The sequence below is a fragment of the Delphinus delphis genome, chromosome 2 (assembly GCF_949987515.2).
Source record: "Delphinus delphis chromosome 2, mDelDel1.2, whole genome shotgun sequence".
NCBI classification, from domain to species: Eukaryota; Metazoa; Chordata; class Mammalia; order Artiodactyla; family Delphinidae; genus Delphinus; species Delphinus delphis.
Window position 1 is genome coordinate 124,826,378 of NC_082684.1, and position 288,358 is coordinate 125,114,735.

Here is a 288,358-nt window from a genome sequence, read left to right on the forward strand (position 1 = left end):
TTGTTGCAATGGTAAATGGGAGTGTTTTCTTGATTTCACTTTCAGATTCTTCATCATTAGTATATAGGAATGCCAGAGATTTCTGTGCATTAATTTTGTATCCTGCTACTTTACCAAATTCATTGATTAGCTCTAGTAGTTTTCTGGTAGCATCTTTAGGATTTTCTATGTATAGGATCATGTCATCTGCAAACAGTGACAGCTTTACTTCTTCTTTTCCGATTTGGATTCCTTTTATTTCCTTCTCTTCTCTGATTGCTGTGGCTAAAACTTCCAAAACTATGTTGAATAAGAGTGGTGAGAGTGGGCACCCTTGTCTTGTTCCTGATCTTAGTGGAATTGCTTTCAGTTTTTCACCATTGAGGATGATGTTTGCTGTGGGCTTGTCATATATGGCCTTTATTATGTTGAGGAAAGTTCCCTCTATGCCTACTTTCTGCAGGGTTTTTATCATAAATGGGTGTTGAATTTTGTCAAAAGCTTTCTCTGCATCTATTGAGATGATCATATGGTTTTTCTCCTTCAGTTTGTTAATATGGTTTATCACATTGATAGATTTGCGTATATTGAAGAATCCTTGCATTCCTGGAATAAACCCCACCTGATCATGGTGTATGATCCTTTTAATGTGCTGTTGGATTCTGTTTGCTAGTATTTTGTTGAGGATTTTTGCATCTATGTTCATCAGTGATATTGGTCTGTAGTTTTCTTTCTTTGTGACATCCTTGCCTGGTTTTGGTATCAAGGTGATGGTGGCCTCGTAGAATGAGTTTGGGAGTGTTCCTCCCTCTGCTATATTTTGGAAGAGTTTGAGAAGGATAGGTGTTAGCTCTTCTCTAAATGTTTGATAGAATTCGCCTGTGAAGCCATCTGGTCCTGGGCTTTTCTTTGTTGGAAGATTTTTAATCACAGTTTCAATTTCAGTGCTTGTGATTGGTCTGTTCATATTTTCTATTTCTTCCTGATTCAGTCTTGGCAGGTTGTGCATTTCTAAGAATTTGTCCATTTCTTCCAGATTGTCCATTTTATTGGCATAGAGTTGCTTGTAGTAATCTCTCATGATCTCTTTTATTTCTGCAGTGTCAGTTGTTACCTCTCCTTTTTCATTTCTAATTCTATTGATTTGAGTCTTCTCCCTTTTTTTCTTGATAAGTCTGGCTAGTGTTTTATCTATTTTGTTTATCTTCTCAAAGAACCAGCTTTTAGTTTCATTGATCTTTGCTATTGTTTCCTTCATTTCTTTTTCATTTATTTCTGATCTGATTTTTATGATTTCTTTCCTTCTGCTAGCTTTGGGGTTTTTTTGTTCTTCTTTCTCTAATTGCTTGAGGTGCAAGGTTAGGTTGTTTATTCTAGATGTTTCCTGCTTCTTAAGGTGGGCTTGTATTGCTATAAACTCCCCCCTTAGAACTGCTTTTGCTGCATCCCACAGGTTTTGGGTCGTTGTGTCTCCATTGTCATTTGTTTCTAGGTATTTTTTGATTTCCTCTTTGATTTCTTCAGTGATCACTTCATTATTAAGTAGTGTATTGTTTAGCCTCCATGTGTTTGTATTTTTTACAGATCTTTTCCTGTAATTGATATCTAGTCTCATGGCGTTGTGGTCAGAAAAGATACTTGATACAATTTCAATTTTCTTAAATTTGCCAAGGCTTGATTTGTGACCCAAGATATGATCTATCCTGGAGAATGTTCCGTGAGCACTTGAGAAAAATGTGTATTCTGTTGTTTTTGGATGGAGTGTCCTATAAATATCAATTAAGTCCATCTTGTTTAATGTATCATTTAAAACTTGTGTTTCCTTATTTATTTTCATTTTGGATGATCTGTCCATGGGTGAAAGTGGGGTGTTTAAGTCCCCTACTATGAATGTGTTACTGTCAATTTCCCCTTTTATGGCTGTTAGTATTTGCCTTATGTATTGAGGTGCTCCTATGTTGGGTGCATAAATATTTACAATTGTTATATCTTCTTCTTGGATCGATCCCTTGATCATTATGTAGTATCCTTCTTTTTCTCTTTTAATAGTCCTTATTTTAAAGTCTATTTTGTCTGATATGAGAATTGCTACTCCAGCTTTCTTTTGGTTTCCATTTGCATGGAATATCTTTTTCCATCCCCTTACTTTTAGTCTGTATGTGTCTCTAGGTCTGAAGTGGGTCTCTTGTAGACAGCATATGTAAGGGTCTTGTTTTTGTATCCATTCAGCTAATCTGTGTCTTTTGGTGGGAGCATTTAGTCCATTTACATTTAAGGTAATTATCGATATGTATGTTCCTATTCCCATTTTCTATATTGTTTTGGGTTCGTTATTATAGGTCTTTTCCTTCTCTTGTGTTTCTTGCCTAGAGAAGATCCTTTAGCATTTGTTGTAAAGCTGGTTTGGTGGTGCTGAACTCTCTCAGCTTTTGCTTGTCTGTAAAGGTTTTAATTTCTCCCTCAAATCTGAATGAGATCCTTGCTGGGTAGAGTAGTCTTGGTTGCAGGTTTTTCTCCTTCATCACTTTCAGTATGTCCTGCCACTCCCTTCTGGCTTGTAGGGTTTCTGCTGAAAGATCAGCTGTTAACCTTATGGGGATTCCCTTATGTGTTATTTGTTGTTTTTCCCTTGCTGCTTTTAATATGCTTTCTTTGTATTTAATTTTTGACAGTTTGATTAATATGTGTCTTGGCGTATTTCTCCTTGGATTTATCCTGTATGGGACTCTCTGTGCTTCCTGGACTTGATTAACTATTTCCTTTCCCATATTAGGGAAGTTTTCAACTATAATCTCTTCAAATATTTTCTCAGTCCCTTTCTTTTTCTCTTCTTCTTCTGGAACCCCTATAATTCGAATGTTGGTGCATTTAATGTTGTCCCAGAGGTCTCTGAGACTGTCCTCAGTTCTTTTCATTCTTTTTTCTTTAATCTGCTCTGCAGTAGTTATTTCCACTATTTTATCTTCCAGGTCACTTATCCGTTCTTCTGCCTCAGTTATTCTGCTATTGATCCCATCTAGAGTATTTTTAATTTCATTTATTGTGTTGTTCATCGTTGCTTGTTTCATCTTTAGTTCTTCTAGGTCCTTGTTAACTGATTCTTGCATTTTGTCCATTCTATTGTCCATTCTATCTCCAAGATTTCGGATCAACCTTACTATCATTATTCTGAATTCTTTTTCAGGAAGACTGCCTATTTCCTCTTCATTTGTTAGGTCTGGTGCATTTTTATCTTGCTCCTTTATCTGCTGTGTGTTTTTCTGTTTTCTCATTTTGCTTATCTTACTGTGTTTGGGGTCTCCTTTTTGCAGGCTGCAGGTTCGTAGTTCCTCCTGTTTTTGATGTCTGTCTCCAGTGGCTAAGGTTGGTTCAGTGGTTTGTGTAGGCTTCCTGGTGGAGGGGACTAGTGCCTGTGTTGTGGTGGAAGAGGCTGGATCTTGTCTCTCTAGTGGGCAGGTTCACGTCTGGTGGTGTGTTTTGGGGTGTCTGTGGCCTTATTATGATTTTAGGCAGCCTCTCTGCTAATGGGTGGGGTTGTGTTCCTGTTTTGCTAGTTGTTTGGCACAGGTTGTCCAGCACTGTGGCTTGCTGGTCGTTGAGTGAAGCTGGGTGCTGGTGTTAAGATGGAGGTCTCTGGGAGATTTTCGCCGTTTGATATTATCTGGAGCTGGGAGGTCTCTTGTGAACCAGTGTCTTGAAGTTGGCTCTCCTACCTCAGAGGCAGAGCCCTGCCTCCTGGCTGGAGCACCAAGAGCCTTTCATCCACACGGCTCAGAATAAAAGGGAGAAAAAGTAGAGGGAATTAGTAGACGTATGAGGAAAGAAAGAACGGAAGGAGGGAAGGAAGGAGGGAAGGAAGGAAGAAAGAAAGAAAGAAGCAAAGAAGGAAAGAAGGCAAGAAGGAACGAAAGGAGGGAGGGAGGGAGGGAGGAAGGAAGGAGGGAAAGAAGGAAAAACAAAAAGAAAGAAGATACAGTAAAAATAAAATAAAGTATAATAAAGTTATTGAATTAAAAAATTCTTAATTAGAAAAAAAAAAAAAAGGACGGATAAAACCTTAGGACAAATGTTGGAAGCAAAGCTGTACAGACAAAGTCTTACACAGAAGCGTACACATACACCCTCACAAAAAGAGGTAAAGGGGGAAAAATCATAAATCTTGCTGTCAGAGACCACCTCCTCAATTTGGGATGATTCGTTGTCTAAAGGAGGGAAGGAAGGAGGGAAGGAAGGAAGGAAGGAAGGAAGAAAGAAAGAAGCAAGGAAGGAAAGAAGGCAAGAAGGAACGAAAGGAGGGAGGGAGGAAGGAAGGAAGGAGGGAAAGAAGGGAAAACAGAAAGAAGATACAGTAAAAATAAAATAGAGTATAATAAAGTTATTGAATTAAAAAATTCTTAATTAGAAAAAAAAAAAAAAAAGGGACGGATAGAACCTTAGGACAAATGTTGGAAGCAAAGCTATACAGACAAAGTCTTACACAGAAGCGTACACATACACCCTCACAAAAAGAGGTAAAGGGGGAAAAATCATAAATCTTGCTGTCAGAGACCACCTCCTCAATTTGGGATGATTCGTTGTCTAAAGGAGGGAAGGAAGGAAGGAAAGAAAGAAAGAAAGAAAGGACGAAGGTAAAGTATAATAACGTTCTTAAAATTAAAATTGATTATTAAGAAAAAAAATTTTTAAGAAAAAACCATGGACGGATAGAACCTAGGACAAATGGTGGAAGCAAGACTATACAGACAAGATCTCACACAGAAGCATACACATACACATTCACAAAAAGAGGAATAGGGAGAAAAATCATAGATCTTGCTCCCAAAGTCCACCTCCTTAATTTGGGATGATTGGCTGTCTATTCATGTATTCCACAGATGCAGGGTACATCAAGTTGATTGTGGAGCTTTAATCCGCTGCTTCTGAGGCTGCTGGGAGAGATTTCCCTTTCTCTTCTTTGTTCTCACAGCTCACAGGGGCTCAGCTTTGGATTTGGCCCTGCCTCTGCGTGTAGGTCGCTGGAGGGCGTCTGTTTTTTGTTCAGACAGGACGGGGTTAAAGGAGCCGCTGATTCGGGGGTTCTGGCGTACGGAGGCCGGCGGCGGGGAGGGAGGGGCACGGAATGCGGGGCGGGCCTGCGGCGGCAAAGTCCGGCGTGACTCTGCACCAGCCCGAGGCCCGCCGTGCGCTCTCCCGGGGAAGTCGTCCCCGGATCCCGGGAACCCGGCAGTGGCGGGCTGCACAGGCTCCGCGGAAGAGGGGAGTGGAGAGCGACCTGCGCTCGCACACAGGCCCCTTGGTGGCGGCAGCAGCAGCCCCAACGTCTCCCGCCCGCCTTGGGGTCCGCGCCTCTAGCCGCGGCTTGCGCCCGTCTCTGGAGTCAGCGCCCTCAGCCGCGGCTCGCGCCCGTCTCTGGGGTCCGCGCCCTCAGCCGCGGCTCGCGCCCGTCTCTGGGGTCCGCGCTTTCAGCCGCGGCTCGCGCCCGTCTCTGGGGTCCGCGCTTTCAGCCGCGGCTCGCGCCCGTCTCTGGGGTCCGCGCTTTCAGCCGCGGCTCGCGCCCGTCTCTGGGGTCCGCGCTTTCAGCCGCGGCTCGCGCCCGTCTCTGGGGTTCGCGTTTTTAGCCGCGGCTCGCGCCCGTCTCTGGAGTTCCTTTAAGCAGCGTTCTTAAACCCCTCTCCTCACGCACCAGGAAACAAAGAGGGAAGAAAAAGTCTCTTGCCTCTTCGGCAGGTGCAGGCTTTTCCCCGGACTCCCTCCCGGCTAGCTGTGGTGCACTAACCCCTTCAGGCTATGTTCAAGCCGCCAACCCCAGTCCTCTCCCTGCGCTCCGTCCGAAACCGAAACCCTAGCCTCAGAGCCTCAGCTCGCAGCCCCGCCCGTCCCGGCGGGTGAGCAGACAAACCTCTCGGGCTGGTGAGTGCCGGTCGGCACCGATCCTCTGTGCGGGAATCTCCCCGCTTTGCCCTCCGCACCCGTTGCTGTGCACTCCTCCGCGGCTTCGAAGCTCCCCCCTCCGCCTCCCGCAGTCTCCGCCCGCGAAGGGGCTTCCTAGTGTGTGGAAACTTTTCCTCCTTCACAGCTCCCTCCCACTGGTGCAGGTGCCGTCCCTATTCTTTTGTCTCTGTTTATTCTTTTTTCCTTTTGCCCTACCCAGGTACGTGGGGAGTTTCTTGCCTTTTGGGAGGTCTGAGGTCTTCTGCCAGCCTTCAGTAGGTGTTCTGCAGGAGTTGTTCCACGTGTAGATGTATTTCTGGTGTATCTGTGGAGAGGAAGGTGATCTCCGCGTCTTACTCTTCCGCCATCTTCCCTTCGATCTCCTCGTAAAAGTCATTTTTAAAGCAACTGAAAAATTTGAGTATGGATTGTGTATTAGATGATATTAGTGAATTACTTTGAATTTTGTTTGGTTATGAGATTATGTGATTGAGATCATTGAATAGCTCAGCAAGATAAAAATACAAGAAAACATAAGAAAAACACAATTGTTGATTCTAATGATTAACTAATATAGAGTTTGTCAAGGTACTATTCTTCCAACTTTTCTCCATGTTTGAAAATTACATAATGTGAAAGTTGGAGAGTAGAAGAACCATGCAGAGGGGAAAGAAATACTTCAAGAGGTGGAGCTGTCTGTCACTGAGGTGAGAATTCCACTTCTGGGTGGAAATCTGCCAGAGAGGTCATGATGGAATTCCTCAACTGACTGTGAAACCTGAGGATGCTGCTAAGGTCCTGTCTGTCTCTAGGAGTCTATGATTCCAGGATATGGTATCCTGTTGCTACAAAACAGTTTTGCTTAAGGGAAGATTAAATGAGATCATGTCTGTGTCTGACACATGGTACTTTATTTATGGGAAAAAAGATTCCTTGTATATAGACCTGAGTGTTCCAGGTACAGAAAAATATTATGTTGTGTAACAGGAAGGATTGTAACATTTACAGATACCACTGTGGTCTCATTTAGCATGTTGAGGGCATCAATGTCAGAGAGAAGGTAGAATTTTATTATTTTCTGAATGTTTTCCCATAAAGGCACATCTGGCTAATGGTTACCATATTAGACACTGCTGTTTCAGAAGGTGGAAAGAGATATGAGGCAGCACATTTAATTAAAAAGTCCTAATACCATTGGGTTGTAAAGCAATATAAATCTATTTTCTTTCAGGTATGTCTTCAGTATGAAACATCATAAGAAAGAAAGGACACAGTGATCCTGTGATAAACCGCTATGGAAAATAATATTAAAAAAAAGAATATATATGTATTACTGAATCACTTTGCTGTACAGCAGAAATTAACACAACATTGTAAATCAACTATACTTCAGTTAAAAGAAAAGATAAGTAAGGGAGAAGCATTTTAGGTTTTGGAAGTCAGAATGCCAAAGAGAAGGAAGAATCTTGGAGAAAGTCTTATTAGAAGACTGCAAACTCCAAGGAAGTCATCAAGCAGGTTTTTCTGGTGACGAGGAGGCAACCACCTCTAGTCTTTCTAAAACCTAGGATGGACAAGACGAAATCAGTCAGCTGGAGCTCTTCACCAGTCTCACAGACATTTTCTGACCTGGACCTGGATATAGAGCACCCGATGCTTTCTGAATATGATTTCATGGGGAACAGAGCTGGGTGCTTACTAAATGCCAGGCCTTGTGCACAGCATTTTTCCATGGATTATCTCATTTAATACTCACAACAATCCTCTGAGTTGAAAATGTAATGGAGTTTCTATTGGGATTGTTGGAAAGAAGAGTCTTCTCCAAGAGTTTAGGTGATTTTGAGAACCAAGAAATTGCATCGGAAGTGAAATAATGGAAAGTATCTTTCTTAAGAAGAGCGTGAAGATTCAAAAATGGTTTCATTTTTGGACATGTAGCTAACTGAAAAATTGGAGTCCTTAATACAGAATGTCTTTAAGCAATCGAACTTTTCCAATGACCACATAAATTCATTTTTGCCTTTATGAATATTAATAATTTAAGTGACTCAAGCAAGCATGTATTATGACTCCCATTCTTTCTACAAAAAAATATGGATTAGAACAATGAAAATTTAGAAAGTTCTGCCTCTTCATTAAATTTAAATTTCTTAAGTTACATTCAGTTTTGACTGAATAATACTAATATGTGCACAGCTTACCTATGATGCAGACAGGGAAAACTCAGCAGGCAGAAACAAGAGCTGTAACTCCTGAAAAACCTGAATTAATAGCACATGTATTCCCTGATACTGCTGTAGATCTAGAATACAGGTGTAGGTAAAGAATATGAACAAACCACTTCCTAAAAGTTAGGCAGAACTTTCAGTTCTACATAGCATCGAGCAATCTTTCCTAGTTATCTGAAAGCTACAACAACAGCTAAAGACAAGTATGAAATAGAGAAAAAAATCTAGTAGCAATAGACACTGGAGTTGGTATATAATTTTCGAATTTGTCTGATGTTTGAAAACCCTGTATCAATTCCTACATATCTTGAACTAAATGAGAAAATTAATTTTACTGACCCTTTTGAAATAAAGAAAAATCTTCCAAAGGATTATGTGAGATTTCAGATAAACACAGAATAATTTATGAATGAAGATGAACAAGAAATGGAGACTATTCTAATGGCCTGGAGTGCTTTGTCATCTGGAGTAAGCAAAAAAGATGAAGTGTGATGTTGACTGTCATGACAGGTATGGCCAGTCTCTCATCAGAGACTGTCTGGAATTGCCATTACCCGCTGAAATGGCTTTTCAGCATAATGAAGTATTTGGCTCTGTTGGCATTGATTCAGGGTCTTTAACAGTTGAGGAGAATGTGCTTCATATCGATCTGAGTTTGGAAAAAGTGATTCATAAAAAAATTAAAAGAATATGTGATGGTTAGCAGGCTTCTTTTTATGAAGAACTCCTTTTGTGTCTGTTTCGTCACCTTCCTTCTTGAACAAAATCTACCACATTATATACTATAATTCCATTGAATTTGATTTTGAGAGAGAATTAACTTTTACCGGTTAACAGGTTGCTGATTTTTCCTCCTCTTTTCAGCTGTTTTTAACTTATTTTTCTTCCAGTTACATTGAGATATAATTGGCATACAGCACTGTATAAGTGTAAGGTGTACAGCATACTGATTTGACTTACATACGTCATGAAATGATTATCACAATAAGTTTGGTGAACATCCATCATCTCATATAGATACACTAAAGAAATAAAAAATATTTTGTCCTTGGGATGAGAATTCTTAGGATTTACTCTCTTAACTACTTTCATAAATAACATAGAGCAGTGTTAATCACATTTATTATGTTGTACCTTATATCCCAAGTATTTATTTATCTTATAACTAAAAGTTACTTTTCAACTGGCTTCATCCATTTCCCCCTCTTCCAACCCCACCTCTGGTAAGCACAAACCCCATGTCTTTTTCTTTGAGTTTGTTTGTTTGTTTGTTTTTGAAATATAATTTATGTATAAACTATAATAGTCCCTGTTAAAACTTTTTAGATTATTTCCAGATTGGCCGAATAATATAATTGGTGATAGAATCAAATGTGATTGTTGATATTTTTTGAGGCTAAAAAAAAAAAAGTTTTTTTGGTGAAAGTGTGGTGTTAAGGTCCCCTACTATGATTGTGTTACTGTCAATTTCCCCTTTTATGGCTGTTAGTATTTGCCTTATGTATTGAATTGTTCCTATGTTGGATGCATAAATATTTACAATTGTTATATCTTCTTCTTGGATCAATCCCTTGATCATTATGTAGTGTCCTTCTTTGTCTCTTGTAATAGTCTTTGTTTTAACATCTACTTTGTCTGATATGAGAATTGCTACTCCAGCTTTCCTTTGTGTTCCATTTGCATGCAATATCTTTTTCCATCCCCTCACTTTCAGTCTGTATGTGTCCCTGGGTCTGAAGTTGGTCTCTTGTAGACAGCATGTATTCGAGTCTTGTTTTTGTATCTATACAGCCAATCTATGTCTTTTGGTTGGAGCATTTAATCTGTTTACATTTAAGGTAATTATCGATATGTATGATCCTATTACTATTTACTTAATTGTTTGGGGTTTATTATTGTAGGTCTTTTCCTTCTCTGTGTTTCCTGTCTAGAGAAGTTCCCTTAGTATTTGTTGTAAAGCTGGTTTGGTGGTGCTGAATTCTCTTAGCTTTTGCTTGTCTGTAAAGCTTTTAATTTCTCTGTCAAATCTGAATGAGATACTTGCTGGGTAGAGTAATCTTGGTTGTAGGCTTTTCTCCTTCATCACTTTAAAAATGTCCTGCCACTCTCTTGTATCTTGCAGAGTTTCTTCTGAAGGATCAGCTCTTATCCTTATGGGGATTCCCTTAGTGTTATTTGTTGTTTTTCCCTTGCTGCTTTTAATATTTGTTCTTTGTATTTGATTTTTGATAGTTTGATTAATATGTATCTTGGCCTGATTCTCCTTAGATTTATCCTGTATGGGTCTCCTGTGCTTCCTGGGCTTGATTAACTATTTTCTTTCCCATATTAGGGAAATTTTCAACTATAATCTCTTCAAATATTTTATCAGTCCCTTTCTTTTTCTCTTCTTCTTTTGGGACCCCTATAATTCGAATGTTGGTGTGTTTAATGTTGTCCCAGAGGTCTCTGAGACTGTCCTTAGTTCTTTTCTTTCTTTTTTCTTTATTCTGATCTGCAGTAATTATTTCCACTATTTTATCTTCCAGGTCACTTATCCGTTCTTCTGCCTCAGTTATTCTGCTATTGATTCCTTCTAGAGAATTTTAAATTTCATTTATTGTGTTGTTCATCACAGTTTCTTTGCTCCTTAGTTCTTCTAGGTCCTTGTTAAACGTTTCTTGTATTTTCTCCATTCTATTTCCAAGATTTTGGATCATCTTTACTATCATTATTCTGAATTCTTCTTCAGGTAGACTGCCTATTTCCTCTTCATTTGTTTGGTCTGGTGGGTTTTGCCTTGCTCCTTCATCTTCTGTGTGTTTTTCTGTCTTCTCATTTTGCTTATCTTACTGTGTTTGGGGTCTCCTTTTTGCAGGCTGCAGGTTCATAGTTCCCGTTGTTTTTGGTGTTTTTCCCCAGTGGCTAAGGTTTGTTCAGTGGGTTGTGTAGGCTTCCTGGTGGAGGGGACTAGTGCCTGTGTTCTGGTGGATGAGGCTGGATATTCTTTTCTGGTGTGCAGGTGCACATCTTGTGGTGTGTTTTAGGGTTTCTGTGGCCTTATTATGAATTTAGGCAGCCTCTGTGCTATTAGATGTGGTTGTGTTCCTGTCTTGCTAGATGTTTGGCCTAGGGTGTCCAGCTTGCTGGTCATTGAGTGGACCTGGGTCTTGGGATTGAGATAGAGATCTCTGGGAGATTTTTGCCATTTGAAATTACGTGGAGCTGGGAGGTCTCCTGTGGACCAGTGTGCTGAACTTGGCTCTCCCACCTCAGTGGCACAGTCCTGATTCCTGGCTGGAGCACCAAGATCCTGTCTTCCACAGAGCTTAGAATAAAAGGGATAAAAGAAAGAAAGAAAGAAGAAGATAAAATAAAATGAAGTTATTAAAATAAAATATAAAAAATAATTAAGAAAAAATTTTTGTTAAGTAATGAAAAAAAAAAACGGACAGAGAGAGCTCTAAGACAAATTGTAAAAGCAAAGCTATACTGACAAAATCACACACAGAAGCATACACATACACACTCACAGAAAGAAAATAAGGGAAATATATATATAGTTTCTCCCAAAGTTCACCTCTTCAATTTGGGATGGTTCGTTGTCTATTCAGATATTCCATACATGCAGTTTACAGCAAGTTGATTGTGGAGATTAATCCGCTGCTCCTGAGGCCGCTGGGAGAATTTTCCCTTCTTCTTCTTTGTTCTCACAGCTCCTGCGGTTCACCTTTGGATTTGGCCCCGGCTCTGCCTGTAGGTTGCCTGAGGGCGCCTGTTCCTCGCTCAGACAGCATGGGGTTAAAGTAGCAGCTGATTGGGGGCTCTGGCTCACTCAGGCCGGGTGGAGGGAGGGGTATGGAATCCGGGGTGAGCCTGCGGCCCGCAGACACCAAATTTACATTGCACCAGCCTGATGCGCAAGGTGCGTTCTCCCGGGGAAGTTGTCCTTTGATCACGGGACCCTGGCAGAGGTGTGCTGCACAGGCTCCAAGGAGGGACGGTGTGGATAGAGACCTGTTCTTGCACACAGGCTATGCGGTGGCGGCAGCAGCAGCCTTAGCGTCTCATGTCTGTCTCAGGGGTCTGTGCTGATAGCTGCGGTTCGCATCCATCTCTGGAGCTCTTTAAGTGGCACTCTTAATCCCCTCTCCTCGTGCACAAGGAAGCAAAGAGGCAAGAAAAAGTCTCTTGTCTCTTCGGCAGCTCTAGACCTTTTCCCGGACTCCCTCCCATCTAGCTGTGGTGCACTAGCCCCCTTTAGGCTTTGTTCATGTAGCCAACCCCTGGCCTCTCCCTGGCATCCGACCTCCGAAGCCTGAGTCTCAGCTCCCCAGCCCCCACACGCCCCAGTGGTTGAGCAGACAAGCCTCTCGGGTTGGTGAGTGCTGGTTGGCACCAGTCCTCTGTGCAGGAATCTCTTGGCTTTGCCCTCCGCAACCCTGTTGCTGCACTTTCTTCCGTGGCTCCGAAGTTTCCCCCTCCGCCACCCGCAGTCTCCGCCCTAGAAGGAGATTCCTAGTGTGTGGAAACTTTTCCTCCTTCACAGCTCCCTCCCACTGGTGCAGGTCCCGTCCCTATTCTTTGGCTCTGCTTTTTCTTTTTTCTTTTGCCCTACCCAGGTATGTGGGGAGTTTCTTGCCTTTTGGAGGGCTGAGGTCTTCTGTCAGCATTCAGTAGGTGTTCTGTAGGAGTTGTTCCACGTGTAGATGTATTTCTCAGGATTGGTGGGGAGGAAGGTGATCTCTGCATCTTACTCTACTGCCATCTTGAAATTCCTCCTCCACTTGTTTTTTTGTTTGTTTGTTTTTATTTCCATTTCTCTATGAGGTGGGTCAAAAAGGATCTTGCTGTGATTTATGTCATAGAGTTCTGCTTATATTTTCCTCTAAGAGTTTGATAGTTTCTGAACTTACATTTAGTTCTTTAATCCATTTTGAGCATATTTCTCTGTATGGTGTTAGGGAGTGATCTAATATCATACTTTTACATGTACCTGTCCAGTTTTCCCAGTACCACTTATTGAAGAGTCTGTCCTTTCTCCACTGTACATTCCTGCCTCCTTTATCAAAGATAAGGTGACCATATGTGCGTGGGTTTATCTCTGGGCTTTCTATCCTGTTCCATTGATCTATATTTCTGTTTTTGTGCCAGTACCATACTGTCTTGATTACTGTAGCTTTGTAGTATAGTCTGAAGTCAGGGAGCATGATTCCTCCAGCTCCCTGAAGGAGAATATTTCGTTCTCAAGATTGCTTTGGTTATTCAGTGTCTATTGTGTTTCCATACAAACTGTGACATTTTTTGTTCTAGTTCTGTGAAAAATGCCAGTGGTAGTTTGATAGGGATTGCATTGAATCTGTAGATTGCTTTAGGTAGTAGAGCCATTTTCAAATTGTTGATTCTTCCAATACAAGAACATGGTATATCTCTCCACCTATTTGTATCATACTTAATTTCTTTCATCAGTGTCTTATAATTTTCTACATACAGGTCTTTTTTCTCCTTAGGTAGGTTTACTCCTGGATATTTTATTCTTTTTGTTGCAATGGTAAATGGGAGTGTTTTCTTGATTTCACTTTCAGATTTTTCATCATTAGTGTATAGGAATGCCAGAGATTTCTGTGCATTAATTTTATATCCTGCTACTTTACCAAATTCATTGAATAGCTCTAGTAGTTTTCTGGTAGCATCTTTAGGATTCTCTATTTATAGTATCATGTCATCTGCAAACAGTGACAGTTTTACTTCTTCTTTTCCGATTTGGATTCCTTTTATTTCCTTTCTTCTCTGATTGCAGTGGCTAAAACTTCCAAAACTCTGTTGAATAAGAGTGGTGTGAGTGGGTAACCTTGTCTTGTTCCTGATCTTAGTGGAAATGCTTTCAGTTTTTCACCATTGAGGACGATGTTGGCTGTGGGTTTGTCATATATGGCCTTTATTATGTTGAGGAAATTTCCCTCTATGCTTATTTTCTGCTGTGTATTTATCATAAATGGGTGTTGAATTTTGTCAAAAACTTTCTCTGCACCTATTGAGAAGACCATATGGTTTTTCTCCTTTAATTGTTAATAAGGTGTATCACATTGATTGATTTGCGTATATTGAGGAATCCTTGCATCCATGGAATAAACCCCACATGATCATGGTGTATGATCCTTTTAATGCGCTGTTGGATTCTGTTTTCTAGTATTTTGTTGAGGATTTTTGCATCTATGTTCATCAGTGATATTGGCCTGCAGTTTTCTTTCCTTGTGACATCCTTGTCTGGTTTTGGTATCAGGGTGATGGTGGCCTCATAGAATGAGTTTGGGAGTGTTCCTCTCTCTGCTATAGTCTGGAAGAGTTTAAGAAGGATAGCTGTTAGCTCTTTTCTAAATGTTTGATAGAGTTTGCCTGTGAAGCAATCTTGTCCTGGACTTTTGTTTGTTGGTAATTCTTAGTCACCGTTTCAATTTCAGTGCTTGTGATTGGTCTGTTCATATTTTCTATTTCTTCCTGATTCAGTCTTGGTAGGTTGTGCATTTCTAAGAATTTGTCCATTTCCTCCAGGTTGTCCATTTTATTGGCATAGAGTTGCTTGTAGTAATCTCTCATGATCTTTTGTATTTCTGCAGTGTCAGTTGTTACTTCTCCTTTTTCATTTCTAATTCTAGTGATTTGAGTCTTCTCCATTTTTTTCTTGATGAGTCTGGCTAATGGTTTATCAATTTTGTTTATCTTCTCAAAGAACCAGCTTTTAGTTTTATTGATCTTTGCTATCATTTCTTTAATTTTTTTTTCATTTATTTCTGATCTGATCTTTAAGATATCTTTCCGTCTGCTAACTTTGAGGTATTTTTGTTCTTTTTTCTCTAATTGCTTTAAGTGCAAGGTTAGGTTGTTTATTTGAGATGTTTCCTGTTTCTTAAGGTAGGACTGTATTGCTGTAAACTTCCCTCTAAGGACTGCTTTTGCTGCACTCCATAGGTTTTGGGTCGTCGTGTCTCCATTGTCATTTGTTTCTAGGTATTTTTTTATTTCCTCTTTGATTTCTTCAGGGATCACTTCATTATTAAATAGTGTATTGTTTAGACTCCATGTGTTTGTATTTTTTACAGATATTTTTCTGTAATTGATATCTAGTCTCATAGCATTGTGGTCAGAAAAGATACTTGATATGATTTCAATTTTCTTAAATTTTCCAATGCTTGATTTGTGACCCAAGATATGATTTATCTTGGAGAATGTTCCATGAGCACTTGAGAAAAATGTGTATTCTGTTGTTTTTGGATGGAATGTCCTATAAATATCAATTAACTCCATCTCGTTTAATGTATCATTTAAAGCTTGTTTTTCCTTATTTATTTTCATTTTGGATGATCTGTCCATTGGTGAAAGTGGGGTGTTAAAATCCACTACTCTGATTGTGTTACTGTCGATTTCCCTTTTTATGGCTGTTAGTATTTGCCTTATGTACTGAGGTGCTCCTATGTTAGGTGCATAAACATTTACAATTGTTATATCTTCCTCTTGGATCAATCCCTTGATCATTATGTAGTGTCCTTCTTTGTCTCTTCTAAGAGTCTTTATTTTCAAGTCTATTTTGTCTGATATGAGAATTCTACTCCAGCTTTCTTTTGGTTTCCATTTGCATGGAATATCATTTTCCATCCCATCACTTTCAGTCTGTATGTGTCTCTAGGTCTGAAGTGTGTCTCTTGTAGACAACATATATATGGGTCTTGTTTTTGTATCCATTCAGCCAATCTGTGTCCTTTTGGTGGGAGCATTTAGTCCATTTACATTTAAGGTAATTATTGGTATGTGTGTTCCCATTCCCTTTTTCTTAATTGTTTTGGGTTTGTTATTGTAGGTCTTTTCCTTCTTTTGTGTTTCTTGCCTAGAGAAGTTCCTTTAGCAGTTGTTGTAGAGCTGGTTTGGTGGTGCTGAACTCTCTCAGCTTTTGCTTGTCTGTAAAGGTTTTAATTTCTCCATCAAATCTGAATGAGATCCTTGCTGGATAGAGTAATCTTGGTTGTAGGTTTTTCTCCTTCATCACTTTATATATATCCTGCCACTCCCTTCTGGCTTGCAGAGTTTCTGCTGAAAGATCAGCTGTTAACCTTATGGGGATTCCCTTGTGTGTTATTTTACCCTTGTTGCTTTTAATATGTTTTCTTTGTATTTAATTTTTGACAGTTTGATTAATATGTGTCTTGGCATGTTTCTCCTTGGATATATCCTTTATGGGACTCTCTGTGCTTTCTGGACTTAATTAACTATTTCCCTTCCCATATTAGGGAAGTTTTTAACTATAATCACTTCCAATATTTTCTTAGTCCCTTTCTTTTTCTCTTCTTCTTCTGGAACCCCTATAATTCGAATGTTGGTACGTTTAATGTTGTCCCAGAGTTCTCTGAGCCTGTCCTCAGTTCTTTTCATTCTTTTTTCTTTAATCTGCTCTGCAGTAGTTATTTCTACTATTTTATCTTCCAAGTCACTTATCCGTTCCTCTGCCTCAGTCATTCTGCTATTGATCCCTTCTAGAGTATTTTTAATTTCATTTATTGTGTTGTTCATCGTTGCTTGTTTCATGTTTATTTCTTCTAGTCCTTGTTAAATGTTTCTTGCATTTCCTCTACTCTATTTCCAAGATTTTGGATCATCTTTACTATCATTATTCTGAATTATTTTTCAGGTAGACTGCCTATTTCCTCTTCAATTTTTAGGTCTGGTGGGTTTTTATTTTGCTCCTTCATCTGCTATGTGTTTTTCTGTCTTCTCATTTTGCTTATCTTACTGTGTTTGGGGTCTCCTTTTTGCAGGCTGCAAGTTCGTAGTTCCCATTGTTGTTGGTGTCTGTCCCCAGTGGCTAAAGTTGGTTCAGTGGATTGTGTAGGCTTTCAGGTGGAGGGGACTGGTGCCTGTGTTCTGGTGGATGAAGCTGGATCTTGTCTTTCTGGTGGGCAGGTCCACGTCTGGTGGTGTGTTTTGGGGTGTCTGTGGACTTATTATGATTTTAGGCAGCCTCTCTGCTAATGGGTGGGGTTTTGTTCCTCTCTTGCTAGTTGTTTGTCCTAGGGTGTCCAGCACTGTAGCTTGCTGGTCGTTGAGTGGAGCTGGGTTTGGTGTTGAGATGGAGATCTCTGGGAGATTTTTGCTGTTTGATATTATGTGGAGCTGGGAGGTCTCTTGTGGACCAATGTCCTGGACTTGGCTCTCCCACCTCTGAGGCACAGCCTTGACGCCTGCCTGGAGCAGCAAGAGCCTGTCATCCACACGGCTCTGAATAAAAGGCAGAAAATGAAAGAAAGAAAGAAAGAAGATGATGAAATAAAATAAAATTAAAAGTTATGAAAATAAAAAGTATTAAAAACATTTTTTAAATAATATATAAAAAGAAGGAAGGAAGGAAAGAGGAGAGCAACCAAACCAGAAAACATATCCACCAATATAAGAAGTTCTAAAAAGTATACTAAAGAAAAAAAACAGACAGACAGAACCCTTGGACAAATGGTAAAAGCAAAGCTATACGGACTAAATCACACACAGAAGCATACATATACACTCTCACAAAAGTGTAAAAGAGGGAAGAAAATATATATCGGTGGTCCCTAAGTCTACCTCCTCAATTTGGGATGATTAGTTGTCTATTCAGGTATTCCACAGATGCATGTCAACATCAAGTTGATTGTGGAGATTTAATCCGCTGCTCCTGAGGTTGCTGGGAGAAATTTTCCTTTCTCTTTTTTGTTCGCATAGCTCCTGGGGTTCAGCTTTGGATTTGGCCTTGCCTCTGTGTGTAGCTTGCCTGAGGGTGTCTGCGGCTGATTTGGGGGCTCTGGCTCACTCGGTTGGGGGCGAGCAAGGGGCACGGAGTGCGGGGTGAGCCTGTGGCAGCAGAGGCCAGCGTGACGTTGCACCAGCCTGAGGCGCACAGTGCGTTCTCCCAGGGAAGTTGTCCCTGGATCGCGGGACTCTAGCTGTGGTGGGCTGCACAGGCTCCCAGGTGAGGAGGTGTGGATGGTGACCTATGCTTGCACACAGGCTTCTTGGTGGCGGCAGCAGAAGCCTTAGCATCCCATGTCCATCTCTGGGGTCCGCGCTGATAGCCACAGCTCGTGCCCATCTCTGGAGGTCCTATAAGCATCACTCTTAATCCCCTCTCCTTGCACACCAGGAAACAAAGGGGTAAGAAAAAGTCTCTTGCCTCTTTAGTAGCTCCAGACTCTTTCCCGGACTCCCTCCCGGCTAGCTGTGGTGCACTAGCCCCCGTCAGGCTGTGTTCATGCAGCCAACCCCAGTCCTCTCCCTGGGGTCTGACCTCTGAAGCCCCAGCCTCATTTCCCAGCCCCCGCCCGCCACGGAGGGTGAGCAGACAAGCCTCTTGGGCTGGTGAGTGCTGGTCGGCACCGATCTTCTCTGCGGGAATCTCTCCACATTGCCCTCTGCACCCCTGTTGCTGCACTCTCCTCTGTGGCTCCAAAGCTTCCCCCCTCTGCCACCCACAGCCTCCACCCGTGAAGGGGCTTCCTAGTGTGTGGAAACCTTTCCTCCTTCACAGCTCCCTCCCACTGGTGCAGGTCCCATCCCTATTCTTTTGTCTCTGTTTTTTTCTTTTTTCCTTTTTTTGCCCTACCCAGGTACGTGGGGAGTTTATTGCCTTTTGGGGGGTCTGAGGTCTTCTGCCTGCGTTCAGTAGGTGTTCTGTAGGAGTTGTTCCACATGTAGATGTATTTCTGATGTACTTGTGGTGAGGAAGGTGATCTCCACGTCTTACTCTTCCACCATCTTCACCAGTTAAGTTTTAAAATCAGTTTTTAAAAGATGCAGCAGAAGAGCTCTGTAAGTGGAGAAATTATATGGATGCAGCCATACTTTATAATTTTTTTATATAGCTTTTATTTATTTATTTAGATTAACTACAAATAATTTGACTACAATTATACAAGGCAAAATCATTTCTGGACAAAAATAATATAAATGCATTTACCAATGCACCCCTGCTTTGCCAATTTCTTGCCCATGATTTGTGTTTAAAAGCATCAAGGACAGGAAGTGTCCTGTAAAATGCTAATTTGAGACCCTCCCCTTGTTGGGGATATTGATCCTGATAATCCTGAACAAACATCATCTCAGAGAACAGAAAACCAAAAATTATTGAAGAATTTAGCAGCCCCTGATGTGCTACTCTTATTGGATCTTTGGAATACTCAAACTTTTTTTTGAAGTATAGTTGATTTACAATGTTGTGTTAGTTTCCAGTGTACAGTACAGTGATTCAGTTATATATATATATATATATATATATATATATATATATATATATACACACACATATATACCACACATATATATAAAACTGAATCACTGTGCTAAATATATATATATATATATATATATATATATATATATATATATATATATATATATATATATATATATATATTCTTTTTCAGATTCTTTTCCCTTATAGGCTACTACAAAATACTGAGTAGAGTTCCCTGTGCTGTACAGTAGTAGGTCCTTGTTGGTTATCTATTTTATATATAGTAGTGTATATATGTTAATCCCAAACTCCTTATATATCCTTCCCCCCCATTTCCCCTTTGCTAACCATGTGTTTGTTTTCTATATCTGTGCTCTATTTTTGTTTTATAAATAAGTTCATTTGTATCTTTTTTTTTAGATTTCACATATAGGTGATATCATATGACATTTGTCTTTCTCTGTCTGGCTTACTTCACATAGTATGATAATCACTAAGTCCATCCATGTTGCTGAAATTGGCATTATTTCATTCTTTTTTATGGCTGAGTAATATTCCATTGTATATATATATGTACCACACCTTCTTTATCCATTCATCCATCAATGGACTCTTAGGTTGTTTCCATGTCTTGGCCATTGTAAATATTTCTGCTATAAACATAGGGATGCATGTATCTTTTTGAATTAGAGTTTTGTCTGGATATATGCCCAGGAGTAGGATTGCTGGATCATATGGTAACTCTAGTATTTTAAGGAACCTCCATACTGTTTTCCATAGTGGCTGCACCAATTTACATTCCCACCAACAGTGTAGGAAGGTTCCCTTTTCACCACACCCTCTCCAGCATTTATTATCTGTAGACTTTTTGATGATGGTCATTCTGACCAGAGTGAGGTGATATTTTATTGTAGTTTGGATTTGAATTTCTCTAATAATTAGTGATGTTGAGCATTTTTCATGTGCCTGTTGGTCATCTGTAGGGAATACTCAAACTTAAAAATTATCACTGAGAGAAATAATGTCAGAAGAAATTGCCTCACAGGAAGAACATGATTTGAAAAGGGAGCCACATAATGTTTGTAAAAGATTGTGTCACTGAATTAAAGAAGCTTCAGCTCTCCAAGATATTCCCAAAATTCTCTCGTGGAGATTTTCAAAGACCACAGCCATCTTTTGGGACACACATTTAAACTGTGTTCTTAAAGGAGACACCCAAAAAACTGTTGTTGCACAAGAGTTCTTCACTAAAAAGTGAGCATCACTTCTACTGCGTAGAAGTCTAAAGAGAAACAAAGGAAAGACTGGAGATAAACAAAGTGGTCCATTCCCCTGAGTAGGATGGCTGCAAGCAGAAGAGGATGCAAGGTTTCAACAAGGCAAAGAAGCCCATCCAATAAGGGGTGGGAGTGCTGCCATGTTTTGTGCCCCACAGCGAAGTGTCCATGAGCAGACGAATGAAGCCAGCTGCATTGCCAATGCAGAGATTTTTCAGAAGACGTTCCTCCCAGCTGACACAGAATGTTCCAGACCTCCATGGGCTGCATGGCAACAAAGCTAGAGAACACTGGATGACAGAATTACAGCACACACTGAAGAATTTAAGAGAATGTTCGTATGTCTTGCCTCTCTGTGATTATGGACCAAGGAAAACAGCCAGGGCATAGTTGATGGCAGGAAGCCAGCCACTGTTAAACATCTACAACCACAGCTTCAGGCTCTCTGAAATTAGACCAGGCTGCTGGAAAGTCCTGCTAAAGTAAAGAAACATCCTTGACTTAGAAGCATGAAGAATTTAGTAAAGAAACAGGGCCAGAATGCATCTGCATGCAGAAGAGCCCTTTATGACTTCACGTTATATATGACAAATTTTTTTATCTTTCTTTTTATACTGAGTGATTCTTCTGGTTCAAATGGTGAACCTGTTTTTAATAATGATTGAATTAACTGTGAGGCTACTCATTAAAATGCAATATTGCAGGTATCTTGTGGAGAGTATATTACAAAACTTTCAGCCAGTATATGAGAAACAAAATGTTTTTATTTGTACAATAAAGACAAAGTAATTTTGCTGTCAGGTCTGTACAGTTTTATTGAGAACTTTTTATAACTCTGCTTTTAAAATTTCTTGTAAAACCATTTGCAAATCACATACTTAGTTTAATAAAATGCTTTTTCCCCCTCCCCCAAAATTGCGTATTTACTTGTATGTCAAACAAGTGTTAAGCTGTCCTTAATATCAGTCAATTTGCCTCCTTAGTTCTGCTGACTTCGATGTTTCTTTCAGCAGAGTTTTCCTTTGTTGTTCCTGAAAGGATTTTGGGGTATGTATTGGTTTCCTAGGACTGTTGTACCACAGACTGGGTGGCTTAACCAACAAAAATTTATTGTCTCACAGTTATGGAGGCTGGAAGTCTGAGATCAAGGTGCAGCAGGTTTGGTTTCTTTCTGAGGACTGTGATTCTCTTGCCTGGTAGATGGTAGATGCCCATCTTCTCTCTGCATCTCTGCACATTGCTTTCTCTCTTTGTGTGTATTTCTGTGTCCAAATTGTCCCTTTTTCTAAGGACAACAGCCATTTGTATTAGGTCCTTCCTAATGTTCTCATTTTCCACTCCCATCTCCAAATAAGGTCACATTCTGAGGTACAGGGAGTTAAGACTTTAACACAAGAAGTTGGAGTGGGGGTACGTATAAATTCAACCTATAACAGAGTGGATTCCCTTCTGGGGGCTGAGCTACCCATAACCATCCCAGGAAGGGTACCAGGGCTAAGGAAGCTGAGGAATCATGGACTTTTTCGCCAAGCTTGGGATTTCTCTCTTGCTATACATACCCCTATAAATTTTGCAGTTCATCAGGGACCCCCAGCACCCAGTGATAAAGGCTAGTCTTTCTGCATGAGGATCTATCAGCATGCACCGGCCTTTACAGTATCTCCGACTGTGGTCATGTGTCCCTGGCCTTTCCCCCTCCCCCACATGTACGAGTTCTGCCTTGCCTTCTGCCTCTAACTGCAAGGAAGGAAGTACCAGCCTCCGTGTGCTGGGCACTCACTATGTAACAGGCTGTGTGGTAAGCTCTCCACAGACATTGTCTCCTTTTATCCTCCCATAAACCTAGGAAGTAGGTGATGGCATTTCTGTTTTATAGATGAGAAGACTATACTGTAAATAAATTAAGTGTTTTGCTCAAGGTTTGTGTTTATCATTTCATTAAATGAAATATATCCAATATTCTTTCTTATTTAGCAGAGACAAAATACCACTCCTGGTAAGGACAGAAAAAGGGACAGGTGCTAGAAAAACATAAGGAAGATGGATTTCATGAGTCTCCAGGATGAGGACCAACACCTGTGTTTGAAAAGGAAGGGTAGTCCTCCTTCACACCAGCACTGTTTACAACAGCCAAAAGAAGGAAGCAACCCACGTGTCCATCCATGAATGAATGGATAAGCCAAGTGTGGAAGTGTGGTCTGTCCATACAATATTAATCAGTCTTTAAAAGGGAGGACATTCTGACACAAACTACAACATTGATAAACCTTGAGGACATCATGCTGAGTGAAATAAGCCATTCACCAAAGGACAAATACCGTATGACTCCACTTATATGAGTTCTTGAGTATCTCAGTTCATTGTGACAGAAAGTAGAATGGTGGTCCCCTGGAGTAAGGGGTGGGGGGATTACTGTTTAATGAGGACAGAGTTTCAATGTGCTAGGATGACAGGGTTTTAGAGATGGATGGTAGGAATGGGATCAACAATGTGAATGTACTTAATGCTGCAGAACTTTGCAGGACACTTACAGATGGTTATGATGGTAAATTTTATGTTATGTGTATTCTACCACAATTAAAAATAATTTTAAAAAAGAAAGGACATTGATGCCAACCCATACACTTAAAATAATCTTGAACTCAGATTTCCCCACAGTATTATAAAATGATCTTTTGATCAATCACTCAGAAAGGTCTAGAGGAAACTGAATTTTTATAGAGAAAAACAGGCTTGAGACAGAAGTAGGATTTACGTGCATGAGTGTGTTTTCAGTAAATATTTGCATGATAAATTCCCATTTCACCTAAAGGAAGGTCTCCAGGACCCAGAGGTAGGTGTGAGGTTGGCGCCAGGGTGCATACCACTGAGGAGAGGCTTTAGGTGTGGACTCTGGGACTTCTCACTAAGGGTAAGTTTATCTTTTCACCAGTCTCTGCACAGGTGAGCCTAAGCAAGGCAGGAGGTGATGGGGAAGCTGATGGAAATGGCAAAGGAGCATTCCTGGACTCAGCCCTGATTGCAGAATGAGAGGGCACCTAGGTCAAGGAGATGGCTGGTCCTTAGAGGCTCACTGTTCCTGACCAAGGATGGGGGCAGAGCAATGACCTCAGCACACCTAGAGAAAGGCTCCCTAACAACGATCTCTCTCTCTCCCAGCCTCTCTGCTATGACCTCATAGACTTTTGTCTGGCTTATTCCTCCCAGGTCTTCTGCTTTCCATCTTAAAATATTTCAATCTTTCTGCTAATAGCAGTCAGGGTGATGATGATAAAATGTAAATCAAATTACATGATCCCACCACTAAAATTCCTCCCCATCGCTCCATTCCCTATGAGACACCATCAAAACCCAGAAATGTAGGTTGATGAATGTGCCTTGCCCACTTGCCCACTTGGACCTTACCAGCTGTCACCCTGACACAGACTCACATAGGACATCTAGTCAGCAGCTGGCCCTCCAGCCTCAGTGCACGGAGCTCGGTAAGCCTGTTCCTGGCTCCTGCCCTCTCACCCACCCACCACTGTCAACTCAGCCTCAAATCTCTCCTCAGCCATAAGCCCCCAGGAGGGATTCCTGGAAGTTCCACTCCTTATCTTGGTCTTAGAAGTTCACTTGTTGCTTTTGACTTCCACTGCCCATCTCTGGAAGGGGAGGCCCTGGACAGTGGGTCAAAGTCTTTGTTTCTGAACTTCCCACCCCTGCAATTGTGCCTGTTCCTTCATGAGAGTCAGGAAACATTGTATGTGAAAAGCATTGTGTTTTTGCCCCTCATTTAACCCGGACAAAGCCCTGTTTGTTTTTGGATGCACACGTCCGCTGAAAGTGGACTCATTTTCCACAGTGAGGTTCAAGTCCATTCTTCCAGATGCCCATGGGAGGTGCCACTATGGTGCAGTGCCCAGACCTGCACCTGGGAACCCGGCATTGGTTCTAGGCTTCAGCTTCCTATTCTGTAAAGTGAACTGACTTCACCAAATGCAGTGAGGAAAAAACATAAACTCTATCTCACTTTTAGAATGAGTCTCAAAATATGAAAAAAAAATTCTCAAGGTTTGTAGACAATTATTTTGGCTCTCCACCCCTAGAATAACTGAATTCTTAAAAACCTAGCTCTGCACGGAGAAATAAAACCAAACTCAGGTTCATGTCAATGAGACTGATAACACACAGAGGTTAGTTGGTGATTAATAGTTGAGAGTCTGGCCTTCAAGTTCCCAGGCCCATCCTTGTTGCAGAAGACCTTGAGAGCCCACAGAAGTGGGTGAGCACACACTATTAAAATTTTTTTTAGGCTGTCAGCCTTGTGTATCTCCTCCAAAAACATGTAGATCATAAAAACATACTCCAGTTCTCTTCAGCTGATTTGATGCAATTTCCTTCGATGCCATTTGGTTATGTCTTTTTTATACTTATGTTCAAAAAGTAGGAAAAATAATGCAAAGCAAGCCATATTCTAAAATAGAAAGCAGTAAAGGGTAAAGTAATTGAGGCTTTGCTTCTCTCCCCACCTCCAAAAACAAAAGAGCAAAGGAGAGTGAATCTCATGTTATGCATCTGAAGCATTTTATTTCTAAACTTTACAAAGCAAAGCAATAGGAAACTTAACTTTTATAGCCAGACAAAGAGATAATAGCATTTGTAGCTATGGAAATATAATTGGGCTTTTATTTAAATGTGGCAGAGAGTTTGTTCTCATTATAGGAAACAAATGAACAACAACAAATCATCCGTGGGCTTTATCATCCATGAGGTGCTGGAGCTGGTGGATCATATCTTGTAATTGAACTAGGGAGCCAGAGCTTGATATTGACTACCTAATGACTACGGAGTCATTATTCTGATAATCATCGTCATGACAAAATATTCCATCCCCATTGTTGTGGGATTTTTTGTTTTCTTGTTTTTAAAGAAGATGTTGGGGGGGTAGGAGTTTATTAATTAATTTATTTATTTATGCTGCGTTGGGTCTTCATTTCTATGTGAGGGCTTTCTCTAGTTGTGGCAAGCGGGGGCCACCCTTCATCACAGTGCACGGGTCTCTCACTATCGCGGCCTCTCTTGTTGCAGAGCACAGGCTGCAGACACGCAGGCTCAGTAGTTGTGTCTCACGGGCCTAGTTGCTCTGCAGCAGGTGGGAATCCTCCCAGACCAGGGCTCAAACCTGTGTCCCCTACATTAGCAGGCAGATTCCCAACCACTGTGCCACCAAGGAAGCCCTTGTTGTGTTTAAGTAGAAAAAGTAAAGGAAGGTTGCAGGTCATAAATGCAATTCATAACTTTGCCAGTGGAAAACCATGAATTTGATCATCTTATTATCTCTACTTATACCTAAGCTCCTTTCCTGAACTCTGACCCCTGTTTCTCTCCCAATCTGGCAATTTCCTTCTATCCTTATCATCTCCCTGCCCAATGAGGTAGCCCCAGAGGGTAAAACCTATCTGAAAAGTCACTCAGATTTCTAATAGATCATGAATGTTGAGCTAAAGGTCCTTGACAGGTCCTAAGTTCTTCCCAAAACAGGTAATGTCCTAAAAAATAAACTTTAAATTCTCCTTTAAAAGTGGGTAAAGATACTTGAGTGTCTCTGATTTCTTTCAATCTTATCCCCCCTCCATTTCATGGAAGGAAAATTCAGGGATGAGGATAAGAATTTACTCACTAAATGTTGGGGTTTTTTGCTCTTATTTCTCTAGTTGCTTTAGGTGGAAGGTTAGGTTGTTTATTCGAGATGTTTCCGGTTTCTTAAGGTAGGATTGTATTGCTATAAACTTCCCTCTTAGAACTGCTTTTGCTGCATCCCATAGGTTTTGGTTCGTCGTGTCTCCATTGTCATTTGTTTCTAGGTATTCTTTTATTTCCTCTTTGATTTCTTCAGTGATCACTTCGTTATTAAGTAGTGTATTGTATAGCCTCCATGCGTTTGTATTTTATACAGATCTTTTCCTGTAATTGATATCTAGTCTCCTAGCGTTGTGGTCAGAAAAGATACTTGATACAATTTCAATTTTCTTAAATTTACCAAGGCTTGATTTGTGAACCAAGATATGATCTATCCTGGAGAATGTTCCATGAGCACTTGAGAAAAATGTGTATTCTGTTGTTTTTGGATGGAATGTCCTATAAATATCAATTAAGTCCATCCTGTTTAATGTATAATTTAAAGCTTGTGTTTCCTTATTTATTTTCATTTTGGATGATCTGTCCATAGGTGAAAGTAGGGTGTTAAAGTCCCATACTATGAATGTGTTACTTTCAATTTCCCCTTTTATGACTGTTAGTATTTGCCTTATGTATTGAGGTGCTCCTATGTTGGGTGCATAACTATTTACAATTGTTATATCTTCTTCTTGGATCGATCCCTTGATCATTATGTAGTGCCCCAAAGTTAGCAGTAGGAAACAAATCATAAAGATCATATCAGAAATAAATGAAAAAGAAATGAAGGAAACAATAGCAAAGATCAATAAAACTAAAAGCCGGTTCTTTGAGAAGATAAACAAAATTGATAAGCCATTAGCCAGACTCATCAAGAAAAAAAGGGAGAAGACTCAAATCAATACATCTAGAAATGAAAAAGGAGAAGTAACAACTGACACTGCAGAAATAAAAAAGATCATGAGAGATTACTACAAGCAACTCTAGGACAATAAAATGGACAACCTGGAAGAAATGGACAAATTCTTAGAAATGCACAACTGCCAAGACTGAATCAGGAAGAAATGGAAAATATGAACAGATGAATCACAAGCACTGAAATTGAAACTGTGATTAAAAATCTTCCAACAAACAAAAGCCCAGGACCAGATGGCTACACAGGCGAATTCTATCAAACATTTAGAGAAGAGCTAACACCTATCCTTCTCAAATTCTTCCAAAATATAGCAGAGAGAGGAACACTCCCAAACTCATTCTATGAGGCCACCATCACCCTGATACCAAAACCAGACAAGGATGTCACAAAGAAAGAAAAATACAGACCAATATCACTGAAACATTGATGCATAAATCCTCAACAAAATACTAGCAAACAGAATCCAACAGCACATTAAATGGATCATACACTGTGATCAAGTGGGGTTTATTCCAGGAATGCAAGGATTCTTCAATATATGCAAATCAATCAACATGATACACCATATTAAAAGTTGAAGGAGAATAACCATATGATCATCTTAATAGATGCAGAGAAAGCTTTAGACAAAATTCAACACCCATTTATGAAAAAAACCCTGCAGAATGTAGGCATAGAGGGAACTTTCCTCAACATAATAAAGGCCATATATGACAAACCCACAGCCAACATCGTCCTCAATGGTGAAAAACTGAAAGCATTTCCACTAAGATCCAGAAAAAGACAAGGTTGCCCACTCTCACCACTCTTATTCAACATAGTTTTGGAAGTTTTAGCCACAGCAGTCAGAGAAGAAAAGGAAATAAAAGAAATCCAAATCGAAAAAGAAGAAGTAAAGCTGTCACTGTTTGCAGATGACATGATACTATACATAGAGAATCCTAAAGATGCTACCAGAAAACTACTAGAGTTAATCAATGAATTTGGAAAAGTAGCAGGATACAAAATTAATGCACAGAAATCTCTGGCATTCCTATACACTAATGATGAAAAATCTAAAAGTGAAATCAAGAAAACACTCCCATTTACCATTGCAACAAAAAGAATAAAATATCTAGGAATAAGCCTACCTAAGGAGACAAAAGACCTGTATGCATAAAATTATAAGACACTCATGAAAGAAATTAAAGATGATGCAAATAGATGGAGAGATATACCATGTTCTTGTATTGGAAGAATCAACAATTTGAAAATGACTCTACTACCCAAAGCAATCTACAGATTCAATGCCATCCCTATAAAACTACCAATGGCATTATTCACAGAACTAGAACAAAAACTTTCACAATTTGTATGGAAACACAAAAGATCCCGAATAGCCAAAGCAATCTTGAGAAAGAAAAATGGAGCTGGAGGAATCAGGCTCCCTGACTTCAGACTATAGTACAAAGCTACAGTAATCAAGAAATTATTGTACTGGCACAAAAACAGAAACACAGATCAATGGAACAGGATAGAAAGCCCAGAGATAAACCCATGCACATATGATCACCTTATCTTTGATAAAGGAAGCAGGAATGTACAATGGAGAAAGGACAGCTTCTTCAATAAGTGGTGCTGGGAAAACTGGACAGGTACATGTAAAAGTATGAGATTAGAACACTCCCTAACACCATACACAAAAATAATCTCAAAATGGGTTAAAGAACTAAATGTAAGGTAGAAAACTATCGAACTCTTAGAGGAAAACATAGGCAGAACACTCTATGACATAAATCACAGCAAGATCCTTTTTGACCCACCTCCTAGAGAAATGGAAATAAAAACAAAAATAAACAAATGGGACCTAATGAAACTTCAAAGCTTTTGTACAGCAAAGGAATCCATAAAAAAGACCAAAAGGCAACCCTCAGAATGGGAGAAAATATTTTCAAATGAAGCAACTGACAAAGGATTAATTTCCAAAATTTACAAGCGGCTCTTGCAGCTCAATAACAAAAAAACAAACAACCCAATCCAAAAATGGGCAGAAGACCTAAATAGACATTTCTCCAGAGAAGATATACAGATTGCCAACAAACACATGAAAGAATGCTCAACATCATTAATCATTAGAGAAATGCAAATCAAAACCACAATGAGATATCATCTCACACCAGTCAGTATGGCCATCATCAAAAAATCTAGAAACAATAAATGCTGGAGAGGGTGTGGAAAAAAGGGAACACTGTTGCACTGCTGGTGGGAATGTGAATTGGTACAGGCACTGCGGAGAACAGTATGGAGGTTCCTTAAGAAACTACAAATAGAACTACCATATGACCCAGCAATCCCACTACTGGGCATATACCCTGAGAAAACCATAATTCAAAAAGTGTCATGTACCAAAATGTTCATTGCAGCTCTATTTACAATAGCCAGGACATGGAAGCAAGCTAAGTGTCCATGAACAGATGAATGGATAAAGAAGATGTGGCACATATATACAATGGAATATTACTCAGCCATAAAAAAGGAAATTGAGTTATTTGTAGTGAGGTGGATGGACCTAGAGTCTGTCATACAGAGTGAAGTCAGTCAGAAAGAGAAAAACAAATGCCGTATGCTAACACATATATATGGAATTTAAGAGAAAAAAATTGTCATGAATAACATAGGGGCAAGACGGGAATAAAGACACAGACCTACTAGAGAATGGACTTGAGGATATGGGGAGGGGGAAGAATAAGCTGTGACAAAGTGAGAGAGTGGCATGGACATACATACACTACCACACGTAAAATAGATAGCTAGTGGGAAGCAGCCACGTAGCATAGGGAGATCAGCTCGGTGCTTTGTGACCACCTAGACGGGTGGGATAGGGAGGTTGGGAGGGAGGGAGACACAAGAGGGAGGAGGTGTGGGAACATATGTATATGTATAATTGATTCACCTTTTTATAAAGCAGAAACTAACATACCATTGTAAAGCAATTATACTCCAATAAAGATTTTTTTAAAAAAAGAATTTACTCATTAAAAAGCATAAATTGACTTCTGTTTACAGATGACTCTCCTTGCTCTCAGTCTCCCTCAAAGTCCACCCAAAAATATATAAACAACAACAACAATAAAAGAAAAATAGAGAAAAAGATATATCCATCTTAAATAGGGAAAACGATCTATCTGTCATATAAAATAAGATTATGGCCACAATCTCAAAAGAAAAGTTGTGACATCTTGACAGGAGTTACAGATCACATAAAAAGTTAACCTCTGCCACCTGAACCTGAGGCCAGCTCAGAGGTGCTCCTAAAAGGGAGGGTCCATCGTCTATGGTCCATCTGCCTGTTCCTGCCCCAGCTGTTTTCACTACTGGAAGAGTGTCAGAAGTGTACAGGACACAAAGGCGGTGACAGCTATTGCCAGCATCAAGTGGACATCCTGTAAAGGGCTTGAAAGGATATGCCTGCAGGGAGGAAGATCCTCAGGGCAAAAAAAAGCAGATTTTATTGGAGGACCTCGAAGGAAAAATGCATGTGGAAGTGGGAGACAGGATCCCTTACCCACTTCCTGCCACTTTCCCACTTCCACCCCATCCTCCCACTAACAGAATGGGGCTACTCACTGGCCCCTTCAAAAATGAGTCATGCAGAAATAAAGAGCCTGGCCCTAAGTGTAAACACTGCAAAAAGATACAAATTATTTACAAAACAAAAACAGACTTACAAACTTATGGTTACCACAGGGAAATGTGGTTGGGGGAAGGATAAATCAGGGTTATGGGATTAACATACACACACACTATATAAATATAGCAATATATAAGATATATAACCAACATGGACCTACTGTATACCACAGGGAACTCTACTCAATATTCTGTGATAACCTATATATAAGAAAAGAATCTGAAAAAGATGAATACATGTATGTGTATAACTGAATCACTTTGCTGTACACCTGAAACTAACACAAGGTTGTAAATCAACTATACTCCAATAAAATTTAAAAAAAACAAAAACCACTGCCATCAAGCAGTCAAGTGGAGGCAGGAAAGACAAGAAGACAAGTCAAGGGCATATTTCACAAGAGGCACTATTCAAGGGAACGGGAATTGTGACCAATCTTTCTTCACTGCTGCCAAAAGATATATATAGCAGACAGCATTCCACCCCTGCAACAAGAGCTCATGTGAGAGTTAGGATTTTCAAAGAAGAGGCTATATAACAAAGGGGAAGGATGTGAGCAGAGCTGCCAGGGTCCAGGAGAAAATGGAAAAGAGGAAGCACACTGCAGAAATGAAAAATCTATATGAAGGGGGAAAAAGGCAGATGCTACAATTAAGTATTGACAGATATGGGGGAAATCTTTTAAGTATTAAGAAGAACTAGAGAATTTAAAAATATATGTTTATAAAAAAGGTGGCAGAGAGGCAGGCGTGCAAGGGTAACACAACTCTCATCCCGCTGCTTTTAACCCCTACCCCCAGCCTAACCGTTCACACCGCTGGCCTTGGCAGGGCAAGAAAATGCTGGCCCATCGCCATCACTTTGTACCTTTCCTTGGGTTAAGCTGTTTGACTGCAATCATCCTCCCTGCTCTCCCTGCCAGATATATAATATCCTTGGCTTTATCCAAATATTTTCTTGTGTAGTTCTCTCTGTGAAACCTCCCTCATGAATTCTGATTCACATGCCTTCAGCAGCTGCAGTGACAACAACTCATCTCTAAATTTCCTTCCCCTTTAAATCCCACAGTTCAGTGGTTATCGGCAAGTCCCCTTTGACCTCGCGCTTGCTCTCACTGACCACACAGCACGCGGGATGGCATTCCCCAGGGGATCTCAGCGTTTTCACTCTGACACTTTCATGACATGCTTCACATCCACACTGACCAACGCCCTGGCTGCCGTGGCTCTGGTCTAAGAGAAAACAAGTTCACCTTAGACACAGAAGGCAGCAGTGTAGCATTTTCTCAGTAATACCAGGGTGGTTTAATATTGCAAAACCTATTTATCTAGTTCATTATATATTCACATGACACATTATATTAAGTAAAAAATGGAAAAAAAAGAATCACTTTTACAAATACAGAAAAGATATTTTAATAACCTTCAATATCCATTCTTGGTTTGAATAATAGACTTATTAAATCTGTGACTGAGAGAATATACATATCTTGACCCCAAATCCATTCTTATGCTTGATGGAAGAAAACCAGAAGCATTGCCATTAAAGGCAGGGACCAGACTAGTATCATTATTACCATTGAGCATTGCTATAGTGGTACTAGCTGAAAATTTTAGGAAGAAGTAAGACATATGGAAACTGGAAGTGAAGAGGTAAAGTTATATTTGATTGCAGTTAATATGATTGTATACCTGGATAAACCAGGAGAATCAACTGATATAAGACAAGTGAAAGAATTCAGTAAAGGGACTGTGTAAAGAATAATAATATATAAAAGCCATCAACTTGCACGCAACAATCAGAAGTGATAGCAACAGGAATGAAAAAAAAGAATTACCCTGGATTTAAGTAAGAAATCTGTAAGACCTTTAGGAAAACTATAAAATATTATTGAGAGACTTTTATCTAAAAAAGGCTTAAACAAATGGAAAACCATACAATACTCTTGGATTGAATGAGAGTAATTAGATGTCAATTACATTAACCTGTATTTGAGATCCAATAAAAGTGCCAATAGGATTTATCTTTTCTTTTTCTTCCCCCTTTGGAACCAGATAAGTTGATTTTAGATTCTAAAGAGAAAAGCACAAAAGGAAAGTAGTTAGGAAAATTCTGCATGTGAAGAATAATGAGGGTGGGAAGCCCATTCAGATATTAAACTATACTATAAATGTACACTGAATACAAGATTGTGGTACTGGTACAAAATCAAGAAATCAACAAAACAGAATGAAAAGTCCATAAATAGAATACTATATATTCTATATAGTATATATATATATATATACTTTTTATATATACACACAATATATATATATAAAGACATTGTTAAAAATAAAAATAACAGGTATGTTAAAAATAAAAACAAATGGAGACCAACTGTAAAAATTCCCTGAGCAGATGAAACCAGATTTATCTGCTTAATTTAGCTTATTTTGTAAAACTAACTTGACCTGGGTCATTTCTTATTTATGCTTCTGGAAAACATAAACAAAATTTAACCTGTTTCCCAAAATTGATATGACATAACCACTAACCAATTCCCTATCATTTAAGAAAATTCTAATATTGTAACCAACTACTGTGACGAATAAACAGTCACTGCTTTCTCACTATATAAGCTGCCTTATAACAATATTCCCCTGAGCTTCATTCCATGTTTTGGTTTGAGGACTCCTTGTTTGTGAACTGCCTTTTTTTGGTGTGAACACAATAAACTTTTACTGCTTCAGTGATTCATTGGTTTTACTTCCATTATTTCTGAACTTTTGACAGTTAGTTATTGTGGTAACATTTTAGGTTATTCAAAATAATATGTTGACAATTTGTGTCCATCTGAAACGATTGTTGGAACGTTAGCTGAAATGGCACACAAAATAAATCCTAAACAATTGAAGTCTCAAATTCTAAGAGAAAACCATAAAAATATTAGAAAAGCAATGACATTTTTATTAGCAAGTGGAATGGGGAAGGCTTCATTTTAAACTATTACACAAAACCCAAAGCCATGAAAGTATTGAGAAATTAACTATATGAATATGATAAATTCTGCTTGAAAAAATAAAGTCAAAAGAGAAATGAAAAACAGAAATGAAATATTTGCAACTTATGTGATTGTAAAAAAGTGATTATATATTCCCATACTATGTAAAGAGTATCTATAAATCAATGAGAAAAATGACCAAATCCCCAATAAAAACCTGCAAAAGATAAGAAAACATTTTAGTGCATAAGAAAAGCACACAAGAACAACTGTCATGCCCCTTTCTTCATTTAAAGATGCAGACTAAAACCAATAGTATAGTTTTTACTTATCAGATTTGATAAGTGATTGGAGAAGATATAGTTCATACATTGCTGGTGGAAGTGATCTTTGGTGCAACCACTATAAGAAACAGTAAGGTCCTGTCTTACCAGAAATTAAAAGTTCACATAATCTCACATAAAATTACACATCTACTTTTCACAAACTCACACCGGACTACATGAGGTGTGAACAAAATTACTTATAGCAACATTGTTTGTAACAGCAATATGTTGGAAATGCATAAATATCCATCATTAGAGAGATGTTGACTCAAATTGCAAAGGATCCATGAAATTTAATATTATACAGCAAAAGAAAAGAAGGAGAAAGCTCTACATACACCACAAAAGAATGAAACAAGTGAAAACCGCAAAGTGATGAGGTGGAAGACAATGTATCTGGTGTAAGCACGATGTAAGCCTGAAGAACCAAGAAACCAATCACAGAGGTTGCCCCCTGGAAAAAGAAATGCCTGGAACACAGGGAGGAAGGATGACTTTCTTTTCACTACAGATTCTCTATTCTTTTGAATTTTGTACCATGCATGTGTGTTTCCAGTTTAAAATTAATAAATTAAATGGCTATTTCAGAATTAAGTGGAGAAGAAAAGAAACATGGTAAAGTCCCACAATACTTGGGTTTACGACCATCTTAGCTCTACTGCAACTGCTACTCTTTCTTCTTCACTGTGTGTCCATGAGTCTTTCATGTCAATGCAGGAAGAGAAGAGAATCTCCAGCAAGGGGCCCCAAGGTGGAAGAATCCAATCTGTGAAGAGCAGAGGAAGCTGGTTGGAGCATGGGAAGAAGTAAAGACAGAAAGAGCATAAGCAACAGATAATAAGGGAGCTCACGCAGGATACACTACTACAGCACAAATTCTGGAATTTGCTTAAAAAGTCATTGAAGTGTTCTAACCAGCACAGTGACAATGTCAGATTTAAAAATTTTAAAGGACATTATTTACAATTCCCAAGACATAGAAACAACCTAAATATCCACTGACAGATGAATGGATAAAGAAGATGTGGTACATATATACAATAGAATATTACTCAGCCATAAAAAGAATGAAATAATTCCATTTGCAGCAACATAGATGGACCTAGAGTTTATCATACGAAGTGAAGTCAGACAGAGAAAGATAAATACCATATGATTTCACTCATACATGGAATCTAGAAAAATGCTATAAACTTATTTACAAAAAGAGATAGACTCACAGACATAGAAAACAAACTTATGGTTACTAAAGGGGTGAGGGATAAATTAGGAGTTTGGGATTAACAGATACAAACTAATGTATATAAAATAGATAACCAACAAGAGCCTACTATATAGCACAGGGAACTATACTCAATATCTTGTAATAACCTATAATGGAAAGGAATGTAAAACAGAATATATATATATATATATATATATATATATATATATATATATATATACACACACACACACATACATATATATTATTTATATATATACATACATACATATATATTATATATATATATATAACTGAATCACTGTGTTTTACACCTGAAACTAACACAACATTGTAAATTAACTGTATTTCAGTAATTTTTTTTTTAAAAAAAGAAAGGAAAAGGGAGAGCAGAAAAAATTTTAAGGGCATTCTTAATGAAAACAACAGCAGATGGGGCAAAAATACTGGTAATATGAGTATCACAAAAAACAGAAATGGTAAGCAGAAATTTTTTAAAAATCCTGAAAACAAAACAAATAAAATTGGTTAGAAAACATAAATAGGCAATTTAGAGGAAAAGGAGATATAATTGACTGATAAACATTGAAAAGATGGTCAACATACTGTAAGCCTAAAATTGAATGTGCCATCTTGACATCTTCGAGCCTCACAGGCTCCTATGTCTAAGCATGAGTTCTCCTGCCTTCCAGATATGCCCCCACCTAGTGGGAAAGTCTCCCCACTGCCTACTAGTCCCCTATCAGCAGGACCAGCTGCATTCCACCTGGTTCTCACCCTAACCGGCTTGATTTCCCTGCCAGCCCATGAAGTTATTCAAGCAAGCCAATCACATCCTCCAGTGGGGATGGGAGGCACCCCAACTCCTTGATACTGCAAAGCCTGCCTCCCACAGACCCTGTTTGTTCACTCTGTTCCCAAGCGCAATTCCGGTGTGGACCTGTGTGTGTGCCATGTCCTCCTCCCCGAGATTGTGAGCATTGGTGAGTAATAAACTTCTGCACATCTTGCCATCCCAGTGTCAGGTGTCACGTGTCTCATTGTATTTAGGGCAAGAGATCTCTCCCTCACCAACATAAGAGGTGATCAGAACCGTCACTTCATTGGCTATCAGAGAAACAGTAAGTGAAACAACAATAATATGGAATATTTTTACCCAACAGAGTCACAAAATTATGAATAACTAATAATAACCAGTGTTGGCAATAGTTTGGATGAAAATATAAATCGATATTTTTTTGGATGATAACTATGCATAGCCTGTGACCTCTAATTGCCTTCTATTTACCTTCTAGAAACCTTTACTTAGATGCACTATTGATAAAAGAGAAAAACTGGATAAGGCTCAGAGGTCCACCAATAAGAGGATGGTTAATGAATGTTAATACAACCACCTGTAGGTCATTCCTGTGGACGGGCTCAGTCAATATCATTTTCAACGTTCCTCTTGTATGTTTCCCTGTACTTCAGGGGCTGGAGATCTGGAAACTTTATTTTTCTAGGCTCCTTTGGTTACAAACATGACTTAGGTTCACCAATTAGAAGCTCTCATGTATGATTTGGCTTTGGATGTCTGTTAAAGGAGATAGAGGCAGCATAAAACATCATTTTTTAAGTAAAATATTTTAACTTTTAGAACAGAATTCTGTTCTAAAAATTTTACATTACAGAAATATATTTACAGAAAAATTGAGAAGCTAATACAGAGAGCTCCCATAATACTTACATACTCAGCTTTCCCTATTTTTACCATCTTAACATTTAACATTTGTTAAAATGAATAAACCAATAAGATTTTTTACTATCATTATTGTTAACTAAAATCCTTAGTTTACTCAGATCTTCTTAGTTTTTACAGAATGTCTTTTTCTGCTCCAGGATCTCATCCAGGGTCCCATTATATTTACTTGTCATGTCTCCTAGGCTCCTCTTGGCTGTGACAGATTCTTTGTTTTTGACAATCTCGACATATCTAAGGGTAGAGGTCAAGTATTTTGTAGGATACATCCCAAATAGAATTTGTCTGAAATTTTTCTCATGATTGGAGTGGGGTTATAGGTTTTGGGGACAAGGACCACAGAGGTAAAGTGCCATTTTCACCTCATCATATCAAGGGTAATTTCTACCAACATCACTAATCACTGTCAATGTTGACTTTGACCACCTGGCTGGAGTAGTGTTTGTCAGGGTTCTTCACTATCAAGTTACTCTTTTTTTCCCCTGCTTTCCATACTTTAGTTTTAGTAATGTAGTCACTATGTTCAGCTCACACTTAAGTACTGGGGATTTAAGCACACCCAAAATTTCACCACTCTAAAATCCCCCTGTGCTTCACCTAGTCAACCTTCCCACAATCCTCAGCCCCTGGCAACCACTGATCTTTTTACCCACTCTGATTGTGCATTTTTGAGAATGCCATGCAATTAGAATCATACAATATTTAACCTTTTCAAATTGATTTCTTTCACATAGCAATATGCATTTGAAATTCATCCATGGCCTCTCTTGGCTTGATGGTTCATTTCTTTTATTGCCAAAATAATATTCCATTGTCTGGATGTTCTACAGTTTCTTTATCCATTCACCTATTGAAGGACATCTAAGTTGCTTCCAGGTTTTTGTGTTAATAAATAAAACTGCTAAAAACACTTGCATGTAGGCTTTTGTGTGAGCATAAATTTTCAAATCAGCTATTACTGAGGGATGTGATTGCTGGGTTTATGGTGAGACTATTTTTAGCTTCATAAGAAAATGTCAAACTGCCTTCCAAAGTGGCTGTACCATTTTTTACTCTCACCAGCAACGATGTGAGTTCCTGATTCCACATCTTCTCCAGCAACTGGTAGTATCACTTTTATAAATCTCAGCTATTCTAATATAGGTATAGTAGTATCTCATTGTTGTTTTAATTTGCAATTGACAAAATCATTTTTACATTATTTCATATTGCCATCAGTATATTTTCTTTGATGAAATTTATGTTCAGATCTTTTATCCAATTTTGTTTTATTTGGTTGATTGATTTCTTACTGTTGCATTATAAAGTTAATTGTATATTTTGAATATAAGTCCTTTATCAGATATGTGTTTTGCAAATGTTTTCTCCCAGTCTGTGGTTTGTCTTCTCATTCTCTGAACAATGTACTTTGAAGAGCAGAGTGTTTAATTTTAATAAAGTCCAACTTATCAATTCTTCTTTCAAGGATTAAGTCTTAGAAGTTTGCCTTGATTCTAAGAATTTATTTGCTTCTTCTAGGTTGTCCAATTTGTTGGTATATAGTTTTCATAGTATCAATATTTATTCTCTTATAATCCTTTGCATTTCTGTGGTGTCCATTATTATTTCTCCTCTTTCATTTATGATTTTATTTATCTGAGCCTTGTCTCTTTTTTTCTTAGTCTAGCTAAAGGTTTGTCAATTTTGTTTATCTTTTCAAACAACCAGCTGTTAGTTTTATTGACCTTTTCTATTGTCTTTTTAGTCTCTATTTTATTTATTTCATCTCTGATCTTTATAATTTCCTTCCTTCTACTGATTTGGACTTCATTTGTTATTCTTTTTCTAGTTCCTTTAGATGTAAGGTTAGACCGTTTATTTGATATTTTTCTTGTTCCTCAAGATAGGCCTGTGTATTGCTATAAACTTCCCTTTTAGTACTGCTTTTGCATATTACATGAAGTTTGTTGTTTCTTAGATGTTTATATTCATGTCTTTCATAAAATTTAGGAAGTTTTCAGTCATTATTTCTTCAAATAATCTCTCAGCCCCTTTAGCTCCCTCTTCTCCTTCTGGGACTCCCATAATGCATATGTTGATCTGCTTCATGATGTCCCACAGGTCCCTTAGGCTCTGTTCACTTTTCTTCAATTATTTTTTTTTCTTTCTGTCCGTTAGACTGGACAATTCCCATAGTTCTGTCTTCTAAGGTACTGTTTCTTTCTTCTGCTTGCTCACATCTGCCTTTTAATTCCTCTAGTGTATTTTTCATTTCATTTATTGTACTTTGTGGCTCAGAAATTTTGTTTCTTTTTAGGTTTTCTGTCTCTTTATTGATATTTCCATTTTGTTCATACATCATTTTCTTGACTTTCTTCACATCTTTCTTTAGTACTCTGAGCATCTTGCATACAGTTGTTTTACATTCTTTGTCTAGTAGATTTGCCATCAGGTGTTTTTCAAGGATAGTTTTCATGGATTTATTTTTTTCCCTTTGGATGGGCTATAAATTCCTGTAACTTTGCATGCCTCATGATTTGTTGTGGTTGAGAAATGGACGTTTGAATCTAATAATGTGGTAACACTGAAAATGAGATTCTCCCCCTTTCCCAGGGTTCACTGGGTTTTATTATTGCTGTTGTTTATTTTTTTTAATTGTTGAAGTCTGTCTCTGTGTTAAAGATCAGCCTGAGGTGTAGACTTAAGGTCTTGTCAGATCTTTTCTAAGCCTGCATCTTTCCCTGGGCAGGTGCATCTACCTTTTAATTTTCTGTATTTATGAAGTTTTTGTTGTTGTTGTTGTTGTTTTATTGTTGTTGCTTTGTTGTTTGTTTGTTTTTTAATGTTCTAGTCTTTAATACTTGGGTCCCAAAAGGAGAAAAAAAATTAATAGGAAGGGGAAAGGGTGTCAGCTCTTTAAATCCCCTGAAAGTTATTTCAGCCAGAAGGGGAGGGGATTGCAACACATCGGGCAGGTGCAACAACAGTGGCCACCTGCCTCTTTGTCTGCACTTCTGTGATCAGAAGCAACAATCAGAACACAGATTCCTTATACTTGAAGAACAGTGTTATTTTCTTCCACTCTTGTTCCTGTAAATTATGTGCAGATATCTGGTGAAACATGTATACAGCTGCCTGCATGGGACAAGGGTTAGGAGATGGGTAGCTGCTAATCTGATGAAAGCTGAAATCATCTGAAGTTAACTGCAATTTACTGTTCAACTCTTCTCCTGGTTGTTGCAAACATTTAATAGACTCCAGGGGTCCAAAATAGTTATATTGGACAGATTCTGCCAGTGCAATTGTTGTCTAGTTGGGAAGACAGTTTCCTGATGCTTCCTTCTCTGTCATCTTCCTCCACCCATTTACTATTAATGTGTCTGTGTCTTTGTATTCAAAGTGAGTAAGTTGTAGACAACATACAGTTAGATCTTGTTTCTTTCATCCATTCTGACAATATATGCCCTTTAATTGGTATATTTAAAAGTTTTACATTTAATGCGATTATTGATATAGTTGGACTAATATTTACCACATTTGTAACAGTTTTTCTATTCATACACTTCCTTCTTTTTTCCCCTCTTTTTCTATCTTCTCTGGTTCTACTGTAGCACAAAATATAATTATATTTTTCTTCTTTCTTAGCATATCAATTATGCTTTAAAAATGTTTAGTGGTTGCTCTAGAGTTTTCTATATACATTTACAACTAATCTAAGTCTACTTTCAAATAACATGATACCACTTCATTGGTAGTACAGGTAGCTTGTAACAGAATATTCCCAATCTCTCCCTGCCTCCTCTTATAAAATTGCTGTGTTTTATTTCACTTGTCTATTTTATATAATTACATAATGCATTGTTACTATTATGGCTTTGAACAAATTTGTATCTATTGAATCAATAAGAACTTTTTAAAAGATTTTATTTTACCTTCATTTATTCCATCTCCAATGTTTCCCTTTTATTTTAAAAATATAGATCCAAGTTTCTGTTCTATCATTTTCCTTCCCTTGAAGAACTTCTTTTAACATTTCTTGTGGGGGGATGAATTCATTCAGTTTTTGTTCATCTGAAAAATTCTTTATATTCTCTTTTGAAAAATTTTTTTTGGATATAGAATTTTACATTTGTGGGGTTTTTTTCCTTTTTTTTATTGGAGTAAAATTGCTTTACAATGTTGTGTTAGTTTCTGCTGTACAATGAAGTGAATCAGCTATATGTATACCTATATCCCCTCCATCTTGGACCTCCCTTCCCCCTTCCCCCCAATCTAGGTCATCACAGAACACCGAGCTGAGCTCCCTGTGCTATACAATAGGTTCCCACTAGCTATCTTTTTACACATGGTAGTGTATTTATGTCAAACCTAATCTCCCAATTAGCCCCACCCTCCCCTTCCCCACCGTGTCCACATGTCTGTTCTCAATATCATTCTTGCCCTACAAATAGGTTCATTTTTTTGGATATAGAATTTTATATTTGTGGGGGGGGGGTTTCGTTCAATAGTTTGAATATTATGGTATGCCTGGGTGCAGATTCTTTGTTATTTATCCTGCTTTGTGTTCTCTGAGCTTCTTAGATCTGTGGTTTGGTGGCCATCATCAACTCTGGAAGGCTTTTAGTGATTATTACTTCAAATATTTATTCTGCTCCATTCTTTCTTTTTTCTCTTACTGGTATTCCATTTTGCATACATGTGTTACACCTTTTGAAATTGTCCCAAAGTTCTCAAAGTTCTTTCTTGGATATACTGTTCTTTTTTCCCTTTTTTTTTTTTTTTTTTTTTTTTTTTTGCATTTCAATTTGGGAAGGTTGGTTCTGCTGACATAGTTTCAAGCTTACTGATTCTTTCCTTGGTTGTTTTCATCCAGTCTATTCATCAATCGATCAAAGGCATTTTTCATTTTGTTAACAGTTTGTGTGTATGTTTATTTCTATCATTTTCTTTTAATTTTCTTAGAGCTTTCACCTCTTAACTATCCATCTATTCTTTCATATTTTACTTCTTTTCATTAGATTTCCTAACAAATTAATCAAAATTATCTTAAATTTCCTCTCTAATAAGTCCAAAATATGTGACATATGTGAGTTTTGTTCCGATATTTGCTTTGCTTCACATTCTGTTTTATCCTGCCTTTAACATGCCTTATAATGTTATTTTTCTTGATATCTGAACATGATAGGTTAATAAAAACTGATATAAATTTGCCTTTACTCTGAGGTATTATATTAATCTGGCTAGAAGTGTTTAATGCTTATTGTAGGTGTAGGTGCCAGGGGCTTCAAATTCCTCTAGTTTTCTTGTTTTTGTCTCTGCTGTTGTCTGAGTTTCTCTAAGAACTTCTTAAGTAGAGTCTGAGTCTTGCAGCTCTTTTAGCTGTAATCCACTGTTAACTTATTGGAACCCTGTTGACATAGTGGTAAGACAGGCAGGGAAGTGTTCTATAAGCTTATGATTCAATCTCAAGTGTTTTTTTTTTTTTTTTTTTTTAGTGGTCCTCAGTCTCTTGGCAGTAACTTTAATGTAATTTATTTTAAGTGAGACAGGAAGGTTAGAGGGGGCTGGAATTGGATAATCGCCCTTCCACCTAAGTGAGATAAAGTCTTTTTCTGTGGAGAGTAGATCTTTGTTATAGAGAATATTCTGGGCATATTTCAAAATGGTTACTTTTCCCCTCTCCCTGCCTAGGCAATGAGGTGATTTTTCTTGGCTCCTTATGATAAGAACCTGATGAGGTACCTGGAGGTAAAATTCACAAAAGTGTGGAAACCCTCTAAGACTGTGGCCCCCAGAAGCTTCTTGCTCTCAAGCTACTGTATACTCATTCTCTAGAAATTAATCAAGATTACTATTTATGAGATTCTACCAGTTTATGCTTCCAGAAACTTTTGTTCCTCGCAAATTTATCTGCACTCTTTTTCTCTGTATTCACCTGTATTTCTAGATTTCAGGGAACAATTTTCCCCATGACTTCAATTCTCTCTTGGGTTCAAAAAAAGTCTTTGAATTTAAGTTTGTTCAGCTTTTTCCTTATTGTAAATTTTGTTGACTTCCAATCTCTTTACATGTTGAGGCCAAAACTAGAAGTCCCTGAAGCATCATTATTACATCATGTGCTCCTAGAGCTGGCAGCTGAAGTGGCAGCATCCTGACATGGTGACTCGGCAAGAGTGATGTGATGGTTAATTTTATGTACGAAACACACCGGGCCATAGGATGCCCAGATGTTTGTTCAAACATTGTACTAGGTGTTTCTGCAAAGTGTATTTGGATGAGATTATCATTTTAATCAGTAAAATAGGGTACAGTAGAGTGCAGCAGACTGCCCTCTGTAGTGTGGGTGGACCACATCCAGTCAGTTGAAGGTCTTAACATAAAAAGACCAATCTGCCCCAGAGTAAGAGAGAATTCTACAGTATATTGCCTTAAGACTTCAGTTGAGCCATCAGTTATCCTGGATCTCCAGTCTGCCAGCCTCAGGACCAGAACAGCAACATCAGCTCTGCTGGGTCTTGAGCCTACCAGTCCACACTGCAGATTTGGATTCTAATCACCACAATAATGAGAGCCAATTCCTTATAATAAAACTTTTTCAATCTATACACACGTTTATTGGTTGTATTTCTCTGGATAACTCTAATATGGATTTTGGTACTGATAGCAGTTCTAGAGGAACAGACTTTTAAGTATGAATTTTCAATTCATCAAGATGATATGACAATTATAAGCATAATATGTGTCAAACAACAGCGTCCCAAAATGTATGAAACAAACATTTACAGAATTAAAGGAAGAAATAGACAATTGTACTAGTTTTCTATGGCTGCTGTAACAAATTACCACAAACTGGGTGGCTAAAACAACATACATTTAATTTTTCACAGTTGTGGCACCCAGAAGTCTGAAATCAAGGTGTCAGCAGGGCAATGCTTCCTCTAAAGCCTCTAGAAAAGAATACTTTCTTGCCCCTTGTAGCTTCTGGTAGTTGCCAGCAATCCTTGGCATTCTTTGTTTTGTGACACTAGGACTCCATTCTCTGCCTCTGTCTTCACATATAATTTTTTCCTGTGTATGTGTGTGTCTTCAAATCTCTCTCCTAATAAGGATGCTAGTCATTGGAAGTAGGGTCTACCCTAATCCAGTTTGACCTAATCTTAGCTTGATTACATCAGCAAAGACCCTACTTCTAAATAAGGTCTAGTCATGGTACAGCATATCTTCTGGGGGAGACACAATTCAATCAACAACAACTGCAGTAATAGATATGTTAAAAATATGTTAGATGCATGCTACAGACAAGATGTGCACATATCAACAAGGATACTGTAAGGACACATATCGGAGGGAAAAAGTGAGAAGCTGAATGGGATATATAGCAACATCCCATTTATGTGATTTAAAATATATGCACACAAAATAGGTTTACATGTTTTACAATAGCACATACAAGGGAGTAATTAAAATGGGGCCTGCAGTAGGCAGATGGAATGGAGTAGGGGATGGGGATAAAGGGTATAAAACAAAAGAGATGCTGTTCTCTAAGGGTACTGATGTGAGCTATATGGTATTTTTGCACTTGAGGTCCAAAAAAGAATTAATAAACACATGAACACAGGAAAATAATAACAAATACACATTTAACACTTACTGTGTTTCAGGCACAGTGTTAGCTCTGGCAGCCATATATATACATACATACATATATATGTTTAAATATGTATATGTATAAAAATGTTCAACTAATTAAACAGAAAACCACTCTCACCACTCTTAACAACTTTACTTCTCACTTGATCGCTTAAATGGCATTTTAGAATGTTGTATTATTAATCAATATAAATTTATAGAAATGTTAACAGTTGAGGAGATTCAATGAAATATCTAAAGCACATCTCTAAAAGTCTCTTTAGGGAGAATATCTGATAGTGGTTTGTTCTGTATTTGTCACTTTTTTAAAGTAGTATGTAATGTAATATCGGAGGGAACAGTTCTGAATATTGAGTCTTCCTTTTGTTCTGAAAATTAATGAATTGTTCCTCATTTAAATCTCATGCTATAGATTGACTCCCTTCTCAGATTCCCTTGTACATGGATTGTGTTTGTTCTTGATGCTATATTCTCAATGCTGAAAGCTTTATATAATGCCTGATACCCTGGGTCATTAAATGAATGATAACAGAAAGGACTCACTTAGATGCCAAAAGTACCTTAGGTGATAGAGATTGCAGCTTCCCCAGCCCTAATGGGTTCGAAGGCACAAAATAAAGAATCACAAGGTCATCAAGAGAGAAAAAGTAGGTGTGGATTTTCCTCACTCCCATTTGATTTCCTTGGAGAAGAGAAGGCTTATAGAAGACCTGACACTTTATATCTGTCCCCAGAGACATACAAGAGCTTCTGTTCTGTTCTCAAAGTGCACTGTAGATAATATGAAAGTGTGTTTCTGGGGAGATTTCCCAGTGGTTACAACTTTCTCAGATGATCTGGTGCCATATTAATAAAATGTTAAACCCACAAACTCCCCACAAGTCAATAAATAATGCAGGCTGAAATCATTAAATATTATGCTTCTGAAGGCCATTTCATTGAAATTCACTGATTCAACACTTTTCCAAGGAAGTTTTGCCTCATTCAGCATTCTTACTATGAAGTTGGCCAGCCTGAATATCAAGGTCCTTAAAGGCCCTTCCTGCTGCTGTCACCCTTTGGCTGCACACAAACGATGGGGATATAAAAATGGTTCTCAGAAAACTGCAATTACATCGCGTCTCCAAAGTCTGGTTCATTTCTTCTCAGTTTCCAAGTCTGTGGAAGGGAATCAGATATGCTCACTCTGCCTCTCTAGCAGATTGTGCTCCTTTCCACCACCAGCATAAAGTTCAAACCACAAATTGAAAAGCCTTGAAAAGGGTGACTCAACGTCTTTCTCCTCTGTTAAAAATCTCTTAGAGTATTTTGTTTGGAAGACTTAGTTTCTTAATTGTATCTGTGCTCTTATTCTGGAATTTCCAGAGCCAATTCTTCAGAAATTATGTGCTATTAATACATCTACTAACAAAAAGAGTAAAAAGTCTGCAACCCTGTTGCTGAAATTCAGCCGCTGTTCAACAGTGCCAAATAGAAACGCAGAGACAGAGTTTTGAGTGAAGTAGAAAAGAATAGCTTTATTGCTTTGCCAGGCAAAGGGGGCTACAGGGGGCTAATGTCCTCAAGACTGTGTGACCCACCCTGGAGGGGGTAGTGAGGCATCTTACAGTGTTCAAGGAGCTGGGCGTGGTCAGCTTGTGGACATTCTTCTGATTGGTTGGTGGTGAGGTAATCCAGAGTCAGTATCATCAACCTTCTGGCTCCAGTTTGTCTGAGGTCTACATGCTTGTCAGCAGCATACGGTTTACTTCTTCCACCTGGTGGGGGCTTCAGTATCTGCAAAACAGCTCAAAGGACATGGCTCAGAATATTATCTGTAGTCCTTGAGGAGGAATTAAAGGTCCTTGACTTTGTTTAATGGCTAAAGTATTATTATTTTGTTTTGCTTGACTGTATTCCTTTCTTTCTGCATTTTCTCACTTCTCTGATTAAATTTATTCTTTGACTAAAGTTTTTCTACAGACAAAAGGCAGGAAGAGGTGGGGGTCTATTCTGGGAAGGCCTCATAGGGTCCTGCTCGGTTACAACCCTTTGCAAGTTCTTTTCCATAAGGAGGTAGGCGGGTGGCCGCAGATGGAGGGATTGCTGGGAGAGGAGAGAAGACAAACCCGATTGCACCCTCATGGCTATTGCTGATGGAAAACAAAGGAAGCTTTGGGAAAATCACTTTGACTTTTCACTTTCAAATTCCCACAACATCACGTGTCTTTCAGGTGCTGTGTGTCCATAGGCACAGAGATGCCTTGGCATCTGTCCTTGGCTCATGAGCAAAAAGAGAGTTCCAGGGCAGGTTTGTATATTCCAGGCAAGTTTGATTCCCCATAAATCTGTATGTTGGTCTTTGCACTCCCTTCTTTCCACTCCAGCAGTCAATGTTGATTTATAAGCATCCTTCTGAATGCACTTCTGGTGTCAAGGAAAGACCCAAGAACATCACAGTTAAAAACCAAATGGGGGTCTAAGTAAAACCTGAACCTTTCTTTGTCATGAGCTTTATGGCAGATCCCTTCACCTTCACCTTCTTAACTCTATACTTCCTCACCCCTAAAATGGGGCCAGTGATGCCTACCATACATGGATGCTGTCAAAGGAGATAATGGGTATATGCAAATAATTGAAAACATCAGGGAAAAAGTAATCTACATCTACTATGCCTTCCACTCACCTTTCAGTATGTCATACATTTCTTACAACTTTAGTTAGGCATGCTACAAGGGATAAGACTTCCTGCAAGCCAATTCAAAGGGTGACTTTTGGTAAGAAATTTTATAGAAAATAATGGCTAAATGGTTGAAGGTGTGGATGCAAGGAACAGCACACCTGCTGAAGGCAGAGTGGAGTCTTTGTCCAGTCCTAGGAACCCAGTCAGAGTTGTCAATCCCTCTCAAAGCTGATGCTCAGCAGAGCAGGTGTGCAGCTAATGTCTAGAAGAATTCTTTTTTTTTAAATTTTATTGAAGCATAGTTGATTTACAATGTAGTGTTAATTTCTGCTGTACAGCCTAGTGATTCAGTTATACATATATAAGTTATTTTTCATACTCTTTTCCATTATGGTTTATCACAGGATATCGAATACAGTTCCCTGTGCTATACAGTAGGACCTTGTTGTTCATCCATTCTATATACACCAGTTTGCATCCACTAATTCCAATCTCCCACTCCATCCCTCCCCCACCCTCCCTCCCCCTTGGAAACCACAAGTCTGTTCTCTATATCTGTGAGTCTGTTTCTGTTTTTGTAGATAGGTTCATTTATGTCATATTTTGGAAGAATTCTTAGTCCATTAAAATCCTTTGTAAAAATGCTAATTTCTTCCTAGGATAAGATTTATGCATTATGTTACACAAAAAGTTCTGTTCCAGATCAGGACTAGAGCAAGATTTTTTTTTAAAATAAATGTTTGCAAAGAACATAAGTCTCTGTTAGTAATCGGCTAAAAAGAAAGCTGCACTAGCCTTTTAATTTGTGTTTGCTCTTTTGAGTCTTGTTGACTGAAAAACCTGTACAACCGGAAAGTTGAGAATCATGTTTTATTCGAGGACAGTACTGAGGACAACAGCCCAGGAAGGCAGCCTCTCAGACAGCTCTGAGGAACTGTTACAGAGAGGTCAGGGAGGAGCCATAAAGAAGTTTTTGCTGAGGGCTTCCCTGGTGGCGCAGTGGTTGAGAGTCTGCCTGCTGATGCAGGAGACATGGGTTTGTGCCCCAGTCTGGGAAGATCCCACATGCCGCGGAGCGGCTGGGCCCGTGAGCCATGGCCGCTGAACCTGCGCGTCCGGAGCCTGTGCTCCACAACGGGAGAGGCCACAACAGTGATAGGTCCGCGAACCACAAAAAAAAACAAAAAATGTTTTTGCTGAAAAAAAAAAATCATGTAGTCTAATATCAAAAGATTACTGTTAATCACAAGAAAACCTCAGACATCTCAAGTTAATGATTTTAGTGCTTTTCTACGTATGACAAGATGCAAGTTTCTGGGCTCATTGAAATTATTCCTTTGATATGCATCTTAACTATCTAGGGCCAGTATCCTGTTTTTCTCCATCCTGAATTCTCAGGGTGCACCTTAGGGGGCAGCTGCGGTAGCTGATAACTCCATGGCCATAGTGCTATTTGTTTACTGACATTCTTTGTCCACAGTGTGAAGGAAGCCATATTGCCTGAGTGTCATTTTATGGACACCACTTGGCATGCTTCAATCTAGGAAGAATCAAGTGAATCCAGGAGCTCAGTGTGCTAATTTGTAGCATAGGGCAGAACCTCCCATAGTCCTGGATGGGATGGCAAGCCTTGGCAAGGTTCACCCACCTCCCTCCCCACACGAAGCCCCTGCCTTTTGGTTCTCTGAGCCTAATTGAAGATGGAACTGGCCATTTCTAGCTAAAGGTCAAATTATCCTAGGCATAATTTGAAGTAAGAGAATAATTTTCATTGCTGAGTGCATCTTTTCATATTTCTTTTTTTCTCTTCTCTTGGGGTCTGTGAGAGGTAAATTTTGGTGAGTGAAAAAAAACTAAACATTTACTAATTTGAAATAATGGCTTCTGTTATCCTTATGCTAGTTCTGTGGTACCTGTCCCTTAATAAGATCATCATTTAAGAGTAAAGTTGCAGATCATGGCTGGGTTCACAGGGGCCACTGAACTCACCCTATAAAGTAAGAAGCAGAATCATAAAAATTATCCAGAGGATAAAAGGTACATCATACAATCAAGTCCCTAGACACTGTGATCCCCAGGCTAGCTGGAGATCAGCAACAAAAATAGTACAAGTCCCCACCTGCCCCAATGAGGGGGTATGAAAAGTCACTGCATCAGGAAGCACTGCTCTGACCTTTTCCATGCCTTGTGGTCACTCCTCACTGGCTGATGAGTTCTGAGTTCTTGAGCCCCAGACTAAGAGCCACAACCAGCCCCAGGCCTGAAGGGTGTCAATGACTCATCCTTATCCTCAAGGAGTTCCTACTCTTGGCCTTCGAGAGAGAAGACCCCAGGGAACAATCATCTGATCACAATGGGGAAACATTTTAGTAGTTGTCATTAAATATTCATGTTTCTTTTGCTATAGATTTAATCTCTCTGACCCTCAGTTCTTTGTTTTTTTATTGCTGTCTTCTGTTACAATGAGTAGGTAGTCCTAAAGCTGTGGATCTCAAACTATGTCTCTAAGGCATCTGAATGCTGTTTCCAGGTGAAAATTAACCCAGTATATACACACACATTTACGTATACACATGTATATTCATATAAATGCACACAGACACGTGCATATCATGTACATTTCATATGTAAGTACATGTAGCCATATACACACATATCCTATATGTATGCACATGTGCATATCATATCACATACACACATGTACATATACACAGACACATGCATATACATATACAAAAGTGCAGCTGTGGTTGTTGAAGCTCGGTCTCTGACCCCCTGCCTCCCAGTCTGGCCTTCATGGTGACACCTGGGCACCATCACAAAACTCTTGGGCACCACCCAGCTCTGCTTTAAAGCCACTAGGTTTTATGATTCCAAGTCAAAGGCCTGGGGACTTCCCTGGTGGTCCAGTGGTAAAGAATCTGCCTTACAGTGAAGAGGATGTGGGTTAGATCCCTGGTCATGGAACTAAGATCCCACACGCAGAGAGGTAACTAAGCCCTCACGCCACAACTACTGAGCTCTAATGTCTCCACTAGAGCCTATGTGCCACAAACTACAGAGCCCATGCGCTCTGGAACACGCTCGCCACAACTAAAGAGCACACGTGCTCTGGAACCCGCGTGCCACAACTACAGAGACCACATGCCGCAATAAAGAGCCCTGTGCGCCACAACAAAAGATCCCACGTGCCGCAACCAAGACCCAACACAGCCATAAATAAATAAATAAATAAATCTTAAAAAAAACAAAGTCAAAGACCTGTTCCCACCAACCAGCTTGCTGGCAAATCTGAAAATGTGGACGTTTACATGAATCAGTGCTGCCTGAGGCCAAATTCTCTTGAAGGAAATGGGACAATACTTCAAGTTGGTGGGATTAAATTTGTCAAAAAGCAAACTTCCTTTAAGAACCAGTGAGTGAATTCAATGAGTTCAGTGATTCTGGAGCTTGGACATCCTACACCCTTAGTTAGGACCCTTGGACCTCCCAAAATATCTTCGGTGTGGATGGTCTCTGTTTAAAGCTCTTTCTGTCACAAATGAATTAGAGTTTTCTGTGCTTTGTGACGTTGGGCAAATTGCTTAATCTCCAAAAGCCTCAGTTTCCTTATAAGTAAACTGAAAATAATGATAACACTTATTTCATGAGGTTAGGGTGAGGATTATGAGATGATCCAGGGAGAGTACTCCACACAGTGCTGGGAGGACAGTGAACACTTACTGTATGTCATCATCTTTCCAATTATTGCTCTTGTAATTGTAGAACTAGTGCTGACAACACCAGTAAGAGTAGAGCAGACAACAATAAAAAAAGAGTAAAGATAACTTAGTGACCTATCAACTTTAGCAGGCAAAGGAGACAATAGGAAGAATTTCAAGCCAGGTGGAAGAAATCTTAAGGAATTTGGGAGCATGAGGTAATGAAACTGTCGACTAAAAAAAAATGCGCAACCTAAAAGTTGAGAAATATGTTTTATTTTCCAGACAAAACTGAAGACTTAAGACTGGGACACAGCCTCTCAGGTAACTCCGAGGGACTGCTCCAAAGAGGTAAGGGAGGAGCCAGGACATATAGGAGTTTTTGCAGCAAAGACCAGGTGGTCAGAACATCAAAAGATTACTGTTAATTAAAGAAAAGCAGACATCTCAAGTTAATGAATTTAGTGCTCTTCTATGTATGGGGAGATGCAAGAGTCTGGGCTCACTGAAATCATTCCTTTGATAAGCACCTCAGCTTTCTGGGGCCAGTATCCTGTGCTTTCTCATCCTGAGTCTCCTCAGGGTGCACCATTGGGGGTGGCTGCAGTGTCTGATGGTTTGGTGGTGGGCGTCCTCTTCCATCCTGAGTTCCCTCAGGACTCACCATTCATCTGAGTGGCTGTAATGTGATGGCTTGATGGCTGCAACATTCTTTGTTTACTGATATGGCAGGCAATATCTTTTCATTGACAAAACAAAAGCTTATAAACTGAATGGAGAGGAATTAAACACACATTACACAATACTAGTGAGTTAGAGCCATGTGAGATTGTCACAGGAGGTATGGTACATGAATAGAGCATTTTGGAAATTGGTGGGTTTCTAGGTAAGTGGACGGTAGTATTGGGGGAGGAAAGATGTGGCTAGGATCAAAGCTGTGATGATCACAGAATTCATGGGACTGGAGGAGTTCATGCAATGGGAGGAAGACAGCTTGTAATTGAGATCAGTGAGAAGATGAAAGGAGCTCACGGGAGCTTCTTTATGGGGAATGTATGGAGGGCTGTGAAGAGGTGGGACTGGTTCTGTCCTTCTGAAAGAATGTGGACCCCATTCTGAGTGAGTTGAGAACTCTGCCACTGAGTTTGGGACTGAGTGAGTGGGGGCAGTGGTCTCACCCGGCATCTGCTATGAGAGGGCAAGCAAGTGACTCAATGGAAATGGCAGAGATTCTCTCTTTAGGTCCCTGTTGGGTGGGCACCTTCTGGTAAAATTGATGGTAATTCATGTCACCTTCACACTGAACATATGCCACATTCTCATACTAAACACTAACACACTTCCATCCAAAAGTTTAAATGGACACACAAACACATGCCCCTAAGGAAGAGGTGACCCAAACTTTAATTCCTGAAGGGTCTGAGTCCTTAGCTGTCTTGCCTTTATGGAATTGCTATTGTCATTTCTTTTCATTTCCAAGGGCTGCTGGAACAAATTACCACAAACCAGGTGGCTTAAAAACAACAAAAAATTATTTTGTCACAGTTCTGGAGGCCAGAAGTCTGAAATCAATGCATCAGCAGGGTCTGTTTCTTCTGGAAGTTCTGAGGGAGAATCCATCTCATGCCGCTTTCCTGGTGTTGCCAGGGCTGCTCCAGGTCTTTGCTCAACACCCTCCAACACCTACCTTTAGCAAGAGTTAACATAATATTTTTTTTAAGTTTTTAATTTTATATTGGACTATAGTTGATTAACAATGTTGTATTAGTTTCAAGTGTACAGCAAAGTGATTCAATTATACATATACATGTATCTATCCTTTTTCAAATTCTTTTCCCATTTAGGTTGTTACATAATATTGAGCAGAGTTTCCTGTGCTATACAATAGGTCCTTGCTGGTTATCCATTTTAAATAGAGCAGTGTGTACATGTCAATCCCAAACTCCCTAACTATCCCTCCCTCCCCAGTAACCATAAGTTCGTTCTCTAAGTCTGTGAGTCTGTTTCTGTTTTGTAAATAAGGTCATTTGTATCATTTTTTAGATTCCACATATAAGCAATATGATATCATAAGATATTTGTTTTTCTCTGTCTGACTTACTTCACTTAGTATGATAATCTCTAGGTCCATTCATGTTGCTGCAAATGGCATTATTTTGTTTTTTTTATGGCTGAGTAATATTCCATTATATATACGTATCACATATTCTTTATCCAATCATCTGTAGATAGACATTTATGTTGCTTCCTTGTCTTGGTTATTGTCAATAGTACTGCTATGAACGTTGTGGTGCATGTATCATTTCAGACCATGTTTTTCTCCAGGTATATGTCCAGGAGAGGGATTGCAGGATCATATGGTAGCTCTATTTTTAGTTTTTTAAGGAACCTCCATATTGTTTCTCCACAGTGGCTGTACCAATTTGCATTCCCACCAACAGTGTAGGATAGCTCCCTTCTATCCACACCCTCTCCAGTATTTATTGTTTGTGGATTTTTTGATGATAACCATTCTGACTGGTGTGAAGTGATATCTCATTGCAGTTTTGATTTCCATTTCTCTAATAATTAGTGATGTTGAGGATCTTTTCATGTGCATCTTGGCCATCTGTATGTCTTCTTTGGAGAAATGTCTATTTAGGCCTTCTGCCCATCTTTTGATTGGGTTGTCTGTTTTTATGATATAAGCCACATGAGCTTAGTTCTCTGGCCAGGCATCAAACCCATGCCCTTTGCAGTGGAAGCGCAGAGCTCTAACCACTGGACACCAAGGAATTCCGTAAGAGTTAACATAATCTTTAAGTTAAAGGGTTCAGAGATAGAGGAGCTTCAAGATGGCCGAAGAGTAAGACATGGAGATCACCTTTCTCCCCACAAGTACATCAGAAATACATCTACACATGGAAAAACTCCTACAGAACACCTACTGAAAGTTGGCAGAAGACTTCAGACCTCCCAAAAGGCAAGAAACTCCCCACATACCTGGGTAGGGCAAAAGAAAAAAGAAAAAAGAGAGACAAAAGAATAGGGACGGGACCTGCACCTCTGGGAGGGAGCTGTGAAGGAGAAAAGGTTTCCACACACTAGGAAGCCCCTTCGCGGGCGTAGACTGCGGGTGGCGGAGGGGGGCAGCTTCGGAGCCACGGAGGAGAGCGCAGCAACAGAGGGCAAAGTGGACAGATTCCCGCACAGAGGATCGGTGCTGACCAGCACTCACCTGCCCGAGAGGCTTGTCTGCTCACCCGCCAGGGCGTGTCTGCTCACCTGCCGGGGCGGGTGGGTTGGGAGCTGAGGCTCGGGCTTCGGGCTTCGGAGGTCAGATCCCAGGGAGAGGACTGGGGTTAGCTGCATGAACACAGCCTGAAGGGCTGTTCACCACAGCTAGCCAGGAGGGAGTCCTGGAAAAGGTCTGGAACTGCCAAAGAGGCAAGAGACATTTTCTTGCCTCTGTTTCACAGTGCGTGAGGAGAGGGGATTAAGAGCGCTGCTTAAAGGAGCTCCAGAGATGGGCACAAGCTGCGGCTATCAGCGTGAACCCCAGAGACGGGCATGAGACGCTAAGGCTGCTGCTGCAGCGACCAAGAAGTCTGTGTGCAAGCACAGGTCCCTCTCCACACCTCCCTTCCTGGGAGCCTGTGCAGCCTGCCACTGCCAGGGTCCCGTGATGCAGGAACAACTTCCCCAGGAGAAGCACGGCGCGCCTAAGGCTGATGCAACGTCCCGCCGGCCTCTGCCACCGCAGGCTCGCCCCGCATCCGTACCCGTCCCTCCCCCGGGCCTGAGTGAGCCAGAGCTCCCGAAACAGCTGCTCCTTTAATCCTGTCCTGTCTGAGGGAAGAACAGATGCCCTCAGGTGACCTACATGCAGAGGCAGGGCCAAATCCAAAGCTGAATCCCAGGAGCTGTGCGAACAAAGATGAGAACGGGAAATCTCTCCCAGCAGCCTCAGTCAGGAGCAGCGGATTAAATCTCCACAATCAACTTGATGTACATGCATCTGTGGAATGCCTGAATGCACAACAAATCATCCCAAATTGAGGAGGTGGACTTTGGGAGCAATGATATATATATATATATATATATATATATATATATATATATATATATATATGTGTGTATATATATATATATATATATATATATTTCCCCCTTTTTCTCTTTTTTGTGAGTGTGTATGCATATGCTTCTGTGTGTGATTTTGTCTGTATAGCTTTGCTTTTACCATTTGTCCTAGGGTTCTGTCTGTCCGTTTTCTCTGGTTTTTTTTTTTTTTTTTTTAGTATAGTTTTCAGCTCTTGTTATCATTGGTGGATTTGTTTTTTTGGTTTGGTTGCTCTCTATCTTCTTTATTTCATTATTTTAAAAATATTAAAAAAAATTTTAACAATTATTTTTTGGTTTTTATTTTAATAACTTTAATTTAATTTTATTTTATTTTATCTTGTTTTCCTTTCTTTCTTTTTTTCTCCCTTTTATTCAGAGCCATGTGGATGACAGGGTCTTGGTGCTCCAGCCAGGCATCAGGGCTGTGCCTCTGAGATGGGAGAGCCAAGTTCATAACACTGGTCCACCAGAGACCTCCCAGCTCCACATATCAAATGGTGAAAATCTCCCAGAGATCTCCATCTCAACGCCAACACCCAGCTCCACTCAACGACCAGCAACCTAAACTGCTGGACACCCTATGCTAAACAACTAGCAAGACAGGAACATAACCCACCTATTAGCAGAAAGGCTGCCTAAAATCATAATAAGGCCACAGAAACCCCAAAACACACCACCAGATGTGGACCTGCCCACCAGAAAGACAAGATCCAGCTTCACCCACCAGAACACAGGCACTAGTCCCCTCCACCAGGAAGCCTACACAACCAACTGAACCAACTTTAGCCACTGGGGGCAGACACCAAAAACAACAGAAACTACGAACATGCAGGCTGTGAAAAGGAGACCCGTAACACAGTAAGTTAAGCAAAATGAGAAGACAGAGAAACACACAGCAGATGAAGGAGCAAGGTAAAAACTCACCACACCTAACAAATGAGGAGGAAATAGGCAGTCTATCTGAAAAAGAATTGAGAATAATGATAGTAAAGATGATCCAAAATCGTGGAAATAGAATGGAGAAAATACAAGAAATGTTTCACAAGGACCTAGAAGAAATAAAGAGCAAAGAAACAGTGACAAATAACACAATAAATGAAATTTAAAATTTTCTAGAAGGGATCAGTAGCAAAATAACTGAGGCAGAAGAACGGATAAGTGACCTGCAAGATAAAATAGTGGAAATAACTATTGCACAGCAGAATAAAGAAAAAAGAATGAAAAGAATTGAGAATAGCCTCAGAGACCTCTGGGACAACATTAAAAGCACCAACATTCAAATTATATGGGTCCCAGAAGAAGACAGGAAAAAGAAAAGGACTGAGAAAATATTTGAAGAGATTATAGTTGAACACTTCCCTAATATGGGAAAGGAAATAGGTAATCAAGTCCAGGAAGAACAGAGAGTCCCATACAGGATAAATCGAGGGAGAAACATGCCAAGACACATATTAATCAAACTATCAAAAATTAAATACAAAGAACAAATATTAAAAGCAGCAAGGGAAAAACAACAAATAACACACAAGGGAATCCCCATAAGGTTAACAGCTGATCTATCAGCAGAAACTCTGCAAGCCAGAAGGGAGTGGCATGACATATTTAAAGTGATGAAGGAGAAAAACCTACAACCAAGATTACTGTACCCAGCAAGGATTTCATTCAGATTTGACAGAGAAATTAAAAGCTTTACAGACAAGCAAAATCTAAGAGAATTCAGCACCACCAAACCAGCTTTACAACAAATGCTAAAGGAACTTCTCCAGGCAGGAAACACAGAGAAGGAAAAGACCTACAATAATAAGTCCAAAACAATTAAGAAAATGGCAAAAGGAACATACATATCGATAATTATCTTAAATGTAAATGGATTAAATGCTCCCACCAAAAGATACAGAGTGGCTCAATAGATACAAAAACAAGACCCATATATATGCTGTCTACAAGAGACCCACTTCAGACCTAGGGACACATACACACTGAAAGTGAGGTGATGGAAAAAGATATTCCATGCAAATGGAACACAAAGGAAAGCTGGAGTAGCAATTCTCAAATCAGACAAAATAGACTTGAAAACAAAGACTATTAAAAGAGATAAAGAAGGACACTACATAATGATCAAGGGATCATTCCAAGAAGAAGATATAAGAATTATAAATATTTATGCACTCAACATAGGAACACCTCAATACATAAGGCAAATACTAACAGCCATAAAAGGGAAAATCAACAGTAACACAATCATAGTAGTGGACTTTAACACCCCACATTAACCAAAGGACAGATCATCCAAAATGAAAAATAAATAAGGAAACACGAGCATTAAATGATACATTAAGCAAGATGAAGTTAGTTGATATTTATAGGACATTCCATCCAAAAACAACAGAATACATTTTCTTCTCAAGTGCTCATGGAACATTCTCCAGGAGAGATCATAGCTTGGGTCACAAATCAAGCCTTCGTAAATTTAAGAAAATTGAAATCATATCAAGCATCTTTTCTGAACACAACGCTATGAGACTAGATATCAATTACAGGAAAAAAGTCTGTAAAAAATACAAACACATGGAGCCTAAACAATACACTACTTAATAACCAAGAGATCAGTGAAGAAATCAAAGAGGACATCAAATAATACTTAGAAAAATATGATGATGAAAACGCTATGACCCAAAACCTATGGAGTGCAACAAAACAGTTCTAAGATGGAAGTTTATAGCAATACAATCCTACCTTAAGAAACAAGAAACATCTTAAATAAACAAGCTAACCTTACACCTAAAGCAACTAGAGAAAGAAAAAAAAAAACCCAAAGTTAGCAGAAGGAAAGAAATCATAAAGAACAGATCAGAAATAGATGAAAGAGAAATGAAGTAAACGATAGCAAAGATCAATAAAACGAAAAGCTGGTTCTTTGAGAAGATAAACAAAATTGATAAACCATTAGCCAGACTCAACAAGAAAAAAAGGAAGAAGACTGAAATCAATAGAATTAGAAATGAAAAAGGAGAAGTAACAACTGACACCGCAGAAATACAAAAGATCATGAGAGATTACTACAAGCAACTATATGCCAATAAAATGGACAACCTGGAAGAAACGGACAAATTCTTAGAAAAACACAACCTTCTGAGACTGAACCAGGAAGAAATAGAAAATATGAAAAGACCAATCGCAAGCACTGAAATTGAAACTGTGATTAAAAATCTTCCAGAAAACAAAAGCCCAGGACCAGATGGTTTCCCAGGCAAATTCTATAAAACATTTAGAGAAGAGCTAACACCTATCCTTCTCAAACTCTTCCAAAATATTGCAGAGGGAGGAACACTCCCAAATTCATTCTACAAGGCCACCATTACCCTGATACCAAAACCAGACAAAGATGTCACAGAAAAAGAAAACTACAGGCCAATATCACTGATAAACATAGATGCAAAAATCCTCAACAAAATACTAGCAAAAAGAATCCAACAGCACATTAAAAGGATCATACACCATGATCAAGTGGGGTTTATTCCAGGAATGCAAGGATTCTTCAATATATGCAAATCAATGTGATACACCATATTAACAAATTGAAGGAGAATAACCATATGATCATCTCAATAGATGGAGATAAAGCTTTTGACAAAATTCAACACCCATTTATGATAAAAAGCCTGCAGAAAGTAGGCATAGTGGGAACTTTCCTCAACATAATAAAAGCCATATATGACAAACCCTCAGCCAACATTGTCCTCAATGGTGAAAAACTGAAAGCATTTCCACTAAGATCAGGAAAAAGACAAGGTTGCCCACTCTCACAACTCTTATTCAACATAGTTTAGGAAGTTTTAGCCACAGCAATCAGAGAAGAAAAAGAAATAAAAGGAATCCAAATCAGAAGAGAAGAAGCAAAGCTGTCATTGTTTGCAGATGACATGATACTATACATAGAGAATCCTAAAATGCTACCAGAAAACTACTAGAGTTAATCAATGAATTTGGAAATGTAGCAGGATACAAAATTAATGCACAGAAATCTTTTGCATTCTTATACACTAATGATGAAAAATCTGAAAGAGAAATTAAGAAAACACTTCCATTTACCATTGCAAAAAAAGAATAAAATATCCAGGTATAAACCTACCTAAGGAGACAAAAGACCTGTATGCAGAAAATTATAAGACACTGATGAAAGAAATTAAAGATGATACAAATAGATGGAGAGATATACCATGTTCTTGGATTGGAAGAATCAACATTGTGAAAATGACTCTACTACCCAAAGCAATCTACAGATTGAATGCCATCCCTATCAAACTACCACTGGCATTTTTCACAGAACTAGAACAAAAAAATTCACAATTTGTATGGAAACACAAAAGACCCCGAATAGCCAAAGCAATCTTGAGAAAGAAAATGGGAACTGGAGGAATCAGGCTCCTGGACTTCACACTATACTACAAAGCTACAGTAATCAAGACAGTATGGCACTGGCACAAGAACAGAAATATAGATCAATGGAACTGGATAGAAAGCCCAGAGATAAACCCATGCACTTATGGTCACCTTATCTTTAACAAAGAATGCAAGAATATACAATGGAGAAAAGACAGCCTCTTCAATAACTGCTGCTGGGAAAATTGGACAGCTACATGTAAAAGAATGAAATTAGAATACTCCCTAACACCATACACAAAAATAAACTCATAATGGATTAAAGATCTAAAATAAGGCCAGGCACTATCAAACTCTTAGAGGAAAACATAGGCAGAACACTCTATGACATAAATCACAGTAAGATTCTTTTTGACCCAACTCCTAGAGAAATTGAAATGGAAACAAAAATAAACTAATGGGACGTAATGAAACTTAAAAGCTTTTGCACAAAAAAGGAAACCATAAACACGACGAAAAGACAACCCTCAGAATGGGAGAGAAAATTTGCAAATGAAGCAACTGACAAAGGATTAATCTCCAAAATTTACCAGCAGCTCATGCAGCTCAATATCCAAAAAACAAACAACCCAATCCAAAAATGGGCAGAAGACCTAAATAGACATTTCTCCAAAGAAGATATACAGATTGCCAACAAACACATGAAAGAATGTTCAACATCATTAATCATTAGAGAAATGCAAATCAAAACTACAATGGGATATCAGCTCACACCGGTCAGAATGGCCATCATCAAAAAATCTACAAACAATAAATGCTGGAGAGGGTGTGGAGAAAAGGGAACCCTCATACACTGTTGGTGGGAATGTAAATTGATACATCCGCCGTGGAGAACAGTATGGAGCTTCCTTAAAAAATGTAAAATAGAACTACCATACGACCCAGCAATCCCACTACTGGGCATATACCTTGAGAAAACCATAATTCAAAAAGAGTCATGTACCACAATGTTCATTGCAGCTCTATTTACAATAGACAGGACATGGAAGCAACCTAAGTGTCCATCAACAGATGAATGGATAAAGAAGATGTGGCACATATATACAATGGAATATTACTCAGCCATAAAAAGAAAAGAAATTGAGTTATTTGTGGTAAGATGGATGGACCTAAGTCTGTCACACAGAGTGAAGTAAGTCAGAAAGAGAAAAACAAATACCATATGTTAACACATATATATGGAATCTAAAAAAAAATGGTCATGAAGAACCTAGGGGCAAGATGGGAAAAAAGATGCAGACCTACTAGAGAATGGACTTGAGGATATTGGGAGGGAGAAGGGTAAGGTGGGACAAAGTGAGAGAGTGGTAGTGGACATATATACAGTACCAAATGTAAAATAGCTAGTGAGAAGCAGTCGTATAGCACAGAGAGATCAGCCCAGTGCCATGTGACCAGCTAGAAGGGTGTGATAGGGAAGCTGAGAGGGAGGGAGGTGCAAGAGGCAAGAGATATGGGGATATACGTGCATGTATAACTGATTCATTTTGTTATAAAGCAGAAAGTAATGCACCATTGTAAAGCAATTATACTCCAATAAAAATGTTAAAAAATAAAAAGACAATAGAACTTCTCTATCTAAAATAAATCCCATTTCTGAGAAAACTAAAAAAAGCATCCAGAGATAAAAAAGGAAGCTACAAACAAACAAACAAAAACCCAGATGGCACCATCCTGGTCTAAGATGGCAACAGATTGGACCTCCAACAGACCCTGAGTCTCATTATACATTGATTTTACCATATGAGTATATTAAATGACACACCAACCAATGGCTATGACTGAACATTTAGGACAAAAAGAGGATGAAAAGGGAGTGACCCTCCCACTCCCTCAAATGTTCCTTTCCCAGTAGACTAATGCATATGCTTTTCCATCATTAGCCTCACTCCTCCTCCGTTTGTCTCTACTGTTTAAAATTAGCTTCAGTTTTGTTATTCACCTATTCAAACCCAAATGGGAAAAGAGCCCTCCCCCACCAAGGTAGAGGACCTCAGCCAAGCTAGGATCCATAGGTATTAATTCGGTAACACTATCTTCTGGTGGTGGCTGTAAACCTTGTCATTACTTGCTTTGTTCCTACATAACTCCAATCTCTGCCTCTGTTGTCAGGTGGCATTCTTCCTCTGTGTGTTTGTGTCTCTTCTCTACTTCTTATAAGGGCACCTGTCATATTGGAGGTCATATTGATCCCCCACCCTAATCCAATGTGACCTAATCTTAACTTGATTACAACTGCAAGAACCCTATTTCCAAATAAGATCACATTCACAAGTACCAGAGTTTAGGACTTAAACAGATCTTTTGGGGGGACACAATTTAACCCACAAGATTGTCCACTAACATTTCCTATTAGACATAGGAGAGGCATGTGAGAGGCACTCCAGTGCATCTTCCAGGTATGTCCTCCCTACCTCCTTTGTGTAGCAGAAACCCAGTTTCTCTGTAGTAATCAGAATCATTTACCCCAGCCAGTACAGTAACTCTCCTCTTTACAGTGTAATAAAGAGTCCCATGTGACAGGATACAGCCTCGGCTTCCAATCCAATGGACACATCGTTGAGTTCTCTGGCAGAAGTATCCCTCCCCTTAGAACTAGGACCTCCAAACCAGCAAAGCACACAGTTCTAGGGATGGGAAGCAACAATTCTGCAGAAGAGATATTAGGCATACTAGTGAGAAAAAACATTTCCAATTATGCTTCTTTGATTTCTAGACTCATGTATTCTGATGATTGCTTGCTGGTTCAAAGCATATACCACATATAGGGTGCTGCCTCCCAATGGGTACCATAATGGAGTCTTCTCAGGCCATCCTACAAACATATAATGACCACCGCTTCTGGGTAACAGAGAATAGAGTAGGATGTGTTAATTTCATGAGCTTATTACCCTGTTCCTTTGATTGTGAAGTGAATGCCTTGATCAGAAGCAGTATTGTATGAAATAACACCATGGCAAATGTGGCATTCCAGACAAAGTGGAAAACTAAATGTCCTGCTCAAGGTTTTACCCACTTGGAGGATATCCCTTGCCCTGTTCTTTAGGGACTCCCTTGAGTGAGGCTGTTGTGGTCCAGCAGTCCACTTAGAGTTAGTTGGTGCCAGCATCTCAGGCAGAACCATCTGTGAACCAGCCTGTCATAAGGAATTCCCATGAGGTCATACATGTAAATCGTGGGGAAAGAAGATGCAGAAGCAGAAGATGTGATAGGAGGCTGAGCCACCTGCTCATGAAATATACCTGTGCTTCCCAGACTTGCAAACCTGTTCTCTTACAAACAACTTCTGCACTGTGGCTCCGTGTGTCAGAGCATAGCCAATTCATGGTGATCAGCTTCAGTCACAGGGTCACTGAATCCCCATTCTGCTACAAAGTTCAGTTGCATAGCAAGAGCTGATTCTTAAAATAATAACTTTGGGGCTTCCCTGGTGGCGCAGTGGTTGAGAGTCAGCCTGCCAATGCAGGGGACACGGGTTCGTGCTCCGGTCCAGGAAGATCCCACATGCAGCAGAGTGGCTGGACCCGTGAGCCATGGCCCCTGAACCTGCGTGTCCGGAGCCTGTGCTCCGCAACGGGAGAGGCCACAGCAGTGAGAGGCCCACGTACCGCAAAAAAATAATAATAATAAATAATAATAATAACTTTGCACCCCAAACCTAGATATTTTCATTGTTATATACAGTATCCCTGTGGGAAACAGACATTTCAATTACCGTGATGCACAAGGCCCAAGACACCTCATCCAGGCCCCACTCAAAATCTGGAGCTTTGAAGATTTTCAGTAAATGGATTGGGGCAGCCCTTTCAAATATGGCATACATTGCCTCCAAAGAGACCCACCCAAAACTGTCTATTTTTGAGCAGTAGGCAATCGAAGAAATAGCAACTTTTCTTTCACTTTGGAAGGAATGTTCCAACATGCTTCAGACCACCTGGCCTTGGAAACCTCCCCACGGTCTGGGCCCTGTAGTTTCATGGGGTTTCTTGCTCACCCTCTGCCACACACGTGTCTCAATACGACATTTAAAGCTCCTGCTGTTCCTGCTCACCAGGTTCAATCATCTTGATATCATGGGTGTAGTGGATGAGCATGGTCTTCTGTAGAATGCAAAGATTTCTGCAAACAGCCCATCACAGAGAGCAGAGACAGCCTTATCAGATATGGGCCAACGTCCAGTTTGGATTTCACCCCAGCAACCAAGCAAGCTGAGAGCTCCCCTAAGGAGCTCCATTAAGCCACTCGGCCTGAATCTCTTGTCAATGAAAATAATCACTAAACAATCAATAAGAAAAACAGAAAAGAGTTTTATTTGAGTCAAACTGAGGACTAGCCCAGAAACCCACTTCCCAGATGACTCTGAGAAACTGCTCCTGAGAAGCAGGGTTTTCAGCACAGTTTTATATCTTGTCAGAACAAAGAACATTAAACAAGTCAGGATTACATTTCTTCAAGGTTTCAAAAAAAAAAAAAAGAACAGCCGAGCATGTAAACAGTGAGTCAGCATGGCCTTGGCACCTGGGAAGGGAGTCTTATCATCAAAGGAGGACCAACATTGATATCCCAGGAAGAGAGACATTTAATCTTTTTATTTTTAACGTGGATATTCTTCACTTCTGGCCAATGTGCCCTTTTCTTTAATAATTAAAGCAGGTGTACAATGTATGTTTGATAGGCTACAAAGAGTCTATTTTAGCTAGCATCAAATTCAAGTTAACTCACGTATAAGCCAGAATGACTTCCCTATATCTCAATTGTGAACATTTCTTTTATCACTCTGGAAGGGCCCTCGCCTGGGTAAATTCAGCCTTATCTAGTACAGAATTCTGCACTTCATGGTTTAACCTTCCTAAAATCCATGCCCATTTTACCTGTGTCTGATGGTTTGAATTAGCAAATCTTTCCCTTTTTATCTTTTCCCTTCCCCTTTCTCTCTCTCTCTCTCTCTCCCTCCCTCCCTCCCTCCCTCCCTCCCCCCCCCCTCTCCCCCACCCTACTCCCTATTCCTCTCTCCCTCTCTCTCTCTCCCTCACCCTCACTAAGTGTAAAAATCTCTTCATGGATCAGATTTTGCATTTGTCCCTGTGAACCCTACTTGATAGTTGCGACCCTGATTATGAGTCTCAAGGCAGTATCAGTTGAGGGGTGGGTTGGAGGATCATAAACATCACCTTGTGAGGGGACTCTCCCATAAAAGTTATTAACGGATCTTCAGATAAGGGAAGGTTCTTCACACAGGGTGCATGGGCCACTTCTTCCAGCAAGGGTTGAATTCTCTCATTTTGGAGAATTCTCTCATTTTGGAGAATTCAAAATTCCCAGCTTTTCCAGAATCCACACATGTCCCAATTCCAAATCTCAGGGTGCCCCTGCACCACAATCCAGCCTCACTTGTATACAAGGGCATTGGCAAGTTACATTGTAGTGATACCACCTACAAACTCATTCTGAGTCTGTGTTACAGCCATATCTGCCCTGTTGCTTTAAGAAAAGAAAATGTTTTATCCTATTTTGTCTTGAGTGTCACTGCAGAAGCTGTCTGATTCTCTGATCGTGACAGGAGCCAAGGGGTTAAAGTACTGAAAGCATGTCAGTCAGTCATGCTGGCTTGTGACTGCCCTCCTGTGCAGTCACATGTGGCTTTCCCATGCCTCCCTGCCGGCCTTGTCATTGTTGTCACCACTGTGAATGTCAAGTACAGCACCCAAGGCACTCGCATCAATAGGCATTGCTTCCTTAGCAGCCCCAGGTGGTAATTGAATCCTAATGCCACTGCACGCTGTGGATTATTGGAATCCCATTTTCTACTCAGCATTGCATTCAAGGCGAAGGACATCATCAAATCAGTCCTGAAATCCCACATCAGACATTAGTAACAGGCTGTATTTTATACATATTTTTCACTCCTAAAAAAGTCAGGTGGCTGGGGGACATCTCTGGGGGAGGAGCCCCATTGCTAATGGGGTCCATGCTTATTTTTAAACTTCAAAAAATAGGTATTTAAATACTACTTCCTGGATACAGGTAGGGGTATGTTTTGGTCATTGTAGATTTCCTGACAATAACTACTAAGTACACAGCCATACAAACTCATCATTAATACTTATTAGTGCTCTTTTGACTTCATCCTCATCTCGTCTTTGAAGCATACATCCTGGAAGTAACCCAGAGGGCTGGCTACACCACAACCACATCACCTGTGGGCTCGTGGCTGTGTATTGGGAACCTGTCTACGTCTAATCTTCAGGGTCCTTACCTAATGATATTGGCTGGATGCAGCCTGTGGTCTGTGTGAGGTCCAAAATGGCAAACCTGATTAATGTGTTAGCTCAGAGAAGCAATCTTAATTTGTTACTGTGACTTGTAACATCAAGGTTATTAAAATTCAAGGACTTAATAGATTTCTCCATTTATTGCATCAATAGTAACTACAGGAATTAGCTGAAATGCACTATCATTAATGCAATGGGAAAACATTTTGTCTTTTAGGGAACTTGTCCCCACTGACTCCCAATTCTTTGATACTTAAGAGAGTGAGAAAAAATGTTTTACATTGGACCATGTGGGGTGTGTGTGTGTGTGTGTGTGTGTGTGTGTGTGTGTGTGTGTGTGTGTAATTTTCTATATAATTTAATTTGTTTGAATTCTATAGCAAGAGAGCTTCATTTTTTTCCATGATATGTACTTCACCAGTGGTTTTGGTTTTCTGGCTATTTCTGTGATATCGAAAATAACAGGTACCATTCTGTGCCCAATAGATTTAATGGCTCTTCTTATTTGGGTTCAATCCCTCTGTGTCCTCTGAAAGGGGCTTCCAAGGTCTAGAATTGGGAGCCATGGCCGGGGTACTTAAACTGTCTATCCATTTTATAATTAACTGGGCCTTTCAGGCATCATCTTGATCATAATTTTCCTGATCCTTGACCCATCCCCTTGCCAGTCATTGCATATTCCACAGAGCTCTTGATCTGTCTGTCATACTTTGGTTAACGGGAGAAGAGGCTGTTGGATGGGGCCAGGAACTGGGACAAGAGACCCACAGAACCCAGGAGATGGTTCTGAGGGGTCTCCTGTCATTGGAAGAAGTCCAGCTCAGCAGGCATGAAAAAGTGCCAGAGCATAGGAACAGGAAGTGAGTTTCTGAAAATCCAAAGCAGGAAAGCAGGCAAGTACTCACTTGGTGTGGGTCTTGGGCTGGTGTCTGCAGTCCCTAGGGAGGCACCTGTCAGGGACATGACTGGGTTCTATGGCCTCTCTGGAGAAAACCTCTCCTCCTTCCCTTGTTCATTCTGCCCCAACCACTATGGTCCCTTCTGTTTTGAACTTGCTGGTCATGCTCCTGTCTCAGGGCTTTGCACTTGCTGTTTCTCCATCCCTTGGAAGGCCCTTCCCCGATAACCAGATGGCTCATTTCCTCACTTCCTTCAGAGTTTCACTTAAAAGTCATCTTCTCAGTTGGTGGATTTCCCTGACACGTGATCTGAATATTTATATTCCCTCTCCCTACAGACCAAATGTATGTCTCCTTTCTATTTTCCTCCTTAGCATTTTTCACTATCTAACACACTACATGTTTTCCTTAGTTACCTCCTTTAAGGTGTCTCCTCTACTAGAATGTAAGGTCCATGCAGGAATGGTGTTTGTTGGGGTGGTGTCTTTTGTTTACTGCTCATGGTCCAGTGCCAAGCACAGAGCTTCGTAATTAGTAAAGGTTAGTCAATATTTAACAAATAAATGCATAAAATGATCATGCAAAATCTTCTCCTGAGGAATAACTATTCAGCCGTCCACTCCTTTGTGCACGGAATTTTGGCCGGAGTGTCTTGACTTTGGGCTGGGCTGTGGGACCTGCCTTGGCCAAGGGCAGAGGGCAGAAGCAATTGTGTTCCAGTCCCAAGACAGGCGTTAAGAAGTCTTACATGTTTCTGTTTAGGCTCTTGAGGGTCTGCCCCCAGCATGAGAACTGCATGTCCTGGCCAGCCTGCTGATCCAAGGAGGGTGAGAAGCACGCAGAAGAGACTAGAACACGGCTTACATGTTGAGGCAGAGCTGCTCCATGACCCAGAGAGTCATCACAATAAGAGATGGTTGTTCAGATTCACTGAGTTTGTGACACAACAGAATTGTGGCAATATCTAACCAAGGCAGTATGCATCTTTCCCATGATTTTATCAGGCACCTACAGAATTGATTACGTGGGATGCATTGTTTTTGTTTTTGTTTTTGTTTTTTAATGATATGTCTTAGGGTTCCTCCAGTGTCAGTACCTATAAACCAACAGTATTCTTTGTAAGGGCTACATAGTATTCCATGGTATGGATGTAATACAATTTATTTAGCCAAACCCTGTTGATGAATATTTAACTTCCGCTCTTTCCTCAAATCAACAATGCTGCAGTGAATATTTTTATATATGCATCCCTTTTCACATATGGGAATATTTAAGATAGATTCCTAGTGGAGAGTTCATGAGTAAAAATACATACACATTTACAATTTTGACAAATGCATCCAGTTTTTCTGAAAAACTAGAAAGAACATGCAATTCCCAAGAGTGATGAATGAGAACATCCACTATTCTGCAGCGTTTAAATTAATCCCAAACTAATAAATGAGGAGAAATAATTTCAGTATGGTTTTATTTTGCTACTTCTTGATTTTGAGTAAGAATTAACATTGTTTCATATGTTTATTGGCTATGTTCCATTCTTCTGTGAGGGTCATGTTCATAGTTTAAATTTTTCTATTAAAATGTTTTCCTTTCTTATTAATTTTTAGATCTCTTTATATATTCTAGTTATTAACTCTTTATTGATTAAATACGTTGCAATATCTTCTACTAGTCACTTACTTGCCTTTTAACTTTATGGTGACTTTCTTTTTCTAAAGGCGATTTCAGATTATATGAAGGCAAACATTTCATTAGATTTATTTATGGATTCTGAGTTTTACACTTTGCTTAGAAATACTTTTACACCATTCCAATATAATGAGGCAACTCTATATTTTCTAAGTGTACAATTTTGATTTTTATTTGGCCTTTGCAACACCTCAATATTAGGAAAACACTCTAACATTTTTTCTAAGTTCACAGTCCTGCTTTTTATCAAAATTTTATTGTTTTTATAATGTAAGGAAACTTATTTTTTTCCAGAAGGAAATTATTTCTTGAATGCGCTATCCTTTACCGCTGACTTGAAACACTTGAAACTTGATTTTTTTTAATTTTAATAAGCTACTATCCTATTAATACAATAATATAAATATTTTTTAACTTAATAAATTTTCAATTGTGGTTAAAAAATAACATAAACCATTTTAAGTGTAGAGTCCAGTAGTGTTAAGTATATTCACATTGTTGTGGGAAAGATTTCCAAAACTTCTTCATCTTGAAAAACTGAAACTCTGTACCTCCTTAAACAACTCCCCATCCTCCTCCCAAAGCCCCTGGCAACCACCATCTACTTTCTGTCTCTATAAATTTGACTCCTCTAGGTACCTCATACAAGCAGTGTCATATGGTATTTGTGTGTGTGACTAGCTAATTTCACTTAATGTCCTCAAGATTCATCCATGCTGTAGCATGTGACAGGATTTCCTTTTTTTCTTAAGGTTGAATACTATGAAGAATATTTCCTGAATTCTCTAGTTTGTTTATCTCTTCTATTGATCTACTTTTGTACCAATACCACCATGTTTTAATTATAATTGATCTGTAGTGATAATCACACTATACTGTTCTCTTTAAAAAATTAGATATTCTCTACCACATGAAATTTAAAATCATTTTATCAGCTTCCATGAAACATTCCGATTTTGACTAAGATTTTACGCAATTTTTAGATTAATGTGGGGGAGCATTAACATTTTTACATGCCTATATCTTCCCATATCAGGACATAATATGTCTCTCCTTTTATTTAGTTTTTTTTTTTTTTAATGTCCTTTAACAAAGTTTGAAGTTTTATTCACATAAGGCTTGTACATTCTTTGTTAGGTCTGGGGCAGAATTTGCTAGCAGTTCTTCAAAATCTAGTTGACTTTTCTTCTTGGGCAAGCAGCTAAACTTAAAGCAATCTTTGTAGTTAGGTTGGGTCATATAACTCAGGTCTTAGCCACTGGAAGGTGAACAGAAGTAATGGGTGTTGCTTCCAAGCCAGACCCCTAAAACACACCCCCACTTTCCCCTAAGCTCTCTCCCTCTCCTGCCTGCCTGGAATAGTAATCCCCAGAGGGTCCTTAGAAGAAATTGATGAGGATGGCAAAACCCTGTCAGGGGATCCCTGGGGCCCGGAGTGATGGAATGGAGCACGTGGGTTGCTGCCTGGGGCTGTTAAATGTGTGAGAAATGAACTTCTCTTGGGTAGAACTGTTAGCTGTTTGAGTCTGTTACCACAGCTAAATCTTGTATAATCAGTATAGAAATCTCCACCTTGAAGAGGGTCAGTGCCATAGACAAGGACTGAAATTCATGGCCTAACTTAGTGCTTGGGTGTTGGGCACAGACAGATCCGGAAAGAGAGAGGCCCCAGCCAGCAGTGGTGGACATTTGGTCCAACTCTTTCTGCTAACTTTAGGCTTTCCAGATTTACCAAATAAAAATACAGGACACCCTGTTAGATTTAAATTTCAGGTAAACAATGAATAAGACTTCATGGAAGTATGGGTGTGGTTACTGGCATGTGAAATTGACTGACAGAAGATTAGAAGTCTACAAAATTTCTGAGGAAGTTACATTACCAAAGAAACCATGAGCTTAAAAAAAAATCAAACTTGGAAATGTAAAATAAATTTGGGCCCCCAAATCGGCACCAGCAAGAAAACTGCTACAAAAACTGTACACACACTCCTACCCCAAGGGTGGCATATTTTCCAATGCCTACTTCAAATATAGTCATGAAAGAAAATGGAAGGAAAAAATAAACCTTGCCAAAGGGTAGAGCCAGGGGCAAAGGAGATTCTCCTGGAGCCCAAATCCAACGTCTAATCAAGGCCCTTCTTCCAAGATGCTGGCCCGGTAGGAGTCCACTCTTGCTGGGGATGGTGATTGCTGTACGTCTCCTGGTATCTCCCCCTGTACGTCTCCCTTTTAAGGGCAGTTGCATTGGGGTTACTCTCTGCCTGCTCCACCACAGCATTTAGTTTACAGGCAGCGGGATGATGGCGAGCCACATCCAGATGGATGGAGAAGAGAAGACTTCACCCAGATCCCAGACTGAGCTGGATGAAACTTGGGGTTGGTCCCCTGGGGAAGGGCTTGAATGAGTTCTGTATGTGGGAAGAAGGGTGCAGACAGATTTTCACGACAAGATTAATGCAGAGGTTCCTAAACATCTGTGCCTCCTCTTCCTTACCCAGGCTGCCTTGCACTCACACGTGGCTGTGTGGTTGAGCACTGGCCGCTGGAGAGTGAATGCCACTTTCAGCCCAGCTCATAAAGCACTTCAGTGCACACTCTTCTGTGCTCCTCTCCTCTTCCGGCCAGCTTGGAAGCCAGGTGTGGAAGACAGCAGAGTCATGGTTACCTGTGCACCAGGATGTCTGGTGCAGCGGAACCTCTGCACTTCCCTCGAACCACCTCACGTTTTCAAGTGAGACTTTAGGTATCGGGGCCTAGTTAAGGCTGCCCTGTGGCCCGCCCAGAAAATGTAGTTTATTTCATGGTGTTTTGTGTTAACTTAAACAACTGATAATGGAATCCATTTTTTTCCATTGCATTTTCTGATTGGTTATTATTGGTAAGTATGTTTTAAATGTTTACTGTACATCAGACTCTAACCGAAAGTGGGATCTGGCTGCTCGCCGCTCCAAAGCCAATAAAGAGGCCAGGTTGGTGGAATGGAAAGTTTGCTTTATTTTGGCTGCCGGCAACCAGCGGAGAGGGCAGATGCCTGTCCAAAGGCTGACTCCCCTCTAACAATCAGGGGGCAAGAGTTTTTATAGGCAGAGGGAGGGAGCTACATGCAGAAACAACACAGTCAGCTCTGACAGTCATCTTGAAATCGGTCATGCAGTGGTCTGACCGGCATCATCTTGATTGTTTTAGGTACAGTTAGTCTTCAGTTCCAGGGTCAGTTTGTTCCCATTTTCTTGAGGCCAGTTGTTGGAATTGTGGCAGCTTATGTCGTGGCTACAGTCTGGTCATCATGTAGTTAACTTCTTCTACCTGGTGGGGGTTTCAGTATCTATAAGACAGCTCACAGGACATGGCTCAGAATATTATCTATAGCCCCTGAGGAGGAACTAAAAGTCCTTGACTTTGCTTACTGACTAACCTATTATTGTTTTGTCCTGTTTGACTGCTTTTTGTTTGTTTGTTTCTGCATTTTCTCACTTCTCTGATTAAACTTATTCTTTGGCTAAAGTTTTTCCACAGACAAAAGGCAGGCAGAGGACATGGGTGGGGGGGAAGGACCATAGGGTCCTGCTTCATTTTAAGACCATCTTTTTAGTTAATATTTTTTATCAATTAATTCTCTGGAGTTTTGGGGTAGATTATCAGATAAAAGTTTTTTAAATGGCAGGTTTGTCTCTTTTATTCCATTATTTTATTTTTTTAACATCTTTATTGGAGTATAATTGCTTTACAATTGTGTGTTAGTTTCTGCTTTATAACAAAGTGAATCAGTTATACATATACATATGTCCCCATATCTCTTCCCTCTTGCGTCTCCCTCCCTCCCACCCTCCCTATCCCACCCCTCTAGGTGGTCACAAAGCACTGAGCTGATCTTCCTGTGCTATGTGGCTGCTTCCCACTAGCTATTTTATGTTTGGTAGTGTATATATGTCTATGCCACTCTCTCACTTCGTCCCAGGTTACCCTTCCCCCTCCCCGTATCCTCAAGTCCATTCTATAGTAGGTCTGCGTCTTTATTCCCGTCTTGCCCCTAGGCTCTTCAGAACTTTTTTTTTTTTTAATTCCATATATGTGTGTTAGCATACCGTATTTGGTTTTCTCTTTCTGACTTACTTCACTCTGTATGACAGACTCTAGGTCCATCCATCTCACTACAAATAACTCAGTTTCGTTTCTTATACTTCTTTTTTCTTTTAATTTATTACTAAGATTTTCTATTCAAAACATTCAATAATGTAATAATGTAAGTAAAAATGACAATAGTCGGAGTCTTTTTCTTGTTTATGATTTTAATATGAGTACTTCTGATATTTCACCATTAGCTATTATGTTTGCTTCAGTTTTCTAGGAGATACTTTTTATATCAAGTTAAACCTTTATTTCTAACTTTACTGTGTTATTTTATTTATATTTTTATCACAAATAGATGTTGAATTTTAGAAATGTTTTCTTAATATTTATTGAGATTATCTTCTTTTCCTACTTTAATTTGTAGATACAGAGAATTAATAGATTTTGAAACTACTGAATCACATTTGCACTCTAAGTATTGTTTTGACCTGATATGTGAGTCACAAAATTCATTACTGAGTAAAATCTGCTGAGATAGTTTGTATTTAATTTGTCCATATCTGTGTATTAGTGTGATTGGTTGATAGTTTTTAGATTTCTGTCGTCAGACTTGTATAGTGTGGGAGTTAGTATTATATTAGCCTCATGGAACTCTCTTTTATTTATAGAAAAAAGGGCATATTTAGCAAAAGGCACACTGAAATAAGTGTCACTATGGTCCAGGAGACAAGGCAGGGAGGTGACAAGTGTTTGGAGGCCCTGCTAGGGGAGGAGAGGGCTGGGACAAAGTGAGAAGCAGTACCGAGTAAGAGCAGAGTCAGGAGGGGCACAGAGAGGAGAAAGGTCCAGATGGATCCACACTGATGTCAGGTCATGGGTGGGACTCACAGTCATCTCACTGCTAATTATTGCTTCGGGGGGTGGGGGTGTCAGTTAGTGCTGCAGACTGGAGTGAGAGTCGCCCCCTGGTTCCTGGAGGGACACAGGCCAGGAAGCGCAGGATGGGAAGTGTAACTTGGGGTGGTGGCCAGGGGAAGCAAGGGCTCTGCAGTGGCTGAGGCCTAGGTGCATCCTGTTGCAGGGGTGGGGAGGGCGTCTGCACCGTGTCTGCCAGGCACTCTCCACTCCAGCCAGGGTCCGAGTGGTGATGATGCCTCCCTTCAGGGGCTCCCTGGCACCCTTACTGTCAGCACAAGAGGGCCGGATGTCTTTGCCCTTCTCCTCTATGACCAACAGCATGTGCGTGTAGCATTCTGGGGGACCTGGGCCCCAGTGGTTTCATTGCCTGTGCATGGCCCCTGGAGGGCAGTCCAAAGTGGTTAAACAATGGGGTTTTCTTGTTTGGTTTTGTTTTTTCACCGTTCAAGGTTTAGTTGGTATTTTAGCTGGTAGGACACTTGGATAGTTGGCCACATTATTTATGTAGACTTTTCTTTTCACATTACATGGCAATGTACACTATTCTGATACATATAGTACATAAAATAAGATTCTTTAGAATAGTTATGCACGAGCCATGCAATGTTGGATTTATACATTGGATTAATTGGAGAAATAAAAGTTGGATTAAGCATCTTGACTAAAGGAACCAGAAGTTATATAGCCCACAGTAAACACACATTTGGTTGGAAGGGCAGCTACAGCATCTGTGACATTGTCAGTGGTGCCTCTTGAGGAGGGGCTGAGCCTAAGGACCATGGGCCATGTCCACCTGTAGTGCCCAGGGTGCTGGGCCCAGGGGTGCTGCTGGGGGTGAGGGCAATGTGTTGTATGTCATCCCAAAACCCTGGCACAGGGATGCTGGCCAGCAGTTCCCCTGGGTTGGTTGCCCATGTTCAGTCACGTTCAGAACCTGGTGACAGTAAGCCACAACCTTCTGTAGAGATAACTATCTTATCACTCCTGCAGGACTCAGAAGCTGCATTGTTGGTTTCTGAGGGTAATCAAATCGTTTGGTATAAATATGGTTGTGTACAATCAAAACTGCTCAGTGTAACACAGATGCCATCTGATATGCATTAGGCTTCTCGCACACTCTATGTTATGCAAGTGTGTCCATAATACAATCATCATCTATCAAATAAGGTTTAGTAAAATTCACTCAAGAAACTATCTGAACCTGGTGTCATTCTTATGGATAGATTTTTCTTTCTTTTTATTACCCTTTCAGTTTTGGTTTTGATACTTTGTTTGGATTTTGTCTCTTTGTGACTTAGAACTGATAATTCATAGATCGCATCTTCAAAAAATGTCCATTTTCCCTAGACATTTAAATGTGTTGGTATAATTTTATACACTATCTTCTTATATTTTAAATATCCTCTCTCTTCCCCTCCCCCATCTCTAGATAGATGATAGACATATACATATATAGCACTTGACATTTTTTCACAGAACTAGAACAAATAATTCTAAAATTTGTATGGGAACACAAAACACCCTGAATAGCCAAAACAATCTTGAAAACAAAGGACAAAGTTGGAGTTATCAAGCTCCCTTATTTCAAACTACATCACCAAGCTATGGTACTGCAAACAGTATGGTACTGGCACAAAAACAGACACATAGCTCATGGAACAGGATAGACAGCCCAGAAATGAACCCACAGTTGTATGGTCAATTAATCTACAATAAAGGAGGCGAGAATATACAATGGGAAAAAGAAAGCCTCTTTAATAAATGCCACTGATTTTTTAATAAGGATTGCATTGAAGCTGTAGATTGCCAGGAAGAGGGAGATTTAAGGATCTTAAAACAAAGCTCAGTCCTGGCTCACCCTTGTCTCAGCTGCCCAGCTCCAGACACAAATTCTGGGCTGAGCCCCTGAGTTAAGAACTAGGACCTCACATGGCTTATTGGGCCACGGCTCTGGAGCAAGAGCTGGGGACCTACAGGAGCCCCACATCCATCTCCTTTCTGTGTGCTTGTCTTCATGTTGTCATGAAGGCCAGAGCAATAATGCTACTTGTAGAAGCCAGCACTCCAGGGTGTGCAGAGAGGCTGGCATTCTGACAAGCCTGCCTTATATGAGGAAGTAGGACTGAGTACGGGGCAGGAGGGTCAAGCTCCAATTCTGGGGCATGCTGCACATTGAGGAAAGAGAGACTTGGGGAAGGACTTTTTAGAGCTAGAAGATACCATGAGTGTCTCAGAATCTTAGGGCAGGAGAACAACACATTATGAGAGAGAGAAAGGTATGAGAGCACCAAGGCAAAAGAGAGCTCTTTTTTTTATTGAAGTATAGTTGCTTTACAATATTGTATTAGTTTCAGTTGTACAGCAAAATGATTCAGTTATATTACATATATACACATATATATATTTCAGATTATTTTCCATTATAGGTTATTACAAGATATTGAATATTGTTCCCTGTGTTATACAGTACATCCTTGTTGTTTAGCTATTTTATATACAGTATGTGCTTCTATTAATCCCATACTCCTAATTTATCCTTCCCCTTGCTTCCCTTTCAGTAACCATAAGTTTGTTTTCAATGCCTATGAGTCTGTTTCTACTATGTAAATAGATTCATTTGTATTATTTTTTAGATTCCACATATAAGTGATATCATATAATATTTGTCTTTCTCTGTCTGACTTACTTCACTTAGTATGATAATCTCCAGGTCCATCTGTGTTGCTGCAAATGGCATTATTTCATTTTTTTATGGCTGAGGAATATTCTATTGTATATATGTACCACATCTTCTTTATCCATTCATCTGTCAATGGACATTTATGTTACTTCCATGTCTTGGCTACTGTAAATAGTGCTATTATGAACATTGGGGTGCATGTATCTTTTCAAATTATCGTTTTCTCCAGAAACCATATGCCCAGGAGTAGGACTGCAGGATCATATGGTAGCTCCATTTTTTTTAGTTCTTAAAGGAAACTCCATTCTAAAGGCAAAAGAGAGTTCTTAACTGTGCCCAGGACTGGCTGTTCCCCGTCCCTTTCTTTAAGGTATAACTTAATGCTAGTCACATTTCCTGGACTAAACACACAATATCTATTTTTCCTGTGGTTAAGCAGAGGTGTAAAAGACAAAACAAAGGCATTCTCTGGCCAGTGTCAGACAGCAAGCACAGTATGTTACTTTATGCTGGTAAAAGATACATGTGAATTCTTCCCACACTTAAGAGGAAGTAGAAAAGGAAGAGGTTCAGTAAAAGTGTAAGAAGCAGCAATCAGAGAGGCTGGGGGCAAATCTTGATATTCAGATTTGCCCTGGGCACCCCTGCCCCAATCATTTTAAATTACAAATTATCCATCAGAAACCTGGAAACAATTTTAACTTGCTATTTCAATTTTTGGTCATATTTTACCTTAGATAATTTTCTAAAGTTGGAAAACCTGGAGACTAATTTATTTATTTTTCACTTTCCCATTAGAAGGTTGAATTCATTTCTGTTTTCGTCACTGGTACACAGTGGCTTGTCCAAAATTGCCTTCACCCAAATCCCACATGGATGAACTTACAACATTTTAATAAGATGGCTCTTTGCTTTGGGAAGAATCTATAATAAATCTCTTTATCTTTGAAGTAATACCTCACTTGTGCCAGCAGACACATAGAGTCACAAAGGTTGTAGGTTAGCTTGAATGTGAGACCAAAGTATGTCCTTTGTAACTTGTGCACACAATAATCCAGGATTCCTGTGACAAAGTGAGAGAGAGGCATGGACATGTATACACTACCAAACGTAAAATAGATAGCTAGTGGGAAGCAGCCGCATAACACAGGGAGATCAGCTAGGTGCTTTGTGATCACCTAGAGGGGTGGGATAGGGAGGGTGGGAGGGAGGGAGACACAAGAGGGAAGAGATATGGGAACATATGTATATGTATAACTGATTCACTTTATTATAAAGCAGAAACTAACACACATTGTAAAGCAATTATACTCCAATAAAGATATTAATAATAATTAATTAATTAATTATTTTAGAGAAGTTCAATACTGAGGTTCTAATGCAGCATTTTATTAGATGGTAAAGAGCTCCCTTTCTTCATATACTATACTCCATAAACTGCTGAGTTGTCCGAATGCCCCATAAATAATGCAAGTCCCCTGCCTATGATTAACAAAAGATACCACTAAGTGGACAGAAAATTCAATGATTCCCTTTTATGGAGATCACAGGACACACACTTAGCACAATTTGCTGACCATGCCATCAAAAAATACTGTCTGCAGAAAACAGGGCCTGGATCCTTTCACACTGAAAAATGGAGAGTGGGGGATTTTAAAGGGAGACACTGAACCCTGGTTAAAACTCTGACTTCACTTTATAGAAGTGACCCACTGAGAGAAATGTGTAATTATTGCTTCTCTTCCATTCAGAGCACACTCTTCTAGCAAAGGCATGCTGAGCCAGGAATCTGAGCTCTTTTAGGAAATCAGCTGGTAATAAGCCCAAGTGAACTGCAAAGTCCAGACCCCAGTGTGATAACACTTATATTACCTGTGATAAGCTGTGCATCATCACTCAGGCAGCATTTTGTTTGTAATGTGACAAATATGCCAGACAAGCAAATTCACCGTGCGTCTGTCCCTGGTAATTTGGCTTGGGAAATGTAACACAGCGTAACAGGCAACTTGCTAAGTTTATAAATCTGAAGAAAGCAGGGGCCTATGGGGTAAATGTGCCCGAGACCACCAGATGTCCAGGCACCTGGTCTGAATATGCTCTCCCCCAGCTGATGATACGTTCTGATGCTCCATTTCTCAATATTCTAAGCAATAACAAACCTCAGTTAAGTCTGCGTTAACGTCTCTGGTGAATGCATGCTGCCCATCTACTTCCGGATTTGGAATATTTCTTAGTAGTTAGTAGATCCCATATTCTGGAAAATCCAGTTAGACAGATTGTAACACAGACATAACAGGGACCACTCTGGATTTCTTTCTGGCAAATGCACAAGCTGAGACTGTAGGCATCTCCAAATGTTACATTTCACAGCATGGAATCCACCTTTCACTGTTTCTCTCACTCAAATCAGAGCCCAGAGTGAACCAAAATTCTTCACCTGACCAAATCTACTGAAAGGACCAGAAATCTGCTAAGAATCCTTTGGCATTTTCTAATGGTGTGGCCACCATGATTGGCTTCCTAACGCACAAACCTACCCCCACCCCCCTGCCCCACCGAAAGAAAGGCTAATCCTACAATCCAGAGAAAATGTATTACCCTGCTCATCCAGGTATCTTTCTTTTCTGCCCAATTGCATCAGAATCAGCTTCTGTGTACATTAAAAGCTGGATTCCTGGTCTTCACCCCGGACCTGCTAATTAAAATCTCCCAGAATGAGGATCAGGAAATTTTACGTTTTAATAAAATTCCAGATAGTTCTGTACACACTGTATTATACTTTGAGAATCATTTGGGGTAGGTTTGCACTGAGACTCATCTCTGCCCTAATGTTCTGTGGCTTTGGAAACATCTAAAGATGTCAGTGTACACCACAAAGGAGCACCCATAGGGTCCCCTGCAGCCATCAGCCACCCCATCCTCAGACCATCACAGGACTGTAGTCAGGAGAACACACAGGGTGCAATAGGGCTGGGGAAGACGTGAGGGCTGGAAATCACGGATCTGGGTTCAAGTTCAGTGCCTCCATTTCTGATTTTGCAGTCTTAGTTACTTAACCACTTAACCACTCTAATTTCAAGTTCTCTACCTGTAAAATGAGAGTAAACACAGAAAAAAAAAATTGCTTCCCAGATTGCAAGAGGATTAAATGAAGTGATGAAAGTACAGGATCTTGTATACGGTGATGCTCCATTGATATTGGATTTAACTCAGTACATGTTAGCTCCCTTCCCAATTTCCTACCTGCAAGATGATGACAGCACTCCCTGGCTTGTGGGTTGTTTTGAAGATCACGTTAGATGCACGTTAAAGATACTCTCTACAGATAGCATTGTGAAGAGCGGGGGCCCTGAATTCCTTTCCCTGCCTTGAAAGAGGAACAGACAAGGCCACCAGTTCAGTCTGAGAGAAGAGTTGTGCGACTGGACAAATAATGGGCCCCTAGGATGTCCATGTCCTAATCCCTGGAACCTGTAAGTATGTTACCTCACACAGCAAAAGGGACTTTGCAGATGGGATTAAAAATTTTGAGATGGGGAGGTTATCTTGGATTATACAGGTGGGCCCTAAATGTAATCATAAATGTCCTTGTAAGAGAGATGCAGAGGAGATTTGACTATGAAAGGACAGAGGCAATATGACAAGGAAGTAGGGGACGAAAAAGCCATGTGTGCAAGGAAGGGATCAGATCCAAACAATGTAGGCAGCTTCCAGAAGCCAGAAAAGGCAAGGAAACAGCTCCTCTCTTAGAACCTCCAGAAGGAACAAATCCTGCTTATACCTTTTTTTTTTTTTTTAAAGTATAGTTGATTTACAATGTTTTGTTAGTTTCAGGTGTATGGCCAAGTGATATATATATTTTTTTCTTTTTCATATTCTTTTCCTTTATAGATTATTACAAAATATTGAGTATAGCTCCCTGTGCTATACAGTAGGACCTTGTTGTTTATCTATTTTATGTATAGTAGTTTGTATCTGCTAATCCCAAACTCCTAATTCATCGCTACCCTTTTCCCTTTGGTAACCATAAGTTTGTGTTCTATGTCTGTGAGTCTATTTCTGTTTCATAAATAAGTCCATTTGTGTCATATTTTAGATTCCACATATAACTGATATCATATGGCATTTGTCTTTCTCTTCTGACTTACTCCACTTAGTATGATCACCTCTAGGTCCATCCTTGTTGCTGTAAATGACATTATATCATTCTTTTTATGGCTGAATAATATTCAGTTATATATATATACCACAGCTTCTTTATCCATTCACCTGTTGATGGACATTTAGGTTGCTTCCATGTCTTGGCTATTGTGAATAGTGCTGCTATGAACATTGGGGTCCTGCCTACACCTTGGTGTTGTCTCCATGAGACTCATTGCAGACTTCTGACCACTAGAACTATAAGGGAATAATGCATATTGTTTTAAGTCCCCACGTTGATGGTATTTTGTTATATCAGCCATAGAAAACTAATACAGGTGGGTTTTTAAATAAAAATATTTCTAAGAAAGTAAGGGAAATCCTTTAGTAATTTATAGAGAAGTATCTGAAACTCTAATAAGGTGGTTTGGACTCGTATCCATTACTCCACCAGCACTGAGAGGGCACACGCTAAGGGCCTGGCACAGAGCAGCTCAATATCAGTCTGACACAATCTAAGGTCGTGTGTGTCCCCATTTCCTTCACCCCTCACCCCGAAGCATCTCTGGGAAGAATCCCAAATGCAGATCTAGGATAGAGCCAGGCAGGCTCAGTCTCCCCCAGAGGCGGGTCGCAGTGTCTTCAGATACAGCTTACTGTAATCCTTTTCTCGGGTCCATTCCTGTTCCTTAGGGGGTCTGCCCAGCTCAGAAGGCACAGCAGGAAGGGTAGAGTTTTTTCCTCCCCACCCCTACCATTTTCTCTGCTAGCTCTCTCAATCTGTGTCCTTTTTGTTCCATTTTTCTTCATCCTCACTATGTCTGCCAAAATCCTATTGCCAACTGATTGTAAAGCTGGGTTCTGTGGTTAAAACAAAGCAGATGAAGCCAGTTCAATGCACAGAGGCCCCTGGGCTAAGAATAGGATGATCATATAATTTATCATCCACAGCAGGACACTCCTGCATTCAAAGCAGCATTGCTGACTTGAGACTGGGTATCTGTTGGAACAGGCAAGTTCCAACCAGACAGTGGCACTGTCACCCAGAGTGGGACCACAGTCAGGCAGGGAGAGTAAGGGCAGGAGGGGGCCCGCATCTTCTCTTGTTCACATGGAGTATGTCTTGGGTTTCCAGGAGAGCCTTCCAGAAGCCCTGAGGGCTGAGCAGAGAGCCCTCTTGGGGGAAGTGATGGGTAGAGAAACAGGACATGGGTTTCCTCATTCCCTTCCTCCTAGAACATCACCTGGACCAGAGTCAGCTCCTTTCCCAGGCAGGGAACTTGACTCAGTTGAGACCAGCATGTAGCCCAGCCTCCTGGTCTGTAACTAGACCTTCTGTAGTCAGCACTTCTCCACAACCCATCAGCATCAATCCTCTGCTACACACACAGTCCCCAAGTCCTCTTTTGGCCATCCACTAAGTTCCCAGTTCCTAAGACAGATGCCCAAAGCCCCTAGGTCATTGGCAGAGCATGCATTGAATCCCATCACAGACCAAGCCTCTCTTAATTTAGAACTCCGCTTCAACGTACCCAGTCTTTAATTTTTGTGATGTCCTTCCCACTCTCCTTCCCCCTGGGGTGGTGAGATAAAACACAGGATGCCCAGTTAAATTTGAATTTCAGATAAACAACTTTTGGGGAGTAGAAGTAGGTCTCATGTAATATTTATTTCATTCTCTATTTTTATTTCATAAATATACTACTAGCCCTACCTTCCCTCACTCCCTTCCCCCAGAACCCAAGGAGCTATTGTCCAAAATCCTATCAAGATTGTATAGTATAAGTAAAACCTGATTAAAAGATTTTCATTTGTTGAAATTGATGTGGAAAGTGGAATAATGTGGCAACTATTTAGGGGGCCAGGCCACACCATGAATTCCATGAAGGCAGGGTCATCCAATGGTGTGAATTGCATGGGTTCAGATCATATGTCTCTGCCATGTCTTATACTCCTGAAAGGGGTGAAAAGAATTGCTATGCAGATCTCAGCAAGATGTCTCCTTGAAGCTTCCCAAACTCCATCGTCAACTCCAGACAAAGAGACGCGTAAGCCGCTCAGATGTATGGTCAAAGGCTCCATATTATATGCAAAGCCTCCCTGACTTTGAATATACTTTGAGTGCCATTTTGCTAAAAGTCTGTAACCAGAAACTTTAAGTAGATTGTAGTTATTTATTTTTTATGTCTTTATGTTACTGTGTGAGAAGTTAATTTTCATGCCATTCAATGAACTACACTGGTGCTAAACATCCATTATAATGTCTCTTTTGGTTTCCTGAAAGATGTTCTTTGAAAGCAGATACACAGTCATTGAAAACGAATAGAGTGTGCGTCTTAGGAACAGACAGCAGGGGAGCTGGGAAGAAGAGCTTAAAGGCCTGGGTGGTTCCCATTAGTCAGTAGTAGACTCATTAGATGAATGAATGTAGAAAATATGATCTCCACTTTCATGAAGTTACCCCTGGTGTCATTTAGACACCACAAAAAAATGCAAGGATGTGCTCAGCTCAGACTTAATATCCTGTGTTCCAGAATCCTAGGGTTTAGTAAAAATTATACTATCATGGAGTTGGTGGCCAGTTGCGGACGGAATATATAAGCTGTTTTATGTGTTTCAAAAGCTCTCATGGAAATTAGCCCGTGAATGCCATTCTATGTGAATATATTTTAACTGAAAATGTCCTCCAACTGAAGACCCCTAAGAACAGCCCTGCAGTTGAGCGAGTTGGGCTTATTATTTGCCAGAGCAAGAGAGACTACACACAAGTCACCCGAGGGGGAGCCAGGGGCATCCCAGTAAAAGGGAGCCAGAAGGGACTCATTATAGGCTTGTGTTGGGTGATTTGGGGAGAGGGGTCCAGGAAGCTGGGGTTTGCTCTGGAATGGATGCTGTGATGCTGTCAGGAAGAGGGGAATCCTATGCTTGGACATCTTAATAAATCATGTCTAGAAGACGTGCAGATGAAAGCGAGGCGGCAGTCTTTACTGTATAGAAGCAGCCCCTCTCCCTTTACCTGTGGCAAGGTGGATGTTGGGCCCTTTGTGTGGCTTCCTGTTTCATCTGTGTTCAGACGTGATGACATTGTGACCTTGCTCTCGTTCTGACCTCTCACCTTCACTGGGTGGCCTTGCCTGATGATGTTCTGTGAAGTTGTTTAGGTTCATCAGGAGACACCAAGCTCGGTGCGCCAGGCCAGCTTGGCCAGTCGGTCGGGGCAGCTCTCCCCTTTCTCATTATGAAGCAATAATAACCACTGCAAAATAAGACCAAGTTTAGCACTCGCTTTGTCGTTGTTTACTGCAGGGTTATAATGGAATAATGTTTCATCATATTCCTTTCTTTAGAAACACTGGAATAGAGTCATTAATGGGGTAGATATGCTATTTCAAATCATGGGATGCGGAAAGGAAAAGTAACAGAAAGGCCTTGGGCTAAAGACAGCCGAATTGCCATATACAAAGATGCAATGGTCTTGCCACTAAACCAAACCCCAGGAGACAACGGAGGCCGAGTCTGTCCGCATCGGGCCAGGCACCTCCCTCATTTTCCTCACAGCAGGCAGCCCCCTCACTTCTGCTGTCTCTCTGTCCACAGCCCCACACATATCTGTCCACCACGTAACCCTCCTTTACTCTGGAGCGTTTCTCAGCGGCCCCTGGCAGTGCATCCTCCCACCTCAAGGACAGTCTATGACAAAGATGAAAGCTGCCTCCATCTCACCATTGGTCCATCCCAGCAAGATAGGGGAACCCCTGCCTGCTGCTCTAAGCACAGCTGGACACCTCGAATAACACCAGCAGCAATCAGAGGACTCTGAAAGCTGGCTGGAGGACAGAGGGCTGGCTTGAGACCCTAGGGAGGAAGGAACAGTGGCAGGGAAACTGGCTGCTGCCCTTGCCCTTCCAAATCTTCCCGCTGGGTGACTTCTAATCAGCTCTCACTGTCTGCTGCACACATTGCCTGCAGGGGGAGCTGGCCTGAACCCATTCCCCTGCTCCCAGGTCTTCACCCCATCACTCATGCTGTCACATTCGTGTCCATGTCTGTTTATTGATTTACCACCCTCTCTACCAGACTCCAGCTCCATGTGGATAAGCGTCTCTCCCCATTTATCTTGGGAACATGCCAGGCATGTAGAAGGCATTCAACAGACAGCCATTCTGTGAAGGGTCTCTGCTGGTTTCCAAGTGTAATGGCCCCTCCCTAAGGACTCCACCAGATTCTCCCAGGACTCAATGCCAAAGCCCCTTTCTTCATTTTTGACTTGTGCTTTTCAGTTTGGGGTCCCAGAAAATATCCCTAGAAAGATACAGTTGACAGTGTCTCTCTAAGCTTTCCTTTTTCTCACCAGAGAACTTGCTGCTTGATGTCATTGCCAACAGTGGTAGGAAGAGTTTGCTAAACTTGAAAGGGACACTTGTGACAGGACCAGGCAGCCTGTTTGTCATAAAGCCTTTTAAGACAAGAATAGTGTGTTCCCTGTGTGGGAAGGCTGAGGTTTGACCCTGATGGAAATTAACTTAACGACATTTTCTGAGTGTTTCCCGTGTTCCGGGCTGTTCCAGGCTCCTGCCTCAGTGGGTACTAGTATTAGTTGTTTGCTCTTAAAAGATGGGGAAACTGAGGTTTGGATAAGGTGAGGAGCATGCTGGAGGTCAGTAGGGGCAGAAATGGGTTCGCAGGTGTGGCAGCCAACCTGGGGCGGCCAGTTTTCATCTCTGCACTAGAGAAAGGAGGGAAGGTGTGTGGAGGGAACAGACTTGCCAACCTTAAAGAAAATCTTGGAGAGGTTTTCTTAATCACTGCCCACCCAAGCTTATTCTTTTCTTTTTAAATTTATTTTATTGAAGTGTCATTGATTTATAATGTTAATTTCTGCTGTACAGAAATTAACATTTATAATGTTAATTTATAACATTTATAAATTATGTTATATAATTTATAACATTTATAATGTTAATTTATAATGTTAATTTCTGCTGTACAGCAAAGTGATTCAGTTATACATATATATACATCCTTTCCAAGCTTATCCCTTTGTGATGTGTTCACAGGGCCCTGAAACACTCAGGAAGTTCTCACTGCCTGGTCCTCAGGACATTCATTCTCACCTGCCACCCCCCCACCCCTGCCCAGGCCCCAGCTAAAGGCAGTTTTAGGGACCATGAGTGTCTTCCACCATCATGGTATTGAAATATTAACTTTCAAAGAAAAATTGTTTTGGCAAAAAATTTCATTCACAGCTAATGAAGACAGCACATACCAGTGACAAAAACAATATTTTGCATGAAAGCAAAGCTGGGGTGAACAAGGCAGCCTCTCCAGTTTCCCTTTCATTCCTGATCATTTAAGGATTCCACGTGCAGTTCCCTGCCACTGCCACAGGGGTTTGGAGGGCAGACATGTTGGAAGTAAATGAGAGCACTGTCGGGACATTTTCTCATCCTCATTCAAAAACAGCCATGTGTGAGAGACGGAGCAAGCTGCTGGTGTGGGCCTCAATCCTGCTGTCTGGTTCTAGCTGAAGCACCACCATCTCTGGGAGGCTGGCCAGGATTTCTCAAGGCTGGGATTCCTCACTGGGTGGCCCTTGTCTATTTACATATCTAAGCTTCTTACTGAGAAAGAGCTCATTGCAGCTGAGGAGTCATTCTTTTTCACGGGACTGTATCTGCACCCCACCCAGTGCCTGGTGGAGGGGATGCCCTGTTGTAGGCGGTGCATTAGTCTGCGAGGGCAGCCAATAAAGTCCCACAGGCTAGGTGATTTAAAAAACACACGTTTATTTGCTCACAGTTCTGGAGGCTGGAAATCTGAGATCAAGATGTCAGCAGGGTTAGTTTTTTACTGGGGCCGCTTTCCTGGGTTTGCAAATAGCCATCTTCTCCCTGTGTCCTCACGGGGTCTTCCTTCTGTGCACATCTGTGTCCTAATCTCTTCTTGTAAGGACACCAGTCATATTGGACTAGGCCCCACCCATATGACCTCATTTAACTTAATCCCTTCTTTAAAGGCCTCATCTTCAAATACAGTCACATTCTGAGGTACTGGGGTGGTTAGGACGTCGACATATAGATTTGGTGGGGTGGAGGGACACAATTCAGCCTGTAACACAGCCCAACGTACTTTAAGTGAATGTATTAAATCTCAGCCTATGGTTCCCGTGGGGTCACGAAATCTGAATTTAAGTGGTAGGTTAGTCTCAGCCAGTGGCTTTGGCTCTCCTCTGCCCGTTTATTTCTAGGAGTCTGGAGGACCCTCAGGAGAGTTCAGGACGCCTCCTTGAAGCAAAGCACCAAATGTTGGCTACCACCACTGCTCCATCCTGAGAGTGGGGTCCCCACCTCCCCCAAACACAGACGCAGTTGGAAGTGACCCCGTGACCCCTCACTGGTCCACCGCCTCCTGAGCCCACATTGCTTTGGCTGATGCCCCAATGTTTACTGAGACCCTTTTCAAAATGTTTCCTTCACAGCTTCTCTTTAGGGGCAAACCAGGCCCCCCAGACTCCCACTCTGGAACTGAGAGTCTGTTCTCTTCAGTTTGAAGAAATAGCCCTTTCCCTCTTCTTTTTTTTAAGTTTGGAAATGGATGGCAGAGATGAGCTCTAAGCTTTTGTCTATTTTGGAAATTATGAATCTAATTGAATATAGTGAACTTGCCCCTATCCATCAAGGGTTTGAGGCACTGCCTCCTCAAATGAGTCACCAGGCCTCCCTCTGTAAACAGCATTGTTACCGACCAGGATCCTTGGCCTCCTTAATCAATAGAAATTGATAAGAGACCAGACAAGAAATTCAGGCAAGGCTTTATTGGGACTACTGCTGCAGCAGGGGGGAGCTAAAACAAGTAAGAGATTCCCTTGTTTGCTCCCTGAGGGGAGGGGTGAGCTGATTCCTTATATGGGGTGAGGGTGGGGGTGTGTCCAGGGGTCAGGCTGGAGGGGTGGCTTAAGTGATCTGCCCACCCCCTTGGTGGTGGTGTGTGCAGGGGGCATGCGCAGCACCCTGCTGTTGCTCCCGAGCCCCTGTTTTTGTTCCCGGCTCTTCAGAAGTGGCAGTTGGGTTTTTTTGGTCTTTTTGTACCTTGTTCATAATTTTCCCTAATTGCGCATGTGTGCAGTAATTTTTAGTCCATTATAGTTTCTTTGTATTCTGTTACTCGAGGAGACCTTTGTCCAGGTGCAAGCACTGCAGCAAAGGGTCCCAGGTCCCAGCCTGTCTCAGTATGCAGGGCTCTGTAAATAAGGGTGCTAAAGGGAATATAATACGGTCACATAGGAGCCAGAGCCTGAGGATGACAGTATATAGGGAGCACACTGCAGTATGGATGGGACTAGCTCAGATTGTCATTTCAAGTGGGTGGCGATTTTCTGAGCCTTATCATGTTTGAAAAATGTAACAGCAGTTCCTAATGTATAGTAACTACCAAAATGCACAGGCAGAAACATAACACTCATTTTAACTCTAAAGTATTTATTTCTGCCAGACTATCCTTATCTTAAGTGATAGTTCAAAGCAACATGCTTTAGAAAACAGCTATGCAGATAGTATTCATAAAAATACGTACTACAAAGAAATGGCTGATGCTTGGTTACTTTCACCTACCATAGAGACAAAAATGGACAAATACAGGTGGAGAAATCCTAAGCTCACAACTACAGAGGCTCCTTCAACATAAAGATCAACAGCTTCAACATAAAGTTGAAAACATCTGCCATGATACTCTCAAATTATTGATAATATAATTTACCACTAGCCTTGGTGCTTGAGTATATCACTGTCCACTGATACTCATCCTTTTTAACATAGGTCAAGGGCCTTAAAAATCATGGGTGGAGGAAATCAGGGCCAGAGATGCTCCAGCCCCGAACAACAAAACTACTAACCAGCAGCAGCGAAATAAGTGACTTGACAGAGCCACATGCCACACTCTTCAAAATGCTGCAGCCAAGAAAAGAGAGTCAATCGTGGTGGGGAAAACCCTGCCTCAGGGAGGCACCCCTACATACACATTCTACTGAAGGACCTGCTTGCGTTGTCCCCACCCCATCCCCGCCAATGTGGAGTGAGGTGACTGGGAAGGGAAGCTGTAATCTGGAGGGGAAAGTTTATAAAAATCTCACGAGTGCAGAATCCCCTACGGAGCCCTGAAGGGTCTCCACCGAAGCAGGAAACCCACCCAAGGTCTTCGTGCTTTCTTTCCCGGATGGGCAGAAAGAAATGGGGATATGACTGTAACCACTTCCAAGGCACAATCAGAGCAAAAGATAACGCTCCCCCATCCTACGAACTGCCAGCACAGTGCCCAATCCATGGTTACCTTCTTTCTGTCCTGACTGGAGGTGGGTTAAGGATTGGGGTTGGCAATGCTGCTGGGGAGATGAAGCTAAAATAACCAGCTGATGGGAGGCCCCAGGGTTTCATGCTAAATTAGAGAAATAAATGCCAATGCAGGTCTCCTCTACCTGAGTGTTAGGGGCACTTAACAGACCAACAACCGCAGCAAAAGAGTAAAAACATACAAACCCAAATCCTCCAACCTTCCTTCCAGAACCTCAGGGCAAAAGAGCAGAAAGAAGAGGGAGGTCTGAGCCTTCATCTCCAGCTTGAATGGGAGGATAGAGAATTTGGGAAGAGGTTCAGAGACCTTCTCTTAGAGGAAAAAGAAGGTCCGCACAGAGCTGCCCAATAAGCAGAAGCAAGATGAACATAAATGGGAAGGCATTCACTCAAACACACCACGGGAGAACAGAAGAGAAAGTGTGGACCCTGGCATGTGGCAGAGATGGGAAGTTCCCCTTCTGCAAAGGAAGAACCAAACAAACAGAAGAAAATTCTCCAAAATGTTGTATGAGAATGAGAACTTGATTTATATAAAATAAGTGCTAAAAGACAGGATGGACAAATAAAATAAGTGGTAAGTTGCAGAGCTTTGGAAACAAACAGTGGACCAAAAACTCACCATTTCAGAACATGTGGAAACACTGAGAACAGGTTCAGGTTGATTAATCATGAAATAAAGGTTTGATTATATTATGTAAAAGTATATAGGTGACCACTTGAAACACATACCTATAATGTCTTCCATTTTAACAAAAGGAATACATATACACCAAAGGAGGAAAAAGAAAGAAAACCGAAAACATAAGATGCAAAAGAAATATGAACTTCATACCCAGAAATTATTTAAGGAAAAATGATATTAGAACCAAACATAGCAGTTATATTAAAATGTAAATGCATATTCAAGACAAACTTATCACAAAGTGACTCAAAAAAGGTTAAAAATAAAATTATGGTTAAGGATATACTAGGCATAAGCTCAGAAAAAAAATCTGGGGCCCTGATTTTAAAGTGTGAATTCAAGGAAAATATAGAATCAACAAATGATATCAATTGTTAAATGTCATATAGTAAAAGGAAGGAAAACTAAAGGAGAAATACTGCTAGTAAGGAGTGTAGTCCCTCCTGCCTGGCTCCCACTGGTCAGTCTCAAAGGCCAGAACTCCAGGCCATACTCTGGGAAGTGCTCATTTGCACAAAATGATTATATTAAAAAACTCAAAATATACATCAATAAATTATAAATATTAGAAGTAGTACAGAATACATGGTGCTCAAAGCACAACGTAATACAATAGGAAATTAATTTTTAACTTTTAAAAATTTGGGAAATTTTCAAATATTCAAAAAATATCAGTTCAAAGAATATTTCAAAACTGAATTTATAGAATATTTAGAAAGTGAAGATAAAAACGCTACATATCAAAACATATAGGTTGCTGTTAAAGCTCTAATGAGAAGAAAATTCAGAGTCAAAAGTACTTATACGATTAAATCAGAATAAATGGAGATAAATGAACTAGGTATCAACTGCATAAGTTAGAACCACAACAACAATAAAGTAAACAGTAAAAGCAGAAGAGGAGCACCCACTTGGATGAAGCTTGAGGGCCTTATGCAAAGTGAAATAAGCCAATCACAGAATGATAAATCCTGCATGATTCCACTGATGTGAGGTACCTGGAGTAATCAAATTCATAGAGACAGAGTAGAATTGTGGTTGCCAGGGTCTGGGGGATGGGAAATGGGGAATTAGTGTTTAATGCATACAGAGTTCAATTTTGCAAGATGAAAAGAGTTCTGGTGATGGACGGTGGTGATGGTTGTACAAAAATATGAATGCAATTAATGCCACCAAACTGTACACTTAAAGATGGTAAATTTTATGTTCTGTATATTTTACCACAATTCAAAAACATATATAACATATTTTTGAATAGGGGTTTGACTTCAAGACTTACTATAGATCTATAGTAATCATGACAATGTAGTATTAACAAAAGAATAGACAAATAGAGCAGAATAGAGAACCCAGATGGTACCCGATGGGAGACAATAAAGAGCCCGGAAATAGACTCACATAAATATAGTCAACTGATTCTTGAAAAGAAGCAAAGTCAGTTCAATGGAGAAAGGATAATTTATTCAACAAATAATGCTGGAGCAACTAAACATCCACATGCAAAAATAAATAAATAAATCTAGACACAGAGTATATACTGTCCAAAAAATTACCTCAAAGTGGATCACAGACCTAACTCTGAAACACAGAATTATGTAACTCCTGGGAGATAACAAGAGAAAGTCTAGACGACCTTGGGTATGGAGATGACTTTTTAGATACAACAGCAAAGGCATGTCCGTGAAAGAAAGAAATAATAGACTAGACTTTATTTAAAGGCAAAACTTCTGCTCTTTGAAAGACAATACCAAGAAAATGAAAAGACAAGTCACAGATTAGGAGAAAATATTTGAAAAAGACACATCTGATAAAGGATTGTTATCCAATATATACAAAGAACTCTTAAAACCCAACAATAAGAAAACAAACAACCTGATTTAAAAGATGGGCCAAAGACCTTAACAAACACCCTGTCAAAGAAGATATATAGATGGCAAATAAGCATATGAAAAGATGCTCTACATCATATGCCATCAGGGAAATTAAAATTAAAACAACGAGATACTAGTACATACCTATTAGATGGCCAAAATCTGTTAGATGGACAACCCCAAATACTGGCAAGGAAGGGAAGAAACAGGAACTGTCTTTTATTACGAGTGGGAATGCAAAATGGTACAGCCACTTTGGAAGACAGTTACTTTAAAAACTAAACATAGTTTTACCATACAATCTAGTAATCACACCCCTTGGTATTTACTAAAAGGGGTTGAAAACTTTTATCCAGACAAAAATCTGCATGCAGATGTTTATAGCAGATGTTTATGATAAGCTCTGATATTAAAAAGTCAAACCCACATGTAAATATAGTAAATAATAATTAGAAAAGGAGCAAAGATCCGTATCATGAAATAGATGATACAGATAATGAACTGTTACTCAGTGCTAAAAAAAAAAATGAGCTATCAAGCCATGAAAAGACACTGGGGAACCTTAAATGCATATTATTAAGTGAAAGAAGTCAATCTGAAAAGGCCATATACTTTGTGATTCCAACTATATGACTTTCCAGACAAGGCAAAACTATGGAGACAGTGACAAGATCCATCATTGCCAGGGGCTGGGGAATGAATAGATGGGAGCACAGATGATTTTTAGGGCAGTGAAACTACTCTGTATGATACTATAACGCTGGGTACACATGTTTATACATTTGTCCAAACTCACGGAATGCACAACATCAAGAGTGAACCCTTGTGTAAACTATGGACTTTGGTTGATAACTATGTGTAGATTCATCACTTGTAACAAATGTCCATCATGAGGGAGGGTAGGCATGCGGGGGGCAGGGAGTACCTGGGAAATCTCCATACCTTCCTCAATTTTGCTGTGGATCTATAACTGCTCTAAAAAATAAAGCCTTAAAAATAAAAAATACAAAAATAAGAGTAGAGGAGGACTGAAATATTAAAAATCAAGGCAGAAATTTAAGAAATACAACAGCAGAATTTGTTGATGGGCAGTATTTGTCAGAAGGTACAATTACAGAAGTCTAACACAGCAGAGGAGAGACTGGCAATAAGGCTCTAGCAAGAAAAAAATTAGGAAAGAATGTAAATTTTTAAATGAGACATTGGAGAGACAGACTAGAAAGGGCAAAGAACAGGGCAGAATGCTAGAATGTTTTGCATTCCTGTGATTCCCCAAGTGGGGTGTACTGCGGACTCAGCAAGATTTGACCACAAGAGTTCAGAAAGCCTGAAACTGCAGACAGTCCCCATCGCATGATAAGCTCTGATATTAAAAAGACAAACCTACATGCAAATGAAGTAAGTGATAATTTGAAAAGGAGCCAGGAGCAGTAAGGTCAGGTCTAAGAAGGATTGGGCTGGAAAGGAAGGTTTGGGCCAGAAAGAACAAAGTAACCAGGGAACAGAAATTATTATGTGAGAAAGGATTGCTTCCGGGAGTCCAGAGCCTCAAGACAGCTTCTGGTTAAAGCTTCGGTGGGTCTGTTCTCCAACTAACTGTGATCACAGGGGTCACATGACCAGCCTCGTCGGACACATCCCCACTGCCTGGCCTGGTTTGACCCTCTGGCTCTCATTGCCAAGGGAAGCTGCAGTCCTGGTGCCGGAGCCCTGCTGTGGCTCCCCCTGTACTGCTTGCCTGCTATCCCAGGAAGGGTTGCATCAGCCCAGGGGCAACAGGGTCTGCAGCCATGTCCCCGAACTGATGAATAAGTCTAAGGTTTCAGTGTCTGAAAATATAGAAAAATAAAATCCTTGGTGAGTCAAATCAATAGAGACAAATGGAGAAATGCACACAATTAGAAATGAAAAATGGAGACATAATTATGAATATAGAGGAAATTTTAAAATCCTAAGTTCCCATATTGCAAAACTACATAAATATACTGAAAATTGGATTAAAATTAATTTTCTTAAAAAATATGTAACTAAAATTGACTCCAGAAGTGCCCTAGGACCTACCGTGCCCAGTGGGAGAAATTCAGAAGCACCCCAGTGTATTCCCAGACAGCCCCCAGCCCTGGTGAGACATTTGATACTTAAGTAGAAGATGATTCTAAAACCAAGTAAATGGTTGCAGAATATAGAGCGTTCTTTGGTTTCTTTTGGTTTTGCACACAAAGCAAGCTGCAGAATGATTCATCTCATATATGAAATTGATAGCAAAAATCGTAAGTAGAGATCATCTCAGGAACATAATAGTAGTTTGGTCTGAAGCAATCTATTAATATACAACATACTACTAGAGCAAAGCGGAAACCCTTCTGATTATCTCCATGGATACTGAGAAGGCTGTGACAAAAAACTAACATCTACATTTCCCCAGAAAGCCTTAATAGTTTGAGAATACACAGATACTTTTTATTATGACAAGGAAAATACATGTCTTCATACAAGTTAAACAGTGAGACATTAAACCATCCCATTGATGTCAGGAACAAGACAGGTATGCCACCTGAGTCACTATTATTTAACACTGTTCTCAAATGCAGTTGGCTAAGAGAAAGAAATAAGGGAAATTAGTGGAAAGGGGGAGGCAAAAGAAAATCTTAGAAACAGTAAGAAATCATAGTTAGGGTGTTTGATTATAACACTGATATGCAAAATCGACTACTTTCCTATATATTCAGTGAGAATACAAAATGCAAAAACTCATTGCATTAAAAATGGTAGTCAAATGACATCTAGAAATAGACAATAACAAATTCGTAGGACCTATCTGAAACCATAAAACTCTACAAGTGATATAAAATTAGATTTGAATACAAGCCTGGATTGCAGTATTCTTCGATAGGAGGACAATCTAGAAATTCATTGTGATCCCAATTCTTTAAAAAGTTGTGTGTGTGTTTATGAGAAAGAAAGAGTTACAGAAAAAAAGAGAGAGAGGAAGAGAGGGAGAGAGTGTAGAGAAGAGCCTTGATTGAAATGTTTACATTAATATGTAATTTTATGAATTATGAAATAATATGAATATTTTATATTAATTGGAATGAAGCCTCAGAAATTCAAGGAATTCATAGGGAGACAAATCAATAAAACAGAAGTAGACCCAAACACTTGGAGGAATTTAGTTTACAGATAAGGTGTCATTTTGAACAAATGGGGAAAAAACAATTACATACCAGAATGCACTGTCATGTATTTTGCTGGCACAACTGACCAACCATTTTGAGGGAATAAAAACACATCTTTACCTCCATTTCCTGCAATAAATGAATTCCTGGGAGTTAGAAGATGTAAAGATAAACAGATGAAACCATAAGAATTTAGAAGAAAATATGAGTAAATTTATTTATAATCTCAGAATGAGAAAGGTCTTTTAGAACTGGAAACAAATTCTGGCATCTAACAAGGAAAATATGGGTAAGTTGACAACATAAAACTTTAAACTTTATATATATATATATATATACACATATATATATGACCATTAATAAGCAAATCAATAGAGAACGTCAAAAGACAAAAATATTTCAAGACATAAGACAGAAAGGTTTCAAAATACACAGCCAAATTAATTAAGAAAAAGCCAAAATTGTGTAAAGGACACAAATTTACCAAAAAATTACCAGGAAACATTTGAAAAGATGTTCAACTTCACTCCTAATAAAGTGAACTAAATCAGAATGATACTGTAATATCATTTTTCACCAGACTGGAAAAAAAAAGTTGTTCCAGAAAACTGAGAAGTCGACCTTTTCATTATACTCTTAAGTGTAGCCATGGGTCAATTTTTGAAGAATAATCCGGCAATATTGACAAAAGTGTTAAATGCACATAACCTTAAATCCAGCAACTCCATTTTCAAGTTGGAATTGATATCAAGATACAGTCACAAAAGTATGCCATGATATAAGTACAAGGATGCTAATTTTAGATCTGTGTATAAAAATAAAGGCAGGAAATACTCTATAGGTTCACTAATAAAAGACTAATCAAAGAAATTATAGTGCACGGGGACAATGGAACACTAAGCAGCTATTAAGAATGAGGTAGATCTTTATATGTTGTTATGGAAAGATCTCTTAACACCAAGTGAAAAAAGCAAAGTGCAGGGCGCTAGAAACAGACAAAAAAGGAAGGTGTCTCTCCACATCCTCTTCGTCCCTGCTCAGCCTCTCTCCCTTCCTTTTTTTCTGGAAATGCCCATCCCTCCCCAGAAGCTCACTGATGGTCCCCTGTGAGGAGAGACGGCAGGGGCTGGGGTGGGTGGGGGCTTATTTTCAGCCTTTCACACTTGTCTTCCTATGTGTGCATCTTTTCCTTATTACTACTTTTTAAATCGCAGAGTAGTTATTTGGGCAGTCAAAATACAAACCCCTTTTGTTTGCCCTTTTACGTTTTTCTGTATAAAATACAAAACCAAAAAGGTTTTTTATTAAAGGAAAATGTAGTAGGGATCAACTTCGAATAGCAATGAGAAATGAAGCACTCTCTTTATATACCAAAACACTTCTAGTTGTTTCTAAAGACACTTTAATAGACAAAAAAAAAAAAAAATGATTGTGCATTTTTTGTCCACTTCACATAGAATGAGTGTACTCTGAGGACGACCCTGCTCCAAATGGTATGTTGCTGGAATGCCCTTATTTATCAGCCTTCTTGCTGTAAACCAGGGGCCTTTTCTGAAGGTGCTCACACACACGTGTTCTCACACATACACACACACCATACACAAGCCTCCATCTTCTTCAGTGCACACAGATCCACCCAGAAATGAGCGAAATAAATGGCTGAAGAAGTGCATGCCATTTCTTTTGCTCTGAAAATCAAATCTTCCCTCATGATGTATCCATTTCAGGGGTTAGAAGCAAATTAAAGATCCCCAGGAGCTCAGACACCTTCTGCAGTTTTGAGCTTTGAGAGTTACTAGATGAAACAACAGAACAGGAGAGAGTGTCTTATGTCTTCCTCTGATCACATTAAACAGTAAGGATGGGAGAAGCAAAGGGATGATTGTCAGCTAGACAATCTCAGTGGAGAACTGCATCACCACCTGGATTTAAAATAAAAATTTCCCAAGCTTTCAAAGCACACATCTCCAGTGAATCCACCCATTCAGCCAGCTCTCTGGGCTGAAGCTGTGTGTGTGAACTGTGGGAAAGCAGATCCCCCCCAAACCAGAAACTGGAATTACTGGGTGTGCAGCCACTGTTAGTCTGTAAGCCCCTCCTGCTAACCACCACTGGCCTGCCATTCAGGAAAGCCATCAGCCATGCCACCCCCTCCCCAGTTCCTGCCACAGAGGGAGCCAGAAGAGGCCCAAACCCCTGCCCCTTGGCCCTGACACATGGAGAAAAGGCATAGAATACTTTGGTGACTTCATGTTGTGCATCTGTATGTATCCACAAATTTGTAAGGCTAATCAACTCCAATACATGTGAAGTGTCTAATGCATTATTTAAAAAAAAAAAAAACACATATGGTTTAATTTAGCTTCAGCTATTACTTACATTAAAAAAACAAACAAACACATAGATGGTTTAAATCAGCTTCAGCTACTATTACATTGGGTGGTAATTCTAATAGAATTCTACTTGTCCTTTGGGCTTTGTCAACTAGAACAGACCGACTCAACCTGCCAGTGTCTGGGGGCAGCACAGAAAGCTTGGGAGTGCCTGGGATCTACAGAAATCCCCTTAACTTGACTGGGTCTGGCCCTGGTTCAGAATCAACACACACCTGTGTCCCTCCTGGTTCCCCTCACAGGGTAGGCTGGCAAAAAGTGTAATTTACAAGACGAACTATTACTGTCTCTTTTTTTAAATGTAGACACAGCATAAAACTGTTTCTCTCTACCAACTGTCTTTGGTAGAGAAAATTAAAGCCTGAATTGAAGAAAAATCAAGCAGTTGGGTTTTAAGTTTTAGTTTAGTTTTGTTTCGTCAGCCAATTATCTGATGGATTTACTGAGTGTGGTTTATTATGATGATTAGCTTCAATCTAGATTTGTACACAGGCAAAGCAGATATGAATTTTCATGTAAGCCCTCACAGCAAGTGACATGCAGGCATGCAGACCAGCTACCCAGGCCTCACCTGGCAGTCAGCCCTGAGCTACCCGAACCTCTTTGAAGGGCACACCAGGCAGTGGAGAATGGGCAAAACGACCTCTCCAGGGTCCTGCTGACTGTAAGGATGCTCGGAGGATATCGAGTGGCCCATCAAAGAGGGTTAAACAGAAACGTGCTGAGATCCTATTACTGAAAGTAACAAGTAAACTGAAACCGACATGACAGCGATAGGGTACATCTGCGTCCTCGGGTTTAATGGTGCTGTGGAATCAGCACCCCAAAGTTCTCCCTAAGCCAACGTCATCGCCCATCTCTGCGTTTCCTACATGCTGGGAGCCAGGACGGAGTCAAGCGAAGTCTTTGGACACAGCCTCGACGAAGTTGGGCGCCGACATCAGGATGCCGATGGTGCAGAGGATGGTGAAGACCGAGAAGGCCATGAGGCACAGGCGGTCCACCACACAGGCCGCGAACTTCCACTCGCTGCACACGGCCTCGCTCTCGTCCTGGCAGCGGAAGCGGTGGGCGATGTAGCGTACCTCCTCCAGAATCTTGGCCAGGTCCGGGTCCCCCTCCGAGGGCTGGCCGCAGTGCAGCAGGTGCTCGTCGTGCGTGGGCGAGCAGGCCACGCGGCCGCACACGACCCCTGAGTCAGGGGTGGGCGCGCAGTGCACGCTGTCCAGGCCACGGAAGCCGATGTACAGCAGGTTGCCGTTGGTAGCCGGCGGCCCCGCCATGGCGCTCATCTCCACGCTGGCCAGGCTGCAGCGGCGCTGCTTGTGCTGGCAGGCCGGCCGCACCTTGTCCTCCCCCGGTCTCTTCATGCGCAGGAACCAGGCACACCAGTTCAGGAGGATGACTCTCGTCTGCAGAGACAGCACACCGTTAGGGTGGCCGGGAAGGGCGCACGGCTGATCCATCCAAGGGGATGCTGTGATACCAGCTAGACTTCGTGGGGGTGGACCCTAGGGGTGACAGGTCCCCAGGCCTTCCCAGGCGAGTTTACACAGGCAAGCAGTGCCAACGCGGTACAATGGTTGAATCGAATGTGAGACAATGACAAAGCAATACAGAAAATCACCCTGGGAAGGAACTATACGCACACTGCCATCTCAAGGAGGACAGCCTGTGTGGGAGGAGAGGGCTGTCTTCTAAAGAGAGCCCTGAGCTGGGGAACAGAGCAAGTCACCCTCTCCGGTCCTTCCTCATCTGGAACTAGGGACCACCAACTCTAACTCCCTGTGAGGTACGCCAGTGTGCGGTGACAAACTCACAAGGGCACCCCTGGAGATGTTAAAGTTTCAAGGGCAACCCTGTGGCATGTGTCAGACACCCCTAGCCTGAAGCAGTTCAGACTGTCACATTAGATCACTGCATTCCTTACATGATGTCCTATCCTTGCAAAGTAGATTTTGGAACTTGTCCTGATAAAAGGCAAGTGCCAAGAAAGTCATCGTGGAACAGACAAGGAGGGTAGCAGCTCCCAAGATGAGAGAAGTTTGCTGTGCCAACAGGTGCTAAGCTGTCGGGGTATAAGTACTTAGTAAGTTGTTTTGACCTGTTTAAATAATAGAACCGTTAGGTATTCCTCTTGTCCTAGGTGCTCTGTGGGGAAAAAAAAACCCACCAAAACCCTGAGACATGAAAGGTGCTGTGAACCATGGGAGTTTAGGAACCTCTAACCTAACTCATTAGGCTGCAGTGAAGACTGAAGGAGATGATATGAGACAAAATGCTGTGAAAAGTCTGAAGCTGGGGTTGGCAGACTTTCTTTAAAGGGCCAGACAGTAAATATTTTAGCTTTGCTGATATAGTGCAAAATCAGCCATACATGCAAAAGAGCAAAGAGGCTTTTTTTCCTAATAAAATTTTATTTGCAAAAGCAGTTGGCAGGTTGGATTTGGCCACCAGGGCCATAGTTTGCCGACCTCTGGCCTAAAGTGTTTTATAAACATACATTACCTGCATGCATAGAAGATGCTGGAGAGATTTGTTTCTCCCTTCTAATAGAAAGAAGGGAGCCTTGTGAAACCTCAATCTAGCTTTTAAAAAATTCTTGCAAGCCTATTTAGACAAGTGCAAGAAAAGTGAGCCCTTTCCCTGAAATGATCCAGATACTGATTTGAATTTTGGTTTATGATTGTAGGCAAATTCCATCAGCAGTGTAGCAGGTATGCTTCCCATCTGTAAGTGCAGGCAGCAAGTTGTGAAATTCGTGTCTGCCACTCTTCTTTTGGTAACCATTTTTATGACACTTATCAAAGATAACTGCAGTTATCTGGTCTGGAGACAGCAATGAAAAGAACAAGAAGGCGTAAGAGCAGTTTTGCAGCAGCTGTAAAGATCACCCTCTGTCCATTATAGGCGGCAATTTTTATCCTGCCCACACCCTATGGACATACTTCCAGAGCCTGGAAGAGCCAGCCTGCAGACCCTGTTTTCCAGGATCAGTAAGGAGCAGAAACACACAGCCCCACGTGGACACAAGGCTCAAGACAAGCCATCTCACCTGGGCATCTCAGGGTTCAGTGAAGTGAGTATAATTCCCCCATTTTACAGATAAAGAAGCTGAGGCTCAGGGGGAGGCGGTGGGGAGTTTGGGGTGAGCAGATGCAAATCATTATACATAGAATGGTTAAACAACAAGGTCCTACTGTATAGCACAAGGAACTGTATTGAATATCCTGTAATAAACCATAATGGAAAAGAATCTGAAAAAGAATATATATGTATAACTGAATCACTTTGCTGTACACTAGAAACTAACACAACATTGTAAATCAACTATACTTGAATAAAATAAATTAAAAAAAAAGAATCTGAGGCTCAAAGAGGCAAATAAATTGGGTCAAGGTCACACAGTGAGTTTGAGTCACCTAATGTGTTCAGACTTCCACAGCCTCATCTATAAAAGGGTCAGCTAGGTTCTCTGCAAGCCCCCTGTGACTTTAGCCAAACCCCCACTCAGAAGGCACCAGAAAGTTGGGGCCAGAGCTCAAGGGAGCACATGGGGCAGTGAGTGTGTCCAAACCCAGAGGCAGTCTGGAAGGGAGAACTGAGCGTCAGCTCTAGGGCTGTGCCTGCCAAGCGGGGGTCTGCACATCCCCTGGGGCATAGCTCAAGCTAAATCTATTTTGAATTTCATGGCCTAAATCATTAGCTTTCAAGGCTAAAGCATCTCAGAAGATGAGATTATCCTCTTGGCATGTCTCAGACTGTGCTTGTGACCTCTGCTGTTAGGTTATGGTTTGGTTTCTGGCTGTGTGAATGTCACATAATGCCACCGCACCGGCAGGGTCTTCTTCTTGGCAACAGATCACAATGAAAGCCCCTCGGAGGCTGCTTATGTTTCATATACACTTGGAAAGAAAAAGAAATGCAGTGTGTTATATAAGCTGAAAGAGAAATACAAGTTTCATATCTGCTTTGCACCATTGGCTTTAACGTGCTCTTGCACTGAAAGGTGAAAAATCAGCATATGCTCTTAATTCAGATTTTTCTGGAACAGTAAAGTGCTACCAGGTCATTAAAAATGGTTTTGTATCTTACTGCCTTAATCCCCTTGTCTTTACATCAGTCAAAACAGAAGAAATAAGAATATGTGTTTATATTTTGGCATCTGCATAAACACTGGAAGGCAAAAGAAATTAATTGAAATGGTTATCAATTGGTGGTGGAAGTAGGGGGAGGGGCAGGAATGGGAGCAGGAGTTCCTTATGTATAATTCTTTTTTTTTTTTTTTTTGCGGTACGCGGGCCTCTCACTCTTGTGGCCTCTCCTGTTGCGGAGCACAGGCTCCGGACACGCAGGCTCAGCGGCCATGGCTCACGGGCCTAGCCGCTCCGCAGCATGTGGGATCCTCCCGGACCGGGGCACGAACGTGTGTCCCCTGCATCGGCAGGCGGACTCTCAACCACTGCGCCACCAGGGAAGCCCATGAATAATTCTTTGATTTTGACTTCTGAAACATGTAAATGTTATTTCAAACAAATGGGTGGATAGACAAGAAAGTATATTAGAGTTATAGAGAAGTCAGATGAGAATGTAGGTGAACGTGTGCAAACGTGTCTCAGCTTCTTTTTTTGAGGGGGGAGGGACTTCTCAAAACAAGCCCACAGACTGTGGTGATGTGACCCATGTGGGAGGTGGCACCATTTTGGGGAGCCCACTGCTGATGCCACGAGAGAATTATTATTACTATTATTTTTTTACATCTTTATTGCAGTATAATTGCTTTACAATGGTGTGTTAGTTTCTGCTTTATAACAAAGTGAATCAGTTATACATATACATATGTTCCCATATCTCTTCCCTCTTGCGTCTCCCTCCCACCCTCCCTATCCCACCCCTCTAGGTGGTCACAAACCACCTAGCTGATCTCCCTGTGCTACGCGGCTGCTTCCCAACTACCTATCCACTTTACGCTTGGTAGTGTATATAAGTCCATGCCTCTCTCTCGCTTTGTCACAGCTTACCCTTCCCCCTCCCCATATCCTCAAGTCCATTCTCTAGTAGGTCTGTGTCTTTATTCCTGTCTTACCCCTAGGTTCTTCATGACATTTTTTTTTCTTAAATTCCATATATACAGAGTGAAGTAAATCAGAAAGAGAAAGACCAACACTGTATGCTAACACAAGAGAATTATTAAGTGTAAGGATTTGCTGTGGAAAAGAATTCAAGGGCAGTCACTCTGTAAAGCCAATTTCTTAAAAAAAAAGTGGTCTTGCCTAAGTTAATTTTTGGGTAACTGTAAATTATTGCACAATGGATATTTTTAGAAGGGCCAGGAACTCCCTGCTCCTGGATATTAAGGGAATGCATCTTACATCTTGCAGTTACATTTAGTGCACTGGTGAGTCCTAAATTGACTCGGAACTTGGAGGCAAGATTTATGAGTCTGCAAAGACAGGCTTGTTTTGGCATGAGAGGGCTTCTTTAGCTCCCAACTGTCCCTAAGCCATGCTCTCTCAATGGGAAGACTGGAGGGTTTGTGGGGCCCAAGTAAGAAGTGGGGTGAGGGGTGGGGGGGCAGCTCTGCCCTGCCGGGGGTTTGGTCACACCAAGTGAGGCGGGGAAAGTCCAGGCCCTGCTTGTCCCCCAGGCAAAGTTTCCCAAGAGCCCGGCGAGGGTGGTGTAGAGCTTTGGACATTGGACTCCAATGGAGCACGGCCCATGGCTGGGGAAGCATCAGCACACGTCACAACACATCAGTGCTGGGAGGCACTGGGACCACGTGGCCTGACCTGGGCTCAGATGACAAACATTTATTTACCATCCATTTCCTTTTTATTTTTTAATATTTATTTATTTATTTAGCTGCGCCAGGTCATAGTTGCAGAACTCAGGATATTCTTTGCCGTGTGCAGGATCTTGAGTTGTGGCATGCGAACTCTTAGTTGCGGCATGTGGGATCTAGTTCCCTGACCAGGGATCAAACCCGGGCCCCTGCACTGGGAGCACAGAGTCTTATCCATTGGACCACCAGGGAAGTCCCATCCATCCATTTCCTTTTATCGCATCCTCCTTCCCCACTGTTAACTACTTACACCTTTATTTTATAGGCTTTTGGCTAAATCACTTTCCTATGTGTATTGTGATAAAAGAAAGTTACACATACTGAGATATAGGGAAGTCATTCTGGCTTATACATGAGTTAACTTGAATTTGATGCTAACTAAAAGAGCCTGTTTGTGGCCTATCAAACAGACATCTGCTTTAATTATTAGAGAAAAGGGCACATTGACCAGAAGTAAAGAATGTCCATAATAAAAATAAAGATTAAATGCCTCTCTTCCTGGAACACCAATGCTGGTCCTCCAATGATAAGACTCCCTTCTCAGGCGCCAAGGCCATGCCGACTTGCCATGTATGTGCTAATCTGTGTTTTTGTTTTGTTTTGTTTTGTTTACCTTGAAGAAATGTAACCCCGACTCATTTCATGTTCTTTGTTCTGACAGGATATAAAACTGTGCTGAAAACCCTGCTTCTCCAGAGCAGCTTCTCAGATTAATCTGGGAAGCCGGCTTCCAGGCTAGTCCTCAGTTTGACTCAAATAAAACTCTTTTCTATTCTTCTTATTGATAGTTTATTGATTATTTTCATTGACAACTGATTGTATATATTTGTACACTGTTCACTCTATTTCTTACTCTTTTCCCTCCCCGTTCTGTTTTGAAGATCCAACCAGCAGCTGTGTGCTCATCTTGTGTGTTGCTTCTAACAGTGTACGTGCAAAAAGGAGGTTTAGAAACACTGTCCACTGAAAGGTGCAGAGTGTTCGACCTGAGCCCTGCTCTGGGATATCAGATTGTAAGGACAGCCCCATGGGACCCTAAGAGCATTCACCATACTGCCCTGGAAGCAGAGATATGCAGACAGGTAAGAAATTGCAGCTTTTTGTTTAGGAATGCTAGCTGTTTGTGGGATTTTTAAAATAGATAAGTCATCCTCGGAGCCTCCTCTGGGGAGGGGCCCTGACCCCCCCCTCTGGTGGAGGAGCTGGGGAGGAACTCACCCACTTGGGCATCTTGCCACCGTCGGGGTCGTGGTGGTGGTACTGTAGCACGATCACTGTGACGACCACGGAGAGGCCCACGATGATCATGGTGCTAGCAAAGTACTGGGCTGCAGAGAGAGCAGATGCAGGGGAGACCTGGGGCCTAGGTCACAGCGTGTCACCATGGCACAGTGCAGGGGACCCAGACTGTGTCTTGACCACCAGGGGCTGGGGAGCAATGCCCAAGAGCAGAGCAGGACCTCCTCCAGGCCTGTAGCCCACCACGCACATTCCTGGTGGGCAGATGCCAATCCAGAGCGCACAGACCTCCTCCTCCCACCCTGCTGAGCGGCCTCACCAGCTGACTGCACTGCTGGGAACCCTGCCTGCCTCACCCTTCAGTGAAAGCTAACTGCACCTCACAGGATGGTGATAAGGTTGTCCGATGAGAAAGCACCATTGTCAGAACTGAAACCACCTGGCACAGAGGGTGTGATCACCACTGTGATGACGGCAGGCCACGGACAGGCTTCGGGGATCTAGCAAGGGCAGACCCGGGTGCCACTGGCTGACTTATCAGACCTGGAAAATGACTCTACTAATGATAGAGTCTGCCCCCATCTACTTACTGAGAGCCACAGGGGTGGGGAGTGCCAGCTGTGCAGCCGGAAGAAGAGGTCAGCTGCAGTGTCTTTTCAGGCTGAGAACATCAGCTTCAGCTCTGATGGGCAAGGATGCATTTCTCCACCTTGGACCAGGTGAGAAGCAGCATGGAGTTTCCCCCCCAGTCCACTGGCGGCCGTCTGTGAGCCTGGACAGACCACTCAGCCTCTCTGGGCCTCAGCTTCTTCACCAGTATAACAGGGATGGAAATGCCTTCTCTGCAGGGTTTGCACAAGGATTAGCAATTTTATGGGCCAAGGGTATAGGAGAAAGCTGGCATGGGTGGGCATTCCTTAATTTCCAACTCTGATTAGTAAACCTTCAGTGTGGGGGAGGCATAAATTAGGAGGTTGGGATTAACATACACACGACTATATATAAAATAGATAACTAACAAGGACCTACTGTATTATACAGGGAACAATACTCAATATTTTGTAATAATTGTAGGTTATTTGTAAAAACCTATAAGGGAAAAGAATCAGGCTGTACACCTGAAACCAACACAACATTGTAAATCAATAAAATAAATAAATAAAATAAAAAGGGATTAGAAGCAAAGATGGATTCAAGTATAAAAAGAGTATTAAAAAATAACAAAACAAAATATATATACACACAATGCCTCTCTAAGCCACAGAATAAATTATCCTAACATAAATGCAAACAAACAAACAAAGCCTCAGTGTGGCCAACCACCAAGGGGCTGGGCCCTTAAAGAAAGCATCCTGGTACGAGGCTAAGTGTGCAGCCACACACTTGGTTAAAAACACCTCCTGCCCTCCAGGCAGGCAGGAACTCATTGCTCTCCCAGGGAGACCAAGAGGAACCTACAAGGAGCTACCAGACTTATCATCAGCATCAGGGACCTCTGGGGAGGGAAGGGAGGGGGAACCAAACTGTGACTGTTATGGGCTGCATACTCTGTCCCCCTAAAATTTATATGTTGAAGCTGTAAACCCCAAGTACCTTAGAATGTGACTGTGTTTGAAGAGAGGGCATTTAAAGAGGGAATTAAGTTAAAATGAGATTGTTAGTGTGGCACCTGGTCCAATCTGACTGGTGTCCTTATTATAAGAAGGGGAAATTTGGACACACAAGGAGGCACAGGGATGTGAAGATACAAAGGAAAGACCATGTGGGGACACAGCAGAGGGTGCCCATCTGCAAGAGAAAGAAAGAGACCTCAGGAGAAACCAACCCTGCCGGTTGGAGGTTCCAGCCTCCAAAACTGTGAGCACATAAATTTTTCCTGTGTAAGGCACCCAGTCTGTGGAATTTTATTGTGGTAGCCTTAGCAGACTAATACAATGACCTATGGAGGGATCCAGGCGGACTGGATCCCACAGCTGAAATCTCAACAACAGAGGTCAAAGGCCAACAGCATCCCATCCTTCTAGATGTGGGCTATGCACCAACCAAGCCTGTGGGTTCATCAGACACAACAGGGTCTGCCGACTGCCCCTTTAAGGGTGGTTTCTGCTGCAGGTCTCTATTGAAAGCATTGTGCTAGAAGGTAGAAAGGATGGGGTCAGAATGTCAGGTTGAAAGAAGGTTCCTTGCTTCCAGGATGGTACGGAGAGAAATACGACACCCTCAGAGGCTTTTTATACCAACAGTCTGTCTGGTCAAAATATTACACATCCAGAAACCTCCAATAAGAAGGGCCTTGGCTTCTTAATTCGTGAAGCCTGGCGATATCGTGTAAGGCACCCCACTCCTACTTACCCCTGGTTAACCACACAGGATTGCCACCCGTATACTGCTTTCCTGTTTCTGACCTCCACCGCCAAATGGGAGTGGGGACTCTCATTAAAACTAATATCTATTGGCAGAATGTTTGCTTCCTGTCCTCACAACTGGCTTGGAGGTCTGGTTCCCTGACCAGGAATAGAACCCTGGCTGCAGTGGCCAGGGTACTGGGTCCTAACCTCTGGGCCACTGAGCACCCCTCGGCACACTCCTGCTAATTCCAGTCCAGTCCAGGGAGGTTCACAGCAACAGGTGAGGCTGCCTCCTGTCTCTGTCATCCTTCCTTGGGCAGAAGGTCATCCTTACACCTGCCTTTGTGTGTGGTTTGTGCATCCCCTGCTGGACCAGTCCCTGTTTCACCTACACCCTACTCACATGACTGACTTTCCCTGCTAATTGCAGAGCCTAAAGAGTAAATACCTACATCCTTGTCCCGCTGCCCCGAAGCTAGTGATTGTTTAATCTTTAGTTCAGAATGGCTCCCCTTTGATAGTTTAACAAAGGGAAGACCTCCGCCCCTTGAAGGTACTTAGCCCAAGGGGCTAAGAGGGCTGTGCCCCTCTGCTGGTTTCCCTGGTAACCGATGGGCCAATCTGACTTCAATTCCCCTAGATAACTGGTGGGGTGTCACTCCAGGACCCTTTTGCTTCAGATGCGTAAGATCTCCCATCTACCAAACAACTGATGTCCTGTCTCTGGACTCTTTCTTCAGTCTTGAGTCTGGGCAAGTATAGGGCTTGCAGGCCTGCGAGTTGCAGCCCAACATGTGGCCAAAACATATTTGTCCTGTTCACCTTCCCTCACAATCATTAACTTTCTACAGAGACATCGCGTTATCTCAAGAAACAATGGCTGAGAGTTAACGTGTAACAAATAATTTGTGGAAAAACAGTGACTCAAGCTAAAATAATGCATCTTTAATGGTAAAAATCTCTGGCTCCATAACAAGTGTGAGGGGGGCATTGTGCTCGGAGAAAAGGGGGCATTTCTGCATCTCAAGGCCAAACCACGAAGCCAGACTCCCCCTCCCCTTCTATGTGCCACGTAAGCAGAGGCCATGGGTCAACTCTGAGTAGTTACAGCAAGTCATCTCCTCACAGCAGAAAAGGGGGGCCATGCAGCTCTCCAGTCTCCTGCGGGACACGTTTCTGCTCCCTGCCTGTGCTGCAAAATCCCAGGCACTCTCTAAGCCCATGTCTTTAGAGGAGCTGGATGCTTGCTTACCTATCAAGGGCACTGAGTCAGAGGTCGCAGGCATGATCTCAGCCACCAGCAGCATGAAGACGGTAAGAGAGAGTAAAACTGTGATCCCTGGAACAGAGACATACAGTGGTCCCTGAGACAGAACAGATGGTAAGGCCTGAACTCCATCCAGCCCAAGAGTCAAAGGAGGTGTGGAGGGAGGGATGGTGGTGGCCATGACATTCCTGAAACCAAATGCACGGTTTTCTATATTGATGGGAATGGGCATCTTTCTGGGGACAGTCTGTGCCATTTACTGGAGTCCCAGAGGAGTCCCTGGGAAAACAAACTTAGGAGCCAGAACTTTAGAAAAACAACTCAAAATAAATCATTGACCTCAGCACATGTATCTCTCATTTTCTTTATTACATTAGTATCGAGAGGTAGTTTCATGTAGCAGGAAAAAGAAAACATACAGTTTGAAGACCTGGCTTTTGTTCTTGACTTTTCTACTTACTAGCTGTGTGACCTTGGATAGGTCATTTAATGTGCCTGAGGCTCTTGTATGAATGAAAAATATCACCTGCCATATCAGTAAACAAAGGATGTTGCAGCCATCAAGCCATCACATTACAGCCTCCCCAGTGGGGCACCCTGAGGGGACTCAGGATGAGAAAACACAGGATACTGGCCCCAGAGAGCTGAGGTGCATATCAAAGGAGTGATTTCAGTGAGCCCAGACTCTTGCATCTTCCCATACACAGAAAAGCACTAAATTCATTAACTTGAGGTGTTTGGTTTTCTTTTTTTTTTTTTTTTTTTTTTTGCGGTACATGGACCTCTCACTGCTGTGGCCTCTCCCATCCCGGAGCACAGGCTCCAGACGTGCAGGCTCAGCAGCCGTGGCCCACTGGCCCAGCCGCTCCATGGCACGTGGGATCCTCCCAGACCAGGGCACGAACCCACGTCCCCTGCATCGGCAGGCAGACTCTCAATCACTGCGCCACCAGGGAAGCCCTTTGGTTTTCTTTAATCAACAGTAATCTTTTGATGTTTTGACTACCTGGTCTTTGTGGCAGAAACTCCCATATACCCTGGCTCCTCCCTTCCCTCTTCAGAGCCGTCCCTAGAACTATCTGAGATGCTATGTCTCAGGCTTGAAGTCCTCAGAAAGTCCACCAAATAGAACATAATTCTTAACTTTTCGGTTGAACATTTTTTTTCAGTTGACACTCACAGTCAGAAGTTCTAGGTTTGAGAATGATTTCTATGTGTACCAAATAGGATCTTTAGTAACTCTCTGAGATGCTGAGGAGCTCATTTCACCAATCTAAATCATAGTTTTCTTATCTTCCTATTGGAGAATAATCAGGAATTACACTGTGTGTGGCCATATATAGATGCAAGCTGATACTATATTAAACTAAACTGTGTCCTGTCCACAATGAATTCCAGCTGGTTGCCACCAAGGGGTGGGGTGGGGTGGCAGAAGCGGAGAAGGTACAGGCCCCTCAGGGAAGAATTGGTTCTTCCCTGGGCATCCCCATCCTCTCTTCAGGATCAGAGGAGCCTGTGGAATCTCAAGAGGGCCTGGCCATCCTGCACAGTGGGCTGTGGTGTCAGGGAGCCACCCTGGGCTGGGATGCATGGAGTGGGCCCTGGACATCTCTGCACCTAGAGCCCAGACTGCCACCCTCAAGGCAGGGCCCTCCCATCCCAGCTCAGACCCGGTACTCACCCAGGGAGATTTTCTCCCCAGAGTCCGCAGGGAGCAAGAACACGAGGAGGGCCAGGGCAGAGATGAGCACACAGGGAATGAGAAGGTTGAGGCCATAGTAGAGGGTCCTGCGGCGGATGGTGACAGTGAAGGTCACATCCGGGTACGGCTCTTTGCAGCACTCATAGAACTTCTCACTCCGCTTGCCAGGGATCCCTTCGGTTCCAGGGGAAGAAAGGAACCACCGTTGAATAAAAGGATGCAGTTTATTTTAAGGGGTTATAACACACACACAGAGCCATGGAATTTGTTAAGTGCAAAACACTGGCTAATTGTTGTCTGAAAAAATGCTTTAGGTTTATTATAGATTTATTTAAGGGTATCTTAGTGATATTTGAACAAATTGGCAGGTTTTTTATGTATTCAAATTACATGTGCTCTAGACTGAATGTGTCCCCTGCAAGGTTCATATGTTGAAATCCTAACCTCCACAGTGATGGTTATTTGGAGGTGAGGCCTTTGGGAGGTGATTAGGTCATGAGGGGGAGCCCTTGGGAATGGAATTAGTGCCCTTATAAAAGGGACCCCAGAGAGCTCCCCTATTCCTGCTGCCATGTGAGGACACGGCCTGAAGACAGCTGTCTGTGAACCAGGAAGCAGGTCCTCACCAGACGCTGAGTCTGCCAGCACCTTGATCTTGGACTCCCAGCCTCCAAACTATGAGAAATAACTGTCTGTTGTTTATAAGCTACCCAGTCTATGGCATTCTGTTATAGCAGCCTGAACGGACTAAGACACCATGATTATAAATAATACACTGTAAACTCGACACCATTATAAATGTAATTATTGTTTTCTATTTAAAATCATCAAATATAGGTTCCCATAAACTGCAATTTGCTGTTCCACCTGATTTTAGGGATGAAGCAGATTTGAATAATGTAGAGATGCCCATACTAGCACTGACCTTACCATAACTGCAAGTTCCTTATGGAAAGCACTGAATTTTCTCATTGTTTTTTGTTTCTCATCCTAGAGCTCTCAGTAAATCATGGAGAATGCTGCAGGGTTCAATAACTGCTCATGCTGAAAAGCAGAGTGGAAAATCCCAAACTTTTTAAGCCAGCACAGTAATAAAGCAGCTTCCTTCTATGTTGCCAGTATCACGTCTTTGCTGGGCTTACCCACAAGGTCCCATTCTCCATTTGGGATATAGCCGCTGATGTCTGCCTCCTGCATCTGCAGATCCAAGGACCACCCTCCATAAGACCAGGACCCAAACTTCAGTTTGCACTGCTGCACATCAAAGGGGAACCATCGCACATCAATGTAGCAGGAGCTCTTGAAGATGCCTACATGGGCAATGAGACAAACCAAGATGAAAGCTGGCTGAGACCTGCTTTAAACACACAGCAGTCTCACACAGTTGGTAGGAATGTAAATTGGTGCAGCCACTATGGGAACAGTACGGGGGCTCCTCAAAAAATTACAAAAAGAACTAAAAATGATCCAGCGATCCCACTCCTGGGTATACATGGAAAGGAAACAAAATCAGTATCTCACAAAGATATTTGTACCCCACTGCAGCATTACTCACAATAGCCAAGACATGGAAACAACCTAAGTTTCTGTTGATGGATAAACAGATAAAATATTATATATGTGTGTGTGTGTGTGTGTGTGTGTGTGTGTGTGTGTGTATACATAAAATCAAATTTATGTGGATTATATGGAATATTATTCAGCCTTTAAAAAGATGAAAATCCTGCCATTTGCAACAACATGGATGAAACTGGAGGGCTTTATGCTAAGTGAAATAAGCCACACACAGAAAGACAGATCCTGTATAATATCACTTACATGAAGAATTTTTAAAAAAAAAGTTTAACTCATAGAAACAGAGTAGAATGGCGGTTGCCAAGGGCTGGAGGGTGGGGGAAATGAGAGAGAGGTTGATCAAAAAGGGAACAAACTTTCAGTTATAAGGTGGATTCATTTTGAGGATCTAACATACAGCATCGTGACTACAGTTAATAATATTTTATATTTGAAATTTACTATGTGAGGTGATGGGTGTGTTAATTAACCTGATTGTGGAAATAAATGATTTCACAATATATATGCATATGCATGTGTGTGTGTGTGTGTGTGTGTGTGTGTATATATATATATATATACACATGCATATGCATATATATCACGTATATACATACATATATTATACATATATACATATATTATACATATATATGTGTATGTGTATATATATATTACAATTTCATTTGTCAACTACACCTCAATAATGCTGGAAAAAATATTAAAAATAAAAATAAATGCACAGCAATCCCTTGGTCTCCATCCCATACACTATTCGTAACACACAAAGCCTACTCTTCATGGAGTGAAAAGCTTGCTATCCTGATCAAGCATCGGCCGGTTAAACGATGCATCATTTCTGATGCTCTGCATGTCTCATGATCAATGCTGTGCACACATCCCCTGGACCATTTGAGATCCCTTCAGGAGGAGGCAGTGTGAGTACCGGGACCTCTCACCTGGGTGTGACCAGAGAGGCTTCAGCCCATCCTGCCCGTCCAAACTAGACCTGTCCAGGACAAGCTGAGTCTTTCTGGAAAAATTTCTAGAAAAGAGTTCAGTTGAAGCTTTACTGTCTTTTACATTTCAAAGGCTACACCGACATTTTCTGTTCTGAGCAAAGAATTCAACATTCTGTAAACTTGCTCTTGCCATGCATGTGCATCTCCAAATTCTAAACAGTAAGAGAGATGTAAAGAATGTAAAAAAAAATCCTATAGAAGCTGATAAAAATGATGAAGAGCTTAGAAACAGAATCTGAAAGGTCTGTATGCGTCTGTGTGACTGTGTTTGGTGAGGAGCAGGAAAAACATTTTCTTTAGGTTAAAAATTGAGAACATACTTGGTTATCTAGAAATATATATGGAAGATAATTTTAACTAGCCTGAATTCTAGATTATAAACAGAACAAAACCTAATAGGTTTTAGTTGAAGAGGTAGTGTTTGGACAAAAGCTAGAGTTTCCACTGAAAAGAGGGACAGGACAAGTTGGGAGTAAATTTACCAACAGGTCACTGAGATAATTCCACACCGGCCATTTATGCCCATGTGCTCCTTGCTGCCCAGAGAAAGACCAGAAGGCAGTGATGGTACAAATAGCTAAGGGTCCCAGTGCTCACAGAGACAAGGCAGACGCTCTGTAAATTTCTGCTTCCAAATTTAAAAAAAATGAATGGAGGGACTCAACTTGCTAACAGGGACCCCCCCACCCACCCACAGTCAAACTGGGAAAGGATAATAAACTTCCTGTCTCCTCAAGTCCCTTTAAACAGGATTTGCAGCATTACATCCAATGTCCACAGGAATCTGGAAGTCATTACAGACACTACCCTCCCATTAATGGGCTGAATCCCCCAAAACTCTCACTGCTGGTAGAAAATGAAACTGTAACTGTATTATTCCATTTCTATCAAATGACCAGAAAAAGAGACTCTCTAGAGGCAGAAAGGAGGTCAGTGGTTGTTGCCGCGGGCCGGCAGTGAGGGTGGGGACTAACTGCAAACAGGCAAAAGGGATCTTTGGGGGGTGATGGAAAATGTTCTAGAACTAGATTGCAGTCGTGGTCGTACAACTCTGTGAATTTACTAAAAATCATTGAATTGTGCACTTAAGATGGGCCAATTGTATAATACGTAACTTACCCTTCAATAATGCTGTTAAAAAATAAAAATATGACATGGGAAAGAAGTCATTTCCTAATAACCAAGTCTATTTCAAAGCTTGCATCTGAAGCACTTTTTGCCTGTTTAGTTGCTGGAGCAGAGCAGCTTCCCAGTTCAGGTCTACACGACCCCAGGCACAGTCTTGCTGCCCTGAACCAGACAACCCCACACTCTCTAGTCCAGAGTAGGGGAGACTCCCACAATCAAAGCTCCATGTGCCCTCCTGACAGACTTCGGGGGCCACGCAGGCTGGGATGTAGGAACTGGCCCCAAAGGGGCTGCTGCACAGAGGGCTTGGGGGTCAGGAGGACTGCTCCCGTGGCTGAAAATAGCCTCAGCCTTCAGAACAACCCGCAGCCCAGTATTCTTCTACGCTGATGACTGCTGGAGGTCATTTTCCAAAATAGTTCTCATGCTAGAAGCTGCAACTTCTAGGCCTGGTGTAAAAGAGTGTACCAGTGATAGAAGACCCATCCCCGAGGTCTTTGTTAGGAGGAAGGCTTGCGTGGCCTGGGGGAGGAGAGGAGGGGCTGAGGAAGAAGCAAGGAAGCACAAGGTTTAAGACAGAAAACCTGAAAGTGTGGAGTCCTTCCATCTCCTCAGACAATAATGGATGGTATCTGCCTGTGACAGGTTCAATCCCTGACGCGTTCGTTTACCTACATGTGGGCCAGGCCGCTGGTTGATGAGGGTGGTTCTAACGGGAATAAACACAGATCCTGCCCTTGGGACTCTTATCCTCTGCTAATGAGAAAGAGAATGTAAACCACCACCCAGGAGGCAAAGCCAGCTTTGCTGTGAGCTGTGAGATGGATCCAAGGGCACAAGATGGGGCTGACTGCTGGAGGGTGTGTGTGTGTGTGTGTGCCTGTGAGGGTGTGTGGTGTGAGTGAGCATAGTGTGTGGTATGTTTTTTGTGTGATGTGTCTATATGTGTGGTGTGTATGTATGGCGTTAGTGGGTGACGTGTGCACGTGTGTGTGTGTGCACGTGTGTGTGTGTGTGTGTGTGTGGTGTAGGTGTTGGTGGTGAGGAGGGAGGTGGCTGCAGGCTGCCTGGGAACAGAAAGTTAAACAAACAGTTGCAGTGGGGGAAATAACCCTGGAAAATAACATGTGAAAAATCATCTAGAAGATTTAAAGAAATCTGTTAATATCTTGAGGGCACGAAGCCTGGGTTTCCCATGGCATGGATCACTCACAAGCAGCCCAAGGCCCTGTGAACTGACAGGAATGATGGGAGGAGATTCAACCCCAGCAGTTACCCATCAGCTGCCTGAGAAGGAGAGACGCTCTTTCAGGAAGAAATCACTGATGAGTCCCTTGGAAACCACCTGTTCTCACCTCTAACAAGCAGGTGGGCTTTAATGCACGCACTCAAGAAGCCAGCCCAGCAAGGTCACCATCTCACCCCGACACTGGAGGGCAGCACATACCCAGGTACCCAGTGCAGTGGGAAGGAAAACGCAGGCTGTGAGGAGGAAATGACCTGGAGGTTGGTTGCAGGCTATAAGGAGAACAGAAATGACCTGACAACGGAGACTTGTTTTAGTTGTGGATGAACTTTAAAGAACACAGGACAGACAATAAGGACAGAGGACATGTGTTGGCAAAGACAGCTTAAGCCATGATCCCAAGAGGAAGACAGCATTGCCACGCTCAGGGAATACATGCAAGCACAAAGGAGAAGAAGTCAGGAGGGCTGGGCGTGCATGGAGGCTAAGGATGCTCAGAGCTCAGAGCCAGCCGCTGCCCCTGCGGGCACCGTCGGGCACCCCAACCTCCTTCACGCTGTCTAACTGCAGGGGACAAAGGGAGCGGCACTTACCTGGAGGGAGGTACTGGCAGTGCCCAGAAGAATTCACTAACACGTTGGTGTGGAACGTGGCGTCAAACCGCTCATCAGCACTGGAAACAGGAGAAGGATCCGTGAGCCAGCCCAGCTGGGCAATGGGTTCCCCATGCCCTTAGGGCAGTTGTTCCTGCAGTCCGAGCAGCTCTGAGAGGGGCTGCTGCTTGCAGTTGGGACAGCCAGCAGCGGTCTGAGAGCCCCACCTGTGGCTGACCTGGAAGGTCTTCCCAGAGCACAGGGGGAAGAGACCAGTGCCCACCTCCATTTCATAGGGATGCCTATTTTTTCCATATGTATATAAAACAAAGCTCTTAGCAAAAATGAAACCTGAAGACAACTTAGGAGGACATTGGCAGATGAGACATTTCAATCCATCTGCAGGAGATAAAGAGTGGGGGGAAGCACAGCGCCCCTCTATCAGCCCTTAAGGGTGGGATTTGGACCCACTGTGTTCAAGGCCCTAGTTCCAGCCCCTTGAATGGGTCCAAAGCTCGGTTGGTGCTTGAGAAATCCAGTTTGAGTGACTGAGGCTGCAGGTGCATGGGGGAGCTGGGCAGCCCCAAGGAGTACGGGGCTCCAGGCTTAGTGATGACAGGAAGGAGCACAGGTGGAGACAGAAGAATTAGGTTCAAGTGTAGAAGAATGCACTCCAGCCCCACCCCCTGCCCATGGTCAGAACCTCCTACAGCCAGGAGTTACCAACCTGGTTAAAGGGGGCACACAAAACGGAAAGGAAAAACAATTAAGACCAACAGCCCTTATTATCCAGGTCTTTCATTTTCTGTGTTCTGACATTTTGACATCTGGGGCCTTGCTGATCCTGGAGGGACTACTCCACCCCCACCCCCGTCCCAGGTCAGCCAATTCCTAGAGATAGCAAACAACTCGCTCAAATGGAAAGGAACCAATCCAGAGCCCACACCCCCACCATCTCTTTTATGGAGATCTCACCCTCCTGGCCACCATCCACCTGCCCTAATCACCCCAGGACCAGGTACCAGACAAACAGGGACAGGCCATATGTACCCAAGCCTGCTGAAGGCATTCCGGGTCCTAGCCCTGCTTACCCTGCCTCACCAGTTCCATTCCATGGAAACCACAATAAAGGCTTTTGACCACATTTTCCCCTCACGCCCTCTGCCTCCTGACTGTCCCTAGTGCTTCCCTGTGTGGCCCTGTATGGCGAGCATGCCTCCTGTTTCCAGGGAACGGTAAGATAAACTTCCTTCCTTCCTGACAGTCATTTCTGTGTCTGCATTTTACCATGCCTGATTAAAACATATCCTTAAAATGTCAGATGTGGTGAATGGACTTGAGGACACGGGGAGTGGGAAGGGTAAGCTGGGATGACATGAGAAGGTGGCATGGACATATATACTCTACCAAATGTAAAATAGCTAGCTAGTGGGAAGCGGCCACATAGCACAGGGAGATCAGCTCGGTGCTCTGTGACCACCTAGAGGGCTGGGATAGGGAGGGTGGGAGGGAGGGAGATGCAAGAGGGAAGAGATATGGGAACATATGTATATGTATAACTGATTCACTTTGTTATAAAGCAGAAACTAACACACTATTGTAAAGCAATTATACTCCAATAAAGATGTTAAAAAAAAAAAAGTCGCCCTACAGGTGAATAAAAAAGTAAACAGCCTCAAGAAAACGTAGGCAGCCAGTCAAGATGCCAGCACCTCGAGTTAAGTTTCCCTCATTTTAGCAACTGGAGAACCTCTGCTAAGGGTTGCCCACGTCTACAGAGGCTCTGCAGCCTTTTCTGTTCCCAAAATCCTCTAAAGGGGAAACTCACCGTCATGAGATATCTGAGAACAGCCTTCACTGTGAGAGACAAGGACAGAAACAAGAAAGATCCAAGAAGAAACAGTCAATGAAAGGAATGAAAAATTACCTCTTATAAAAGTAATATCCTCACAAAAATTCAAGAGGATATTGCATTTAGAAAAACAAATGGCAATATGGAAGTTAAAACATGATCTATGAAATACACCTTTATAAATAGGTGGGAGGTTTGGCTGATAAGAATCACTGAGATGAAATGTAAGACCGAAAGGATGAGGGCCTCAGAGTAAAGGCCAAGGAAGCGGAAGAGACATGGGGGGCGGGGGGGTGGGTAGTGGGAGGGAGAGAAATCACACAGAGGAATTGTAGAGCTGAAAGAAACCCCTCCAACGTGAAGGCAAAGAAAGGTGTTTTTAAGAACATTAAGGTGCCAGAGAGCTTGTTTCTTATGTATATTTTCTTGGTCATGGACTTGAGCATCAGCTCCAGAAGAATGAGGGTGAATACTAAGGAAGAAGAAATAAACTTTCAGACCAAACCTAAAGATCTGGAAAAGGAATTTTCATGATGAGCTGTGTAGTGGGTCTAGAAAAAGGGGCGGGGTCCAAATTACAGCAAGATATAAGGGGTCTCTGAAGAGAGTAAAGTGGATTCAGAGTGATGAAGAGAAGAAACAACAAGGTGGAAAACACCGTGGATTTGACTAAGGGCACATTGTTTTCAAAAATCTTTAATTAAAAAAAGCCACCAGAAACTTCAGGAAAAAACTGTACAAGAAAGCCAAGGTTTGAATATGAAACAAAAATGTGATGAAGCTTAAAGAAAGAAGGAAGGGAGGAAGACTAAGCTACAATAAAAAGATAATCCTCTGAGATGAAAAAGGACACATCCACCCCCTGACTTCCAAACACACTCAGGGAGAGAGAGGAGGAGGAAGGCTCAAGATGTAAATATTCTTTGCTTCACTGCAGTCTGTACCTGACTGTCTTAATGACACACAAACAGTGACTGGGAACCAAATATCTGAGGATGTGGACCTTCACAAACTCACCCTGGATTTTACCCTGCTTTTTAAATTAGGTTCTCTGGAACCCCAAGATTCTGTGGAGGTGCTTCAGATTTCTGCAAATGTTTGATTCCAGTATTTTCTTTTCCTTGTGTTTCAAAATGCATCATCAGATGAATGGATAAAGAAGATGTGGCACACATATACAATGGAATATTACTCAGCCATAAAAAGAAACAAAATTGAACTATTTGTAGTGAGGTGGATAGACCTAGAGTCTGTCATACAGAGTGAAGTAAGTCAGAAAGAGAAAGACAAATACCATAGGCTAACACATATATATGGAATTTAAGAAAAAAAATATCATGAAGAACCTAGGGGTAAGACAGGAATAAAGACACAGACCTACTAGAGAATGGACTTGAGGATCTGGGGAGGGGGAAGGGTAAGCTGTGACAAAGCGAGAGAGAGGCATGGACATGTATACACTACCAAACGTAAGGTAGCTAGCTAGTGGGAAGCAGCTGCATAGCACAGGGAGATCAGCTTGGTGCTTTGTGACCGCCTGGAGTGGTGGGATAGGGAGGGTGGGAGGAAGGAAGACGCAAGAGGGAAGAGATATGGCAACATATGTATATGTATAACTGATTCACTTTGTTATAAAGCAGAAACTAACACACCATTGTAAAGCAATTATACTCCAATAAAGATGTAAAAAACTGCTAATAAAAGTCCAAAAACACTCAAATAATTGTTTGCAAAATTTTAACTCTTCAGACACTACCAATGTATTAATTCATGTGGCCCGTTTAACTTCTTTTCTGGTGGACGTGAAACTAAAACTCCTATTGCCATGAATACTGCATGTATTTGAAACTCTTGAAAATGAGTCACCCAGTAAGATTTCAGTTTTGCATGATTGCTCTTTAAAAAAAAATTCACATTTGAATCTACAATTCCAGCACAGAACCTGCATCTGCCTTGGCACCCCTTCCCCCACCCCCCACTCCGCAGCAGCAACAGCAGAAAGCACTGTGTGATGCTTCCATAGCTTTGCTTATTTTAAGCTTGGGTGTCATCCTGGCTGATTTTTATATTTATAATAAAGGCTGTGGGCATCTGTTAATGATTCAATTCTGAAAGAAAATAAAATTCATACAGCTCTTTCTCCATGGATTTGGAGCAGTTTAATTGAAAAGACTCTTGAGATCACAAGGCAAATGGGTAAAAACAAGATAAAAATCTGTTGCTAATGGCTGTGTGACTCAGTGATTTCTGAATACCGTTCAACCAAAATAGAATATTGAGATAAATGTACCACTGTCATCATTATCAAAATCTTAATACTCACTGTGGAAGTTTTAGGGTTCTTCCCCAGGGGCAAATTGATTTTATACGTAAATGATATAAAAGTAAACTCTGGTCATAATTATGTGCTAATACCACTTCATCTGTTTTGACCATTAGGGCTGGAGATAAGGTTTGTTTGAAAAAGGGTTCTGTTGCTAAAATCTGAGTCTGAAAACACGGAGGGGATGAAGTCCCTGTGAAACATGAGTGACCAAAACCACTGCAAGGACCTGCCAGGCGACAATATCAGTGATGTCCATTGGGTGCCAGCTGACAGTGACCTTGAGGCCACATGGTATCACAGCCTTGCAGCCAGCAGATTCTGGTCACGCTGGAGGCTGGGTGGGTGCACAGAACTCAGCTCACTCTTCCCTCTGTGCTGGTGTGCACCTGAAACTTTCTGTATTAAACTGTTAGAAAACAGTCAAACATACATATTTTTTCTTGACTACTAGAGGACAGGATACACTCTCAGAACTTTTGATGACCCTGGCACGTGGCCCTTCACTCCCCTCAAAACCTCTTCCCTCCAGCAGCCTTGGTCCTCGTCCAGGTAGTAATGGACAGATGAGCCTGCACTTGGTGTGAGGGGAGCTCTGGGCACTCCCACTGAGAAGTGCCCATGGAGAGGAGGGATATTTAACCCCAATATTGAAGGTGCAGGTCCTACGTCATCTGTCAAGTAGTCAGGAGCAGAGGACATCTGGACAGGCTCTAAGGATGGGCAGAAGGCTCACAGGTTCTGTAAGCCTACCAGGAAAGGTGGGCGTGTCCCCAGAAGACAGCGTAGTCTGATCACACACCTGGAGGTAGGCTGGACTGAGGGAAGCTTCATGAAGGTGAGGTTTGCCTGGAGCAGGGGTGAATGAGATGTTGTCCCAAGCAGCAAGGCTAATACAGGGGCTTGAGGGCTAACCACTGGTGGCTATGCCTACAGGACCCAAGGGCCCATCCTTAGGGGAGGATTACAAACTGTGCTTCCAGACGTCAATGGCAGTACAGGCAGGCAGAGCCCAAGGGACACAGGTGAACCCTGGTGGTCTGGGTTAAGACTATTTCCTGCTCCCCATCCACAGGGTCTGACACAGTGCCTGATCCCAGCCCTGCAAAGGGCTCCTGGCCCTGGAAGCAGAGCCCTCTGATCCCAGCTTGGTGCAGCCCCTGCTCATCTTGCCCCGCAACACTGAGCCCCATCTCTGAGCAAAAAACCCCAGGTACACTGCACTGCTGTCGAGAGCACACTGTGGGCTCATGAGGTGAGGACTGTAATGAATAGGGTCTCAGGCGCCATCAGACCCATTCCCTCTGAGCTCACATGGTCCTCAAAAGAGAGAGAGGGAAGAGCAGAAAGGCGAAAATGATCTTAACTGCTCTACCACAAAAAGAAATAATGATTATGTGATGAGGATAGGGGTGTCAGCTAATGCTACAATGGTAATCATATTGCAATATATATGTATTTCAAATCAACACAATGTACACGGTAAACATAAAATGTTGTATATATATATCTCAATTGTATCTCAATAAAAATAATAAAATAAAATTTAAAATATTGTAAGAAAAAAAGTAAATGAATAAGAAAGAGGAAACCCATCTATCTCAAAAGACTGTCAATCTAAGGTGCCATTTATCTTAAATCTTTTAAGGAATAAAAGCTGCCATGGATCAAAGATAAGATCAATAAAACTAAAAGCTGGTTCTTGGTGAAGATAAACAAAATTGATAAACCATTAGCCAGACTCATCAAGAAGAAAAGGGAGAAGACTCATATCAATAGAATTAGAAATGAAAAAGGAGAAGTAACAACTGACACTGCAGAGATAAATAGGACCACGAGAGATTACTACAAGCAACTATATGCCAATAAAATGGACAACCTGGAAGAAATGGACAAATTCTTAGAAAAGCACAACCTTCCAAGACTGAACCAGGAAGAAATAGAAAATGTAAACAGACTAATCAAAAGCACTGAAGTTGAGACTGTGATTAAAAATCTTCCAACAGGGCTTCCCCGGTAGCGCAGTGGTTGAGAGTCCGCCTGCCAATGCAGGGGACGTGGGTTCGTGCCCCGGTCGGGGAGGATCCCACATGTCACGGGGCGGCTGGACCCGTGAGCCATGGCCGCTGGGCCTGCGCGTCCAGAGCCTGTGCTCTGCAACGGGAGAGGCCGCATCGGTGAGAGGCCCGAGTACAGAAAAAAAAAAAAAAAAAAATCTTCCAACAAACAAAAGCCCAGGACCAGATGGCTTCATAGGCGAATTCTATCAAACATTTACAGAAGGGCTAACACCTATCCTTCTCAAACTCTTCCAAAATATAGCAGAGGGAAGAACACTCCCAAACTCATTCTACAAGGCCACCATCACCCCGATACCAAAACCAGACAAAAATTTACCATTGCAACAAAAAGAATAAAATACCTAGGAATAAACCTACCTAAGGAGACAAAAGCATGGACTTATATATACTACCACATGTAAAATAGATAGTTAGTGGGAAGCAGCCGCATAGCACAGGGAGATCAGCTCGGTGCTTTGTGACCACCTAGAGGGGTGGGATAGGGAGTGTGGGAGGGAGACGCAAGAGGGAGGGGATATGGGGATATATGTATATGTATAGTTGGTTCACTTTGTTATAAAGCAGAAACTAACACGCCATTGTAAAGCAATTATACTCCAATAAAGGTGTTAAAAAAATAAAAATAAAAACAATACATTGGTAACAGCAAAAAAAAAAAAAAAAGCTGCCAATTACATGTTAAGATACCGCTGATGCCCAGATTTCAGAGGAAAAAAGTCTGTAGAGGATAGATTAATTTTATTTCAAAAGAGAGTAGTAAGTCCTTTCTCTGGATATTTTGATTTTATTATGTATTTTATTCTAAAGTGTTAAGGACATGTTAAAATGATAGCAAGGTGGCTTGTCACAGACCATGACCAAAAAGTCTTGAGCAGAACTGAAATTTCATGGTCGTTTCTACCTTTCAGAGATCCCAGGAGGCAGACATCCAGGTATCAGCAGGAGGCTTCCAGAAGAATCTATTCAAGATCCTTTCTTTACCCACCAATTTATATGTTAAATGGCATATAACATGGATTATAACAATTGGATGTAACATTGGATGAATTATAACAATGTTATAAATAATATGGGATAATGTTATCAAAGCCTGTGTCAAGTTTCTGGGCTCCCAATATTGTTCCTTGATCAATAGGACTGTTCCTGATCCAGTACAACATCATCTTAATCACTACAACTTAGTGGAAATGTTGGTATTTGGCAGGGCAAGTCTCCGACAACTTTGTTCTTTTGTTTAAAAATTATCTTACCTACCCCTGGCCCTTTACTCATCATTAAGTTCTAGGATCTACTTGTCCAGTCCCATGAAGACCCAGCTGAGACTTTAGTTGGAATCACATTAAATTTACAGACTAGTTTGGGAAATTCTGACATCTTTACGATACTGAGTTTTCCCAGAAATAAATATATAACTCACCATTTATTTTGGTCTTAGATTTATTTATTGATACTTTTTAACACCTGCAAATACTGGAAAAAAGTGATATAGTTGATGAATGATGGTAATTTAGTTTATTCCTTTCTAATCTTTAATATTTCATTCTTTTACTTTTCTTGTTATTTAAGATTCTTATCATTCTTAAGATATTTTTTAAGTGATGACAATAGGTATCTTTATTTTGTTCCACATATAGAAACTTGTAATGTTTCAGCATTAAATGAACTTTTGGTAAACACCTTACATCAGGTTACACAAGTTTTCTTCTATATCACAAATAGGTATTAAATACCATCAACTGATTTTTCCCCAGCTACCAAGATGATCGTGTGATTTTTCTCCTTCATTCTGTTAATATTGATAGAATGAATTATATAAATGAATTTTTCTAAAGTTAAACAAAACTTATTTTTCATTAGAAAACTAAATTTGTTATGATTTTTTAAAAATTATTGCTAGATTTAGTGAGTTAATACTCTAGTTAAGATGCATACATACATGCTCATAAGTGATACTGTATGCTAGATGGAACTTGCCTGCAAAACCCACTTTTTCGAATTTCTTTTTAAAAACATATCAATCAAGAGAATGAAAAGGCAAGCTTCAGACTGGTAGAAAATATTTGAAAAAAGATATACATGATAAAGACTGCTATCCAAAATATACAAATGACACTTAACAGTAAGAAAACAACCCAATCAAAAAAACCTTGAACAGACACCTCAACAAAGAAGTTATCACGGAATTGCAAATTTAAACAACCAGATACCACCACACACCTAGTAAATGGTCAAAATGCAGAACAATGAGAACACCACATCTGGCAAGGATGTAGGGCAACAGGAGCTTTCATTCATTACTGATGGGCATGCAAAATGGAACAGCCACCTTGAAAGACACTTTGGCAGCTTCTTACAAAACTAAACATCCTCTTACCATACAATCCACCAATCACACTCCTTGGTGTTTACTAAAAGGAGTTGAAAACTTATGTCCAGACAGAAATCTGCACATGGATGCTTAAAGCAGCTTTATTCATAATTGCCAAAACTTTGAAGCAATCAAGATGTTCTTGAGTAGGTGAATGAATAAATAAATAAACTGTGGTATATCCAGACAATGAAATGTTATTTAGTCTTAAAATGAAATGAGCTATTAAGCCATGAAAGACCTGGAGGAAGCTTAAATGCATACTACTAAGTGAAAGAAGCCAGTCCGAGGGCTACATACTGTATGATTCCAACTATATGACATTCTGGACCAGGCAAAACTATGGAGACAGTAAAGCTCAGTGGTTTCCAGGAGTTAGGGGGAGAGAGGGATAAATGGGAGGAGCACAGAGGATTTTTAGGGCAGTGAAGCTAGTATGTACTATAATGGTGGATACATGTCATTATACATTTGTCCACATCCATAGAATGTACAACATAAAAAGCAAACCCTTAGTGTAAACTATGGACTTTGGGTGATCGTTATTTATCAATGTTGGCTCATCGATTGTAACAAACATACCACTCTGGTGAGGGTGTTCATAATCTGGGAGGCAGTGCATTGTGGGGGCAGGGCTATGTGGGAAATCTCTGAACCTTCTCAACTATGCTGGGGATCTAAAACTGCTCTAAAAAATAAAGCATATTTTAAAGATAGATAGATGATAGGTAGATAGGTAGAGAGATCCAATTATCTTGTCTATTTTTCTATTTTGTCTAGAACCAGCTTATATTTTTCTAGAAAAAATAATTTCTGGCTAAGTTTCCATATTCAGTGGCATAAAGTTGTCCATAACATTCTCTCTTCTTTACTTTCTTGATAATTATTCCCTAAGTTGTGTTCATTTTATTAGTTCTTTTTAAAAGCAACTTATTCCTTCTTGATTTCTATCTTATTTTTCTCATTTAATAAATTTCTACTCTTTTCTTTATTCTTCCTTCTCTTTACTTAATATTATTTTTTTCCTAACTTCTTGGGATTGGTAATTAATTCACAAATTTTAGTTTTAAAATCTTGCCTAATGTAAGCATTTAAGGCTATGGATTTCTCCCTACATATATACACACATGCACACACACATTCACACACACTAAAGTTTTTTTTTTTTAATTCACATTTGGGTACTTAGTTCTCCAGATATGTATTTTTAGTAGAACAAGGACACATCTGTTTTTCTATATGTGTCTATCTGTATCTGTTTCTCTACATTAGATGAGGCTTGTTAATTATGAAGTTCTATATCCTGACACATTTTTTCCTTCTTGAACTATCAATTACTAAAAAAAACAGTACATTAAAATCTTCTACCACAATTATGGATTTATCTGCCAATTTTTCTTCATTTGTTTCAAAGCTATTTTATTAGGTGCATACATGTGAAATTTGTTAAATATTCTCAGAAATTGTTTCTTTTTTATCATTACGACTTGATCTTTAACCTTAATTGCACCTTTTTTCTTATAGCGTGTGTGCGTGCACATGAGAGCGCGTGTGTGTGTACATTTTCCTGTTATAAACATAGCCATTCTAATTTTATCTTATTCTTGTTGGCCCAGTATATCTTTTTCCTTTTTTTTTTGTCTCTTGTGTACTTATGCTTTAGTTCAAATATATATCTAAATGGTGTGTGTGTGTGTGTATATATACACACACAAATGGTGTACAGTTGGATTTTTTAAAAATATATAGTTGGGGGATCTCTGTCTTTTTAACTAGCTGCCTAATCCTTTATCTTGTCTGTTACAATGTTTGGTTTTATTCCTACTATTTAATTTTGTGCTTTTTATTTCACCGTCCTTTGATTGCATTTCCCTCATTTCTATAGGCTTCTCACATTTTCTTTATTCTTTCCCTACTCACTTCTTACCTGTCTGGAAGTTTAAAAAATTATTCTTATGCTTCTGATGGTTATTCTTACATTTTTTTAATCCCTTTAAAACAAACATTTATTGTTCTTTTCTAATTACAGAAATAAAACATATTCACAAAAAGGGAAATACAGAAAACACTTGGTAGGGACGCAATAATTATGAGGTGACTGAAGGAACAAAAATTAAAACTACCCACAATTCTGTAACTCAGAGGTAACCTCTTCAACACTTTTTTCTGACCTTTTTCTATGCATGTGGATACATCGGTTGTATATAATGCACATGCATACATACAGATATTTTAAACAAAATTTTAGATCTTACATACAATACTCTTTAGAATTTGCTTTTTTTCCCCACTTTAGCAATGCATCATAGACAGTTTCAATTTTTACATTTTTAACGTGTATACTTTACTCAGAGTTGACAGCTCTATGTTCTGCCAGAGCAACTTAAGTCCAACTAAGTGCTTTACCTACAAGTACCATCCAAATACTGCCTTTCATGTTACTATTTTCCATCATTTTAATCTCTCTTTGTTTTTCACCCTCAAGTTCATCATTATTATTATATATGTTCAAAACTATTTATATTTACCTGAATTTTTAACAATTGCGTTCCTTCTCATACCCTGTTCCTAAATGTATATTCTGGTAGTTTCTTTAATACGTGTATTTCTGGTATTTCATCATGGCAGTTTACCTCTTCATGGTAACTTCTTTAGTCTTTGTTTTCCTGAAAATGTCCTGATTTTGCCCCTCATGTAAAGAAGGGTTTAGCCAGGACAGAATTCTACATTGATGATTATTTTCTCTCAAAATTTAAAGTTACTCTTATTTTTTTCTGTCTTCTACTGTTGCCTCTAAAAGGCCTGCAGTCAGTCTAATCATCATCCCTTTGTAGCAAACTATCTTTTTTTCTTTCATTTTTTCCAGTATCTTCTTAGCTTTGGGCGTTCTGCCGCTTTTAGCAAAGTTGTCTAGGTGCCCGTTTCTTATTATCTATCTTTTCTCAGACTTCTTGTATCTCCTGAAACTGAGGATTTATGTTTTTCATCAATATTACTAAATTCTCAGCCATTCTTTTGGAACATGGCTTCTGGAGGAAAAAGTCGTATTTCACCGGAAAACTGCATCCTCTAAAAGCATACAGCTCTGAGCAAGGCATGGGACTACGTCTGAGCTCTTTGGAAGCTTTTTGGAAGCTGCAAGCAGAGGATAGATGCATAAATTATGTGTTGTCTGGGAGTGATTTCACTGGTGGTGATTTGACTTCCTGCGCCCTGTAAATAAACACATTTTATGTCCACTTACAATTCATCTCAACATTCCTTTACTTCATATACATTTGTCCTGGTTTGACTTTTCCTTTAATTGGATCTAACATCTGCCTTGTTCCCTCATGTCTTGTGAGTAAAATAAATTCTTTAGCATGTGTTCGTTTTTTATATCTGTATATGGGTCACAATTTTACCTTTCCTCTGAAAAATCATCTCCTAACACTTCTCCCACGTTCTTTCTATTATTTCCTTCTACAATACCAACCACCACGTGTGGGAGCACCTACGCAAGAGAGGAACTCATATGCCCTGTCTCACAAGGTTACATGTGGGGTCAATCCAGGATGGGGTTCATGCATCCACATCTGTTTTCTGCATGACCTCAGACACACTGTGCTATTATTTTGATGACTCTTCCTATTTTTGACTTATTTGCAAAATAATAACAGTACCCTTCTCAAAAAGGTTGTAAATATATGTAAAACATTTGGACCAGGACCTGGTACATCGAAGCACCATTCACCAATGCATCCATTCACCATTCTTTCATATTTTCCACCTATTTAGCTGGCTATGGTTCATCTAGGAAATTACTTCTACTCCTTTGACCGTGTCTCACCTGACACCCAATGCTTCTACTGAGTTTTTAATTTTTTATTTCATTGAAATGCTGTGTTAGTTTTACAATGTTGTGTTAGTTTTACAATGTTGTTAGATTTACAATGTTGTGTTAGCTTCAGGTGTACAGCACACTGATTCAGTTATACATATATATATATATATATATATATATATATATATATATATTCTTTTTCAGATTCTTTTCCCTTTTAGGTTATCACAAAATATTGAGTATAGTTCCCTGTGCTATACAGTGGGTCCTTGTTTATCTATTTTATCTACTGTAGTGTGTATATGTTAATCCCAAACTCCTAATTTATCCCTCCCTCACCCTTCCCCTTTGGTAACCATAAGTTTGTTTTTTATCTCTGTGGATTTATTTCTGTTTTGTAGATAAGGTGAGTTTTTAATTTTGATGCCTATATTTCTCATCTCTATTAATTTTATGTCTTTTTTTCAAAGCTGTTTTTTAAAGAGTGCTTTGCGTTTTTCTTGCATTTTCAATTCTTAATTGTGTTTAATTATTTAAACATTATTTATTAGTTCCTATTATCTAAAGTTTAGATCGAGATCTGCAGTTTGTTATGTCTGATAATATTTGCTCCAAGGGAGGTGCTATTTATTTATGTATCTTTTGTAAGTTTAATTTTCAACTCATCTATTTGCATATGTTTGTTTGCCTTTAACAAACAGTCTTTGTAACGTTTGCTATAAAATCTAATGAAGGGTGATATAGAGCAAGAGCTCAGGGGACACAGATGCAGCCACGGTGTTGGTGGAAGCGAAATGACAAGGGGGAGGGGGGTAGAAGAGCAGAGCCCTATGGCTGTCGCCTCACAGCTTTCCAGCCCCCACTCCTGGACACCAACCACTGTAGTTTGTGCTGTCAGGTGGCAGAAAACTCAGGGTTCAAACACTGATGCACCACCATGGAGCTTGGACAGGGCACACCTCAGCTTCCAGACACCAAAAATGGAATGAATCTTCAGCCTCCGAGCCCCCTGATTGTGACATGGAGCTTCCCCCACACAGCCAGAAACAGGCAAGCTTCATCTTCCTGCACTGAGAAGGAGATACTCCTCCAGCCCCCTTCTCAGATAGGGCAGTGTTTCCACAGCAGTCGGTTCCAGCCCACCTGGTCTGGGCAAGAGGGTAGGGCCCAGGTGTCACCCTTGCCTCCCTAAGCGAGTTGTTTGGTGACCCAGGACCCAGGATAACTGCCTGAGCTCCCAGGGCTCCATGTGGGGAAAGCACTGGCCTCCATCCTCCCGGGCTGCTCAGAGCCCCTGCAGTCCCTCCAACACAGAGGTCAGGCAGCCTACTTCATGGATGTGAATGAGTCCATGAAGTAAAAGTGAGTTTTCCATTTCTGAGCTGTGTAACCTGTGATGCCCTTTCTCCCCAGAGCCATGAAACAAAGAGGACTAAAGAAAGCTAGCCACCCCTGCTGGGGAGGGGAGAATTTCTGCCACTGGTGCCCTTGGTTACTTTTCACACAAGGACTGTGAATCAGGTGTGGAAATTCAAACGTGAGAGAAGGTGAGTAGAAAACACAGAGGGAAAGGTGCTGACTTTGCACTCTGCCCCCCTGTGTTTCAGTGACCTCTGACCTGGCATGTATGCCACCATGGGAACTTCCCACATAAGTGGGGCCACCAAATCCATGCCTGAAGTTCCCCAGTAACTGGCTGAAAAGTGACCAGACTAATCTTCTGAAGGGGAGCTTTTCCCTTTACATTGAAGATAGTAAAGAAACTGATCAACATTCATCTGAATAAATATGAAATCTAAGTAAACTAAGCATATACACTTGCTATGACAGTATAAATAAAATCTAAAAATGACAAAACAGAAATATTGTTTTTATCTTCAAGAACTTAATCTAAATATTTCCTGCCTAAAATTATATTAAGTATTTCCACCAAAACACTGAAGCAAGAAGTGCTTCAAGTGAACCAAGCTGGTATAACGTGTTTGGAAAGAAATTTCACAAAATGTAATTAGAGGATTTAAGAAGCTTAAAAATTCCATGTTTCTTGGAATTAAGAAATTCTTGGAAAATAAGATTAAAATAATTATAGTCACAAATATGTTTATTACCAATTTCAATAAAACAAAAATTAGAGCTCAGACTTTCAGTTAGGGAGAGAATAGACACGTTTACCTATTTGCATGGACTGAACTGCACCTCCCCCAATTCATATGTTGAAGTCCTAACCCCCAATGTGAATATATTTGGAAACAGAACCTTTAAGGAGGTAATTAAGGTTACATGCAGCCCTAAGGATGGGGCCGTAATCCAATAGGACTGGTAGCCTTATAAGAATAGGAAGAAATTAATATTCATATTCTCTCTCTCTCTTTTCCATAGAGGACACAGTGTGAAGGCAGGCATCTACGGGCCAGGATGGGATCGTTCACCAGGAACCGAATTGGCTGGCAGAAATAAACGTCTCCATTTTTATGTATCCATTACAGTCACTTTAAGAGATTCTTGGGAATAACACAGTATATAAATAAATAAGAAATAAAATGTAATGGCCTGGGGATTCTTCCCCAAATAAATATTTACTTTAGTGGAAAAAAATGCCCAGAGTATGGTATTTTGTTATTAGTGTTTTGCAGCACTATTACTTCCATTAACTATGCCTAAAACTCTTAACATAAAATATAAATAAACATAGGACCACTGTGAAAATGAAGAGAAGGCAGAAGGACTGACACAGTCCCTGGGTTTTCCATTTGTCTCTTATATTCCAAACTGAGTACTGGAGAAGCATCAACAGGTGCAGAGAAAAACAACAACAACAAAAATGTCCTGAGAAAAGCAAAATGACCAGGAAAGGGCAGCCAGGGAGACAGAAAACTTTTAAGTAATAGTCCTACCTCAGCTAAACATCAAAGGAACCATCAGCAGAGAGGTGAGGCCTAGTAGGCTACCAACCAAATTACATATTCCAAGAAAATATTATCAAAACAAGCAAGATCAACTATATTATTACCAGATAAACTAGACTTTAGAGGAAAGAAAATTACAAAGGGCAGATATAAATTTACATACTGATAAGACTCCACATACCAAGAAGACACAACAATCATACATTCTTTCCCAAACGAGCTGAAAAGCTGAAAAGTATGTGAATAAAATCAGAAGGAAGTAAAAAAAAAAAGAAAAAGAAAGAAAGAAATATACAAATCTACATTCTTCAACACTCCTCTCTCAACACTTGATGAGAGGACAACTAGACGGAAAATCAGGAAAGTCACAGAACTTCACACACCATCAACCAATATGGCCTAACTGACATAAAACCCTTTCCCCAACACAGCAAAAACACATTGTTTTCAAGTCCCCATGGAGCATATACTAAGACAGACCACAAACTGTGCCATAAAAACCTCAACAATATTAAAAGAATTTAAACCATGTGGAGTGTGATTTTCCACAATGGAATCAAATTAAAAACAAGTAAAAAGGAGACAACATGAGAATTTCCAAACACTTGGAATCTAAACACTAAATTTCTAAATAATCTATGAGTCAAAGAGAAAGTCTATGGTTGGAAACTCAAAAGATAAAGTGAACTGAAAAAACTAAAAATACAGCTTATCAAAATTTGTGAGGTACAGGTAGAGTGCTGAGAAAGAGATGTATAGTAGTAAATGCTTACATTAGAAAAAAGTCTCAAGTCTGTAACTCTATGCTGACTCCTCATGTAACAAAAAAAAATGAAGAGAAAAATAAACTCATAACAGGTAGAGAGAGGGAAATAATAAATATAGGAAGAAAAATCAATGAAAGTGAGAAAAGAAAAACAATAGGGAAAATCAATGAAACAAAAATCTACTTCTTTGAAAAGATCAATTAAATTGACAAGCCGGGGCTTACCTGGTGGCACAGTGGTTGAGAGTCCGCCTGCCAATGCAGGGGACATGGGGTCGTGCCCCGGTCCGGGAAAATCCCACATGCCGCGGAGCGGCTGGGTCCGTGAGCCATGGCTGCTGAGCCTGTGCATCCAGAGCCTGTGCTCCGCAACGAGAGAGGCCACAACAGTGAGAGGCCCACATACCACAAAAAAAAGAGGGGAAAAAAAAATTGACAAGCCAATATCAGGAATGAATTTGAATATATCACTACAAGCCCTGCACACATCAAAAGAATGACAAAAGGATGTCACAAACAACTCTTCACATATAAATTTGACAGTTTAGATGAAAAACACCAATTCCTTGGTTCCTTGGAAAGCACAACCTACTAAAACTTAAACAAGAGGATATAAATAAGCTGAATAGTCACAGAATTATTAAACAAATTGAATTACTAATTTTAAAATTCCTGAAAAGAACCCTCTAGGTCCTGATGGTTTCACTAGAAAATTCTACCAACAATTAAGAAGAATTAATACCAATTCTATAACTCTCTCCCAGAAAATAGAGGATGAGAGAATATCTATCAACTCATCAACTCATTTTAAGAAGCTAATATTATTCTGAAACCAAAACCACAAGGATAGTACTGAAAAAAACAGAATAAGAAAAAAAATAGAAACGTATAGAGTACATTCCCTCATAGACACAAAAATCCTTAATAAAAAATTAGCAAATACAATTTGGCAGCATATATAAAGAATTATACACATAACCAAGTGGGGTTTATTCCATGAGTACAACATTGGTTGGAGTATTTCAAAACTGATCAATGAATCAACCATATTAAGAGGCTGAAGAATAAAAAGCAGATGCTTATACCAATTGGTGCAGAAAAAGACACTGATAATATTCAACACTCATGCAGAATAAAAACTTTCAGAACACTGGAATAGAGGGGAACTTCCTCAGCCTGATAAAGAACATCTACCAAAGAAACCACAGCTAGTATCATACATAATGGTAAAAAGACTGAATGCCTTCCCTCTAAGATCAGGAACAAGGCAGATCTTATTCCTGATCTTTCAACACCCTTATTCAACATAATACTAGAGTCCTCACCAGGAAAGCAGAAGAAATAAAGGCATAGAGATCAGAAGGAAAAAAAACTGTCTTATTTGCAGTTGACGTGATGATAGAAATCATTTGCATGACTATGTAGAAAACCCCAAGAAATCTCTAACAACAACAACAACAAAACCCCACAACAACTCCTAAAATTAATACATGAGTGGAGCAAGGTCAGAGGATACAAGGTTAACATTTAAAAAAAATTGTGAAGGAGGGTTCAAGATGGTGGCATAGAATGATCCTGAACTCACCTCCTTCCACAGACACAGCAGATCCACAACTACATATGGGATAATCCCCTCATAAAGGACTCGAAAGCTGGAGGAACAGAATCTCTACAACAAAGAGTAAAAGGACAACACTGAGACGGTGAGGAGAGGCAGAGAGATGTGTCACCAAGGAGGAAACCACACCTGGCTGTGGTGATCCACAATCGGGAGGGATCACAAAGGCCCAGACCTCTTCTCTGAGGAGTGAGGGATTCAAGCTCCACACCGGGCACCCTGACCCCTAGATTCTGCACAGGAGAGACAAGCCCCCAAAACACCTGATTTTAAAAGCCAAAAGAGAGTGCTCACTTTGGCAGCACATATACTAAAATTGGAGCAATACAGAGAAGATTAGCAGGGCCCCTGCATGAGGATGATGCACAAACTTGTGAAGCATTCCATAGTTTTTGCACTTATTTACAAAACAGAAATATACTCACAGACATAGAAAACAGTTTTATGGCTACCAAAAGGGGAGGGAGGGGATAAATTAGAAGTTTGGGATTAACATATACACACTATTATATATAAAACAGATAAACAAGAACCTACTGTATAGCACAGGGAACTATACTGAATATCTTGTAATAACCTATAATGGAAAAGAATCTGAAAAATAAAATATATATATATTTTATATAACTGCATCACTTTGCTATACACCTGAAATTAACACAACATTGTAAATCAACTATACTTCAGTAATAAGAAAAACCAAAAGGGAATACATCCAGGGCAACCACAGAACTGAGAGAAGAGAAAATTCATTCTTAAAGGGCCCACATGCAGACTCACTCAACCCAAAAGCCAGCATAAAAATACCAGATTGAAAAGCATATAGACTGTAGGTCAAGGGGACCCACTTACTAACCTTGAAGCATCACCAGAGAGGCAAGAACCATTTCAGATGCTTCCTGGGGAATGCAAGACAGTGCCAAGAACCATTTTTTGCCATTTCAGACTACCTTGCTAATACTGGTGCTGGTGGGCACCACTTTGAAATTCTTGCTCTAACTTGTTAGCACCAGTGTGCCCCACTGAGAGCCCCACCCACTCCTGCCACATCAGCCCCACCTACCAGTCAGTGTAGCCATCACAGGTAGACCTCCAAGCCAGTCTGGGGGGCTGCCTCACTCATCAGCACACCACAGCAGCTGTAGCTATGCCCCTCAGCCATCCTGGAGGGAAGCCCAGCCCACCAGCATGCCACAGAAGCAGCTGCGGCCCCACCATAGAGGAGGGTGCATGCAGCCCCAATAGGGGACAACCCTTGAATGCCTGGCTCTAGTGTCCAGGCAGAATTGCACCTCTGAGCCCCACAAGACATTTCCTAAATAAGGCCACTCCTTCAAGACTGGGAAGGATAGCTGATTCACCTAATACATAGAATCAAAGAATTAAGAAAAATGAGGAGACAGAGGAATATGCTCCAATTGGAAGAACAAGTCAAAACCTCAGAAAAATAACTAAATGAAATGGAGATAAGCAATCTACCTGACAAAGAGTTAAAAGTAATGGTTATATAGATGCTCACCAAGCTCAGGAGAAGAATGGATGGACACAGTGAGAACTTCAACAAAGAAAGAAAATATAAGAAAGTACCAAACAGAAGTTACAACTAAACTGAAAAATACACTAGAAGAGCTGAACATCAGACTGGATGAGATAGAAGAACAAATCAACAAGCTGGAAGACAAAATGGAACTCATCCAGACAGGGCAGTAAAATGAAAAAGAACTTAAAAAGCAAAGATACCTAAAGGGACCTTTGGGACAACATTACATTTGCATTATAGGGGTTCCAGAAGAAGAGGAGAAAGAAAAAGGGTCAGAAAAATTATTTGAAGAAACAGTGGCTGAAAACTTCCCTAGTCTGGGGAAGGAAACAGACTTCCAGGTCCAGGAAGTGCAGCAAGTTCCAAATAAGAGGAACCTATAGAGTCACACACCAAGACATATTATAATTAAAATAATAAAAGTTAAGGATAAAGAGAGAATCCTAAAAGCAGAAAGAGAAAAACAACTTGTTATGTACAAGGTAAACCCCTAAGGCTATCAGTAGATTTCTCAGCAGAAACTGTACAGCCCAGAGGCAGTGGCATGACATATTCAAAGTGCTGAAAGGAAAAAAAAACAAAAAATTTCCAGCCAATAATTCTCTACCCAGCAAGGTTATCATTCAGAATTGAAGAAGAGATCAAGATATTCCAAGATAAGTAAAAGCTAAAGGAGTTCATCACCACTAAACTGACCCAATAAGAAATGTTAAAGGGACTTCTTTAAGCTGAAAAGAAATGGCACTAACTAATAATAAGAAAACATACAAAAGTAAAAATCTCACTGGAAAGGTGAATAATAAATATAGTAACTTAATCACATAAAACAAGCATGAAGGTTAAAAGATAAAAGCAATAAAATTAACTAAAATTATAATACTTAATTACTTAAGGGATGCATAAAATAAAGAGATAAAATGTGTCATCAAAAGTATAAAACATGGGTGGTATTAAAAAGATAAAGTTTTGGAATGTGTTCAAACCTAAGTTGCTACTAACTTAAAACAGGCTACTACTTACACAGGATGTGATATGTGAACCTCACAGTAGCCAAAAGGAAAAAAATTATAGTAAATACACAAAAGAAAATAAGAAAGGAACCTAAACATAACACTAAAGAAAACCACAAAACACAAGGGAAGAGAAAAAGAGAAGAGGAATAAAACAGAGAGGAACTACAAAAATAGCTAGAAAACAATTAACAAAATGGCAATACATACCTATCAATACTTACTTTAAATGTAAATGGACTAAATTTGCCAATCAGAATACACAGAGTAGATGCATGGACAAAAAACCCAAGACTCGAAAGTAGGTTGCCTACAAGAGACTCACTTCAGAAGAAAGGACAGGCACAGACTAAAAGTGAAGAGATGGAAAAAGATATTCCATGCAAAGGGAAATGAAAAGAAAGCTGAAGTAGCCATACTCGTATGAGGCAAAACAGAATTTAAATCTAACAGTGAAATAAAAAACAAAGACAGGTATTATATAATAATGGGGTCATTAGAAATTAATCACAAGAAAAAAATGGGGGAAAAACCCCACAACATGTGGATATTAAATAACATGCTACTGAAAACCAATGGGTCATCAATGAAATCAAAGGAGAAATCAAAAATTACCTAGAGAGAAATGAAACAGAAATATGACATACCAAAACCTATGGGATACAGTAAAGTGGCTTTAAGAGAAAAGTTCTTATCAATACAGGCCTACCTCATAAAACATGAAAATTCCCCCCCCAAAAAATGTAACTTTACACCTAAAAGAACTAGAAAAAGAAGAATAAACAAAGCCCAAAATTAGTAGAAGAAAGGAAATAATAAAACTTAAGGCAGAAATAAATGAAATAGAGACAAAAAGCTATAGAAAAGAGCAACAAATCTAAGAGATGGCTCATTGAAAAGACAAAATTAACAAACCTTTAGCTAGACTAACCAGAAAAAAAAGAGAGGACTCAAATAAATAAAATCAGAAATGAAAGAGGAAAAGTTACACTAATACCACAGAAATACAAAGGATCATAAGAGATTATTACAAACAATTATGCACCAATGAATTGGATAACCTAGAAGAAATGGATAAATTCCTAGAAACATACAAACTTCTAAGACTGAATCATGAAGAAATAGAACATCTGAATAGACCAATCAATAGTAAAGAGACTAAAACAGTAATCAAAACTCTAACAAAATCCCAGGACCAGATGGCTTCACTGGTGAATTGCATATAATATTTAAAGAAAATTTAATACCCATCTTTCTCAAACTCTTCCAAAAACTGAAGAGAAGGGAAACTTTCCAAATCTATTTTACAAAGTCAGCATTACCCTGATACCAAAACCAGATAAGGGCATGACAGAGAAAAAAATTTTTAAAAAGAAAAAGAAAGAAAAATACAGGTCAATATACTTGATGAAGATAGATGTAAATATCCTCAACAAAATATTAGCAAATTTAATCCAACAATACATTAAAAAGATCATATATCATGATCAAGCAGGATTTATTCCAGGGATGCAAGGATGGTTCAAATCCATGTATCAATCAATGTGATACATCATATTAACAAAATGAAGAATAAAAATCATATGATCACCTCAATAGATGCAGAAAAAAGCATCTGATATAATTCAACATCCATTTATGATAAAAATTCTCAAAAAAGTGCCTATAGAGAGAGTGTACCTCAACCTAATAAAGGCCACATATGACAAACCCACAAGTAACATCATACTCAATGGTGAAAAGCTGAAAGCTTTTCCCCTAAGATCAGTAATAAGACAAGGATGCCCACTCTTGCCACTTTTATTCAACATAGTATCAGATGTCCTAGCCTAGAGCAATTAGGCAAGAAAAAGAAATAAAAGGCATCCAAATCAGAATGGATGGCATCCAAATCAGAATGTCACTGTTTGAAGATGACATGATACTATATAGAGAGAATTCTAAAGTTCCCACCAAAATACTGTTAGAACTAATAAATGAATTTAGTAAAGTCACAGGATACAAAATCAATATACAGAAATCCATGATATTTCTATACACTAATAACAAACTACCAGAAAGAGAAATTAAGAACAACCCCATTTACAACTGCATCAAAAAGAATAATATACCTAGGAATAAATTTAACTAAGCAGATGAAAACCTGTACACTGAAAACTATAAGACACTGATGAAAGAAACTGAAGAAGACACAAATAAATGGAAAGTTATTCCATGTTCATGGATTGGAGAAATTAATATTGTTTAAATGTCCATATTACCTAAAGCAATGTACAGATTCAATGCAATCTTTATCAAAATTCTAATATATTTCACAGAACTAGAAAAAAGAATTCTAAAATTTGTATGGAACCACAAAAGATCATGAATAACCAAAACAATCTTGAGAAAGAAGAAGAAAGCTGGAGATATCATGAGCCCTGATTTCAAACTATACTACAAAGCTATAGTAATCAAAACAGTATGGTACTGGTACATAAACAGACACACAAGTCAATGGAACTTGAATTGAGAGCCCCAAAATAAACTCACACATATATGGACCATTGATTTACAACAGAGGAGCAAAGAACATATAATGGAGAAATGATAGTCTCTTCAATAAATGGTGGAAAACCTGAGCAACCACATGCAAAACAATAAAACTAGACCACTATCTTACATCATAACAAAAATTAACTCAAATGGATTAAGGACTTCAATGTAGGACCTGAAACCATAAAATTCCTAAAAACAAACAAAAAACATAGGTGGTAACCTCATTAACATTGGTCTTAGTGATGTTTCTGTGGATCTGACTCCAAAGACCAGAGGAACAAAAGTGAAAATAAACAAATGGGACTACATCAAACTAATAAGCTTCTGAAGAGCAAAGAAAAGCATCATCAAAATAAAAAAGGCAACCTCCTGAATGGGAAAAGATATTTGCAAATCATATATCTGATAAGGGGTTAATATCAAAAAATATATGAAGAACTCACACAAATCAATAACAACAAAACAGCCCAATTAAAAATAGGCAGTGGATCTGAATGGACATTTTTCCAAGGAAAACATAGGGATGGCCAACAGGCACGTGGAAAAAATGTTCAACATCACTAATTATTAGGGAAATGCAAATCAAAACCACAGTGACATATCATCTCACACCTGCCAGAATGGCCATCATTGAAAAGACAAGAAATAACTAACGTTGGAGAGGATGTGGATGAAAGGCAATCTTTGTACACTGTTGGTGGGACTGTAAATTGGTACAACCACTATGGAAAACAGTAAGGAGACTCTTTAAAAACTTAAGACTAGAACCATCATATGGTCCAGCTATTCCACTTCTGGTTATTTATTCAAATAACACAAGAACACTAATCTGATTAGATACATGCACTTCTACGTTCATTGCAGCATAATTTACAATAGCCAAGATATCCTAACAACCTAAGTGTCCATCACTGGATGAATGGATAAAGAAGACACACACACACACACACACACACACACACACACACACACACAAAATGGAATACTACTCAGCCATTAAAAAAGAATGAAATCCTGCCATTTGCAACAACATGGATGGACCTTGAAGGTATTATGCTAAGTGAAATAAGTCAGACAAAGAAAGACAAATACTGTATGATTACACTCATGTGTGGAATCTAAAAAGTAAATAAATAAACAAACAAAATAAAGCAAAAACAAATTCAAAGGTACAGAGATCAGATTAGCGGTTACCAGAGGGAAAGGGGGCTTGGGGAATGGGCAAAATGAGTGAAGTGGGTCAACTGTATGGCGATGGATGGTAACTAGACTTGTAGTGGTGATCACTTTGAAGTGTATACAGATGTCAGATTATAATGTACACCCAAAATTTATATAATAAACACATATAGTATATAGTATGTCTATATACTAGTAACTATGGAAACTGAATGGAACTATGGAAACTGAATATTCAATACCATTTATAATTGCTAAAAAAATGAAACTCTTAAATATAAATCTAACAAAACATGAACAGGACCTGTATGCTGAAAATTACAAAATACAAAATTACAAAATACCCATGAAAGAAATCAGAAGATTTAAACAAGAGATAAACACAATCACACGTTGGGAGAGTCAACATAGTATGTCAATTCTCCCCAAAATAATCTGTAGGTTTAACAAAGTTCCTATCAAAATTCCAGTAAGATTTTTGTAGACATGGACAAGGTCATTCTCAATTTATAGAGACAGGCAAAGAAACTAAACGATCTAAAACAATTTTGTAAAAGAAGAATAAAGTAAGAGGAAAAACTCTATTTAATGTTAAGCCTTACTTAAAGCTAAAGCAAACAGGGCAGTATTGCATTGGTAGAGGGACAGACACAGATCGATAGAACAGAACAGAGAACCCAAGAGTAAACCCACACAGATCTGCGCAACTGACTTTATCAAGGATTTGAGGCAATTCAAAGGAGAAATATAGCCTTCTTAAAGAATGGAGTTGGAGCAATTGGAAAACCATAGGTGAAAAGAACTTTGACCTAAGCCTCACATATTATACAAGAATTCACAAAAATTAACTCAGAATGAATCACAGACTTAAATGTAACTCTTAAAACTATAAAACTCAGAAGAAAACAGGAGAAAATCTTCAGGACATAGGTGTAGGCTAAGATTTCTTAGACTTGACACCTAAACACAATCCATCATGTAGATTTCATGTATATAATTTTTTTAAAAATTTGCTTTGTGAAAAATCCAGTTAAGAATATGAAAAGATGCCATATAAAAAATAAATAAAATAAAATTCAAAAACAAAAATAATATGGAAAGACAAGCTATAGAAGGATAAAAAATATTTTCAACACATATCTGAAGAAAGACTCAGAATATATAAAGAACTCTCAAAACTAATAGTAAAAAATAAATAATAACAAAACTCAGCAACAATAAAATTAGAAAAAAGGCAAAAGAAATGATCAGATACTTGATTAAAGAGGATATGCATAAGTACATGGAAAATGTTCAACATCATTAGCCCTTGTGGAAATGCAAAACCACAATGCGATATTACTACATACCTAACAGAATGACCAAAGTAATAAATAATGGAAACATCAAATCCTTGTGAAGAGGCAGTGTAACTTGAGTCACGTATTTCTGAGGAGAACGTAAATGGTACAGGTGCTCTGAAAAAGGGTATGACAGTGTTTTTAGAAAACTAAACATCTATGTATTATACAACCCAGCAATTATACTCTTGTGTAATTTACACCAGAAAAATGAAAACTTATGTTCACCTAAAAACCTGTACATGCATCTTCATGGTAGATTTATAATACCTAAAAACTGTAAACTCCCCAAATGTCCTTCAATCGATAAATATTTAAACAAATGTTGTACATCTATACCATGGAATGTTATTCAGCCACTCTCAAGAGGTTACATACTGTATGGATCCATTTACATAATATTACTGAAATGCCATAATTCTAGAGGTGGATATCCTATGAGTATGTGCCAGAGCTTAACTGTAGGAGGAGTTACACAAATCTACACATGTGATGAAATTGCTTAGAATTATGCACACACACAAATGCACATATGTAAAATGGGTGAAACCTGAATAAACTCTGTGGATTGTACCAATGTCAATTTCTCAGTTATGACATTTTACTGGACTTATTTAAAATGTTACCACTGGGGAAGACTGGGAAGGATAGGAAGATGTACCTCCCTGTACATTTTTCTCTGTTTTTTTGTGAATCTATAATTATTTCAAAATAAAAAGTAGAATTATTTTTTTGTTTTTTAATATTCTTAATAAGCACTTTATTTTTTTGAATTTTATTTTATTTACTTTTTTATACAGCAGGTTATTAGTCATCCATTTTAGAATTTTTTTTAAAAAAATTAAGACACCAAATATCCAATAATGGTCAATTAAAATATATCATCTCAATGGAATCTTATGTTACCATGAAAATTATAATTAGGAAGTGCCCATAGAAACATAGAAAATGTTTATAATTACTGAAAAATGCAGTCATTATAACCACATCAAAATGTATTAAATGGATGGACTGACAGATATATAAAATGACATTTAGCTGTTTAGGGAAGGGAGGATAGAAATGAAGCAATTTGACTTTGTAATGGCCAATGATACTGCTCTTTTGAACCATGAAGACTTTTTTTTTTTTGCTCTCAATCTGAAGTTGGCTTTCACAATAAATGAGGTAAAAGGGTCAACAAAGCCAAGATAAAAAGAATGTGACAATGTCCACTGGAAGGTCAGGAAGAACTATCACCTTCAAACCCAGATGCCACCTGCCACAAGCCTTTAGAGGCACCCACTGGAAGTCTATAAAATGGAACCCATCCTATGTTCTGCTTACTGAGAACATCAAAGGACCTATGTTATAGCCATAACATATCCTGCCTGTTGATTACAAAATGCATAAGGAATCCTGTAATAATTCCCTAAAGCATTAATGCACCCTGGGAAAATGAGAATACCTAGGTAAGTACCAGGGAGAAGCACTCAGATGGTTAGAATCAAGTTCCCATTTGTTCTTTTGCCATAGGCCACCAATGTCGTGAGCATCCTTCATCATTCAGTTGGTCTCTCTCTCTGGACAGCAAGAGGGAGACAAGAATTTAATTAAGGTTATTGTATGGGCTGAAATTCATGACATCAACCCCCCCCCAAATTCCTCCTAGTTTCCACCTAATTAAAGATATGTAAGTTGGTATTTGTGCCCAGCAGGTCAGAGTCTTTCAAAGTTTGGTCCATAGACCACTTGTAGCAGATTCCTCAGCTGTACTCCAAACCTGCTGTATCGCACCCTGAGGGAGGTAGAGATGAAGCCCCCATTGCTAACAAGTACTTGGGAGTTTCTTAAGCAGAGCAGAAGCCAGAAAATCAAATCAGAAAAGTCAAAATGAGCCGGAAGATTTAGAGTACCCACATGGTTTGCAAGGACTCAGAGGACCATACCAAAGAAACCTCTGAGCAGCCTGGGAGTTTTTAAAGCCCATTGAATGTCTCCTCATGAACACTCTGACCTGGTGCAGAAGGACTGCAGACATGGCTTACATGGGGGCAGAGCGGATCTAGACCCTGGTCCCGAAACCTGGTCCCCCACAGCAATGGTACTTCTGGTTGCACACTCTTTCAGATGCTTTGGTGAGTTTTTATCCTGGATAGGCAAAGGTGGATGAAACCGGTAGACTTACTAATGCAATTCACTACATATCCATGTTAGACAAGGAAGCAAAGACATAATCTTAACAGAGACAGAATAATTGTTAAATTCAGCTCTCACGGGCTGGTGCATTTGTCCCAGATTTGTCCCTTAGTATTTCACGGTTATGCTCACTATTGTAAATGAGATCCTGTTTTCCATTTTGCTTCTCTGTTAGTCACTGATGTGTAGCTCAGCTATTATCTCGTCTTCCTTGCTCAACTCTATTTAGCTCCAAGTTTGTCAGCAGATTCTATTTTTAAGTCAATAATCAACTAGAAGTTACAGCAGTGTTGTGTCTTCCTGCTATATTTAGATCTCTTATTTTCAATTTTTTCTTGTCGTGCTCTGGCTACACCCTCCAGCAGACTGCTGACAGGAGGGATATCTGGCATCTTTGCCTTATGTCTGACTTGGATGTGGACCTAACTTCTCAACTATTAGTTTATGTTTACTGCAGTTTTCTTGTGGATTGTATTTATCCAATTATGAAAGTTTTCTTCTAGTCTTGGTTTATAATGTGTTAAATCAAGAATTAGAGCTGAATTTAATATTTTTTCTGTCCGTTAATTTGTTTCCTTCTTTAACATGGATACAAATTAACGTGACTTGCATTAGTAATTCTACCAAGTTAATCCATCCTTGCCTACCTGGGATAAAAATTATTTGGTATTTTTCACTTAGTGCACTGCTGGAATTCATCTGTCGGTATTCTTTTAGGGTATCTGCATTCATATTTACACATAAGATTTGTCAATAGTTCTATTCAGATGTCTTTGTCATGTTTAATATCTGTTAGCTTTATAAATCTTCTATCTTTTATCATGTTCTAGAACAATTTATGTAATGTATATTTATCTATTCTTTGAAGATGTAAAATTCAAATGTAAAAATGTAACTTTTAAATGTATATATTTGCCTACCTTTTCCATTTTTATGTATTTTTAAGTCTATTCTGATTTTCTACTTTTTAGGTATATTTAGTAATTTTTATTTCCCTCAAAAAGCACCCATTTCAACCAGATGTTCAATTTATACATATGTTCTTTCATTCATTCACTTTTTTGACGTTTTCAAAGAACTAGATTTTAGTTTTGAATTTTCTTTTTTTTAAATGTGTGTTTGTTTTATGCCTTTTAAAAATCATTTCTGGTATGTCTTTACTAATTCATGCTAGTTTCTTCCAGTTTCTTCTGATATGCATTTGCTAACTTTTTGAGGTATAGGATTAATTAATCAAATTTCAAACTTCCTTGTTTTTTTATCTTTAGACACGACTTTGGCATCTGTCTCTGGTCTTGACATGTTCATACTCATTGTTATTCATTCTTTAAAAGACACTTCTTAAAAGTTCCTATAGCCAAGATTAATTTAAGAGTGTTTTCTTAAAAAAATTAAGTGGACATTATACATACATATATACATATTACTGTATTACTATTGCTTTGTTGATAAATTCCACTTTTAGAGCTTTGTGATGAGAGAACAGAAGCCATGTGATATCTACATTTTGGAATACACTAGATATTATTATTTGCCTTATGTATTGAGGTGCTCCTGTGCTGGGTGCATAACTGTTTAAGAGAATTCATCACCACCAAAGCAGCTTTATGACAAATGCTAAAGGAACTTCTCTAGGCAGGAAACACAAGAGAAGGAGAAGACCTACAATAACAAACCCAAAACAATTAAGAAAATGCTAATAGGAAAATACATATCGATAATTACCTTAAATGTAAATGGACTAAATGCTCCAACCAAAAGACATAGACTGTCTGAATGGATACAAAAACAGGAACCGTATATATGCTGTCTACAAGGGACACACTTCAGACCCAGGGACACATACAGACTGAAAGTGAGGGGATGGAAAAACATATTCCATGCAAACGGAAATCAAAAGAAAGCTGGAGTAGCAATTCTCATATCAGACAAAATAAACTTTAAAATAAAGACTATTACAAGAGACAAAGAAGGACACTACATAATGATCAAGGGATCAATCCAAGAAGAAGATATAACAATTGTAAATATTTATGCACCCAACATAAGAGCACCTCAATACATAAGGCAAATGCTAACAGCCATAAAAGGGGAAATCGACAGTAACACATTCATAGTAGGGGACTTTAACACCCCACTTTCCTCAACGGACAGATCAACTAAAATGAAAATAAATAAGGAAACACAAGATTTAAATGACACATTGAACAAGATGAACTTAATTGATATTTATAGGACATTCCATCCAAAAACAACAGAATACACTTTCTTCTCAAGTGTTCATGGAACATTCTCCAGAATAGATCATACCTAGGGTCACAAAACAAGCCTCAGTAAATTAAAAAAAATTGAAATCGTATCAAGTATCTTTTCCAACCACAACACTATGAAACTAGATATCAATTACAGGAAAAAAACTGTAAAAAATACAAACACATGGAGGCTAAACAATTCACTACTTAATAAGCAAGCGACCACTGAAGAAATCAAAGAGGAAATCAAATAATACCTGGAAACAAATGACAATAAAAACACAACGGCCCAAAACCTATGTGATGCAGCACAAGCAGTTCTAAGAGAGGAGTTTACAGCAATACAATCCTACCTCAAGAAACAAGAAATATCTCAAATAAACAACCTAACCTTACACCTAAAGCACTTAAGAGAGAGAAGAACAAAAAACCCAAAGTTAGCAGAAGGAAAGAAATCATAAAGATCAGATCAGAAATAAATGAAAAAGAAATGAAGGAAACGATAGCAAAGATCAATAAAACTAAAAGCTGGTTCTTTGAGAAGATAAACAAAACTGATAAACCATTAGCCAGACTCATCAAGAAAGAAAGGGAGAAGACTGAAATCAATAGAATTAGAAATGAAAAAGGAGAATTAACAACTGACACTGCAGAAATACAAAAGATCATGAGCGATTACTACAAGCAACTCTATGCCAATAAAATGGACAACCTGGAAGAAATGGACAAATTCTTAGAAATGCACAACCTGCCAAGACTGAACTAGGAAGAAATAGAAAATATGAACAGACCAATCACAAGCACTGAAATTGAAACTGTGATTAAAAATCTTCCAACAAACAAAAGCCCAGGACCAGATGGCATCACAGGCGAATTCTATCAAACACTTAGAGAAGAGCTAACACCTATCCTTATCAAACTCTTCCAAAATATAGCAAAGGGAGGAATATTCCCAAACTCATTCTATGAGGCCACCATCACCCTGATACCAAAACCAGACAGAAATGTCACCAAAAAAGAAAACTACAGGCCAATATCACTGATAAACATAGATGCAAAAATCCTCAACAAAATACTAGCAAACAGATTCCAGCAGCACATTGAAAGGATCACACACCATGACCAACTGGGGTTTATCCCAGGAATGCAAGGATTCTTCAATATATGCAAAACAATCAATGTGATATACCATATTAACAAACTGAAGGAGAAAAACCATATGATAATCTCAATAGATGCAGAAAAAGCTTTTAACAAAGTTCAACACCCATTTATGATAAAAACTCTCCAGAAAGTAGGCATAGAGGGAACTTAACTCAACATAATAAAGGCCATATATGACAAACCCACAGCCAACATCGTTCTCAATGCTGAAAAACTGCAAACATTTCCACTAAGGTCAGGAACAAGACAATGTTGCCCACTCTCACCACTATTATTCAACATAGTTTTGGAAGTTTTAGCCACGGCAATCAGACGTGAAAAATAAATACAAGGAATCCAAATCAGAAAAGAAGTAAAGCTGTCACTGTTTGCAGATGACATGATACTATACATAGAGAATCCTAAAGATGCTACCAGAAAACTACTAGAGCTAATCAATGAATTTGGTAAAGTAGCAGGATACAAAATTAATGCACAGAAATTTCTTGCATTTCTGTACACTAATGATGATGAAAACTCTGAAAGAGAAATTAAGGAAACACTCCCATTTACCACTGCAGCAAAAGGAATAAAATACCTAGGAATAAACCTACCTAAGGGGACAAAAGACCTGTATGCAGAAAACTATAAGACACTGATGAAAGAAATTAAAGATGATACAAACAGATGGAGAGATATACCATGTTCTTGGATTGGAAGAATGAACATCGTGAAAATGACTATACTAACCAAAGCAATCTACAGATTCAATGTCATCCCTATCAAACTACCAATGGCATTTTTCACAGAACTAGAACAAAAAATTTCACAATTTGTATGGAAACACGAAAGGCCCTGAATAGCCAAAGCAATCTTGAGAAAGAAAAATGGAGCTGGAGGAATTTGGCTCCCAGACTTCATACTATACTGCAAAGCTAAAGTAATCAAGACAGTATGGGGTTTCCCTGGTGGCGCAGTGGTTGAGAATCTGTCTGCCAATGCAGGGGACACGGGTTCGAGCCCTGGTCTGGGAAGATCTCACAGGCCGCGGAGCTACTGGGTCCGTGCACCACAACTACTGAGTCTGCGCGTCTGGAGCTTGTGCTCTGCAACAAGAGAGGTCGCTATAGTGAGAGGCCTGCACACCGCAATGAAGAGTGGTCCCTACTTGCCGCAACTAGAGAAAGCCCTCGCACAGAAACAAAGACTCAACACAGCCAAAAATAAATAAATTAATTAATTAAAAAAAAAAAAAGTATGGTACTGGCACAAGAACAGAAATATAGATCAATGGAACAGGATAGAAAGCCCAGAAATAAACCCACGCACATATGCTCACCTTATCTTTGATAAAGGAGACAAGAATATACAATGGAGAAAAGACAGCCTCTTCAATAAGTGGTGCTGGGAAAGCTGGACAGCTACATGTAAAAGAATGAAATTAGAACACTCCCTAACACCATACACAAAAATAAACTCAAAATGGATTAAAGACCTAAATGTAAGGCCAGACACTATCAAAACTCTTAGAGGAAAACATAGGCAGAACACTCTATGATATAAATCACAGCAAGATCCTTTTTGACCCACCTCCTAAAGAAATGGAAATAAAAACAAAAATAAAACTAATGGGACCTAAGGAAACTTAAAAGCTTTTGCACAGCAAAGGAAACCATAAACAAGACGAAAGGACAACCCTCAGGATGGGAGAAAACATTTGCAAAGGAAGCAACTGACAAAGGATTAATCTCCAAAATATACAAACAGCTCATGCAGCTCAATATCAACAAAACAAACAACCCAATCCAAAAATGGGCAGAAGACCTAAATGGACATTTCTCCAAAGAAGATATACAGATTGCCAACAAACACATGAAAGGATGCTCAACATCACTAACCATTAGAGAAATGCAAATCAAAACTACAATGAGGTATCACCTCACACTGGTCAGAATGGCCATCATCAAAAAATCTAGAAACAATAAATGCTGGAAAGGGTGTGGAGAAGAGGGAACCCTCTTGCACTGTTGGTGGGAATGTAAATTGATACAGCCACTATGGAGAACAGTACGGAATTTCCTTAAAAAACTAAATACATAACTACCATATGACCCAGAAATCCCACTACTGGGCATATACCCTGAAAAAAACAAAATTCATAAAGAGACATATACCACAATGTTCATTGTAGCACTATTTACAATAGCCGGGACATGGAAGCAACCTAAGTGTCCATTGACAGATGAATGGATAAAGAAGATGTGGCACATATATACAATGGAATATTACTCAGCCATAAAAAGAAACAAAATTGAGTTATTTTGTAGTGAGGTGGATGGACCTAGAGTCTGTCATACGAGTGAAGTAAGTCAGAAAGAGAAAAACAAATACCGTATGCTAACACATATATATGGAATCTAAAAAAAAAAAAAAAATGGTTATGAAGAACCTAGGGGCAGGACAGGAATAAAGACGCAGAGGAAGAGAATGGACTTGAGGACATGGGGAGGGGGTAGGGGAAGCTGGGATGAAGTGAGAGAGTAGCATTGACATATATACACTATCAAATGTAAAACAGATAGCTAGTGGGAAGCAGCCGCACAGTACAAGGAGATCAGCTGGGTGCTTTGTTTCCACCTAGAAGGCTGGGATAGGGAGGGTGGGAGGGAGACGCAAGAGGCAGGCGATATGAGGATATATGTATACGTATAGTTGATTCACTTTGTTATACAGCAGCAACTAACACAACAATGTAAAGCAATTATACTCCAATAAAGATGTTAAAAAATAATAATAATTTCCCTCTAATATTTGAGGAAGACCTTATTAACTTAGCCCAAATTTGTTTCTTGTTACTGTAATTTTTCACTTTGAGGGATTCTAAAGGTTTTCCCTGTATTTTGGATATTTTAATATTTCAGCATGATATTCAAAATATATGTCTCTTTTTGTTTCTCCCCTTAGCACTAAGTAGGCTACTGATACTGAATAGAGGAATACAAGTATCCCATTTCAATTCAGGAGGAAAAAGACAGAATGTTTAGGACATCATGTTAGAACCATTTTCTACCCTTTAAAGAAAAGTAAAGTTAGACCCTTACCTTGCACCATTAAAAAAATTTAAGTAAAAAAAAAAAACCCACAAAATGAAAAGCAAAAAGCATTAGAAAAGCAAAAAGCATGAGAAAAAACTAGAATAGAATGCATGTGTAATCTTCCAGTATGGAACCCAAAGCCGCAGTGATACATAATGAGAGTAACAAAAAGATCTGATTAAGAAGGTATAGTCTATCTTCAATAAAACACCATAAATCATGCTAAAAGATAACTTGAGTAGTTTAAATTGGATAATCCTTCATGATAGATTGATAGGGAAAGTGAAGGAGAAAAGAGAATGATAAACTCTAGATATTTGCATTTTATGACCCTTACCCCTCACCCCTGCCCCAAACAACCAGAGTTCACTTATTTTTTGTTTATTGCTGTTGGGAATGGATCTCGTAATCCAGAGCTGCGAGTGCCAAACACTAAGGTCTCCAGTGATTCCCTACTGTACCAGGGTCACAGCCCCCAACACTGCAACCACTCGCTCTAATTTGATGCCTTCCATGTGCTGTTTGCCACATTTACTTTTAGGAATCAAAGATGTGAATAGTACGTGGTTCTTTTGACAGAGCTCGCTGGCCAGAGGGGAGGAACCTGAGTGTTAAACTGGATTTGCACGTGATGTAACGCTGAGAAACACCAAGTCCTCTGAGGCCCACAGCATCCCAGAGGCAACAACTGCACTGGACATCAAGGGCAGAGTCCTGGAGAAGAAGCCCAGCTGGACTGGTCTGAATGCCTTACTGTACTTCATCTTGGCCTATTATCCTGTTCTTTACCCCCTCCCTTGAATTAAATAAAAGCAATGTTTTGGGGGTCCTGCAACATTTGTTCCCTTTCAAGACTGTCACCCACGGTCCCCCGCTAAGAGCTCCGTGCCATGGCCTCACCTAGTGTTTCCCCCTGAGGTGCCCTATCCTGTTGGCTTCCAGGTCTTCATTTAACTGTTGTCTCCCTGTAGCCACTTGTCCTAAGTGAGAGGACCACATACATTATTATCTAAGCTGGGCCACTCTTAGAAGTGAAAGAGACACAGTTAACAGCTGCGCCAGGACTGCCCCTGGCAGACAGGTCCAGTCTGGCCCCCTTCCCAGGAACAACTTCTTCCCCCGCCACTGGATGAGGGTCTCTCTCCTCCAGATCTTGCCCGACCCCTGACTCACATCATCTGTTCTGTAAGATGATCTTCTGAGCCCCTGTCTTACACCCATGACAAGACTGTCAAGTGCCGGGGAAAGTCAAAGGTTTGGGAGTCAAGGCCTTGGTCCTGTGTCTCAGAAACAGTTTCCTTAATTGCGAGTGAGGGAGAGTAATTCCACATGGCTTCACTGCAATCAGGAATCAGATCAGATCAGCCCACCAGGATGAAGTAATGTGTAACTGATTACAAATGACTCAAGGGCAGTGAAGGTGTGTCCTCAGAAGATTCCCCTGAGCTGCACAGACAGCATCAGCTACACACCGGCCCAGAGACCCTGCCCCACAGCCCAGTTCCTCCAGATTTTGACACATGCCATAGGCACACTCAGCTTGACCCAGCCCCTGCACAGCTGAAGTCCCGGGCTTCGGGGGAGGACCAGCACCCCACCCCCATGTCTTGTCCCTGTCAGTCACCACTTCCTATGCTCTCCTTCCTCTGTACAGATGGCCCACAGCCTGGGTAGGCAGTGGAGATCCCACAGGGACCCCACAGCAGGCTGAGAGGGGGGCAGCGTGAGGGCTGACCTTGGCCTCTCCTTTCCCTCAGGAGGCTCCTGAGGATGACTGAACTCCCCATTGAATTCCTGTCTCACGTATTTACCACACAGACCCTTACAGCTGAGTTGGCTCCATGTCTGATATCACGAAGATCAATAAGCTCAACTCCCAAAGCCAGGCTCTTGGGCTAGCTGGGTCTTGCAGCCCTCAGGGTGCAGGGGGTGGGGGACTCCATGGGCTGCCCTGGCGCCACAGGTAGGAAGAGACTCTTGCCGGGGCAGCCCTGGATACAAAGCTATCCCTAGAAAACCCAGCTGGCTGCAGCGCCCAGATCTCTGTTTGAAATTCTACTCTAACTCTCACCCAGCAGTTTGCATTTTGTCATTCCACGCTGGCTGGCAAGGGATTTGGTCCAGGAAAATTCGGTTGTCGGATGCTGAGAAAAGATCAGCAAGAAGCGATGTATGAAAATCCCCCAGCGGCTCTGAAACTGGGAGGAGACAGGCTCACGCCTTCCAGAGGGCAAGAAAAAAAGGCTGAGACAGAGTGGCCAGAGAAGGTCTGAAAGTGGAGTTAATTCTCAGGAGGCGAGAGGAGTGATTCCACTTTGTCTAACTTGTAGAAAAATAAAACACAAGAGCTCTAAAAGCACAGCTAGAGGCAAGTACATCACACTCCAGAGTCAAGCATGCCCTGCTGGGTAACCTCGGGCAAGTGGCTGAACCTCTCCAGGCACCAGTTTCCTGCCCTGAGAAACGTGGATGCTAACACAGACTTTGAAGCCACCCAGCCCTTTGCAGAAAGAGTGGAGCAAAGCAGGGGCACTAAAGGTCGGCTAGTGACAGTCCATGCTGTGCAGAAAGGCTGGGCTCCAAGTCAGTATGAGGCAGCCGGGTCTCTGGGATCCCAGCAGCTGAATGAGGATGCACGTCCACGTGTCCTCCGTCCCCTGATTTTACCAAGATGCTGGAGGAAATGACAGAGTTCAAACACGTCCACTGCCGTAAGCTGGGAGGAGTGTGCAAGCAGAGAAGAACAGATAATAACTTCCAGACAAATAACCATGGGATGGGAATCAGCTGCTAGCAAGTCAAAAGGAGAATATGAATTAGGATTTTGACAGTTATTCAGAGCAAAAAAGGAAATGCAATTCTACCAAGAGGCTCAGAGGCTCTCCTGTCTCATTCAAAGTAAAAGCCAAGACCTGGGAGACTTGGGCGGCACCTCCAGTGTCTCTGAGCCTCTCCCCTGCCACTCCTGCCACCCTGGCCCCTTCTGCTCCGAGGACAGATCTAGATGACACGTTCCCGCCTCAGGTTGATCAAAAAAAGATACATTTTAAAAAGATAAAATCATGATACTTACACAAATATAAAATGAACATGTGTCAAAGATTTTTTTTTTTTTTTTTTTTTTTTGCGGTACGCGGGCCTCTCACTGTTGTGGCCTCTCCTGTTGTGGAGCACAGGCTCCGGACGCGCAGGCTCAGCGGCCATGGCTCACGGGCCCAGCCGCTCCGCGGCATGTGGGATCTTCCCAGACCGGGGCACGAACCCGTGTCCCCTGCATCGGCAGGTGGACTCTCAACCACTGTGCCACCAGGGAAGCCCCAAAGATTTTTTTTTTTCAGTCATTAGGTAATGAGGGCAACAGCAAGGCATCAAAGACCAATTCTAAGGAGCAACCAAAGAGCAGACATGGACACTGGTGACCAGGAATGCTGATTCCGTCTATTCACAGAAGAGTCCACCAGACAGAATCCATTTGCTTCTCTATGGACTGGAATTATCTCCACCACTACTGGTTCTAGAACTTACAAAGGTGAAAGGTAAGTCAAAGACCATGACCTACTGAGTCTACTAGAGCATCTGATAACCTAGAGGGTGCAGGTGACCTCACACGGAGATGTCATAGACTCCTACTCATCTTTCTCTCCTTCACCATTTTATTTATTTTATGATGATGATGTTTTGCATTTCAAAGCCTTTCACAACCTTTCCTGACAGGCCTGTGCACCTGTTCTTTCTGCCAAGAGCATTTGCCTCCCTGATGCTCTGACTTCTTCCACAGCCTCCCTCTAGCCATTCTGCTGGTCTCACACCCCACCTCTGGCTCCAGCACATGTGAGGCTCTCTCCCCAATTATCAAAGCCCCAAAATCCTGGGGCTGATCATGAGCGCATGATGCATGCTCTCCCCTCCCTCTCTCCCTTCCCCTAGAGGGCTGTCCATCTTGATCGCTGCGATGTCCTCAGATCCTAGAACACTGGGTGATAACAGCATGTAAGCCTTCATTAAATATTGGTTGAGTGAAGAGACAAACAAAAACCAAACATCAACAGTGGCAGGGGTGAGAAGGGGGAGGTTTGGATGGACAAAGTTGGCAGGTTCCACTCACTTCCTAAAAACTGCTCCGCCCTCTTCTCACCTCACCTTATCTACAAACAGCCTCCCTCCAGGTTAGGTCAGAAGATCTGATAATGCAGATGCTATCACAGCACACCCTAAAGCCTCCTTCTCTAAGATCCAAAGCTGAAAATTACCTTTGCTCAACTGGAGTTTCCTGCCATAACAAGAGCTACCACTGACATCCTTTCAGTGATGCCTCCTGCCCTGACCCCCACCCCCAGACCAGCCATGGCTGTGTGATGGGCCTGGGAGCATCAACCTGGGAACCTCCTTGTGAAGCCAATAGCAGCGACAGCACTGAGTCTAAGGGATTCACTCCCTAAGATCCCATCCCACACGCGGACCACTGTGATACCATGACAACGCATGCTGCCCAGGGGAGCAACTGCCACTCACAAGGATGCAGGTCTCGGCTGGTCTCTGTTACCTTTGCCACCTGCCTGCCTCCTCCACTTTGCCTGAGTCCCAAGATGTTTTCCCATCACTCACATCACTGCTGCCCTTCCCCCAGGAGCTGGGATTGGACCTCCAATCAGGCCAAGGTGAAGACGACTAGAACTTCAGTGGGCCACTCACCTGCACTGAGCTGACGATGCTGACAGCTGTCCTGCCCGTGCCTGAGGCCCTGACAGCTGCCCATGCCAAGAATCGGCAGCCCTGACCGAGGCTCTGGTTTGTGCATGGGACAGGCAAACAGAATGATACCCCTGGAAGCAGCTGTCAATCTAGGACAGAAGGCAGTTGGCAGATAAACATCCCAGACGTCCCCGGTGGGAATGGGCCCTGTTGCCCACAGCAGTAGCTTTTTGACGCATCCTATATTGGTTTCCCTCCCTCCCTGGTCTCACGTCCTCTCTCAGACAATGTGCACTTGAATCCTTGTCTTGATTTCTAAGGGAATTTAAGACACTTGGGAAGAGAATAAATTCTATTTCACTGATCAGCACAATTACAAGCCCTCTTGGGCTGGATCACACTGCACGCACTGCCCTCTCCCCAGGGTCTGCCATCAGCCACAGGGTCAGGGAACATGTGACAGAAAGAGGGCTAGAGCCAGAAGCCTGCAGCCTCAGAGCCAGACAGGTGCCTGCAGACGTGCAAATGTGGTTTTGCACAGCCTGTGAGAAAGAGATGGTTGACACCCCTCGCTGTCCTAAAAATACAGAGCCAACAAAAACATCAGCAAATTACCTTCATCAACAAAGCTTCCATTATTGTCATGGGATTTTCTGAAGAAACAGCTCAAGAACTGAGAAGCCTGGAGAGGCTGAGGCAGCCGCCCATGGTTGCACAGTGCAGGAGTGGCCAAGACATTGCTGGAGCTCAGGCTTTCCTCTGAAAAGCGATGCTGATACCAGCCAGGCCTTTCATTCCGCCCACAGGCATTGTAGCTTTTCCCTTGGTCAGTCTCTTGCATGACTCATTCTGAGGGAAGCCAGCCACCACACCAGGAGGACATGCAATCCATTAAGAAGCCCATGTGCATAAGAATTAAGGCTCCCGGGCTTCCCTGGTGGCGCAGTGGTTGAGAGTCCGCCTGCCGATGCAGGGGACATGGGTTCGTGCCCCGGTCCGGGAAGATCCCACATGCCGCGGAGCGGCTGGGCCCGTGAGCCATGGACGCTGAGCCTGCGTGTCCAGAGCCTGTGCTCCGCAACGGGAGAGGCCACAACAGTGAGAGGCCCGCATACCGCAAAAAAAAAGAATTAAGGCTCCCAACTGAGGGCCAAAATCAATTTGCCAGCCATCTGGGTTGTTGGGATGCCCCAGTCAGGCTCCTCGCTGACTGCTGCCCCAGCCAGCACTGGGCTGAAACTTCACGAGACCTGGAGTCAGAGCACCGGGCTGGACCCCTCCCCAAATCCCTGACCCACATTGAGGGGGGGAAGTCACAAGGATTCTTATTTTAAATTTTGGAATGATTTGTTCTGCAAAGACAGGGACTGCAATAAACACCATTTGTCCCAGTTAGGATTGGTTGGGGTTCCTTTACCTGATGGTTCGTATTTTTTATAATTTCTGGAAAATTCCCAGCCATTATTTCTTTAAACACTGCTTTTCCCTCATTTTCTCTATTAGTTCTATCTTGGACTCCAATTAAACATTTTAAGGACATCTCACTCTATTCTCCAAGTCATGACATTTCTCTTTTCATCTTTTTGCATCCCTTTGCTACATTCTGTGTAAATGACTTAAATGTGCCTTCCAGTTCACTGATCTTCTCTTTATTTGTGAACCATCTGCTATTCAACCTATTACACGTTTCAAATTGATCTATAATTTACAAGAAGAAAGCACAGATTTTTGGTGTGTGGTTCACTGAATTTTTTTTTTTTTTTTTTGGCTGTGTTGGGTCTTCGTTGCTGTGCGTGGGCTTTCCCTAGTTGTGGCGAGTGGGGGCTACTCTTCGTTGCAGTGCACGGGCTTCTCATTGCGGTGGTTTCTCTTGTTGCAGAGCATGGGTTCTAGGCACGCAGGCTTCAGCAGTTGTGGCTCGCAGGCTCTAGAGTGCAGGCTCAGTAGTTGTGGCACGCAGGTTTAGGTGTTCTGCGGCATGTGGGACCTTCCTGGCCCAGGGATCGAATCAATGTCCCCTGCACTGGCAGGCGGATTCTTAACCACTGCGCCGCCAGGGAGGTCCTGGTTCATTGAATTTTGATGCAGATTACATTCATGTGACCATAATCGCCATGAAGTCAAGATACAGACACTCCCATTATCTCAGAAAGTTCCCTCATGCCCCTTTCCAGTCAAATGTCCCTCCTAGAGGCAACCATTTTATTGATTTGTATCCCCTATTCTAGAACATCAATAAGCGTAATCATACAGAAGATAAAAACCAAAAAAGGGGAGGAAATCGTAACAAGCCATCCACAGTTGCTACTCACTTTGAGCAAGACTGTGTTCAGACAAATCCTTGAACTGCAAGCTTAAAGTAAAGCAGAACAAAGTAACCAAGAAACCACTGGGCTCAGCATCTAGCAGGGATGGTTGTATCAGTGCCCGTCCTCTCCTCAGAGCCACCCAGGCAGCTGGCCAGCAGTGGTAACTTGTTCACCATCCCTCAGGGAACTAAAGCAGTGCATCCCAGAAATGATGCAGAGATGGCTGTTTTGCAGTGACCCAGCCTCTTCAAAGCACAGGAAATGTATTCTATCTCAAAAACCACGTGGGGCTCGCACTTGGACTACAAAATTGAGCTGGAATAGAAGCCGAAATGTAACATACATGTTGGTGATGTTTCCCCCTGACCTGAATCAATGCTCTCTTCCAAACCACGGCTCACACAGAAGGACGGCACGTCCCCTCCTCAAGGAAGCACGCCCAGCCCCATCACACACACATAATGAACTATCACATGCACCCACTGAGGAAACGTACTATTCTGAGACCCTCTGGCTGGTGGAAAGCATCAAGTTCAACATCTCTCAAAATCCTCCATAACAGAATAGTATCGGAAGGTTAGGATCTTACTGAATTCAGGCCTGTTTTTGCTACTTCCTGTGTCAGTTTCTGGACTCAGTCACCCAGTCTCACATTTTCCAGGCTGCCAATATGATTTCTCTCCTTCCTTTCTTCCCTTTGCTGTCCTTAGCGGCACTGGCATCATCCCCTTTGCTCCTCCTCACACCTGGGTCCTCCCTCCGTGCTTCCATCTCATCTGTGCACAAATATTAGTCAGGTGCTTTCCAGGTGCCCAGGAGAGGGGGCAGAACCTGCGTGCTACTGGGCACAGGAACGCCCTTCTAGGAGATCAGGTGACAGAGAGAGGTGTCTGGAGCCAAAGGGGTGTCGAGTTGAGGTCTGGGGGCAGAGAAGGGTGACTGTCCCATGCCGAGAGGGGGCACGTGTAAACAGTGGGAGTCGGGGCACATCCCTGAGCTGATGGACAGCAGGTGGAAGAGGAGGCTGTGGGGTTGGGGGTGGCGGGGGGCCCACACACAACTGCGGCAGGAGGAGTGGCAGCGGAGGGAGGCTAGCCCATGGAGGCAGGGATAACGGTGTCACCCTGCGTCTCCCCCTCCTCCTAGCCCCACAGGGTGCCCTGAGCTGAGTGCTCCTTCATTATGCGCATCTGTTTTGGTCCTTCCAATCCTCCCAGTCTTTACTCTGACCTTCCTGTGTCATCACTGTCTCCTCTCAGCCTGGACAGCTGGTCTCCCCAGGGCAGCCTCCCCGCCTCCCTCCCTGGTGCCCTGGATAAGGGAACAGCTGATTTCTCCTCCCTCCTCCAGGCTGCGCCCAGATCTACTCTGCCCAACAGGACCACCAGGTAAAGGGCTGACTGGTTTCTCACGCTCAGTCCCTAAGGGCCCCGGAGCCCCCACTTCCTGCCTCTCCTGTGTTGCCAGGCCACGTGGAAGACCTTCAGGGAGGGAGGAGACAGCCGAGCTGGCACAGGTGCAGCCCCGGCTGAGCCCCCACCCACGGCACCATCACCACCACTGCCAGCCCTGGCGGTGCATCCCCACATCCCAGCTCATCTGAGCCCCGGCCCATTGCCTTCCGCCAGCATCTCACGGAGCAGACAAGCAGCCACGCGGGCCCAGCCAGTCCACAGCATGGCGAGAAATTATCTGCGCTGTGTTTTTTCCTTAAGCCACTAAGCTCAGGGTCAGTTGTTAATTTGTTAAGCAGCAAAAGATAACTGGCGCCATGTCTACGACTGGCTTCAATATCTTCCGTAACCTGCTTAGCCCTCGCTGTGCTCACGTGGCCGCGCAGCCATATAGTTAGCAGTTACTTCAGGTAAAAAATCCTATATCTCGTTTCTCGGAAGAAAACTAACGCAGAAGAGGAGGCAGCCTCTACAGATCCCGTGGCAGAGGCTGGCAGACTCATTCAACAGGGAAACGGGACTGAGAGGCAGGAGGATGATGGCTATTTGGAGCTTCAGGGGATACAGGAGAGGAAGAAGGGGAAGCATTATTCCTGGGGGCCGGGTCCCAGGTGTCATCCATCAGACGGAGACCGCTGTATCTTTGCTCCTTGAAATTCAGGTATGTATAGAATACTTGGTAACTCTTCATTAGCCAAAATATTAGGAACTCCAAACATTTTTTTTTTTTTTTTTTTTTTTTTGGTACGCGGGCCTCTCACTGCTGTGCCCTCTCCCATTGCGGAGCACAGGCTCTGGACATGCAGGCTCAGCGGCCATGGCTCGCGGGCCCAGCCGCTCTGCGGCATGTGGGGTCTTCCCGGACCGGGGCATGAACCTGTGTCCCCTGCATTGGCAGGCGGACTCTCAACCACTGTGCCACCAGGGAAGCCCCAGAACTCCAAACATTTTATTTATTGGGGTTTAAGGTCTTACAGATAAGCCATAAGACCCATCTCTTAAAGCCTCATTCTTAAGATTCTACCATTTTATCATATTTATTCTTGATTTCAGATAAAAAAACTGAATTGAGAATAATGGAAAACATTATTGGTATTTCTTTTTTAAATTGTCAAACCCGTCTTACTTGAAGCAGAAATCCTCATCATCAGGCCTGTGAGCACACGACTGCCATTAGTGAATGTTTACTCTTTGCCAAGTACCACCCAAGCATGCCACGTACATCTGCAGTCATCCTTCCAAACTCTGCGAGGCTGGCATTTCCCCCACCGGGCAAAGGAGGAATCTGAGACTTACAGACATAGTAAACATTATGGTTAAGATTTACACCTAGACTTGTTCAATCCTAACCCTTTGTCCTTAAGCAGTCAACGGCAATGCCCCTGTAATAGGCCGAATTGTGTTCCCCCAAAAGTCATCGGTTGAAGTCCTAATCCACATGCCCAAGTATCTCTGAGCGAAACTGTATTTGGAGATAGTCTTTAAAGAGGTAACTAAGTTAAAATGAGGTCACTAGAATAGGCCCTAATCCAACATGACTAATGTCTTTATAAGAAGAGATGAGGACACAGACACACACAGAGGGAAGACCTTGTGAGGACATAGGGAGAAGGTGGCCATCTGCAAGCCAAGGAGAGAGGCCTCAGGAGAAACCAACCCTGCAGACACCTGCATCTGGGACTTCCAGCCTCCAAGAGAAAATGAATTTCTCTGAGAAAATAAATTTCTGTTGTTTAAGTCATCCAGTCTGCGGTATTTTGTTCTAGCAGCCCTGGGCAACTAACATAGCCACCCCCAGGAAACAGATGAGCCAAGGAGAAAGCATGGGGACTCCTGTGCTTCTACTCAGTTGGGATCACTTACTCTGACCTGAGACATCTTTCAAAGCTCAGCTGCCTGAACTAATTTAAGAAACTGAAGAGTGGCAGCAAATCAGAAGAGGTGTAGTCTTCTAGAGACAGGCCCAAGGATTCAAATGAAATGTGATGTCAGTAAGAAAGAAAAACAATTAAAAGGGAAAACAAGACTTGGAATACCCAGCCTTCTGGAAGGAGCCAGTGCAGGACAAACACATCAGCTGGTCCCGGGGGGATGACCGTGGGCAGTGGCCGATGGCGGCACTGTTTCCTGAGTCAGGAAGGTACTCGGCTTCCTTCTTGTCCAGGTGGGACCAGAGGCAGCAGCCATCACTAGGAAATATCTTTCTTGTATATTAAGCTGGTTATCCCATCCCAAGCCTTATTAGAAAGAAAGGCGCTGGGTTCCCTTTTGTGACTATGTAGTTTAGCAAATAATTTAATGCTTCTAGAAATTTACCCTACCTGGATATCTGCCTTCTGGGCTTCCACTCTACAAATCAGACAGCTTTGGATGACTAATGAATCCTTCCTTTCCTGACCTCAGGAGAAGGACTACATTTATTAGAACATGACTGCTATCTGTCTGTCTTCTGTCAGGTACAAGCTTCTGAGTGTGGCTAGAGATGACAGTCTCCTGTGCTCAGCTGCCCCACAGGGCTCTCCCAATGCCCAAAGGACACTGCATCAAATGAGGATCTGGGTCCCAGAAAGTGGACCCCAGCCATGCGTCCCGTTGACCAGCAACTTCTCATGCTGTGACTGTAACTGCTGTCATTCAGGGGCAAAGGTATGGCCACAAGCAAAAATGTCTCAGTGCCAACATGCACACAAGTACCTACACACCTGTAATGCACAGCCCTGTGGACATGGCCGTCGGGGGCAGTGTGCTGGGTGCTGCAGGCCTGCGTGCCAGGACAGAGAACGCTGGACATGGGACAGAGCTGCTTCCTACAAAGCCTCGTGGGGATCCACAGTCCCAAGTTACAGATAATGTACTGGCACTGCTATAAAACACTCAAATATATTTGATTGTTAAACACGTCCAAAAATAAACTCATTTTTCTCCTTTGTCCACTGTGCTTACCTGTTGTAGAGGAGAATGTCTGGCTTCCAAATCTGGCCATCTGGGAAACGAACCGTCTTCACGCCTGGATACTCTGACATATTCCACTGTAAATAGTGATCCATCCAAGACTGACAAACACAGAGGGCGCCATTAGCAGCACTTTGCTTCCTTGCCTGCTAATATATCTTATAAGAGATTATTAGATAAGTTCAAAACCAAAAAGAGTTCCAGGCACTTATTTACATAATTGAGTTGCTATCTGTAAAATATATGGAAACTGGGAATTAAATAACCCCTTACAAAATGACCATGAATAGCAAAAAAATCACATTTAAGATCCTGCTGTCACCATGACCACAGTCAGAAGGTAGCATTAAAGTTAATTCCAGTTCACTGAATGCCCCCAAGCCTTCCCCTCCCATAGCAGATGGGTTTTTTCCTAGCCAAATAAAGAACTGTCTTGCCTTCAAAGTTTTCCACTGTAAAGACACTTTGGACAAATAAATTCATTATTTCAATTAGAACAAGAACCAAGCTGGAAAAATGAAGAATATTTATTTCCATGAAACAACTTCGTGCAGCTGCGGGGGTACCTCTCAGAAATTTCTAAGGCACTGTTTTTGGATTTGAATTATTATTTTCATGTAGGAATAGTGCTTCTGACACCACAACTCAAAAATGCAAACATGGGTGTTGGCAGTAAAACAATGAATCAGCACATGGGGGTACAGGAAATATTTATAAACACGTGAACACAGGTGCATCTCTTTGGGGCTAGGCCTGAAATTGGCTCTTGAGGGGTCTTTGTGAGATGAAGGCCCATGTCTGGGGTCCTCCGCGCCAGGACTATGCACCCCAGAGCTACCTGGGGTCCACTAGCTCTGTAAAGACTGCCCAGGTAGGACCCCACCTGCACTGCTGGACAACCAGCACCACCCAGCCAGGACCGCAGGGCTGCTGGGTTTGGACTCATCAGCTCCTACAGGTGTGCATAATCAGAGCAGACCCAGTAAAGGCCCCCATCCTGTATTCAGTCCCCCTGGGGCCACCTGCTCTGGAGCTCAAACTTTCTCAGATTAAAAGGGTATGTGATGCAACACCCCAAGCTGGTCCAGGGACAACTCCCTATAATCAATCATTATTTCTGCAGCAAAACATGCATATTTTTACTGAGAAAATAAATGCATATCAATATCAGTTTGATGTAAAGTTATAAAAACAAACAAACAAACCAAAAATCCTGTCATGTTCAGAGTTGCTGAGATTTGAGAATTGCAGCCAAGGGGCTGTGGGTCTAGAGCTACTGAAACTTGCAGCAAGGGTCAAAGGGCATGTCCCAGAGATCCCACCATCCTCTGGAAAGGGCAGGCAAGCATCCCAGTTCTGGGTCTACCTGAAGTCAGGCAAGAAGGAATATGCAGGCAAGTAACAGCATTTCACAGCCATGGACCATGGAAAGGAGGGTGTATTGCTACCTAACGTGCTGAAGTATCATCTGGGGCATTTAGGATAGAGACCCACCAGGCCGATGTTTCTAATTAGACATGTGCAGCTGGGGAGGGTCTCTCCCACCCTCACCCTGCTGTGACAGGACAGCACAGCACCCAGAAAGAGCCAGACCTGTTCGAGCGGTTTTGCAGGAAGGCCTGGGTACCAGCCATGCTGTGTCCGCTCCAGCAGCTCCAACTCTGCCCCATTTGCCCAGCGCTCCCTTCTTTCCTCTCCCTTGCTCTGGGCATAAGCCTTCATGTGCCCAACATCTGTGCTTTCCTGACCAAGTCTTCATATCCAGCCCTGGGATGCTTCTCTGGCAGCTGATTATCACAGAGCCTTACACTGTCACCTTCCCCACCATGCTGCTCAGGGCCCCAGGGCCCCAAGAACTGCCCAGGAAGCTAGGTGTGGCAGGCAGACACCCATCTCCTCTGCCTGCTGAAATGATGGCCACAGGGCAAGGGGAAGCAGGGAAGAGGGAGCACTCTGTTGGTCAAACTCAAACCTCTCCTAGGGGTACCTGATCTGAGCTGCAGGAAGCCTCCCTGGCAATTCCTCACCCCTCCCGTCTCCCCAGCTCCCTGTGCCCCAGGACATGTATCCCGGCCATCCTGCTCACTCAGTGTCTGCTATGTGTACCATGCTCACCAGGATGCCAGGATGCCAGCATTACTATTCCTATTTACAAGAGAAATCTGAGGCCCAGAGAAGTGATATATTTTTTGTTGGTCACTGGATCAGGATTCAGAACGGCAAGCTGGGTGACTCCTGGGCTCTACCGTGGTTGGTTCTTCCCATCCAATCTGTCTGCACAGGCAGATTCTGCACCCCAACAGGGTGGGCTGCTCATCATCCCTGAAGGCACTGCCCTTCTGGGGCTCTTCCTTAGTCCAAAGCCAAGCTGGGTCTCTCTCACCCTCACGGCAGAAAGGGGGGCTACCGGGAGCTTTGGAATCAGACAGGCGGGTTTGTACCAAGGCTCCGGCAGAGAAGAACTGAGCTCTAGCAGGTAAACCACCCTCTCTGTGCTGCAGTTTGCGCGTATGTGTCACACCTCATCAGGCGCTGTAAGGATGCAATGAGATAGTGTCACAGCAGGTAAGTCACATGGCCCTGGGAGGCACGTGATACATGATGGCTTTAAAAGGAAGAGGGAACCCTCCCTTTCACAAAATCTCAGAGGACATGAGAGCTGTAATAACTGAGCTGCAGCCAAAGGTGGAGAGAGCAAGGGCCAGCTCAGTGTCAGGAGGTGGATAGAGCAGGAACCTTGGTGCTGCGTTGTCCTGGATTTGCATGAAGATTTCTTAAGAATGGATGTGGAGGGGCTTCCCTGGTGGTGCAGTGGTTGAGAGTCCGCCTGCCGATGCAGGAAACACGGGTTCGTGCCCCAGTCCGGGAAGATCCCACGTGCCGCGGAGCGGCTGGGCCTGTGAGCCATGGCCGCTGGGCCTGTGTGTCTGGAGCCTGTGCTCCGCAACAGGAGAGGCCACAACAGTGAGAGGTCCGCGTACCGAAAAAAAAAAAAAAAAAAGAATGGATGCGGAAAGGGGCCCATAAACAAGTGGAGGGGGGGGAGTTTCTATCCTCCAAAGTACTGACTGCCCACTCAGATTGCAAGGCCCGGGAAGGCAGAGGCACTGAGCAAAATCTGTGCACAGACAGCAGCTGGCACAGCTTCCACACGTGGGCACCTGGAAACAGGCATGAACCTAGAAACGCCAACCCTCCCAGAGCTTCCCGTCAGAAGAGGCTGCACTTTGCATTCTCTCCCTATTTCTGTGTGATTCCTCCTCGTTAAGTCATCAAGATACGATTACATGGGATGCTTAAGGGGAAACGCAGGGGAGGAAGGGGCCCTTGATCTAAGATGCACAGTAAGAATCCCACTCTTTCAGGGGTCTGAGAACTGGCCCTATTACAACCTGCCTTGGGCCCACAGGAAACTCTTTTTAAATGTGTGTGTGCACACTTGCATGGAAATATTTAATGCAAGAAAGAAAGAAAGCAGAGAGTGAGAGCAAGTGAATGAAAGAGAAGGGAAAGTTTACTTCATTTAAAAAAAATACAGTATGGTATAATAAATATATTTGGTCTTTTTCCTTGGTTCCTGGCACAGAGCTCCTAAAACCCTGGGAACTTCCTGAGTGATCAGATGTCTTTTAAGCATATTTTTTATACTAATGAGTTGGCTTAGGGTGGGGCCCCTAGTCAGCCTCAGGTCAGCAGAATGCCTCTGGTCACCGGAAAGATCAACCCTGCATTAGAGGGTGGGAACCCTTATCCCCACCCCACCCCTATCTCTGGGAAGAGAAGAGAGGCTGGAGACTGGGTTACGAAACTCTGAACAATAAGGCTGATATTGTAAAGCAACTATACTCCAATAAAAATTAATAATAAATAAATAAACAAATGATGCTGTTGGAGCAGGACAAAAGAAAACAAGGCTGGTGACCACATCATGGTGCAGGGACACAGTGGCTGGGGTGGGGAGACAGAAGTTCCACTTCTCGCCTCATACCTGCCCTGGCATCTCCTCCCTCAGCTGTGCATGAGCTGCATCCTTTATAATAAATTGGAAACATAGATGAAGGTTTCTCTTGAGTTCCAGGAGCTGTTCTAGGAAAATACTGTACCCAAGCGGGGTGTGGTGGGAACGTCCAATTTGAACTCAGCTGGACAGAAGTGTGGGTTGCCTGGCTCCCCCATCTGCAGTTTGTGTCTCAAGTGGGGGCAGTTTGTGGGACTGAGTCCTTACCTCGAGGGACTGCACGCTAACTCAATAAAACTGAACTGCTGGACACCAAGGTCGAGTCCCGAGAATCACAGAACCAGCTATTGGATGGGCAGACGCCAAGTGCCTGGTGTCAGGAAACACCTCACACACACATGCTCTGAACATTCTTTCCGTCAACTGTTTTGATCTCAGAGGAAGAGAGTGGGCCTCCTCCTTCCTTCTGCCCTAAAACTTTCTTCTCTCAGTGGGACACAGTGATTGAAACACCACCCTTAACCGTGGGTTACTCTTATGGCCCTAAGCAAGCCACCGACATCTCATCTATGAGCATAACGTATGGCATTTCTATTTGTCAGAGAAAAGTGATAAAGAATGCAGAAATGAAGAAGGTAAGCATTTTAGAAATAAATATGGTTTAGAATCTAATCCATCATTAGAATTAGGAGGTAAAAAATAAGCATAAGAAGGATGGGAAACCTGAAACCAGAAGAATGGTCAAAATTCCAAAATTAAAGACAACAGATTTTTTTTTTTAAAGCAACTACAAGTCTCTGGATGGCTCAAATGTCTCTTTAGAAACTGAAATGGCTTCTCGTAGATTAAATCAGATTATGTCTGACAGGCCTCCCCAAATGATAAAACTAATCTGCCGAGAAAATACACTAACTGCTTCCTCCTCCTGTGAATATAGAGGTAAACAGAAAGATCAGACACGTTCTCTTCCTTCAGGTTATCTAAATAACTGGAAAGTCCTACAAATCAAGGGCAGGTAAGAGAAAGGAAAACACAATCAACAAACTGTAGGTCAAAGAGAATGTTTTCTCTTTCTCTTTTTGAATGTATAGAAAATCCATCATTTGTATAATATTGACCTCAGAGTTGAAATACCTAGAGAAAAGATAATGTGGATTCAGGTTTTCAGAACAGGAATTCAGCAACATGAAATGAGAGGAGAGAAAAACCAGTTGCTGAGAGCAATTTCCTGGGTCCTCTGTCCCCTCCTGTCCACATTTCTGCCCTCCCTCCCTGGGGACTCTGGCCTTGACCATCTTCAGCATGGAGCCTCACTTCTTGTCTGTCCCCATAGCTGGGGCAGGCGAGGCTGGTCACCAGTTGGGAGAACACAAAGAGCAGGAATCAAGGTGGTCGTCTTACACATGGCTCTGGGGCAGCTCCCAAGCCTTGTCGGGGTGACATCTGAGTTCCCCATTGGCCATGCTATGGCCACAATAGGAATGCCATGGCTTTCCAGATGGAAACACTGGGTAGGGCAGAGGTTAGATAACTTTTAAGGTCTGCTCTAAATCCAAGATACTTGTGATTCCTTAAAATTCTGCTGGGAGCTACTGTTACAACTGCTCCATGAGCTACAGGTGCCAGATAAATGTGCCACCCAGCTTTATAAGGACATGCGCTATGAAGGCACCCAACTTGTTTTCCACCTGGAAAGAAGCACTAATTAGCAAGGTCACACCTAGAGACACCCGGGCTCCCTGATCATCACATTCAGAAGAGTTTGTGCCTTTCCTCCTCTCCCTCCCGTTTCTGTAAAGCAGAGATTTCTCCCACCTGCCAATTCCACGGTCTACACAGCTAGCCTGCCTCCCGCCAATTCTCTAGGGAGGTACTTGGTCTTGATATTTGAATCTTCTTTAGAGCGTAAATTACACAGCCGGATTGGAAATGGTTTGCAAGTAGAAACTGGGTCTCATCCTTTTCTGGGCCCCCCCTTACGTGGCCTAGTTCAATGCTTTCCACAAAGCAGGTGCTTGAAAAGATTAGTTGAATAGGTACATGAGATTAAAAAGTGAGTTTTAAAACAAATGAAGCTGCAGGTGCCTCTGCAAATGCAAGTCTTAATTAGAAATACACTGTGCTTGAAAGAAATTTAGAGGCCTCTGGTGACATCTTCCAAAGCAAGGATGTTTATTTATGGAGAACCTGAACTCAATGCAGTAAGTAATAATCCAGTTACATTTTTCCTGGAAACCAACACCCTTGTAAAAATCACCAAATAATATACATTGCTGAAGATCAATCACTTACTGAGGGCTAAGAAACAGAGACTCAGGGAAACGTGACCTGACATGCCAGAGGCAAATTCAGTGTCTCTCTCTCTCCATGAGAAAATTGTCCACAGCAGCTCTGCACTTTAGAGGGCTTGGGAAACAAGCAGTTTTATGTAAAAAAGGAAACATTTGCATTATGCCCCAGGATTCCCAGAGCTATACCTTACATGACAGTCCTGAATGCAGGGGATGGGGGCGGGGGCTGCAGACCTGAAGGCATTACTGGCAATTTATTGACAGATACACTCTTAGAATCTGTGCATTGCATTGTATGCAAATACTTTACCTTGAAAGAAAGAAAAAAACCCCTCTGAACTCTTGAGATCTCCATGAAATATGTGGGTAAAAGGGCACCACTGTCCACTATTCTACTTTGAGCTGCATTTAAAAATAAACTAGATGAATAGATTCCCAGATATGGGGTAAAGCAAGTATAGTAAAATGCTAATTATAGAATCCAGGAGGCAGGTATATGGGTGCGTGCTATGAATTCAACTTCTTGGTATAGTTGAAAATTCTCATCAAAATAAACTGGGTAAAAACATTACTCATAATATGTAGTAACCTGGGGGTTAGTGCTTTGCTTACACACAGCCAGATGAAGGTGAGTTTAAGTGAGAATGCAAGTGGAGAGATTGAGGACAGTAGGGCAGGGGTCACTGCTCAGGGGAGCCTTGCCATAAAGGTTAAGAGGAACCAGGAAGTCACCGGACGGATTTATGGGGACAGACTGCATCATGTCTGTATGCTAATGGGTGGCTCACAGACACTATTATGATGCTCCAGGCGATAGGGGTAGTTGTGAAAGCCCAGCTCTCAGCAGGTGCCAGGAGACAGAGCCAAGCCCACTGAGGAAGGGCTGGCTTCCAGGGGAACACAGACCCTGTACCCCTGGCAAAAGGAGGGAAGCTGGAGTCGGCGGGCACAGGTGTGCAGGTGGGATCCACACACTGAAGAACGTTGCTTTAAATCCTGCAAGGGAGACTCTCAAAGGTTCCTACTTTATTCACTACAGGAAAGTTCTGCAAGGGGTCTGAGACGTAGCTAAGGGTACCCCTGGGACAAACAGCAGACAGTGTGAAGTAAATCCATTTTCTGTTTTCTATCCCTCAATGTCCACGTGTAGCCAACTAAAACTCACCTGCCCAAGAATTGCCTGGGAGCATCCTTTGCCTCCATGTTGAAGTATCCCCCTCCCACTTCACAAATAAAGACCTATTTCCCTTTTCTCAACTCTTACCTAGGGACACTGACCCAAGAAGCAAGAAAAAGTCCATTCAAAATACCAGTGTCTATGTCAATTTTGTTAAAAATTTGGGTGACAAATACTTTCAAAGGTCAGATGCATTTTAATTCTTTAAATTCTTTGTTTTCAGCAAAATTGAAGGAGAAACTAATCAAATTGTCCACTGATACACGTTGATGAAAACTCATTGTTTTTGGCATGTAATCTGTAAGAAGTTCAAGGAACTGAGTAAACCTGTTGTTACAAAGTACCTTTCATTCTGAACTATACGTTCCTACATCTATTTTTAAAAGCTATAGAATTGATAGTGAAATCTGTATCGATGTCTCAGTTTTAGCAATAAAAATGTCATCTATGAATACATTAATGAATTTAAAATAAAGCCCCATCTTTTTTTTTCTTTTTTTATACAGCAGGCTCTTATTAGTCAACCATTTTATACGCATCAGTGTATACACGTCAATCCCAATCTCCCAAGTCATCACATCACCACCACCACCACCACACCACTTTCCCCCCTTGGTGTCCATACGTTTGTTCTCTACATCTGTGTCTCAGTTTCTGCCCTGCAAACCAGTTCATCTGTACCATTTTTCTAGGTTCCACATATATGCATTAATATACGATATTTGTTTTTCTCTTTCTGACTTACTTCACTCTGTATGACAGTCTCTAGATCCATCCATGTCTCTACAAATGACCCAATTTCGTTCCTTTTTATGGCTGAGTAATACTCCATTGTATATATGTACCACTTCTCCTTTATCCATTCATCTGTTGATGGGCATTGAGGTTGCTTCCATGAACTGGCTATTGTAAACAGAGCTGCAATAAACATTGGGGGGCATGTGTCTCTTTGAATTATGGTTTTCTCTGGGTATATGCCCAGTAGTGGGATTGCTGGGTCATACGGTAATTCTATTTTTAGTTTTTTAAGGAACCTCAATACTATTCTGCATACTGGCTATATCAATTTACATTCCCACAAACAGTACAAAAGGGTTCCCTTTTCTCCACACCCTCTCCAGCATTTCTTGTCTGTAGATTTTCTGATGATGCCCATTCTAACTGCTGTGAGGTGATACCTCATTGTAGTTTTGATTTGCATTTCTCTAATAATTAGTGATGCTGAGCAGCTTTTCATGTGCTGTTTGGCCAACAGTTTGTATTCTTTGAAGAAAAGTCTATTTAGGTTTTCTGCCCATTTTTGGATTGGGTTGTTTATTTCTTTAACATTGAGCTGTATGAGTTGTTTATATATTTTGGAGATAAATCCTATCTCCGTTGATTCGTTTGCAAATATTTTCTCCCATTCTGAGGGTTGTCTTTTCATCTTGTTTATGGTTTTCTTTGCTGTGCAAAAGCTTTGAAGTTTCATTAGATCTCATTTGTTTATTTTTGTTTTTATTCCCATTACACTAGGAGGTGGATCAAAAAAGATCTTGCTGTGATTTATATCAAAGAGTGTTCTTCCTATGTTTTCCTCTAAGAGTTTTATAGTGTCCAGTCTTACATTTAGGTCTCAAGTCCATTTTGAGTTTATTTTGGTGTATGGTGTTAGGGAGTGTTCTAATTTCAGTCTTCTACATGTAGCTGTCCAGTTTTCCCTGCACCACTTATTGAAGAGACTGCCTTTTCGCCATTGTATATCCTTGCCTCCTTTGTCATAGATTAGTTGACCATAGGTGCCTGGGTTTAACTCTGGGCTTTCTATCTTGTTCCATTGATCTATATTTCTGTTTCTGTGCCAGTACCATATTGTCTTGATTACTGTAGCTTTGTGGTATAGTCTGAAGTCAGGGACTCTGATTCCTCCAGCTCTGTTTTTTTCCCTCAAGAGTGCTTTGGCTATTCGGGGTCTTTTGTGTCTCCATACAAATTTAAAGATTTTTTGTTCTAGTTCAGTAAAAAATGCTGTTGGTAATTTGATAGGGATGGCATTGAATCTGCAAATTGCTTTGGGTAGTATAGTCATTTTCACAATATTGATTCTTCCAATCCAAGAACATGGTATATCTCTCCAGCTGTTTGTATCATCTTTAATTTCTTTCATCAGCATCTTATAGTTTTCTGCATACAGGTCTTTTGTCACCCTAGGTAGGTTTATTCCTAGGTATTTTATTTTTTTTGTTGCAGTGGTAAATGGGAGTGTTCCCTTAATTTCTCTTTCAGATTTTTCATCATTAGTGTATAGGAATAAAAGAGACTTCTGTGCATTAATTTTGTATCCTGCTACTTTACCAAATTCATTGATTAGCTCTAGTAGTTTTCTGGTGGCATCTTTAGGATTCTCTATGTATAGTACCATGTCATCTGAAAACAGTGACAGTTTTACTTCTTTTCCAATTTGTATTCCTTTTATTTCTTTATCTTCTCTGATTGCCATGGCTACAACTTCCAGAAACTATGTTGAATAATAGTGGTGAGAGTGGACACCCTTGTCTTGTTCCTGATCTTACAGGAAATGCTTTTAGTTTTTCACCATTGATAATGATGTTTGCTATGGGTCTGTCATATATGGCCTTTATTATGTTGAAGTAGGTTCCCTCTACGCCCACTTTCTGGAGAGCTTTTATCATAAACGGGTGTTGAATTTTGTTAAAGCTTTTTCTGCATCTATTGAGATGATCATATGGTTTTTATTCTTCAATTTGTTAATATGGTGTATCACATTGATTGACTTGAGTATATTGAAAAATCCTTGCATCCCTGGGATAGATCCCACTTGACCATGGTGTATGATCCTTTTAATGTGTTGTTGGATTCTGTCTGTTAGTATTTTGTTGAGGATTTTTGCATCTATATTCATCAGTGATATTGGCCTGTAATTTTCTTTTTTTGTAGTATCTTTGCCTGGTTTTGGTATCAGGGTGATGCTGGCCTCATAGAATGAGTTTGGGAGTGCTCCTTCTTCTGCAATTTTTTGGAAGAGTTTGAGAAGGATGGGTGTTAGCTCTTCTCTAAATGTTTGATAGAATTCACCTGTGAAGCCATCTGGTCCTGGACTTTTGTTTGTTGGAAGATTTTTAACCACAGTTTCAACTTCATTACTTGTGTTTGGTCTGTTCATATTTTCTATTTCTTCCTCGTTCAGTCTTGGAAGGTTATACTTCTCTAAGAATTTATCCATTTCTTCCAGGTTGTCCATTTTATTGGCATAGGGTTGCTTGTAGTAGTCTCTTTGGATGCTTTGTATTTCTGCAGTGTCTGCTGTAACTTCTCCTTTTTCATTTCTAAGTTTATTGATTTGAGTCCTCTCCCTCGTTTTCTTAATGAGTCTGGCTAATGGTTTATCAATTTTGTTTATCTTCTCAAAGAACCAGCTTTTACTTTTACTGATCTTTGCTATTTTCTTTGTTTCTACTTCATTTATTTCTGCTCTGATCTTTATGATTTCTTTCCTTCTGCTAACTTTGAGTTTTGTTTGTTCTTCCTTCTCTAGTTCCTTTAGATGTAAAGTTAGATTATTTGAAAATTTTCTTGTTTCCTAAGGTAGGCTTGTATAGTTATAAACTTCCCTCTTTGAACTGCTTTTGCTGCATCCCATAGGTTTTGGATCATCATGTTTTCATTGTCATTTGTCTCTAGGTATTTTTTGATTTCCTCTTTGATTTCTTCAGTGATCTCTTGGTTATTTAGTAATGTATTATTTAGTCTCTATGTGTTTGTGTTTTTTACGTTTTTTTCCCTGTAATTTATTTCTAATCTCATAGCGTAGTGGTCAGAAAAGATGCTTGACATGATTTCAATTTTCTTAAATTTACTGAGGCTGGATTTGTGACCCAAGATGTGATCTATCCTGGAGAATGTTCCATGCGCACTTGAGAAGAAAGTGTAGTCTGCTGTTTTTGGATGGAATGTCCTATAACTATCAATTAAACCTATCTGGTCTATTGTGTCATTTAAAGCTTCTGTTTTCTTATTAATTTTCTGTTTGGATGATCTGTCCATTGGTGTAGTGAGGTTTTAAAGTCTCCCACTATTAGTGTGTTACTGTCGGTTCCCTCTTTTAGAGCTGTTAGCAGTTGTCTTATGTATTGAGGTGCTCTTATGTTGGGTGCATATACATTTATAAGTTCTATCTTCTTCTTGGATTGATCCCTTGACCATTATATAGTGCCCTTCCTTGTCTCTTGTAACATTCTTTATTTTTAAGTCTATTTTATCTGATATGAATATAGCTACTCCAGCTTTCTTTTGATTTCCACTTGCATGGAATATCTTTTTCCAACCCCTGACTTTCAGTCTGTATGTGTTCCTAGGTCTGAAGTGGGTCTCTTGTAAACAGCATATATATGGGTCTTGTTTTTGTATCTATTTAGCAAGCCTGTGTCTTTTGGTTGGAGCATTTAATCCATTCACGTTTAAGGTAATTATCAATATGTATGTTCCTATTACCATTTTCTTAATTGTGTTGGGTTTGGCTTCTTAGGCCCTTTTCTTCTCTTGTGTTTCCCACTTAGAGAAGTTCCTTTAGCATTTGTTGTAGAGCTGGTTTGGTGGTGAATTCTCTTAGCTTTTGCTTGTCTGTAAAGCTTTTGGTTTCTCCATAGAATCTGAATGAGATCCTTGCCTGGTAGAGTAATCATGGTTGTAGGTTCTTCTCTTTCATCACTTTAAGTAGATCATGCCACTCCCTTCTGGCTTGTAGAGTTTCTGCTGAGAAATCAGCTGTTAACCTTATGGGAGTTCCCATGTATGTTATTTGTTGTTTTTCCCTTGCTGCTTTCAATAATTTTTCTTTGCCTTTTATTTTTGCCAATCTGATTACTATGTGTCTCGCTGTGTTTCTCCTTCAGTTTATCCTGTATGGGACTCACTGCGCTTCCTGGACTTGGGTGGCTATTTCCTTTACCATGTTAGGGAAGTTTTCGACTATAATCTCTTCAAATATTTTCTCGGGTCCTTTCTCTCTCTCTCCTCCTTCTGCGACCGCTATAATGTGAATGTTGTTGCGTTTAATGTTGTCCCGGATGTCTCTTAGGCCATCTTTATTTCTTTTCATTCTTTTTTCTTTATACTGTTCTGTAGCAGTGAATTCCACCATATTGTCTTCCAGGTCACTTATCCGTTCTTCTGCCTCAGTTATTTTGCTATTGATTCCTTCTAGTGTATTTTTCATTTCAGTTATTTTATTGTTCATCTCTGTTAGTTTGTTCTTTAATTCTTCTAGATCTTTGTTAAATATTTTTTGCATCTTCTCGATCTTTGCCTCCATTCTTTTTCCGAGGTCCTGGATCATATTCACTATCATTATTCTGTATTCTTTTTCTGGATGGTTGCCTACCTCCACTTCATTTAGTTGTTTTCCTGGGGTTTTATCTTGTTCCTTCATCGGGTACATAGCCCTCTGCCTTTTTATCTTGTCTGTCTTTTTGTGAATGTGGTTTTTATTCCACAGGTTGCAGGACTGTAGTTCTTCTTGCTTCTGCTGTCTGCCCTCTGGTGGATGAGGCTATCTAAGAGGCCTGTGCAAGTTTCCTGATGGGAAGAACTGGTGGTGGGTAGAGCTGGCTGTTTCTCTGGTGGGAAGAGCTCAGTAGAACTTTAATCTACTTGTCTTCTGATGGGTGGGGCTGGGTTCCCTCCTTGCTGGTTGTTTGGCCTGAGGCGACCCAACACTGGAGCCTACCCGGGCTCTTTGGTGGGGCTAATGGCAGACTCTGGGAGGGTGCACACCAAGGAGTACTTCCCAGAACTTCTGCTGCCAGTGTCCTTGTCCTAATGGTGAGACAGAGCCACCCCCCTGCCTCTGCAGGAGACCCTCCAACACCAGCAGGTAGGTCTGGTTCAGTCTCCTACGGGGTCACTGCTCCTTTCCGTGGGTCCCGACGCACACACTACTTTGTGTGTGCCCCCCAAGGGTGTAGTCTCTGTTTCCCCCAGTCCTGTTGAAGTCCTGCAATCAAATCCCGCTAGCCTTCAAAGTCTGATTCTCTAGGAATTCCTCCTCCCTTGCCAGACGCCCAGGTTTGGAAGCCTGAAGTGAGGCTCAGAACCTTCACTCCAGTGGGTGGACTTCTGTGGTATAAGTGTTCTCCAGTTTGTGAGTCACCCAACCAGCAGTTATGGGATTTGATTTTATTGTGATTGCGCCCCTCCTACCATCTCATTGTGGCTTCTCCTTTGTCTTTGGATGTGGGGTATCTTTTTTTGTGAGTTCCAGTGTCTTCCTGTCGATGACTGTTCAGCAGTTAGTTGTGCTTCTGGTGTTCTCACAAGAAGGAGTGAGAGCACATCCTTCTACTCCGCCACCTTGAACCGATCTCTTCCAAAGCCCCATCTTTTGTAAAGAGGTAGATTTCCAATTTTTTATGTTTAATAATTATTTATTAAAATTTGTAATTAAGTGTCACCTTGAGAAATTATGTAGCATTAATCACCATAATCCTAAATCGATCCAGAAGAAAAATTCTGGAGGAATAATTTTTATTATTTTCTTTTTATTTCACTTATTTATTATTTCACTTATTTTCTGAAGGAATAATTTTTATGTAAATATTTACATTTGAGAAAACCAAGGCAGAATGATTAATAAAAGAGTTTCAAACATAAAGTTATATCACATTTGGATAAAATTCTGTGTGGAAAGTGGAATAGAAATATAAGTGCAGAGAGAAAATGGGAGTATGTAAAATATCAACCAGTTAAAGAAGGGCTTGTTTGTATATTTTTTTTAATTAATGATATGGGCGTCCAATTATATGGCATTTAAATAGATTCAATTTAAAATAGAGACTGACAGTTTTATTTTTAAACGTCCATTTTACAATTGGATGGAAGTAACATAATTTGTAGTTAATTAATCTGAGGTTAGAACTTTAGATGTCAAGGTTAAAATACATGAATGAAAAAATACAGCTTCTCAAAATTCTTGCGGGTGTCACTGGAGCAGGAAGTGTGAAGGCCTCTGGCTTAGGTGTCACTCTGTCGCATTCAGACGTGCATGGCTGGAGCCAGGGGGAGCAGGGCACACACTCCCTAGCCCTAGGGACCAGTTAGTGTGCAGACTGTGGACATGCACATGCAGACCTGCATCTTATAACTTGTGCATATTTCTGCCTTGCAGGGTGTAGTGCAGGACATGCAAAGGCGGGGTGGTCTGGTTCACTGTTTGCATACATGAAGGTGGGAGGACAGTCCTGGCTTGTCCTACGGGACCTTCACTGTGATTCCAGCACAGGCATCGTGGAAGCAAGAGCAGGAAGCCATGGTCGCAACTTACCATTTGCAGCCAAATGTTGGTGGTCAACACTTGGTTCTTCTCATCCTTTAAAGGAAAAAAAAAAAGTCAAAAATATGGTTTATATGATTTACATAAGAAGAAATGATACCCTTATTCATATACCAATCTGATGGTTGGGACGGTTGGCGTGTGTGGAAAATAGAATTCATGGAGCACTTCCAAATATACTCCTGCATTTCCCCAGAGCACAGCTTTTCTATTTATGCTGAAGTAATACACATTCATTACAGAGCTCTTACAAAAGATGGAAAAGTATAGAGAAGAAAATTAAAACCCTGCAACCCCACCATCCTGAGATGATACCTGCTAATCGTTTATCTTATTTTTCCTTACACATTATTTATCATTTGTATACTTAAAAAATAAGACTGGATGCAGATTCCAATCTTTTAAAGTCAAGTTTATTAGCAGAATAGATAGAGTTTTAAGCAAATTGAAATAGGCTTCCCTCCCCCGGGGAAGGGAGTCCCCGCCCCGCCCCGTGACAGGTGCGGCACCTGTGCTAAGTGGGCCGCATTTCTCCCTGAGCCCCAAGGGTCTTCCTGCCTTTCCTCCCATCCTCCATCAGCCTGGCAGCACCCAGGCCCTCGACACACACCTGCAGGGTACATCCTGTCTAGGTGAGCAAACTAAGGGTCAGAAAGGTGGTTCCTTTATGAAGGAACCATTCACACTTGGATCTGAGTCAACAGCCCCTCTTTCCACATTTCCAAACTGAGAGTGGGTTCCAAGCTGGGCACCAAAGTCTGCATTTTTTTCAGGAAGCTCCAGAGAGCAGATTGACCGCGGCTTTGCCCCTGCACTGGACACCCAAAGAAGATGCTAGTCAACATGGGGCCTTTCCACCTGGGATGCAACCGGTTTTTTAGCATGGCTGGAAAAGCCCAAAAGGGCCTAGCAAAAGCCACAGTGCACACGGAGACAAACAAGCCCATTTCATGCAATAGTTCTGCTGAGAATGCTGTTCACTATTTCGTCTTCAATTCCCACCTAAAAGACTCTGTAAATTAGCAATTTTCACCCTCTCCAGGAGAAAGTACTTATTAATGCTGAGATACCCAGAGGCTGAGGCCATAAGCCCCTCCAGCAGGAACTACCTGGCCGGCTCCCTGATGGCAGTCACAAAAACAGACCCAGTGGCAGAAAGAACACCATCTACTGGGGCATGGTCTCAGGGCAGGGACACAGTGAGAAATGGATGCTGCTTCTCCTTCAAATACCAATGTGCTGAATGCGTAAGAAGCTGGCAGAGATTCTTTGATGCATCAATGCCCCTGTCCCAGTAGCTCACCCTGGGTGCCTCTGAGAGGTGAGAGTTGGAGGCAGGAAGGTGGGTGTAAATCTCACAGAGAGGATCAGGCTGCCTAGGGAAAGACAGGGGACCAAGTCCCAAGGGTCCAAGGCCAGGGGCTGTGTCCAGAAGAAGCTGCCAATTCTGTACAAGAAAAATACATCCCCTTTTTCAAAATAACACATGCCAGGGGTTTTGGCAGAAAAAGCTGTGGAGCTAACCTCTCTCCATCCTCTGTGCAGAGACAACAGTTGCTGACAGAGCCATGCATCTGAATTGCAAGAGGGCTCTAGTTCCAGTCCAATCTCCAGTACTATTTGAAAGCACTGATAAACTCTTATAGGACATATGTCCCTTGCCTCAACTTATTAAGGAGTTGTTTTTAATCAACTTAAAATTAGCCAGTGTTCCATTCACGTGGCTTTCTTTTAATTGCATCCATGTCTTTATCTTCTGAGAGAAAGGCTTCTGTGGTTTGGGAGCTCAATTACGACCAATCTAATTAAAAGGCTTTCTTCTTTCCAACATGTTAGCTGAAACCTCATTAGAGGGAAATGAGATTTCTGTGGTGTGTGGCAGCATGGGACTGAGCAGGCATTTCAAACTGTAATCAACGCAAAGCAGCAGCCAGCCTCCAACGGAAGGAGCAGCAATGCGGGTGGGGGAGCCTCCACGGAGATGCGGGAAAACCCTGCAGGACCAGCAGAGCAGAGAGGCTACTGTCTGTGTTCCCAAGGTGGGCCCCTCACACCACCCCCATCCCAGGGCCACCCACTGGCTGAGTCTCAGCTCTCAGTCTGCATGGTGACAAGGCATCCCACCTCCTTCCCACCCCCCTGTGAAGTATGTCCTTCCCCCCAAAGACTGAATATCTGTGTTGCCCAAATTTCCTATGTTGAAACCTACCCTGCATGGGGATGGTATTAGGAGATGGGGCCTTTGGAAGGTGTTTAGGTCATGAGGGTGGGTTCACCCTCATGACCAGGATTATTGTCCTTAATAAAGGGACCCCAGAGGGCTCCCTCACCCCTTCTGCAATGTGAAGACCCAGTCAGAAAACAGCCATCTGTGAACCAGGAAGCAGGCTCTCACCAGACATCAAAGCTGCAGGTACCTTGATCCTGTACTCCCCAGCCTCCAGAATTGTGAGAAATAAATGCGTGTCATTAAGCCACTCAGTCTATGGTACTTTGGCTACAGCAGCTGAGCTGATGGAAGGCAGGGCCCTCACAGGGTCTGAACTCTGCTCAGTTCCAGACAGGCGCTCTGCCCTCCTCCAGCTGTACTGTTCAAATAATCCAGTCTCAAGTCCTTAGGGCAGCACACAGCCCTTTGTACAACCCACAGTCCAGCCAAGTGTTCATTTGCGTATTCATTCATTCACTCATTTGACAAATATTTCTGGAGCACTTCCTGTTTGCATTATGCCAGCCTGACATGCACAGTGGGAACTGAACAGACACGGTCCCTGAGCTCATGGAATATAAAATATGGGTGGAGGGTGGGATAACATAATTCGACAATGACACACCTATAATTACAAATGGTGACAAGTCACAGAGGACAGGAACAGAGCCCCTTCAGAGGATGACAGGAAGAAGGACTTCACCAGAGTGATGGGGATGGGATCCTGAGGAAAAGACATCACCTTTACTTCCTATGACCCTGCAACACCAAAGCCACGACCCCTCACGCCCACTGTGTGCACCCCTACCCTTCTAGATCTTGCTCCCCACTCAACCCCCAAGTGCCTGCCCTGCCCCATGCCCTCCTCCTTCCTCCTGCACAAGCCCAGGGGCTCCGGGAGGGAGCCAGCAACCTGGGCAGACCTGTGGTCTCGGACAGGAGAGTGCAATTCAACCCAAGGAGGAACCTTTCTGCCAATTGTCCAGCTGCTTTAGAAGGGACCTAACATGTATCCACAAGGATAACAAGTTAGCTGAACATTATTTAATGCTTAATAAACCTATTTTCCATTTAAAAAAAGAGGCGACCTATCGACCAGTTCCTGAGTTGTAAGCACAGAGGATGGCCACCCTTCTGGTCCACCCCTGGGCTGGCCCCCTGAGGGCAAAGCCAGGTGACCAGGGCCTGCAAGGTCTGCAGAGCCAGATCCCACGCACCCAGTGCCCCTGCCACAGCTTCCCAGCCTCGTCCCCGCCACCCTGCCACCCACGGTGGCAGAAAAATAAATTGAGAGGCTGTGATTTTCCCTGAGTCAGCGAGATATTAGGGCTGAGAGAAGACTCATATCCAGCGTAAGAAATAAATGCCTAAAAGTCAATAAGAAAAAGGCAGACAATCCAACAGAAAAATGGGCAAAAGGTGAACCAACCCATGATTTTCACTACAGAGGATAACAGTAAATGATATTTGAAAATAACACAGCTAAACCTTAAATAGAGTTTGCAGTCTTCTGAATGTGATACACACACACACACACACACACACACACACACACACACACACACTTTTTTTTCAAATTCATTACAGTCTTGTGACAACCACACAGCAAAGTCAGTACTATTATTATTCTCATCTCATAGCTCAACACCAGTGTTTCAGCTGCCAGGTGACTCTGCTCCCAATGTCCTAAGGAAACACTTTGGTGATGGTCACAGAAAATGATTCCCTTTGGCATCTGTACAGCACAGACATTCTCAAACTACAGGCTGGGAACCTCTGAGTTTCTGAGATGTTTCCAGAGGATCAGTGAAGCCACACCTTTTTCACAATCATGAGAAGTTATTAGCCTATTTCACCCTCATTTACTCATGAACGGTTGGTAGAGCTTTGCAGAGACCACGTGACATACGATGCAGCAGACTGACCGCAGAAGTGGATCAGAGAATCCAGCTGTCTTCTATGAAGCTGGGCATTAAGGAGATTTGCAAATATATAAAACAGTGCTACTTTTCTCACTAAATGTGTTTTTCCTGGGAAAATATAGTTGTTTTTCTTAAAGTATTAGTTATGGTAACAAGGCACGGGGTTATTATTTCGAATGAATTCATGGACTTGAAAATGTTTTCTTAGTTTTTATTTCAAACATGTAAATATTGATAGATGTAACCCATGTAAAAAAAACTTGGGGGGGGGACAGGGATCTGCAATAACTGTTATGAGAGTAGAGGGGTCCAGAAGCTTAGAAGTTTGAGAGCCACTGGTGCAGGCTTGGTGTTCCTAAGACAAGGCGTTCCTGGTTCTTGGACCCAGGGGCCCAGCCCCATCTCTGTTCTCATTTGGGGGTTGCTCAGAGTCTGTGTTTTGGAAGTACAGTGTGAAAAGTCTGCCCCAGCCTCCCCAGGGAGGGGCAAGGGGTTCGAGAGTGCACTTTTTACTAGGACTGAAAGGGCTTCTTTCCACTTCTGTTAGAGGAAGAGCCTCCCTGTCTCCCCCAAGAGGACCCAAATCTGGAAGAACGAAGCCTGGGGCATGGATCATGAGAGCAGAACCAGAGAAGAGACTCTGTCTTGAGTCAGCAGCGCTGGAAAGTGGAGGAAGGGTGGAGGGGCCAGGGGATTATGGATGTAGGAGAGAGGGGGAAAGAGGTGGACTCCAGTCACACTGGTAAACCAACACTCAAGCTTCATCTGAACTCTCTCTGGACAGAAACAATAAATTTCCCTTTATTCTGAAGCCATCATCCTGACTGAATCAGTGTCTAAGCATCCCCTTCACAAACACAGCACACATAACAAGTTATCTCTGGCAGGACTCAAGGTAAGCAACTGCACGCAAGAGCTGGACTCTACAAATGCCTGGGTCATGGAAACCAGTGCTGGAGCTTCAGCACCAGGCTTCTCCAACAAACTCTCTTGGGAACCTGGCTGTGGGAAGTCCCATCAAAACGAGGTCCTCTGAAGACAGGAGCTAGCGATAGGGGATCTCAACACAACCCTCGATGTGGAACTGGTGCCAAGGTGGGTTCAAAAGGTCGAAGGGAAGGGAAAGGGATGAGATACATGAAAGAAGGCAGGAGCTGGAAGTGAAAGCAGTAATGTTTTCTTTTTTTGTTATTTGACATTTATAATATTTCTACAAGCAATGTAGATTAATTGGTTTAATAAATTAAGCAAAAATAAAGATCACATAAAAGGAAAGAATATATATGAAAAAAATTATAGCACAGAAAATTAAAAACTATGAGTAGACACACCCTCATAAGGCATGGGCAAGATGAAAAAATTGGAATGACAGATTCACAAACATAGTTTGGCAATGAATGAATGAATGAATACATAAATAATTTAAAATGCAAGGAAGAAAGGAAGGCAAGCAGATAAACACAACTAAAATACAAAATATAATCTGGAAAAAAGCCCAATTAAGACAAGCATGCTTCCCATGAATTCTTTCTACTATATAACTCAATAAAGCCTTGGATCAAATTAAACATGATTTCAAATATGAGATTATAAAATACCGAATGAAATAAAAGGGAGACTGCAGAGCTAAACAAATGAACTGAGAACCAAAACAATAAGGTTACATGGCTAATAACTTAGAGCCAGAAAGGAACAAAACAGACCCAGCTGAAAACTGAGTTACTGGCATGAAGGCAAGGCATGAGATAACCACAGTATGTAGAGGAAAAACACAAAGAGATTAAGTCAATTAGGGACGTGGACACAGAAATGCCACAAGGAGGGCACAACTTGAGCTGAAATGGAGAACATGCACGTGGGAAACAGAAAGTGTCCTGGGACCATGCATAGGAGACACACTTCTGGTTCTAGCAAAACAGTAAAATCCATGACCTGAACACTGTCCTGCTACCAAACACCTAGAAATGCTGGAGAAAATCACAGAAATATCTTCTTAAATGCAAATGGAAGCTCACAAAAATGGAAGAGAAATCTTCAAAAACAAAATCTTCAAAAACAAAGAAACCGAAAAGAACACTGTCAGGGGCACTGGTGGTGCAGTGAATAAGAATCTGCCTGCCAGTGCAGGGGACACGGGTTCGATCCCTGGTCCAGGAAGATCCCACATGCCACAGAGCAACTAAGCCTATGAGCCACAACTACTGAGCCTGTGCTCTAGAGCCTGCAAGCTACAACTACTGAGCCCACGTGCCACAACTACTGAAGCCCACGTGCCTAGAGCCCATGCTCCACAACAAGAGAAGGCACTGCAATAAGCAGCCCCCTCACCACAGTGAAGAGTAGCCCCCACTCGCCGCAACTAGAGAAAGCCCACGGGCAGCAAAGAAGACCCAACACAGCCAAAAATAAATAAATAACCTTTAAAAAAATAAAATAAAAAAGCTTCAGAAGGAGAAAATTTAAAGAAATAATGACTGAAATTTCCAGAATTGCTGAACTAATCCTCAGTTTAAGGAAGCTCAACAAGTTACTCAAGAAGATAAATATGACTCAAAAACAAATCAAAGTTTAATCATTTTTTTCAGCTCCTATATGTAAAGAGCTTACAATTAAGCTCTTATAGCAAGAAAAAAAAAACCTGAACATACTGAAAATCAGTGACTTTGGTTGGACCCATGAGAGCTTGATGTTGCAGTGTAAAGTGCCACACTGAAATCTGAAAACAGGCAAATTCACAGAGTCATAGACAAGATCTGCTTACCGGGGGCAGAGGCTACTAGAGCCATAAACTTGCAGTAATACCCACATGGTCATTTTGATGAGTCTCTGTTTGCTGAGGATAAACTTGAGTGAGAATAAGAAACCTCCAGGGAGCCACAACCTTGGGGACACCCTACACTCTCATGGATTTCATCTCCAGGAGCCCCACCAAGTTCTCAAGGTAAATATGCAAGAAAGATCCCCTTGTAACTCTGGCACAGGAATGGAAGGAGTAACACTTAGGAAACAGGCCACCCAAAGCCTTCTCCATAGCAAAGGGTACTCTCCAACCTTTCCAGAGCTTGATCTCCACCATTCCTCCCACACCAGTGCCCTGGAGCCTTTCTATCCCATGCGAAGGAGGGGACGAAAGCCATCATAGGAGGGAAACACTTGTAAAGGCCACAGCCCAGGAGCACAGACAGGCCCACTGAAAGGCTGAGGTTTAACCCTAACACTACAGAACCTATAGAACACTTCCCCTCCCCCACATCATCCCACCACACTAACACTCCAGAATAAGGGCAGTGGGAACCACTGAAAAAACTGCAGACTCTCTCTGAGGAGGGGTACTGAGCGAAGACCAAAATCAAGAGGGGAGACAAAAACAGACACTAGAAGAATCTGAAACCTCTGGCACAGAAAGCTACAGCAAACATTACAGCCCAACTACTAGCCAAAATAACATAAATTCTCACATTAAAGGTGTATTTATTTCAATTTCTATTACCTTATAGGATATTTCTGATTTATAACAGAACACTACAAGGCAACTAAAAGACAAGAAAAAAAGTATGAAGAGACAAAGCAAGCATCAGAAAAAGACTGTAATATGACACAGATGTTGAAATTATCAAACACTAAATTTAAGATAATATGATCAATATGTTAAAGGACTCTAAAGGAGAAATAAACAACATGCAAGAACAGATGGGTAGGGGGAACCTTCAAGATGGCGGAGGAGTAAGAAGTGGAGATCATCTTCTTCCCCACAAATATATCAAAAATACATCTACATGTGGAACAACTCCTACAGAACACCTACTGAACGCTGGCAGAAGACCTCAGACTTCCCAAAAGGCAAGAAACTCCCTGTGTACCTGGGTAGGGCAAAAGAAAAAAGGAAAAACAGAGACAAAAGAATATGGACAGGACCTGCACCTCTAGGAGGTAGCTGTGAAGGAGGAAAAGTTTCCACACACTAGGAAGCCCCTTCACTGGCAGAAAATATGCTTGAAAATATGTCATAGAAACTTTTGAAACTGAAATGCAAAAAAGGAAAAAGAATGAAAAAAATAGACCATCTAATAACTCTGGGATGATTTCAAAATGTATAACTCTATATAGTTGTGTTACCAAAATAAAAAGGAGCAGAGCAGATGAATAATTGAAGTAATAATGGCTGAGAACTTTCCAAAATTAATGACAGACACAAATCACATATCCCGGAAAGTGAGGGAACACCAAGCAGGATAAATAGCTAGAAAAATAGACATGGACCTAATACCTATCACAGAAATAAAATCAAAATGGATCATAAGACTAAATGTAAAACTAGAAGAAAACATAGGATAACGTATGTGTGATCTGAGGCTTGGTGATGAGCTTTTGGATACAATGCCAAAGGGACAATGATCCACGCAAAAAATAAAGTCATTAAAATTGCTAGGTTGGATTTTATTAAACTTAAAAACTGCTCTGTGAAAGACAGTTACCAGAATGAAAAAACAAACCACAGACTGGGAGATGGTTTCTCAAAATAACATCTCTGATAAAGGACTTGGATCTGAAATATTGGAAGAAAAGTCAACATGAAGAAAACAAACAACCTAACTAAAAAATAGGCAAAAGATGTGAACAGACACCTGAACAACAAAGATACACAGATGGTAAAAAAGCATACAAAAAGATGCTCAACATGTCATTAAGGAATTACAAATTAAAACAGCGAGATACTGCCACACACCTATTAGAATGATTAATATCTAAAAACCTGACAATACCAATTGCTGAGAGGATGTGGAGCAGTAAGAACTCTCATTTACTGCTGGTGGGAATGCAAAATGGTGTGCCAGTCTGGAAGACGGTTTGGCAGTTTCTCATAAAACTAAACATAGTATCACCAGACTATCCGATAAACGCACTCCTAGATATTTACGCAATGGTTTGAAAATTTTTATCCACACAAAAGCCTTCATGTTAATGTTTATGGCCAGTTTATTCATAACTGGCAAAACCTGGAAGCAACCAAGATGTCCTACGGTAGATGAATGGATAAACTGCGTTACATTCCCTATAATGAACTACTACTATTCAGGGGTAAAATGAAATAAGCTATCAAACCACGAAACATATAGATAAACCTTAAACATATACTGCTAAGTGAAAGAAGCCAGGCTGAAAAGGCAACATACCGTATGATTTCAATTATAAGACACTGCAAAACTAGGGATGGTAAACAGATGGATCAGTTGTGCTGTGTGTGAGGTTATAAGGATGAATAGATGGAGCACAGGGGATTTTTAGAGCAGGGAAACAATTTTGTATGATATTGCAATAGTGAGCACAAGACATAAAGCATTTGTCAAAACCCATATAACTGTAGAGCACAAAGAGTAAGCCTTAATGTATGCAAATTTAAAAGAAGATCATTTAGGAAGTCAGAGGATCCAGGATGGAATGCAAAATGTGAGAAATGGATCTAAATATATCACAAAAGTATGAACCTCCCTGACGGAGTTGGAGGAAAAGGGTGCTGACCTAAGTAAATTCCAAAATAAGGGAGTCTGTAAGGCACCGTACACTAGCACTGCACTCTAGATGATGAAGCTGTTCTCCACAGAGGTCTGGCCTAACAATTCTAAAACCACTGCATGTATACTGGAATTGAACAATTACGTAAGTGGGTGGAAGATCGTGGGAGTCAGATTTCTCACCACTGGGGTGGGAGGAGGTTAGAATTACCTATATGGTAATGGATTAGAGTTGGAGACCTAAGGCAAAATTCACATTTAGCTTAATATAGATTCCAGTGTTATATATAGAAATACCATAGATATGTGCATATACATGCATTAGTATACATACTGTATACATACACCTGTCCCTTACTCCGTCAATTTAGAGGGCCTAGAAACATGCCCCAGGAGCAACGAACACACACACCAAGCACCGAGATTCTGTTTCCTAATCATTCTCCAGTAAAAAGAATCAGGTGTCCTTCAGAAACAGCTGACTCCAGGTGTTGGGCAGGAAATAAACAAGATGACCTGGAGCATCTTTGAGTGCCAGGAAGTAAGAAAGTGGTCAAAAAATAAATACATAAATTCACAATGATGAGGGTACATCAAAGGGTCACAGGAACAAACAGAACAAGTACCCAGGTGGCCAAAGCTGGAACAATTTGAGAAACAAAATCCATAAAGTAGTATTGAAGTATAACCAGAGTATAAGATAAATATCCATGAGTCCACACTGCCATAAATAAATAACTGAATAAATAAAAGGGAGAGAACAGACAAATCTCTCATGCAGAGGAACTCCAAATAATTTATGTAGATACTCCACTTTTTAAGGAGATGGAGCTTACCTCCCCACTACTTAAATGTGGGCTGCACAGAGTGACTTCCTTGCAAAAACTACAGTATAGACGGGCGGGGGGGGGGAAAAGTAACTGTACAGTGGAGAGGCCTGACCTACCTAAAGTCATAAGATGAAGGTCAACATCAACAATGACAAATCATATTGACGATATATGCCCTTGATATGACAGGATGAGGATGGTACTTTTAGCTCTGTGGTCCTCCTCCCCAAAACATATTACCTCAGTCTAACTATGAGGAAAAGATCCAACAAATCCCAACGGAGGGACATTCTACAAAATGCCTGACCAGCGCTCTTCAAAACTGTCAAAGTCATCAAAAACAAGGACAGTCTGAGAAACTGTCACAACCAAGAGGAGCCTAAAGAGATGACTAAATGGAATGTGGTACCTGGATGGGATCCTAGGACAGAAAAATGACAATAAGTAAAAAATCAAGAAAATCCTAATAAAGCATGGACTTGAGTTAAAATAATCTATCAATATATGTTCATTAATTATAATAAAAGGTAGCATACAAATGTACGATGATAATAACCAGGGAAACTGGGTGTGGGGTAAATGAGTAAATTTTTGCAAATTTTCCCTAAATCTAAAACTGTCCTAAAATAAAATATGTATTTAAAAAACCAAATCTACGAAGTGAAGTCAGAAAGAGAAAGACAAATACCATATGATATCACTTATATCTGGAATCTAAAATAGGATACAAATGAACTTATTCACAAAGCAGAAACAGACTCACAGACAGAAAACAAACTTATGGTTATCAAAGGGGATAGCAGGGATGGGGGATAAATTGGGAAATTGGGGTTAACAGATACAAACTACTATATATAAAATAGATAACAAGGACCTACCATATAGCACAGGGAACTATATTCAATATCCTGTAATATGCCATAATGGAAAGGAATATGAAAAAGAATATATATTTATAACAATCACTTTGCTGTACAGGAGAAATTAACACAACACAACCCTGTAAATCAACTATACTTCAATAAAATAAAATTAAAAAAAATAAAGTCCTCCCCTTGTCAAATCAGGACAGGGTCACCTTGGAAACCTGTTGGGCTAAGAGTACTGCCCAAACAATACACATCAACAAAGAGAAAGCACCTACCATGGCCTCTCTCAGATTCCTAGCTCACACCATTTATCACAAGGGCTCTAAGAGGTCCTGGAGAATCTGACTAAGCCTGTGCTTCCCAAACGGGTTTATAGAATCCTTTTTTTCTGTAAAATCTATAAATAACGAGTCCCCTATGGATCTTTAGACTCTATCTTTTAGAGACTTGTAGGAAGCTAATAAATTACTGGTGCCCAGAAATAATTTGGCAATTCACCAACAATTAATCACCATAGAGTTCTAACACTCAGAAAGGAAAATTTGACACCTCTACCTTCCCCAGCCCCAAAGTCCATTTCCCATCTAATCCAGAGCATATTCGGATTCCTATTTTACAGGGAACAATGAGGAGCTAAATAACCCAAATTCAGACTATTCACAGACCTCTTTGCTTCTGAGAAGTACAATGAAGTGACTCAGGCCATAAAGCACATGACAACAATTACCAAGAAAAATGTTCCTATCACCAAATCAGGAAGGGAATTACTTCGGGAACTTTTTCATAATTCAGGTGATTAAATAGTTTCCATAAAGTTCTCAAGTCATTCCTTTGGTTAAGTGTGAGCCACTTAACACGTCAGGGACAATATTTCATTATAAACTCTGGGGGGGCTGGGAGACAGGAAGAAAGTATGCAATGTAGGGGATGCCTGCACTTATATCTACACAACAGCTACAGCTGAATTTCTATCCCACAACCCCCCACCTCCTCACCCCAGACTACAGACGATCACAGTCTCACTTGTAGATCAAAATTAATCTGCACCTACTTTTATATTCATTATCATCTAGAACAACCACCAGTTTCTGTTCAATTTAATGAAGTAATGCATTTGCCCTAACCTGGATTCCATAGATACAGGTTATTAGAGAGGCTTAGGTTATGAAATAAGGAGAGATTCCTGGGGAAGGAAGTACCCTCTTGACATCTTATAATCTAGTTCAAGAAATTTCATGAGTACCAGGATGAGTCATTCTCTAACCTCTTCTTACCTGCCCTTACCTTACCTTCCCTAACCTTCCCTGACTAACCTCATGCCATAAGTCTCACCTACCCCTCTGCCCTCAGGAGGAGTTTCCAAGGTCCCACCTATTTAAACAGAGATTTTAAATAAGACGCAGAGTCTCATAACAAAATAAGTATGGTGTTTAGGTTCCTACTGAAAATCACTTAGAAAAAGAGCCAGGAAGATCTAAAACTGAATTTAAAAAAAAAAGACAATCAATGGATGTCAACAAGATGACGACCAAGAGACATTAGAATTATCAATAGAGATTTGAAAGCAGACATCAAAAAATGCTCCAAATAGCAACTGCAAACATAATAGAAATAAATGAAAAAATAGGAAGTCTCAGCAGAGAAATAGAAGATATACAGGAGAATCAAATGGAAATTTTAGAACTGAAAAACAAAATAACCTAAATAACTGAATGGAGGGACTCAAGAGCAGAATGGTCAAAGAATGAGTGAACTGGGAGATAGAACAATAGAAATTACCCAATTTGAAAAACAGAGAAAAAAACTAAAAAATGAACATAGCTTCAGGGACCTATGGGACTAAAATATCTAATAATTGTATAATTGGAGTCTTAGATGAAAAAGAAGGTGAAACTAAAAAAGTACATGAAGAAATAATGGCTGACACTTCCCAAATTTGATAAGAGACACAATCTATAGATTCAAGAAGGGAGCAAACCCCAAAGAAGATAAATCTAAAGAAATCCCTACCAAAAAAAAAAAAAAAAAGAAATCCCTACCAAGATACATCAGAGTCAAACTTCCAGAAGCTAAAAACAATGAAAACACCTTTGAAACAGCAAGAGAAAGACAATACCTTATCTATAGGGCAAAAGCAATTCAAATGGTAGTGTATTTACATCTTGGAATCTAAAGAGTAACTCCTGTAGAGACATATAGTCAGATCTTTTTTTTTAACCCATTCTGTCAATCTCTGTCTTTCAATTGGAATGTTTAACTATTTAATGTAATTTCTGATAAAAGGAGGATTTATGTTCACATTTTGCTATTTGTTTCAATGTCTTATGTGGCTCCCTCTACCTGAATCCCTCTCTTATTGCCTTCTGATGTGTTAAATCAAAACCTTCCAGGTCTTCCCTGGTGGCGCAGTGGTTGAGAGTCCGCCTGACGATGCAGGGGACACGGGTTCGTGCCCTGGTCCGGGAAGATCCCACATGCCACGGAGCAGCTGGGCCCATGAGCCATGGCCGCTGAGCCTGCGCATCCGGAGCCTGTGCTCTGCAACGGGAGAGGCCACAACAGTGAGAGGCCTGTGTACTGCAAAAAAAAAAAAAAAAAAAACCTTCTAGACTACCGTTTTAATCTCCTTGTCATTTCATTTACCATATATTTTTTGAGCTATTTTTCCTGGGGGTTACAATTAACAATTTATTACAATCCTGTTTGGATTGACATTAACTTAAATAAATATTACACAAAAACTCTGCTCCTCTATAGTTCTGCTTTCTCTCCCCTCTTTCTTTATACCACACAAACTTTATATATGGTATGCACATCAACACGTATTTATAGTTATTGCTTTACTGGGTTGCCTTTCAAGTCAAATAGGAAGAAAAAAAGTGATAAACAAAACAAAGATTTATACTGTTTTTTATATTTACCTAAGTAGTTACCTTACTGGTGCTCTTTATTATTCATGCGGATACAAGTTACTGTCTACTGACCTTTCATTTCACCTAAAGAATTCCCTTTAGTATTTCTTGTAAAGTAAGTTTACTAGCAAGAGTTATCTTAGCTTTTTTTTACTTTATTTTTTAGAGCAGTTTTAGATTCACGGCAAAACTGAAGGGAAGGTACAGCGATTTACCTGCCCCCACACACATAGACTCCCTCATTATCAACACTGCCCCCCCCACCTAAGTGCTAGAATCATTACAACCGATGAACCTACATAGACACATCATTACCAACCAAAGTCCATAGTTTACATTATGGTTCACTCTTGGCGTTGTATATTCTATGAGTTTGGACAAATGTATAATGACACATATCTATCATTTAAGTATCATTCAGAGTAGTTTCACTGCCCTAAAAAGTCTCTGTGCTCTGCCTATTCATCACTCCCTCCCCTGACTCTTGGAAACCACTGATATTATTATCTCTACAGTTTTGCCTTTTCCAGAAAGTCATATGGTTGGAATCATTCAGTATGAAGACTTTTCAGATTGACGTTTCACTTAGTAATATGTATGTAAGGTTCCTATGCCTTTTCATGGCTTAATGGCTCATTTCTGTTTGGTGACGAATAACATTCCAGTGACTGGATGTACCACAGTTTATCTATTCATTGACTGAAGGACATTTTGGTTGTTTCCAAATTTTGGCAGTAATACTAAATGAGGCTGCTTTAAACACCTGTGTGCAAGTTTTTGTATGAACCTAAGTTTTCAATTCTTTTGAGTTAATGCCAAGGAGTGGGATTGCTGGATGTTATGGTAAGAGTATGTTTAGTTCCATAAGAAATCACCAAACTGTCTTCCAGAGTGGTTGTAGCATTCTGCATTCCCACCAGCAATGAATAAGAGTTCCTGTTGGCGCATCCTTGCCAGTATTTGGTGTTGTAGGTGTTCTGGATTTTGGCCATTTTCATAGGTGTTATTGGTATCTCACTGTTGCTTTAATTTGCATTTACCTGATGACATATGACGTGAATTCTCTCAGAGTTTTAAAATTTGAGAATGCAGTTGTCCTTTGATATCCAGGGGAACTGGTTCTAGGACCACCCTCAGATACCAAAATCCAAGGATGCTCAAGTCTCTTATAAAAAATGGTGTAGTATTTGCATATAACCTACATACATCTTCCCAGATATTTTAATTCATCGCTAGATTACTTATAATATCTAATATAACATAAATGCTCTGCATATGGTTGTAAATACAACGTAAATGCTATATAAATAGTTGCCAGCATGTAGAAAATTCAAGTTTTGCTTTTTGGAACTCTCTGAAATTTTATTTCAGATTTTCAATCTCATTTTCAACCTGAGGTTTTCAATCTGAGATTTTCAATCTGAGGATGGTTGACTCTGCAGATGTGAAACCCACAGATACAGAGGGTTGATTGTGTATTAATTCATCCTTCATTTTTAAAAGGTAGTTTTGCTAGATATAGAATTCTTGGTTGAAAGTCTTTTCTTTCAGCATTTTGAATATGTCATCCCACTGCCTTCTATCCTTCATTGCTTCTGTTCACAGATCAGCTGTTAATCTGATTGAGGATTCTTTGAATGGGATGAGTCAGTTCTCCCCTACTATTTTCAAGATTCTCTCTGTATTTGTCTTCCAACAGTTTAATTATGAGCATCTGTATGTGGATCTCTTCGAGTTTATCCTACTTGTAGTTCACTGAGCACTTTGGACGTGTAGGTTAATGTTTTTCATCAAATTTGGTAGTTTCCAACCATTATATCTTCAAATATTCTTTCTTCACCTTTCTTTCCGCTCCATCTAGAACTCCCATTTTGCATGTGTTGGTGTCTAACAGGTCTCTGAGATTTCTTTTTCTTCATTCTTTTTTTTTAAGTTCTTCAGACTGGATAATCCCATTGATTGATCAAGTTCCCAGTTTCATTCTTCCACCTACTCAAATCTGCTGTTGAAACACTCTAGTGAGTTTTCCTTTCAGTTTTTGGAATTTTCTATGCCAGAATATATATCTTTTTTATAATTTATATCTCATTATTGATATTCTGTATTTGATGAGACATCATTCTTGAACTTTCCTTTGGTTCTTTATAGATGATCTCCTTTAATTCATTGAAAAGATATAAAATAGCTGATTTAAAGTCTTTGTCTAATAAATCCAATGTGTGGGCTTCCTCAGGATAGTTTCTATTGTTTATTTCTGTGTATGGATCAAACTCTTCTTTCACTGCACGTGTTATATACTTTTGCTGACAATGGACATTTATAATTATATAACATGACAACTCTGGAAATCATATTCTCTCTCCACCCAGGTTTGATCTTGTTGTTTATTTATGTAGTCATTTTTCTGAATTAATTCTGTAAAGTGTATTCCTTGTTGTGTGTGGCCACTGAAGTCTCTGTTTGATTAGCTTAGTTTTCAGATAATGATGGAATGAGCAGAAATTTCCTTAAATGCCTGGAACCAACAAGGCTCCCAGTCTTTGTCAATGGGATCTTCTGTGTGTGCTGGGGCACATCCTCAGCACTCAGCCAGGCAGTTGACTACATTGCTTTAGCATTTACTTCCTGCTTGTGTGCGGCCTCAAGGTCAATCAGAGGTGAGAAGTGAGGGTCTTCTCAGGTCTTTTCCTGAACATGTGCATAGCCTACACATGCTTTCTGGAGACTTTTTCAAAGTCGCTATGGGCATCTAATTCCCCAACTTTTCCTTTTAATCTTTTTTCCCCAAGTGTCATCCATTGCCTCAGGCAGCTCCAAGCTTAAGCAATTACTTTTCAAAATGGAAAAGTAAATTTTCAACACGAAAAACATACAACACAATAGCAAATATATATACATCACCAATTAAAAAGTGGGCAGAGGTCTAAATACACATTTTTCCAAAGAAGACATAGAGATGGCCAACAGGTACATGAAAAGGTGCCATCACTAATCATCAGGGAAATGCAAATCAAAACCACAATAAGATATCACGTCATACCTGTTAGAATGGCTATCATCAAAAAAGCAAAAAATAGCAAGTACTGGCAAGGATGAACAGAAGGGAGCTCTTGTACACAGTTGGTAGGAATGTAAATTGGTACAGCCACTATGGAAAACAACATGGAGATTATTCAAAAAACTAAAAATAGAACTACCATTTGAAATTCCACTTCTGGGTATTTACCCAAAGAAAACAAAAACACTAACTCAAAGATATATGCATCCCCATGTTCACTGTAGCATTGTTTATAACAGCCAAGATATGGAAGCAATTGAACTATCCATTGATGGATGAATGAGTAAAGAAATTGTGAGATGTATATTTCACTATATATATACATATATCAGTCATAAAAAAGAATGAAATCTTGCCATTTGTGACAATGTGGATGAACCTCAACGGCATTATGCTAAGTGAAATAAGTCAGATACAGAAAGACAAATACTGTGTATGATCTCTCTTACCTGTGGAATCTAAAAAAACAAAACAAAAACCTGATAGGGAGGGTGGGAGGTGGAAGAAATGGGTGAAGGGGGTCAAAAGTTAAAGAGAAAAAAGAGAAAACAGAAAAATTATGGTCACACAGAAGAAATATGGAAATGGGAGACAGAGTGGGGAAAAAATTCAACAGATGCTCCCAGGAAAAGCTTTATGGACTAGAAAAAGCTTTATGGACTGGATTAGGTCTGTTAAAGACAGCCTTGCAAGTGGGGTTTTCTAATGATGCATCATACAGATCAAAGAAAACTCTTCTCTGGCAATGAGTTCTTTTCCCTGTGGTGGCTGGTACCCTGGATGGAATAGAGGGCAAGTTACAAAGCTCACTGTTCTTACCAAAGGTCAGCTAATTTTCTTGAATTAATGTTCCCCTGGATTTCTGCATACGTTTGGTTAATTTCCAAAGTTTTGGAAAAGTTTGGGAAATTTTTGACAGAAGTTTTCTCCTTGATTTTGTGAAGGAGAGAATTTCCAGGGGTCCTTACCCCACCATTTTCACTTCCATCCCTCAAGCAGTCATATTTGACAAAGCTTTTCATGGGGTTCTGGTACAGAGTCCTGGTTAAGAATCACTATTCAGAGGATTCCTATTAAAAATGTGATTTGGGCATAAGCATACATCCTCTTCTTCCCAAAATTCAAAAAAACATGCGTGACAAAGAAATGCGTTAAGGAATAATTTCAAACTTACCAAAACAAACGTGAAAGGAGACAACATAAACAACTTGGAATCTGAAAAGTAAATGGACAAGAAATGATGACTGACGGAGTCTTCCAAGTACAGATCTAAGTCCACGTGGAGGAGACTGAGATGAAGCCCAGAACAGCTCACAAGTTGGAGGGAGCAGGTAACCATGAAAGCAGAAGTGCAGATGAGGTTAAAACAGGAGGGCTGACATCAAGTCTTTATAAGAATCATTCAAATGCCCCAATATACTCATATGCATGAGTGGCAGCTGCTCCTCCCTGCCTGGCAGGATATTAGAATCTTACTCTCTGGAGAAGACAGACCAGGGGATTCTGTACACCAGACACAGGCAGAGCTACAACGGAAGTAACACACTACAAATAGAGGTGGGGTTAAGAATACCCAACTCCTCCAGCCCCTGTCTCCTCTTGGCTCTCAGAACTCCAACTGCCAGGCTCAGGTTGCCCCAGTGGCAAACTAGAAAAATTTTCTCTGGGCAAACTGATCAGCCTAAAAGAAAAGATCTAATCATACTAAGGTCTCCAAAATAATACTGATACCTTCCCAGACAGATCATGCTATAGTGAAGCCCACACTACCACTGTCTCTGAGACCCTCATGGACATGGACACACACACACACACAGCTCCAATCAAGGGATCACCTAGCATTATGAGAAAGCCTCTAACATAAAAAACAAGAAAGAGACAACAGGGAGCAAATGAAAACTTCCAAAACTTAAAGAAAATACATAACTTCAGAAGTTATTTCTGAAATTTTGCCAGCTACAGTTTTTATTGAAATTCCCTTTTGTAAACACAGTTGATTAGATTATTGGCCACATTATTGGGCTCCATTTCCAGCACTGCCTCCTCTCACTGAAGGCTGAGCTGAAAGTTCCAGCCCTCTAACCACCTCTAGGGTTTTTTTGATGAAAGCATCCATCCTGACGCTATCAGGATAACCCATCATAAGTTACCTTATTAGCATAATGAAGACATTCCTATCAGGAAATTCCAAGCATTTCTGAAGCTTTGTGTTATGTCAGGAACTTGGGACAAAGGAAAAAATATATATATATAATATTTTACAGTTTTTTTTATATTTTATTATACCACAACTCAAGCAGAGAACTCCTGTTGCTTTTCTCCAGGTATATCCTTTTCAGGGACCCATGTGATTTCCTTTCAAGATGTATGTCCTCATTCTGGTGGATTGTGTCCATCAGGAGCAGTCTGAGAAAGGGAGCATAGAAGAATATGTTTTCCAGGTTTTATGTGGCTTTATCTTCGTCCCTTCTACTTGATGATTAGTTTGGTTGGGGATAAGCTAAAGAATTCTTTCCTTGAATTTTGTTGTTTCTTTGTCTTCTACCTTCCAATGTTCCAATTTCCAAGAACTCTGTTTTGCACTCTGACTGCTCCTTTTTGGTAGTATCTGCGTCCTGATACACCTTGTTCTTTTCACATTGATGCAACTGCTTCTCTTACATTTCTGAAGTTATTTTTTTTAAGTTTTGGAAGTTTTCATCAGCTCCCTGTACTGTCTGTTTCTTCAAAGCCCTTTTATTCCTTGCTTATATTTTTGACTCTGTTTGTTTATATTAGCTCTTGGGAGAGCTTCCTGGCTGGAAGGGTGGCACCATATACCAGGAGGGTGGCACAAACCAGCTCCTGTTCTCCGAGACCTCCTCAACCTTGCCCTACATACTCTTCACCTGGCTGCTCATTTGCATCCTTCATAATAAAATGATCATTGTAAGCACAGCATTTTCCTGAGTTGTGTGAGTCAGTCTAGTGAATTATCAAAACCTGGGATTTAGGGAAGTCCCAAATTTGCAGTCAGCCAGACAGACATGCAGACCCCACTTGCAGCTGGTGTCTGAAGCAAGAGCACCTCGTTGGGAATCATGCCCTTTACTTTGTGGGGTTTGATGCCAACACAGAGTAGTCACGGTCAGAATTGGACTGAACTGTAAGACACCAGTTGGTGTCCGAGATTTGTTGACAGAACCCGATAGTGAAGGAAAATACCAGTTCAACGTTTGCCAATTTAGTTACAAGCACGAAGACAAATGCTTCTAAAGATAAGGTCACTAAAAATGTGGATGATACAGAACCACATGTGTCTGAACCAAGGAGAGCAACTTACACTTCTACTTGAAAGTTTAGGGATGAAACAATGATTGTTATATGAAAAATTCAATAACTAGGAAAAGACAATAGCATTAACCCTGAAGAAAAATAAAAAGTAATACGACAAGATAAATGCAATCATAGCCCACTACTTGGCTCGTGTGAACAGTGATTTCATAACAATTTTAATATATACACTGTAAATTAATTTAACCAAAAATGATAATATAACTTCATTGGGAGGATAAGGAATGAAAAAAGGAAGTATATTACTTATCTGGTGGTGGCGGGGGGGTGGTGAAAGGACAACTAAATCCTCACCTTCAGTATTGGGAAGTCCTTAGATATTGACCACAACTCTAAACCAAAAAGCAGTAGTTGTTATAAGCATTTTATTTAGAGACACAGATGCAAATCTCAAAGAAACACCCAGAACTGGAATCAGATGCTTCTGGAAAATGTAAACAGAAAGAGAGGTATAAATAGGTCTTGTATAACTATTTCAGTGTTTAACCTATGTGCAAGAATCATATTAACAAAAATACAACTTTTTAAAAAAGTATCACTACCCACAACAGCACTGTGATGTTATCACAGGAAGCAGTATAATTTAAGGGGCAGAACCCAAGAGATGTGGCGGGGTTCCTGAGCTCACACAATTACGGAGGGTTGGATCCAGTTTGAAACTCTGTTCTTATGATTCCAAATCTTGTGTTTCTCTCTCAATCTTCCTAGTAGCAACCTGTCAATAAGTAAAGTGTTTTGACATCACAGGAGTAAAAAAGATTAACTCTGATTGGCAGGGATTGGGAAATCTCTTTATAGAAAGTACCCTTTAAACTAGTCTTTGAGCCATCTCAGGCTGCTCCCTGCCAGCAGGGAAAGTGCCTGGACCATATTCCTCCCTCTTCTCCTGCCACTACCTGACTTCCTGTCTGGGGTGGGGGAAGGATGGAGCTCCTGCAGTCCACCCACCGCATGATCCTGATGCGGGGGTCTGGCGAGCTCTCAACAGTCTGTAAACCATCTACAATTTCTCAGCACCTGGTGGCCCCACTATTACAGCTCCCATAAACTGCACCAATGTGGGTGTGCAATCAACAGAATAAGGTGAATAACAGTACATTTGACAGGGCTCACTGCAGTGTTACCAAACTCACTGTCTGTGTGTATGTCTGTCTGTCTACGTATTTTTGCCTTTCTGAGTACTTTTAAGTCCTTCTCTTGAAAGTGGCACACATCTGGAACTTTTTAAAAGTGAACCTGGGGCTGCTGGTTTTAAATAAGTGTGTCTACCCATTTCACAATAGAGTGATTATGGATGAGACTGGGCTTGTTCTGTCATCATGTGCTGCTGTTTTCCCACAGTATTTCGTTGTACTTCTTAAAACCATTTCTAAATATTACTGGAATGTTCAAGTTTCTTTGTTCCAGTTTCCCCTCAAGATTTCAAAATGTTAGAACATCTTTCTGCTCATATAGTGGTTATTTAAAAATTCGGAAAACATATATTTTCATTTATATATATACAGAGAGAGAGAGAGAAATACACATATTTGGGTTACAGATTGCTGTTAACATTTCAGGGATGGTTGTTATTTGACACAATTAAGCTTGATGGACATTTTTTTCTGACCTCTGACTAGTTTTTCTTACACCCCACCTACTTTGGTTAGGGTTTGTTTTGGTTTTTGCATAACTGGAATACATTATCTAGCAATGCTTTCAGATAATCTGTGGGTGGTAAAATGTGGATGGATCCTTGCATATTTGAAAATTTTATTTTTCTACTTGGCTTTGTAGAAATTTGGGGATAATTATCAATTTCTGACATTCTAGCCTACTGTCTTCTCAAAACCCAGTTTGGCAATTATTCTTTGGCGAATGATTTCCCTCTGTTCTGGATGAATTTAAGATTTTTTTTCCTTATCCTTGGTGCGCTGAAATTGAAGTGCTCAGTGGGTCTTTTACATCAAGTTTTCATGTCTTCCTTGAACTCTAGAAGCTTCTTTAAAAAGATCATTTATTTATATTTTTACTTCCCATTTGCTCAGTTATCTCTTTCTGAGATACTTACTAGGCTCAGGTCAGAATTTATTCCAATGCCTGCTGTCAATCCGTGGTTTCCAACTAGTTTCCCATTGACAGGCTTCTTGATAAAAGCAGATTCAGCTCTGGCGTGGGAGGTACAAGACAGCCTTGGGACACCTCATTTTATTTTGTTCTAGAAAGCAGAGCAGCTATCAAGGATCATAATGACCCTACCAAAAGGACAGGAGTCACCTTGATAATCTGAGCATCAGAAACAAAAATAACTGGAAGGAAATAAGACACATCAAATACCCCCCAAAATTATTCAAAATAATAATAAAATCTCATTGGTCATCTATTTGGCTATCTTGAATACTGTATAACATATTTAAAAATTAAAAAACAAACAAAAATATCCCCAAACAAAAAATATGAAGAATGCCTGCGTTCAAGTCCCAAAATCTTCTCTGCCTATACAAGAATGGTCCTAATAATATAACACCTCATTCATACGATCAAAGAAGAGACAAAAATGAGGTGTGTGAAAGTGTCTGAAAACTTTAAATTTACACGCATAGAAATGATGCCATTTTAGGGCGCTTTTCAAATACAGACACTGATATACACCTAAAAATCTACCTATTAGCAGGGGAAACAGGCCCTGAACACCCCCCAGCCCAGGTCTGAGGCAGGAGATGGATGGGCTCCAGGCTAGGCATTTACAACTGGCCTCCTATTTACATTTCTTCCGGCCAGAAAAAAAGTGGGCTTCAGGCCAGATACTTACAATTAGCCTCCTGTTTGCATTTCCTGAGACAGCGGATAGGTGGGCTCCAGGTTAGATATTTACAACCAGCCTCCTGTTTGCTCTCCGAAAGGAAAGTAACAACAGAAACAGGGTAGCTAGCCAGGCTTTATCTCCTGCAGACACCTTAAGATAACAGTCATGGCAGGAACAGACAGGGGCTAAATCTTGTTTGAGTAAAGGATCAATAGGTCATATATTTCCCTTCCTTGGAGCAAAGGAGACACTACACATGGGCAGAAAGGCTCCTTGGGGTCAAACAGGAAGGAGGCACCACCCCATAATATGTGATGCTAAGGCAGCAGCGTCACAGGCCTCTGGGCTGGAATCCATCTAGGAAAAAAGTTTCCCACGCATGTTGGGGAGAGCCCTAGGGCAGGTCAAGTGTGGAAAAAGAAACCAGATAATTGGCCAAAGGTAAACAAGGACCTGAAGAACTGCCCTATATGAATGATTTAACCACCTCTTCACTGTGCTCCTCCTCATTAAGGAGGACGCCCACACCCTTTCTCTCTCTCTGCCTTGCTCCTATCTTCACTAAACAAACTGTTTCTCTGTGTGCTCTCCCATCATGCTGTGTCTCTACTAATAAACTTTGTAGCTGTTTTTACAGTTTTTGCCTCCCTGAGAAATGCATTTTTCACTGGGGGCAAGAGCCAGGGGAAAAAAATAGCTTCTAACCTCTAGCCCTTGCTGGTCGGGTGGCTAGGATTCCTGGTTTTCATCCAGGCTACACAGGTTCAATTCCTGGGCAGGGAACTAAGATCTCACTTCACACCACCGCTCAATGCTGCCTCTCCGAGATCAGGTCGACACCCACCACCCTTTCCAGATTTCCTACAACGATGAAGATAAACTCAGAAAGAGTCACATTTTCCTCCAAAAGAGCAGCCTTTCTGAAATAGGTGCAATCTTTCCAATCCAGAGAAAGCCACATCACATATCCCATCGTACTATTCCCCTCCTCTATTTGAGATTAAGTTTCAAGCTCTTTAAAAGTATTTCTGTCTAATTCTGTGTGCTTTTTTTTGTGTGTGTGGTACATGGGCCTCTCACTGCTGTGGCCTCTCCCGTTGCGGAGCACAGGCTCCGGACGCACAGGCCCAGCAGCCATGGCTCATGGGCCCAGTCGCTCTGCCGCATGTGGGATCCTCCCAGACCCGGGCACGAACCCGTGTCCCCTGCATCGGCACGCGGACTCTCAACCACTGCGCCACCAGGGAAGCCCCTGTGTGCTTTTAAAGTGACATCTGAAAAAAAATGGAGGGAGCCGGTGGAAAGCTGGTTTGTGATGACACATCAATGACCAGCTGCTCCCTGCAGATGCAAACCACCACTGGAAAGGAAACACATTTCCTGTCATGAGTATTCATTCCCTTTCAGTTTTTAATTTAATCCACTGCCTATAATTTTTCCTGTCATCAACAATGAAGGTGCCATCTGCACACTGTTGCTCTAATGCATGCCCAATTGTTATTGACAAAGAAGCGTCCTGGGCAGTGGCCATCACATTAATTGTTCCATACATGGAACAGGAGGAGGGGTCCAACTGGCCTGACGCCCTCCAAGGGAAAGAAAGGAGGTAAGGGGGACCTTCCTGCAGCTGGGTATCAGTCCAACTCCTGGACAGAGAGCTGCCTTCAATGCCTCTCATTCCTGAGACCAGATGTCAGTACAGACTGCTCCCAGGTATAAAGACTTCCAGAGAAAAGCCTCTGGTGCAGTTTCCATTCACTCTGGAACTTAAAAGCACAAGACCACTAATACAGAGGATAAGCCTGATTCGGAGATATTCTCCTATTTCTAAATATCTATGCTGCATGCAATTTTGTCTATAGAATGTGCCTCTGAAGACTAGCCAGAAGCACTTGAATGTCTGCAAATATCGGGATTCTCTGGGCTTTGTCTGTTTTTTTATCAACATGCCTGTTATTCTTTAGTTGCCATCAAGGAATTCTGTTGATCCTCAATCTCCAGATATTTTAGGCAAATATAAAATATTGTCCTAAACGATTCAGTCATAATTTGCTGAATAGCTACAACATTTAATGAAAAAAATCTAAGAGTAATGTTTTTGGATTAAAAAAAAACCTTGTAAAACAGTTTTTTAATGTTTTCTCAAGTTTTAAAGTTTTGGACCAACTGATTTTTAAGACCCATAAAATGTTTCATTTACTAATATATAAGCTATAAATTTTTCAAACTAACATACCAAAAAGTTCATTACCTCATTAAGGCTGTCTTTGAAAATAGTCAGTACAGAACTGTTTTAAGTTGCTTAGGACACGGGAATTTTTATTTTTCTCCAGTGTCAGATTATATGCATCCAAAACAAAAATAAAAACAGAAAATCCATCTCCATCTCATTTGTGAGCCATCAACATCCATCATAAGACCCTGCTTTGAGGTACACCTGCCAGTCCTAATAAATAAACTCATTCTGAAAAGAAGAATATCTCTACCAAAAATTTTCAAATAATCGGGCTTTAATCCTAACAGGAGTCCGAAACTATTTGATATTTTAATAGCTTTCTTAGAATAACTGCATCTCCTTCTACAGGGGCTATATTGAAGGAAACATTCATTTACATTTAAATAAATCATAAATGTAAAAAGTATGTAAAATGCTCATTCTTGATTAAGTCAAAGGTGTAGCCATGGACTAGGACACTACAACTTCTAATTGTATTTTTTTTTAGATAATACCTTGTAGGCATATATTCAATTCACTAAAAACCATTTGAAGGACACGCTCATACACCTTTCCAAGGAACTGCACTGATTTAAGAAAATGACAGACACAATTTTGCCCAAGTCTTCTCCAAACTATCAGTTTGAAGAAATCCATTAAATATCAAAATGAGAGGGGGAGGAACCAAGATGGCGGAGTAGAAGGACGTGCTCTCACTCCCTCTTGCGAGAACACCAGAATCACAACTAGCTGCTGGACAATCATCGACAGGAAGGCACTGGAACTCACCAAAAAAGATACCCCACATCCAAAGACAAAGGAGTGGGCACAATGAGACAGTAGGAGGAGTGCAATCACAGCAAAATCAAATCCCATAACTGCTGGTTGGGTGACTCACACACTGGAGAACATTCATACCACAGAAGTCCACCCACTGAAGTGAAGGTTCAGAGCCACACGTCAGGCTTCCCAATCTGGGGGACCGGCAACGGGAGGAGGAATTCCTAGAGAATCAGACTTTGAGGCCTACTGGGAATTGATTGCAGGACTTCGACAGGACTGGGGGAAACAGAGACTACACTCTTGGAGAGCACACACAAAGTAGTCTGTGCATCGGGACCCAGGGGAAGGAACAGCGACCCCAGGGGAGACTGAACCAGACCTACCTGCTAGTGTTGGAGGGTCTCCTGCAGAGGCGGGAGGGGGGTCACGGCTCACCGTGGGGACAAGTGGGGGCAGCAGAAGTTCTGGGAAGTACTCCTTGGCGTGAGCCGTTCCAGAGTCTGTCATTAGCCCCACAAAAGCGGCCAGGTAGGCTCCAGTGTTGGGTTGCCTCAGTCCAAAAAACCAACAGGGAGGGAACCCAGCCCCACCCATCAACAGTCAAGTGGATTAATGTTTTACTGAGCCCTGCCCACCAGAGCAACAGTCAGCTCTACCCACCACCAGTCCCTCCCATCAGAAAACTTACACAAGCCTCTTAGATAGCCTCATCCACCAGAGGGCAAACAGCAGAAGCAAGAAGAACTACAATCCTGCAGCCTGTGGAAAAAAAACCCCATCCACAGAAAGACAGACAAGATGAAAAGGCAGAGGGCTATGTACCCGATGAAGGAACAAGATAAAACCCCAGAAAAACAACTAAAAAAGGTGGAGATAGGCAATCTTCCAGAAAAAGAATTCAGAATAATGATAGTGAATATATTCCAGGACCTCGGAAAAAGAATGGAAGCGAAGACCGAGAAGATGCAAGAAATGTTTAACAAAGACCTAGAAGAATTAAAGAACAAACAAACAGAGAGGAACAATACAATAACTGAAATGAAAAATACACTAGAAGGAATCAATAGCAGAATAACTGAGGCAGAAGAATTGATAAGTGACCTGGAAGACAATATGGTGGAATTCACTGCTGCGGAACAGAATAAGAAAAAAGAATGAAAAGAAATGAGAACAGCCTAAGAGACCTCTGGGACAACACTAAACTTAAGAACATTCGCATTACAGGGGTCCCAGAAGGAGAATAGAGAGAGAAAGGACCAGAGGAAATATTTGAAGAGATTATAGTCCAAAACTTCCCTAACATGGGAAAAGAAATAGCCACCCAAGTCCAGAAAGCGCAGCGAGTCCCATACAGGATAAACCAAAGGAGAAACATGCCGAGACACATAGTAATCAAACTGGCAAAAATTAAAGGCAAAGAAAAAATATTGAAAGCAGCAAGGGAAAAATGACAAATAACATACAAGGGAACTCCCGTAAGGTTAACAACAGATTTCTCAGCAGAAACTACAAGCCAGAAGGGAGTGGCATGATCTACTTAAAGTGATGAAAGGGAAGAACCTACAACCAAGATTACTCTACCCAGAAAGGATCTCATCAGATTGGATAGAGAAATCAAAAGCTTTAAAGACAAGCAAAAGCTAAGAGAATTCAGCACCACTAAACCAGCTCTACAACAAATGCTAAAGGAACTTCTCTAAGTGGGAAACACAAGAGAAGAAAAGGACCTACAAAAATAAACCCAAAACAATTAAGAAAAAGGTCGTAGGAACATATATATCGATAATTACCTTAAACGTGAATGGATTAAATGCTCCAACCAAAAGACACAGGCTTACTGAATGGATACAAAAACAAGACCCATATATATGCTGTCTACAACAGACCCACTTCAGACCTAGGAACACATACAGACTGAAAGTCAGGGGATGGAAAAAGAAATTCCATGCAAGTGGAAATCAAAAGAAAGATGGACTAGCTATACTCATATCAGATAAAATAGACATAAAAATAAAGAATGTTACAAGACACAAGAAGGACACTACATAATGATCAAGGGATCAATCCAAGAAAAAGATATAACTATTATAAATATATATGCACCCAACATAGGAACACCTCAATACATAAGTCAACTGCTAACACCTATAAAAGAGGAAACAAACAGTAACACAATAATATTGGGGGACTTTAACACCTCACTTACACCAATGGACAGATCATCCAAAATGAAAATAAATAAGGAAACAGAAGCTTTAAATGACACAATAGACCAGATAGATTTAATTGATATTTATAGGACATTCCATCCAAAACCAGCAGAGGATTCTTTCTTCTCAAGTGCGCATGGAACATTCTCCAGGATAGATCACATCTTGGGTCACAAATCCAGCCTCAGTAAATTTAAGAAAATTGAAATCATATCAAGCATCTTTTCTGACCACAATGCTATGAGATTACAAATGAATTACAGGGAAAAAAACACAAACACATAGAGGCTAAACAATACGTTACTAAATAACCAAAAGATCACTGAAGAAATCAAAGAGGAAATCAAAAAATACCTAGAGACAAATAACAATGAAAACATGACTATCGAAAACCTATGGGATGCAGCAAGGGCAGTTCTAAGAAGCAAGTTTACGGCTATACAAGCCTACCTCAAGAAACAAGAAAAAACTCAAGTAAACAATCTAACCTTACACCTAAAGGACCTAGAGAAAGAAGAACAAACAAAACCGAAAGTTAGCAGAAGGAAAGAAATCATAAAGATCAGAGCAGAAATAAATGAAATAGAAACAAAGAACACAATAGCAAAGATCAATAAAACTAAAAGCCGGTTCTTTGAGAAGATAAACAAAATTGTTTATCCTCAAGAAAAAAGAGGGAAAGGACTCAAATCAATAAAATTAGAAATGAAAAAGGAGAAGTTACAACAGACACTGCAGAAATACAAAGCATCCTAAGAGACTACTACAAGCAACTCTATGCCAATAAAATGGACAACCTGGAAGAAATGGACAAATTCTTAGAAAGGTATAACCTCCCAAGACTGAACCAGGAAGAAACAGAAATATGAACAGAACAATCACAAGTAATGAAATTGAAACTGGGTTTAAAAATCTTCCAACAAACAAAAGTCCAAGACTAGATGGCTTCACAGGTGAATTCCATCAAACATTTAGAGAAGAGCTAACACCCACCCTTCTCAAACTCCTCCAAAAAATTGCAGAGGAAGGAACATCCCCAAACTCATTTTACGAGGCCAGCATCACCCTGATACCAAAACCAGACAAAGATACTACAAAAAAAGAAAATTACAGACCAATATCACTGATGAATATAGATGCAAAAATCCTCAACAAAATACTAGCAAACAGAATCCAACAACACATTAAAAGGATCATACACCATGATCAAGTGGGATTTATCCCAGGGATGCAAGGATTCTTCAATATACGCAAATCAATCAATGTGATACACCATATTAACAAATTGAAGAATAAAAACCATATGATCATCTCAATAGATGCAGAAAAAGCTTTTGACAAAATTCAACACCCATTTATGATAAAAACTCTCCAGAAGGTGGGCATAGAGGGAACCTACCTCAACATAATAAAGGCCATATATGACAAACCCACAGCAAACATCATTCTCAAAGGTGAAAAACTAAAAGGATTTCCTCTAAGATGAGGAACAAGATAAGGATGTCCACTCTCACCACTATTATTCAACATAGTTTTGGAAGTCCTAGCCACGGCAATCAGAGAAGATAAAGAAATAAAAGGAATATAAATCGGAAAAGGAGAAGTAAAACTGTCACTGTTTGCAGATGACACGATACTATACATAGAGAATCCTAAAAATGCCACCAGAAAACTACTAGAGCTAATCAATGAATTTGGTAAAGTTGCAGGATACAAAATTAATGCACTGAAATCTCTTACATTCCTATACACTAATGATGAAAAATGAAAGGGAAATTAAGGGAACACTCCCATTTACCACTGCAACAAAAAGAATAAAATACCTAGGAATAAACCTACCTAGGGTGACAAAAGACCTGTATGCAGAAAACTATAAGACGCTGATGAAAGAAACTAAAGATGATACAAACAGATGGAGAGATATACCATGTTCTTGGATTGGAAGAATCAATATTGTGAAAATGACTATACTACCCAAAGCAATCTATAGATTCAATACAATCCCTATCAAATTACCAATGGCATTTTTTACAGAACTACCACAAATCACCTTAAAATTTGTATGGAGACACAAAAGACCAGGAATAGCCAAAGCAGTCTTGAGGGAAAAAAACGGAGCTGGAGGAATCAGACTCCCCGACTGCAGACTATACTGCAAAGCTACAGTAATCAAGACAATATGGTACTGGCACAAAAACAGAAACATAGATCAATGGAACAAGATAGAAAGCCCAGAGATAAACCCACACACCTATGGTCAACTAATCTATGACAAAGGAGGCAAGGATATACAATGGCGAAAAGGCAGTCTCTTCAATAAGTGGTGCAGGGAAAACTGGACAGCTACATGTAGAAGACTGAAATTAGAACACTCCCTAACACCATACACCAAAATAAACTCAAAATGGATTTGAGACCTAAATGTAAGACTGGACACTATAAAACTCTTAGAGGAAAACATAGGAAGAACACTCTTTGATATAAATCACAGCAAGATCTTTTTTGATCCAACTCCTAGAATAATGGAAATAAAAATAAACAAATGGGACCTAATGAAACTTCAAAGCTTTTACTCAGCAAAGGAAACCATAAACAAGATGAAAAGACAGCCCTCAGAATGGGAGAAAATATTTGCAAACGAATCAACGGACAAAGGTTTAATCTCCAAAATATATAAACAGCTCATGCAGCTCAATATTAAAGAAACAACCCAATCCAAAAATGGGCAGAAGACCTAAATAGACATTTCTCCAAAGAAGACATACAGATGGCCAAGAAGCACATGAAAAGCTGCTCAACATCACTAATTATTAGAGAAATGGAAATCAAAATTATAATGAGGTATCACCTCACACCAGTTAGAATGCGCATCATCAGAAAATCTACAAACAACAAATGCTGGACAGGGTGTGGAGAAAAGGGAACCCTCTTGCACTGTTGGTGGGAATGTAAATTGATACAGCCACTATGAAGAACAGTATGGAGGTTCCTTAAAAAACTAAAAATAAGAACAGTATGGAGGTTCCTTAAAAAACTAAAAAACTAAAAAGAATTACCATACGATCCAGCAATTCCACTACTGGGCATATACCCAGAGAAAACCGTAATTCAAAAACATACATGCACCCGGATCTTCACTGCAGCACTATTTACAATAGCGAGGTCATGGAAGCAACCTAAATGCCCATCAACAGATGAATGGATAAAGAAGATGTGGTACATATATACAATGGAATATTACTCAGCCATAAAAAGGAACGAAATTGAGTCATTTGTTGAGACGTGGATGGATCTAGAGACTGTCATACAAAGTGAAGTAAGTGAGAAAGAGAAAAAACAAATATTGTATATTAACGCATGTGTGTGGAACCTAGAAAAATGATACAGATGAACCGGTTTGCAGGGCAGAAGTTGAGACGCAGATGTAGAGAACAAACATATGGACACCAAGGGGGGAAAACCGCGGTGGGGTGGGAATGGTGGTGTGCTGAATTGGGCAATTGGGATTGACATGTATACACTGATGTGTATAAAACTGATGACTAATAAGAACCTGCAGTATAAAAAAGCAAACAAATAAAAAAACTAATACTAAACTTTCCTTGGGTAATTTGTATGGAAATATGTTAATATAAATGTTTCAGACATCACATGAATTCTCGAAAACTCTTATATGTTTTGGTATAATGTTATAAGTCATAATTCTAGTTATTACTTTAAAATGTATATCTCAGAAATTTAAAAAAATATATCAAAATGATATTGCAGAAATACTGACATGGATTTGTGAATCAAATAATTAATCAAAAAGAGAAAATAACATATATTTTGCCCATTTGCTTATTTGCTGATAAGAGTATCCTTTAAGTTTCTAGCTTAAGATGTCAGCTTATACTGATCTATTTCCCCTTTCCCCCCAAGACCACTCAAATTAAAATAAAGAAGGGAAACAGTATGTCAATGAAAACATGTTGCCTGCCAGATCAGGAAACAGAGGATGTTGCAGCCATCAAGCCATCATATTACAGCCTCCCTGGGTGGTGAGCCCTGAGGGAACGTGGGATGGAAACAGGATGCCCGCCATCAAGCAGTCGGTCACTGCAGCCACCCCCAAACATGCATCCTGAGGAGACTCAGGATGAGAAAGCACAGGATACTGGCCCCAGAGAGCTGAGGTGCATATCAAAGGAATGATTTCAGTGAGCCCAGACTCTCGCATCTTCCCATACATAGAAAAGCACTGAATTCCTTAACTTGAGATGTCTGGTTTTCTTTAATTAACAGTAATCTTCTGATGTTCTGACCACTTGGTCTTTGTTGCAAAAACTCCCATATACCCTGGCTCCTCCCTTCCCTCTTCAGAGACGAGACGTCGCTCAGAGCTACCTGAGAGGCTGCCTCCCAGGCCTAAGTCCTCAGTCCTGTCCACCAAATAAAACATAATTCTCAACTTTTAGCTTGTGCATTTTTTTCAGTCGACAGGTATAAACTTCCCAAAACAAAGAGAATGGGAATGGGGCCATAAAAAGACAAAGTATTTCAATACACTACAAGAAGAGAACACACACACAGACGGAGGTTTGGTAACTGCAAAAGCAGATGAAGGAAGCCCTGTGCTGAACACTGGGGAGGGGGCTTCAGGATGGAGGTAGCAGGTCTGCCAGGTAGAAACCCATAGAGTTCAGAAGTGCCCTGAGTCTGGAGGAGGGCAGGGAGTATGGAGTGGAGCTGTCACAGGTGAATTCAGAGAAAGCTTTGTCAACTCCCTTCTGACAATAATGAGCAACCAGGTTTCTCCTCACTCCACGGAGTGAAAACTCAAACAAACTGATCTGATCAGTGAGCGCTGTACAGTACAATATGGTAGCCACTCCAAAACGTGGCTCGAGTCGTGGATGTGTGGCCAGTGCTGTGAGCCTAACACACAGGATTTCCACAGCTTAGCTCTGCCCTCCCCTAAAAGCATTAACCATCTCATTAATATTTTTTATGTTTGCTACCCATTGCAACTTTAATAATTTAGGAATACTAGGCTAAGTAAGATACTTATTAAAATTAATGTTCCCTGCACCATTTTCCTTTTTAAATGTGACCACCAGAAAATCTAAAATCACATCTGGAGCTGATATTACATTTCTATTGGACAGCCCTGAATTAGGAAAAAAGAAGCTAACGAAGAGGAGAAACTAACACAGTAATGTGAAGCAATTATACGCCAATAAAGATCTATTAAAAAAAAGAGGTGCCTTGAAGCAAAGCTTTCAGTCCTTGAGCATTTAGGGTCCTCAAAAATGTAACAGCCCCCATCTGATATAGCACTTCTATCAATGTTTCTGTTCCCAATTTAAAAACAGGAAGAGAATACTAAGAATCAGAAGGCACTTTAGGAAGTCTTGCCAAACAAATAGTAAAAATAAACAGAAAGACAAATAAGCAAAATTAAAAGAAAGGAAGAAAAGTAACCCTACCCTAGAAGAAATAACATTGTTTGGTTTAAAACAAATGAACTACAAAAATAAAGAAGGAAAGGACAACCCTCCAAGCGGTATCCTCAAAGAAAGAGGGGCAAATGTACAAAGGACAGAGGGAACAGCAAAAGGAAGACACAGAGGACGGACAGCGTGACCAAAGACATCGGGAAAGGAAGGTACAATAAGGTTTGGTGAAGAAGATAAAAAGGGAGAGCGTCTCAGCTTGACCCCAGATCAGCTGACAACAGGAACACTCAACTGAATGGCATGGAAGCCACAGCACTAAACCCACACAGAAGGAAACAGGGGCTTAGAAAAATGGTTTTGCAGAGAACAGTGCTTACACTGTCACAGAATCGTGAGGGCTGCTTTTTTTTTTCTTTTTAAGTTGAATCAAGCCAACTTTAAATTACAAAGAAATTAAATATGGCTAAAGAATGGAATGTACATGTTACCAACATGGAGATGGAAGGACTTCGAGAGAAGTAGGGACAGAACGGGAGTGATTACAGAAAAGGAAAACTGAATTCCGGGTGACAGAAATAACAAGAAGCTTTAAGACTGTCTTTTTTTATTTTTCACCAAGTTAGTTTGTAGATATAGTTAAGATTACTCTTAATTTTTTATTGAGGTAACTTTTTAAAATTTATTTTATTGAAGTAGAGTTGATTTACAATGTATTAGTTTCTGCTATACAACAAAGTGATTCAGTTATACATATACATTCTTTTTCATATTCTTTTCCATATGGTTTATCACAGGATATTGAATATAGCTCCCTGTGCTATACAGTAGGACCTTGTTATTTATCCATTCTATATGTAATAGTTTGCATCTGCTAATCCCAAATTCCCAATCTATCCCTCTGCCAACCCCTCTTCCCCTTAGCAACCTATGTCTGCGAGTCTGTTTCTCGTTCTAGATATGTTTGTGTCATATTTTAGATTTCACATATAATTGATATCACAATATTGGTTTATAACATCATATAAGTTTGACCTATACATTACATTTCAACTTCTGTACACACTGCAGCATGCTCACCACCAGAAGGTTAATTTCCATCTGTCACCATCCTGTTGATGCCCTTAACCCATTTTGCCCTTCTGAAGATGCGAAAGTGAGCAGTGGAAGAAGTGAGAACAGAGGTTAAGAGAGGAGGTGGGGAGAGCTGTGAATGAGCCAAGTTCATATCTGTCATAACAGGAATTCACAGAAAATGGGTAAAGTTGATCAATCCAGGAAGAGGACTATAAACAGAGTATTAAAATAGGAGTCATAATCAGAAACAGAGGCAGCTGAAGGTCTTTGGGAAATGGTCAGCAATGGGAAATGTGGAGAGGGCCCAGGACTTTTCAGAAATCCTTTACTGTTGGCTCTGTAAATGCTGTGTGTGCCCTACTGACATTTATTTGTGTGTGTGTGTTCCAGTAAGACTTTATTTACAAAAACAGGCAGTGGGCAGATTTTTAATCTGTGGGCTATAGTTTGTAATCCCTGCTTTATTCATTTTTACTACTTTGCATCTGCTAACCCCAAACTCCCAATCCATCCCTCCCCTACCCCCTCCTTGGCAACCACAAGTCTGTTTTCTATGTCTGTGAGTCTCTTTCTGTTTTGTAGATAGGTTCATTTGTGTCATATTAAAAATGGCATAGCCCCTACATTTTCTCCGTATTATGCACACGCTAAATAACTGAAATGTCCGTTTGGGGGCAGACACAGTGGATAATACAATGTCTAAATGTGAGAAAGTTCACCAATTGTGCAGTCATTACACTAACAACCCTTAAATTATCCTTGAAAAACAAAATAATCATCAGTCGAGATTTCCACGTGAAGGTAAAACAACAACAACAAAAAGCCTGTAAAAGCAAATATATAGGAAAGTATCTTCATGAGCTTGAGGAAGGGTAAGACTTTCTAAAGATAACATAAGCCCTAAACATAGAAGAAACGAATTACAAAATTAGGCAATTAAGAATTTCTGTTCATCAAAAGATACCATTTATCTGTAAGCATATTCTACTTCAATTAAAAGTTTACAAAAGAGGGAAAGAACATGAGGAGTGAAAAGACCAGCCAAAGAGTCAAAGAAAATACTTGCAAAAATATTTTACAAAGGGCTCATGTCCATAATACAGAAAAACTCATACAAATACCAATAAGGAAAAAACAAAACCACACACACACACACACACACACACACACACACACACACAAAGATAAAAATAGGCAAGAGATATGAATAAACACTTTGTAACACTTTGTAAGAGAAGATGATATCCAAGTGGAAAATTAACAAATGAAAATGTCCTCGACTTTATTGGTAATCAGGAAACTGCTAATTAAAATCACAAGGAAGTATCACTCCCCACCCACCAGAATGGTAAATTTAAAAGACTAAAATCCAAAGTGTGGGTGATTATGTAGAACAAGAAGAATTTTTCAGACGCTGCTGGTGAGAATGTTAATTGGTATAATCATTTTGAAAAGGGTTTGGCTTCATCTGGAAAAGTTAAAGATATGGCATCCTATGGCCTGGCTAGTGCCCTCCTATATATATACATACGTGATAGAAATACAAATACATGTGCATCAAAAGACATGAGCAATTAGAATATTCATGGCAGTGTCCTTCATAAGACAAAAGCTAGAAACAACTTAAATCTCCATCAACAGAATAACAAATCATGTTATATCCACTTGATAAAAATGAATAAACTGCAGCAACAGGCAAGAACTTGGGTGACTCTCACAAAAATAAAAGTGAGTAAAAGAAAACAAAAGAATACATATTGTGTGCTGTGTGATTCCACTTGTATAAAGTTCTGGAGAAGGGCAAAACTAAACCCTTGCACTTGATTTCATGTTAATGGTTTTCCAGTGGGAAAAAAGGGGGGAAGAGACGTCCTGGGTGGTGGTTACCTGCGTGGGTTCACTGTGATAATTCACCAAGTTGGTTTTGATATTGTGCTACACGGTGGATACATATTACACTGCAATTCAAAGTTGAAGATGACTTCAAAAATGAAATCTGCCTAAGAGCTAGCCAGCATATTAAAGGTTACTGCAAATGTCAATAAAACATCTTAAGAAAAAACAGTGAATAAAAGAATGTTTCCAGAACAGTGATTTCAATTGTAAATGTTATCAATTTGAGTTTAATCAATCAGTGAGCAGCCTCGGATTAATTTGCTTAATCTGAGCCCCTCCATATGACACACTTTATGTGTGAGCTTCTAAAGACGGCTGCAGTAGAGTAGAAAACCATTTTACGATTCTGACGTTTCAAAACACCTGGAACTCAACCTGACCACTTGCCTTCTCTCCACAAAATAAAACAAACACATTTATTCTTGCTCAGACACACACACACGGGGGGATGGGTCAGCTCCTCCTTCTACTACCTGACTACCTGACTCAGAGCATGGAGTCAGCCCTGTGTCCAGGTCTCTCCCACAGCCTCCTCCCCTGCAGGATTTTAAACAATTCCTTACTTAATTTCATGTTAGTTTCAGCCAATTATTTGGCTCTCTGGGAGCTATGACTCCATGGCTTTTGCTGTAACTTCTAGCTTTTTCTCTTGGAAACTTAAGCATATTATGTGATGTCTTATGATATCCAAAAACATATTCAAAAAGGAGAGATAAGAGTAATAGGGGTGTGTGTGTGTGTGTGTGTGTGTGTGTGTGTGTGTGTTTATATACAAATAAATGTGCACATGCAAACTTTTTTACAATGGTTTTGGTTTTTACTTTGAGGGCTCTTTTTGCTAAAACAGTTTATAGCTAATGTAGAGTGGGAATAAGGAAATCACTGAAATAAAGAGCATGGGAATCAGAAAGTTCCAAATTACTTTCGTCTTCTCTAAGAAGTAAAACACTACCTAATCCTGATAAATCAATAAGGGAGCAGAGATTTTCACTGGCATCTCTCCATGACAAGACCACTTCTCTTCCTTTAACAGCATGTCAAGGATGAATCAGGAGCTCTGAGAGAACTGAGCCTCTGGGGAATATCTTCAGGGGTAGACTTGAAAGGCAACATTTACAAGACAGCTTCCTTTATTAAAAGTGCCCATAATCCCCAGCCTATAAAGCTAAAAGAATTTTGTACGTTTATGTTCCAGAGCCATAAAGAGGTTTAAGAGGGATACAATTTCTACCTTAATAAATCTGGATCAATTACAAAGGTGCATGGTAAACAAGTTTTAATTTAGAATTTCAGTTCTGCTACCAGCAATGATGAACAAGGTAGTTCTCACCAGCCCTCCGGTGAGAATAATTAGAAAAATGCAATGATCATGTGCATGAAGGCACCAGATAACTAGCAGGGCAATGATGAACAGCAGGGCCAAGGTCCAGAAAAGGGAAGTTTAGGAAAATAACAGCATCTGGGGCCATTTTTCCAGAGCCATGTGATGATTTCTAAAGCAACGCCTACAATGCCAAAAGTTTAAACAGATCTTGGCAGACTCAACAGCTAGCAGGACAAATAGGGGTGCAGGGTCCACAGAAAAGAAGAAGGACCCTGCTAAATTCTCTATTTGCACACCCTAAAACATATATGCAAAATTCAGAAACTAACCAGCCCTCCCAGGAACGGAAGCCCAGGTCCTCCTCTACTCAGTCACTAACTGGATTAAGGTGATTTGTGCTTGCTGGTAGCTACAGCCTGTGTGTTGGTCAGAAGCAAACATAAAACTAGAGGGAGGTAGTGTCAAGATCTTCAAATTATCTCTGTGATTTTTCACATACAAAATCTGGGATAAAATTTAAAAGCATCCAGGTTTAGAAGTAACATCATGAATCATTTCAATAAATACTTTGTGAGAGATTTCTAAAATAAAAATAGGAACAGGGATTGAATATGCAGTGATAGTGAGAGTTATGTAATAGTGGGGAAAGAACACAATTTTGTTTTAAAACTCAGTTTATTACTTGGCCTATTTACGTCACTTTAAAAGTAATGCCTGCTAATATTGTTTAAGGCGCCATAATGGTGTTATGCTATTTCAATTTTTAAATATTTCTCTAAACATCCCAAAACACAGAGAAAAGACAGCCTGAACTGCACCAGAAGGCCTTGAGTGATGGTGATTTGGGTGATTTTCCCCCCTGCAGTCCTTTTTTTGTTTAATTTGATTTCTTGCACAAAACACATATCTGTAGCTGTAAGAAATACCATTTATAAAAACATTATTAGGATAATTACATAACTGCACCTTGGGTTTTCTTCATAAACTGTCTTCAAGGTGTGCAATTTTTACAGCAAATATTTGGTAATATTAAGTTAGAGTTGTAGCATTTTACATAGTGAACAGTAAATATAAAATCATAAGTCTGACAAACCAGAGCAGAGGCCAAGGGATTTCAGATAACACACAAGCCCTCAGACACTGGGCTCCACACCCATGCCTGCCCTCTGCAGTAGCAAACCCCAAATGCACAACCACTTTGTTCTGCTGTCTTGTGACTAAAGCTTCTAAAAAGTTGACTCTGCAATCCCAAATGTACAAAAGAACAAAAATCATCCATGCATCATTATATGTTATACATTTCCGTATAATATTGTGTTGATTCCTATTATTCATTTTAAATACCTTGCCTTCTGGCCATGCTTTCATAACTGTACACATTTATTTTATGCAAATCAACACTCGGAATGGCCTTCAGATATATGTGTACAGGTGAATGACTAAATGGCATGCACAAAGGAGAAATATTATGGAAACTGTTGGTAGTTTAAGAACCTTACACTTGCATCACTTCAAAATGATTTCTTAGGTATTATCTCATTCCCAGCCCAGATACAAGCCCATGAGGTAAATTAATAATCACCATAAGTCAGAGTATGCATTTAGGTACTTTCACTCAATAAATTTATCTATATACCTACATGAAGTTCACATACACAGTTATATATCATAGATAGTATACCCAAAATGCCTCTGGAATCTGTCCACGTCTCCACATTCCCACAGTGACCGTTCTAGTTTCGACCTCTTCATCCTTTGCCTACACTTTCTCTTCTCTTTAATCTGTCCCACACATACACTGCCCTTAGCATCCTCAATCTAAACACAGATCTAGTAACATCCCTCCTCTTGATTAAAAATCCACCACCCCTTCCCATGCTTCACCTCGTGCCTCACCAAGGGGGCCTGGTAAAACTATCCCTCTAAAAACACAGGCTTTGTCTTTAGAAATTTATGCACATTTTTTTCATTCTAGTCTATAATTCATACTTGTTGGATTGAATACAAATATAATGGTTTGGACTGTTTCCATTTCTAGGAAAATATGCAATGGCAAGCTGGTCTTGCAGCTTCACAAATCCTCTAGCACACCACCACCTCCGCCTCATGTCCTGGGAGATACCCAGGCGAGAGTCCAGGGCAAAATGTAAACTCTGCAGAGCCACTTGACACACCTCACATTCAACACCTCTTCTGTCTACAGTATGAACTCACCTCAGGCCTCCCACCAAAAGATAACCCCATCCTTGCAAGGTGTGTTTCTAGAACATCATTCTTACAAAAGGGTACCTAAGAGAAAGTTAGTAGTTTTGTTAGTATGATATCCCTCCTTTAAAACATTCTCAACACACATAGCACATTCAAGTTTCTGAAAAGTTTTTCAGCAAAACCCGCAGCGAAGATCAACTGGGAGCCAGTGTTCCACAGAACACACCTTGTTGAGGGTGTGCTGTCCTCACCCCACTCTCATCCTTCCTCACCCTGTTCGTCTCACCTGGAAAGCCTTTCTTATTTTCTCCAACTGGCAAACTTCTACTCACCTTTAGAAATCTAATTCCTAGCCATCCTGGCTGGAAGTACATATTTCCTACTACGTGTGTCTGTACCACTTTACCGACATTTGTGTTCAATTACACATGATGTAATCTTGGATTTACATGTCAGTCTCCCTAGATAGACTGTGAATTCTAGAAGTAGAAATAATCCCTTAACCAGGTATAAGTTCGCAGAATCTAGCAACGTCCACAAGTCCTTCAATAAGTGTATGTGGAATAAGTTGATAAACAGGTAAATGATCTTCCATGAAAATAAGATATGTAGAATCACACATTATCTCCCTATTACTCCCACCAGGAAATCTCTGCTGGCAGAAAGGGCAATAACAAGATTTGGGAGAAAAAATGTTCTCTACAACAGCCCAGTCAGAATGGGCAAAGGACCCCTGGAACAAAATTTGTAAACAGAACCTGACAACAGTTAGGGCTCTGCCACATGAATCACCTATGAGTCACTGTATCTCTGTCCAGGGTCCCAAGAGTCTGGCTGGAAAGCCCTGGCTCTGCTTCAAAACCAGACAGAGCCCAGTCCTGCTGGAATACAAATGTTTGCATATTTCATTATTTCTAATAGAGAGACTTCCTTTTCACCCAGGATCTCAGGATAGTTACATTCAATCAGTTACACTCAGGCAGTTTAAATAAATTAAGCTGACTTCTTTCTGCAAAAGAAGTTTCAGATTCTAAAGGAGGCAGGAGATGCAAAGGGCTTGCAAGGCAAATGTGGATGTTCCACACAGCCCTGCCTCTAACCAATGAGCAACCTTGGGCAAGAGACCACACCTTTCTAGGCACTGACATCCCAAACCTTGAGTTCAGTAGCTACATAATGAAGATCAAGCAAACCTTCAGTGAATCACCAGTGTGTGGCAAGCACTTTCTCTTATTTAATCCTCTCAAAACCCTGTGAAGTGAGTATTATTATTCTCATTTTACACATGAGGAAACAGGGCTTAGAAAGGTAAAGTAATTTGCTCAAGGCCACTCCATGAGCTCACAGGATTGCTGGGCTGGCAAGTCAAATGCATTCCCGGGTAGATCCACAGTGAGAACAATGTATTAACTGGAAAATACAGACTCAGGATGTTTAAGAAACTTTCCTCAGAACAACCAGCCAGAAATCAGCAGAGCCAGAACCTACCAAAGGTCCCAAGCACAAATCCTGAGCTCTCTGAAGTAACAGAGAAGCTGCTGCATAAAGCACTTGCCTCCCCAAATGCCGCAGGCCTGTGCTGCTCCAAAGCCCCTGTAACTCCATTTCTCCACCACGGCTCCGCCTAACACCGGGACAGCTTTCCCAGCCCCTCTTCCCCTAACCCCATATCTCCATCCCTTCCCCTTTCCTGAAGCCCAAGCTCTGTAAACAGGAATTTTTGCCCTGGTAACCCACGAGACAGCACTTGTCTGCCTTTACAGCTCTCCTCTGTGATAACCTGCCCACGTCATCGCACGCACGTTCAATATTTTGAAGCACAGGGTCTCTCTGTAGAAGGAAGTACATATTTAACACAGGTGTCATGTGGGAAAGCAAGCCATTCATCACAGCAATTTAACTAGGTTAAGTGATGCAACATACATCAGTGTAAGAGAATGGGCACTCTTTATTTTCAGGACTATGAAATCTTACCTGTCTTTTTACACCTCTAATCTGCACACCTCTGGAGGCTCTTAGCACTTTCTACCTATTGTAGCTATTCTCACACTCCCTTCCTACCACATTCTTCCCTCCCTGAAACAGCGTCACACCTGTACACTTCTCCAGAGCACAGTCCAATGAATGCCTTGTACAAGCTAGACACTGAAATCCATTTATAATGACTTAAACACTTTTGTAAAATATTTATATCGTATGAGGATGTGCCAACTGAATAGCCAATATCCATATTTAATATGTGACAACCGAATATCCAAAGCAGTCTAGAAGAGCGAAAGAACAAACTTACCCAGATATTACACAGATCTGCCAATTGAAGTGCGCAAGCCCGTGGGGCTGAAAGCAGCTGCCTGAAGGAGCAGACGAGTGTATCCCGGCGGCGGAGCTTTGCTCATCCTCAAAGCAAGACGACCCGCACTACCCTCACCAGGAAGGCAAAGAATGCCCATTACTGGAATTGGGGAGGGGGTCTAAATGCTCAGAGTTGGCCCTTTGCCTGGACAGATGAACCAGCTGCAAAGCCCAGGGCCAGGCCTCTACCCAGAGAAGGTGCATACCACGGGCAGCAGAAAAGCCTAGAAATGTCTAAATTGACTCCAAATGTCGGACTGCATGCCAATACTTATACCATAAGGGGTACTAATACGTGATCATTCAGACCTGTTCTTGAGGATTCCCGGCTCTGGACGGAGATACTTTCCTCCTGAGTTTCTAAACCGAGGGCAAGGCGGGTCTGAAGTACCCGCGCACAGGTGGCCGGGGCGCGCGCCAGGCTCCTCCCAGGCGACCGGGGAAACCGAGGCACGCGGCGGCGGGCAGGGCCGGGCCGGGACTCACCACGTCCATGATCTGCAGAAGGCTCAGAGAAAAGTAGACGGTGAGCGGCTGCGAGTCGTTGGCCACGGGCCTCTCCAAAGGATTGTAGTTCTTGACCAGGTCCTTGTAGAGCTTCCTCTGGAACTCGCCTTGCAGGGACACTTCAGGAGCGGAGAGAAGAGCCGGGCGGGCTGCTCAAGGAAGGCCAGAGGGGATGCGCCCCGCGCACCCTGCCCGCACCCCCGGCCGCCCAAGCAGCGCAGCCCAGACGCGCAAGGCTCGCCTTCCCCCGTCACCGCCGACAGCGACCCCCGCCGTCCCCGGCGGGAGCGAACCCCCAAACCCGGGCCCGGCGCGGGGCGCCCCAAGCCACCCGGGATGCGCCCGGGATTCCGCGGACGAAGAGTGGAGAGCGGGGAGACCAGCGGCTTTACCGTGCAGGAGCGACGCGGCCAGCACCAGGCACAGTAAGCGGCGCATTTTGGCGCTGGAGCTGCGCGTCTCGGAAGTCGGCCCGGGCCTGCGCCTGCGGCCGCAGAGCCGCTTCTCGCGATTCGGCTCGCGCGCCTTTAAAGAGCCGAGCGCGCGCCCCCGCCCCGGCCACCCCCGCGCGCCTCTCCACGTGACGAGCCCCGCCCCCGCCCCCCCGCGCCCCTCCCACCCGTCCCTTCGGGCCCACCCCCCCGCCCACCGGCCCTCGGGCGCCTAGGCGGCCGCAGTGGGGGACAGTAGCCCGAGCGCTCCCGGGGAGGTGCGCCCGTGCCCCGCCTCTGTCTCCACCAAGCGGTCCCCGCGCTCCAGAGGCTGTCCAAGGCCGGGCTCTGCCGGTCCCTTCTGTCCTTTGTCCCCACTCTGCTCGCCGATGCTCTCAGAAGCTGCGCCGGGTCGGTGGGAGAACGCCGGGACCCTCAAGGGTCCGGTTCTCCAGGGCCCTTCCTACCGCCCACCGGGGCGGGGTGCAGCGCCCGGGAACCGGGCTCCCACAGGTTCGCGACTCCCTCCAAGGAGACGAGACAGACCTGAGACAGGCCCCTCCTACCTCCCGCCGGTCGTGGATGTTCTTTCAGCATCCATTTGCTGGGCATCACCAGCCTGCTTCTCAGCCAGTTCTGGAGATGCCAAGAGGAGAGGCGAAGTCCGCCAGGGAGGCGTTCTACAGGGACGAGACTCTGCAAAAGTGTGTGATGGAATTCCCAGTGTATATCCTCTTTATATCTCGTTCTCTTTTAAAGGCGATTGAAAATGTTGAAAAGTTAACTCCCCACGGCTTGCCAGAAGGACAGTCAAAACTTGGTGGTGTGATCTAGGCATTGTTTTTTTGTTTCTGAGGCCGAGAGAATTAATTGCCAAGAGGAAACTCAGAGCAGACACCAGTCAAAGGGGTCAGGGGCTTAGTTACATCCTAGATATTGAGGAGGGGTCATGGTTCCGGAAGAGGATGGGAGAGAGAATGCTGACGAGGGCCTTCAAAAGTGATGTGTAGACACTATCCCCTTTGCTCTCAGCAAGCATGTTGCAGAAGGCTGAGTGCAGAGGGGTTCCCTGTGCCCACTTAGGGGGTTCTGCAGCTCACTTTCGTCAGGCCCCAGAGAACCTGAGCTCCACCAAGATCTGAGATCGCTGTGGACCAGCAGAGGCAATGCCCACATCTCTGAACTGCATAAGGCCCAGGATTCCTGGGTGGCACCAAAAACTAGGGAAAGGCTTACCAAAATGTGACTGCCCTTGAATTTACCCCAGCAGCAGTAAAGGGCAACCAAGGCAGTTATTTGATATGGAAAAACAAAGAATTATGTCAGCCTTGCAATGAAATGTCGTGTAGCAAATTCACACCTGTTAACTGATGCACATATAAATAAATAATCCGTATAGGCTTTGATAACTGCAACAGGATCCTAGAAGAAGGAAGGATTCATTCTTTCTGGAGAAGGGTTCATAGAAGAGGTGACTGCTGACCTGGGCTTGCCTCAAAGGAGGGGTTTGCCGGGAGACGGGAACACCAGAGTAGGGATTCCTGGTGAGCAGACAGGCATGCTCATCACTTCATCTGGCTCCTGAGTTCCACACCATCTGGGGCCGTCTGGATACACACAGAGCTGGCATATGGTGAAGGAATGAACTACACAGTATTGGCCACTGGCAAAAAGGGAGTCAGACAAGGAAAATAAAACCCAACAACAGAATAGAGGAGACATAAGAAGCATCAGTCGGAAGATTCCCGCTGGCACACCACCTCCACTGGTCCTGTGAATGCAGCACCCACTCTTCTACACATTTCCTGAAGGTACCTTCAAGCCGTGCCTTCCATCCTAGAGGTATATGAGCCCAGAGGGGCCAAGGGACTTCATATATGTGCATATGGTCATGGGGATCACGTTTCTGAAAGTATAACTACTTCCTTGCCTCCCTTGTACCCCATAATATCAGAAACCTCAAATTAAAGCATTTTCCAGTGGGACAACAGGTCAGTAAGTACAGATCTACTTTGACTTACAACAGGGTTACATCTTGATAAACCCATCATAAGTTGAAAATATTTTAAGTCGAAAATGCACTGAATACAACCTAACCTACCAAACATCAAAGCTTAACCTTGCCTACCTTGAATGTGCTCAGAAGCTGTGCATCAGCCTACAGTTGGGCAAAATCATCTAAGACAAAGCACTTTATAATGAAGTGTTGAATATCTCATGTAACTTATTGTGACACTGTACTGAAAGTAAAAAACAGAATGGTGGTATCAGTTGTTTATCCTTGTCGTGATCATGTGGCTGACTGGGGTCTGTGCTCACAGTTGCTGCCCAGCATCACGAGAGTATGGTACCACATATTGCTAGCTTGGGAAAAGATAAAAATGCCAACTTTGAAGCACAGTTTCTTCTGAATGCATATTGTTTTCACAGCATCATGATGTCAAAAAATCATAGGTTGAACCATCTTAAATTGGGGACCGTCTGTATTGGTTTATGCCCTATTCTCTGCTAGGTGCCTGGAGCAGCAACAAGAATAATCCACTCACTCAGCTGACAATTTAGAGCCAATGTAAGTGTGGAAAATAAATTCCAGTCTGTGCTGTGCCGATAAGTAGGTCTGTGAGGTTGGCTATACAAGCAGACCTCGTTTTATTGCACTTCACAGATATGATGTTTTTTTACAAAGTGAAGGTTTGCAGCAACTCTGTAGTGAGCAAGTTTATTGACATCATTTTTCCAATTTGCTCACTTCATGCCTCTGGGTCACATTTTGGTAGTTCTCATATTTCAAACTTTTCCATTAAAATTATGTTCTTTATGGTGATCAATGGCTGATCTTTGACGTTACTATTGTAGTTGTTCTGGGACACCACAGACCACACCCATATAAGATGGCAGACTTAATCAGTAAAGGTTGTGTGTTCTGACTGCTCCACTGACTGGCTGTTCCCCTGTCTCTCTCCCTCTCCTAGGGCCTCCCTACTCACCGAGACACAACAGTATTGAAATTAGGCCAATTAATACCCTCCAGTGGCCTCTAAGTGCTCAAGTGAAAGGAAGAATTGTACGTATCTCATTTTAATCAAACGCTAAAAATGATTAAGCATAGTGAGGAAGACATGTTGAAAACCAAGATAGGCCGATAACTAGAACTCTTGCACCAAACAGTTAGCCAAGTTGTGAATTCAAAAGAAAAGTTCTTGAAGGAAATTGAAAGTGCTACTCCAGTCAACACATGGATGATAAGAACGTGAAACAGCCTTCTTACTGATATGGAGAAAGTTTTAGTGGTCTGTATAGAATATAAAATGAGCCACAATATTCCATTAAGCCAAAGTCTAACCCTAACCCAGAGGAAGACCCTAACTCTCTTCAATTTTGTGAAGGCTGAGAGAAATGAGGAAGCTGCAGAAGAAATGTCTGAAGCTAGCAGAAGTTGGTTCATGAGGTTTAAGGAAAGAAGCCATCTCCATAACAGAGGTGCAAGGTGAAGCAGCAAGTGCTCATGTAGAAGCTGCAGCAAGTTATCCAGAAGATCTTGCTAAGACAATCAATGAAGGTGGCTACACTATACAGAAGATTTTCAATGTAGATGAAACAGCATTCTGTTGGAAGAAGATGCCATCCAGGACTTTCATAGCTAGAGAGGAGAACTCAATGCCTGGCTTCCAAGCTTCAAAGGACAGGCTGACTGTCTTGTTAGGGGCTAATGCAGCTGGTAACTTGAAGTTGAAGCCAATGCCATTTGCCATTCTGAAAATCCTAGGGCCCTAAGAATTATGCTAAATCTGCTCTTCCTATGCTCTCAATAAAACAACAAAGCCTGGATGACAACACATCTGTTTACAACATGGTTTACTGAATATTTTAAGCCCTCTGTTGAGACATACTGATCAGAAAAAAAAAAAAAAAATCCCTTTCAAAATGTTACTGGTCATTGACAAGGCACCTAATCACCCAAGAGCTCTGATGGAGCTGGACAGTGAGATTAATGTTGTTTTCATGCCTGCTAACACAACATTCATTCTGTGGCCCATGAATCAAAGAGTACTTTCAACTTTAATGTCATTATTGAAGAAATACATTTTGCAAGGCTGCAGCTACCATAGATAGTGATTCCTCTGATGGATCTGGACAAAGTAAATTGAAACCTTCTAGAAAGGATTCACCATTCTAGATGCTATTAAGAACACTTGTGATTCATGGGAATAGGTCTAAATAACAACATTAACAAAAATTTGGCAGAAGTTGATTCCATCTCTGATGAATGACTTTGAGGGGTTCAAGTCTTCAGTGGGGGAAGTAACTGCAGATTACTTAGAAAGAGAACTAGACTTAGAAGTTGAGCCTGAAGATGTGACTGAATTGCTGCAATATCATGATAAAACTTTAATGGATGAGGAGTTGCTTCTTATGAATGAGCAAAGAAAGTGGTTTCTTGAGATGGAAGCTACTCCTGGTGAAGATGCTGTGAAGATTGTTGAAATGACAACAAAGGATTTAGAATGTTGCATAAACTTAGTTGATAAAGCAGTGGCAGGGTTGGAGAGGATTGACTCCAATTTTGAAAGAAGTTCTAATGTGGGTAAAATGCTATTAAACAGCATGGCATGCTGCAGAGAATTTATCCCACGAAGGCAAAATACTCATCACCACATTAACAGGCTAATAAAAAATACCATGTCAACAAAATATAGTGACATAATAAAATTCAATGTGTTGTGTAAAATCCAATGCTCATTCAGGACTAAAAGATAAACAACAAACCTAGGTTTGAAGACAACTATCTTAACCTTATCAAGTGTGCCTTATAAAAAGCCTACAGCAAGTGCCATGTTTTTGTTCTGAATAAATTTTTATTTTTAGAATAATTTTAGCTTTACCAAAAAAGCTGTGGAGATGTACAGAGAATTCTTATATACCCAATACCCAGGATCCACTATTGTTAACATCTAACATCAGTATGTTATATTTTTCCAACTAGAGAAAGAATATGAATACGTTATTATTAACTAAAGGCCCCACTTTATTCAGATTTTCTTAGTTTTTGCCCACTATCTTTCTGTTCCAGGATCCCAACCAGGACACCACATCACATTAGATATCATGTCTCCTTGGGCTCCTCTTGGCTGTGATAGATTCTCAGCCATGCCGGTTTATTGATAATCTTGATAGTTTTGAGGAGTACCTGTCAGGTATTTTGTAGAAAGTCCTTCAGTTTGGGTTTATCAGATGTTTACTCAGTATTAGACTGAGGTTGTGGGTTTTGGGGAGGAAGACCACAGAGGTAAAGTGCCATTCTCATCACATCATCTCAAGGGTACATACTGTTAACATGACTTATCACTGCTCATGTTGACCTTGATCAATTGTGTTGATGTAGTGTTTGTCAGATTTCTCCTTTGTGAAGTTCCTCTTTTTTTTAAATTGTGAACTGATATATGTCAGAGATAGTATAGGTATCCTTTAATTTTATTTTATATTAATTTTGGGCCATGCCACGCAGCATGCAGCATCTTAGTTCCCTGACCAGGGATCAAACCCATGCCCCCTGCAGTGGAAGTGTGGAGTCTTAACACTGGACCACCAGGGAAGTACCCTGAAGTTCCTCTTTTGTACCTCCCTCACTGTCCTGTGGTCTTTGGAAGGATGGCAAAATGTGCAGCTCACATTTAAGGAGTGGGGAGTTATACTCTATCTACTAAAATATTTACATACATTTTAAATACTCCTTAAAGTCTTTACATAAATTATCTCAAATTATTCTTCTTGGGAGATTCATGTCTCTTCCCACATTTATTTATGTATTCAGTCATTTATGTCAGTGTAGATTCATGGACATTTACTTTCTACTTTGGGTTCTAATCCCCTGACTTTATTTTATTGCCCATATTCTTCCAGCTTTGGTCATTGGGAGCTCTTTCAGTTGGCTCCTGTGTTGCTTTGATACCCTCTCTTGTGGGTTGTCTTTGAGCACCTGCATTCTTTCTAGCACTAGGAGATTCTCCAGACTTGTAATATTTCTGGCCCCAGTCCTAGAATCAGCCATTTCTCCAAGCATCCCTAGTTCCTTTTGTTTGAAAATGGTATTAGAAGTGAACATCTGAATCCTGGGTGTGCTTGTTGCTACTGGGGGAGGTTGCTTCTAGGACCTCTGGAGTTTTCAGAGGAAGGAGATATATGTTTATATAACCCATGTATATATGCACAAACCCATCTATATCCATACTAAACTCCATATAAGTCCACACTGAATTCTCCAACTATAATGCAACGTGGATCATCTTAGCCCCCTCCCCCTTGCTTGTGGGTAACCCTCATCTCCTACAGTGAGAAACCTGTCTCGTACCATTACATCTATTTACTTACTGGTTGAACTTCAGTATGCATCTATAAAGGTTTCAGAATTCTTTTTTTTTTTAACCTCTTTATTGGAGTATAATTGCTTTACAATGGTGTGTTAGTTCCTGCTTTATAACAAAGTGAATCAGTTATATATATACATATGTTCCCATATCTCTTCCCTCTTGCATCTCCCTCCCTCCCACCCTCCCTATCCCACCCCTCTAGGTGGTCACAAAGCACGGAGCTGATCTCCCTGTTCTTAACCTGTACCCTTGGGGGATGTACATGTGCTTTGCTGAATGGAGTACAGTGCTTATGTAGTCTTTTTTGCCTTTAAGTCTCCATTCATTTCCAAAGTTACTTAGGTCAGTACATTTTCACTCAACCCTTTCACTGAGGTTAATTTAGATATTTCTGATACTGTTAGATATTTTTGTCACAGTCAACATTCCATCATGGGATTCCCCTGAATCCCAAAGTGATTTTTTAAAAATTTGCATCAAGTGAAGCTCATTCTTCTTGCTATAAAGTTCTGTGGATTTTTAAAAAGCATAATGTCATATTGATTTTGGAAGCACGCAGCAGTAAGCGGCAGCTGGAAGCAAGATCTTATTTCCCGGACCGGGAGTCCTAACTGCTAGACCACAGAGGCCAGCTGCTAGGGCCTAAACCCCCAGTTCTTGCCTGCCTTGTCAAGAATGAATTCAGGTGAGGAGGCAGAAGGTAAAGAGAAAAGTAAACATTTATTGGAAAAGCAAAGTACATGTGGAAAGACGCACGGGCAAACTCAGAGAGAGAGCCGCACCTTTGGGAAGTTTAAATCCTTTATAAGGGGGCAGCCTTCTGGGTCTTTTTCTTCTTCTTGGCCAACCGTATTATTTTGACCCTATGGCTAATTTGTCTCTGGACTCTCCCCTGGGTGGTCACGCAACCCTCAGTCAAGATGGATTTCATCTCAAAGGCCTCTGGGAGGGACAATGGCAAGACTTATTATGGTCTGGCATCCCCTGCCTTTTTGACCCCGTGAAAACTTTTGTGCATGTGTAGTGTCTCTCTTGCCCCAAGGTTGGGAAATGTATGACCTCTTGATCTTTTAACAGAGTTTAGCTCCTCTCTGTCCCAGCCATAAAGTGTCAAATGTCCAGTTATCTACACTATTCCTGTTGTTGTTTCTTAATGGAAGTGCAGATCTCAAAATACAGACAGGATTCCGGTCATAAATATGTAGTCCGGACTCTGTTTGTCTCTTGCTTCAGGAAATGTAAACAGGGGGCTGATAATGAATGTCCAGCCTGGAGCCCATCTTCTTCTCACCCCAGGAAGTGTGAACAAGAGGCCAGTTGTAACTGTCTAGCCTGGAGCCCATCTATCTCCTGCCTCAATATCTCTACCATTAAAATATTATACAGGATAGTTTCTCTGTCCTATAAACTCCCCTGTGCTTCACCTATTTATCTCTCTCTTCCCAAATCCCTGGAAACCACGGATACATTTATCATCATTATAGTTTTGTCTTTTCCACAATGTCATATAAATGGAATCATGTAGTATGTAGCCTTTTAAGACTGGTTTCTTTCATGTAGCAATATACTTTTAAGATTCATCCATGTTTTTGCATGGCTTGATAACTTATTTGTTTTCATTGCTGAATACTATTCCATTCCAAATATGTAACATAGTTTATTTACCCACTCATCTATTGAAGGGCATTTTGATTACTTCCAGTTTGGGGTAATTTTTTTTAACTTTTTGGGTTTTGTTTCTGTTTTTGTTTTTGTTTTGGCTGTGCTGGTTCTTAGTTGCGGGGCGTGGGCTCTTCGTTGGGGCACGCAGGCTTCTCTCTAATTGTGGTATGCGGGTTTTCTCTCTCTAGTGGTGCACGGTCTCCAGGGTGCGTGGGCTCTGTAGTTATGGTGCACGGGGTCCAGGGCGCATGGGCTCTGTAGTTTGCGGCACATGGGCTCTCTCGTTGAGGCATCCGAGCTTGGTAGCTGTGGTGCGCAGGCTTAGTTGCCCGGGCATGTGGGATCTTAGTTCCCCGACCAGGTATTGAAGCCACATCCCCTGCATTGGAAGGCAGATTCTTTAGCACTGGACTGCCAGGGAAGTCCCTTAGGGTAATTATTAATAAAGCTGTAATTAACATTCAAGTGCAGATTTGTGTGTGTGTGTGAGTGTACATAAAGTTTCAAATCATTGGATAAATACCTAGAAATGTGATTGACTATCATAGGATGATTGACTATCATAAAATCAGACTATGTTTAGTGTGTTAGTTTCCTAGGGCTGACATAACAAAAACCACAAACAGAATTGCTTAAACAATAAACATTTACTGTTTCACAATTCTGGAGACTAACAGCCTGATTATCAAAGTGTTGGCAAGAGTTGGTTCCTTCTGAGAGCTGTGAGGGAGAATCTATTCTATTTCTCTCCTATCTTCTGGTGGTTTGCTGGCAATCTTTGGCATTCCCTGGCATGTGGGAGCATGATCCTGATCTCTGCCTTCGTGCCTGCATGGTGGCCTGTCTCTGTGTACATGTCTCTGAATTTCCTTTTCTCAAGAACACTAATCATATTGGATTAGGGGCCCATCATACTCCAGTATAACTAATACTGGAGTATTATAGCTCCAGTATACAACTCCAGTATAACTATATATCTGCAATGACCCTATTTCCAAATAATGTCATATTCTGAGGTACTGGAGTTTAGGACTTCAGCATGAGATGGGGACTGGGGGAATTCAACCCATGACATTTAGTTTTTTAGTTTTTTTAAATGTTTTAAAAAACATTTTAGTTTTTTAAGAATTTGCCAAATTATCTTCCCAACTGGCTGTACCATTTTGCATTCTCATCCAGAAATTAGAAGAGTCCCTGTTGCATTATATCCTTGCCAGCAATCGGTATTAACCATTTTTTGTAAATTTGCCATTCTAAGAGTGGTACTTCATTGTTGTTTTAATTTGTCTTTTTCTAATGACAAATGATGTTAAGTCTCTTTTTATATGCCTGTTTACCATCTATATATCTTGTTTGGTGAGGTGTCCGTTTAGATCTTTTGCCCATTTTTAAATTCAGTTTTTTGTTTTCTTAATGTTAAGCTTTAAATATCAATAGTCTTTGTATATTTTGCCTAGATGTCCTTTATCAGACATGTGATTTGTAAATGTTTTCTCCCTATTGGTGGATTGTCTTTTCATTCACTTAACAATGTTCATTGCAGAGCAAAAGGTTTAATTTTAATAAGATCCAGATTATTAATGTTTTTTTTCCATGGATTGAGCTTGTGGTGTGTATCTAAAAGAGACCAAACCTAAGGTCACATAGATTTTTTTCCTATAATTTTATAGTTTTCTCCTATAGCTTGCTGAGGTTTTATTTGGGATTACATTGAATCTATGGATCAATTTGGGAAGAATGGGTACCTTAAAAATATTGATCCTTCCAATTCATGAACATGGAATATTTCTCCATTTATTTAGACCTTCTTTGATTTCTCTCATTGATGTTCTATAGTTTTCTGCATAACATATTTTGTTAGATGTATACCAAAGCACATCATTTCTTTTGGTGCTGTTATAAATGGTTTTGCTTTTTGAAATTTAAATTCCAATTGCTATATATAGGGAAGCAGTTTACTTTGGTATATAGACTTTACATCCTGCACTCTTGCTATACTCATTTAATTAGTTAAGTTTTGTGGGGGTGTTTTTTGTGTGTATGGATTCTTTGGTGTGTTCTACATAAACAATCATATTATCTGAGAATAAAGATAGTTTTATTTTATCCTTTCCAATCTGTATACCATTTATTTCTTCTTTTTGTATTCCAGGATGATAATAAATAGAAGTGATGAAAGCAGACATCCTTGTCTTCTTCCTGGAAAGAAGGAAAAGAGTTTAGTTCTCACCATTAAATATGATATTAGTTGTAGGTTTTTTATACATTCACTTGATTTGAGTATGAATGGGTATCTAATTTCATGAAACCCTTTTTCTGCATTGATTGATTTTTTCTTTTAATTTCTCTATTGCCTTATTAATTATACTATTTTGCATTTATTAAGTGTTTGTTCTAGGAATTACAATATGCTTCATTAACTTATGACTGTCTACTGTGGTAATTGTACTACCTCTGTAAAATGTAAAATCTTTTAACAGTAAAATTCTATTTAACCTCTCCTATTCTTTGTATAATTATTATCATATATTTTACAACTACATGGGTAATAAACCCCACCTCATAATGTTATTAATTTTGTATTTAAACAGAGAGTTGAATTTTTAAAAAAAATAAGATTAGTATCTATAAAAGTACTGAATCACTATGCTGTATACCTGAAACTAATATAATATTGTAAATCAACTATACTTCAATTAAAAAAATAAGATTAGGAAAAGGGTAATTTTTTAGAATTAACGTTTACTATTTGTGGAGCTCATTATATTTTCATATCCAAGTTTCCATCTCATATCCTGCACCCTGTAGAACTTCCTTTTAGAACTTCTTCTTATAGAACAGATCTGCTGGCAACAAATGTGCTTATATATGTTAGTTTCCTTGCCATCATTCTACGTACCACTGAGGCTCTGCTTATTTTGTTTACAATCTGTTTTCTCTCTGTTCTTGAGGTGGGATTACTTCTATTCATCTGTCCTTAAATTCCATAATCCTTTCCTCTGAAGACTCCAATCTGGTGATTAAGCCTATCTGGTGAAATTTTTCATATACTTTTACTTCTAGATTTTATATTTATTAGTTTTTGTGGTTTTAATTTCACTCCTGATGTTCCCAGTTTGATCATTCCTTGTGAACATATTTTTATTATGTTTTTAAAAAACTCAAAATAGTTGCTTTAATGTCTATGTCTGTTAATTCCTACATCTGGGTCATTGTGGATTCTGTTTCTATTGACTGTCTTTTTTTTTTTTTCCTTAACTATGGGCCTCATTTTTTTCTGCTTTGTCATGTGTCTAGTCATTTTTTAATGTATGCTGAACATCACAGATGGTACATAGTAGGGAATGCTTTAAAAAGTACTGAGTCATGTTCTGGTAGGCAGTTATTAATAGGTACTGTTCTAGTCCTGCCCAACTTGGCTTTACACTTTTTTGGGTGTATTATTTTGGTTATAAACTTAGTCCAGGGCCTAGCCCTCACTCTAGGGCGTGATCTTTAATCCTAGGCCTTGGCTTTTCTGGGATCTTGAATGAATAACCATGGTGCTCAGCAAGATAGCTCCACTCTGGTTGGTCTAAAACACCAACATCACTTAGCACAATATTTGGCATCTCTATTCAGGTTTTATCCCCATAACAGGCAATCTCTCTTAGGCCTTGTTGCGGGGGTGTGGCTTTTGCTTTTGCTTTTTTTATGCATGTGCAGCCCAGTTCTTGGCCAAAAGCTCATGGTTAATTCATAACTTTCTAAACCACCACCCTTTACATTACACCCTCCTCTTGGGTATCCTAACGCAAATTCCAGCCACTTTATTCAGCCTAGAAATCCTACCTTTGCCTCCTCAGCTCAGCAACACCAGTTTGCTCTGCTTGGGTGCCATCTCTCCACCCAAGGTCCCAAAATTTCCCTCAGGCAGGAAGCAAAGGGGAGGGCAGGGCTCCCTTTTTTCCTCTTTATTGTGAGATCACAGTCCTATACTGCCTGTTGTCAAACATCTAAAAAGAGTTGCCTGATATATGTCACCCAGTTTTATAGTTGTTTACGGTGGAAGGTACTCTTTCATGGTGTGAAGCAGATAACTTCCCTACCTATAACATTTAAAAGTATTTAATATTCTGTACTTTTTTTTCTATCCTTTTTTTTTTCTTTTTTATTGAAGTATAGTTGATTTACAATGTTGTGTTAGTTTCAGGGCTACAGCAAAGTGATTCAGTTATACATGCATATATATCTATTTTTTTCAGATTCTTTTCCCTTATAGGTTATTATAAAATATTAAGTATAGTTCCCTGTGATATACAGTAGGTCCTCGTTGTTTATCTATTTTATATATCTGCTAATCCCAAACTCCTAGTTTATCCCTCTCCTTTCCCATTTGGTAACCATAAGTTTGTTTTCTATGTCTGTAGGTCTATTTCTGTTTTTTATATAAATTCACTTGCATCATTTTCTTGTAGATTCCACATATAAGTGATATCATATGATGTTTATCTTTCTCCATCTGGCTTACTTCACTTAGTATGATAATCTCTAGGTCCATCTATGTTGCTGCAAATGGCATTATTTCATTCTTTTTATGGCTGAGCAATATTCCATTGTACATATGTATACATATTCTTTATCCATTCATCTGTCGATGGACACTTTGGTGGCTTCCATGTCCTGGCTATTGTAAAGAGTGCTACAATGAACATTGGGGTGCATGTATCTTTTTGAATTATCGTTTTCTCTGGATATAGTTCATACTTTAAGCATTATATGTGCCTTCCTTCAACATATACAAGGAGCTTTTGACACTTTAAATGTTTTGAACCCAATGAGTATTATATGTTATTATCATTGGAAATTTTGTTTCTTTCTTGCCATTTTACCCCTGAATTTAGGCATCGTTATTATTGTTTAGATATTATTTTATTGTATAGTTATAATCCATAAATGTTTGTTTATGTTTCTCCCACGTTTACTTTTTTTTTAAAACATGCCATTTCTTTTTGCATCTCAGGCTATCCTCTAGGATTATTTCACTTTTTTAGAAACCTTTCTGTGATGTTACCACACTTAAGATCAGATCATTTAAAAATCATTCCATCTCTTGTTCTCTAAATATACTTTATTGGAGCTCCATTTTTAAGATAAACTTTTTGGGGGGAAACATAAGAAAGAAAAGGTACAAATCAAAAATTACAGCTCAGTTAATATACAAAATTAAAACACTTTGAAATTAGATCAAGATACAAAATATTAACAGCAAGCAGAAAGATCCTCTCCAGTTTCTAGCCCCTCCCCACCAAAGTAATGATTAACCTGACTTCTAATACTAGAGATTAGGTTTGAATGTTTTTGTTCTCTTATGACTGGAATCTTACAGGATGTATTCTATTGGGTCTGGCTTCTTTCACTCAACATTATGTTTGAGACCCATCCATGTTGTTAGATGTTGTTTTAGTTTGTTCATTTTATTTGTCATAGCGTATCTGATTATAGTAGTATACCACAGTATCCACTATTGATGAAAATAGGGTTGTTTCCATTGTGAAGCTATTATGAATAATGCTGCCATGAATATTCTTGAACATATCTTTTGGGAGAAATGTGTACACATTTCCATTGGATATTGTGATAGTAAATTTTATGTGTCAACTTTACTGGGCCGCAAATGCCCAGATTCTTGATATATTTCAAATATTATTCTGGGTATTTCTATGAGGGTGTTTTTTGGATGAGATTAAGATTTAAATTGGTAAACTGAGTGACACAGATTGTCCTCCATAATGTAAGTGACACTCATGCAATTAGTTGAAGGTCTGAGTAGAATAAAAAGGCTGACCCCCACCCCCCCAGTAAGAGAGAATTCCTCTTGCCTGACTGCCTTCAAACTGGGACATTGGCTTTTTCCTGCCTTTGGATTGGAACTTACCTCTGGCTTTGCTAGTTCTTAGGCCCTTGGACTACAGCTATCTCATTGGCTGTCCGGGGGCTCCAGTTTGCTGGATCACCCTGCAGATCTTGGAACCTGTCAGCCTCCATAATCACGTGAGCCAATTCCTTATAATAGATCTCTTTATAGATACATATAAACTCAGTAGATAGATAGATAGATAGATAATAGAGATACATGATACATATATAGGCTCACATGATTAGATATGCATACAGATATTGATATAGATGTAGATATATGTATAAGATAGCTCCTATTCATTCTGTTTCTCATGTGAGTTCTGCTGGGTCCCAGAATTTGCAAACGTTCAGCTTTAGTAGATACTGTCAATTTCCCAAAGTTCTTATTCTAATTACACTCCCACCACACCACAATGTATGAGTGATCGATTTGCTTTACATACTCATCCACCTTCTTTGATAGAATTTCATACACTCTGGCTTATGGAAAATTGATCTCATTGCAGCATTTAATTTGCATTTCCTTTATGACTAAGGCAGTAGAACAGCTTTTCATGTATTTATTGGTATTTTGAATACCCTTTTTTGTGAAGTGACTTCTCAGACTTTTGCCCATTTTTCTATTGGATTGTCTGCCTTTTTCTTAGTTACTTGTAGGAATTCATTCTTTGTTCAGGATATTAGTCCTTTGTCAGACATCTATATTGCAAACAGTTTTTACAAGTCTGTGGCTTTGTTTTTACTTTCTTAAGGTTATCTTTTGAGGAACAGATGTTCTTAATCTTAGTGTGGTCCAATTTATCAATATTCCCAACTACAGTTTGCATTTTGGGTGCCCTCCTTTTGATTTCTTTGCCTATCCCAAGGTCATAAAGATACCGTAGTATGTTTTCTTTTAAGAGTTTTATGATTTAACATTGAGATTTTTTACCCATTTGGAATTAACTATGAGGTAAGATAGGAATAAAGATTCATTATTTTATATGGATATTCAGTTGACCTAATACCATTTAATGAAAAGGTAATTTTTTTCTCCCTGTATTGCCACGTCACCTTTGTGCATCAGATGATAGCATATATGTGTGGGTCTGATATTGTACCAATATCACACTTTCTCAACTACTCTAACATTGAACTAGGTTTATGTACTTGGTAGCATAAATTTTCTACACTTTTAAAAATTTCTTCAAATTGTCTTGGGTATTCTTTTTTTTTAACATCTTTATTGGGAGTATAATTGCTTTACAGTGGTGTGTTAGTTTCTGCTTTATAACAAAGTGAATCAGCTATCCATATACATATATCCCCATATCTCCTCCCTCTTGCGTCTCCCTCCCACCCTCCCTATCCCACCCTTCTAGGTGGTCACAAAGCACCGAGCTGATCTCCCTGTGCTATGTGGCTGCTTCCCACTAGCTATCTATTTTACACTTGGTAGTATATATATGTCCATGCCACTCTCTTACTTCGTCCCAACTTACCCTTCCCCCTCCCCGTGTCCTCAGGTCCATTCTCTACGTCTGCATCTTTATTCCTGTCCTGCCCCTAGGTTCTTCAGAACCTTTTTTTTTAATAGATTCCATATATATGTGTTAGCATACGGTATTTGTTCTTCTCTTTCTGACTTACTTCACTCTGTATGACAGACTCTAGGTCCATCCAACTCACTACAAATAACTCAATTTCGTTTCGTTTTATGGTTGAGTAATATTCCATTGTATATATGTGCCACACCTTCTTTATCCATTCATCTGTTGATGGACACTTAGGTTGCTTCCATGTCCTGATTATTGTAAATAGAGCTACAATGAACATTGTGGTACATGACTCTTTCTGAATGCAGCTCAATATCAAAAAAGCAAACAACTCAATCCAAAAATGGGCAGAAGACCTAAATAGACATTTCTCCAAAGAAGATATACAGATTGCCAACAAACACATGAAAGGATGCTCAACATCACTAATCATTAGAGAAATGCAAATCAAAACTACAATGAGGTATCACCTCACACCAGTCAGAATGGCCATCATCAAAAAATCTACAAACAATAAATGCTGGAGAGGGTGTGGGGAAATGGAACCTTCATGCACTGTTGGTGGGAATGTAAATTGATACAGTCATCATGGGGAACAGTATGGAGGTTCCTTAAAAAACTAAAAATAGAACTACCATATGACCCAGGAATTCCACTGCTGGGCATATACCCTGAGAAAACCATAAGTCTTGGGTATTCCTGACCCTTTTTACCTTTATATAATTATGATTCATTTTATAATTTGGGGGGAATTCTATGGAATTTTTAGACCAAGCTGGTGCCTTATGATACTGTATTCTTTAATCTGTGAACATGGTGTTTTCTTCCATTTATTTAGATCTTCTCTAATTTTTCTCAATAATACAGGTGACCCTTGAACAACATGAGGGCTAGGGGTGCCAACCCTCCTCACAGTCAAAAACTGATACATAACTTTACAATCATTCCTCCATATCCACAGTTCCCCAACTGAGGATTCAACCAACCATGGATCGTGTAGGACTGTAGTCCGGACTGAAGAAAAAAAATTGTGTCTCAATGGACTGCACAGTTCAAACACATGTTATTTAAATGTCAACTGTATTTTATAATTCTCAGTGTAGAAATGTTGGGAAACTTTCCAAGAATCATTCATAGGGCTTCCCTGGTGGCGCAGTGGTTAAGAATCCACCTGCCAATGCAGGGAACATGGGTTCAAGCCCTAGTCTGGGAAGATCCCACATGCTGCAGAGCAACTAAACCCATGAGCCACAACCACTGAGCCTGCGTCTGGAGCCTGCGAGCCACAACTACTCTACCCGCACACCTAGAGCCCGTGCTCCTCAACAAGAGAAGCCACCACAACGAGAAGCCCACGCACCGTAATGAAGAGTAGCCCCTGCTCGTCACAGCTAGAGAAAGCCCACACTCAGCAATGAAGACCCAACACAGCCAAAAATAAATAAATTAAATAAATAAATTAAAAAAAAATCATTCATAGTAAACACTGATGTTTTTATTCTATTAAAACAATATGTTTTTAAATTTCATTTTATAACTGTTGCATGTTTAGAAATACATTTGATATCTGCATATTGGTCTCATATTCAGTGAAATATTCTAAGCTCCCTTATTGACTCTGATAGTTTTTCTGTAGATTATTTTTTCAAACAGACAGAGACATAACAACTGCCAAGTCAGTTTTAAACTTTTCTTTCCAATCCATACTCTTCTATGTCTTTTTCTTGACCTATTTCACTAGGTAGGGACATCCAATTCAATATTTAATGGAAGGGGCAGCACACTGTTTTGTCTCATTCCTGATCTCAGGCAGAAGGCCTTCAATAATTTACCACCACATTAGTTTTCCGGGATTTTCATAACACAATACTAAAAAGTGGGTGACTTTAAACACAGTTTATTGTCTCACAGTTCTGGGGGCTGGAATCCTGAAATTGAGGTGTTGGCACGTTCCCTTTGAAGTTCTGCACAGAATCCTCCCTGCATCTTCTTGGTGTTGGTGGTGGCTGGCCACCTTGATGTCCCTTGGCCCGCAGCTGCATCACTTCAGTCTCTGCCCATATCATCACATGATGATCATCCTGTGTGTGTGTGTCCAAATTTCCCTTTTCTTATAAGGATACCAGTCATATTGGATTAGGCCCTACGGTAATGTTCTCATCTTAACTTTGTTACATCTGCAAAGACCCTATTTCCAAATAAGGCCACATTCACAGGTACAGGGGCAGTGGGCATAGAATTTCAACATATCTTTTTGAGGGACAGAATTCAACTTACAACAATCACTAAGGAAAATGCTAGCTGTATTTTTTTTTTGTGTTATTGTTTTTCTTTTTTTTTCACATATATATCATCTTTTACACAAGAAGAAAATTCCCTTCTATTCCTACTCAGATAAGATTTTTTTAAAAATTACAAGTGGGTATGGAATTATTTCTTTGTTTAGCATTTATTAAGATGATATAGTTTTCTCCTTTATTTCTAATATTTTGAAGTACACTGACTTTTTATTGTTAAATTAACCCTTGTGCCTAATACAAAGACCCACATTACTGATCAAACTTATATGAAATTGAAGTCTTGTCAAGCATCAAGTTTACTAATGAAGGTGCAAAGCAAGAACTATGATATATGCTGCAGCAATATCTGGAGGCCCTGACTCCTTCACACTCAGCCCTCTGAGCTCCTTTTTTTCCCATATAGCATGAATTCTGGCTTCAGAGTGATGAATAGGGACAAGTCAGCACAGGAAAACATCTGTGTATCACTCAGCTTTTATATCCTGCAACTCAGGTGGCCCTGTTCTGGCTATATGACTAATTTCTATTGTTCAATGCAGAGGCAGCCCATCAATTGCAGATTTATTTATAGTAAGCATGATAGACAAACTAGGCATAGCATGCTAAAAGTGCCCATAGATCAGTAATCAGGACCCCCTGTAGCACTCTGTTGAATCCTTATTCATCTTATAGTTGGTGCATTTCATCAGTTGTTCTTTGCTAAGAGTTTTGGACAGAATTAAAGCTGCCTCACAAGTAGGAGGGTATGTGTCTATAAAGTCTGTTCCTTCGTACCTTCTAGTCCTGAAAAATCACCTACTTGATCTTAGTTATTATTATTTTTTTAAATATTATTGAATTTGTTTAGTGGATATTCTCTTTAGAATTTGGCATCTATGTTTATTAAAGGAACGTACCTGAGATTTTCTTGTAAAGCTGCATGTTTTTGGCATGTAGATTACGTCGGCCTCATGAAATAAGTCAAGAATTATTCCCCATTTTCTATATTGTGAAAGAGTTTTCTAAGCTTTGTGTTATTTTCTCCACAAATCATTAGAAAAATTAGCTGGTGAAGCCATCTAATTTTGTGTTTCCTTTCCTGGGAGAATTTCATTTTGTAATTTTTATGGAAGCACAAAATACAAACAGAAAAAGTCATGTTTGTGAAACTTGCATTGAGATCAAGAAAAAGAATATTGCCAGCAATCCAAAAGCACATTCTTTCTCCTGTATTCCAGTTTCTATCCCTCAGAGGGTAATATTATCTTGACTTCTAACTTCGTAGATAGCTTTGCCTATTATCGAACTTTGTATAAATGTGATTACACAGTGCACTCTCTTTTTGTCTGGCAATTTTTGCTCAATTTTATGTTTGTAATATTCATCCACATTTTTTGGCATGCACTTGTAGTTAATTGATTCTCTTGACTGTGTAGTATTTCATCGAGAGAATACCAAATACACTTCTACTGTTAATTGGGCAGGCATCTGAGTATTTTCCAGTTTGGAGCAATTAAAAATAATGCTTCTGTGAACATTCTTATAACTGATCTTTCAGTGAATGGGTTTATGTCTATTGAATATGGTTACTCCATCTCCTTGTGAGCACTTTATCCCTTTTTATTTGAAACATTTTGGATGGTATTAGTGGCATTAGTTATCAGCTTCTCTGCTAACTAATGAGGTTTAGGACCTTTTCATCTATTTATTGATCATTTAAATATCTTCTTTTGTGAAGCACCTGCTCAGAGCTTTTTGCCCATTTTTATTGAATAGACACTTTTTCCTATTTATTTGAAGGAGTTTCCTATTTATTCTGGATATGAATCCTTTGTCCAAAAATGTACTACAATTATCTTCTCCCCCTCTGTGTCTTCCTTTTCACTCTCTGAAGACATATTTTGACAAATAAAATTTACTGACCTTCATAGAGTCCAATTTATGTATTTTTCATTTATGGTGTTTTTGATGTCCTATGAAATAAATCTTTTCCAACTCTAAATTCAGAAAGATATTCTCCTAAGTTTTCTTCTAAAAGGTTTGCCATGTTATCTTTAGTATTTAGAGCTGTAATCCATCTGTAATTATTTTTTGTGTAGGCTTTGAGAGAAGGCAGGGTTCAAGATTATTTTTTCTGTATTAATGTACAATTATCTTAGCCCCATTTATGGAAAAGATCATTATTCTTTGTAGAATTACAATTTCACTTTGTCCTACATCATATGACAGTGCATGTGAGGGTGTGCCTCTGTGGTCTTTTTGTTTTGTGTCTTGTTTTCTTAATTTGAGATATAAGTTACATATGGTAAACTGTATACATATTAAATGGAAACTCTAAGAGAGGAATAATCTCCAGTCTACTGATATAAAGTAAATGTAAGTCAATAACCCTGTATCCAGTGAAGAAATAACTCTCTTTCAGGGTAAAAGGAAACCACTCTTTGTCATGCCTTGATATTTGAAAAGTATTTCATTGGATATAGAATTCTAGGTTGATAGCTATTTCTTTAATTTACTTTAAAAACACTATGCCACCTCCTTGCCCCACCACCCGCCTTCATGGTTTCCTTATGAGACATCTTCTGTCACTCAAATCATTGTTTCTGTACAGGTGTGTGTCATTTTTCTGTGGCTGCTGTCAAGACTATTTTCTTCATGTTTAGTTTTCAGAAGTTTGATTATGACATGTCTGGGCATGGGTTGCTTTGAGTTTATACTTTTTAGGTTTGTTGAACTACTTGAATCTGTAGGTGTATGGGGTTTTGTTTTGCTTTGTTTTTGCCAAACTGAGGAAGTCTTCAGCCATTATTTCTTCACTATTTTTTTAGCATCACACTCTTTCTCCTCTCTTTCTTGGATTCTGATGACATAAATTTGGGCCTGTTGTTGTTCCCCTACTGGTCCCTCAGGCAGTGTTGTCTCTGTGTGTGTGTGTGTGTGTGTGTGTGTTTCTGTGTGTTGTTCAAGTTGGATAATTTCTATCGATTAATCTTCAAGTTCACAAATTCTTTCCTTTGTTATCTCCATTCTACTATTGAGTTATAACAGTAAATTTATTTCAGTTGCTGAATTTTTCCATTTAAAATTTCCATTTGACTCTTCTTCTTATCTTCTATTTATTTGCAGAAATTTTCTGTTTTAACTTGTTTCAAGAGAGCTTATGATTGATCATCTGAGCTTTTTTTTAAGATTTATTTTATCAAAGTATAGTTGATTTACAATGTTGTGTTAGTTTCAGGTGTACCACAAAAGTGATTCAGTTATAGATGTATATACATTCTTTTTCATATTCTTTTCCATTATGGTTTAATCACAGGATATTGAATAACGTTCCCTGTAGTAGGACCTTGTTGTTTATCCATCTTAGGTATAATAGTTTGCATCCGCTAATCCCAAACTCCCAATCCACCCCTCTCCCACCCCACCTCCTGCTTGGCAACCACAAGTCTGTTCTCTATATCTGTGAGTCTGTTTCTCTTTCATAGATAAGTTCATTTGTGTCATATTTTAAATTCCACATATAAGTGATAGAATATGGCATTTGTCTTTCTCCTTCTGACTTACTTTGCTTAGTATGATAATCTCTAGGTCCATCCATGTTGCTGCAAATGGCATTATTTCATTCCTTTTATTGGCTAAGTGGTATTCCATTGTATATATGTACCACATCTTCTTTATCCATTCATCTGTCTCATCTGAGCATTTTTTTAATACTTGCTTTGAAGACTCATCAGATAATGCCAACACCTCATTATTGTTGTCTGTTGATTGTCTTTTCTAATGCAAGTTGAGTTTTTTTGTGTGTGTGGTTCTTCACATGCTGAATAATTATGGATTTTATCCTGCACACTTCGAATGTTTCATGAGACCCTGGGTCTTCTTTAAACCCTATGAAGAATGATGATATGTACGTTTTAGCCTTCTATAGGCTGTGGTTCCAATGCCAGGTTAGTTTTCCAAGCTTTTTAGTGCTACTCAAATATGTATGTCCTGGATCTGTGCTGTCCAGTGGTCAGTCAAGGACCTTTCTATCTTTCATTTGCAGCTCCTAGGAAACCTGGTTCTCAAGAGCACTAGGGATAATCAAATTAGAATAACATATGTACACAAAAATAATATTCAGAAGATACCAACACTTTATCCAACTGTCACCAACATGATTACTAAAAATATTTTAAAAATTGTTTTTTGTGTATGTTTTTTCCATTTTCTCTTTCATTTTAAAAAGTTCTACTGTATGTACATTGTCAAAGCCTATAGCTATTACATGCTATACTATCTCCCTTGAATCTCATATTTAATCTTAGTTCTACATATAATAATAATAATTCATACCACCAGTATTTATGCCAGTCTCTCTGCAGTTTCAAAGGCAACAAGGTCTGCACGGGTTTCAGCCCATCTGACAAGGTTCCAGCTGGTTCTTTCTCTCCCAACAATGCATTCGTCCTCCCTTCCTGACTGCCTGCCTTACAAACCTCAGACTCATGTGCAAGGTTGCTAGACTTACAAAGGCTGCTTAACCAGCTCCCAGTATTTGATCACACACACACACACACACACACACAGACACACACACACACACACCCTAGAGGTTCTGCTTCTCTGGTTGAATCTTGGCTGCTGGTACAAGTAACCTCATTTGGTTGTTTTTGAGACATGTTAGAAAATATAGCGTTGTGTTTTCTGAAAGATTCTAACTGTTCCCCTCCCCCATCTGTATCAGCACACATTCTTCTTTGCCGCCATTGTCCCTATCCAGCTCAATTTGGACTCTTAACGGTTTCCTCTCAGTGGGGCTCTGTCCTGGAAGGGAGCCTTGCTCGTTATTCCTGAGAGTTTGGAGGACCTAGTCTGCACTGGCTTCTTTAGACCTTACTGACATCCTCTTTTGCTTACTTGCTTTAAAAGTGAGAATATCCTTCCAATTCAGCTGCTTTCAAAGTTGGCCTGCTGGAATTTCCAGAAAGTAACTGTTAGCAAGGCTTGCCACATGCTTTGAGGAGGCCCAGTGAAAAGTGAAGATGGAGGATGCTTTGTTGCAAAAAAACTTTGTTTTAAGGGTTTTTTTTCCTTTTTTCTGTAATCTCTTTCCCAATCTGTCATGGTGTTTTTTTCTTTGACATTTAACATTGCACTTGCTTGAGCACAAGAATACTTGTAGAGGAGTGAGACCCTCACAGGTACCTGGGGCCCCATCCATGATTCACTTCACAGGGTACACACGCCCAACCCCAGTCCCTCCTGTGCCAAGTCCCTACCAGGGTTGACGTTGGCTGCAATCTTGGGGTGGACATGGAGAAGCAGACTCCTGAGAACGCTTGCTCGGGAGGTGGGGAGGTGGTGGGAAGTAAGACCACATGGGAGCTTGAGACAGGCTGGGACCCGGGAACTGGGACCCTTTGCTGCAGTGCTTGCACCTGGACAAACATCTCCTCCAGCAACAAAATACAAAGAAACTATAAGGGACTAAAAATAACTGCATTCAAACGCAGTTGGGGCAAACAACAAGATACAAAAAGACCAAAACCACCCAGCTGCCACTTCTGAAGTGCTGGGAGCAAAACCAGGCTATAGGGAGAAAAAGCAGGGCATTGTGCATGCCCCCTGCACACACCACCACCTAAGGGGTGGGCAAACCACCTAAGCCACCCCTCCAGCCCAACACCTGGACCTGCCCCTACCCTCACCCCATGTAAGGAACCAGACCGCCCCCCCTCAGGGAGCGAGCAAGGGAAGTTGTTACTTGTTTTCACTCCCCTCTGCTGCAGCAGGGGACCCAATAAAGCTTTGCCTGAATTTCTTATCTGACTTCTTATCAATTTCTGTTGATTGGAGAAGGCCAAGAACCCTGGTGGGTATCAAGCTGAGTCTCCAAGCACCCAGTGCATGCTCCATTGTCCCAGGATAAAAATTCAAAACTTATTCAGTATTTCTAGATAGCCACTGCAGATCCTTAACCTCTCCAAGTGAGAGCCCCTTCTGAGTGTGGGGCCCTGTGTGAATATGCTGGTCACATACCCATGAGGTCAGCCCTGCTTGGTGGCTATACTGGAGGTCTCAGCCTTGCAGACACCCACTGTTGCCCTCTGCTGAAGCTATGGGTGTCTTTTGGAAGCCAGTGGTTCCCCCACCCCCTTGTATTCTGGAGTTCTTAAGAAACTGGGTTATCTAGCTTTATTGTAGATGTTACCTATGGGATTTGGATTTTGCTATCCCCATCTCTTTGTGTTCACCAAGGATTTGGAGAGATTCAGAAAAAATACTGCTCCCTGCCCCGTCTTCCCAGAGTCCTTGAAAAGATATTTTAACTGCATGTAAAATTTGATTTTAACAGTTGTTTACATTCAACCCTTTTGATGACATTATTCCAGAGGGTTCTGCTGGACTGAAGTGGGATACAGTTTCCACTAGGCTCCGCCCTGGTCTGGAGCAGGAGGAGCCTCTGGCACTATGAGGTGGGGGATGCCCGCTACCACTGGGGAGGTGGTAGAGGTCCAGGACCCCACGTGGCCCTCACTGACACTGTGAAATGGGGAGTATCAGTACCAGAAGTACGGGTGAAAGTCCTAACTCCCTACTTCTCCTCTGATGTGATGGGGAGGGGGCAATGGACCCCAGCAGTGTCCACTCACAGTTGGAGAGCAGAACTCAGCCTTTGCTGATAAAGTGGGCACAGGGCAGTTCTCTAAAAGTTTTCTGTCTTGCTAGGTTGCTTCTTTCCTGGTCACTGGCTCAAGAGAGTGGGCTTTTTTGTAGACTTTTCTGTCTGCACCTGTTGGCAGACCTCAAACGCCGATTTCTCCAGTAACCAGTCTGGGATCTGTGAGGAAGAAAGAGAACCCAGGGACATCACCGCTGTGCTCCTCCTCTGTCCCAAGGTCCCCAGCTGGTCTGTTGTCTCTTCCTTTCAGAACTTTGTTTGCTTTATACATAATGTTCAGAGCTTTAGCTGTGTTCAGCTGCAGGAGTAGGGAAGAGTGCCTCTATTCCATTTTGGTCCAGAACAAGTTGTCCCTCTTGCTTATCTTTATGATGCCATTATTTTAATTGTTTTCTTCAGTGAAAATATGTTCCACTTATTGATATTTTGTGAGAGGAGGGTTGACTTCCCTAGCTTTAGAATTCCTTATATGTTTTCACATTTTCTTTTGAAAACTTCCACCTCTCTCTCTCTGTCTCTGTCTCTCTCTCTCATCCTACTCTGCCTAGTGATTTTGCAATTGCCAATCCCTACCTCTTTGGAACCGTCAGTCCAAAACTGCATTTTACTTATTGAGTCCCATTTCACATTTCTAGATAAAACTGGGGACTTTCATGTGTCATCCCAAGGTCAGCAAAAGGCTAGTCCTATCTCAGACTCCTCTGGCTGGATCTGTGCTTCGCAGCTGTCCCAGGCAGCATCTTCTTTCCACATGCTTCATAAGAAGGGAGGCTGTAGGCAGACTCTCATTTTAAACACTGGGATGTCTCATTTCCCACTTTCTCTGGGAGCCAGACACTTCTATTGGCTCTCTAGCTTCTGCTTTTCTAGGTTTCTCAGTCACAGGTGTTGTTTTCCTGTCTTGCAGCAGAGCTGCACATTTTTAGGGTTTTATTTCCATGTATATTTTATCTGTATGATTGGAGAAGAGGAAAACTTCAAAACATTATCTTCCAATGCTGACTTGAAGCTGAGATTCCATATTTAGCCTACTAAATCAGTGAAGACTAAGAATTCTGATGAAGTCCAAAGTCTGGGGGGCGGTGTTTTGGGAAAAGATGCACTCCAATATACTGCCTTTGGTAGTATAAATAGGTGCAACTGTTTAGGAGAGCAATTTGGGAATATATATCAAAGTTTTAATTAGCATCCTATTGAATACACTGATTTCCTAATTTATCCTACAGGATACAATTGCCATGTATACATTTTTAAAATTTTTTAATTGAAGTACAGTTGATTTACAATGTTGTGTTAATTTCTGCTGTACAGCAAAGTGATTCAGTTATACATATATATACATTCCTTTTAAAATTCTTTTCCATTATGGTTTATCACAGGATATTGAATGTAGTTCCCTGTGCTATACAGTAGGGCCCTGTTGTTTATCCATTCTATATATAATGGTTGGGAGTTTGGGGTTAACAGAGGCAAACCATATATACACTTAAAATTTACTTTAAAAATATTTATTAGAGTATTGTTTATATTAGCACAAAGAACTGCAAATTCCCTAAAAGCCAATCATTAAGAGACAAGTTGAATAAAGGATGGCATATCCACAAACTAGAATACTTGGCAGCATTCAAAAGAATGGGATAGAGATATGCTTACAGATTAGGAAATATACACAAGAAGCTACAGAGTAGAAAATTTACTAGTAGATATGCTCTGACCTCATTTGAGTAAGACTGTTCTGGAAGCCAGTCACATGACTGTCGGCAGGCATTAATTGTAATCATTAGAAATGAGGTGAGAAGGACTTTGACATTTGTATCCTTTCATACTTTTTGCAGTTTTATTGACATACCTTTAATTGTGTTTTTATTTTTAAGACTAGCCCTTATTTCTGGTGGGAATGTAGAATGGTACTGCGACTCTGGAAAATAGCTTGGCAGTTCCTTATAAAACTAAACGTGTGATTACCACATGATCCAGCAATTGCCCTCTTGGGCATTTGTCCCAGGAAATAAAAACTCATGTTCACACAAAAAACCTCACATGCACGTTCGTAGTAACTTTATTTTCAAAGCCCCAAACTGGAAACAACACAGACATCCTTCAGTGGGTAAATGGTTAAATAAACTATGATAAATCCATTCCACAGACAACTACTCAGCAATAGAAAGAAACAACCAATTGGTAAACACGCAGCAACCTGGAGTGATCTTAAGGGAATTAGGCTGAGTCTTAAAAAGCCAGTCCCAAAAAGCTACATAGTATATTGTTCCATTTAAATCTCATCTTTAAAAGACAGAATTGTAGAAATGGAGAACTTATTAGTGGGTGCCAGGGGTCAGGGATGGGGGTATAGGGTAGAAGGCAGGTGGGTGGGGGTACAAAAGGGAAAGTTGAATGGCCATTGTGGCGAGGGATCTATTCTGTATCTTGACTATGGTGGTGGATGCATGAACCTACACACGCCATAAAGTTGCATAGAACTAAACATACACATACACATAAATAATTAAAACTGGGCAAGTCTGAATAAGGTAGGTGGACTACATCAAAGTCTGATTGTTCTGATGTAATACAGCATTTGTAGATGTTACTATTGGGGGAAATTGGGCAAAGAACACACACAGCCTCCAGAATATCTCTGTATTATTTCCTACAATTGCATGTGAATATTTAATTATCTCAAATTAAAAAGTTTAACTAGGGCTTCCCTGGTGGCGCAGTGGTTGAGATTCCGCCTGTTGATGCAGCGGACACGGGTTCGTGCCCCGGTCCGGGAAGATCCCACATGCCACGGAGCGGCTAGGCCTGTGAGCCATGGCCGCTGAGCCTGCGCGTCCGGGGCCTGTGCTCCACAACGAGAGAGGTCACAACAGTGAGACGCCCGTGTACCACACACAAAAAAAGTTTAACTAGAAAAATAAAAGAAAACCATCCTCAGAGTGATTCTTCTTCTCTATAAAGATCTCATGAATTTTTTTGTTAGGATATCCAAAATATATTACAGATTTTCTTCCTATTGTAAACTGAATCTTACGGTCTATTACATTTTCTTAATAGTTATTACTGATTTAGAGGCATGAAATTCATTTTTATATGTTGATCTACTATTTGGCAATTTTGCTGTATTCTCTCATTTATTCGGAGAGACTATCTATTGAGTCTTTTTTTTTTTCTATGAGTTTTCATTGTAAACAGCATTGGACTTTTAAAAAAAAATATATCTTTATTGGAGTATAATTGCTTTACATTGCTGTGTTAGTTGCTGCTGTATAACAAAGTGAATCAGCTATATGTATACGTACATACCCATATCCCCTCCTTCTTGCATCTCCTTCACACCCTCCCTATCCCACCCCTCTAGGTGGCCACAAAGCACTGAGCTGATCTCCCAGTGCTATGCGGCTGCTTCCCACTAGCTATCTATTTTACATTTGGTAGTGTATATATGTCTATGCCAATCTCTCACTTCGTCTCAGCTTACTCTTCCTCTTCCCCCGGTCTCAAATCCATTCTCTACGTCTGTGTCTTTATCCCTGTCTAGGCCCTAGGTTCTTCAAAGCCACTTGGTTTTTTTAGATTCCATATATATGTGCTAGCATACAGTATTTGTTTTTCTCTTTCTGACTTACTTCACTCTGTATAACAGACGCTAGGTCCATCTACCTCACAACAAATAACTCAATTTCGTTTCTTTTTATGGCTGAGTAATATTCCATTGTATATATGTGCCACATCTTCTTTATCCATTCATCTGTCGAAGGACATTTAGGTTGCTTCCATATCCTGGCTATTATAAAAAGAGCTGCAATGAACATTGTGGTACATGACTCTTTTTGAATTATGGTTTTCTCAGGGTATATGCCCAGGAGTGGGATTGCTGGGTCATATGGTAGCTCTATTTTTAGTTTTTTAAGGAACCTCTGTACTGTTCTCCATAGTGGCTGTATCAATTTACATTCCCACCAACAGTGCAAGAGGGTTCCCTTTTCTCCACACCCTCTCCAGCATTTATTGTTTGTCGATTTTTTGATGATGGCCATTCTGACCAGTGTGAGGTGATACCGCATTGCAGTTTTGATTTGCATTTCTCTAACGATTAGTTATGTTTAGCATCCTTTCATGTGTTTCTTGCCTATCTGTATATCTTCTTTGGAGAAATGTCTATTTAGGTTTTCTGCCCATTTTTGGATTGGGTTCTTTGGTTTTTTAATATTGAGCTGCAGTAGCTACTTGTATATTTTGGAGATTAATCGTTTGACAGTTGCTTCATTTGCAAATATTTTCTCCCATTCTAAGAGTTGTCTTTTCATCTTGTTTATGGTTTCCGTTGCTGTGCAAAATCTTTTAAGTTTCATTAGGTCCCATTAGCTTATTTTTGTTTTTATTTCCATTTATCTAGGAGGATCCTGCTGTGATTTATGACATAGAGTGATCTGCCTGTGTTTTCCTCTAAGAGTTTTAAAGTGTCTGGCTTTACGTTTAGGTCTTTAATCCATTTTGAGTTTATTTTTGTGTATGGTGTTAGGGAGTGTTCTAATTTCTTTCTTTTACATGTAGCTGTCTAGTTTTCCCAGCACCACTTATTGAAGAGGCTGTCTTTTCTCCATTGTATATTCTTGCCTTCATTATCAAAGATAAGGTGACCATAGGTGTCTGGCTTTATCTCTGGGTTTTCTATCCTGTTTCATTGATCTATATTTCTGTTTTTGTGCCAGCACCATATTGTCTTGATTATTGTAGCTTTGTAGTATAGTCTGAAGACTGGGAGCCTGATTCCTCCAGCTCCATTTTGAATTCTCAAGATTGCTTTGGCTATTCGGTGTCTTTTGTGTTTCAATACAAATTGTGAAATATTTTGTTCTAGGTCTGTGAAAAATGCCAGAGGTAGTTTGATAGGGATTGCAATGAATCTGTAGATTGCTTTGCGTAGTAGAGTCATTTTCACAATGTTGATTCTTCCGATCCAAGAACATAGTATAGCTCTCCATCTGTTGGTATCATCTTTAATTTCGTTCATCAGTGTCTTATAGATTTCTGCATACAGGTCTTTTGTCTTCTTAAGTAGGTTTATTCCTAGGTATTTCATTCTTTTTGTTGCAGTGGTAAATGGGAGTGTTTCCTTAATTTCTCTTTCAGATTTTTCATCATTAGTGTATAGGAATGTGAGAGATTTCTGTGCATTAATTTTCTATCCTTCTACTTTACCAGATTCATTTATTAGCTCTAGCAGTTTTCTGGTAGCATCTTTAGGATTCTCTATGTATAGCATCATGTCATCTGCAAACAGTGACAGTTTTACTTCTTCTTTTCCGATTTGGATTCCTTGTACCTGTGATTGCTGTGGCTAAAACTTCCAAAACTATGTCAAATAATAGTGGTGAGAGTGGGCAACCTTGTCTTTTTCCTGATCTTAGAAGAAATGTTTTCATTTTTTCACCTTTGAGAATGATGGCTTTGGGTTTGTCATATATGGGCTTTATTATGTTGAATTAAGTTCCCTCTCTGCCTACTTTCTGGAGGGTTTTTATCATAAATGGGTGTTGAATTTTGTCAGTAACTTTTTCTGCATCTGTTGAGATTATCATATGGTTTTTCTCCTTCAATTTGTTACTGTGATGTATCACATTTTTTTATTTGAATATATGGAGGAATCCTTGTATTTCTGGGATAAACCCCACTTGATCATGGTGTATGATCCTTTTAATGTGCTGTTGGATTCTGTTTGTTAGTATTTTGTTGAGGATTTTGGCATCTGTGTTGATCAGTGATATTGGCCTGTAGTTTTCTTTCTTTGTGACATCTTTGGTTTTGGTATCAGGGTGATGGTGGCTTCATAGAATGAGTTTCAGAGTGTTCCTCCCTCTACTATATTTTGGAAGAGTTTGAGAAGGATAGGTGTTAGCTCTTCTCTAAATGTGTGATAGAATTCACCTGTGAAGTCATCTGGTCCTGAGCTTTTGTTTGTTGGAAGATTTTTAGTCACAGTTTCAATTTCAGTGCTTGTGATTGGTCTGTTCATATTTTCTATTTCTTCCTGATTCAGTCTTGGCAGGTTGTGCATTTTAAGAATTTGTCCATTTCTTCCAGGTTGTCCATTTTATTGGCATATAGTTGCTTGTAGTAATCTCTCATGATCTCTTTTATTTCTGCAGTGTCAGTTGTTACTTCTCCTTTTTCATTTCTAACTCTACTGATTTGTCTTCTTCCTTTTTTTCTGGATGAGTCTGGTTAATGGTTTATCAATTTTGTTTATCTTCTCAACGAACCAGGTTTTAGTTTTATTGATCTTTCCTATTGTTTCCTTCATTTCTTTTCCATTTGTTTCTGTTCTGATATTTATGATTTCTTTCCTTCTGCTAATTTTGGGGTTTTTCTGTTCTTCTTTCCCTAATTGCTTTAGGTGTAAGGTTAGGTTGTTTATTTGAGATGTTTCTTGAGGTAGGATTATATTGCTGTAAACTTCCCTCTTAAGACTGCTTTTGCTGCATCCCATAGCTTTTGTGTTGTCGTGTTTTCATTGTCATTTATTTCTAGATATTTTTTTATTTCTTCAGTGATCTCTTGGTTATTTAGTAGTGTATTGTTTAGCCTCCATGTGTTTGTATTTTTTACAGTTTTTTTCCATAATTGATATCTAGTCTCATAGCATTGTTGTTGGAAAAGTTACTTGATACAATTTCAATTTTCTTAAATTTACCAAGACTTGATTTGTGACCCAAGATATGATTTATCCTGGAGAATGTTCCATGAACACTTGAGAAGAAAGTGTATTCTGTTGTTTTTGGATGGAATGTCCTATAAATATCAACTAGGTCCATCTTTTTTAATGTATCATTTAAAGCTTGTGTTTCCATATTTATTTTCATTTTGGTTGATCTGTCCATTGGTGAAAGTGGGGTGTTAAAGTCCCCTACTATTATTGTGTTACTGTCGATTTCCCCTTTTATGGCTGTTAGCGTTCACCTTATGTATTGTGGTGCTCCTATGTTGGGTGCATAAATATTTACAATTGTGATATCTTCTTCTTGGATTGATCCTTTGGTCATTTTGTAGTGTCCTTCTTTGTCTCTTGACATAGTCTTTATTATGAGATCCTTCCTGGATAGAATCATCTTGGTTGTAGGTTTTTCTCTTTCATGACTTTAAATATGTCCTGCCCACTCCCTTCTGGCTTGCAGAGTTTCTGATGAAAGATCAGCTGTTAACCTTATGGAGATTCCCTTGTATGTTAATTGTTACTTTTCCCTTGCTGCTTTTAATATTTTTTCTTTGTATTTAATTTTTGATAGTTTGATTAATATGTGTCTTGGCATGTTTCTCCTTGGTTTTATCCTGTATTTAACTCTCTGCACTCCTAGACTTGATTGACTATTTCCTTTCCTGTATTAGGGAAGTTTTCAACTATAATCTCTTCAAATATTTTCTCAGTCCCTTTCTTTTTCTCTTCTTCTTCTGAGACCCCTATAATTCAAATATTGGTGCATTTAATGTTGTCCCAGAAGTCTCTGAGACTGTCCTCAGTTCATTTAATTCTTTTTTCTTTATTCTGCTCTGCAGTAGTTATTTCCACTATTTTATCTTCCAGGTCACTTATCCATTCTTCTGCCTCAGGTATTTTGCTACTGAGTCCTTCTAGAGAATATTTAATCTCATTTATTGTATTGTTCATTGTTGTTTGCTCTTTAGTTCTTTTATGTCCTTGTTAAACATTTCTTGTATTTCATCCATTCTATTTCCAAGATTTTGGATCATCTTTACTATCATTACTCTGAATTCTTTTTCAGGTAGACTGCCTATTTCCTCTTCATTTGTTTGGTCTGGTGGGCTTTTACCTTGCTCTTTCATCTGCTGCGTATTTCTCTGTCTTCTCATTTTGCTTATCTTACTGTGTTTGGGGTCTCCTTTTTGCAGGCTGCAGGTTCATAGTTCCCATTGTTTTTGGTGTCTGCCCCCACTGGATAAGTTTGGTTCAGGGGGTTGTGTAGGCTTCCTGGTGGAGGGGACTGGTGCCTGTGTTCTGGTGGATGAGGCTGGATCTTGTCTTTCTGGTGGGCTGGACTGCATCCGGTAATGTGTATTGTGGTGTCTGTGAACTTAGTATGATTTTAGGCAGCTTCTCTTCTAATGGGTGGGGTGTGTTCCTGTCTTGCTAGTTATTTTGCATGGGATGTCCAGCACTGGAGCTTGCTGGTCATTGAGTAGAGCTGGGTCTTAGCATTGAGATGGAGATCTCTGGGAGACCTCTCACCGATTGATATTACATGGGGCTGGGAGGTCTCTGGTGGTCCAATGTCCTGAACTCTGCTCTCCCACCTCAGAGGCTCAGGCCTGACAAATGGCCAGAGCAAGCACCAATATCTTGTCAGCCACATGGCTCAGAAGAAAAGAGAGGATAAAAAAGAAAGAAAGAAAGAAAGAAAGAAATTAAAGTTATTAGAATTACAAACTAGAAAAATTTTACTAAAATAAAAAAAAGTTTTTAATAACTAAAAACAAGAAGAGATCAACCACACCAATAAACAAATCCACCAATGATAACAAGCACTAAAAACTAAACTAAGATAAACATATAAATCAGAAATTAGTCACATACAGCAAACCCCAAGTCTACAGTTGCTTCCAAAGTCCACACTGCCTCAATTTTGGGATGGTTCTTAGTCTATTCAGGTATTCCACAGATGCAGGGTACATCAAGTTGTTTGTGGAGATTTAATCTGCTGCTTCTGAGGCTGCTGGGAGAAATTTCCCTTTCTCTTCCTTGTTTGCACAGCTCCTGGTGTTCAGCTTTGGATTTGGCCCTGAATGTAGGTCACCCTCTGGCATCTGTTCTTTGCCCAGACAGGAGGGAGTTAAAGGAGCAGCTGATTAGGGGGCTCTGGCTCACTCAGGCCGGGGTAAAGGAGGAGTACCGAATGCGGGCTTAGCCTGAGGTGGCAGTGGCCGGTGTGACGTTGCAACAGCCTGAGGCAGGCTATGTGTTCACCTGGGGAAGTTGTCCCTGGATCACGGGACCCTGACAGTGGCGGGCTGCACAGGCTCCCAGGAGGGGAAGTGTGGATAGTGACCTGTGCTTGCACACAGGATTCTTGATGGCTGCAGCAGCAGCCTTAGTGTTTCATTCCTGTCTCTGGTGTCCACTCTGATAGCTGTGGCTTGCACCCGTCTCTGAAGCTCGTTTAGGCAGTGCCCTGAATCCCCTCTCCTTACTCACCCTGAAACAATGGTCTCTTGATGCTTAGGCAGTTACAGACTTTTTCCCGGATTCCCTCCCAGTTAGCTGTGGCGCACTAACCCCCTTCAGGCTGTGTTCACGCAGCCAACCCCAGTCCTCTCCCTGGGATCTGACCTCCAATGTCCTAGCCTCAGGTCCCAACCCCCACTCGCCCCAGCGGGTGAGCAGACAAGCCTCTCAGGCTGGTGAGTGCTGCTCTGCACCGATCTCTGTGCAGGAATTTCTCCACTTTTCCCTCTGCTCCCCTGTGGCTGTGCTCTCCTCCATGGCCCCAAAGCTTCCCACCACCACCACTCCCCTGTCTCCACCAGTGAAGGGGCTTCCTAGTGTGTGGAATCATTTCCTCCTTCACACCTCCCTCCCAGAGGAGCAGGTCCCGTCCCTATTCTTTTGTCTCTGTTTTTCCTTTTTTCTTTTGCCTTACCCATGTACGTGAGGAGTTTCTTGCCTTTTGAGAAGTCTGAGGTCTTCTGCCAACGTTCAATAGATGTTCTGTAGGAGCTGTTCCACATGTAGATGTATTTTTGATGTATCTGTGGGGAGGAAGGTGATATCCACGTCTTACTCTCTGCCATCTTGAAGCAAGCCTCAGCACTGAACTTTTTAAATGCTTTTTGCTAATGTATTCAGAAGACCATGTGATTTCCTTCTTTACTGCATTCATATAGTAAATTGCACTGGTAGATTTTCTGATGATGAAATAATCTAATGTTGAATCTTTTCTGATGGCACACATGTTTCCTGGGATAAACTCTACATAATCATTTTGTTTTGTTAATTTAAAAATATACTTTTGAGTTTAATCAGCTAACATTCCATTTCTCATTTCTGAGTTTATATAACCCGTGAAATCAGTCTGTCATTTTCCTTCCTTATAATTTGCTTGCTCTGTTTTGGTAACAAGGTTATTAACTGACTTCATATAATGAGTTTGGAAGCTTATCTTCAAGTTCTATTTTCTGCAACAGATTGTGTAAAATAGGGGTTACATATTCTTTGAGAGTTCAGTAGAATTTACCTATGTAAATTCTACAGTTTCAGTATACAAGGAGAGCATTTGATCACCATTTCAATATTTTTATTTTTTTATTGGTGTTCACATTCTTTTCTTACTTCTGGCACCAAATTTAGTATTTTAATTTTTTTCAGAAAATTTCCCACTTCCTCTAGATCTTTATATTTAGTCCTCTATAGTTGTTCATAATATTCATGACAATAAATTTTAAATTAATTGCTTTTTAAATTTATATCAAGTAAATTCTTCATTCTCTAGTAAAGAAGGGTAAATCTCCCAATACTTCCTAATCACTAATAATTTCCCATTTTTCCCAGAGGCACTTTCCATGGAATCTTCAATCTTGTTTAGACATGCTCTTGTCCAGTTGTCATCTCTTGTCCAGTTGTCCAGAGTCTTATCATCATACCAACAATTCTTTCTGCTTATTTTCTGAATTAGCTAAATTGTTTTTAGATCTCATACTTTCCTTCTTCTTTCATTACTGTCATATTTTAGAACAAATCCTTCTAAGATAGGGTACATAGCAATCACATTTTGAGACCTTACTTTCTGGAAGTATCCTCATTATATCTTTATATGAGATTAATTGACTAGCTTGAATAGAAGTCTTGATTGGAAATCATTTTTCTTTAAGAAGGTGGAGGAATTGTTTATCATCTGAGGTAATTTTAATGACTCATCTATTTATTCATCATTTTGTACCCATATTGTTGTCATCTTCCCACGATGCTCTGAAATATCAATGGCTAGTTTCTTGTGATTTCTTTTCCTACGTTGTTTCAAGTGTTCAGTGAGACCTTTCAATCTGGAGACTCATGCCCTAAAATTCTGAGAATTCTAGTATTATTTCATTATTATTGTTCTTTCCTTTTTCTCTCTTCTCATTTTTTGGAACTCCAATTATTTGCATGTTGGCCCTTACAGATTGATCTTTTTTTTTTCCTTATAGTTCATCTGTTTGTTTTTTGCTCTACATTCTTATAGAGTAACTCCACTTCATCTTCCAGCCTTTTTATTGTATATATTGTTTTTCCCATCATATTTCTGAGAATTTTTGTTCTCTGAATCTTCCTTAAAAGCATCCTGGTTTTATTCCATGGATGCAATATCTTCTGTTATAGTCACTGGCTTCACTCTTCATAGGCACTTAGCTTCCACTGAGCTGGTAACTCTGACACCATTAGTCCTTCTACTTTGCCACTTTTAAAGATTTCTAATATCTATTAATGGATGTCATCTTATTTGCTTTGTCCTTCTGCACCAATGCTATGTTTTTCCTCTTTATTCTGATTTCAGCGGAATTTTTAATGTAAGTTCAATTGCCATGTTCAAAAGAAAATTCCTTTAATTAAAAAAAACCTCCAGTATATTTATGTTAATTTCCTTTCATTTGATATTCTATTTATTTGCAAGTTTTTTGGAATAAACCAGGAATTAGACTATATAATCAGCTTCTTTCTAATAGTCAGGTTTTATTTTGTAATCATTTTCTTTAGGGAAAATCAATAAACTGATTTTAGAAGTGCATAACATACCAATCAAATTCTAAAAATGAAACACACAAGATGGGGTAATTATCCTACCTTAAAATAACACACATTTTAAAATTCTTTAATAAAAATAATGTGTTACTAGCACAAGAGCAATGGAATAGCCTAGACAGTCCAAACAATGCCACATATGTATTTAGGGATGTGGTATATGATACTAACCATCAGTAAGGATGTCTTTTTACTTAGTAAATAGTGTTGGGTGAACCGGCTGACTACCTGTAGAGAGAAAGAAGCTGGATTCTTACCTTACAACACACACACAAACATTTAATGGGTTAAAATTCTATTTAAAAAGTAAGTCTATTACACTAACAGGAGAGGATACAGAATGTCTTTGTAAACTCAGATGGAGAAGTCTTTCTTAACTAAGATCCAAAGTCACCAATGGACCCATTCAGAATTTGTGATTTCTGTTTAGCAAAGATAAAGTTAACATATGAGGGACAGGCTGAGTGCCACTCTTTCCAGTATCTAGAATATACAAAGGACTCCTGCTAATAGTCAAGGAAAAGACCAAATATCCAATAGAAAAAAAATGGGCAAGACACATGAGGAAGCTTTTCAGATGGAAAATCAGACAGAATAGCTGCTAACTGAATGAGTATGTGCTTAACCTCACTAAAATTCTGAAATATTCAAATTTAAACATCATATTACAGCCTTGATGTCAGATTGGCAAAAAGTAGAAAATGTGTTCAATGTTATTGGATATTTGGGGGAAATGGAAAACTTTATTTACTTTGGGAACTGAAAACTGGTGGAGTCATTCTGGAGGGCAATCAGGTAAAATTAGTATGTGTATACCTTCCCACCCAGAAATCCTTCTCCAGGGCATATACCCTGAAGAAAGTGTCAGTGGTGGGCACAAAGGTACTGATACCAGGGCATTCAGCCTTAGTCATGAGAGCAAGCAGCTGGAGATGACCTGGGCAGCCTTTCTTATAGAAATGGATGAGGGTGTGTATGTACACAGTAGAGATCTCAGCAGCAGTTGAAATTAGATTTACATATATCAACATCTGTGTGGTTAATGAAAAAAATTATTTGCATTAATCACATACACACAAAATATATCATATGTAGTTTTAAGTGAATACATGAAAATGGTTTGAATGGACTTTAGGTACAGTGTGTGTACATTGTGAACGTCAGGGTAGGGAGTGGAATGGGAATGGGGATGATGAATGAAGGGGAAAATTAATAAATTAATAACTAACTTAAATAAAGAAAGAATGAATGAAGTCACACAAAGGGGACTTTGCAGGGAAGACTGATGATGAGATTGCCCTAGACAGAAGAATATGGTCGGGAGAATTTTGTTTTTGTTTATCTGTGGTCTAAAAAGTAAAACTAATTAAAAATTAGAAGCCAATAATTGAAAAGTCATCTCAAGAGAAACTCACAGCAGAATTGGAGAGTTGAGTAAAATAGCTACAGAGATGACTGTTATGCTCGAGAGGACAGTCATCTCGCCACCCAACTGAACATTACTATATAATATGACAGAAAATCTATCAGGGGAAAACAAGACTGTGACCTTTTAGTAATCTTCCAGGGAAAAAGGTTTTTCTATATTCTATTAGCACTGAGATTGATGATTCAGGTTTAAAGTATAAGATCTTTGATCATGTGTGTTGGTTACATAAGAGACTTGAGATTGATGGAGTGCTACTGCGTGCCCAATCCAACGAGCTTGTGCTCCATCTAAAGCGGAACTGATTGCTCATTGAAGAGTCCTTATTGTGCTGTGTCACATTGGCTGTGATGGCTGAGGACAAAGAGGCAGGAGGATGAAGTGCCTAAATCTATACTAGAAACTAGTGTTATGTTGTACCAGGGGTTTAGGTAGGCTGTGTTAATCTGTCTTCATGACAAACATAATAGGCAAGTATTCGTTTTTGTTTTACAGGTGAGATCAAGAGAGGTGATATAAATTGCACAAGGTCGACTGGTAAAAACCAGCTGAGGTTCAAACTCAGACATTTCAGACTCTTTTCAATATATAGCACTTTACCTTCATCTATAAGATGCTAGAGTTGCATTTCATTATTCACATGGGGTCATCCAACACTAAGATTTTATCATTTTACTAGATATGCCAATCATAGGGTTTCTCATAGCTTCTACAATAAACTGCTATGACCATAGACCCTTCTGAGAGGACAGCCCTAGGCAGTCATACCATGACCCCCACTCCCAGCCCACAGCTGATGGACCAGGGACTTGCAATGACCTGAAGGTAACCACTGCAAAAGTCAGTGGCCCAAGATGAAAAAAGATTAAGAAAAGATTTTCCCTGTCAGGTATTGGGTTGGCCAAAAAGTTCGTTCAGGTTTTTCCATAAGATGTTATGGAAAAAACAGAATGAACATTTTGGTCAACCCAATATTATGGATATAGATCAGGCAAGGTAGAGTCTTCTCTGGAGTTCAAAGTAGGAGGCTTGGCAACCATGAGCTCCTTGGTAGGCCAAGGTAAGCTGATCCAGAGAGGAGGGCACACCAACATCTAGCTGAGTGGTCCTGAAGTGGTCCCTGGATTCCTGCAACTGAGTTTGGAGCTGCCCTGATTCAGGAAGCCCTTCTGTTCAAGTCTTCCTGGTGGCTAACTTGGACTTCCTGACCTTGATGTGAAGCATTGTTGTTCAGTTTTCCCTAGGTTCTTGTGAAGAACCACTGCATTCTTTTCAATTTCTTAAATGGATTCTTAAGCTCTTCTCCCATTTACATGAGGTGGTGTGAGCAAATCTTTTCCATGAAGAAAAAGAGCCCAACTGAATCATGGTTTTGCTTTCTGAAGTTTCTAGAAGGTGACCTTCAACTTTGACCAAGGAGACCCAAACACTCAAGTGTGAGAAAAAGTATCTAGGAAGTCTGCTTCATGCTTCAGTTTCCAATAGCTTAAGCCACACATGGAAGGAGCCATGTGACCCTAATTTGATTTATGGAGGCAAAGTTAGGCAAAGTGTGGTTCTGCCTTAGAGGCTTCAGTGAATCAGGGTCCAGGAGTTGTGTTGGGTAAGGAACAGAAGTGAGAGGGCAGTTGTGAGACAAGATTGGGAGCCAGTGAAGGCTGGGATGACATCTCAGGATCTGTGCGGGGCATGTACTCGGAGATCCATGCGGTTGAGATAAATTATGATGGTGGTTCATTTATGAGCCCCAGTTCAGAGGATGAAGAGAAGTCATTCCAAGAAATCCAGCAGGAAATTAAATTAGCCAGTATGCTTTGATTGCAAGTGGAGTAACCAGCCATCCCGGTTTGCCTATGACTGCAGAGTTTCCTGGGAAGTGGAATTTTCAGTGCTAAAACCACGAGAGTCCTGGGCAAACTGGGATGCTTGGTCAACTCCAGAACTTGCAAAAGATAGAAAGTCACTAGTTAAACAAAAATATACAATTTTTTGACTCACAAAATCAAACCATGGTGTGGAAAGATCTAAAACCAGGTTTGAAAAGTCCCAGGAAAGGATTATGCAGTTCAGGGATCTCCTGCCTTAAGCTTTCAGGATTTCACCTCTATCAGCCTGGGAAGATTTCAAAAATCTATGCCCAGACTTCCCCCAGAGATTCGGTTCTCACTGGTCTGAGTTTGGATTTTGGCTTCAGTAATTTTTTAAAAGTCTCCCTTATTTGATTCTTATTTTAAGCCACTGCTTTCTGTGAATAACAGAATAACCTCAAGGTTCCCAAACTTGTCTTTCCATTGTAATCGGCTGGTAAGTTTTTAAAATACCAATGTCTTCTCTCAGAGATGACGGTTTAACTTGTCTGGGTGTTGGCCAGGGCTTTGGGTGATGTTAAACATCAGCAGGTGTTTCTAATGAGCAGACAAATTTGGGATCCACTCCTGGATCTTCTCCGAGAATAGCGCTGGGATTTGAGCAGGGGAAGAGTAAGGATTTATGGGTACATGAGTCTTCAGAGAGGTCAACAAGGGACCATTTGTAAACCCTGTGGGTTAGATGATCATCTTCCAGGATAGAGTGAGGGTGAGAGGGTGCAGGAGATTAGGACCTAGGAGATTTTGCCTGCTTCTAGGATGGAATGACCAGATAGAGGCTGGGTCCTCTGCAATCCTCACTCTCTCCCCATGCTGTCATGGCCATCTATCAAGGCTTCTGACAGATGAGCAGTTACTGTCCTGGATCTGGCATGTATCAGCTGACCTTTGACATTAAATCATTCTTGGTTTTAATTTCCTTACCCCTCAAGTGAGGATAACACCATAGGCTTGGATGATCTATTCAAAGCAGCTGATGTGTGGTTAATGCAGAATAAAACATTAGTATTTCCCTCTTTCTCACTGCTTTGAATATCTGAGTGTCCACAGGGACTTCATTTAATAATAGGGCATTTCTGCTGTGGCAGACAAATGCTCTCAGTCTGGTCATTCACAGCTTGCTCTAGCATTCCCACCTGCATCTTTAAGACATTATGATGCCATGACTCCTCATTTCTTGGAATTTGTGAGTTTGCAGTCACAGAATGTTTGAATTAAAGCTTAAGATTTCAGTGAGAATGACTGTGGGGATGACTGCAGTTGTGATTTTGATATTTTGCAAGTGTTACCAGATGCAAGTCCTTGTGCCCGACGCACAGTAAGGCCAAACAACACTGAAACATCGGAGTTTGGAGCAGAGAGAGGTTTACTGCAGGGCCAAGCAAGGAGACAGGTGACTTGTGCCAAAGAAAAACCCCGAACTCTCTGAAGAGTTTCAGCAAAGCATTTTTAAAGGCCAGGTGAGGGAGGGACGTGGTTAGTTGTTAAAAACTTCTTGGTGTCAAAATCCTTTGTTCTTGCAGCTGTCCACATAGGTCAGGTCACGGTGTTACTGTAAACCTCCAACAAAAAAAATGTTACTCTCTGTTTTGCAAATTTTTATCTTTTTATGAATGGGCTCTTTAAGGTCAGAGCCCTGAGAATGGGCTATCACGTATATTTTAGGCTACAGGCAAAATTCTTTTACAAAAGGTGCAGAGCCAGCATGACTAAGCACAGGCAACAGAGCACAAATGTTAGAGCTAAAGGAATACATTCAATATGGAATCAGATTTGTTCTTCTCTAGTACACAAGTGCAAATCCAAGCCTTCAAGTGAACATAATTTTCAAATATCATGACTCAGCAGATTTCAGAGTACAAGATTCATAGATATTCAAAACCCACTACTCAGTGATTCTCTGATATTATGACTCTGATTTTCTATTTTGGTTATCCATTTACAGAAAACATAAATCTATAGCAATTGTACCACAAAAGAGCAGTGCTGTTTCTGGGACTGGGAGACTCAAGTAGATGGGGCTTCTGCAGAGGATTTGGCCCTGAAGTGCCAGCTCGTTGAAGAAATGGCAGCTACCAGACAGTTGAAATTGAGAGTAACTTTTTATTTGTCCTATTTAAAGATAATGGTATACCCTAGGTAATAATTAGTATAGACAAGTGTTTGGACAGTGAACACAGAATAAGGATAAGATAAGGGTGTTTCTCAGATTGACACAGGGAGACTCAGATTTTATTACTCGCTGGTTTTTAGATTGGCAATTCTTAGGCACAAATAATAAGACACTTAAAAATAGAGAAAAAAAGAGAAGACAAATACTATATGTATCTAAAATATGACACAAATGAAACTATCTATGAAAAAGAAATAGACTCACAGACATAGAGAGCAGATTTGTGGTTGCCAAGGATTGGGGGGAGGGAAGGACCGGGAGTTTGGGATTAACAGATGCAAACTATTATATATAGGATTGGTAAACAACAAGGTCCTACTGTATATAACAGGGATTATATTGAATTATATTCAATATCCTGTGATAAACCATAATGGAAAACAATATTAAAAAGAATATATATATGTATAACTGAATCACTTTTCTGTACAGCAGAAATTAACACAACATTGTAAATAAACTATACTTCAATTAAAAAAAAATAGGCTCCCTGACTTCAAACTATACTACAAAGCTACAGTAATCAAAACAGCATAGTACTGGAACAAAAACAGGAATATAGATCAATGGAACAGGATAGAAAGAGATAAACCCATGCACCTGTGGTACCTAATCTATGATAAAGGAATCAAGAATGTACAATGGAGAAAAGACAGTCTCTTCAATAAGTGGTGCTGGGAAAACTGGACAGCTACATGTAAAAGAATGAAATTAGAACACTCCCTAACACCATACACAAAAATAAACTCAAAACAGGATAAAGACCTAAATGTAAGGCTGGATACTATAAAAGTCTTAGAGGAAAAATATAAGCAGAACACTCTATGACATAAATCACAGCAAGATCTTTTTTGATCCACCACTTAGAGTAATGGAAAGAAAAACAAAAATAAACAAATGGAACCTAATTAAACTTAAAAGCTTTTGCACAGCAAAGGAAACCGTAAACAAAACGAAAAGACAACCCTCAGAATAGGAGAAAATATTTGCAAATGAAGCAACTGACAAGGGATTAATCTACAAAATATACAAACAACATGTGCAGCTCAATATCAAAAAAACAAACAACCCAATCAAAAAATGAGCATAAGACCATAATAGACATTTCTCTAAAGAAGACATACAGATGGCCAACAAACACATGAAAAAATGCTCAACATCACTAATTATTAGAGAAATGCAAATCAAAACTCCCATGAGGTATCACCTCACACCAGTCAGAATGGCCATCAACAAAAAATCTACAAACAATAAATGCTGGAGAGGGTGTGGAGAAAAGGGAAGCCTCCTGCACTGTTGGTGGGAATGTAAATTGGTACAGCTACTATGGAGAACAGCATGGAGGTTCCTTAAAAAATGAAAAATAGAACTACCATATGATCCAGCAATCCCACTTCTAGGCATATATCCAGAGAAAACCATAATTCAAAAGGAGGCATGCACCCTGATATTCACTGCAGCACTAATTACAGTAACCAGGACATGGAAGCAACCTAAATGTCCATCGACAGAGGAATGGATAAAGAAGATGTGGTACATATATACAATGGAATATTACTTAGCCATAAAAAGGAATGAAACAGTGCAATTTGCAGAGACATGGATGGACCTAGAGATTGTCATACAGAGTGAAGTTAGTCAGAAAGAGAAAAACAAATATTGTGTAATATCACTTATATGTGAAATCTAGAAAAATGGTAGAGATGAACTTACTTGCAAAGCAGAAGTAGAATCATAGATGTAGAGAACAAACTTATGGTTACCAAGGAAAGGGGGTGGGGTGGGATGAACTGGGACATTGGGACTGACATATATACACTACTACATATAAAATAGATAACTAATGAGAACTTACTGTATAGCACAGGGAACTCTACTCAGTGTTCTGTGGTGGCCTAAATGGGGAGGAAATCTATAAAAGAGTGGATAAATTTATATGTATGGGGCTTCCCTGGTGGCGCAGTGGTTGAGAGTCCGCCTGCCGATACAGGGGACACGGGTTCGTGCCCCGGTCCGGGAAGATCCCACATGCCGCGGAGCGGCTGGGCCCGTGAGCCATGGCCGCTGAGCCTGCGTGTCTGGAGCCTGTGCTCCGCAACGGGAGAGGCCACAGCGGTGAGAGATCCATGTACCACAAAGGAAAAAAAAAAATTTATATGTATGACTGATTCACTTTGCTGTACAGCAAGAAACTAACACAACATTGTAAAGCAACTATACTCCAATAAAAAATTTATTTTAAAATAAATAAATAAAGGCATAAGCCCTTTTCCAAATTATGAAGATTAAAACAGCTATATGGAAAATGCTTACGAAACATACCAAGTAGAAGAAAGCATACTACAAATCCTATCTGTGAATACAGCCACAACCACAAAATGAGCCTGCACACCCGAACAGTGAACAAATAAATTGTTAGAATAGTGGGGGGAAAATAGAGAAAAAAATTAATTCAGTAATATATATAAAAAAGCCAGAATCTCACATGAGGAGAAAACCATAAAACACACTCAGTGAGAGACACAGGCCACACTGGAAATGACCAGAACTCTCCCTGGCCTCCCTCCTTTCTCCTGGACTCTGTCCTACAGACAGCTTAGAAGGGGGAAGCATGGCTACACCTGGCCTCCGTTCTTTGCTCAGCTGTGGGACTCCTAATCCAGGGAGAAACACAGTGGGGACTGGCTAACCCAACCAGATTCTCTCTCTTGCCACCTGTCCAAGGGTGACAGACATAGTTAATGTTAGAGCTGGACAGTCAGAGAAACCTACTGCTTGGGGCCATGCCTGCTGACGGCCAGGGAGGATGTAGTCTGTGCAGAAAGGAATAGAGTCAGGAAGGAGTAGACCCCATCTCCTCCGCAATGTGCACTTTCTGCCCTTAAGTTCCACCATACATTCGTTAACTTGTTTTTCCTTGAATTTATGTATATATTCGTTTGTTTATTATTTATCTTTTTATTTTAAGGTTAAACAGGAAACTAGACCAAAACCCATGCTGAGCTTAGTGAATTACAATTATAAGGCAAGTGTCCTAGTAACAACCACCCAGGTCAAGACCAGAACTTTGCAGTAACCTCAAAAGCCCTTCTCCATACCTCATCCAAGCCATGTCCCTCCTTCCTCTAAATGCAATGATGCTGACTTTTGTAATAGCCACTTCCTTGCATTACTTCATGGTTTTACCATCCAACTGTGTATCCTTTCAAGCTAGAAAGGTTTTACCATCCAACTGTGTATTCTCTTTCAAGCTAGAAATCATGTATCCGTCCCTTCCTTCCTTCCTTTCTTTATTTTCTCTCTTTCTTTCTTCAATTTATCTGTTGAAGAATTGAAGAATCTGAGCTCTTTCACCTGTAGAGTTCCCTATTGCCTGAATTTCAGACTCACTGTGCAGCTCAGCGTGTTTCCCCTGCCTTATTTGCCTTATTTTCTGCAAACTAGCAGCTGAATCCAGAGGCCCCATCAAACTGAGGTTCAACCCCATTGACAGGACTACAGGCTGTGCTGTGACCTTTTGCCAGGAAGCACATGGTGCCTGGTTTTCACTCTTTTGATCACCAATGAATGATACTGAGTGCCAAGACCTATTAATTGATTGAGTGTTGGAAAAACCTAATATACTTATTTTGTCATGGTGTTTTTATTGTTGATTTTAAATTTGTTAAGTTGTGTTTTATGTCCCCGAATGTGGTCTTGGCAAATGTTCTATCTTGTGGAGATTGTGTAATCTGCTCTTGTTACATGAAGTACTCTAGAAATGTCAATTACATCCACCTGATTGATGATGCTTTTCAGTTCAACCACCTCCTTACTGATTTTCTGCCTGCTGGATCTGTCAATTACTGAGAGAGGGGTGTTGAAGTCTCCAATGAGAATAGTGTATTCATCTATTTCTCCTGGTAGTTCTATCAGGTTTTGCCTCATGTATTTTGACACTGTTGTTAGACACATGAACACTAAGGATCGTGATGTCATCTTGGTGAATTAATACATTTATCATGATGTAATGCCTTTTTTTATTCCTGGTAACTGTCTTTGCTTTGTCTGAAGTTAATATAGCTACTCCAGCTTTCTTTGGATTAGTGCTAGCATAGTATATCTTTCCTTATCCCTTTATGTTTAATCTATTGGTGTCTTTATATTTAAAATGGGTTTCTTGGGACTTCCCTGGAGGTCCAGTGGTTAAGACTTTGCCTTCCAGTGCAGAGGGTGCAGGTTCAATCCCTTGTTGGGGAGCTAAGATCCTACATGCCTTGTGGCCAAGAAACCAAAACTTAAAAAAAACAAGCAACATTGTAACAAATTCAATAAAGACTTTAAAAATTGTCCACATCAAAATAAAGAGAATAAAATAAAATGGGTTTCTTGTTGACAACATATAGTTAGGTCTTACTTCTTTTATCCACTCTGATACTCTGTCTACTAATTGGTGTGTTCAGACTATTGAGGTTTAAAGTGATTATTGATATATTTGGATTAATGTCTACCATATTTGTTACTGCTTTCTATTTATTGCCCTTATTTTAATCTTACACTCTTTTTCTGCCTCCAGTTTTAATTGAGGATTTTATACAATTTTGTTCTCTCTTAGCATATCAATTTAATGTTTTTTAATGGTTGCCCTAGATGTCGCAATACACACTTACGACTAATCCAATTTCACCCTCAAATACACTATATCACCTCAAGGGTCCGAAAGTATTCATAATTCCTCCCTCTTATCACATAAAATTGCATATAAAAATGAATTGTCTTTCATTTACTTATAATTTGCTGTAATTGCACAATCCGTTGTCATTATTATTACATTAAACTGTGATCTGTTAGATCAACTGAGAACAAGAAAAATAAAATATTTTATTTTACCTTTATTTTTTTCCTTCTCTAATATTCTTTGTTTATGTAGATCCAAGTTTCTGACCTCTATCATTTTCCTTTCTTCTAAAAAAAACTCCTTTAAACATTTCTTGCCAGGCAAATTACCTCAATTTTTGTTTGTCTGAAGAAGCCTTTATTTCTCTCTTAACTTCTGAAAGATAATGACTCTGGTTACAGAATTTTAGGTTGGTGGGTTTTTTCTTTTTTTCTTTCAACACCTTAAATATTTCACTCCACTCTCTTCTTGTTCACATGATTTCTAAGTAGAAGTCAGAAGTCAGATGTAATTCTTAGTTCTTCCATGGATAATGTTTTTCTGTTTGTTTGTTTGTTTGTTTGTTTGTTTAAATATCTGGCCTCTTTAAATATTTCTCTTTGTCTTCAAATTTCTGCAGTTTGATTATGATATGACTTGATGTAGATATTTGGGTATTTACCCTTCTTTAAATTCTCTGAGCTTACTGGATTTGTGTTTCAGCATCTGTTATTAATATTTTTTTCCCTTTATTCCTTTCTCTCTTTCTTCTTCTGGTATTCCTATTCTGCATATGTCACACGTGTTATAATTGTCCCACAGTTTTTGACATTCTGTTCCACCTTTTTTATCCCCTTTTCTCTTGCATTTCAGCTTTTAAAGTTCCCAGTGACTTTTTTTTCAAACTCACTGATTCTTTCTTTGGCCATGATGAGCCCATCAAAGACATTCTTCATTTCTGTTACACTTACCTTTTAATTTCTAGCATTTCCTTTTGATTTTTCTTAGAATTTCCATCTCTCTGCTTACATTACCCATCTGTTCTTGCATGCTATCCACTTTTTTCTTTAGAGATCTTAGCATATTAATCATAGTTGTTTCAAATTCTTGGTCTAATAATTCCAATATCTCTACCATATCTGAATCTGGTTCTGATGCTTTCTCTGACTCTTCAAATAATGTGCTTTGTCTTTTAGCATGCCTTGTAATTTTTGTTGAAAGCCAGATGTGGTATACTAGGTAAAATGAACAGAGGTAAGTAGGCCTTTGTGTGAAGTTTTATGTTTATCAGCCTAGGAGTTGTGTTTACTGTTTGCTATAGGTTTCAGAGGCTACAATTTCCTTAAGTTTCCTTGTTTTTTTCTTCCCTGTTGTCTTTGGGTTTCCATAGAGACTTCTTCTTAAATAAGGTCTGTGATATGCAGTTTTTTTGTTGTAACCCCTGTTATCATACAGGAACCCCGTTGATGTGGTGGCAAGGTGTGAAGCAAGTTTTATATAGTACTATAATTACATCTCAGTCTTTTAGTGAGCTTGTGCCCTTAGACTGTGAGCTTCACAAGTGTCTCTCTGTTGTTGCCCTGTTAGGTGAGATAGAAAGGATAGAGAGGACTGCAATTGGTTATTTCCATTCCTCAAATCAGTTAGACTCTGGTAAAATAGTTTTCCTTGAAGGAAGGCCTTGTTTAGAAGAACAGAATGTTCTGAGCATGTTTCAAAATGGTTCCTTTCCACTCCCCCTGCTGGGAGTGCAAGGGGATTTTTTCTTTATTCTCACTGTGAGAATCTAGTAGTTTTCCCGGAGGTAAAACTCATGAAAGTGTGCCTCCTCCAGTCTAAGACTGAGCCCTCCAGGAGTTTTTAACTCTCAAGCTTGTCCACACTGAGCTTCCAACATTTCAGCGATGAGAATTTTCTACCCTAGTGCTGGCTCCAAGGACAGTTTCTGTTCTTGAGTTTCTGCTCTACTAAACTGTCTAAGTCTCTATATCTGCCTGTCTGTCTGTATTTGGGGTGTAACCATTTGCCCTGGGACATCACTTCTCTGATGGAACTAAGAATAGTTGTTGGTTTTCAGTTTTTTTCTTGTTGTGAAGATGGGAATCATGACTTCTAAGCTCCTTACATGCAAGACCAACCAGAAAGTGGAAGTCTTGTTTTTATGTGTTAGAATACTTCTATAAGGAAACATTTCCCTCATTTCCTGCTTGATTACCCAGGGGTATAGTTGATATAAGGAAGGTAGAATGAATAATTATTTTTCTTTTTATTTACCTAGGTTTCCAGATAATTAGTTTTTTCCCTATCGTCGACAGGAAGTGACCTAATAGCATTTTAAAGATAATTTTAGACTCAGAGTTGTAAAGACAGTAGAAAGTTATAGTTTACCCATCACCCAGCTTCCTTTTATGTAAACAACTTACATAACCGTAGAACATTTACCAAAATTAAGAAATTAGCATTGGTAAAAAGTGGTAACTAAAGTACAGAATTTAATTAAATTTGATCAGTTTTTCCTCTAATGTCTTCCTGTTCCAGATGCATCCAGGATATCATATTGCATTGAGTTGTCATGTCTTCTCCAATTCATGATCATTTGTAAATTCTGCCTTGTTCTTTAGAACCTAGAACCTTGACATTTTGGGAAAATACTAGACAGGTATTTTTGTAGAAAGTACCTCCATTTCTATTCTTCTGACGTCATCTCATGATCAGATTGAGTTTATTAATAATTAGGAAGGATACCACCAAGGGGTGAGTCCTTCTAGTACATCACAGGTGGGGATACATGATGTCAATTATTTATTACTGCGTATGTTAACTTTTATCACACGACTCAGATGGTGTCTGCCAGAGTTCTCCAGTGTAAACTTACTATTTTCCTCTTTGTAATTAATAGATATTTGGGGGAATATACTTAGAAAATTATATATATTTTGCTTAAAAATTTCCCACTATTTACCATTCATCAGTGGACCTTGCCTGTGGCGATTCTACTAGTGATTTTTGATCTGTAGCGTTCTGCTAGTGATTGTTTATTGAAGTAGACTTGATGTATAATATTATGTTAGTTTCAGGTGTACAACATAGTGATTTGACATTTAAATCCACATTACAAAATGGTCACCACAAGTCTAGTAATCATCTGTCATCATACCAAATTACTACAGCATTATTGACTAATCCTTATGCTATATATTACATCCCCATGTATTTTATAACTGGAAGTTTGTACCTCTTAATCCCCTTCACCTATTTCACCCACCCATCCCACTCTGGCAACCACCAGTTTGTTCTCTGTATCTATAAGTCTATTTTTGTTTTGTTTATTTGTTTTATAGATTCTACATGTAAGTAAAATCATACAGTATTTGTCTTTCTCTGTCTGACTTATTTCACTTAGCATGTTCTAGGCAAATGGCAGGATTTCATTCTTTTATGGTTGAGTAATATTGCATTTTATATATACACCACATCTTCTTTATCCATTCATCTGTTGATGGACACTTTGGTTACTTCTGTACCTTGGCTATTGTAAATTTTGTTGCAATGAACATAGGGGTACATATATATTTTCAGACCAGTGGTTTTTTCCCTTTGGGTAAATACCCAGAAGTGGAATTGCTGGATCTTACAATAGTTCTGTTTCTAATTTTTGAGGAAACTCCATACTGTTTTCCATAGTGGCTGCACCAATTTACATTCCCACCAATAGTCCACATCCTCAGCAACACTTGTAATTTCTTGTCTTTTTGATGACAGATATTCTGACAGGTGTGAGGCAATACCTCACTGTGGTTTTGATTTGCATTTCCCTCATGATTAGTGATGTTGAGCATCTTTTCATGTGCCTGTTGGCCATTTGTATGTCTTCTTTGGAGAAATGTCTGTTCAAGTCCTCTGCCCATTTTTCAATTGGATTGTTTGTTTTTAGATATTGAGTTGTATGATTTTTAAGATATAATTTGGATATTAACCCCTTGTTGGATAAACCATTTGCAAATATCTTCTCCCATTCTGTAGGTTGCCCTTTTATTTTGTTGATGGTTTCCTTCACTGTGGTAATGGTGATTTTTTTATATTTCCCAATTTCTTCTGCATTTTATAATTGGAATTCTTATGTAAATAAGAGTTATTTCTTTCCTATTTATTTAGATATATATTTATATCAGCACAGATTTATGGGTATTTATTTTATCATTTGGGTTATATTCTAATACTATAGTTATTTATAATTGGTCATTGTTCTTTGGACATTTAGAGCTCTTTCAGGTTTGTACCTGTACTCTTTTAATATACCCCCCATCCTTTTATATTTTTGTTTTGTTTCCTTATGTTGTTTTATTTTATCATTTACTTATTGGCACTACAAGATGACCCAGGCTCATCGTGTATTTTCCCTGCCACAGGTTTGAAGTCAACCACATCTCCAAAGACTAACATTCTCCTTTTGTTGGAGAACAAAAATGGTTTAGAAACGAAGACCTCCTAGACACAAGGTATGCTTTTTGTTACTGGGTCACAAAGCATCCATTTTCTCTCAGTGGATAGGGCTAGAGAATACGTGTATGTATACTATCTTGCATATACACATTTACATACCTATACTTATTTATTTATCTATTTACATATATATGAATATATATATATTCATGTGTCCATATTGATCTTCCAACTTCAATGCAGCATCATTCTAGACTTCCTCCTCTCCTTACCTTATTTGTAGCTTCTTTCTCCCACAGTGAGAAACTTTGCTTTCATTCTCTACAACATATTTACTCATTTGTCCAACACTAGTACACACACCAAAAAAGTAGTTTCAAAATTCTTAATTCAACCTCTTCTGGGAAACAAATATACCAACAAAAGTACAGTGTTTGCTCATTGCTCTTTTTGTATTTAGCCTTACCATATGCAGTCAAAACTAGATTTTTGAACTTAGGTATAGTCTTTTATTCCTTATCCTTTCTGTGTGCTTATGTGATTCATTGGTAATATAGCTTGATTCATTCATCACAGTTAAGATTCAAAATTCCTCCCACATCCTGGTTGATTTTAAAATATTATATCAATAAAATTCACTTTGTGGTAGAAAGGTCTATGGATTTTGACAAATGAATAGGGTCATGTATCAACCAGCACAGATTCACCTCAACCATTTCATATCAAACAGTTGCATCATCCCAAAAGCTCCCCGTACTACCTTTTTATATAAACCCTCTTCCAATGCAAAACAGCCTCTGATCTGCTTTCCTTTCTATAATTTTGCCTTTTCCAGTGTTATATAAATTGAATTACACAGTAGGTCTTCTTTTGGATCTTTCTTATTTCACTTAGCAAATGCTTTTAAGAGTCATTTATAATTTGGCACACATGAAGAATTTGCTTCTTTTTGTTGCTGAAAAGTATTCTATTAGATGGACATATCATAGATTAAATATCCATTCATCATGTCAAGGACATTCACATACAGGCTTTTGTGTGAACATACATTTTCATTTCTCTTGGATAAATACATAAGAGTAGGACTCTGGGTCATAGAGCAGGTGTATGATTAATTTTATACAAAATTGCCCAATTCTCCTCCCCAATCTAGACCTGGGACAGACACGCAGAAAAAATAAACAGGGCCCAGTCACAGCAAGCGATCTGGTCCTTGAAACCTCTTTGTCCCTGTGGGTACAAGACTGTGTCCCTCACCCAGAGACACCAAGGAAGTGTATAAGGCATGCAAAGGCGGAACTGCCCTCCCTTGCCAAGAAATGCTTACATGTCCCAGCTGGGGAGAACTTTTCTACCCTGCAGGCAGCACTGGAAGACAACACTGAGATCCTCATGGCACCAGATAAGCCAAACAGAGGAAAATAACACTGCTAAGTTTCTGAACGTGAAACTGCCATTCGAACCACAACCCACAAAATTTGGATAAGAGCCACACACTAAACCTGCAAAGGGTGACAGCAAGCTAAATTAAAAGATTTAAATAGAACTCAGCCCCCTAATCTAATAGACAAAATAGCCAGCATAGAGTTGAAGGTCAACTGTCTTACTAAGAACCACCTTGAATGAGAAAAGACAACCAACCAACACCAGCAAGATGAATCAGATCTTGAAATTAGTTGACAAGGATTTTTAAAGCGGTTGTCATAAAAACGCTTCAATAATCAGTTACAAATTCCCTTGAAACAAATGAAAAAAATAGAAATTTTCAGCACAGAAACAAAAGCTACAAAAATAACCAAGTGGAAATTATAGAACTGAAAAATACAAGTAAGAGAAAACAATAACTCACTGGATGAGCTCAATAATAGAATGGAAATTACAGAGGATAGAATAAGTGAACTTGAAAATGTATCAATAAAATTCAGCCAATCTGAACAAAAAAGAGAAAATATATGGAAAGAAATGAGCAGAGCCTCAGAGATCTGTAAGAAAATAACATAGGATCCAACAATCATATCATCAAAGTCCCAAAAGGAGAAGAGAAAGATAATGGGGCAGAAAGAATATCTGAAAAAATAATGGCTGAAGATTTCTCTGATTTGGCAAAAGACACAAACCTACAGCTCAAAAAGGCTAAGAACACCCAAATAAGATAAACCCAAAGAATCATTTCAAGATACATCATAATGAAGTTTTGTAAACCAAAGACAAAGAGAAAAATCTGGAAAGCAAGCAAAGGGAAACAATACCTTACCAATAAGGAAACACTAACTCAAATATCAACAGAATTCTTATCAGAACCCAAATCATGGAGGCAGAGGAAGTAGCACAATATTTTTCAAGTGCTGAAAGAAAAGATCTGTCAACCAAGAATTCTGTATCTAGTGAAGCTATTCTTTAAGAATAAAGAGAAAATGAAAACATTGTCAGATGAGGGAAAACAATAAGAATTTGGTGCTAGAAGACCTATCCTTAAAGAGTGGCTAAAGCAAGTTCTTCAAAAGGAGGGAAATGATAAATGAAGGAACAATGGTAAAAAGAAAAATATAGGTATGTTTTCCTTTTCCTAATGAGCTTTATAAATCATATTTAATGACTGAAAAAAACTGTAACACTATCTGACACTCCAGACAATGGTGTTTAAAAATGGCGCAGTAAGGTGCCTAAATGGAACTGAGGTTTCCACAGGTAACACTAAGTGGTAAAATAGTAATACCAGTAGCTATGATAAGTCATGTACCTGTATTGTAGTACCAACCCAGAGCAACTAGAATGAAAAATATATAAAATGATACACCCAAAAGCATGACAAGTAAATCAAAGTAGAATCCTAAAAAGTGTTCAAATAATCCACAGGAAGGCAGGAAAAGAGACAGAGGAATGAGAACCAGAAGAAACAAACAGAAAAAAGTATTTTAAAGGCAGACTTAGGGACCTCCCTGGTGGCGCAGTGGTTAAGAATCCGCCTGTCAATGCAAGGGACACAGGTTCAAGCCCTGGTCTGGGAAGATCTTACATGCCGCAGAGCAACTAAGCCCAGTGCACAACTACTGAGCCTGCACTCTAGAGCCTGCAAGCCACAACTACTGAAGCCCATGCAACTAGGGCCTGTGCTCCGCAATAAAAGAATCCACCACAATGAGAAGTCCGTGCACCAAAACGAAGAGCAGCTCCCACTTGCCACAACTAGAGAAAGCCCACAGGCAGCAACAAAGACCCAATGCAGCCAAAAATTACTTAATTAATTAATTTTAAATGAGGCAGACTTAATATCTAACATGTCAATAAATACCTTATATAGAAATACAATGAACAGACAGAGAGCAGCAGAGTGGATTAAGAAAAAAACAGGGCCTAACTATAAACTTTATATGAGAAACTCACTTTAAATTCAATGACATGTAGATTGAAAGGAGGGAGAAAGATACGCCATGTAAACATTATATTTTAAAAGCAGGATTGTCTAGGTTCATATCTAATAAAGAGAACTCCAGAGCAAAGAAAACTGCCAGAGGCAGAGAAGAACATCACACAATGATAAAAGGTGGATTAATAATCCACCAGAAAGACATAATGATCCTAAATGTGTAAAAGCCAAACCACAGAGCTTCACAGTACATGAAGCAAAAATTGATAGAGATGCCAGGAGAAACAGACAAATCTACAATTACAGTTGGAGATTTCAACACCCACAACCACCTACTATGAAATCAACAAGGCTATATAAGATCTGAACAACACACAAAATAGGATGTAACTGACACACGGAACAGTCCACCAATCAACAGAAGGATACACATTTTTTCCCAAGCACCTTTGGAAATTTCACCAAGATAAACCCTATCCTGGGCAAAAAAATCAAACTCACCAAATATCATACCGAGTGTGTGCTCTACAACCACAACAGTCTCAAAGTAGAAGTTAATAGTAGAAAGACAACAGGAAACTCTATACATGCAGAAAGTAAACAACACTCTAAATAAGTCCTGGGTCAAAGAGGAAATCTCAAAGAAAATTTGAAAACACATAGAACTGAATGAAAGCAAAAATACATAATATCAAAATATGTGGGATGCAGCCAAAGCAATGTTAAGAGAGAAATGTATACTGCTAAATGTTTTCATTAGAAATGCAGAAAGGTCTAAATAAATAACCTACTTTCCTACCTCAAGAACTATGAAAATAAGATCAAAATAAATCCAAAGCAAGAAGAAGGAAGGAAATAATAAAGATAAGAACAGAAATTAATGAAATTTCAGACAGGAAAAAAATAGGAAAAATAAATGAAACAAATAGCTAGTTCTTTGGGAAATAAATCAATAAAATTGATGAACCTCTAGCAAGTCTGACAAAAATACAGAGAGAAAACTCAAATCATCAATATTAGGAATGAAACTGGGGATATCACTACATAGTCTGCAGCTGTTGAAAAGATAACAATGGGATGGTTTGAGCAATTACTCATAAATTTAAAAACATAGAAGAAATAGAACAATTCCAAAATAAAATACCCAAACTGCAAAAACTCATGCAGAATGAAATAGATAATCTGAATATCTCTAAATCATTAAAGGGATTGAATTAGCAATTTAGAATGTCTGGAAAAATAAATCTCCAGGTTCATATGGTTCCACTGAAGAGTTCTAAAAATTATTTGAAGAAAAATAAACCAATTTTACGCAATCTATTTGAGAATATAACAGAGGAAGGAGCACTTCTCAACTCATTTTATGAGGACAGTATTAGTCTGATTTCAAAACCAGACAAAAATAGTGTAAAAAGAAAAGAAAATTAGAGACCAATCTCTCCCATGAATTTAAAATTAGCAATTGGATCTATTAGAGTGTAAAAAGAATTATTTACCATGACCAAATTGGATTTATTCCAGGATGCAATGTTCATACAACATTTGAAATCAATCAATGCAATCCATCATGTCAACAAGCTAAAGGGAAAAAAATCATATGATCTTATCAATTGATAGGCAGAAAATACATTTCACAAAATCTGTCTCTCATTCATGATAAGAAAAAATTTTTCAGCAAGTTCATAGCTGGGAGGAATTGTCTGAACTTGATAAAGAGCATTTACAGAAAACAACAGCAATTGTAGCTAACATACTTAATGCTTCCCAACTCCCCTAGGATTAGGAACAGGACAAAGATATCAGCTCTGACCACTCTTATTTCCCACAGTACTGAAAGTTCTAGGCAAGAAAAAGAAACAAGAAGTATACTGATCAGAAAGGAAGATATAAAATTATTCCTATTTGTAAATGATCTGATTATCTATGTAAAAATCCCAAGAATTCTACAAGAAAACTCCTAGAACTAATAAGTAAGTTCATCACTGTCCCAGTTTATAAGGTGGACACACAAATATCAATCACATTTCTATATACTAACAATTGTAGAAACCACAATAAACTGACAATCACTTCAAATAAAGTGAAATGTTGGGTATGCACTTAAAAAACCTGTGTAATATCTAAGTGCCTAAAATTACAAAATGCTGATGAAAGAAATAGAGAAAACCTCCATAAATGGAGAGATGTATCATGTTTATGGGTTGGAAAACTCAACATAGTAAAAAATGTCAATTTTCCCAAAATTGATCTATAGGTTTAATGCAATTCCTATAAAAACCCTAGCAAGAATTTTTGTAGACATAAACAACCGATTCTAAAATTTATGTGAAAAGGTACAGGTTTTAGAATAGCTTTAAAAATCTCAAAAAATAAGAATAAAGTTGGAGGAAACATTGTACTTGATATTAAGGTTCACTATATAGCTACAGTAATCAAGACATTGTGTTAATGGGGAGAGATGAACATCAATCAATGGAACAGAATAGAGAACCCAGAAACAGACCCCAAATAATATGCCTGACTTTCCACAATAGTACAAAAGCAACTCAGTGGAGGAACGATAGCCATTTCAACGAATGGTATTGGAGCAATTGGAAATCCATGGCGGGGGTGGGGGGAATGAATCTTAACCTAAACCCAGACCTAATACCTTGTACAACAAATTAACTCAAAATTCTTCATTGCCTTAAATGTAAAATGTTAACTATAAAGGTTTTGGAAAAACATTGGAGAAAATCTTCAGAATCTGAGGGTAGGCAAAGTTTTCTTAGATTGACACCAAAAAAATGATAATTTGCAGCTTATCAAAATTAAAAAACCTTTGCTGTGCAAATAGCCCTGAGAACAGAATGAAAACACAAGCGACAGACTGAGAAAATATTTCCAAATCACGTACCTATCAAAGGATTAGTAGCTAGAAGATATAAACTCAACAGTAAAAAGAAAAAAAGTCCAATTAAAATTAGCAAACTATATGAACAGACACTTCCCCCAAGAGGATATACAGTACACATAGCAAAGAAGCACATGAAAAGATGCTCAGTCTCAGCAGCCATCAGGGAAATTCCAATTAAAACCACAATGAGATATCACTACAGAAATATAAGAATGTCTAAAATAAAAAAAAAAAAGTGATACCACCAAATGCCTTTGAGAATGCAAAGAAACTGCTTTACTCAAACTTTGCTGGTGAGAATGTAAATGGTACAGCCACTCTGGAAAACCATTTGGCAGTTTCCCAGAATGCTAGACTTGCAATTTCCATATGACCCAGCAATTGCACTCCTGGACATTTATCCCAGAGAACTGGAAACTTGTGTTCACATTAAAACCTGTCCACTAATGGTCAGAGCAGTTTTATTTGTAGTAGCTACAAACTGGAATCAACCCAGATAGCCTTCAACAGGTGAATGATTAAATAAACTGTGGTCCAAACATACCATGGAATACTACTCACCAATGAAGAGGAATTGACTCTTGGCACCTGTAACAATTTAGAAACTCTAGGAAATTATCCTGAGTGTAAAAAAGCAATCCCCAAAGTTTCCATGTCATATGGTTACATTTATATAACTTTGATATGACACATTTTAGAAGTGGAAGATGTGTTAGTTGTTGCCAGAATTTAGGGATGGAAGTAAGGTGTGCAAAAGTAGGTAGATTTTAAAAGGTTGACAGGAGGCATCCTTGTTGTGTTGTAATTCCTCATTGTATTGACTATGGTGGTGGGTAAAGAATATACAGGGGTGATAAAATCCATCAAATTTAATACACTCACATACAAATGAGTACAACATGGGAAATCTAAATAGTATCAGTGGTTTGTATCAAGGTGAATATCCTAGTTGTGATACGATACTATAGTTTTGCAAAATGTTACCATTGTTGGAAACTCCTACAAGTATATAAGGGACATCTCATATTTCTTACTACTGCATGTGAATCTACATTTTTCTCAAGGAAAATTTCAATAAGTTATTTAACAAACCTGTCACATTTTTCCCAAAGTGGCTGCACCATTTTTGCATTTCCACCCACAATGTATATGGGTTTCAGTTGCTCCACATCTTGTCAGCACAAAGTATAGCCATGTTTTTGTGTGTGTGGTTTTACAGTCATCCCTCGGTATCCTCTGGGAATTGGTCCCAGGACACTCAAGAATACCAAAATCCCTGTGTGCCTTACAGTTGGCTCTCAGTTCCGCATTGGCGGATTCAACCAACCACAGATTGTGTAGTGTTTTCCATCCACTGTTCCTTGAGCCCGCGGATACAGAGGGCTGGTTGTAATTTGAATTTCATTAATGGATAAAGATATTAAGCATCACATCTGTCTATATGTTTACTTGCCACCCTCACATCTTCTTTGGTGAAATATCTCTTCAGAACTTCTGTCAACTTACATTGTTTTCTTATTGTTGAGTTTTGAGAGTTCTTCCTATTCTGAATACAAGTCTGTTGTCAGAAATGTGATTGGCAAATATTTTCTCCAACCTTGTGTTTTTATTTTCAACATCTGAACAGCTTTATTTAATAGAGCAAAATTTTTAAAAAATAAAGTCCAACTATGGGGACTTCCCTGGTGGTCCAGTGGTTAAGACTCCGTACTCCCAGTGCAGGGGGCCCAGGTTTGATCCCTGGTCAGGGAACTAGATCCCGTATGCCACAACTAAGAGCCCACATGCCACAACGAAGATCCTGTGTGCCACAACTAAGACCCAGTGAAGCCAAATAAATATTTTTTTCTTAAATAAAAATAAAGTCCAATTATTTTTTTCTTTTGTGGCTCATGCTTTTGGTGTTGTGTCTAAAATCGCTTTGTTGAACCTACAGATGTTTTTCCCTTTGTTTTCCTCTAGAATTTTTATACTTTTTTATGATTTATATTTAGAGTTCTGGTACATTTGGAGTTATTTTTAAGATGTTAGATATGGGTCAAGATGCATTTTTCTGCATATGGACGTACAATTTTTCTAAAATCCATATGTGGATAACTATCTTTTCTACACTGAATTGCCTTTGCATTTTTAAGAATCAGATGACTATATTTGTCTGGGTTTATTTATGGTATCTTTATCCTCATTCATTTAACTATATGTCTATCCTTTTTACCAATACCCACTATTTTTTTTTTTTTCCGGTACACGGGCCTCTCACTGCTGTGGCCTCTCCTGTTGCGGAGCACAGACTCCGGACGCGCAGGCTCAGCGGCCATGGCTCACCACTCACGGGCCCAGCCGCTCCGCGGCACGTGGGATCCTCCCGGACCGGGGCACGAATCCGCGTCCCCTGCATCGGCAGGCGGACTCTCAACCATTGCACCACCAGGGAAGCCCCCCCCCCCCACTACTTTTAATACTGTACTTTTATAGTAATCTGAAATATGGTAGTATGAGTAGTTCAACTATGTTTTTCTTCCAAAATTGAATTAACTACTTTAGTTCTTTTGCTTTTTATATAAACTTTAGAATAAGCTTGTTAATATCTACCCAAGAAACTTACTGTAATTTCGTTTGTAATTGAATTGAATATATGGATCAAATTGGGAAAATTGATATCTAAATAATATTAAGTTTCCCAACCCATGAACATGGTATAACTTTCCATCTGTTTAGGTCTTGATTGATTGCTTTCATCAACATTTTGTAGTTTTCAAAGTGCAGATCCTGCACATATTTTGTTAGATTCATTTTTTTGGTACTATTGTACATGGTATTAACTTTCAAATTTCAATGATTCATTGCTATTATATAGAAACACAACTGATTTTTTGAAGGTTGGCTTTGTGTACTGTGAACTTGGTAAGTTCATTTACTAATTTTAGGTGCTTTCTTCTAGATTCCTTGGGACTTTTCTGTGCATGTGTTCATGTCACCTATGAAAAGGGAGAGTTTTATTCCTTATCCCTTCTTGATGCTTTATTACATTTGCTAAGACTTCTAGTGTTGACTAGGAATGGTGAGAGAGGCCATCCAAACACTGTACCCAATCTAAAGGAGAAGTCATTTTTTCTTTCACCATTAAGTGTGATGCTTGCTGGGTTTTTGCTGTTGTTGTTTGTTTTTTTTATTTGTTGATGATGGTTTTTATCTGGTTAAAGAAGTATCCTTTTTATTCCTAGTTTTTATCATGAATGGATGTTATTGTGGATACACTGTAGAAAGGAGATGGATCCCAACCAAAATTTGGTTCAGATGTCAAGACTGATGATGTCAGACATGTACTGAGAGAGCATGAAAACGTTTATTAATCACAGAATGGAGGCTCTCTGGGGAGAGCAGGGCAGATTCCCAAGCAAGTCCTTAAGTAGCTTGGGGTTTTATTGTGGTTAGGGTGTGGGGCTAAGGTGGGAATTCACACTTATAGGCCAGGACTTCCGTTGTTGGACTTTCTACTACACCAATGGGGGGAACACACAGGTTTTCTTATCAGCTTTCTAGGATGTGGGTCAGAAAGGAAAGGGGAAATGGTGAGGCTTGAAAAGTGTGAACATCAAACATTGACAATGGAGTCAGACTATACTACAGATGTTTAATTTGTCAAATGCTGTTTCTATATCTACTGAGAAGATCAAATACTATTTTATTTAGTCTATTAATAATGTGTTTTCATTGATTTTTTAATGTTGATCTTGTATATTGGGATGAAGTCCACTTTACTGTGAGGTATTATTTTTATATATTGCTAGTTTTGATTTTCTAGCATTCCGTTGAGGAGTTTGCATCTATATTCATATGGGATATTGATCACTAGCGTTTGTTTCTTGCAATATCTTTGATTTTGTTATTAGGGTAATGCTGGCCTCATTAAGTATTTGGAAGTCAACAATAATCAATAATATTTTTATTCTAGAGAGAATTCTGTACAATTTGTATTTTTTTCTTTAAATATTTGGTAGACTTCACCACTGAGAAATCATATGGGCCTAGTGTTTCTTTTTTGGAAGATTTTAAACTATGAATTTGATGTTTGAATTAGATAGAGAACTACTTGGGTTGTACAAAAGGAGAGAAAAAATGAAAAAAAGGAAAACAAAAAAATGAAAAAAAGGAAAAACAAAATAAACAGAAAAAAAGAACTACTTGTTTGTATATTTCTGATAATTGTCCATTTCCTGAAATCTACTTTGCTTGATAGTAATATAGCTACTCTGGTTTTCGTTGTTTAGTGTTTTCCCTAAACAGTACTACTTGTATATCTTTCTGCATTCTTTTAGTTTTAACTATCTATGTATCAATAGTTATTTTTAAGGTGGGCTTCTAGAAAACAGCATACACTTAGGTCTTGATTTTATAGCCAATCTGACAATCACTATATTTTAATTGGGTGTTTTAGACTTTTCACATTTAATATTATTCTTGGCATTTTGGGATTAAAATCTACCCTGTCTGCTATTTTCCACTTGATCCATCTGTTGTTTGTTTTTCTTTTCCCCTTTTTCTCTCTTGTTGATTCAGAGCATTTCAAGTTATCATCTCTAATAATTTATTATTTACACCTCTTTAAAATTTCAGCATTGTCTGAGGCTTTATGTTTAGTTAATCAGTCTACCTTAAAACAATATTATACTGCTTCATGGGGAGTATAAGGACCTTTCAACAGTATATTACCAATTCCCCCACATTATTCATTGCGATATTATTGTCGTACCTTTTGCTTTTGCATATGCTACAAATACACACTGAATTCCCATTCTTTGATTTAGACCAGGGCTTGACAAACTACAGGCTAAAGGCTGTCATTGTGAGTGAAGTTTTATTGTAACATAATCACACCACTTATTTATGTAATTTTTATGGATTCAGTTCAGCAGCAGAGCTAAGTACAGCTAATTCCTGAACAACAAGAGGTCGGAGTGCTGACCCTCCATGCAGTTGAAAATCTATCCACTTGAAGTCAGTCCTCTGTATAAGCAGTTTCTCTGTATCCATGGATTCAACCATAGATTCAACATATGGATAGTGTAATACTGCAGTATTTACTACTGAAAAAAATCTGCATATAAGGAGACCCTCACACTTCAAACCTGTGTTGTTCAAGGGTCACCTGTCATTTCAACACACACCATAGAACCCACAAGCCATCTACAATGTGGCCCTTTAAAGAAAGTTTCCCAACGCTGCTTTAGACAGCTATTTCTTACAGCAATTAAACATTTTAAAAATATGTATATTTTTAATTTACCTTAAATTATTCCATTTCCAGCTCCTCATTTCTGTGTAGATTCCATGTTTAAATATGTTATCATATTCTTTTGCTTAACCACTTTTTTTCTTCTGCAGTGCAAATATGTTAGCAATAAATTCTCTCAGTTTTACTTTGAGAATATCTTTATTTTTTTCTTCACTTTTGAAAGGTATTTTCTCTGTGTATAGAATTCTGGGTTAATGTTATTTTTCCCAGCACTTTAAAGATGTCACTCTATAGTCTTCTAGCTTGCACTGTTTCTGGTGAGAAGTCTGCTGTCATTCTTGACTTTGTTCTAATTCTCTACTTTGTTCCTTACACTTTGTGTTTCCTTTTTTGCAGCTACCTTTTAAATTTTCTCTTTTTCTTGTGTTTTAAGCAGTTTGAGTGTGATATGAATAGGGACATGTTTGTGTTTGCATGTGTGTGTGCATTGATATTTATCCTTCTTGAGGTTCTGGGAGCTTCTTGTATCTATGTTTTGGTGTCTGTAAATAATTTTGGAAAATTCTTGGTTACCATTTTTTAAATATTTTTTCTTTCTCCATTTTATCTCCCTTCTTCTGGGATTCCAATAGCACATATTTTAGAAAGTTTGATTGTCCCAACTTTTGGATGTGCTTTCTTATTTTTCTTTCTCTCTCTTTCTCTTTCTCTCTTCACTTTTGGAAATTTCTATTGACCTATCTAACAAGTTCATTATTTCCTCAGCATCAGTAGTCCATGGAAGGCTTCTTTATCCTGCTTTTTTTTTAAATTTCTAGTATTTCCATGAATTCTCTTTTGTAATTTCAATCTTTCTGTTCAAATAACTCATCTGATTTTTCATAGCCTCCACCTTTACTATATTAATCATAATTATACTAAATTACCTATCAGATAGTTCCAACATCTGTGTCATATCTGAGTCTTGTTCTGATGATTTTTGTGTGTCTTCTAAGTGTTGTTTTCTTGCCTTTTCATTACCTCAAAATATTTTACCAAAAGTTGACCATCTTATGTAGGACAATAGTTTTCATGCCTAGATAACAATCAATATTTTATTTTGATACACCTTTCATGTGGGGATTTGAGTTCATCTAGTTAGGATTTGGCTTGGTTTGAGATTTGGCGTTGTTATGTTTACTCTCAGTGCAACCCAGGCTTCAAATTCCAGTAAAGATTCCTTTTGTATAAGGGGAAGAATTTTTTCCATAGCAATATCTGATTCTGAGTTTAAGATCTTCCTTTTGAACTTTGACTCACAGAGTGTCTCTCCACACATTCTCCTGGAGCATTCTGCAGTCACTTTTTATCTAAACCTTGTCATCATAGCAGTGGAAGGTGGGGTTTGAAGTCTCTGTCACTCTGATTAAGCCTCTGTCATTGGCTTGCACTGGGACCCTGGGTCTCATATATGTGGGCCTCTTGGTTTTTCTGCCCCACCCCCCTCACCCCTTGAATTAGGTGGCACCCAACTCCCTATTCCCTTCCTACACATTCAATGAGTTGTCACCAATTCTCAAAAAGAAGCAGCATTTTTTGCCCTTCCACCCACGAATGAAGACTCTTTTCTTTGGTGGTGATGGAGCAGAAAGATTCAGGTGGGATTTCTTGCCTTCTCACAGGGTTGTTCATCTTCTCACTCACTGCACAACAACAGGCATTTCACGTCTCCTTCTGATCTTTACTGTGAGTGCCCGGTAGTGTTAACAGAGAAAGAGCCCACAAATGGATCCTGAATCTCCCAGTTTCTATGGCCTCCCAGGGGTTGTACACTGTCTCACAAGCCTGCACTTGATGGTAACTAATTTGTTAACAACTCTAGCTGAATTTATCTGGGTTCAGTTGAATAGACCCCAGAGGAGTGAATACTTGCATCTCCTCTTTCCCGCAGGCACTGACTCTCCTTATATTTGGGCTGGTGAGTTGCTCTGTGACCTGAGCTTTCCAATGGGTTCAAAATATGTCATCAATTTGAGGTCAGGCTACCTCTTTTTTGTTGTAAAAGTGGAGTAGCAACACTACTTTTAGCTCTCACTTTAGAAGGTAGCTTTATTTTTCTTCTGCAGCATCAGCTGGGAGCAATGGGTCTCGCAAATCATCAAAAGATTTGGTGATCTCCTGACTCCAAGATTATCCTAGCAGATTTAGAGTTAGATCTGCTATGTGTTCACATCGCAGACCTCACAAGTGTGCCATGAAAATTAAAGTGATATAGATTCCTGGGAAGCATGTAGCTTGGACCCACATCTTCATTTTTAAGAAAGCAACCTAGTTGCACAACATTGACTCTTAGGTCGAGCTGGGAAAACTGGACAGGTACATGTAAAAGTATGAGGTTAGATCACTCCCTAACACCATACACAAAAATAAGCTCAAAATGGATTAAAGACCTAAATGTAAGGCCAGACACCATCAAACTCTTAGAGGAAAACATAGGCAGAATACTCTATGACATAAATCACAGCAAGATCCCTTTTGACCCACCTCCTAGAGAAATGGAAATAAAAACAAAAATAAACAAATGGGACCTAATGAAACTTCAAAGCTTTTGCACAGCAAAGGAAACCATAAACAAGACCAAAAGACAACCCTCAGAATGGGAGAAAATATTTGCAAATGAAGCAACTGACAAAGGATTAATCTCCAAAATTTATAAGCAGCTCATGCACCTCAGTAACAAAAAAGCAAACAACCCAATCCAAAAATGGGCAGAAAACCTAAATAGACATTTCTCCAAAGAAGATATACAGACTGCCAACAAACACATGAAAGGATGCTAAACATAACTAATCATTAGAGAAATGCAAATCAAAACTACAATGAGATATCATCTCACACCAGTCAGAATGGCCATCATCAAAAAATCTAGAAACAATAAATGCTGGAGAGGGTGTGGAGAAAAGGGAACATTCTTGCACTGCTGGTGGGAATGTGAATTGGCTCAGCCACTATGGAGAACAGTATGGAGGTTCCTTAAAAAACTACAAATAGAACTACCATATGACCCAGCAATCCCACTACTGGGCATATACCCTGAGAAAACCATAATTCAAAAAGAGTCATGTACCACAATGTTCATTGCAGCTCTACTTACAATAGCCCAGAGATGGAAACAACCTAAGTATCCATCATCGGATGAATGGATAAAGAAGATGTGGCACACATATACAATGGAATATTACTCAGCCATAAAAAGAAACGAAATTGAGCTATTTGTAATGAGGTGGATAGACCTAGAGTCTGTCATACAGAGTGAAGTAAGTCAGAAAGAGAAAGACAAATACCATATGCTAACACATATATATGGAATTTAAGAAAAAAAAAGTCATGAAGAACCTAGGGGTAAGACAGGAATAAAGACACAGACCTACTGGAGAATGGACTTGAGGATATGGGGAGGGGGAAGGGTAAGCTGTGACAAAGCAAGAGAGTGGCATGGACATATATACGCTACCAAATGTAAGGTAGATAGCTAGTGGGAAGCAGCCACATAGCACAGGGAGATCAGCCTGATGCTTTGTGACCACCTGGAGGGATGGGATAGGGAGGGTGGGAGGGAGGGAGATGCAAGAGGGAAGAGATATGGGAACATATGTATATGTATAACTGATTCACTTTGTTATAAAGCAGAAACTAGCACACCATTGTAAAGCAATTATACTCTAATAAAGATGTAAAAAAATAAAATGAAATAAAAAATAAACTGGGAAATTTAATTGCTAACGCTTTACTCAGACCCTATAAAATTAAATTATAAAATAATTCCTTAGAATTAAAACTTAATAATATCTATCCCCTCCCATGCCAGTTAAAATAATAGTTCCTGGTATTGCAGAAGAAAAGTGTTTCCTGAACAAAACAAAAGCAAAAACCCAAGATTTTTTTGTTTTGTTTTGTTTTAATTCTATCTTTTTTATTGAAGTATAGTTGATTTACAATGTTGTGTTATTTTCAGGTGTACAGTAAAGTGATTTAGTTATATATATATATATATTTTCTTTTTCTGTTTTTTTCCCTTAGGTTATTACAAAATGTTGAGTATATACAGTAGGTCCTTACCGGTTATCTATTTTATATATAGTAGTGTATATATGTTAATTCCAAACTCCTAATTTATCCCTCCCCACCTTTCCCCTTTGCTAACCATAAGTTTGTTTTCTATGTCTGTGGGTCTATTTCTGTTTTGTATATACATTCATTTGTATCATTTTTTTAGATACCACATATAAGTGATATTACGTGATATTTGTCTTTGCCTGGCTTACTTCATTTAGTATGATAATCTCTAGGTCCATCTGTGTTGCTACAAATGCCAAGATTTTAATCCACATTTATGATAGGCTTCCTATTTTCAAATAATACTAATGCAAAAAGAACAATACAGAAACCGTAGTGACATTTTTAAATTTTAACAAGAAAGAAACTAAAAACCCTGTGCTAGCCAATGTCAGGAGATGCCCTGGAGTGTCTCCTGAGCCTTGGAAGGAATAGGTGGGGAAGAGGGAATGTAAAATTCAGACAACCTACGGGTCACAAGGAAAGGCAGCATTACCAGGTCTCAGAAAATCCACCACTTCCATACACTTCCTGAGGGGTGAAAAAAATATTAAAAGGATTATTGAAGCAGAGTGAGAGAAACATGAAAATAAAAAAAAAACCCACGAAAACAAGAACTAAAAAGTCATAGAAGAGTTGGCAGTTAAACATTGAAACAGTTTGAACATATGGATTGGGTATAAATAAATGTTATAAATATGGTAACAAAGCTTCATGCACAATTCAAAATTCTTTTCTTTTAAATGAATATTTAAATGTTAACTATCAGTTATATAACTTTCAAAGGGAGATTGAAAGACCAAAAGAAGGTAAAGTGAGCAAAATTCTTCAATCAATATGGGGGAGAAAAGTAATTTCGTTCATGACTTTGCTAGAAAACTTTGATCAGATAAATACAGGCTTAAACATGTTCTTTCATTTTCTCAAGAAACATATTGAAAGCTTGGGATTTTGAATGAGCTGAAGTGATGTTTGCTCTCTTGGACTAACTGATGAGTAGCGGAGATAAACAAACTAACAACAAAGTAGGAAATTGCAAACTGTACAGAATGTTGCATGAATGTAGCAAACAGGGCATTAAGGGCAGATAATGAAACAAGACAAACTCCTGTGTGCTGCTTGGTCAGCAAGGTCCTTTCTGGGTGGCGTGTAAGCTGCACCCTGAAACCTGAGAAGACCCAGCTGCTCAAGAAGGGCGATAAGCATTTCAGGCGGGCCCTGAAGTTGGGAGAGAACTGAGGTTGGCAGGGAACTGAGCACTTAGTGTAGGGGAGGCCTGTGTATCAATAGTATATTCAACAAGGTTCAAAAATCAAATCAAAACACTTTAACACCGAATGCAATGAGGAATCCCACTTCTACCCCTGTTCTTGTCTACCTCATCAACCCCAACCTCAAGCAAACATAAATTCTTCTTTCTTATATAAAAGATGGCATACTATGAAATACTATTTTCAACTTGCTTTTTTCATGCAACAGGATTTTCTAGAGATATTTTCATAGCAGCATATGGGAGCTTCCTCAATCTTTGTTTCTTTTGCTGCTTCAAGGAATTCTATTGTGGGGCTAGACCATAGCTTATGTATCCAGTTTCCTACTGGTGGGCTTTTGAGTTGTTTGCCATACTTTGCTGTTTCAGTGCTGCTGAGGATAAGCTTGTATGTATATCACTTCCCATGTGTGCAAACACATGCAGGAGACAAATTCCCAGAAGGTACTGCTGAATCAAAAGGTAAGTGCATTTGTCATTTTGATACAAATTCCCAATTGCCCTGCATTATGTTCTGTAACATTTTGCACTCCCATCTTCAACAGATAAGCCCATGTTTCCCTAAGCAAGGAAGGGACATAATTTGGCTTTCAATTACAGAAGACCAGTCCACCCTCTGAGTAAAGGCTGCTTTGGAAAGTGAATGAGATCATTCAGAAAGCTTTTGCAATTGTTCAGCGAAGAGCTGTTCATGGGTGATGGGGAATCAGGGAGATGTGAATGAGTGATACGTAGACATAAGAGAGAATCTGCAGGATTTGCTGATGATTTGGTTGTGGCGAGTGAAGGGAAGGAGAGAAAAAGAATGGCCACACGGAGTGAGGGCCAGGAGAGCAGTGGGGATTCTGTGTGCAGTCAGGAACCTGTTAGGTTTTGGCTCCCTGTGGCACATCCAAGCTGAGCTCTCCAGAGGGCAGTCAACTACAGAAATCTGAAGCTCAGAAGAGAGATCTTAGCTGGAGATGTGGATGGGGAGCGGAACTTAGAGCAATAAAATGAAGGAGGTCACCTGGGACAGATGCAGAGAGAGACGAGGAACCATCCCAGGCCCAAGGCCCGAGGCAATCTAACCTGCAGAGTGAAGCAGGAGAGGGGCACAGCAAGGGGAGCAGTGCACATGCAGCATCCTGGGAACTGCCATGGAGAGAGATCACTGGGAAGGAAGATGGGCTGAAGGCCACAGGAGTCCCCTGGGTGGGACAGCATGGAGACCTTCAGTAAGAACCTACAGGAGAGTTCCACCAACCTAAAGGCAACCACTAGGAGCTTGAAGAGAATGTCTCCTTCAAAATCACTAGAGAAAGAGAAAGAGCACAAGTTACCATTGCTTAGAAAAAAGTAGAGAAACTGAAAGAGTCAGGAGGGCAAAAACAGAAAGTGTAACAGGATGCTTGTGTACGGCCAAACAGTCAGGAGCAGGGCCAGCTCTGAGGGCCCCACTCTGTGCTGGTGCCTCTACCTGCAGGGCTGATGGAGCAGACAGTGCCATGCGGGCGCATAGTGATGTTAGGTAGCTGACACTTCTAAGACATTTCTTACAATACAGGTAAGGGGATTTAAGTCTTGCAAATAAAAACAATTCTGAGACAGTGGAGGGGAGGGAGAGCTGGCATGCAATATGATATGTGTATATACTGGATATATGTGTATACATATGTAAAATAAAATGTCATCAAAGGGATTGAAAAAGAAATAGTATAAAGAATATATCCACCAAAAAGGCCAACAAAGCAAAGTACAGAGCATTGATGGAAAAAGAAAACAAAGGTCTCATTATACATGTTACTCCCCTGAGACCAAAGTTTGTCTGTTAGCACCTCAACTCAGAGAAACAAAAACCCGGCACATTGGCTGATAAAATTTCAGTGAAGTCTGTAGCTCAATTAATGGTATTGTTTCCATGTTCACTTCCTGGTTTTGATAATTA

General features: G+C 40.3%; 1 protein-coding gene and 1 non-coding gene across 2 annotated transcripts; one reads left to right on the top strand and one right to left on the bottom strand.

Moving 5' to 3' along the window:
- Window positions 1–93,584: 93,584 nt before the first annotated feature.
- Window positions 93,585–218,899, bottom strand: LOC132419772 (neuronal acetylcholine receptor subunit alpha-7). Its single transcript, XM_060003660.1, has 10 exons — window positions 218,783–218,899; window positions 218,370–218,509; window positions 174,944–174,988; window positions 160,191–160,300; window positions 114,781–114,860; window positions 110,380–110,547; window positions 109,217–109,411; window positions 107,521–107,607; window positions 103,900–104,009; window positions 93,585–98,251 (listed from the first exon to the last, which is right to left on the bottom strand). Exons 1-10 carry the CDS (start codon window positions 218,826–218,828, stop codon window positions 97,733–97,735), a joined length of 1,500 nt encoding a protein of 499 aa, XP_059859643.1. The 5' UTR covers window positions 218,829–218,899; the 3' UTR covers window positions 93,585–97,732.
- On the top strand, window positions 132,804–132,910 carry LOC132421233 (U6 spliceosomal RNA). Its single transcript, XR_009518524.1, has one exon. It is a non-coding gene; the product is annotated as a U6 spliceosomal RNA (small nuclear RNA).
- Window positions 218,900–288,358: the final 69,459 nt, after the last annotated feature.

Coding starts and splice junctions, on each gene's coding strand:
- LOC132419772 (XM_060003660.1), bottom strand. CDS start 218,828: ATGCGCCGCTTACTGTGCCTGGTGCTGGCCGCGTCGCTCCTGCACG. Junction 160,301..174,943: donor CCAACATTTGGCTGCAAATG/GTAAGTTGCGAC, acceptor TGTGTTTGTCAG/TCTTGGATGGATCACTATTT. Junction 110,548..114,780: donor CTGCCAGTACCTCCCTCCAG/GTAAGTGCCGCT, acceptor TTGCCCATGTAG/GCATCTTCAAGAGCTCCTGC.